Source organism: Mytilus galloprovincialis, chromosome 5 (genome assembly GCF_965363235.1).
Source record: "Mytilus galloprovincialis chromosome 5, xbMytGall1.hap1.1, whole genome shotgun sequence".
Lineage (NCBI taxonomy): Eukaryota > Metazoa > Mollusca > Bivalvia > Mytilida > Mytilidae > Mytilus > Mytilus galloprovincialis.
The window spans coordinates 67261720-67550077 of NC_134842.1; the positions used below are offsets into that span (position 1 = coordinate 67261720).

Sequence of the window (288358 nt, forward strand, 5' to 3'; positions counted from 1 at the left end):
ATTGGATGGATCTTAACAGCAGTAGACCAATAACGAGAAATTCTAAACTCAAGGGTATAAGGAGTAACTTAACATTTCAATACCTAGGCCAGGATTTTATGAACGAGAGGCGTGATTACGGTTGAGTGTCCATGGGGAAGCTCAGAAGCTCCTGAATTTCAACAATTTAGCATCAAATTATGAAGTAATCCCTCTATTTTTGATTAAGTTCGGGTTTCGTTGAACGACACACATGATACAAGACAAATAAACACTGAAGAATAAAGTTCTTTCGTTCTGAGTATTGCTTTAATGTGGAAATATACATATTTCTAGTATACAGTCATGTACCTTGACGCAAAACCTAAAATGAACACAGAAAAATACTGACGAACTCTCATTTTCAATTACTAGAGTGGATTCATAAGAACCATTTTACGTGGATTTCTCATGGCGTAATCGTCAATAATTTTATCAAAATCAAGTTTAATGTCTCTGTGAATATATAAAAGAAGCAGAGCATTTAGGCGATCCTCCTTCATGGTGCTTCTCAAATAAAAAAATAACCCCATTTTAGACAATTTAGCTGAAAATACAACCCCTTTTGTCAGAATATACCCAGTATCGTATATATAGTAATATACCCCCCTCCCCCCCCCCCCGGTATATTTAGAATGGCTATGGGGAATCGAAGTTAGTGTCACACAAAACAACCAAAATTCATGTATTATACTGATTTACTTACCGTTTTGGTTGTTTAAAAAAGGTGTCCAAGACACCTTGATACGATTTTAAGGTCTTTTGACGTTTTGTTTTTGACATCGACATTTTTGCGAATTCTTTATCACATCAACAACAAGGTAAGCGGAAGAAGGGATCCCGTAGACCGCCCTACGTCACGATTCATGAATTATGCATATTCTATTTATAGGCTATTTTTAAACGATTCGGAAAATACTAATGCTAAAAAAAGAATTTTCTTAACATGTAAAACTATCTTTAAAAAAACGATGCAAAATCATTAACTCTCATGGAGAGTGGTAAAGGGTTATTTTCGTGGAACGTGATCGCGTTTTTTTTTATTTCACGTTCAACGTGTTTTTACTTTTTTATTACACGTTCAGTCGTGCAAAACAGCTAGGTGTTCAAAATGTTCTGCTTATGTAATTTTTGTACGAGCTTCGTGATTCAAATGCTTATTTTGCGTGCTCAGTATTTTTCAAAAAAAAAAATCAAAAACCAGACAGGGATCGTCAACATGGTCAAGAACGAAATTGATTTATGTTTAAACATATATTTATTTATAGTGGATTGGGAAACAAGTTTTGCAACTTATATTAATCCCTTTCCACGTTGCGGGTGCGAGTTCTGCCTTGTAGCGGCATAAGCCTACTCTTTTTCGAAATCTACAAGGGTGTCTTTAACTTGCAAGAGATATGGCTCTCTCTTAACACGGGTCAGCCATTTATCGTTCCCTTCCGACGGACTATCATCGTTTCCTCAAGACCATACTCGCAAATGGTGTCGAGGGAGAGCCGAAAATTGCATGAGTTCCTGAAATTTTCATCTCAAACGGGAATCGAACCATGCAGGAACCTTAGTGTTAGTAGTCCGATGCACTAACCAAAACACCACGGCTCTATACAAATTGATTTAATTTTGTTTCCGTGATAAGAAATGATATTAAAGGCGGTAAGGCCAATGATGTTGTTCCTTTATTTGCATTTTAAAAGTTCAGAATATCTTTATATACTTTTTTAAAAGCTGTAAATTATTTATATCATAAATGTGTACACACTAAATAGAGAATATTAAGTAAAACAGAGAGTTCATATATACAAGAGGACAGTGACACAGTCACAAAAAGATTCATCTAAAAGTCTTTATTTTTCGTGCAACGTTCATGACAGAAATTATTTCACGTTCAACGTGAAATGGTGTCTTAAATAGGAAAATGTTCCGCATAACAGTAGCATATATCATTGTGCCCTCATTAAGCAAATACATATTCCTTTTTAAGATATATATGATATTTCACATATATATGACACACAGTAGTGGTGCCTTAATTATGTTGTAAAGACTTGCAAATGTTCCATGCAGGTGATCCCATTGCTTTGAATATATACTATGGAGTTAATATTTTTATTATCTGCTTAATAGAGTACTTTGATGTAGGCAAATTGAATAAAAACATGTAGCTTACACGTTCTTAGACACGAGACATTTCCTTTACAGGGTGTGAGGGGGTAGTGGTAGTGGTGGTGGGGTGGGGTGCTGGTCTTCGTTTCCCCTGTTATTGTTTATAATGAAGCTACATTCTATTAGGGCGTTCTACAGGATCTTCTGGGCGGTCTACATGATCCCCTGTTTTCTGAACCTTATATTTCTACTATAGAACGTTCTTTAGGATCTCCTATATTGTTTGTTTATCATGTATATACTAAAGGACGTTCTACAGGATCACCTGGGCAGTCTATAGGATCCCCTGTTGTCTGAACATTATATATAAACTATAGAACGTTCTTTACGACACCCTATTGTTTGTTTTTGATGTATCTACTAGAGGAATTTCTACGGGATCCCTTGGTCGGTCTGTGTAATCCACTGCTTTCTAAACATTATGTATCTACTGCAAAACTTTCTACAGGATCCCCTGTTGTTTGTTTTTCAAGTATATACGATAGGGCATTCTACAGGATCCCCTGGTCGGTCTACGGTTCCCCTGTTTTCTCAATATAGTATATCTACTATAAGACGTTCTATAGGATCCCCTTTTGTTTGTAAATCAAGTATATACTAAACGGCGTTTTACAGGATCCCCTGGGCGGTCTTCAAGATTCCTTGTTGTCTCAACATTATATATCTACTAAAGGACGTTCTATAAGACCCCCTGTTGATTGTTTTTCATGTTTATACTATAGGCCTTTCTATATGATCCCTTGGGCGGTCTGCAGGAAACTTTGGGCGGTCTGCAGGAATCTTTGTTTTTCAACATAATGATGTACTATAGGACGTTCTGTTGATTGTTTTTCATGTTTATACTAAAGGGCGTTCTACAGGATACCATGGGCGGTCTACAGGATCCCCTGTTGTTTTTAAATTATATATCTACTATAGGACGTTCTATAGGATCCCTATATGGTTTGTTTATTATTTACATACTAAAAGACGTTCTATCGGATCCTCTGGACGGTCTACAGGATGCCCTATTGATTGTTTTTTTTATGTTTATACTATAGGGCGTTCTAAGGATCCACTAGGCGGTCTACAGGATCCCTATTTGTTTAAAAATATATATCTACTATAAGACGTTCTAAAGTATCCCCTGTTGTTTGTTTTTAATTTATGTACTATAGGGCGTTCTACAGGATACCATGGGCGGTCTACAGGATCCCCTGTTGTTTTTAAATTATATATCTACTATAAGACGTTCTATAGGATCCCCTATTGTTTGTTAATCAAGTATATACTAAACGGTGTTTTACAGGATCCCCTGGGCGGTCTTCAGGATCTCTTGTTGTCTGAACATTATATATCTACTAAAGGACGTTCTATAAGACCCCCTGTTGGTTGTTTTTCGTGTTTATACAATAGGGATTTCAATATGATCCCTTGGGCGGTCTGCAGGAAACTTTGGGCGGTCTGCAGGAATCTTTGTTTTTCAACATAATATATGTAATATAGGACGTTCTGTTGATTGCTTTTCATGTTTATACTAAAGGGCGTTCTACAGGATACCATGGGCGGTCTACAGGATCCCCTGTTGTATTTACATTATATATCTACTATAGGACGTTCTATAGGATCCCTATATTGTTTGTTTATTATTTATATACTAAAGGGCGTTCTATCGGATCCCCTGGGCGGTCTACAGGATGCCCTGTTGATTGTTTTTTTATGTTTATACTATAGGGCGTTCTACAGGATCCACTGGGCGGTCTACAGGATCCCCGTTTGTTTGAAAATATATATCTACTTTAAGACGTTCTAAAGTATCCCCTGTTGTTTGTTTTTGATTTATATACTATAGGGCGTTCTACAGGATCCCTTGGTCGGTCTACGGCTCCCCTGTTTTCTCAATATAATATATATACTATAAGACGTTCATTAGGATCCCTTATTGTTTGTAAATCAAGTATATACTAAAGGGCGTTCTACAGGATCCCCTGGGCGGTCTTCAGGATCCCTTGTTGTCTTAACATTATATATCTACTAAAGGACGTTCTATAAGACCCCCTGTTGATTGTTTTTCATGTTTATACTATAGGGCTTTCTATATGATCCCTTGGGCGGTCTGCAGGAAACTTTGGGCGGTTTGCAGGAAAATTTGTTTTTCAACATAATATATGTACTATAGGACGTTCTGTTGATTGTTTGTTATGTTTATACTAAAGGGCGTTCTACAGGATACCATGGGCGGTCTACAGGATCCCCTGTTGTATTTACACTATATATCTACTATAGGACGTTCTATAGGATCCCTATATTGTTTGTTTATTATTTATATACTAAAGGATGTTCTACCGGATCCCCTGGGCGGTCTACAGGATGCCCTATTGATTTGTTTTTTATGTTTAAACTATAGGGCGTTCTAAGGATCCACTAGGTGGTCTACAGGATCCCCATTTGTTTAAAAATATATATCTACTATAAGACGTTCTAAACTATCCCCTGTTGTTTGTTTTTAATTTATGTACTATAAGGCGTTCTACAGGATCCCCTGGGCGGTCTACAGGATCCCCTGTTTTCGCAGCATAACACATCTACTATAAGACGTTCTATAGGATCCCCTCTTGTTTGTTAATCAAGTATATACTAAAGGGCGTTCCACAGGATCCCCTGGGTGGTCTTCAGGATCCCGTGTTATCTTTACATTATATATGTACTAAATGGCGTTGTATATATAAGACCCCCTGTTAGAAAGACAAGGACTTACAAGTGAATCAGATAGAAGTCATGTTGGTAAGACATATGTTACTATCAATTGTTTCTTCAATTTAAATTTGATGTGTGATTTGTAATTCTTTGTTTTGTTTTTATGTTTACCATTACTGTCTGTTGATTGTTTTTCATGTTTATACAAAAGGGATTTCAATATGATCCCTTGGGCGGTCTGCAGGAAACTTTGGGCGGTTTGCAGGAATCTTTGTTTTTCAACATAATATATGTACTATAGGACGTTCTGTTGATTGTTTTTCATGTTTATACTAAAGGGCGTTCTACAGGATACCATGGGCGGTCTACAGGATCCCCTGTTGTATTTACATTATATATCTACTATAGGACGTTCTATAGGATCCCTATATTGTTTGTTTATTATTTATATACTAAAGGGCGTTCTACCGGATCCCCTGGGAGGTCTAGAGGCTGCCCTGTTGATTGTTCGTTTTTATGTTTATACTATCGGGCGGTCTACAGAATTCCCTTTTGTTAAATAAATATGCATCTGAGATAGGAAATTCTATAGGTTCCCCTGTTCTTTGTTTTTCATATTTATACTATAGGGCGTACTACAGGATCCCCTGGGCGGTCTACAGATACCCCTTTTGTTAAAAAAAATTATGCATCTGAGATAGGAAATTCAATAGGTTCCCCTGTTCTTTGTTTATTATGTATATATTATAGGGCGTTTATGATCCCTTGGGTGGTCTGCAGGATCCCCTGTTTTCTCAACATTATATATCTATGATAGGACGTTCTATAGAACGCCCTATTATAGATACATGATGAACAACCAACAGGGGATCCTATAGACCGCCCCGGGGATCCGATAGAACGCCCTATAGCAGATACACGATTATTCAACAATAGGGGATCCTAAATAGAACACCTTCAAGTGGATACATCTAGCAGATACACAAATATTAAACAATAGGGGATCCTATAGACCGCCCAGGGGATCATATAAAACGTCCTGTTATGGATACACGATGCACAACGAACAGGGGAACTTATTAACGGTCAAGAGAATCTTATAGAACTCATTATACTCGAAACATAATGAAAAAAATAACCAGGGGATCCTATAGACCGCCCCGGGATCCTATATAACATCGTATAGCAGCTACACGATTATTAAACAAGAAGTGATCATATAGACCCAACAGGGGATCATATAGAACGTTCTCTAGTAGATACATGATAAAAAAAAAACCAACGGGATTCTATAGACAGTCCCGGGGATCCTATATAATGCCCTCTAATAGATACATGATGAACAAACAACAGGGGTTCCCTTTGATCGACCTTTGGATTATATCGAACACCATCTAGAAAATACATGGTGAACAAACAACAGGGGGTCCTTTAGAACGACCCAAGGATTCTATAGAACGCCCTATAGCAGATTCACGATTATAAAACAATAGGGGATCTTAAAGGCCGACCGGAGATCCTATAGAAAGCCCTATAGCAGATGCACAATTATTAAACAACAAGGGATCCTATAGAACGCCCTGTTATTGATGCATGATGAACAACCAACAGGGGAACATATAGACGGCCCAGAGGATCTTAAAGAACGTCTTATACTAGAAACATAATGAACAAACAGCAGGTGATTCTATAGACCGCCCCGGAGATCTTATAGAACGTCCTACAGCATGCAGATACACGACTATTAAACAACAGAGGATCCTATAAAACGCCCTCTAGTATATACGTAAAGTAGATACATGTTTAAAAAAACAGAGGAACCTATAGAAGGTCCTATCCTAGATGCATACAAATCAAACAGGGGATCCTGAAGAATATATAATGCTCAGACAACAGGAGATCCTGTAGAACGCCCTATAGTATAAACATGAAAAACAATCAACAGGGGATCCTATAGGATTCCCTTGGTGGTCTATATGATCCCTTATTGTTAAATAATCGTGCATCTGCTATAGGGCGTTCTTTAAGATCCCCGGGTCGGTCCATAAAATCTCTAGGTCGGTCTATAGGAGCCCTCTTGTTTGTTCATAATGTATCTATTGGAGGGCATTTTACAGGATCCCCTGTGCGGTATGTAGTATTCCCTGTGGTTTAATAATTGTGTATATGCTATAAGGTGTTCTATAGGATCCCGTTGTTTGGTAATCACGTATCTACTAGGGAGCGTTCTATGGGATCCCCTGTTGGGTCTATAGGATCACCTGTTGTGCAATATTTGTGTATCTGCTATAGGGCGTTCTATAGGATTCCCAGGGAGGTCTATATGATCCCTTGTTCGTTGTTCATGTAGGCTATCTATAACAGGGTGTTCTATACGATACCCTGGGCGGTTTATAGGATCCCCGGGTCGGTCTTAGGATCCCCTCTTGTTTAATAATCGTGCATCTGCTATATCTGCATTTGAATTTCAATTATTATTTTATGTTTCTTTAATCACTCTGTAATGTTTATGTCATGTTGTAATTAATGTTATGCTCTTAATGGGCCCTTTAATTTGGAAAATAAAAATATTGTATTGTATTGTATTGTATTGTATTGTATTGTATTGTATTGTATTGTATTGTATTGTATTGTATTGTATTGTATAGGACGTTCTTTGTTATCCCTTTCAAAGGGGGCATATTGTTATTGTTCGTTTCTTTTTTTTTCCATTTCGTTTATAATATATCTACGGGGCGCCGAATGGGACTCTTGTGGTTTTGTACTCAAAATTCAATTTTGTACGGACAAAAGTGACTTTTGTTCAACAAAAATGAGTTCAGTTTAACAAAATTTGTATCATACTACAAATTTAAAATTTTGTCATACAAAATTATCTATCAGCGGACAAAAGTCACTTTTGTCATGACAAAATTCTTTTTTGTTACACAGACTTGACTTTTGTTACCTAATTTGAAAATTGAGCGACAAAAGTCAATTTTGTATTCAAATTAGTTTAGTTTGGTTTCTGTGAACTAATTTGCATACAAAATCGACTTTTGTTACACAAAATTGACTTTTGTGAGACAAAATTGACAAAATTGACTTTTGTGAGACAAAATTGACCAAATTGACTTTTGTGAGACAAAATTGACTTTCGTCTCAACAAAATTGACAAAATTGAATTTTGTCTTAACAAAATTGACAAAATTGACTTTTGTCTCAACAAAATTGACAAAATTGACTTTTGTCTCAACAAAATTAACAAAATTGAATTTTGTCTCAACAAAATTGACAAAATTGACTTTTGTCTCAACAAAATTGACAAAATTGACTTTTGTCTTAACAAAATTAACAAAATTGAATTTTGTCTCAACAAAATTGACAAAATTGAATTTTGTCTCAACAAAATTGATTTTTGTCTCACGAAAGTCAATTCTGTCTCACGAAAGTCAATTTTGTCGTCACAAAAATGAATTTTGTCGTCACAAAATTGACTTTTGTTTCAACAAAATTGACAAAATTGACTTTTGTCTCAACAAAATTGACAAAATTGACTTTTGTCTCAACAAAATTAACAAAATTGACTTTTGTCTCAACAAAATTGACAAAATTGACTTTTGTCTCAACAAAATTAACAAAATTGAATTTTGTCTCAACAAAAATGACAAAATTGAATTTTGTCTCACAAAAGTCAATTTTGTCTCACAAAAGTCAATTTTGTCTCACAAAAGTCAATTTTGTCTCACAAAAGTTAATTTTGTCTCACAAAAGTTAATTTTGTTTTACAAAAGTCAATTTTGTCTCACAAAAGTTAATTTTGTTTTACAAAAGTTAATTTTGTTTTACAAAAGTCAATTTTGTCTCACAAAATTGAATCTTACCTCACACAATTGACTTTTGTGATTTAATTTCCATATCAGGTAACAAAAGTCAATTTTGTATGCAAATATGTTTATATTTGCATACCTTTTAGACAAAATTGACTTTTGTCATGACAAATATGAATTTTGTCTACAAAAATGAATTTTGTCATGACAAAAATGAATTTTGTCTACACAAATGAATTTTGTTATCACAAAATTGAAATTCTCACAAAACAAGTCTGTAGCACATAGTTTTGTTAGACAAAAATGATTTTGTTATGACAGAATTGAATTTTGTACAAAACCACAAGAGTCCCATTCGGCGCCCCGTAATATCTTCTTAAGTGTATAATATATCTTATTGAATTAATAAGATATCTTATAAAGTATATATATATAAGCTATCTTTTAAAGTTGATAAGATATCTTATAAAGAGTAAATTATATAAAATATCTTATATATTATATATTATATGAGTTACCTTGTATAGTATATTAGATATCTCATATATTATATATGAGAGAGAGATTTTATATATCATTTGAAATATCTGATATATTATATGAGCTATCTTGAAGTTAGAATAAATAGTAAAACGGCTTGCCATATATACTCATTGAATCTATTATCATTTATAGACAGTACATCATCAATATATCGGAAAGGGATATTAAAAGACGGGTCAATTTCTTTTCTCCTGTCTGTACAAATATATAAGAATACAAAAACAAATAGAATTGGCATTGCGAGCAAAGGCGGATGTCATACTGTTGTCAAGTTTCCAGACGACCTTGCCATTGCTAGGTTACCGTCAGCAATTTTGAAATAAATGTATACTAAAAAAACACAACTACCTACTGCTAGGTACATGTAGTTCTGAGGATCATACAAATTGTTGACATTTACTTTGTATATTAAATATCATGACCGCCAAGGTATAAACAATAGGGGATCATATAGACAGACCCGGGGATCCTATAGAACGCACTATAGAATATGCGCGATTATTAAACAAAATGGGCTCCTATATACCGCCCAGGGGATCGTATAGAACAACCTATTATAAATACATGATGAACAACCAACAGGGGATCTTATAGACAGCCCAGGGGATCGTATAGAACAACCTGTTATAGATACATCATGAACAAACAACAGGGGATCCTATAGACCGCCCCGGGGATCCTTTAGAACGCCCTATAGCAGATACACAATTATTAAACCACAAGGGATCATAAAGAACGCATATGGGAGCATAAATATAACGCCCTCTGATAGATACATGATGAAACTACAGTGCTCCTATAGACCGACCCTGGGGTTTTATGGAACACCTCTAGAAGAAACATGTTGAACAAACAACAGGGATCATATTCACCGCCCCGGACAACCTATAGAACGCCCTATAGCAGACACGATTATAACACAACAGGTGATCCTATAGACCCAACAGGGGATCCCATAGAACGTTCTTTAGTAGATAAATCTAGTGAATACATGATAACCAAACAATGAGATCCTATAGAACGCCCCGGGGATCCTATAGAACGCCCTATACAGATAAACAACTATTAAACCACAGGGAATCATATCGACCGCCCATGGGAGCATATATATAACGCCCTCTAATAGATACATGATGAAAAAACTAAAGAGCTCCTATAGACCGACCCTGGGATTTTATGGAACACCCTCTAGAAGAAACATGTTGAACAAACAACATGCAGAGGATCCTATGGACCGACCCGGGGATCCCAAAGAATTCCATTTAACAGATGCGCGATTATGAAACAATACGGGGTCCTATAGACCGCCCATGGGATCCTATAGAACAACATGTTATAGATTCATGATTAACAACAAACAGGGGATCCTATAGACCGCCCCAGGGAACCTATAGAACACCCTATAGCAGATGCACTATTATAACGCAACAGGTGATCCTATAGACCCAACAGGGGATCCCACAGAACGCTCTCTAGTAGATCAATCTAGTGAATACATGATAACCAAACAATGGGATCATATAGACCGCCCTGGTGATCCTATAGAACGCCCTATACAGATACACAACTATTTAACCACAGGGGATCATATCCGCCCATGGGACATTCGAACCTGTACAGCGTCCTTAAGTAGATATATAATGGTCAGACAACAGGGTATCCTGTAGAACGCCCCTTAGTATTTACACGATAAACAAACAATAGGGGATCATAAAGAATTTTCTATAGTAGATATATAAATTCAGACAACAGTGGATCCTGTAGAACGCCCTTTAGTATATACATAATAAACAAACAATATATGGGATCCTATAAAACGTTCTAAAGTAGATATATAATGTTTAGACAAAAGAGGATACTGTAGAACGCCCTTTAAAATAAACAATAACAACACCATCAGGGGACCCTATAGAACGTCCTATATTAGATATATAACGTTGAGAAAACAGGAGATCCTGCAGACCGCCCAAGGGATCATAAAAGCCTTATAGTATATACATGAAAAACAAACTACAGGGGGACCTATAGAATTTCCTTTCTCAGATGCATAATTTTTAACAAAAAAGGATCCTGTAGACCGCCCTGGGGATCCTGTAGAACGACCTATAGTATAAACATAAAAAAACAATCAATTGGGTGTCTTATAGAACGTCCTTATAGTATATATATTATGTTCAGACAACAGGGGATCGTATAGACCGCCCAGTGAATGAACAACAAACAACAGGGGATCCTATAGAACGTCTTATAGTAGATATATAATTTTGAGAAAACAGGGGATCCTGTAGAACGTCCTATAGTATACACTTGAAAAACAATCAACAGTGGGGTCCTATTAACCTCTTATAGTAGATATATGATGTTAAGACAACAGGGGATCCTGTAGAACGCCCTATAGTATATACTTGAAAAATAAACAACAGGGGATCCTATAGAACGTCTTATAGTAGATAAATAATGTTGAGAAAACAGGGGATCCTGCAGACTGCCCAGGGATACTGTAGAACGCCCTATAATATAAACATGAACAACAAACAACTGGGGACCCTACAGAACGTCCTATAGTAGATATATCATGTTGAGAAAACAGGGGGTCCTGTAGAACGTCCTATAGTAGATATATCATGTTGAGAAAACAGGGTATCCTGTAGAACGCCCTATAGTATACACTTGAAAAACAAACAACAGGGGATCCTGTAGAACGTCTTATAGTAAATAAATAATGTTGAGAAAACTGGGGATCCCGCAGACCGCTCAGGGGATACTGTAGAACGCCCTATATTATAAACATGAACGACAAACAACAGGGGGCCCTATAGAACGTCATATAGTAGATATATAATGTTGAGAAAACTGGGGTTTCTGCAGACCGCATAGGGGGATACTGTAGAACGACCTATAGTATAAATATGAACAACAAACTACAGGGTGCCCTATAGAACGTCCTATAGTAGAAAGCCGTATAGTATAGAAAGCCGTATAGTATATACATGATTTATAAACAAAAGGGGAACCTTTCGAAGGTCCTATCTTCAATGCATAATTTTCATAAACAACAGGGGACCCTGTAGACCGTCCAGGGGATCATGCAGAACGCCCTATAGTATAGACTTGAAAAACAATCAACTGGGGGTCTTATGAACGTCCTATAGTAGATACATGATGTTAAGACAACAGGGGATCCTGTAGAACGCCCTATAGTATATACTTGAAAAATAAACAACAGGGGATCCTATAGAACGTCTTATAGTAAATAAATAATGTTGAGAAAACAGGGGATCCTGCAGACCGCCCAGGGATACTGTAGAACGCCCTATAATATAAACATGAACAACAAACAACTGGGGACCCTACAGAACGTCCTATAGTAGATATATCATGTTGAGAAAACAGGGGGTCCTGTAGAACGCCCTATAGTATACACTTGAAAAACAAACAACAGGGGATCCTATAGAACGTCTTATAGTAGATAAATAATGTTGATAAAACAGGGGATCCTGCAGACCGCCCAGGGGATACTGTAGAACGCTCTATAGTATAAACATGAACAACAAACAACAAACAACAGGAAATCATATAGATTGTCTTATAGTAGATATATTATGTTGAGAAATAAGAAAATCCTGCAAACCAACCAAGTGATCCTATAGAAAGCCTTATAGTATATACATGACAAACAACCGGGGAACCTTTAGAAGGTCCATTTCTTAAATGCATAATTTTCATAAACAACAGGGACCATGCAGAACGCCCTATAGTATAGACTTGAAAAACAATCAACTGGGGGTCTTATGAACGTCCTATAGTAGATATATGATGTTAAGACAACAGGGGGTCCTGTAGAACGCCCTATAGTATATACTTGAAAAATAAACAACAGGGGATCCTATAGAACGTCTTATAGTAGATAAATAATGTTGAGAAAACAGGGGATCCTGCAGACCGCCCAGGGGATACTGTAAAACGCCCTATAGTATAAACATGAACAACAAACACCAGGGGCCCTATATAACGTCATATAGTAGATATATAATGTTAAGAAAACCGGAGCTCCTGTAGACCGCCTAGGGGATCCAGTAGAACGCCCTATAGTATACACTTGAAAAACAAACAACAGGGGATCCTATAGAACGTCTTACAGTAGATAAATAAATTTGAGAAAACAGGGGATCCTGCACACCGCCCAGGGGATACGGTAGAACGCCTTATAGTATAAACATGAACAACAAACAACAGGGGATCATATAGAACGTCTTATAGTAGATATATAATGTTGAGAATACAGGGGATCCTGCAGACCGCCCAGGGGATACTGTAGACCGCCCTATAGTATAAACATAAAAAACAAACACCAGGGTCCCTATAGAACGTCATATAGTAGATAAATAATGTTGAGAAAACAGGGGATCCTGCAGATCGCCCAGGGGATACCGTAGAACGCCCTATAGCATAAACATGAAAAACAAACAACAGGGTCCCTATAGAACGTCATATAGTACATATATAATGTTGAGAAAACAGGGGATCCTGCAGACCGCCCAGGGGATACCGTAGAACGCCCTATAGCATAAACATGAAAAACAAACAACAGGGTCCCTATAGAACGTCATATAGTACATATATAATGTTGAGAAAACAGGGGATCCTGTAGACCGCCTGGGGGATCCAGTAGAACGCCCTATAGTATACACTTGAAAAACAAACAACAGGGGATCCTATAGAACGTCTTACAATAGATAAATAATGTTGAGAAAACAGGGGATCCTGCAGACCGCCCAGGGGATACCGTAGAACGCCTTATAGTATAAACATGAACAACAAACAACAGGGGATCATATAGAACGTCTTATAGTAGATATATAATGTTGAGAATACAGGGGATTATACAGACCGCCCAAGGGATACTGTAGACCGCCCTATAGTATAAACATAAAAAACAAACACCAGGGTCCCTATAGAACGTCATATAGTAGATATATAATGTTGAGAAAACAGGAGATCCTGTAGACCGCCTGGGGGATCCAGTAGAACGCCCTATAGTATACACTTGAAAAACAAACAACAGGGGATCCTATAGAACGTCTTACAATAGATAAATAATGTTGAGAAAACAGGGGATCCTGCAGACCGCCCAGGGGATACCGTAGAACGCCCTATAGCATAAACATGAAAAACAAACAACAGGGTCCCTATAGAACGTCATATAGTACATATATAATGTTGAGAAAACAGGGGATCCTGCAGACCGCATAGGGGGATACTGTAGAACGACCTATAGTATAAATATGAACAACAAACTACAGGGGGCCCTATAGAACGTCCTATAGTAGATATATAATGTTGAGAAAACAGGGGATCCTGTAGACCGCCTAGGGGATCCTGTAGAACGCCATATAGTATACATTTGAAAAACAAACAACAGGGGATCCTATAGAACGTCTTATAGTAGATAAATAATTTTAAGAAAACAGGGGATCCTGCAGACCGCCCAGGGGATACTGTAGAACACCCTATAGTATAAACATGAACAACAAACAACAGGGGGCCCTATAGAACGTCCTATAGTAGATATATAATGTTGAGAAAACAGGGGACCCTGTAGACCGTCCAGGGGATCATGCAGAACGCCCTATAGTATAGACTTGAAAAACAATCAACTGGGGGTCTTATGAACGTCCTATAGTAGATATATCATGTTAACACAACAGGGGGTCCTGTAGAACGCCCTATAGTATATACTTGAAAAATAAACAACAGGGGATCCTATAGAACGTCTTATAGTAGATAAATAATGTTGAGAAAACAGGGGATCCTGCAGACCGCCCAGAGGATACTGTAGAAAGCCCTATAGTATAAACATGAACAAAAAATACCAGGGGGCCCTATATAACGTCATATACTAGATATATAATGTTAAGAAAACAGGAGATCCTGTAGACCGCCTAGGGGATCCAGTAGAACGCCCTATAGTATACACTTGAAAAACAAACAACAGGGGATCCTATAGAACGTCTTACAGTAGATAAATAATTTTGAGAAAACAGGGGATCCTGCAGACCGCCCAGGGGATACTGTAGAACGCCCAATAGTATAAACATGAACAACAAACAACAGGGGATCATATAGAACGTCTTATAGTAGATATATAATGTTGAGAAAACAGGGGATCCTGCAGACCGCCCAGGGGATACTGTAGAACGCCCTATAGTATAAACATAAAAAACAAACACCAGGTTCCCTATAGAACGTCATATAGTAGATATATAATGTTGAGAAAACAGGAGATCATGTAGACCGCCTGGGGATTCCTGTAGAACGCCCTATAGTATACACTTGAAAAACAAACAACAGGGGATCCTATAGAACGTCTTACAGTAGATAAATAATGTTGAGAAAACAGGGGATCCTGCAGACCTCCCAGGGGATACTGTAGAACGTCCTATAGTATAAACATGAACAACAAACAACAGGGTATCATATAGAACGTCTTATAGTAGATATATAATGTTGAGAAAACAGGGGATCATGCAGACCGCCCAGGGGGATACTGTAGAACGACCTATAGTATAAACAAGAACAACAAACAACAGGGGGCCCTATAGAACGTCCTTTAGTAGATATATAATGTTGAGAAAACAGGGGATCCTGTAGACCGCCTAGTGGATCCTGTAGAACGCCATATAGTATACACTTAAAAAACAAACAACAGGGGATCCTATAGAACGTCTTATAGTAGATAAATAATGTTGAGAAAACAGGGGATCCTGCAGACCTCCCAGGGGATACTGTAGAACACCCTATAGTATAGAAATGAACAACAAACAACAGGGGGCCCTATAGAACGTCCTATAGTAGATATATAATGTTGAGAAAACAGGGGATCCTGTAGACCGCCTAGGAGATCCTGTAGAACGACCCATAGTATACACTTGAAAAACAAACAACAGGGGATCCTATAGAACGTCCTATAGTAGATATATAATGTTGAGAAAACAGGGGATCCTGCTGACCGCCCATGGGATCCTGTAGAACGACCCATAGTATACACTTGAAAAACAAACAACAGGGGATCCTATAGAACGTCCTATAGTAGATATATAATGTTGAAAAAACAGGGGATCCTGCTGACCGCCAATGGGATACTGTAGAACGCCCTATAGTATAAACATGAACAACAAACAACAGGGGACCCTATAGAACGTCTTATAGTAGATAAATAATGTTGAGAAAAGAGAAGATCCTGTAGACCAACCAAGGGATCCTATAGAAAGTCTTATAGTATATACATGACAAACAAACAACAGGGGAACCTATTGAAAGTATTATCTTAAATGCATAATTTTTATAAACAGGGTATCCTGTAGATCGCTCAGGTATTCTGTAGAACGCCCTATAGTATATACTTGAAAAATCAAACAACATGGGAACCTGTAGAACATCTTATAGTAAACAATAATGTTGAGAAAGCAGGGGATCCCACAGACCGACCAAGGGATCCCGTAGAAAGTCTTATAGTATATACTTGATAAACAAACAACAGGGAACCTATAGAACGTCTTATAGTATATATATAATGTTTAGAAAACAGTGGATCCTGTAGACCGCCCAGTGGATCCTGTAGACCGCCTATGGGGTCATGTAGAACGCCCTATAGTATACATTTGAAAAACAAACAACAGGGGATCCTGTAGAACGTCTTATAGTAGATATATAGTGTTGAGAAAACAGGGGATCCTGTAGACCGCCTATAGGATCCTGTAGAACGCCCTATAGCATACACTTGAAAAACAAACAACAGGGGATCCTGTAGAACGTTCTCTTAGCCTAGTAGATACATCAAAAACAAACAATAGGGTATCCTATAGAAAGTTCTATAGTTTATATATAATTTTGAGAAAACAGGGGATCCCACAAACCAACCAAGGGATCCAGTAGAGAGTCCTCTAGTATAAACATGATAAACAAACAACAGGGGATTCTTTAGAACGTTCTCTTAGTCTAGTAGATACATCAGAAACAAACAATAGAGTATCCTATAGAACGTTCTATAGTTAATATATTATGTTCAGACAACAGGGGATCTGGAGAACACGCCATTTAGTATATTCATGATAAACAAACAATATGGGATCCTATATATATTTTTACCAAAATTTACAGGGCCCATAAAGGGCATAGAATCAGATACAATGGATTTACATAATTGGTAACAACAACAATAATAGAGGCATATACATATATATTTGGAATATAAGCATTGGTCAGAATCAAGCCAAAAACCACATATATATTGTGAATAAAAGAATTATAAAATTACATTATATATGTATTTATACTCAAATTGTTTACTTGACTTAGTGTCAGTGTTCATATCTGATCTCCTTAATTCAAAAAAGTCACCAATATAACAGCCCAGTTTTTCCATAAGAGTAACATTTTCTTGGGTCAGGGGATCCTATAGAACGCTCTATAGTATATACATGAAAAACAAATAACAGGGGATCCTACAGAAGGTCATATCTTAGCTGCATAATTTTCGAACTTCAGGGGATACTTAGAACGCCCTATAGTATATACATGAACAACAAACAACAGGGGATCCTATAGAACGACCTATAGTAGATATATAATGTTGAAAAAACAGGGGATCCTGTAGACCGCCCAGGGATCCTGTAGAACGCTTTATAGTATACACACGAAAAACAAACAACACCGGATCCTTAAGAAGGTCCTATCTTAGCTGCATTATTTTCGATCAACAGGGGATCCTGTAGACCGCCCAGAGGGTCATGTAGAACGCCCTTTATAGTATATACATGAAAAACAAACAACAGGGGATCCTATAGAAGGTCATATCTTAGCTGCATAATTTTCGAACTACAGGAGATCATGTAGACCGCCCAGGGGATCCTGTAGAACGCCCTACAGTATATACATGAACAACAAACACCAGGGTATCCTATAGAACGACCTATAGTAGATATATATTATATGATGTTGAAAAAACAGGGGATCCTGTAGAACGCTCTATAGTATACACACGAAAAACAAACAACACTGGATCCTATAGAAGGTCCTATCTTAGCTGCATTTTTTTTTTCGATCAACAGGGAATCCTGAAGAGCGATCAGGGGATCCTATAGAACGCCCTATAGTATATACGTGAAAAACAAATAACAGGGGATCCTACAGAAGGTCATATCTTAGCTGCATAATTCTCGAACTTCAGGGGATACTTAGAACGCCCTATAGTATATACATGAACAACAAACAACAGGGGATCCTATAGAACGACCTATAGTAGATATATAATGTTGAAAAAACAGGGGATCCTGTAGACCGCCCAGGAATCCTGTAGAACGCTTCATAGTATACACACGAAAAACAAACAACACCGGATCCTTAAGAAGGTCCTATCTTAGCTGCATTATTTTCGATCAACAGGGGATCCTGTAGACCGCCCATGGGATCCTGTAGAACGCCCTATAGTATATACACGAAAAACAAACAATAGGGGATCCTATAGAAGGTCCTATCTTAGCTGTATTATTTCCAAACTACAGGGGATCCTGTAACACCCTATAGTATATACATGAACAACAAACATCAGGGTATCCTATAGAACGACCTATAGTAGATATATATTATATAATGTTGAAAAAACAGGGGATCCTGTAGAACGCTCTATAGTATACACACGAAAAACAAACAACAACGGTACCGGATCCTATAGAAGGTCCTATCTTAGCTGCATTTTTTTCGATCAACAGGGAATCCTGAAGAGCACTCAGGGGATCCTATAGAACGCTCTATAGTTTATACATGAAAAACAAATAACAGGGGATCCTACAGAAGGTCATATCTAAGCTGCATAATTTTCGAACTTCAGGGGATACTTAGAACGCCCTATAGTATATACATGAACAACAAACAACAGGGGATCCTATAGAACGACCTATAGTAGATATATAATGTTGAAAAAACAGGGGATCATGTAGACCGCCCAGGGATCCCGTAGAACGCTTTATAGTATACACACGAAAAACAAACAATAGGGGATCCTATAGAAGGTCCTATCTTTATAGCTGTATTATTTCCAAACTACAGGCGATCCTGAAGACCGCCAAGGGGATCCTGTAGAACGCCCTATAGTAGAATGTTCAGACAACAGGGGGTCCTGTAGACGGCCAAGGGGAGCCTGTAGAACGTCCTATAGTAGATGTTTTATATCGAAACAGATTTTTTTTCATTCAAATGCAAACCTAGCTATTTCTTTTTTCAATCAATCCAAAGGCAGAATTTATTATTCAACATCATACATGCTTATATTATAGGATGAATTCAGACTGGTTTACTTTTTTAAAATTGTTATTTGGATGGAGAGTTGTCTCATTAGCACTCACACCCCATCTTCCTATATCTATTGTCTTTAAATAACTATATATACTAGGTCCGATTTTTCTAATTATCAAAATGAAGACCAGATTAATTCGTTTCTTTAAACGCAGACCAGCCCTACCGCCCCCTCACATTCCCGTAAAGAAATTTCTCGTGCCGTAGTACGTGTAATCTTTTTAGCGGATAATAAAAATATAATTAACTCAATAGTACATGTATGTTAAAAGTTGATGTTGGGACTTTTGTTTTGTGGATTTAATTGAAAGATTGCCGTCCAGAATATGAACCAGCACACAATAAATTGAATTATGTGAAAATGATAAAACTGTTCGGCTAAGACGTCAAAAATTGTCATAAATTACCCGAAAAAATTAACAAAAGATAGGGCATAGAGAAGTTCTCGCCGGACACACACTCCATAACGTATTTTAAAAAGGAATCTGTATTTGCTAAGAGGGCACACTGATATGTGCTACGTACTGTAAAGCGGTAGATTTTCCTATTTTTCATGTGATAAAAAAATAAGTTCACACGTAAATTCACCTGAGTGTTACATGAAAGTTAATGATTTTGCATCGTTTTTTTAGATAGTTTTACATGTTGAGAATATTCTATTTTTAGCATTAGTATTTTCAGAGTCGTTTATAAATAGCCTATAAATAGAATATGCATAATTCATGAATCGTGACGTAGGGCGGTCTACGGGATCCCTTCTTCCGCTTACCCAACAACAATGGATACTAATCGCAGAGTCGAACACGCCGGACTCCGAGAAACGAAATTTTACGGTTGATGGTGACCCATCAAATTGGGGAATCCGTATAAAAAGAAATCAGAGTATGTGTTTAATTAATGAATATGATAAATTGCCATCATTCAATACAATACTAGCAGATTATAACGATAGTTTTTTTTTTTTTTTTTTTTTTTTTTTTTTAAAGGGGGGGCGTACGCCCATTACGCCCTTACCTGGACCCGCCCCTGGTAAACTTTTACGAAAAAGCAAAAAGCACATTTCGGCAATTTATCCATCTTGTTTACATAAACAAAACGATCCTAAAAGAAAAACCACGCTTCTGATAATCATTTCCTTCGTATTCTTTATTTTATTTATTGTGTCAATAAAGGAGCTATTGTTTGATTTTGATGGGGATGGAGGGGGGACTAACCTGGTTGCAAATGTTTGCCCTTTTTCTTTCTATTTGTTATCTCTGTCCTGGCTTTTTATTTTTCCTTCTATTCGGTCCTGCCTTTTGTTATTTAGTTTATCCTGACTTTTTTTTTACATAAATTGTCATCCTTCCTTCTTTTTTTTTTTTTAACTTTAACCCCCCGTCCTGTCTATTTTTTTTTTACAAATTTCATCCTGATGTCCTGTCCCGCTAGAGCTTGTTGGTTTTTGTGGGTGTTTACTCTTGTCTATGTCTACAAGGTAGAGCCCGCACATGCATTTGTCTCAGATTCCACCCCTCCCCTATGTACCTTGATATAACAAAGTGTTATATGAAGGTATATAGGGAAAAGTTTCTGAGACAAGTGCATGTGCTACAAGGTCGTTTGTTATTTTGTAAAACATGATGAGTCTAGCTTCTTTTTTTCTTGTTGACAGACTTTTCCATCCTAATTTCGTAATCATATTGCTGTCACTTGATCTGTTTCTATGTCTGCTGGTTACAAATCGTGTAGCATGTCTTTGTACTTTTTTTCCATTTTATCAATGTGGTAATGCTAGTACGGGTTCCATGTCGTGACGTATTCCATTTGCGGTCTTACGAATATTTTAAAGGCATGCTCTTTACATGCTTTAACTAATGTGGAGGTTTCGATGGAAAGAACCGAGGTATCGGCTGGCTTTTCCTCTGATGTTGTTACATGTAATATGCTCTAGATAATTTGCAGCCTATAGGTATTTTGTAGATGTTTCATGTCCCATAGTATTATCCGTGAGTTTGTAGTACCGCTTGATTGGATTTGTTTTTGTTATTGTGAGGACGCTGCATTTTTCAGGGTGGAACTCCATTTTCCAAACATTTTTCCATTTCGGCAGTTTGTCTAGGACTTCTTGTAGTTCGTGGCAGTCGTTGTCCGAGGTCGTCTGAGGAAGTGGTTAAGTAGACAACAGCATCATCCGCAAATAGTCTCGCTGTTTATTGTGGACCTTCAGCGTAGGTTGTATATGTAAAAACAAAGAAACTGGGGTCCTAGGACTGATCCTTGGATACTCTAGATTCTAGTTTCATTCTGTCTAATGTTTCGCATTCCAATAAAAATGAACACACGGTTGTATCATGTTGTTCAAATAATGAAATATCCATCAGTATCATCTATATTGTTTCAATGCCCATGGAGACAACACCAAAGAAATAAACTTTGGAAATGCGTACAAAATTCCATGAAAGATAAATAATTAATGACGTCATAAAACGCTATTACTGTCAGACGCTTTGAAAAATGATTTTCTAATATTAAAAAATGATTTTCTAATATTAAAAAATGATTTTCTAATATTAAAAAATGATTTTCTAATATTAAATAATGATTTTCTAATATTAAAAAATGATTTTCTAATATTAGGAAATGATTTTCTAATATTAAAAAAACATTTTCTAATATTAAAAAGTATCTTATTTTTTAATATTAGAAAATGATTTTTTAATATTAGAAAATGATTTCTTAATATTAGAAAATGATTTCTTAATATTAGAAAATGATTTCTTAATATTAGAAAATGATTTTTTAATATTAAAAAATAGCTCTTTTTGTCCACTTTGGCTTGCCATACATGTCAGTGTCCACAACAGTTTTGATATTATAATATTTCTTCATAGACAGAAAAAAATATTACAGTCATTCCTTAAATGCATTCGAAACCTATTAATATAAAGCACTCTTATGTAAAAAAAAAAAAAAAAACCCACAAAGACCGATTAAAAACATTGCCCACTTCCTGCCTAATCGTTTGAATATTACGCACGTGCATGTCAATTAAACCACCGACGGGTCGTTTCCTTTCCTCTACATTGAGGTCTCCTACTGATCTAGATATTTTCTGAATGAAGGATTTTTATTAGATTTATAATATTCCTAGTTTATAGGTAATAATTCTACAATGGCTATGTGCATCGGTTACTGTACATCAATGATGTTTAACAAATATCCAATATACGTCAGGGGGGTTTACGTTTGGTTCTTTTCTTGTGAGAAGGAAAGCAATATACCTTATCTTCATATCTATATTTTTAAATGTAATTATATACAATATGTTAGATTCTGTTCCATTTTATTTTCCTTTGAGGACACAATTAAATAACATTCACTACGAAAATTTGTTCTGCAGATGGACAATATTTCAAAACTGTTGCTGTAAAATGCTGTCCACTTAGGAATAGGAGACAATATTTCATGGCAATGGACATTATTTATTTTCTATTGCCTTCTTATCTGACATTACAAATATTATAAAGTTCTTCATATTTGATTTTACACTTCCTTCTTATTGTTATTCTTTCGTTGTCATTACCATTTGCTGGGAATTTCTTAGAACTTAAATTTCTCTATATTCACTACCATCCATTATTTATTTATTTACATTTGAATATTGATCAATTTCTCATCAATCCTTCATATTTTAATGAAAATTCAAGTATAATAAAACTTTGTAATGACCTTTGTATTACTTCCCTTGGAGGACACAATTTAATAGCAACTACTATGAAAATTTGTCCTGTGAGTGGACACTATTTCATATTGTTAACAGTAAAAATCTGTCCTTTTGATGGACACCATTCCATGGCAATGGACACTATTAAATACCAAATTTCAATGAAAATATGTCCATGTGGACACTTTTTCATAGCACACTATTATGTCTTACACTTGCACGGAAAAAATGTGAAAAAAAGACATAATTTAACGTTGAGCGTGAAATAATTTCTGTCATGAAAGTTGCACGAAAAATAAAGACTTTGATGTGACTGAGTCACTGTCTTCTTGTATATATAAACTCTCCGTTTTACTTGAAATTTCCCAGTGGCGGATCCAGAGGGTGCATAGACTTTGCTTGGACTTTTTTTTTTTTTTTTTTTAGTAAAATGATTAATCAGACTTGACCTCATGAACTTTGCCATTTACCGTGTATCATGTGTATTTAATGCAACAATTCTTTACTTTTCGCTGGTATTCACTGATTGTCAAAGTCATGTGATTCGCTATGGTGGAGTTGACCAGTGCGTCGAAACAACGTCACTCAGCCATTCTGAAATTCAAATTACGGTAAACACATATTGCTTAGGCTGAGGATGAAAATCTATGACACCTTCAAAGCGACAAAGGATTGAGCAGGAACGTAAGGACTAATATTTCACTATCTGGCAGTATCTGGATTGAAAACAATAATACTTGTCCACTTTTTTGCTACAATGTTTTAGGAAAGAAATTTTCCAACAAAATTATTTAGCTTCAAATGAACATTATGATTAAAAACAGGTGATTTTCTTTTGTGGCCAGGGTTTGCATGTCTGACCTGAATGTCTGTTTTGCCGAACTGATATATTAATATATATAGAACACTCTTTTCAAGACCAGACTGCAACCTGCCTGCTGGGTTTGGCCTTTATGTCTCCATTTGTCGACCGTCATTCATAAATTCGTTTTCATTTCAGACTCATTCCTAGCCTTTGGTTGATTTGGAACCAGAGGCGGATTTAGAGGGTTTTTAGGGGGCCGCACCCCCCTTTTGTGAGAAAAATTTGATTGCTTATATGGCTAAGTATTCAGTATAGTGTTGTTAGTGTGTGACAACATGTATGATTTTAAAAGTAGCTGTTTCAATCATAATAACATGATTTTCTGAAAGGAGAATGATTCTAGTTTAGGGTTTTACATGTAAAAAGATAGTTATTTAGTCAGAAAACATAAAATTAGACATATATAGCATGTTGGACAGAGGTTATGTTGGACGTAACAGGACATTGAAAATTGAATATTTTCCTTTTATATGAAGGTTTTGTTAATAAATATATGAATTTTTCTCTGACAGTTCATAAGATCTTCAATTAAAGTATATCATTTTGTTAAATTTTTCAAAAACTAACTTATAAGTTTGAAAAATCTTCAAATATGTCGGACAAACGGGGACACTTTTGGATGAGAATTTGTTCCATTAGCATCATTCAAAGTCAAAAACAAAATCAAAACTATGCTGTTTATACTAATATCTACAGCTGATGTTCCTCAACCAGAGGTAAAATGGTTCATTATTAAATAAATGGATAAAACAAAACCATAAAAAACTGTTGGATGAACAGCGTACAGAATTCATTTGTTGTAGCTGGTGGTTGTTCCACAGGGCAGTAGTACGCGTCTAGTGTGGCTGTTTTTTTATAAAAAGCAGCTGCCGCTGGCTAGCCTACATATGTAAGCGAAGAGAGAGCCGAGTGAGTAAGCCTCTCCTGCCAGTACATAGCCTCTACACTGTCAAGACTTCTACAGTGCCTCCCCGCGACAGCACATGGTAACTGGGGTCTAGCATCTCAGGCTTTACTGTAGAGGATCTTGGAGCAGCAAGGGCCCTAAAGATGCAGAGTGTAGGCCCACCGACGTGTGGACACGCCCTTACTCTCATTAACCTTGCCCCAACTATGGGTAAATAGCCGGTTAGATGAAAATCGTTAACCCAGGAAGGTAATTTATCTAGGAGAAAGAAACTCCAAAATAAAAACGGGCAGATAATGGTTCGTCAGCCTTGGTAGGCAATTTATCTAAAGGAAGGAAACCTCGACGAAAAATCCCTGGCCCTCCAAGCAGGGGGTTTGGCATAGGGCCAACAACCCTATCCTATAAAAAGATTAAAGTTACGGAAACAGCAACAAAGGAATCAAACACAACCGCTTTACGAATAGGCCTTCAAGTAAATAGTATGATTGCCAGTGGTGAAAGCCGCAAGGAAGCTACTGGCAGGAATGAAGTGCTGAGCGCTAAAGCAAAAACCAGAATAGGATTCTGGAATGTACGTACTATGTATGAAACTGGAAAACTCGCACAGGTCACATCAGAAATGAGGCGATATAACTTGCACATTTTGGGAGTCAGTGAATGCAGATGGACAGGTTCTGGTAAAATGAAAACTGACACAGGTGAAACAGTTCTTTACTCAGGCAGAGAAGACAACCATCATTTTGAAGGAGTAGCCATCATTCTCAAGAAAGGCACTGAGAAGGTACTTATTGAATGGAAACCTGTTAATAGTAGACTGATAACAGCAAAATTGAAAGGAGTACACACCAACATGACCCTTATACAATGCTATGCACCAACAAATGACAGTGATGAAGCTGCAAAAGACACCTTTTACGAGCAACTTCAAGCAGAAGTGAGATTAGTACCACGTCATGATCTTCTAGTGGTGATGGGTGATTTGAATGCCAAAGTGGGAAACAACAACACTGATATGGACAGAATAATAGGTGAACATGGATGTGGTACTATAAATGATAATGGAGAAAGATTAGTAGAATTGTGTGCAGCATACAACCTGGTTGTAGGAGGAACACTCTTTCCACATCAAGATATTCATAAGTTAACATGGTGTTCTCCAAATGGAAGGGATAAGAACCAGATCGACCACCTTATGATAAATGGTACATGGAGACGTTCATTACTAGATGTCAAAGTTAAGAGGGGAGCAGATGTTGGCAGTGACCATCACCTTGTTACTGCAAATATTAAAATGAAATTGAGAAGTACAGGACGTAAAACACTTGTTCCTACACGTTATGATATTGAAAAACTACAAGATCATAAAGTAAAGAATGCAGTCATCCTTCAATTGAAGAATAAGTTTCAAGCTTTAACAGATAATCCTGACATAGTTCCATCAGAAACAACAGAAGTCAACACAAAATGGGATCAAATTAGAACAATATATGAAACAACTAGCCAGGACTGTCTTGGTTTTAAGCAGGGCAAAAAGATGAAGAAATGGATAACACCAGGTACTTGGAAGGTTATAGAAGAAAGACGCCATATGAATAAGAAAATACTGGACACAAAATCAGAAAGGCTACAAGAGAGACACAAAGCAGCCTATAGAGTTTTAGACAAAAATGTTAAGCGAATGGCTAGAGCAGACAAAAGAGCTTACATGGAAGACCTTGCTAAACAAGCAGAAGAAGCAGCTGAAAAGGGTGAACAGGGAAAAATTTACAAGATAACAAGAGAAATCTGTGGTAAATTTCGAAGCAATAATGATGTCCATATAAAAGACAAAAATGGAAGGCTATTGACAACAGAAAACGAGCAAAAAGCCAGATGGGCAGAACACTTTCAAGAAGTACTCAACAGACCAGCTCCAGATGAAGAAGCAATTATAATTGAGGCACTTGAAGATTTGGAAATAAATACCAACTTACCAGAAAGACAGGAAATAATAACAGCAATAAAAGCATTAAAAAATGGGAAATCACCAGGGCAGGACAATCTAAATGCAGAACTTTTCAAAGTCGACCCAGAACTTGCAGCTGAAATTCTTCAATCTCTATTTACTTCAATATGGAAAGGAAAAATTATACCTGACGATTGGACAAAAGGCATAATAATAAAGTTAGCAAAGAAAGGAGCTCTAAGTGATTGCAACAACTGGCGAGGTATAACTCTATTGTCAATCCCAAGTAAGATCATGGCCAAAATTTTTATCCAAAGAATAATAGATGCAGTTGATAAACAGCTAAGAGAGGAACAAGCAGGATTCCGTAAAGGTAGAGGATGCATAGATCAAATCTTTGCTTTACGCAACATCATTGAACAATGTACAGAATGGCAAAGGCAGCTTTACATCAACTTTGTGGATTTTCAGAAGGCTTTTGACAGTATCAACAGAAAGACCTTGTGGCGAATACTCAGATCATATGGAATTCCAAAAGAAATAATTGAGCTCATTAAAAGTTTCTACAACAATTTCACTTGCAGTGTAGGGCAAAGCAACATCTGGTTTGAGGTAAAAACAGGAGTTAGACAAGGCTGTGTGATGTCTTCCCTTCTTTTCAATGTCGTCATTGACTGGGTAATGAGAAAAACAACGGAAGATTCTCCAAGAGGAATAAGATGGAACCTTTCAGCAACATTAGAAGATCTTGATTTTGCTGATGATCTTGCTCTTCTATCTCATACCCACCACCATTTACAAGAGAAGACAAACCGCCTTAACACTTTTGCTAGTCAAGTTGGACTTAAAATCAGCCAAACCAAAACTGAAGTCATGACGCTTAACATCAATAACCCAACTCCTATCCTAGTAGATGGAAAAGATCTCCCCATCACAGAAACATTTACATACCTAGGAAGTACAATAAGAAACGATGGAGGTGCAGGAAATGACATAATGAACAGATTGAACAAAGCCAGGAATATATTTAGATCACTTAACAATGTATGGAAATCATCCCAGTATAGTAAGAAGACCAAACTAAAACTGTACCAGAGTTGTGTACTATCTACTCTGTTATATGGATCAGAATGCTGGAGGATGACAGAGGTCGATCAAAACAAACTGTCGGTTTTCCATACCAAAAGCTTAAGAAGAATCCTGCGCATTTTCTGGCCAAACAAAATATCTAATGAAGATCTTCTAAACCAGTGTCAGCAAAATAGCATGGGTACAATTTTAGTGAAAAGGCGTTGGAAATGGATTGGACATGTCATCAGAAGAGATAGTAATTCCATCACTAGAACAGCATTACATTGGACTCCAGAAGGAAGGCGTAAGCGAGGAAGACCAAAAAACACATGGAGGCGTACTGTAGAAGGAGAACTGAAAACCATGAACAAAACATGGGGAACAGTAGAAAAGATGGCCAAAGACAGACAGAAATGGAGAACCTTTGTTGCTGCCCTACATGCCGATGGCATACCGGGCAGTAAGTAAGTAAGTAAGGACAAACATAGGACAGATTATATTCCCTGTCGGACAAAGATAGGACAGAATTCATTATTTTACTGATCCTAATGGCAATTTAAAAATGGGCACCTCTTAAGAAGAGACGAGGAAGGGTGTGAGAACTATTTTTAAATTTATGTGGACTAATTAGTTGTTAACAAGTTTCTTTTTACTTTTAAAAAGCTGTTACTTCCGACATTAGAAGATTTTGTCCTAAGGTTCGTCCAACAGAACATTATCGGACTCTTGTTACGTCCTAATTTTCAAAATTATGTCAAATTTAGACTGTCAACAGTTTAAAACCTATTTATTTTTCATATATATGGTAGTATTTAAGGTTAAGTTATTGTCAAAGTGGAAGCAAATTGATTCCGTGACTTGTGGTAGCCATTGTAGAGAATATCTTGGACGTAACATTAATTGGGATGTAACTTCCATCTCTTGGTTGGACAGAAAGAGCGTTCACCCCTTCGATGTCGTTGACCTCGAGTAAAAAGGAACAGTTGACAGCAATACCGTATGCGCATCGCGATTGTCGTAAAATTTGTTGTCATAAACATTAAAAAAAACTTAAACTGAGTTGGCAACTTGCAAATGAAAATTGAAATTTTCGCCCGTTACGGTTGGACAGATTTTTCAAGAGTAAACTTTAATGACAATTCCTGAAAAAAAATAAAACTTTCTGCTGTAACTTCATGATGAATTATCACATTTTAGTTAATAAGCTCAAGCCTCAAGATATTTTGTGCATATAATTGCCCTCTATTGTTACATAACTTTTATTTCATTTTCACTTAGGAAGAAGACAGAAAATGTTAGTCCGACAACGTGACCATTTAAAATTGTTTTTAATCCTTATTTTTCGAAGATTTTTCATATTTTAATGTCCTAAACCTTGCCAAACCTATTGTATTACCTAAAAATCCATTTTACCTAGTTGCCATTCATAAAAAAAGGTTTATGGGCCATTTTAAAAAAAATAAGGCAAAAGTGTGACATGGGGGGTCCAATTTCAAACTCAATATTTTGTATTTCTTTTTGTCTTACCCTATTACCGATACTTTAAATTTTATAATTCCAAAGTTTCAGGCAGAATGAAACAGACACATTGAATAATCTTAAATTTTAATAACATACATCTCAAAAAATTTGAACAGAAACCATCCTACTTATAAACAAGTTTGGTAATAAAACAGTTAAGAAAACATTGCTCAAACCTTTTCCAAATGAAAGTCAATAGAAAAAGAAAAATTTTAAAACCAAAATTTCCATCTTTTCTGCTAAATCATATAATAACAATCAAATTGAATAGCTTAATTTGAAAAAAATAATAATAACTAGTGATTGAAGTTTTTGCCAATAAAAAGAATCTTAATATATTTCAGTTAAAATAGTAAACATTGAAAGCCCTAAGTTTTTGTGATCATTTGCAAAAAAACTCAAATGCTTATGAATGATCTCGTCTAGAAGGCCCTTTCTTCTTGGTGTAGCATTTTTTATGATGTGTTTCAAAGTACTCGTCCAAGCATTTGGGTTTTGTGGCAGTTGTTTTCTTGTGTGTTGTGCAGGTTTTCTCACTGTAGATCTGGAATCTGACACAGTCACAGATCTGTTCTCATTTGAATTTTTGAGCTGTTTTTGTTCGATTCTAAGTCCTTCTTCAGCCCAACTTCTTTTTTATCTTTTTTCCTTTTTTTCTACTGTTTCTCTGCCACTGCCTTTGTTTTTCTTTTTGGAATTTCTTCTTTCTTTAAGCCTTTTTTTGTTAGCTTGGTTTTATAGGTTTTTATTTTGTTAAAGATGGTCCAACTTCCTCTGATCATCTTTTAATTTCAGATTCAGCCAGTATTTGCGAGTTCTAGATCTCTCTTTCGAAGTCTCTTTCTTTGATTGATTTCTTCTAGAGAGTTTTGCCCTGCTTATTTCAGCAAATCTAGTAGATGTTTAAAGGAATGGAAGTTTTACCAAAAGTTTCTTCATTTTACTAGCTGTCTTTCAATTATCTGTCCTAAAAATAAAGCTAATTTTCATATTTTTCTTAAATTGTTAAATTCATGTCAGGAGTGTGACGAATTACATCTGAATGGTTAATCCTTGAAACATCTTTAAATATACCATTTTAAATCAAAATAATTGTTCTATTTTGTACAAAATTCATTTCCTCACTTTCCTATATGATATTATAGTTGTACACACTTATTTTCTTTGATAAATTTGCATTACTGTGCACAAAAAATAGAAAAATTACTAATTAAAACTTATTGTGCCAAAACAATCATGATAAATAACACATTTAAGAGGTAAATGATAGGAATATAACTTGGTTTTTAACATTTCTAACACAAAGAAACTTGTGGAACTTGTCCTTGTGAAATTATGAATTGACAGAAAATGTCTTAAAAAAAAACGTCACACTCCTGACATATATAATGCACTCCCACATCTATGATGTAAACATATCACAGTTGTAATAAAATTTTTTCTTCTCTTTGGAATAGCCACTTCTGAAAAATAAAGAAGAAGAAAATATTTAAGTCCTATGTATTCTTTGGTAGATGTTTAAAGACAGTTGTCACACTCCTGACATTTTTGGGTGCTTCTCTTTGGTGTCCATTAAAACAATAAAATATGTGATTTAGAGCACCAACATACCCTTAATTATAGTGCTAATATACCAATACAAACTTATTTCACATACTGACATTATTGGACTTTAAAACATGGTTACAAGGAAGCTTTAATTTTAAAAGTGTCATTTTTTGAAAGACTTTATTTTTTGTACATACCTTCACAATAAAGGTCAGTGTTTACTCATTTTAAAATTTTATTGGACAAAATTACAAAAATATTTAAGACTAATAATGTAGCAACTACCAGAAATATTTCAGTATAGCATAAAAACGATCCACTTTTTTCAATACTACTTTGAAAATTTCTAATTTTTTAAATGTCACGCTAAAAGCGTCACACTCCTGACAAAAATGGCCTGTTTTTAAAACATTTCTCTGAAGTGGTTTGAGATATCTTCATGAAACTTGGCAGCAAGCTAGTCCTGACTATCCTGCATTTTATAACACCTGTGTTATAATTCTAAACTTAACTAATATAAAAATATACCACAAAAAGTAAAAATCCTCATTGTTTTTGAAATGGCCCTTATAAAACAATTTTGATTTTGGGTCATTCGACCATGTCACAAATTAAGCATGCAAAAAATAGGGAATTCAACACTTCATTTATAAAATACTTTATTCAACAATAAACTTTTCATATGAAACTGTTTATATTATCTCTTCATTATACAGTGGATTGATTAGCTACCTGCATTAAAACTCAAAATAATTTAAAATATGAAAAAAATGCATTTTTCTGGGATACACATTGAGACAGCACTTTACTGAATACTTAGCCATATAGGTAATCACGGAAGCATGACTGGAGTGGGCCCCCTCTAACGCAGTCAGTGTGCCCAATCTTCTGAAAATTTCTGGATCCGCCACTGGGAACCCCTCACTTCCCTTAATTTTGATGAGTGTAATATATATCAACAATACATTTGTATAAACATTGCTTGTTTGTCTTTTTAACATGTTTAACTCGTGTCGGTCGTATTGTAAATTTCATTTAATAGCCCAGCTTATATCTTGTTTACAACAAGAAATCTGTGAGGTTATGATAGACAATTGAAAGGGAGAATACAGCATCAAAAAAGTTCAACCCTTACACTTTACAGCAACTATAAAATATACATTCCCCACGCCAGGAACCGTTTAAAAAGTGCATATATATTACACTTATTTTATGATTTTTAGGCCAAAAAAGGTCCTAAAAAATTTTCGCCTCGTTTCGCTCGGCATTCTTTAAAAACTTCGCCCACCCTTTCCAAAATCCTGCATCCCCCCTGATTCACGATTTAGTATACACATTTATGACATGTATGATATAAATGGTTTACGGCTTTTAAAAAAGTATTTCTTGACAATCTGCCAAGTATTTGAATTTTATTTGAAAAAATACAGAGCACGCAAAATAAGCCTTTGAAAATCACGATGCACGTAAAATTAAATAAGCAGAACAAGTTGAACGACTTACGAGGCACCTGTTTTGCACGACTGAACGTCAAATAAAAAAGTAAAAACACGTTAAACGTGAAATAAAAAACGGCGATCACGTTGCACGAAAATAACCCTTTACCACCCTCATTGACATTCCATTGAAAAAAGAGGTATAAAGAATAAAGAATGATACAAACGGAAAATACTACCGGTATACAAGTCTGTGTCATACACTATAAGGGCTACTTAAAAAGACTGCTTATGATACCATATCTATTCCGGTTATATTATTAAAAATGACCATTTCATGTTTATAATAGTTGCAGTTTTAATTATGGTCTTAATGTAGTAACATATATGCTGGAGATTTGGAATGCTTTTAATTATTTCGGGATCAAACACTATTACAGGAACATACAAAAAGTGATAAGGTATAAAATATTTAATATAAATCTTAGCTTAATCTGTAGACTGGACAGATGTTTATAATCTGCTGTTTCACCATTCTCAAATTCAGCAGTGCAAAAAAAATTTTCAAGCAGGTGACAGCATAATTTTTTTTTCAGCTACAGTGCAAAATATAATTTTTTTTTCGGTCAGCTAGGCCATCAAAATTTTTTTTCTTCAAAAAAATCCCCCCCCCCCCAACAGAAATGGTTGTTGCCTAAAGAGTTCAAATCTAGATCCTGAATCTTTGATTTTTTTTCATATTTGGTTTTGATCAATAAGTTTTCATAGTTATTAGAAAAATTAAAATTTGACAATTAATATCAACAATTCTGTAAAAGATATTAGTATTCAAATGTAAGGTAGCTAGAAACACAGTTGCAATTATTCTATATAATACTACTAAAAACATTTTATTTCCCCCATTTTTTAGCTATAATTATGAAATCTTCAGGCGAAACAACACTATTTTGCTATCTAGTTGGAACCCCCCCCCCCCCTTTTTTTTTTTTTGACAATAAATGCATTTGAATGGGGACATGTAGTTGGAACGTCCTCCCCCTTTTTAAAATGGCTGGATTCGCCCCTGCTGTATTACTTGCAAAGTTAACGTTACGCAGGGGCAGATCCAGCCATTTTAAAAAGGGGGGTTCCTAACCCAGGACAAAAAGGGGGTGGGGGGGGGTGTGTTCCAACTACATGTCCTCATTCAAATGCATTAATTGTCAAAAAAAAAGGGAGGTCCAACCCCCGGAACCTTTCCCCCTGGATCCACCACTGTCACTGCACCCAAATTTCATCCTTCATACAAAAAAAAGCAGTGAAAATCTTCAAAAATTTCTGAGAGACAAAATGTTTTGTATAAATACAATTTTCCATTATGCACATCTTTCAATATTATAGTACTATTAGGGTACCCTCTTGTTATTACTAGTATGTATGTCTGTCTTACATGTATAATCTTAGTGGGCGTGCACTGTTTCTTTACCGACTACAGGGCAAGAAATGATATCTATTCCCATTACATTGTACTACATGCTTTTAATTCTAGAGAGGTATTTTCATCTCTAAAATATATTGTTGCTTTGATTTTCAGAGAGAAAACCTCAAGTTTTGTTCAAAAAGCCCATAAACTGAAAAGTTTGGTAAATAACTAAGCTAGTTAAGAGTAATGTACCAACCATTCATCTTGTGTATGTTGGGAGCATTGTTTGATACTATTCATATGCTCTTCTTTTAATAATACAACAGTACTGCTTGTGTTCACTCACTCATTATCTTTTGGGAATCTACTTGGTTTGTTGTCTCCCTTTTCCCGTATAGGCTAAGTTTTATTGCCATGTATTGTAATTTCAAATAATTTAATTTTGGATATAACATGTCTTCTGATTGGCTGGCGTTGTTTTGTTTATCAGCTCATAGGCATAATTTTTTCATTTGACCGTGACTTGTTTTTCCATGGTTTACTCTGGTTTAAAATGGAATTTAGAATTAAATTATGAGAAATGACAACTTAATATTTTTTTCTGTCTATTCGAAATAACATAAAAAATGTAGTCCACACTTTAACATAACCTGCTACACAGAGGTTATTCAATGTGCACCACATTTTTGAGGTTATTTCTTCATAGACAGAAAAAATACTACAGTCATTCCTTAAATACATGAAATAGTTCAATAAAAAAAATCATTACAATTATTCGTACACTTTAATATAAACTGTAAATGTACTGCTTCTCATCAAATGCGTTATAAAAAAATGTTGTTACATTTGTATGCTGGCCTGTAATTATTTTAAATGAGAAATTGAATACCTGGAGACGATTTTCTTGAACATGCTTGAAATATTTGCCACTGTATTTTAAGCAACAATCAATAAATCATTGTTTAATCATACTGTTACCTTGCACATGTTGCAGTACAATTAATTTGTATAAACAATTTAAGTACTTCAAGTTCAAAGAAAATATATAGTGATAGGGAAAAGCAACTTGTAGACATTTTCTTTAGATATGTCTCAGTCTGTGCAATTTTGTACCTGAAAAATCATATGACATTTAGTAGCCCTTTCTTATTGGTCTTAATGAACATGATGACAGTGAAAAACTCATAAATTATTTGTTTGTCAAAATTTATAGAAATTGACAACCACTGAACAGAACTACCGTAATTGCTTAATAAAAATAAGGAGATGTGGTAAGATTGCCATTTAGACAACTACAAAAAATGTAACCTAAACCACCAAAGTTTAAATGATGTGATTGTAAGCAATTATTTCTAACCTTATGGCCTTTTCAACAATGAGAAAAACCCATTCGTATAGTCTGCTATAAACATGTTAAAAGGCTCCAACATGAAAGATATGAAACGGTTAAATTGAGAAAATTAACGGCATAATTCATTACAAAACAATTTACTATAAACCAATATGACAAACATGAACCCTGACAACCACTGAACTACGGGCACTTAAAGAGTGTGACGCCAACATGGTTAAACATATTTGTGAGCACTCAACCCTCCTCTAACCTGGGACAGTGACTGGTGTAACAGCAAAACATAAAACAAACTGTAAAATCAGTTTGAAAAGGTTTAATTTGATTCAATAGTCCAGTCAATCTAGCATAAATTTTACCCTAACCTGAAAGTAGTTGCAACAGAAGATTTTTAAGTTTTAATCTTTAGCATTATACCCCAAATATACACAGAAAAAAGTCCCATAAAATCTTATTTGAGGAAGACCAAAAAAAATCACAATTTAAAATTCCTATGGAGATTTGCATTGAAAAGGGAGATAACTCTTGCAAAAAAGGCAGAAATATCAATAAAAATTGATACAATATTGTAACTTTTCCACTTCTATTCGTCAGAATGTATTGATTCTTGATTTTTTTAGCAGTCTTTAGGATATAACAAACAACTCTTAAGGTGTTTTCATATCTTTTATCAAGCTATAATCTAGATTTAGTAATTCATTAGTTAACCATTTATTGAATTTTTCAACATGTCAAGGTAAAGAATCTCAAATTTAATTTAATTTAATTAAAAGTAATTGAGCATGTATTATTCTTTTTTAGGTTTAAAGTTTCTTTAGACAAGTTAGATGCTGAAAAAATATAATATATAGCTATAAACAATACCAAATTTTCACAATATTTTTTCAAAATGGTCACAAAGCTTCAAATTTGCAATTTATTTAATGAAAAATGCACAAAAAAAATAAAACTACCCATAGCACTTCGGTTGTGTACATTTCATGAGCAGAAAATTTTATAATTTAGTCAAATATCAACTTATAACCACATCAAAGTATCATTCTTTACATTTAAATTTCAAGAAAATCAACCAAAAACTGACCAAAAAAGACTCATTTTTGCTGAGTTATCTCCCCTTCCAAAAAAATGCTGATATTGAGTTTTCCTCAAGTTAGATTTTATGGGACTTTTTTCTGTGTATATTAAGGGCATAATGCTATAGATTAGAACTCAAACATTTTTTGTTGCAATTCGTTTGAGGTTAAATCTTAGTTTGACCGGACTACAAAGCAATAAAACATTATGAAATAACATCAAACAAAAACACAGACCAGAAGTGGCAGCATGTCAGGTTATGTATCCATCCCTCATTTCTAACAACATGTATGCTTCAGCCTCCCTGCCTTAAATTACAATTCTTACCAAAGGTTGTGGTTCTCTCAGGGCATTCTGTCTGCCTCCACCAATAAAATCTTACTACCACAAATAGCACAATAGTGTTGAAAGTGGTTTTAAACACAAATCAATCAATCAAATCACAAAATTGTGCAAGCTGGGTCCTTTCTAACTGTGTAATTTTTTTAATTTTTTTAAAAGTTCTACATTTATATTTTTCAGATATGGCAACTGGAGGACACTTGCTATGTGATATTTGTAATCAACAAGATATAACCACTGATGCTGTGGAATATTGCCCAGAATGTGAGGAAAATCTTTGCCAGAAATGCACAGGTCATCACAAAGTTGCCAAACTAAGTCGAAAACATGAGACTGTAGCACTTGAAAATTTAGCAAAGTTGCCAAAGTTTGTGAACGCAATCTCAAGCAATTGCAACGACCATTACGAAAAAATTGAATATTTCTGTAATACACATAGCACTAGTTGTTGTGTAGAATGTCTTCAAGATACACATAAAAAGTGTCATAATTTAACACCAATTCAAAAAGTTATCAAAAATGTGAAATCATCTCCAATGTTCTGTGACCAAGAGAGCATATTATCAGACTTGCTACAAAATATAGACGAAATTTTAGAAGATAGGCGTAAAAATATTGGAGCGCTACAAGAACAAGAGGCCCAGTTTAAAATAGCTATACAATGTGTAAGAGAGGCTGCAAATGAATATTTAGATAATCTAGAAACAGCCTTAAGGAACACAATGCAGCAATCCTTCAACCAGAAGAAAACTGAGATTGAAAATTTAGTAAAGGATTTGGAGAAACGAAAAAAGAAAATAACTGAAATGAAAGAAAATGTTGACTTGATTAAAAGTATTGCATCAGATTTCCAATCTTTTATTGCCATTCGTCAAACAGCTGAAGAAGTTCATACGGAAGAAGTGGAGTTAATGCACTTAGTCAAGGATGATAAATTTAAATCAGTAGAAATAAGAATGATTCCAACAGAGTTTGATTTGTTAACAGATCATTTTGATTCAATTGGGAAAGTTCAGATAATATCAAGTCCTTGCAAGATCACAATGAAGAATAGTAAAATTCAAGAAGCACAGCTTAGTCATGTTAGTGGAGCGTCCCTTGTTCCAATAAATGTTGAAAAAATAAAACTTAAAAAGAATACAGAGTTCTCCCTGGATGAAGTCATAAAGGACTTCTGTGCCCTGAATTTGGCTCCACAATCCAGCCATATTCGTGCTCTTATAAAACACAGACGTCGACCATTTTTGGTTAGAGATTGCATTTCTGAAAATGGAAATATGCTTATTTTAGATTGCCATTTTAGCATGGTTTTCTGTCTTACTAGTGATGCCATTCATATAAGACTAGTTAATGTCTGTCCTTTAAGTTTTATCCCTGGAGGAATCATTAGCTTGAGCCCTCCCTTGCAATTATAACAGAACAGAAGAGGAAACGCTTTCATTTCATAACCATAAAAAATGCTGAGATTTGGAAGACAGTGGAATGTGAAACAGTTATGTTGTCAGTATCTTACAAATTTCCTGATTTGCTTGTTCAGAATGGTTCTGGTGGCTTTTCTCAAGTTAACAAGAATGGCAAAGTTTTATCAGAGACTAAAATGTTGTTCATAGATGAAGAGATGCACCAATCAGCATGTTTTCAAGATAGATTTTGTTTTATTTCATATGATGCTGCTATTCAGTGTTGTGATATGGCGGGAAATCCCATGTGGCAATTTAGGCATGGAAAACTGCTACCCAACGCACTTACAACAGATGGTGAAAGCATAATATTTGCTGTGTCATGTAACGGAAGTATATTTGCTATTTCAGCTAATGGCAAATCGTTCAGCATATTGGTTGAGGCTAACAAGAATTTACTTCAAGCCTCTGCAGTTCATTATGACAAAGATGGGAAGAAACTCCTGGTTTCAACTGAGAAGGGGACAGTTTTTCTTTATGATGTTCATTTTAAATAAATTTTGAATTAATAGTAGTTCATCCTTTTAAAACCTTAAGACTTGTATTAGGTGAATTAATTATTCATGCACAGAAGGGAATATGAATTATGTCGAGGAATTTATGATATATCCTTTGTTTTATGTATATATGTATATATATTAGAAATGAATCAAGATGTCTAACAAGCTCAAAATAATTATAAAAAAGGTAAAATCACAAAAATGCTGAACTCTGAGGAAAATTGAAAACGGAATGTCCCTAATCAAATAGCAAAATCAAAAGATAAAACACATCAAATGAATGGTCAACCACTGTCATATTACAGGCTTGGTACAGGCATTTTCTTATTTAAAAAATGTTGGATTGAACCTGGTTTTATAATGCTAAACCTCTCACTTGTATGACAGTTGCATCAAATACCATAAATATTTGTATGAAGCTTTATATTTCAGAAGACATGAAAAATAGAATACCTATATGCTTCATACCTTGTCTGCAAATACCTTATGTTATGAAAATAATGTCTGTCATATGTCCATTGTCCTTGACCTCATTTTCATTGTTCAGCAACAGCTTGAAAAAAATATATAGTATTTTGGTCATGTTTTTTTCTCACCTATCATTAGTAATATAGGCTAACTATATTTGGTGTATGGGTTCCTTGCAAAATCTACATGTCCATCGGACATGGTTTACTTGACATCTTTCTCATTTCATAGATCAGTGATCAAGGTTAAAGTTGCATGATCATGATAGTTAGGTCTGAGTTTCTCAAGATACTATAAGCAATCTAGGTCAACGATAAGTGCTGTATGGAATGTTGTAAGGAGTACATGTCAGTTTGGCAGGTCATATCTGACCTTGACCTCCTTTTCATTGGTTAATGTTTAGTTTTTGTGTTTTGGTGTTAAAAATCTTAAATATAGCAATAGGTCAGGAATATTTTATGTATGGAATGATTGTTAGGTGTACAGGTCTGTTTGACAGGTATTATCTGACCTTGACCTCATTTTCATGGTTTACTGGTTGATGTTCATTTATTTTGTGTTTATTGTCTGTTTTTCAATTAATATAAAGAAGAGGTCATCAAAAGTTGGTGCATGTAATGATTCACCTAACAAGCATCATGTCATTAGGTCTCTGGTAGAAACTTGTTTCAATGACGGTCATACCAAGTCTTTTTGATGCTCTTCAACTTTGTACTTGTTTTGCTTTATAAATATTTTGATATGAGCGTCACTGATGAGACTTATGTAGACAAAACGCACGTGTGGTGGACTAAATTATAATCCTGGTACCTTTGATAACTATTCAAAGAACCTATGTTCACAGCTAGATTCTCCGTCAAACCCTCATACTGATGAACAATGCAACATGAGGGTAGCAGCATCACAGAGACTAAGTTGATCAATATGAAATTAAAGTAAGGAAAACAATAGTCTTTTATACATATTGCATAGTCAATATTTGTTATATTAGTTCAACAAACTCTGGCTTTTCTCATTGTTGAAGGCCATACAGTGACCTGTAATGGTTAATTTCTATGGCATTTGGTTTTTTGTAGAGAGTTGTCTCATTGGCAATCATACCAGAGCTTCTTATTTCTATATCATCACAGCTACCAGGATTTTAATTGTGTACCATAGACACACATTTCATCTAAAAAGAGTCATCAGTGATACTCAAATAAAAATAAGTCACAGCAGCCTAAAAGGAAAGAAAACTGACAGAACTTTCAGCATATCTGAAGTAAATCAGCAAACGAGAAAAGAGACAATTGAAACAGTCCTAATAAGTATTAATAAAGCTGACAATAACAATTTATATCTTTTATTATCACAGATCAGATAATCATTATTTCACAAGCACCAACAATGATATATGATGAAACCTGTCTACAGAAAACACTTGCGATAATTGCATGTCCTCACTACTAGACAAATGCCTTGTTTAAACAGGTAACATTACAAATATTAAAACAGTCTTTGTATGTCAACATACAAGAGTTCAGATATACTGAGGATTCATTATTATTCATTGGATACCAATCTTCATGGGTACAGGTTTAATGATCAACACTAAATATTAAAAATAATGAAAAAAAGATCAGACAGGTTTCACATACAAATGCAAAGTATCAAAAATAAATAAATAACGCATCATAATAAACTAATCATATCAATTTCATATAACTAACTTAAAAAGCATACACACTTACTCATGAATATTCTAATAAAAATTCTACCCTTAATACAAAACTATCACCAATTCTACATTCCACTATATAGTTAACTGTTCCCTCAATTTATTATGACATTGCATATTTAGAAAATTCATACAACCATAAATATTAAATATTGCACCAATCTTTATTTACATTTGATTCAATATTTGTACATATAAAATAACAATTGCAATAAAAATGTAATCCCTCCCCTAAATTCTACTACAGATAAAAATAAATTTTTGAACGTATTGATAACTTCTATTTGAGAATTTTCCAGGTGTATAATATCATCTTTTAAAACACAAAAATCAGACAATACAAAAATGACACCCCAAAAAATCATAAGTTGATTAAAGGAAGAAAATAACATGGTCAAAAAGAAAAATGATGAAATCCAAAATGACAAACAAGTATTCAAAGCACTACACAGAATACTACACTGACTATTTCTTTTAACAATGTTTAATTCCAAGTCGAAATAATGTATCATTTAAAATTGACATATCAATGCCTAATGTAGTGTCTGAATACATGAATAAGAATCTGTTTAATCTTAGGTCTACCCTTATATTAATACATATATAAATAGAAAACTTCAGATTATTACTGTAAAGTTGACTAGAATGAACAAAAAAAAAAGAAATAAATTATCCATGTATGTAAGTGTGTAGTAAATATAGCTGATGTGTTGTTTCAGCTAATTAAATCATTAAGAATAAGTGTTTTTTAAAATATTGAAAAATAAATACTTTAACTGCTCAAAGTCAGATTGAATATAACTTTTAGAAAACATGAAACAGTTTCCATGCCAAATCACCCTCAAGAAAATGCTACGTTGAAAGTTTTTTTTTAAATAGTTAGTACCTCTAAAGACAACATAAATGCTTAGGACAGCATTCATGAGATATGCTTGACACCAGGTCATACATTAATAATATGTCCATAAATTTTGTTTTGATAACAGTCGTGAACTAATTTATTTATTTTCTCTAATTTTCATGCTATTTTCACATTTCCTGACGGGTGTGAAAAAAATATTTCTAATTCTCTAGTGAAAAATTTGTTCTCAGCAAATGATAGTCGAAATTTTATTGTGACGTTAAATTTTCTTTGTTTCTTCTGAATTTTTATATTGTGACGTCATGAAAAAAGGCAACCATGCCTGATGACGTCACATAAAAAGTACACAACTTTCTTCAAAATCTTGGAAAAAGAGGGATAAAAATCAGTAGAGAAACAGATTCCACCACTATAACTCGTGTATTATGATATTTCTCCACTCTCGACAGTTAAATTTTAACTATTTAAAAAGCTCTGCATATCCTCGCGCTCTAAATATTAAAATTTAACTGTCTCGAGTGGAGAAATATTGTTACACACTTGTTGCAGTTGTGGAATCTATATATTTCCCATTAGAGAAAAATATTTTTTGATAACAGTTGTGAAATTTCAAATTCATATATTATTTCCCATTTATACAGTGTGATATCTAACTTTATACATTATCTCCTCTTAGTGATATTTCACTTCATAAATTATCTTCCCTTAGTGAGATTTCACTTCATATATTTTCTACCCCAAGTGATATTTCACTTAATTATCTCCCCTTAATGATATTTCATAATAACAAATGAGTATTATTTTAGCTTGTAAAAGCAAGTTTCATAGAGAATAATGAGTAGCTAATAACCTAGTAAAAAAGTAAACTATCTAACTATATATTTGTCTAAATGTCAATGTAAAGAAGTCTTAATCTCACATAATATGTTTGTTCTATTTGCTAACAGTTGTATATTATTTTTCCTGTGATTTCCCAAATAGGGATTTCTTTCTTGGTTTATCTTGTCCTGCCTGAAAAAGAAAACAAAAAGATGAAATATCTGCATGTTTAAAATTTGTTTGTAACTTCAAACATAGTAGCACATTGTATTGCCTGAATACTTGATTTCTTTGTTTTACTCAAGGGTGTGTTTGGATATACGCCTGAGGTGGCCTATGGTTACCCATAGGCCGCCTCAGGCGTATATCCAAACACACCCAAGACTGGATGCAAGGCTATAGAAAATTAGTAATTCATTGAAAATTTAAATTTACGGTTCCCCTGAACTCACTGAATCCACAAAAAACTGAAGTTCCACAATAATAACGAATCCACGATAATAATGAATCCACAATAATAATGAATCCACAATAATAATGAATCCACGATAATACTGAATCCACAGTAGTGTGTTTGACTCTGTTTAGAAGGTCATGGCTTATATTCAAAGTTAAAAATTAAAATAAAAATCGAAAAAAAGTTCTGTTTATTGATTCTAAATAATGAACAATGTCATAAAACTAGAACCTGTAAATATAAAACACTTTGCCTCAAAATCAAAAGACCACTTTCGAGTTCATCCGTCACCGGAAAAAACTCATCAATTATACGCGCCTTTATGACGTCATTTACCAGATAGAGGGGGTCGCCTGTATCCCTGCACTATTTACGTTCATCAAGCGTCTTAGTGATCATTATTGTGTAGGATAAACTAGAAATAATGGTTGTTCTGTAGGTACTTAATGACAATTCCCTAATGACAGCAATGCTGATTGTCAATTTTGAGAATTCAAGTTGCCGAATAATACGTACAATATAGAATTATAGTTTTCCAACCACTCGCTCAACATTGGAATGGAAGTGACGACGCCCCCAAACGCACAAATGACGTTCACTAAAACCAGAGTTTTTGACGGAAATGCATTGAACTCGAAAGTTGTCTATTGAGCTGTGCTGTAATTTTTTTATATGTCAAATATTCCAAATAAATGGAAAAATATACTGTACTTTATTAAAAATCATCTGTTATATAAACCTAAATATGTCATGAGAAGCAATTTAGTCAGTCCCACGTTTTACAGAATCTCATTTGTCAGGGGATATGCAAATTAAAGATAAAAAAATCCTCCAAATATAAATAATCATGTATCCTACATTTTTACATCTTTATATAATTTAATTTTGGATGCAACACATCTTCTGATTGGCTGACAACATTTTGTTTATCAGCCCATAGACATAATATAGTCATGTGACCGTGACGTCATCAATGTTTTTTCATGGTTTACTCCGGTTTAAAATGGAATTTAGAACTAAACTATAAGAAAAAATAACTGTAATATTTTTTCTGTCTATTCGAAATAATATAAACCAGATGCTCCGCAGGGCGTAGCTTTATACGACCGCAGAGGTTGAACCCTGAACGGTTAGGGCAAGTATGGACACAACATTCAAGCTGGATTCAGCTCTAAATTTGGATTGTGATTAAATAGTTGACACAGCATAGGTTTCTGACACAGAATGAATGTATTCTAATGAACTTAAAATTTTTGTTTCTCTTAGAGCAATTCACTATGCTGTTGAATATTAATCCTCTCAAAAAAATGTTTGAAGAAATTTTCTTTTTTATTTATGAAATTTCAAATGAGAAAAATTGAACCCAATTTTTTTAATCACATCCCCCTTTCCCTTATTCCAAAACTAATCTCAATTAAAATTTCTAATGGAGTTTGCAACAATAACTACTCATTTAAATACATCATAAAATATTAAGATGTAAAAAAACTGCTTGTTATCACTGAATGGTAAAGATTATTTTAATTTATCAGTTGGTAGTAAAAAGTGAATATACATTGTATATTGTATATAACAAAGATTTAAGTTGATTCTGGACAAAGAAAGATAACTCCAATTAAAAAAAAATCTTGCTATTGCACAATATTTTGCAATTAGATATTTCTTGCTTACTATTCTGGACAAAGAAAGATAACTCTAATTAAATTTTTTTTTGATATTTCACAATATTGTGCAATTAGATATTTCTTGCCATTGCGCAATACTGTGCAATTGAAAAGACTTGCTATTGCACAATACTTAATATAATAATTTTAGATCCTGATTTGGACCAACTTGAAAACTGGGCCCATAATAAAAAATCTAAGTACATTTTTGGATTCAGCATATCAAAGAACTTCAAGATTTCAATTTTTGTTAAAAGTTTAATTTTGGACCCTTTGGACTTTAGTGTAGACCAATTTGAAAACAGGACCAAAAATGAAGAATCTACATACACAGTTAGATTTGGTATATCAAAGAACCCCATTTATTCAATTTTTGATGAAATCAAACAAAGTTTAATTTTGGACCCCGATTTGGACCAACTTGAAAACTGGGCCAATAATCAAGAATCTAAGTACATTTTTAGATTCAGCATATCAAAGAACCTAACTCATTCATTTTTTGTCAAAATCAAACTAAGTTTAATTTTGGACCCTTTGGACCTTAATGTAGACCAATTTGAAAACGGGACCAAAAGTTAAGAATCTACATACACAGTCATGACAGTTAGATTCAGCATATCAAAGAACCCCAATTATTCAATTTTGATGAAATCAAACAAAAGTTTAATTTTGGACCCTTTGGGCCCCTTATTATGTTGGGACCAAAACTCCCAAAAACAAACCCAACCTTTCTTTTATGGTCATAAACCTTGTGTTTAAATTTCATAGATTTCTATATACTTATACTAACGTTATGGTGCGAAAACCAAGAAAAATGCTTATTTGGGTCCCTTTTTGGCCCCTAATTCCTAAACTGTTGGGACCTAAACTCCCAAAATCAATACCAACCTTCCTTTTGTAGTCATTAACATTGTGTTTAAATTTCATTGATTTCTATTTACTTAAACTAATGTTATTGTGCGAAAACCAAGAATAATGCTTATTTGGGCCCTTTTTTGGCCCCTAATTCCTAAACTGTTGAGACCAAAACTCCCAAAATCAATCCCAACCGTTCTTTTGTGGTCATAAACCTTGTGTCAAAATTTCATAGATTTCTATTAACTTAAACTAAAGTTATAGTGCGAAAACCAAGAAAATGCTTATTTGGGCCCTTTTTGGCCCCTAATTCCTAAAATGTTGGGACCAAAACTCCCAAAATCAATACCAACCTTCCTTTTGTGGTCATAAACCTTGTGTTAAAATTTCATAGATTTCCATTCACTTTTACTAAAGTTAGAGTGCGAAAACTAAAAGTATTCGGACGACGGACGACGACGATGACGCAGACGCCAACGTGATAGCAATATACGACGAAAATTTTTTCAAAATTTGCGGTCGTATAAAAATGTTGTGCACACTGTTAAATAACCCGCTACACGGGTTATTCAGTGTGCACCATATTTTTTATGTTATTTCTTCATTGACAGAAAAAATATTACAGTTATTCCTTAATTAATTGTGTCTTACCAACAGTTTTGCCCCTAATAACATTTTCATTTTATCTTCTTCCTGTTGTACATCTGTTAGAGGAGTTTCGTCCCCTACTCTGGACCTCATGTGAAGTTTCTGTTTTATTGCCTATGAAAATATAAAATAAATATAAAGCCTGATTTTTCCTTCCAAAAAACAAGATAGCCATATTGATTGTTGGTGCTCATTATCCAGTGCAAATATTTCATGCATATTCATGACAACTTTTCAAAATGCCCATGTCATAGTCATAAAATACCTCCAAGGGGGCCTACAAATACATTTTAATGTTGTTTTTTTAGAACTTCATACTTTTATAAGCTTAAAGTCATTGTAAAACTAATTTACTAATTGTTTTGTTTATAATTGTGGACAAAATTGCTCTTTTAAAATTTCAATTTGGGAGCCTCCATGGGGGAAATCCCCCGCGAATAGTGACAGTTAGCAGGTATGCAGTTGTTAACATTTCTGTAATAATCCATTCTGCACAAAAGAAAAACAATTAAGATGTATTAAAACTCAAATAGTTAATAGAATAAACCAATTGACCTTGGGAACCATGTATTTTGTTAAGTTTATTTCAATCATAAAATCCCTTTGAAGAGGGTTAATGCTATTGAGCATGTTGAGAGAGCATCCCAATAACATAAATAACCAAGACATCTAGTTGTCAACTTGCAATCTTCATCAATAGACAGGTGACGTTCAATACAACAATCACCAAAATGGGCATTATGCTGAAAGTTGGTCTGGTTTTCTTTCCTGTTTAGGTTTTTACAGATAAAGGAACCAGTAATTGACCAGCAAAAAATACTTGACTTAAAAACAAATCATTGGATAAATTACAGATTTTGTTCTTACCTGAGATAATATAAGCCTTTTACTGTCATTCTTCAGTGCCATCAGAATATCAAACCATGTCCATATACGATTGTGATACTCAAATGTTGGCAATATGATACTAAAGTCATGGATGTCTTCTATGTTCTTCTCTTTCTCTCCCTAAAACATTGTAATATAAAAATATAAGGTGCATTCAAGGTAAAATGATGTGTTGAATAATTGTTCTTCTCTTTCTCTCCCTAAAACATTGTAATATTAAAATAAAAGGGGCATTCAATGTTAAATGATGTGTTGAATAAGTGTTCTTCTCTTTCTCTCCCTGCAACCTTAGTTTTAGGTACAATTTCATTTGGTCCAAGGACACAGTTATCATCCTTAAGTTTTCGTTGTCTACGAATATAGTCTCTAGTGTGAACAGTGTATAACTTGCATTTTTTATTTGATACACTTTCCCAATTTATTCCTTGATATTTAATGAATGAAATATTGATATTTAATGAATGAAATATTGATATTTAATGAATGAAATATTGATATTAAATGAATGAAATATTGATATTTAATGAATGAAATATTGATATTTAATGAATGAAATATTGATATTTAATGAATGAAATATATTTAATGAATGAAATATTAAGTAGGGGGATCTTTAAGTTAAGTAGTGATTTGGTCCTGTTAAAAAAGGTCAAATTTTATTGCGACTGGAGCTGTCAAACTGAATTTTAGACCCCCTTAACACAGAATTGTCAATATTTTGAGTAAGAGCTGGTAGAAGTTTCTATAAATTTGATATTATTTGTCCCACTAGTAGTACACTACACTGTAATAATCTGTTTGAGATAAAGCAGGTGCATTTTTTATAATTTGAATTTATTGTCTAAAAGAACTGCACTACGAAAAAACTTTGTTCTCGGGCAAAATCCAAACTAAGTCATTTTTAGGGCCCTTTATAGCTCACTGTTCAATGTGAGGCAAGCTCTGTGTTAAAGACCTTACTTTAACCTATAATAGTTTACTTTTACAAATTGTGACTTGGATGGAGAGTAGTCTCATTGACACTCATACCACATCTTCTGATATCTGTACACAAGCAAAAGTTCCATGTAAGTATTTCATTCCAAATCTAACTTTTTCATTATCATCAAGTTTACTAACCTTGTAACTAACACGCATTGAAACCTCTGGTATTTTGACATACACAAAGGTATTATTGTTGGCAGCCCTCTCCTAAAATACAAAAGACAATATAAAGTTTAATAAATATTCTATTGTGAAACACACATGAAGTGACTGAGTTCATCAATCACATCAAGATGATCTGTTTCAGCTTATATGAGATTGATGGTTTGAAAAAGATTTCATTTACCAGAAAAATAAATAAAAAAAATCACAAAAAAAAGTACAAATAGCAGTCTGACACAGTTAAGAGTTGTTTAAGGAGAGTCTGAAATGTTTATTTTTGTTTCCAAATGCAACTTAAAATATGGGAGAAAAATATCATTCATTCCATTTCAATTAAAAGAAAAAAAAATGTTGTTGTTTAGCTTACTCTCATTTTATCAATATCTTCACTATCAACATCAATATAAAATGAAGATTTGGATTTCTTTGCTTCTTTCTTCTTTTTGTCCTTTTCTTTTTTATCCTTCTTTTTATTTTCAACATCATCATCTGTAAAAAATGACAAGAAATCATATTATAACTAGTTGTTTGGTATAATATTAAAGCTGTTTCTAACATTTTAAATAAATTTCATGGTAGCCAATTTTTTGGATGAGGATCCAAACTTCACAAGTCTCTAAAACTATTGACCATCAACACATGCCAATAGTTCCAGATTAGTCTTTTGTTTAACCGTAAATGAACAATCATATAAGTGAACAAGGTCTTTTTCCCCAAATATGATTTTTGTATGTAGTGTTTTATAGACATTTGTTTGACTGTTCCATTATTTCTTTTGAACAAGGGGTTGCCAGTTTCACTATAAGAGTTCCTGGACTTTTTTTTTTTACCAATCTTAAGAAGCTTGCATTCTGATACATACATCTGTATTAGCAGCTTAGGGCTATTCCAGAAAAAAAATGGATGGGGTTGGAAGGCACATTATATTAATAATACATGGGTGATGGGTATCAGAGCAACTTTTCACACTATAATGCACTATAATTCTCAATTACAATTGTCTGGGTGGCGGGTGCTTACAAAAACAAAAACTGCCTTCCAACAGCCCCCCCCCCAATACATTTTTTTTTGGAATAGCCCTTATCCTTAAATCGTAATAATTAATCTCATATGTTTGTCCATTCTTCAAAATTCATAATAATGGACACTATAATTTCTGAATTTACACTTACAGATTTTCAAATCATTTAGTAATAATCACTGTACTACAAACACAATAAAACAGTGTCTGATAAGGTGAAGATTTTTATTTTCGTGCAGAAACAAAAACCAATGCCCCCCTTTTTGTAAAATTAAAACCATCATCAACTCTTTCACAGTCATCTTTTAATTCAAAAACATTAGCATTAACAATACCAAAATAATTTCAAACAATAAAATACATAAACAAATTGTTTATTACAATTTAATTTCAATTTGTTCGAATTGGATTAAAGAAGTCCAATTTTGTTAAATTCTTGATTAATTATATTATTTTGTTAGAAAGATATTATTGTCAAACATGCACATGTATTTTAAGTCAATTATTTTGTTTAAAACCACTGAGTGCATATTTTTTTAAATGTTAGACTTGCTAGTTGTATAATTTCCCTAAGTTTTTAAACAATATAAAATATTTTTTTTTAATAATTATCTCCCTTTAATAACATATAATGCTTATTTTAAAGGAAACTAAGTTGCCTAAAGTCAATTTTTAACCCGCCAAATTACTAAAAATGGAAGTTTATTTTCTATAGTAAATTTTTCTACTTCTAAATTCAGGAAACAAACTGAACTGTAAATGGATGCAAATTCCATATCAAAATATTTAAATATCTGGAACTCAAGAATCATTACCTAACAGTTTTATCCCATATATATACCTCAAAAACATACATAATACTGGTGTGGTGGTAATGCTTGCTTTAGGGATAACATACAGGGCACATGTTGCCAGTATTATCCTTGGGAAGGTCTGAGACATAGGTAATCAACCCTCTAGAAGGGGGTGCTCCTAATGGAGGAGTGGGTCAACAGAAACCAGGCTAAGTTGGGAGTTACAGCATGTGATGTCTATAGACTGATGCAAAGCTTCCAGTTCTAGTTGAAAGAGACCCATTACCAGCAAAAGTAGTACAATTTGCAAGATGGCCCAAGGGCCATAACTCAATTCAGACTACTCTATCACCATACCCTTCTTTTTTGTTGAAAAATTTCAAAATTGTTTTTTAAAAGACTGTGCATTAACCACCTAGATATCTCTAAGGCATTTTAAAATACAATCTTTTGGTCTACAGGTTTGCAGTAATATCGATCCTATCAACTGTCATTAAATCAATTTTTCTATCATGCCTTACTCTAATAAGTCTAAACTGGGAGGGTCAGTAATCATTAAATAGTTTTAAAATGTTTTTTAAATGTAAAATCATAACTTTTGTTCTTTTCAAAAATCAGAAATCATATCTTTGTAACCAAATACTCAATGATCATTTTGAAGCAACGCTATCACTTGCACATAACTGAAGATTGTCATATAATCATAAACCACCCCACCCCACTGGATTTATTCAAGATATTTGAAAGTGCAATAATGAATGGAATTATTAAGCAACTCTATCTTGCCCAACCTTTCATGCTTGATATTCTTTGGTTAGTTTTGACATGCTAGCTTATATACTCAATATTATTGAATATTTTGTACATAGGAATCTATCAGTCTCTCCCATGGAAAATAAATTCTCCGACATGTGTTTCATTCTTTATAATACCTTCATCTGTTTCTCCAGGGAAGAAGAATGCTAGCAGTATTTTATAGAAATGGTATGTGATCTGTATCTGGAGAGGTATTACAACTACTTCAAAGTGTTCCTTCACTGCTATACCACCAACTGAAATAAAGGACAAATATATAGAAGTGATTATTATGGAACGCCGTAACTGCCTTATGTTAAAAACTTTCATTATATGACGGTACTTTGACATTATACGATGGTACTTTGACATTATATGATGGTACTTTGACATTATATGATGGTACTTTGACATTATACGATGGTACTTTGACATTATATGATGGTACTTTGACATTATACGATGATACTTTGACATTATATGATGGTACTTTGACATTATACGATGGTACTTTGATATTATATGATGGTACTTTGACATTATATGATGGTACTTTGTCATTTTGTAAAGACAAAAGGAATCATTGGAAATTACAAAAAAAAACAAGAATGTGTACCCAGTACACGGATGCCCCATCCGCACTATCATTTTCTATGTTCAGTGAACCGTGAAAATGAGGGAAAATCTCTAATTTGGAATTACAATTAGAAAGATCATAATTATCATAGGGAACATGTATACTAAGTTTCAAGTTGATTGGATTTCCACTTCATCAAAAACTACCTCGGCCAAAAACTTTAACCTGAAGCGGGACGAAGGGACAAACGGACGCACGCACGCACAGACCAGAAAACATATAATGCCCGTAAATGGAGCAGAAAAACAAAATATAAGAACCACTCATGTTCAGTATACTAAAGAGATTTGATTTGAAGCATGCGTTTGAACATTTTGAAAGAGAAAAGATAACACCAAACATTGTGGGTATGCTTTCGAGACATGAATTAGAATCTCTAGCCATTTAAAATGCAGCAGACATGATGTAGCGTCGAATTGATGGTATTAAATATGGGACTAGTAAACCACAGAAAATTCAAGGAAGTTCCGGACCTCCTAAATTTGACATAGACAAATCAACACTTGACAATTTACTTGATAATGGATTTTGATCTCGGATGTTCAAAGCTTTTGCTCGTAACTGAATATATCGAAGAATGGCACAGTTTGATCTGAGTAAACGTACATTTTCAGAACTTTATGATGATGACATCAGTGATGTTGTATTGGGAGAAACTATTCAAGAGTTTCCTCTGTGTGGTGAAAATATGTTGCAAAAGGCATTAAAGTTACCAGATGCTCCGCAGGGCACAGCTTTATACGACCGCAGAGGTTGAACCCTGAACGGTTGGGGCAAGTATGGACACAACATTCAAGCTGGATTCAGCTCTAAATTTGAATTGTGATTAAATAGTTGACACAGCATAGGTTTCTGACACAGAATGAATGTGGTCTAATGAACTTAAAATACTTTTTTTTCCTTTGAGCAATTCACTATGCTGTTGAATATTAATCCTCTCAAAAAAATGTTTAAGAAATTTTCTTTTTATTTACGAAATCTGAAATGAGAAAAATTTAACCCCCCCCCCCCATTTTTTTTCACATCCCCCTTTTCCCTTTTTCCAAAACTGATCTCAATTATTTCTAATGGAATTTGCAACAATAACTACTCATTTAAATACATCATGAAATATTAAAATGTAACAAAAGGTGCTTGTTATCACTGAATGGTAAAGATTGTTTTAATTTATCAGTTGGTAGTAAAAGTGAATATACATTGTATATTGTATTAAACAATGATTTAAGTTGATTCAACTAGGCTTAAATTAAAATATTGTTTGTTTGCCCTTTACCGACCGACCCTATAAATTTGTTCCGCCTGAAAATCTTTTATTTGTATTTACCAGCAAGATTATATTTTATTTTATTTTTTCGTTCCTACTAAAAATCTTATATTTGTATTTCCCACTCAAAACTTTTTTATCGGAATCCTCGGGTTTTATCTTTTTAACGTATAAGGTCCAGTCCATTTGGTATCACGTGAGCATTTGACATGAACACTTGCATTTGAACAGTTGAAGTTTCAAAGCATATGTTTGAAATCGATGCTGAACGCTTTCTGATATCATGAAATGACGTACATTACTCTGTACCTTTATATCTGAAGAGAAGGGTTCATTTAAAAAAAGTTCGTTTGATACAAAATTATCAACGTGTGTACAAACTATTTTGTAAACGGACGTTGTATTCTATGTAGGGATGACCTTTTGTGATCAGCAGATCAGGATGATTATGTTAACGATGCCGCTATATTATTTTTATCCGACATGGACCAAAGGTGACAAAAGCCTGTAAAGTGGAGAATATTTGGCAGTAAACTTGCCAATTTTTCCATACAGATTATTTATAAATGCGATGTAAAATACGTGACAATTGAGTTTTAAGTCTTGTAGCATTTTTATTGGAAACAAAGGCACACACGAAATTTTAAACACTCTAGGGACTTTTTCTACTAGTAATGTATGTCTGCCCGGACATATCTTACCCTTTAGGTAAGCTTACTGTCAACGTATATTCCACCTAACAGAAGTTCCAATGGAAACTTTGTTATAAACAATGCCATATTATCTGTTCCTGTTGGAACAATAGTCTATATCATTTATTCCGTTAGCAGGTTAGGAAAATTTTCTGTAATATTTATTCCAGTGGAAATAATATTCCAGAATATTGTTTCCATTTGGGACTTATATTATGAAGGATCTTCTATTCCGTGACAGTACAATGTACGTAGTACAGAATATAAGTGCAAGTTCAAACTCTTCAAAAGTTCCAGGCATATAAACGTTGAAAATATGCGACACGGCTCTATATTTTGATATTTGTAGTGCATATGAATTAGCTTCACATTCTACGCGATATTTTTTTTTCAAAACTAATAGTCCCAGAAAACTTATTTGCAAAAGCAAAACAGACAAAAATGACATTATGCAGATTTTGTATCTATTAAATAAAATATTATACCTACCTGCCTACCCATGACAAAAAATATACCGAGTCAAGTTATTTTTTTAGGGAAAAAAATAAAATATTTTACCTACCTACCTACCCTGTTTCAAAATATACGGTCGGAAAAGGGCAAACAAACAATATTTTAATTTAGGCCCTACTATTCTGGACAAAGAAAGATACTCCAATCAATTGAAAATTTCTTGCTATTGCACAATATTGTGCAATTAGATATTTCTTGCTATTGCGCAATACTGTGCAATTGAAAATATTTGCTATTGCACAATACTGTGAAATTGAAGATTTCTTGCTATTGCGCAATACTGTGCAATTGAAAATTTCTTGCTATTGCACAATACTGTGCAATTGAAGATTTCTTGCTATTGCTGAATACTGTGCAATTGAAAATTTCTTGCTATTGCACAATACTTAATATAATAATTTTGGATCCTGATTTGAACCAACTTGAAAACTGGGCCCATAATCAAAAATCTAAGTACATGTTTAGATTCAGCATATCAAAAAAGCTCAAGAATTCAATTTTTGTTATAATCAAATTTAGTTTAATTTTGGACCCTTTGGACTTTAATGTAGACCAATTTGAAAACGAGACTAAAAATTAAGAATCTACATACACAGTAAGATTTGGCATATCAAAGAACCCCAATTATTCAATTTTTGATGAAATCAAACAAAGTTTAATTTGGACCCGATTTGGACCAACTTGAAAACTGGGCCAATAATCAAAAATCTAAGTACATTTTTAGATTCAGCATATCAAAGAACCCTAAGGATTCAATTTTTGTTAAAATCAAACTAAGTTTAATTTTGGACCCTTTGGACCTTAATATAGACCAATTTGAAAACGGGACCAAAAATTAAGAATCTACATACACAGTTAGATTCAGCATATCAAAGAACCCCAAGGATTCAATTTTTGTCAAAATCAAACTAAGTTTAATTTTGGACCCTTTGGACCTTAATGTAGACCAATTTGAAAACGGAACCAAAAATTAAGAATCTACATACACAGTTAGATTCGGCATATCAAAGAACCCCAATTATTCAATTTTTGATGAAATCAAACTAAGTTCAATTTTGGGTCCCTTATTCCTAAACTGTTGGGACCAAAACTCCCAAAATCAAACCCAACCTTCCTTCAGTGGTCATAAACCTTGTGTTTAAATTTCATAGATTTCTATTTACTTAAACTAAAGTTATGGTGCGAAAACCAAGAATAATGCTTACTTGGGCCCCTTTTGGCCCCTAATTCCTAAACTGTTCAGACCTCAACTCCCAAAATCAATACCAACCTTCCTTTTGTGGTCATAAACCTTGTGTTTAAATTACATTGATTTCTATTTACTTACACTAAAGTTATTGTGCGAAAACCTAGAATAATGCTTATTTGGGCCCTTTTTTGGCCCCTATAATTTCTAAACTGTTAGAACCAAAACTCCCAAAATCAATCTTAACCTTCCTTTTGTGGTCATAAACCTTGTGTCAAAATTTCATAGATTTCTATTTACTTAAACTAAAGTTATTGTGCGAAAACCAAGAAAATGCTTATTTGGGCCCTTTTTGGCCCCTAATTCCTAAAATGTTGGGATCAAAACTCCCAAAATCATTCCCAACCTTCCTTTTGTGGTCATAAACTAGTGTTAAAATTTCATAGATTTCATTTCACTTTTACTAAAGTTAGAGTGCGAAAACTAAAAGTATTCGGACGACGACGCAGACGACGACGCCAACGTGATAGCAATATACGACGAAAAATTAAAATTTTTGCGGTCGTTTAAAAAGATGGCGTCTAAGAGACTCTATTCAACGTTAAGATTCATCTGGAGCTCAAACAAGGAAATCGGGAAGACTTCACAGACGAGTCAATAACGTAATGGGGCTTGAGATAGGGAGTTGTCTCATTGGCACTCACACCACATCTTCCTATATCTACTTGACCAATTGTAACATATAGACACTAACCATAAGCTTGTACGCTGGCGATTCATAATAATAGGTGGTGTTGATGGTTTAAGCAGAATGACAATGTTTTTTAAATGCTGTGAAAACAAAACGTCTCTAACGTTTAGTTAACGCATCAATGTAAATATAACGAATTTGATGAGACTGTCATCAAAGTGAGAGGGTTAGCGCTATAAAACCATGTTTAATCCACCATTTTCTACATTTGAAAATGCCTGTACCAAGTCAGGTATATGACAGTTCTTGTCCATTCGTTTTTGATGCGTTTTGTTATTTGATTTTGCCATGTGATTATGGACTTTCCGAATTGATTTTCCTCTAAGTTCAGTATTTTTGTGATATTACTTTTTTCTCTAACAGTCTTAAACTGGTTTTTTTTTGTCAGGTGTCGCCAACTTCGGTATGCCTCTGAGGGTTAGATCGGACAGGAAAATGGTGGAAAGCGTGTCAGTTGCATAATTTATACTCAGTGAAAGGGGTGATGGAAGTATGATAACAGGCTGGAGTTCCCACAATCAAGGGTTTAAGAGATTGTGGAGGGACATACTTGAGGGTGTCCTATGTTATTATTCTTTTATATGGAAGATCAAGATATTCTAGATCCATTCAACCTTCAGCATTTAGCAGCACTACATTTCATATATATATAGGGGAGATAAACAGAAGGTGGAAAACAGCATGGGCTGGTCATAGGATGCGTTCAGTTAAATCGTCCCATTAATTTTTGATCTGGCCAATTTCAAAACCAAGTAGGCATACAACTTAGTGAAACCAAATTACTAGAGTATGGACTTGAAGGACATATTAAATCGAATAACGCAGAAGAAGGGGGCCGACCAATATTTGCCGCAATTCTAAAAAGTCTAGACAGGCATTGAGAAAAGTCAACCGTTCTCATGAAAACTTTGAAATAAATGACTTTTGAAATTTTTTGGAAATTATTACAAGAAATCATTTGTTGATAAATTAACACAAGTTGACCTTTAAAATTTCAGCATCGTATAGATTGTAATAGCCTGTGTTGGCCAGGATGCACTTGGTCAGAACCTTGCTATGAACATTTCTATAACATTTGATTTTATTGTTAAAGATATATTCCACAATATCGCTAACATAGATTGTTTTGACCTCAATTTTGACTGACAAAATCAGAGTATGGATTCACTCTATGTACTCACTCGTGCTCATTTATGAGTATAATGCATAGCACATGAAAGCATACAAATACATGTACAATACTGTGTTCACTGAGTCTTCTACGATTACAGCACTCATATTACAAAGTGAACTACACCATTGTACATAAAGTTTCATACATATTTTCTTAGTTTATATCAAGGATTTATATAGTATCTTACTATACAAATCCTTGTTTATATCAATCAACTCAAAAGTTGTTTGTTTGCAGTGCAATTAAACGAAATCATCACCTGCCACTATATATGATGGAAGAAATTTGTCAAAGTGACAACAAATATTTTACACCATATGTGTAAAAGTCAAATATCTGAAGGCTGGGTAAAAAGATAGAAACATGCTTGAGACAAATTAACACTAAAACGGTAATTTGATCTGACGGTCATGACACACATTCTGACAATACACTCATGTGCCATACATCTAAAGTCTAGGTCAAAAGACAAACAATGTGTGGTCTGGACAAGCGTCACTGAAAAGAAAGAGAGAGACTAAAACAACATGTCTCTCTTCATCAAATGAAAGACATAATGGAAGTCAATTGCATTGGGTCAAGTTGTTTGAGGTTAGGATAAGTGGTGATATAAGCTTACCCTACCTTTGCTCGTGATCTAAAAGCATACTCAAACATACAAAGTATCTCTTTATTCAAGTGACTGTTTAACAACTTCAACTAAAGCTAATTAATACAAACAATCAAATATAGTCTATGTACAAATAATGTGCTCCCCAACAAATAAGGGCACTTCCATGAGGGGAACTATGCACAAACCCTCAATTTGTGTCCATAATGATATGAGGTAACAACATCACTGACCTGAAGACATTCAACTGGGTTCAGCAAACCTATTCTAAACAGTGTTAAATTTAAATAGATGCATTTGTTGACCCTATATTGCATGTAGGTTCTTCTTATAAAATTTTAAGTCTATTTACGACCATTGAACTCTGGTCTTGAAATTCAATATTTTTTTTTAGTTCTTCCTCTTTTGTGTTCAAAATGTTGTCGTTCTGCATGTAGATAAGCTTTTTCATATTTTAGAAGTTGCTCTAACACGCTAGTATGCCTTAAATGTTTGCATGTGTGCTATATTTTTTTGTGCTTAATTTCAGTTGTGCTTAGTTTTGGTTTGTTTAGATATGTATTTTAGTAGTGCTTTGCATGATTTTCAATGTGCATATGCTGTTATATATCTTGTCTGCATGTTGTGTGTTTAAATGTTGTGTTTATGTTATTTTATATTCGGTAAAAAGCTCTTAAGTGCTTGTGTTTATATTCTTATATGTAAACCGAATCAAAATAAAACTTTCGTATTCGTATTTTCATGGGAAACATGTTCAAGAACATTGGACATTTCCAAGCGAGATAGCCCAAGTTAATTGTTTAAGAAATTTTTATTAAGACTCTGATAGTTTTAAATTGCTCACCGATATATATTTGTATGATATCTCGTATGTGTATTTAAATAAAGTCTTCATAATTTGGGTAAATTGACATAACATTGGTTTTGAATGTATCTGTATTATTCTATTGTCGATAAAACTTTCAATAAAAATTATCACTTTTCATTTCTAAATAATGACAGTAAAAGTCAACCTTTCTATTATGTCGATCCATTTATATACTGTACATACAACATCTGTGTAACGGAGGTTTGGAGTTTGCATTTCAAAATGCAGTTGACAACAGAAAACTTTGATTTAAAATTTTTAAAAATCTAAATAATTAGATTATTTCATTATTTTTCATCTGCTATGGAAAACATAACTGCGGCGGGAAATGGAATTTTTATGATTTTTTAAAGCATCAACCCATAGTCAAAGGTACAATATCCACAATAGAAACATAGGGGAAAAGAAAGAAAATATGAAAGTTATTTTCAAATGGCAATTGACAACAGTAAGCGCTGACTGAATTTTTTTATTTGAAGAGTGATATTTGGAAATCCTTCTAAAAGTTCACTTGCTATGGATTTTTTTTTATCACATTTAAGGTAAAAAATATTAATTGAAAATTATAACAGGGTATAAGTGTTTCCCGTTTACATCAATGATAACTATTTCTAAGATTTATCAATGATATAGCATTTGTACTGATTAATGTAAAAAAAATTATAAATGTCTTTCATTCTTGTATATGCTTGTATACCAATTTTGATTTTGATCTGGTGATATAAAATGTAAAATCAAAATTGCAGAGGACACCCAAGCTATTACAAATTGACAAAGCAAAGTATAATGTTAAAGTACCATCGTATAATGTCAAAGTACCATCATATAATGTCAAAGTACCATCGTATAATGTCAAAGTACCATCGTATAATGTCAAAGTACCATCGTATAATGTCAAAGTACCATCATATAATGTCAAAGTACCATCGTATAATGTCTAAGTACCATCGTATAATGTCAAAGTACCATCGTATAATGTCAAAGTACCATCGTATAATGTCAAAGTACCATCATATAATGTCAAAGTACCATCGTATAATGTCAAAGTACCATCGTATAATGTCAAAGTACCATCATATAATGAAAGTTTTTAACATAAGGCAGTTCCGGCGTTCCATAGATTATTGATGAGAGAAACAGAAAATCATCAGTACCTATTTTTCAGTTTGATAAGAGGTAAATTGACAGAGTTCAACAAATATCCATCACTAAACTGCCTGGAGAAAATTAACAATTACGTTTAATTGACAAAGGTATCAATTTTTTATATTGCGAATTAAGATAATAAGAGGAAAAGATCAGGAAAGTCATATAAAGGTTCACTTTTTATATTCACGAGTTATATATATTCTATAAGTGTACTGCACCTGGCGACCTTTCACTACATAGAATTCTCAAGGCCATCTGTCTGTCACTCTCCTTTCCTAGTGGATCTCGCGGTACTAATACATCCTACAAGTGAATCACAAAATAATCAAAATGAAGAAAGGTAAGTTCATTTGTAAATGAAAACAAAAAAGTCAGGAGCCTCTGGCCTTTGTTAGTCTTGTATGTTTATTTTTTTTATTCAGTTTATTTATATGTTTTGAAGTTTTAGTGTGAAGTTTTTTTCACTGAACAAGTACACATTTTTGTGAAGGGGCCAGCTGAAGATTGCCTCAGGGTCAGTATTTAATCGCTTTATTGAAGACCCATTGGCTGCCTTGGGCTGTTATGTACTCTTTGGTTGGGATGTTTTCTCTCTGACACATTCCCCATTTCCATTCTCAAATTTAAGTGGTTAACTTCTACAACTTCATACTTTATTTGTCCTTTTTAACTTTTTTGGATTAGAGCGTCACTGATGAGTCTTTTGTAGACAAAACACACGTCTGGCGTATATACAAAATTTAATCCTGGTATCTATGATGAGTTTATTCTACACCGTTTGGTCTCTTCTGGAGGGTTGGCAATCATACCACATCTTGTTATTTTTATATAATTTAATTTTGGATGTAACATGTCTTCTGATTGGCTGACGTTATTTTGTTATGAGCCCATAGACATAATTTAGTCATGTGACCGTGACGTCATCAACGTTTTTTCATGGTTTTCTACGGTTTAAAATGGAATTTAGAATTAAATTATAAGAAATGACTGTAATATTTTTTCTGTCTATTCGAAATAACATAAAAAATGTGGTGCACACTGTTAAATAACCCGCTACGCGCGTTATTCAGTGTGCACCAATTTTTTTTATGTTATTTCTTCATAGACAGAAAAAATATTACAGTCATTCCTTAAATAGTCAATTCAACTGACATTTGTATTTTTTAACTTCAACAGTTTCAGTAATAACATCTAGTGAAATGTGTTGACTGTAGTACATTTTTTTGTATGGGGAGCTTATAATTGAGGTATAATAATTTTTGTTAACTAAACTAAAACAGTACCAGTATATATATTTTGAGATTAGTTTTTTTTATTAATGAGGAGTAGGAGATTTTTCTTATTTTAGCTTACAATAGCTTAACTTAACATACCTTGTACATCGTATTTGGTTGTAGATTGGTAACTTTAACCCAGCCGAGTTCTAACTGATGAGTCCAAGTCTCATTATCTCTGTTTACTTTACTGTACCTGCAAAGGCAATTTATTGGTAAATGAAGGTTCACCACTGGTAGTCAATAGCCTTCTTATCTTAACACTATAAATCAAAGGCCCTTTAATTATCTTTTTTTTTTTTTTACGAATTCCAAGATGTTTTATCATTATTTTGTTACTGTGGATTCATTTATTTTTGTGGGTATCAATTTTCGTCGGTATTTGATTTGTGGTTTGAAAACAAAGCATATTATAAATTTGTAATTCATTGAACATTTAAATTCCTGGGTCACCTGTACCTACAAAACCCCCAAAAATAGGTATCCAACAAATAATGATGATTCACAGTAACTTAGATAGATATACAGAAGCTGTCAACAGCAAAACATCTACTGTCATTCCAATACTACTGAAATGTTCAATTGATTCTATACTTAATTATTGCCCTTATCGATGATTTTCACCAATTTCAGCACCTTAATACTATTAATGATAAAACAGAAAAAACTACAAAAAGGGAAAAATGATCAGCAAAATATAATCTACTATAATACAAATATTACTGAAACTGTTTAAACTTACACAAAGTTCCTCAACACCAGATCTGCTATACCTAACTGTCCATCTTTTTCTGTTAACCTCCAATGGGCAAACTTAAAACACACTTCATTCACCTTCTCAACTTGTGCTTGTTTCTCTGAAACAAAAGACAGAATTCTATTAAGAATATGTGTTTTTAATACTCAGAATGATCACAATTTGTTGAATATATTTCCAGCAGCAAATATTACAAACATCTTATTCATAAGAACAATAAAATGTTATGTGAAATGAATATACAGTATGTTTTACTGACTATATAGCTGTGTCAGATCTATTGGTTCCAAGCTCATGATCACTAGGTTACAGTAAAATTCTGAATAAAGTAATGTAGGTTATATTTCTGGTGTTGATTACTGGAAGTACACCACTAATTCATGGTCCCATCACTTTCTATGTTAAATTCTTCCATTTCAACCAGGCACACCTCTTTCATTTTAAGTTCAAATAAAGTGGCAATCATTGCATGTCAAAGCAACACTTTATGGTGTCTTCTATTGAAAAAATCAACATACCTAATATCAGGGTTGGCAAAAACCCGGGTTTTATGAGTATTGCCCAGCCCAGTGGGAAATACTGGGAAAACCCGGGTTTTACTGGGTTTTAGTGGGAAATACTGGGCAATACTGGGTAATATAAAATATTTGTCTGAATTTTAAAGAGGATTCAGTGATAAACACAAATGCAATACATTTAATAAGATATTTATACCCTATTTTGTTTGTTTAGCATTTATCTAGATTGGCAAACTGTAAATAGAAAGCAAATAAATTATTATTTTTCAAATGAATATAGCTCCTATTAAGAATTAACAATTACATGTATTAAAGAAACATCACATTTAAATAATGTATATGTACTGTCACTAATTAATAAGTAGTTATTCAGATTAGAACACAGATTTGTTTATGTAACAATAATCAGTCTTTTCAATTTTATAAGTGTTAATGGCATGACCCTGTAGGGTGTTTATTTAGCAATATGAATGTATAACAATTAAAATTAACAATTCACTTTAAACACTGCAATAAAATGCATTTTTTAAAGTTTGGATTATTGAAACAATACTTGGTAATTAAGAGGTATCTTTAAATGTGCAAATCTTGTATTCTGCCTACATATAAAATTAATAGAGAAAAGAATGAAATTGAATTTTCTGGAAATGACTGTCAATAGTTCATTAGTTATCTGTATAAAAATTATATATTTAGCTGTTATACTATGAAACTATAACAAGTCTTTACTATTTTGTGTTAAAATAAGCTTAAAAAATCATATTGCCCAGTAATGCCCACTATTACCCATTTCTGGGAGTATTGACCAGCCCGGGAAAACCCGGGTTTTACCGGGTTTTCCGCCCGGGAAAACCCGGGTGGGTAATACTTTGCCAACCCTGCCTAATATGGCATATAAGAAAGAACTGGTTCCCGGAACTTCGGGTGTACCAAAACAGGTACTTCAGATCTGACAAACAGACTAAATGTACCCTCTTTTTAAAATTTAGTGCATTTTTTTTAATATTTAAAATTAAAATCCAAAGGTGTTCTACAATGATCACCAGTCCTTAATAGCTTTCCTTTGATGCCAAAAATACCTAAATATCCTACATATTTTGAAAGTTACACTCATGCGTAGGAACTATTTTGCGTTAAATATGTACTACTTTCTGGTATGTGCTTTCTGGCCGCGCTCGAATTAGTGGTGTTACACCTACTGGAAATTCAAAGTGCATCTACATCAATGAAATCCTTTTAAAAAGTGAGTACCGGTACCTACCTCTTGAATAATGGGGAAAAATATGGTTTTGACTTTTTCAAACTATTTGTTTCATAAAAATATACCTGACAGTTGTTATCCATTCTTTTGATGTGTTTGAGCTTTTGAATTTGCAATTTGATTCAGGGCTTTCCATTTTGAATTCTCTTTGGAATTCCGATTTTTAAAAAATATTTTTTTACTTATTCATGATTCATGTATTTGAACAGTCTATTCTCTTAAGTATTTTACCTTTGGCCGTTTTCATTTGTGCTTTGATTTTTATCAATTGACTTTCTTGGAAACAGCTGTAAATATACAAAGAAATAGGTCAGTTTGTTCATTTTGATAAAAATAAATTACAATGAATGAGTTCTCAACTAAAATTTGTAATTCTCATATGCTAAAAGAGAATTTTTTGACAATTTTTGAACTTTTAAGGTAAAATTATGTTATATTCTACTAAATATTTCAATGTCCAGAGAAAATGTTACGGCCATGTTCCATATTTGGAATATTTCTACTATATTGCATATGTTTTAGTATCAACATATGCTCATTTTACCAAAAATCATACTGATTCATTTATTTCTATGAATAGTAGATGCTGCATTATAGATTTTATTGGTTCTCAAAGATTATGGATGCTCTCTCAATTATATTAATAACTTTTGTAGTTGTGAAATTGTTTTGTATAAAAAGCACTTCTTATTTCTGTATATGGCATATTTAAGAAAAGTGTCTGCGGATAATGAAGAACAAAATTGAAATTGCATCTCCACCTTTGATAGATGCTGATGTAATTCTTTTAATTTCATATTGAAGTCCATTGAATACTTCAACGTTTGGATGCTGGCTTCCAATTATTTATAGATTCTGGCATCCCAACATATACGGAAACTGACATCCCAATATATCTGGATGCTGGCATCCCACAATATCCGGATGCTGGCATCCCAATATATCCGGATGCTGGCATTCCAAAATATCCGGATGCTGGCATCCCAATATATCTGGATGCTGGCATCCCAAAATCTCCGGATGCTGGCATCCCAATTTATCTGGATGCTGGCATCCCAAAATATACGGATGCTGGCATCCCAATATATCCGGATGCTGGCATCCCAATTTATCTGGATGCTGGCATCCCAACATATATCCGGATGCTGGCATCCCAATATATCTGGATGCTGGCATCCCAAAATCTCCGGATGCTGGCATCCCAAAATATACGGATGCTGGCATCTCAACATATCGGGAATCTGGCATCCCAATATATCTGGATGCTGATATCCCAAAATATAGGGATTCTGGCATCACAACCATGCAGACATGTACCATTTTTCATTATGAAATACGAATTTAAATGCTGCTTCCTAATCAATTGATTTTAGTATTAAGCCACCAATATAACACCCAGAAAATTTCCTAAGGTTTTGATGTGTGTTGAATGCATATTAAAACAATCAAGTAAACATAAAAAAAATGCTACTGATGAATGCCGGGAAGATTATATTTTTTGTCTTTGTTCATGTCCAGTGGCCAGTTTAATGCATATTGAGAATGTGACATCATAGGTCAGAGTGTGAAATGTATACTTGACCAACAAACTGAGTCTGAATTGCAAAGTGCTAGTTTACCATGTGAATGCTGATGTTAACAATTTGATATTTATGAGATTATGTCAATGTACTACCGGTTAGTTTCCAATACTAAGCCAATTTTAATGTTATTTTTCTGACTTTGATTACCATTATGATAGACATGATGTATACATTTTATTGACTACATGTATAATGGTCTCGAGACAATACATTTATATATGACATCAGGACTACAATTTTCAAATCTGCTCATGTTTCGAATGTTCATAGAATATTTTTTTTGAAAATAAGCTTAATGCAATTGCCCAATAACCATCAACCTTTGGAATGTCTGATTAACTAAGTCATCCAGGACATACACTCTACAAAACAGATTGGAGACTGTACCTTTATGAAGATGCTAAATATGAGGTGCATTTAATGTATAAAGTAAAGGAGATTTGTTTTCCGCACTATTGTCTGTATACCATAAAACATGTACCACAATGCAATATTTAAAAAAAATCTATTATCGATACTGGTGCAGTGTCTTTGATCTGTACGTACTGGATATTGTCAGTATATCTGGACTTGCTGTATTCATCTTCCAATGTGTCAGTACATTATGTCAGCATCTTTTAGTACTGGAGTCTTTCATTTCATTAACAAAACTTTTTTTTTTATTACAATCATAACAAGTGAAACTGCGAGCTACTGCTCACTGATGATATCCCCGCCGCAAGTGGATAATATAAATAGTGTAAAAATATGCAAGTGTTCGGTAAACAGGAAGTTGTCGAGTGATGAATCTGAAAACGCATCACATGGTATAGCTGACTTAGATAAACCCTGAAACCAAATTTCAGAAATCCTTGTACTGTAGTTCCTGAGAAAAATGCGACGAAAAAATAAATAGTGTAAAAATATGCAAGTGTTCGGTAAACGGGAAGTTGTCGAGTGATGAATCTGAAAACGCATCACACGGTATAGCTGACTTATATAAATCCTAAACCCAAATTTCAGAAATCCTTGTATTGTAGTTCCTGAGAAAAATGTGACGAAAATTTTCAACTGGGCTATCATGTGTAAAATCATACAAGTGTTCGGTAAACAGGAAGATGTCAAGTGATCAATCTGAAAACGCATCACACGGTATAGCTGACTTAGATAAACCCTGAAACCAAATTTCAGAAATCCTTGTATTGTAGTTCCTGAGAAAAATGCGACGAAAAAATAAATAGTGTAAAAATATGCAAGTGTTGGGTAAACAGGAAGTTGTCGAGTGATGAATCTGAAAACGCATCACACGGTATAGATGACTTATATAAATCCTAAAACCAAATTTCAGAAATCCTTGTATTGTAGTTCCTGAGAAAAATGTGACGAAAATTTTCAACTTGGCTATCATGTGTAAAATCATACAAGTGTTCGGTAAACAGGAAGTTGTCAAGTGATCAATCTGAAAACGCATCACACGGTATAGCTGACTTAGATAAACCCTGAAACCAAATTTCAGAAATCCTTGTATTGTAGTTCCTGAGAAAAATGCGACGAAAAAATAAATAGTGTAAAAATATGCAAGTGTTCGGTAAACAGGAAGTTGTCGAGTGATGAATCTGAAAACGCATCACACAATATAGCTGACTTATATAAATCCTAAAACCAAATTTCAGAAATCCTTGTATTGTAGTTCCTGAAAAAAATGTGACGAAAATTTTCAACTTGGCTATCATGTGTAAAATCATACAAGTGTTCGGTAAACAGGAATTTGTCAAGTGATCAATCTGAAAACGCATCACACGGTATAGCTGACTTAGATAAACCCTGAAACCAAATTTCAGATATCCTTGTATTGTAGTTCCTGAGAAAATTGTGACGAAAGATTCAGGGGACGAACTGACTGACGGACGGACGGATGGACTGACGGACGGACAGACAGAGGTAAAACAGTATACCCCCCCTTTTTTAAAGCGGGGGTATAATTAAACTTGTATCTTTTTTTTTGTATTTTGATATTTCAATATTTGGTAATCATTTAATCAACTCAGTTACACGAACTGGAACTTTCAAACTTTCTATTATCATGTATTGCTAGTAATCTGAAATCAGCTGGAATCACAAATGATCTGGTGCTGTTTGTATGATTCGTCGTCTGAGTTTAACCTGTCCAATAACTATAAAGTGTTGCGATACATTAATACACAACACATGAATAGTAACCAGAAAGGTGAAGCCACTTCTTTACTCTTTACAAATGCTAAAAAGAGAAATAATAATTATATGAAAGATTATCAAAAATAATTTTTCGTTGTAATATCACAACACTAGGAAAAAGTAAATATTCATGTATGATGTCATAATGATGTAATTGGTGTGTGTTTTTTTTTAATTTTAGCCTACTCCTGGAACACAAACTCTTGTAGCGATATATGCATTTTGTTCATTGTTGGAGGCCATATGCTGACATTTAATTGTAAACTGCTTAGTCATGTTAGTGCTATATAATTTGGTCTCAGTCCGATGGAGAGTTGTCTCATTAGCAATCATACCATTACTCAGATACTGCTCACACTTCAAACGGCTGTTTTGCAAGACAAGCTAGGCCCATGAGCGTAGGAAGTCAGGACTCAAAGTAATCTCGGACGGGCACAAGTTAACTAGTTTTAAACCCTTGCAAAAAGAGGCAAACAACACATTCAATTTTCTAGACCGAAAATCAATCTTAAATTAAGTTTTTCATACTTTATTTTTCTTGAACTCAGACTCTTACCAGTGATGCATTTTAATGGTTTTCCTATAGGTTGTCTAGGGGTAAACAAATCAATTTTGCAGACCCAATATTTTTACTGGCCATGGTCATAATGATGTCATTGATGGTGGTTAATCGTCTCAGTGGGGTTTATGTCGATCATATTTTTGTCAAAACTATTCATAACTTCATGAAAAAGGACATACTTCAATAAGGCAAAATAAAAAGAATATATGTGTATTCCCTATGTCTGTCTTGGAGGCTCATCGCTACCATAGGCGGATCCAGCCTAGTCCAAATAATTATGACGTCTGGCAAGGCTATTTTAATTTTTTTCTGGGACGCCTTCCTAGGAAGGCGTCCCAGAAAGAAAAAAAAAAAGCCGTCCCAGACGTCATAATTATTTGGACTAGATCCAGCCCTCCTCCTTTTTCGTGTGAAAAAAAAATGGTTTATTATACAGGTAAACATTAAAAGAAGACTTTATCGGGGCTCTCTGTTATGGCAGTCAGTGACCCCCCCAAATCTCATTTATAGAAAGTTGTGGAATCACCATTTGCTACCACAAACGGATCGAAATGCATCCCTCCCCAACGACATGGGAGAATCTGGCGACTGACATTAATCATTGTTGCCTAACCATTTGTGCCTGTAATTTTCTCTCTGGAAGTAATCAGAATTATATTATCCGGCTGGTGTATCAAGATTCAAGCATGTCAAGTCACTGATGCGTCCGAGAATACTCGGACTTCAAACAACTGTTTTGCAAGACAAGCTAGGCCCATGATAGCTGCGGAACCGTAGCTCATAGGTCCTATGAGCTACGGTTCCGCAGCTAGGCCCATGAGCGTAGGACGCCAGAGTAATCTCGGACGGATATAGGTCAAATCGTCTCCTATAGAAAAATTCGACATCTGATAATGTCGATAATATATATATGAAACCATTACAGACATACATGATACAGTTGTCGAGTTGAGTAGAACATTCCTTATGTCATGAATGAGGGGGGGGGGGGGTTCATGAATGGCTAAATATGAGAAATCTCGGACTACGAAGTGCATGTAAAATATAAGCAAATCTACTTACCTGTATGAATAGCGTTCTATTGCGAATATGTTTTTGTTATATCAAAATGATGATAAATTGCGGCATACTGGCAAAAGAAGTGTTTTTCGTCCTTCCCCTTGCTACCATGTCCACTTCGCCGATTTTAAACATTCTTTTTACATGACGTCATGCGGTGGGATTTACCGCAATTAGCGTAAAAAAATAGTGCAAGCGCTTTCAGTATTAAACATAAGAAAAACTAATATATAAGAGAATATTAAAAGGGTTATCTGTTTTAATTACTTTTCAAAAAATATTTATATCGGTATAAGTGATTCTTGAGAATTGATTTCTTTTCATGTTTACTGTGTCTGCACGAATCTCTACGCATGATGGTAAACCACCTCTTACGTCATAATATCCCTGACGTCATTAGATAAAGTGTTGGGAAGAAACAACAAACGGATTTTTGTTGTTGTTTTATTTTTTGCATTACACAAAATTATGCATTTGGAGTACATCTATAGAAATTCGGCCAACGGTATATCAAACAGAACTTGAAGGATTACTGCATTTGGATATTTTGCGATGTCTGTACTCCTACAGTTTTGGATGCCAGCATACAGCTTTTTCGGGATGCCAGCATCCCAATAAAACGGGATGCCAGCATCCCAATATCACGGGATTCCAGCATCCCAATAAAACGGGATGCCAGCATCTCAAAATAACGGGATGCCAGCATCTCAATAAAACGGGATGCCAGCATCCCAAAATAACGGGATGCCAGCATCCCAATATGACTGGATGCCAGCATTTCAATATATAGGAAATCCAGCATCCCCAAAAAATAAAAAAAATAGTTTTACAAAATATAAGCAAAACTAGCATCCCAGTAATAGTAAGATGCGCCAGTACATTATTATCTTAACAACAGCATCTACATCAAATTTTAATGCCAGAAGCATATAAAATAAAACACACAGCATACGTACTATAAAAAGATGCTACCTTATGCAAAATATGAAAGCAATTAAAAAATTGAGAAATACTTTGAAAAATTATTCAAAATTAGCATCTTTTCAATGAAATATGCTATTTCCTAGTTATTTCACGGAATGTATGAAAAAAACTGTACTTGAGAATTTGAAATTTTAGTTGAGAACTCATTAATACTAAAGTATAAATGATACTAAAAATTATGCCAGTTCACATTCTCAATACTCATGTATTCACAATTAAATGAGATAGGAGTTTCCCATATCAAGAATAACTGGTCTTTAAGTTAAAAGCAGACAAAACCTGACTATGCAGTATGGGCTTTGCTCATTGTTGAAGGCAGTACAGTGACCTATAGTCGGTAATTTCTGTGTCATTTGGTCTCTTGTGACGAGTTGTCTCATTGGTCATCATACCACATCTTCTCTTTTAAACAAACATACTATTTTCCTATCAATTAATATTTATCTACCAAGTTGATCTAGATTTGCTTGTTTAATGCATTATCCTATGAATCTAAATTCCCCTTTAATGTTTTATTATATAGGTTCTACCCAACACATCCTTTACCTGATTCTTATAGATAACTCTTCATTAAGTGTATTAATTTGCTCTTTACATTCATACAAAAGCTTCTCCAGATGGTCTGCATTGTTTGTAAGGCTTTCTTCCCTGAAAAACAAAAGAAATATCGATTTGAAATTCATTTATTTTAGTTTCATAATCTAGAAGTCCTTATGTAATGTCATATAAATTTGTGTATGTTATATAAAGCATATAGCCGAGCGGGTGATAGAGCAAATTGACTAAAACTTCTTATTCAATTAAGGTAGATCATAAGTAAATATTTTTTGAGACAGAATTTTCTTATACTTAGCCCAAATGAAGATTTTACTATGCTCTTATCAAATATATAATAAAAAGTATGGGTCGACATGCTATTTTTCAAGCTATCAGTCGTTGAAAATTGCCTAAATTTGGTTGGATTGTTAATAGAAAAACACATTTGTGTGCATAAAAAAAAAATATGAGATAGAATTTTGAAATAAATTGTGAAAAGATAGTTTTTGTCATATATTTTAAGAAAATAAAAAGAAAAAATGGTGTCACCGAACTTGTTTTCTTGCTATGGTGATTGTACAATCTAAGGTAGCAATAAACAGTTAGAAAAAAATACTAAAATTTGCCCTTATGAATTTTACCATCCCCTTTTCATTGCTTTTTTTCAATATCAAGCTTACTGTTTGTGTCATATATGGGCATATGTATGTAATCAGAATCTTCCATAGATTTTATATCCAGTATATAAAATGGTAAAATATAATTCTTTTTGGTGTATCCATGGCAACAATCTGCATTTATTCATTATAAAATATTGCAAAAAGGGGGGAAAGATGTCACATATTTTCCCAAAATTTGGCTAAAAGTAGAATTTCAATTGCTTGAAGTAATACCTTTTCTGAATCTGTGTACATATATCATTCAGCAAATCCAATGAAAATCATGTCTTTCATCTCATTTTTTTGTAAAATTGCGTCAAAAACTTTGTGTAGAAAAAGAATGTTTGTAAACAGTACATTAATTTCTGGACCGATGGCCAGTCTAGCTATGAAAACACGGATTGTCAAACAGAAAACAGCCCATAAAACATGTAAAAAATAATCTTCATGCTCTTATAAACCATCTTTGAAGGCTAAATTAGCACTCATCTGTCTAAAAATGAATTTTATTACACAATAACTTTCCTATTTGAAAAATCCACAGGGGCCAAAATGCGAAACTAAACTCCTAACTGTGTATTGCTACCTAAGATGGCGGTATACCATGTATCTACCTTAATGCCATATAAATGTGTCATATGTCATATAAATAATAAATGAATGAAAGAGAAAATTGTTACCATGAAAAAAAAGGTCAACTGAGGTAAAGCTACTGTTGACAATAAATTTCAAGATGTAACAATCTGCTCTATCATCCTCTCAGATATCTGTTATTAAATTTATTATGCTGAATGTCCTATCATTATTGCTTTTTACTGTTGAATTTTACTTCAAAGTATTTTAATAAGACATCATGTACATTACAACATTACAGATATTAGAAAAATTAACAAAAGTATAGCAAAACCTTTTTTTCTTGTTTTGACTGTCTATGAAAAAGTTCTGAGCCAAAACATAGAACTTGATCACTGTCTTTAACAATTGATGTAAATTCAATTTATAGTCCTTTTTATTGGTCTGCACCAGAGGGTGACATTAAAAAAATTGTCTCCAGCTCAGTCATAGAATAAAGTAAATTGTCTCCCTGCTGTTAGCCAATCAAAATCTTAAGTATAAGTCAATTTATTAACTGTCATATCAATACAATAAGATTTCTGCAACTTTCCAATTTTTCTCAAAAAACATGTTTGATAAATGTCTAAGATATTTAAAACCATAAAGATATTAGTAAGAGCCACCAAATTATTTTTTCCACACATTTGAAATCTTGGTAACAGGTGTCAAGATTCAACATTTAATTTAAAGTCTATACTGAGGAATCATTATTATTCTTGAATATCAGTTTTCGTAGGTACAGGTTAACCATGAATTCAAATGTTCAAGGAATTATAAATTTTCTATCAGGTTGTATACAGAATTTATCAACACAACGAAATCACATATCCATGAAAAAGCCATTTTTTCACATTCCACAAAAATTGGTCCCCAAGAAAATAAATGTATCCACAATATTCTATAAACAACATGAATACAAACTCTAGTGATCATTTCAAATCTACTAAATAATAAATAAATACACAAATACAAAAGTCATAAAAACAACACAATTCTAACAAGAATGTGTCCATAGTACACGGATGCCCCACTCGCATTATCATTTTCTATGTTCAGTAGACCGTGAAATTGTATTTTTGTGGATATTTAATTTCATGGTTTTGCCAGTTCGCATATAGAAAATTTGTAATTTGTTGAACATTTGAATTCATGGTTTATTTCCACTCACGAACCACGAAATCATTGGTATCCCATGATAAATAATGAATCCACAGTATGCAAAATATCATAAAACATAGCATTAGTTAGAACACAGCAAATAATAGCAACTAAAAAAGCTGAACAAATCAAATCGTCACACAAAAATTTCAAAAACAAAAAAGCACAGGAAAATAAACAACATATGCATGCACTTTACTGGCATAAGCTGTTATTGGGATCCAATGTCTGTACAATTTTTTTTTTTAATTAGTCAAAAGATGTTTCAATTCGACAATGGTTAGTTAGGCAGCTCATTCCAGATTTGTGCAGCATTATATAAGGCAAACAATCTTAAACCATACCTGGTAGTTCTGACTCTCAGGAGTACTGTTGGGTCATGTGATCTTAAATTATACTTCTGAATTTTGATATCCATAAAATCATGAAGATAGTTTGGACTTATTTTGTGAATTATTTGAGCCAATTCCTTCTTTTATTTTAGGAAACTTAAAATGCCTTGATAATTTTAGATTTATGTTTTATACAATAATGTTGTTTTATAAAAAAACAAATATTTAATATTTGGAGTAGTAGTACTATTTTAGTGTTAGTCAATACCTTCACAATCCTTTGAAATGTAAATGCAATTCATTTGTAATGATACCGTCTTTTGGTGTGTATAGTGCGCATTTGTGTATAGTGCACACCCCCTTTGTAGTCCAAGAAACAAGAGAAAAAAAGTTTAAAGGGAAACTTTGCAAAAAAATCAAAAATTGATATTATGTCCATTCTGTATAAAAATTCTCAAATTTATAGATATTAAAGTTTTATTCCGCTATGTAAGAGATCACCATCGATTTTAAATTTTGAGTATCAATTCTCTGTGTTCCGCCATTTTGTCATCTTCTACGATCAAAAATCACGATATGTCTATAAACCACAAAGGACCAAAACTACAGTAACCGATGTAGTTGTAATTGCGTGTCGATATCTTGTCAATCGTACGGTTGTTTTATCTGACTAACTAACTTGATACGGAAAATGTTCTTATTTTTTTTTTTAAATAACCATAGTCTGTTATTTTTAAACTGTTAATATTGGAATTAATTAAAAAGTCAAAGTTCAAATCATAAATAAGTGTTCCGTGAAAATTGTTTTCGAAAATGTAATTCGTTCATAATTCTTTAAAGTAATAAACTTTATTCAAATAAATTCGGATCTTCCCTCATCTGATCACCAGCATGGCTTAAGGTATTACTCTCAAAGGTATTGTGAGGGGTGTGAGGTGACACGTCCAGGTATTCAAGCGATTTCCTGTCGGGCTTGCAAGTTCATGCATCGTTTCACTTCTGTAGGTATTGATCGGTGTACACGGCCGATAACTTATAACTTTCCATTTTGAACTATCAGGTTTATAATATACATCTCTGTCTTGCGTGTCCGAAAGTGATATAATATACTAGTCATTACTTAACTCATACGCTTGTTTATAAATAACATTTCTGGTGTAAAGAATATTATTTATAAAAATATAAATAATACATAAAAAAAAGATTTGAAGAAATAAAAATCTATTTACATATTTTATCCAAGGGTTAATTTAGGAAAATGTAATATAAACTCGTTGTCAATAGTAAAGGACAGATTGGAACATACCAGAAATATTGATTTTAAAAGATGTACGCATTTGCCGATGATTCGTTTATACGCCAGAATAGAAAGTTACGGAACTATAGCGCAATTTAAATTATATACATGTATACATTGAACATAAGAAAGAAACATACATTTTGTGTAAATTGGGGTAAAAGTTTTGTAAATAGACTAGTCCACGTATGCCAACAGTATGTAATCAACGAATTCGATAGACTATTGTATACCAAAAGAAGAAGAAGAACGAACTATACAAATCAGTTGAAAAAGGCTTTAGTTAACCCATCAGATGGATAAAAATACAAATACTATAAATACAATTGGAAGTTTTCGTTTTTGCAATTTGAGAGTAAATGATGTATCAAACGTTCAAGAATACGCATGTAATATGTGTCATTGGATAAAAAAAAAATCATCCTCAACACCTACTTCAGTATGGCCCTTTCAGTGACCTGCAAATTTAACAGATGATACACTTTCTAAGATTTATGTGTCCAACAACGACCCACTGCTCTACATGTGTTACTAACAGCCTAAGATAGCAATTCTTTTGTTAGGTAAATTCTCTTTCGTACAATACCAGAAAACATGGAAAATAAGTTCTTTAAATTTTGACTCTGGAATTAATACCATTTTTTCGTGCGACAAACTTTATTTCTGGCGATAAGCAGACATGGGCGGAAAACAATAAAAAGATAGGTTTAATATTTGTTCATTCATTTAACATGTATAATATAAATATCATTTAGTACACGTCGGTCTATACAAATGCAGAATATACCATGATGGTTTGATTTCGTCAAAAGATATAAGAGATCTGACAAATAGATTATCACTTCGATATTGCAAGACACCCATTTATAACTTTGCACTTTTGCATACCAAACTTTCGCAAAAAGATAAGTCATTTGATTAAATAAGAAGTTGTGGTTTGTTTACTTGGGAGACACTTACCCAAATGAAGTGGACTTAAGCAGCTATATAAGTCACGGTATGGCCTTCAACAGTGAACAAAATTAAAAGTATATTGTATAATTCAACTAAATGTGAACATGGCTGTGAGTTAGTACGTCTGGAGCTCTCCCTCTATGGCGCTTGTACCTCGGAAAACTTATACAGCTTGTTTCAAGAACAACCGGGTTCAGACAAACTGTTCTGAAATCGATATTGTCACTAATGCATTCACCCAATTCACTATTACCATCAAAGAGAGTAAATTCGGGGCAACAAAGACATTCCGTCAATAACGGCATAACTATGCATTTAGTACACGAACACCAATCCGGCTGTGTTAAACTGGCGAGGGTTGCTAAGAATATCTTGATTTCGGGAACTTTCTGCAGCTTCCATTTTATGGAGCTCTTCTTCGGTATACTCTGGCTCTAGTGCGTACCCAAATTGACCATACTCGTCAAAATCTGCCTCTCTTGACCGGACTGGAACCACTGTTAGTACTATCAACCTCTTTTTTTTTATACTATCAACCTCCAAACAAGACATTTTTAGTTACGATTTTATGATTAATTTTGGGACAATATATACACTGTCCTATAGAAACAAGCACGCACAAATCATGAGAGAAATATATGTGAGTAAAAGTTAATTGAATTAGCAAAGTTAATATCCTTTGGTCTCGAATGTATGTTAACTAATTAATGTGTTTTTATAGGCTAGCTCAAATCCTCATCCAAATAATATAATCTATATGTAATAATCCCTTCCTACCACACCAAGATTTAATGCCGAGCGGTAGACATATTTAAGGTACTAATTAAGTATAATTAAATGAACAATAGATAACAATAATTATTCATAAATGTGCAAAGATTTAAAAAACATTTTTTTTTCTTTATTCAATTCAATTCAATTCCGCTTCGGTAGAGCTATACATGGGTTTCAAAAGTCTAAATGTAAGTGTTCTCGTACATTTTTTTGCCTAATAAAGACAATCAAAATGATTTGGTAAAGCTATTTCTAATTTCTAAGTTCCCCTTTTATATGAGACTTAAATCAAGGACAAGAGGTGTATATCATTTTATTCTGACACATGAATTAAGTTTCCCGTCTTTAACCGAAAACTGTGTATTTCTTAGTAAATTAATTTATTTGAATTCAAATAAATAATAGCACCAAATATAATTAAATAATTCCATGGTGATATATTTTTATTTGTCACCTGTATTTTTAATGTGTGTATTAAATGCTCCCTTGTTTTATAATCCACTGATCCGAATAGACAGTCACCCCTGGCAAGGTGTGCCCTAGAGGCGTGGTTAAATACCGAAGTGCAAATAACAATTTACCTTTAAACAAGCCATCTACGAGTATTGCCACAGAACCGTGAATACACACATCGTATAAACCTAGTCATAGCAGAGATAGTAAAAGGTCAATAAGAGTACACCAACATATTGTCTTTACAGATTATTGTACTTTAATTTGTTCACCTAATCAGTCCGAAAATGCATTAATTAAAAATAATTTTATAACTTTTTGTGTTGTCTAAAAAAATAATTCGAATATATACGTTTAACATAAAATTTATCTCATGAATGTGTACAATTGCACGTCTGTGCGTTTTATCTTCTTATTATCGGCTGGTTATTAGATAAAGCATAAGTCATCGGCGCACTTACGATTACGTTAAAATATGATTAAAAACCAAGATTTTTAATGATTGTATTTTAAATCCCGGCATGCAAAAACCAGGAGAAAACGTCACGACCTACAGGAAGTAGTTAATATTTTTTCATTAATTATTGAATTTCTCCTTTATTACTGCACATTTAGCGATAAAACTTTGTGAATATATATATTATGTCATTATGAACATATTTAAACCATAAGAAAAAAATCGTGAATTTTCCCTTTAATGGTCATATAATACTAGTTTTCATTGGACGTTGACAAATATTTTGAATGGTTAGACCACATTCTACCAGCCGTTACTAAAAAAGCCCCCAATTTGAATTCCTATTTTTTTGGGTATGTAATTTCTCAAATTTGCTACAGTAAAATCTATGTTTTACGAAGGCCAAGCTTAAAATACAATACAGTTATCTCCAAAATTAAAAAAGCTGTTGCACATAAATTAAATAAAAAATAAACCTACTCATCTGGGTCAGGTTCTATATCTTCATCATTTAATATTTTATGGATCAGATAAATATCTTTCTCTAATCTTCTTTGCTTCTGCACTTCCTCTCTGTAAAATATATGAGTAATTCAAGAGATTTAATTGTTGTAAATGTTTGTCACATATGACACATGAGCGTCGCTGATGCATCTTATGTAGACAAAACGTGTGTTTGGTTTATCAAATCATAAGCCTTATACCTTTGATGACTAATTGTATCTTTCCAAAATCTATCCTAAGCCTCTTCAACCATTATCTATTTATACTGGTGATTTACAGCGATGCTATCATAGTACATTAACTTCATTTTAATATACAAAAGTTACCTAAAAAGTAATTGCATAAATATTTTTGCTTAAAAGACCTGCTCAATATTTTAATTACCTGAAGTAATTATATTGGAGTTTTTCTAATTTCCATCATCATAAAAATGCCTAGAATATTTGCCCCTGGACATATGCAATCATCAGTGAATCAATCTTAGTTTCAAAGGGGTTGACTTTCCTATTCAAGTCATATTCATTATAACAATGATTGATAGTCCTTAGTGATCACTCTCCTGTATGTATTATTGTCTGATCTTTTGGTGATGGTAAATTATTTGATAAACATCTTGCCATAACATTGATCTAACTATTCTGTGCACCAATATTTATGAATTCAATTGCCTTGTACGTCTTTTTTTTTATGGTATTTTTGGCCTACAAAGGATAAATTATATTTATGTTTTCTGGTCTTCCACTTTCCTGACCCTCTTCTGCAGTAACTGTATGGGTGTTTTCTGGTCCTCCACTTTCCTGACCCTCTCCTGCAGTAACTGTATGGGTGTTTTCTGGTCTTCCACTTACCTAACCCTCTCCTGCAGTAACTGTATGGGTGTTTTCTGGTCTTCCACTTACCTGACCCTCTCCTGCAGTAACTGTATGGGTGTTTTCTGGTCTTCCACTTACCTTACCCTCTCCAGCAGTAACTGTATGGGTGTTTTCTGGTCTTCCACTTACCTGACCCTCTCCTGCAGTAACTGTATGGGTGTTTTCTGGTCTTCCACTTACCTAACCCTCTCCTGCAGTAACTGTATGGGTGTTTTCTGGTCTTCCACTTACCTTACCCTCTCCTGCAGTAACTGTATGGGTGTTGTCTGGTCTTCCACTTACCTAACCCTCTCCTGCAGTAACTGTATGGGTGTTTTCTGGTCTTCCACTTACCTAACCCTCTCCTGCAGTAACTGTATGGGTGTTTTCTGGTCTTCCACTTACCTTACCCTCTCCTGCAGTAACTGTATGGGTGTTGTCTGGTCTTCCACTTACCTAACCCTCTCCTGCAGTAACTGTATGGGTGTTGTCTGGTCTTCCACTTACCTAACCCTCTCCTGCAGTAACTGTATGGGTTTTGTCTGGTCTTCCACTTACCTAACCCTCTCCTGCAGTAACTGTATGGGTGTTTTCTGGTCTTCAATTGGAGATAACTGTAGTTGGAATCTCATACTCTGTAATTTCTCTGTTGTCTCCTATTAGTTTAAACAAACTCATATATTTTTATTTATAGCTATACAGGACTTCTGACATGTCACTATAGCTTATATTCTTTCTTATTTTGTGTGAATAACAAATGATTGAAATTGAATATTGACAGAAAACCATTTCATAATTGTTCAAAATTTGCTGCCAATTTTTTCTAAAATCCTCTCTTGTATTCAGACAAAATGTTCCTGCCCCTTAATGTAATTTTTGATCACATCGTTCCCCAAAATTTTTTAAACATTGCATTTATGCACTTTTATTATTTTCATAATTGTTTTATCTTGACATCACAAAATTGTTATATGTAATGAGCAACACAAGCTGTATCTAACTGAAGCAGATACTACATTCCTTCAAAGGAACCTGAACTGTTTTTTATGGATCATATATCTCAATCTTTAGTTTTCTGTTTTGTGCTATTTTTTTTTTTTTTTATTGTTTTTCCTTTCAGCCAAAGTGTCATCTGTTTCATGGCAAATTATGGTTTTCAGGGAGATAAATTTATAAAAATCTTTTTTTTACCGGTTTCAAAATCCCATATTTAACTATTTGTATATTTTTTCTATTTCGTTATCTCTCTTTTAATTAAGGAATGACTGTAATATTTTTTCTGTCTATGAAGAAATAACATAAAAAATGTGGTGCACACTGTTAAATAACCCGCTATGCGCGTTATTCAGTGTGCACCAAATTTTCTTACTTCTTATAATTTAATTCTAAATTCCATTTTAAACCGTAGAAAACCATAAAAAACCTTGATGACGTCACGGTCACATGACTAAATTATGTCTATGGGCTAATAACAAAATAACGTCAGCCAATCAGAAGACATGTTGCATCAAAAATTAAATTATTAATAAATATTGTTAAAACAAACACATGGTTATTGTTGCCTTCATATCTTCTCATACTTCTTTTAAATTTAAGTAATTTGGTGGTTCTATTTTTCTTGTGTTATATTTTATAAAAATAAGGACATGTGGTATGATTGCCAATGAGACAACTCTGCACCAAAGTTCAAATGAAGTGGATATAAGCAATTATAGGCAATAGTACAGCCTTCAATAATGTCTTTATCTTTTCCTCTTTTCAGAGAGAATGGGCGAGATCTTACCTTTTTACTTTGTTCTGTATGTAACAACAAATTATTGACTATATCCAAAATCATTAAATACTGGGACTGCAAATGAAAATAAAACAAAAATTGATGAGACTGTCATACAAGTGAGAGGTTTAGCTAGTTATAAAACCAGGTTCAATCCACCATTTTCTTACATAAGAAATTGCCTGTACCAAGTCAGGAATATGACAGTTGTTATCCACTCCTTTGATGTGTTTGAGCTTTTGTTGATTGTCACAACCTTAATCCAAGTGAGCCATTGGCTAATAAATATTATTTATCTTTTTTAGTCTCAAATTTTAAAAAGCACCTATATAAAAGATTTCAATGTACACCAATACTCTTACATGAAGGGAGACAGATTTATATAAGAGCTCTGCTCTTGTTCCCTAATCCCAGTTATTGAATCTTTTGTATATTTCATATTTATGTCTTTACCCTTGTAGCTATATATATAATGATATCTTTATAAAATATGTTTACAGTAAGGGTGCCACATTAGGAGCATGGTCTGCTTGCTCTTCAGAAGAACTCAAGATCACCCCTAGTTTTTGATGGGGTTTATATTGCCCAGGGTTTGTTTTCTATCTTGTGTCTGGTGTACTATTGTTTGTCTGTTGATCTTTTTCTTTCTTAGTAATGGCATTGTCAGTTTAGTTTTTTATTTATGTGTTAGAATGTCCCTTTTGTATCTCCCGCCTTTCTTTTACATATTTTTAAATATTTCTAAAAAGTTTTATTTACAAGAAACTTTTATTTGTTTTACAATATTTCTAACAATGTTTATGTTTACTTGAAAATCATTCTATGGCCTTAAACATATGGACCAATTCCTAAAAAATGTCTTCTTGAAATATAATCCTTTTTTCCAAAATGACAATATGGTATACAGTTCAACATCAAGAAACTTAAAGTACTATTTTTATTAATACTTACAGAATTTGTACAAATATTGAGATCATGATGTAATAATGTAAAACTATCCGCCCCCTGTTCTCTAGACATCATATCAGAGTCGTCTGAAGGCTGAAAGATAAATTATTATAAAATTTTAATACTATTTTTTCTTTGAAATCTATTTCATGACAAAGCAACACTCTCTCATATTAATTAGAGCTAAAATAATATTCCATGTTGATCAAAAGTTCAAATACCTTGCATTCAAACTTTGTTTGGTTGTTTGCTCAACCATTGTAATAGAGATTTTTTTCAACAATGAACATATGGAATATCATAATATTTGTAATGGTTGCAAATTAAAGTAGGTCTTAATCATGGTAAACTTCAGGGGTCACTAGCTATCAAATTCTGATATTCGACTTATAACATTCATATATCCAAATAAAAAGATCTTAATTAATCAATTTATGATGCGTCAGCATTTAATGAGTATTTTATAGATATATGAAGATTTTAGTTTAGATGCCATCTCATTAACCATAGAGGTGGCCTTCTGAAGACAGCCGAAGGTTACATACCTTGATATAAACAGAAACATAGATATAAATAGAGAGCCAACTCATGCAATTGAATTTTTTCTAGGTCTGTTTGATTTCTTATAATAGGTTAAAACAATGTGTTAATACTTATTTTTACCTGTGTAAGAATGAGTTTGGGTAGATCAAATCAGTCAACCAAATTGTTAACATAAAAGAGAAGATGTGGTATGATTGCCAATGAGACAACTATCCACAAAAGACCAAAATGACACAGACATTAACAACTATAGGTCACTGTACGGCCTTCACCCTTGTTTTACTTTCAATGTTGACATTCATTTCCTTTAACCTGCCAAACACACCTAGGTCATTTGTAACCCATGTCTAGTTAAGAGGTTTCACATGAATACAGATTTAATAAGGTTGAATTATTCACTTGCAAGTGAATAAATCATTAGTGATGTTTCTTTGCTTGTTTTGACAAAACTGAACTAAGCTGCTAAAAGAATTCATATTTCATTTTTTTTATATCTTGTAGCTCCTTATGTTGCATCTGGTTTTTTTTTTATTTAACACTCAGTAAGTCTCCATGATTAAGATTGCTTGATTTCTTGTTATTAGCATAAACTTACAGGCGGTGGCACTTCTGGCAGTAAACAGAGATCACATTCTCCTTAGGAGGCATAAAATATTAACAATAACTTACAGGAGGTGGCACTTCTGGCAGTAAACTGAGATCACATTCTCCATAGGAGGCATAAAATATTAACAATAACTTACAGGAGGTGGCACTTCTGGCAGTAAACTGAGATCACATTCTCCATAGGAGGCATAAAATATTAACAATAACTTACTGGAGGTGGCACTTCTGGTAGTAAACTGAGATCACATTCTCCATAGGAGGCATAAAATATTAACAATAACTTACAGGAGGTGGCACTTCTGGCAGCAAACTGAGATCACATTCTCCATAGGAGGCATAAAATATTAACAATAACTTACAGGAGGTGGCACTTCTGGCAGCAAACTGAGATCACATTCTCCATAGGAGGCATAAAATATTTGACATTTACATCGTGATATAATTCTTTGGAGTTGTATACAATCCTTCATCTTAGATTTCTGAAAAAGGAACCGGTAAAAGTAACTGTACTTACACTTTTGCAAAAGGACATAAATGTTTTAAAAAAAAAAGATTTTTATAAAATCACTTCAAGTTTTGAACATTTTATAAAAAAAGTCACAAAATCCTGCAAGGACTTTTTGATGCTGATAAAATCTGCATTTTGGGTAAATTTTTCTTAGGTAGCTGTATTTCTTGGCATGAGCCGTGCAGAAAATACATTTAGACAGCTGTGATATACCTGACTTAGGTTTGGGGGACTAAAGACGAAGTATATATATTGCAAATAAAAAGAAGAACTTTCATATTATGATCCTTTACTTTGGATTCAAACGCCAAAAGAGGCTGATACATGTAATCATCAAAACAATCATGGTTAAGACAATACAACGTTTCCGGAAAGTACGGATTCAACATACAGATATATAACATCCCCGCCCAAAAATGAAAAATTCCCCTATTTTTCGAAAATGTTGAATTCGTACTCCAAAAAGAAAAAGATTCAAAATTTCCATTTAAATATAACAATACAACATACAAAATAACAGGCACCTTTAAACTTCATCATCTATTAATTTCTCATGTTTCACAGACATGTAAATACAAACACATATGACCAAATGCTAGTTACTCTTTAACTTCAACATAAATATGATGTGGCGAAATCTTATTAAATATAGCATATTTTCATTTACTGAATTTTAGTGTGCTTGCTAAAAAGTGATTGATATACAGTATGAGATTAGATTCAGTGGAGTCCCTACTCCTGCTAATGGTTAGATACACCTTATAATGAATAAAATTTATAGGTTACACTATGTAAAAAAAAATCTACTATTGCGCCAACTTTCATGGTACCATCCCTATCATACACAGATTCTCTCGATAAAATAAAACAATAAAGTGATACAAATAAATTTCAGCAGAACAAGACTATCAACCAGGGTTTATTTCTGAGTCATCTCTAATGCACCACTAACACACAAATCAGATTTCCTTTTCTTACTGTGCACAGACAGATTGAAAATTTAAATGCTAGGATTTCCATCAAATGAGTCATACATAATGTTCGTTTTCGTACCAAAACAAGTCTTCATTAATCTTTACTAACAAGTAAATTTAAGTATCGCAGTACTTCATTTTAAAACATTAACTTCTACCTCTATGACTTTTCAAAATATTTCACATATTGAGGTATACCAAAAAATAACTAACCATTAGCAACTCAACTACTTAAAAAATACAACAATAAATCCAATAAAATAGCTTGACTATCTAATCTAATCAACATATTTACATGTGGACCAACAACGAAAAAAATCATTCAACACAGTGAACTTTGACGGTATTTTCACACTCAGTGTATTTGAAAAAAAAATAATTAACTGATTCATTTAAATCTTTTTAGCAATAAAACAATTTACTGTCTTAAGTGAGCCAAAACATGAAAGTCTTTTCAAAAGGAAACTTTTAAAAAGAAAAATTAATACTTTTCTCAAAACTTTGTATGTCGTTATATTCAAATAGTTGAAATACTTGCAAAAAATAACAGTTCTGTGACAAAAAAAAACAACATCTTCAACATATGTTTGCAATAAATGATATTACTACATGTACTAATCATAAAATGTATCTTCAAAACAGTTCAAGTAAATTGTATCTTGTTCTGTAACTTTCGATATGCATGAGATAAATCTCACAGCAAAATATGTCTTATTCAGCCTTCTGATTGCGTTGTCACGAGACAAATCTCACAGACATGCGTTTACGGAATAATCGGAGGTGGTCTCGACTTCAATAAGGCACGCGCCTTTGGTCCTAACTGATTGTCTTCGATCCAAATTGCATTTTGCGCCGGTTCCCCTATTAAATGTGCAAGGTAGCGAGTATTTCCATCGTGATTTTTCTTTGCTAAAAATCTTTTCACTTTTAATAATGTCCCGTCTGACGCAGAGCTTGTTTCGGTGCCTGATGTAACAAGATAATCGTCTCTGAATCGAATAGGTTTTTGTCTCTGTCTTGTTGATCGCCGGAGATTTGGCACTTCTTGAATTTCGTTATTTGTGCTAGATTGTTCACTAATCAAATTATCATGACTTGCTGACGCAGTATCCACGGTATCTTGTTTGTTTATAACACGATCCATAAAATATTCACATGGATTTGGTACACGAATATATGCTGGTTTTAAACGGTTAATATGCACTTTTGGAATAATTTTGCTTGTATTTGGGTCCATTAACGAATAAAGATGAGGACTGTCTATTTGATGAATTAAATACGGTCCTGCATGTTTTAGCTTAAATTTCTGACCAGCCCCTCTTGGGTCTTTTCCTAAGTACACATAATCCCCTTTTTCTAGAGACAAATTATGAGCTTTCTGATTAGCCCGTTCAATCATTGATATTTTAGATTTTTCTGAATTTTCACGCACTTGTTTTCGAATGAATTCAAGTTTGTCAGCAAACTCTCGAATATAATTGTGATAATCTTTGGGAATTTCTGAAAATGCGGTTTTTGATACACACGATAAGGGAAATGATGGTCTTTGTCCATAGATAATCTCAAATGGTGAATATTTTGTTCCTTCATTCACGGAATTGTTCATAGAAAAGACGATGCTTGGAATAAAATCCTCCCAATTTGTATTGTTCAACAAATACGGTGTAATTCGCTCTGCTAAGGTTCTGTGTGAGCGTTCGCAAGTTCCCAAACAGTGATGTGTAAAACTTGGTGTGAATTGTTGTTTGATATCTAAAAGTCTACATATTTCTTTTGTGCATTTTCCTATCATCTCGGATCCATGATCGCTAATAAGAGTATCAAAAACACCAAACTGAGTGATTATTTTATAAAGTGCATGCGAAACAGTAATTGGATCGGAATTTGGTATAGGCTCTGTAAAAATAAACTTGCTAAACATATCGACTGCAGTACACACGTAACTGTTGCCTGACTTAGACACTGGAACAGGACCAAAAAGGTCAATTTCCCAAACTTGAAAAGGACGAATTGGAGTTTGAAAAGCAACAATGCCGGCTTTAGTCTTTCTAGTAGTCATCTTACGACACTGGCAAGCATGACAAGATTTTATGAAGTCGGACACTTTTCCTGCTAAATTTGAAAAATAATAATGTTCCCTTATCAAATCTACTGTATGCTGAATCCCGCCATGGCCTCCAAGTGGTGAATCGTGGTAAAGCGAAATAATTGTTTTTACGGCTATTTCAGGTAATGCAAGCTGATACTGACAAAATTGTTGTGTTCGCTTAGATCTTGCGACTCTAGTGTGAAAAAGCAAGTCATCGAATAAAGAAAAATCTCCTGATTCAAGTAGAACTTTACGAGCTAGTTTTTGTGATTGTGGTAAATCACCATTTTCTAAATATCGGAAAATATTGCCAAATTGCGGGTCATTAACTTGTAACTGTTTTAAACTTTTCGGACTGAAATCACAATTTCGGAAAATTTTCATCGATTCTATTTTCTGTTGGACAGTTTGCTCATCGGAAATAAAATTAACATCTGACGAATCGTCTACAGTTGCCGATACTATGCTACCAATTTCAGGGATATTTGAGGAGCTTAATGCAGATTGGCTCGTTTCGACGTTATTTGTAATAAATTGACTTGCTTCGCTTGAATTGTTCATCATAAGGTTTTCATCACTTGTTTCACCTTTATCGTAAGATTGGACAGAATGTTCTCTTTCGGAGACTTTTGCAGTTGAGTCGGAAATGTCAGACGCCATCGGTTTTTCGACTATCGATATGGGTTGATTCATGCGAATTCGTTTCTTACTAAATTTGCGTTTAACACAATCATCATTTTCCTCGGTATCGCCATCATATTCAAAGTCTGTTTGTTTGAAAGATTCACTGACTGACCTACTAAACAAATTTTGCAAAATATCAATATTATTAAGCTGTAGCTCGTCGGTGTCACTTGATTTGTCACTACACAATAAGTTTGTAAAAGGCATGCCATTCGGTGTAATAATATTTCCGACATTTTCAGTGTGATAGGGAAAATATGGATCAAGCTGGTCCGGACTTTCAAAACCTGTTGTTGACAATTTGTTAGGCGCACGGGAAAGAGCGTCGGCGACTTGCATGTCTTTACCCGGTTTATATCTCAATTCAAAATTAAACTGCTGTAATATGGCGATCCACCTTTCATAGATTGCTCCTTTTAACTGTTTTTGAAAAAGTGGCTTAAGTGCTTGGTGATCACATTCAACTACGAATTTCTGTCCCCTTAAATACATTGAACAGTCTAATATTGCTGTTACCATACCAAGAAGCTCCAATTTTGTGGGACCATAAGACCTCTGCCATTTACTTAGAGACTTTGAACCAAAACGAATAACACGCAATTCTTCACTAGAATCATCCATTGGGTGTTGTTGATATAACATATATCCTATTCCTTTACACGATGTGTCAACTGCAAGGTAAAACGGCAGGTCGTACTTCGGAAACGCAAGAACTGGTGAGTTTGCTAGTAATGTTTTAACTTTCTTAAAAGCCTGTTCCTGTTCGATTCCCCATTTAAATTTTACAGATTTTTTCAGTAACTTGGTCATTGGGTCAACTTCCACACTAAAGTTTTGTATGTACTTTTGAAACCAGTTAAAAAGTCCAATGGCTCGCTGTAAATCTTTAACCGATGTTGGCGATGGCATATCTAGTACTGCACTAACACGATCGGCGGGAGGTTGAATTCCATCTTTTGATATCAGATGTCCAAGAAAAACGCAAGAACTTTGTGCGAATGAACATTTCTTCGGTCCGAGCTTTAATCCTGCAGTGGCAAGACGATTGAAAACTTCATTTAAATCACCAATATGATCCTCAAATGTTTCAGAAACTATCAGTATATCGTCCAAGTAACATAAACAAGATCGAAATGTCAAGCCTTTCAAAACTTTGTCCATTAATAGCTGCATGGACGCTGGAGCAGAACTTAAACCCATTGGTAAACGGAGAAATTTATATGATCCAAAACAAGTGTTAAACGCAGTATATCGTTGACTTTCCATTGAAATAGGTAATTGGAAAAATCCAGAGCTCAAATCTATTGATGTAAGAAAAACTGGTTTTCGGTCAGAAAAAGATTCGGTTAAGTCTTGTAAATCTGGTATTGAATACCGGAAGTCTTGACATTGACTATTTAAGTACCTAAAGTCACAACAAAATCTGAACTGAGACAAACTTGTAGATTTATTCATTGAAGTGTTTTTGGATTGAGGTCTCGTTCTTTTAGATACAAGAACTATCGGACTAGTAATCGGTATATCTTCCGTTTCTTGAACCGGTGAAATAATGCCCTGTTTTAGTAATTCATCCAAGTGATCACGTAGTACATTTTTCTTGTCCGGTGACAATCTATACGGTTGTTGATGCTTTGGTTTAAAGTCTGGTCTTAAGCAAATGTTATGTTTAACAAGTTCTGTATATCCTAACCTTGGATTTTCATCGGTAACAAACAAATCTTTATATTGAATTAAAAATTGTGATATTTGCCGCTGCTCATCGGTTGATAAATGTTTCGGCAATTCAAAGTTTGACAAAAACTTGGACTCTGTTTCCTCACCTGAATTATGACTACTTTTATCTAATTGTACATTTTGAACAAAGTGTTTGTCTTTGTCATCTGCATTGATCAACATGTAATCTTCCGTGAACGGTTCAAAACTAGCAATAATGTCTCCACGTGAGATAAATATTTGGTCATTAGTAGGATTTAATAACTTGATCGGAACAGTTTTATGACTATTTACAGTTACAACGGCTTTTGAAATTAGAAGTCCGCTTTTCAACAAATGAGAACTATTCTGACACATTCCTGTTTGTCCCTGTAGAATAAAGTTTGCCACTTTACCCCATATCAAAAGTTCAGAATTTGGATCTACATTAACATGCTTTTGTAATTTTATTTTCGCTGTTTTATTTGAGACAGATAAACTACTAAAATCCAATACAATTTTCTTTGAAATTAAGTAACTCGTACCAAGAATCAATGGATGTGAAGATTGAGTTAGAATATATGTATGTATCCAATGCTTGCCCTGTGGCACTTGTATTTTGACGGTACATTTGCCAACAATATTAACGGACTGGTTATTCGCCAAAACTATTTTCTCTGATACCGAACATATCGAAGTTTTACAAGTGTCAGGCAAAGAATCATAAAAACTTTTAGAAATAATGTTTATTGAACTTCCAGAGTCTACAAGTGCAGCGACAGATATGTGATTGACCTTGATGGGCATATGTATAAATTGAGATTTGAAACTAGTTAAATTTTCATCAGTAAATTCGCAGTCTTCAGTATCAGTGGAATAATTAACATAGTTTAGTTCTTCACGTTGACGACTTTGAGGCGGACTCCTTTTTCTGGCACCTATGGATGAACGCCCGGAGGAGCGTGCTCTATGACCCCCGGGTTCGACTGGTTTCCCGGATTACTATGATGGTAACACTGAAAAGCACCATGACCGAATTGCTGACAAAGTTGACACTGCATAGTTGGACTTATTTCACCGTGACCATTCCAGTTGCAATTTGCTCGATAATGACCAGGAGCCTGACAATTAAAGCATGTTTTTTGTCGGTTATTTCCTGCCTGACCTGAAAAGTTATTGTTGTAACGAGGGTTGTTGTAACGAGGTTTTTGATATTTTGGAGGCATTTCTGGTTTGATATCGGTACTTTGTGATTTTAATTCTGATAATGCTTTTGTGAGCTCTTTAACTTGGTTTTGTAAATCTTGAACCGCATTATTATCATTAGCAACCATTGGCTTAGCAGCTGCTACACAAACTTCATCATTCTTCCTATACCCATAGGCTTCGCCCATTTTAGCTGCGGCCAACGCACTAACACTGTCTTTATGTGTACCAGCCCTAACAAAAAACGCAAGCTGTTCCGGTAAACCCTTGATAAACTGAGAGAGAATTTCATGGTCCTTCTTTTTCAAAATCTGAGCTTTCTCAACTATCTGTCCATAAAAATCTTCCAAAATTTGACCCCTACTTAATTTCATATTTTGAAAATTTTCGCTCTCAAGGAACACAGTCGGACTCTGCCAATCTAACTCAATATACTTTTCTTCAAAAATTGTAAGAAAATGTCTCCATGTACGTTTGCTTCCCGAATCTAGTGAATTAAACCATGTTAATGCAGGCCCTGTTAAATTAAGGTGGAAAGCGGCAATCATTCTCTGATCATCGATATGGTCAATTTTGTGCAGAGTTGCAAATGAAGTAAATTCTTTCATAAACACAGACGCATTTTCGTGGGGATACCCCCCAAATTTGCGACAAGCAGCCAATTTTTCCATTATTTCATCTGAATCTCGAATGAAACTAACTGATTGATTTGCCAATGACACAGAAATATTGGGAGTGTTAATTTTAGGAACTAAAGAAAGTAATTCGTTGAATTCGGCATCCTCAGATTCGTAATTTCGTGGCAAATAAGTGTCATGAAAAAGAGCTAGATCGTCTTCACTATCATATCGGTTCATGGGTGACGCTTCTTGTCATAGAAAATTCAAATGTAACGAGATAAATCTCACATACATAAATAAACAGTTTTATTCAAACATACAGCCATTTTCTGCCCTTATGTAATGTTGCGAGTCATACCACGTGTGTTGCACTGTTGACATTATTATCTTCCTTTTAATGTTTCATATGTTCATTTTGTAATATTAGGTACCAATTGTTCGATTTTTTGGTTCCTCCACCATGTGATATACCTGACTTAGGTTTGGGGGACTAAAGACGAAGTATATATATTGCAAATAAAAAGAAGAACTTTCATATTATGATCCTTTACTTTGGATTCAAACGCCAAAAGAGGCTGATACATGTAATCATCAAAACAATCATGGTTAAGACAATACAACGTTTCCGGAAAGTACGGATTCAACATACAGATATATAACACAGCTATGGGAAATCTGAAATGACAAATTCTTCCAGGAACAAGTCTTTTATAATGAAAATTAAATCAAATCAGTTAATAAAAGTATATAACAGTTTTCATATGAGAAAATACTGCGAAATTATACTATTTAATTTTTTTCTAATTCTGCTCAATTATAGATATTTATTATAATCATATGGATGGAGGGAGCGTTGACCTGATTATTTTTTTGTAATACCTTATTGGAATGTGGAAAGTAACTATAGACAACACCACCAACACTGTGACCACTGGAAACCATTTCTGTCAAACCAGATAAATCTGGTTCTGACCGGTCCTCCACATTCTCAGGAGAAAGCCATGCCATTTTATCATCATCAGACTCTGGTTGAGAATCAACTGTGGCATAATACTGAAAATAATTAAAGTGAAATTTAGAGCATTTACACATTTACAGGTTCAGTGACCTGTCAAATGTGGATAAATTTACTTTGAAAGGTTCACATCATAATGAAGATGAAATAACAAGGCCTACACATGCAGGTATGAGTCAAGTCAGGATCAAGCTGTTAGTTTTCTCGTCTGAATTATTTTACATTTGTTATATCATGTCCTTTTATAGCTGGCTTAATGCGGTATGGGTTTTGCTCATTGTTAAAGACCTTTAGTATCAACATCTATGTCAGTTGGTCTCTGATTGAGAGTTGTCTCATTGGCAATCACACCATATCTTCTTATTTTCATATGTACAAAACTGAAAACATAAAATCCCTCTTCTATCATACGTAGAGCTTAAAATAAGAATGAATGCATAAAATTTTGAAAGTTTTAGAGAAACTCTGGTTCACTTTACCTGCATACACTCCACAGAACAAACCCATGTTGTTTTGCTGCGTAGTTGATTGTCTTTCCAGACTGGTACATGATTACACGATAACACCTGAGCATGGGCAGCACTGATAATCACATGACCTGGCGTCTCACAACCTTTCACTATCACCTGACTGTTGTGTAACTCAACTGTAACAGAAAATGAGATCACATGACCTATTACATATAATACAGATCACATGACCTGGCGTCTCACAACCTTTCACCATCACCTGACTGTTGTGTAACTCAACTGTAACAGCAAATGAGATCACATGACCTATAACATATAATACAGATCACATGACCTGGCGTCTCACAACCTTTCACTATCACCTGACTGTTGTGTAACTCAACTGTTACAGAAAATAAGATCACATATGGTAAAGATTGTGGGCTATTCTACTAAAATGTATGTGGGAGGGTAGGAAGGGAATTTCAAAATATCCCTACAACCAAGAACCATTTTTTGGATAATTTTGCATAATGTATTAGACGCATGCAGAAAAAGACCAAGGACCCACATTAAATAGTTAAACTTCCCTTTCTACCCTCCCACATACATTTTAATGAAATAGCCCAGTGTAGAAACTTTTTTTTTGTAGAGCCTGATGTCAGTCACTTATAAATGAACTAATACTATTTTGTAGAGCCTGATGTCAGTCACTTATAAATCAACTAATACTTTTAATTTACAGTTTTCTGAGAAATTAGGTATGTTTTCATAATGACTTAAGTTAAGGTATTGAACTTTTTTCTGTATAAAATTACTTTTATATTAAATAACGTTTGAGTGGGTAAATTTGAGTCACTTTCTCGGGGTAAAATGATACTTACTAAGCCAGTTTTTCTGAGTGACATCATCTGTCTGACATGCTGCCACACCTTGTAACTGGTCCATGTTGACACTTGATGGCTGAAATAAGTGTTAAATTACTTTTAATTTACAACTAAAATTCTATCAATCTTAACCAATTTTCCTGGAAGTGGCAATTCTAAAACAACAGTTGTTGGTCATGTTAGACAGGAGATTGCACTAAGAAAAATGATTGTGAGTTAATCTTACAACTTTCACATCAATAACCTTTTTAATCCTTTAAAATTTTATAGTGGTCATGTGTCTTTTTATTCAAATTACATGTATTGCAAAAAGATACAACACATGTAATCAAAATAGGAACATCTTCTTGTTATAAGCAGCATATTATAATATAATTTTACAGCTTGATAATACAATCTTAAACAAGTGAAACTGCGAGCTACTGCTCACTGATGATACCCCCGCCGCAAGTGGATAATATTAAGAGTGTAAAAATATGCAAGTGTTCGGTAAACAGGAAGTTGTCAAGTGATGAATCTGAAAACGCATCACACGGTATAGCTGACTTATATACATCCTGAAACCAAATTTCAGAAATCCTTGTATTGTAGTTCCTGAGAAAAATGTGACGAAAATTTTCAACTTGGCTATCATGTGTAAAATCATACAAGTGTTCGGTTAACAGGAAGTTGTCGAGTGATGAATCTGAAAACGCATCACACAATATAGCTGACTTATATAAATCCTGAAACCAAATTTCAGAAATCCTTGTATTGTAGTTCCTGAGAAAAATGTGACGAAAATTTTCAACTTGGCTATCATGTGTAAAATCAGACAAGTGTTCGGTAAACAGGAAGTTGTCAAACAGGAAGTTGTCGAGTGATGAATCTGAAAACGCATCACACGGTATAGCTGACTTATATAAATCCTGAAACCAAATTTCAGAAATCCTTGTATTGTAGTTCCTGAGAAAAATGTGACAAAAATTTTCAACTTGGCTATCATGTGTAAAATCAGACAAGTGTTCGGTAAACAGGAAGTTGTCAAGTGATGAATCTGAAAACGCATCACACGGTGTGGCTGACATATATAAATGTTGATACCAAATTACAGAACGGGTGGATGTGTAGTTCCTGAGAAAAATGTGACGAGAGTTTCATGGGACGGACTGACTGACGGACGGACTGATGGACGGACAGACAGAGGTAAAACAGTATACCCCCCCTTTTTTAAAGCGGGGGTATAATAAAATAGTCTGAAGCAGAGAAGTTGGATCAATGAGCACGTCAAAAATCAGAATTATGTAAGCCAATTCAATTACTGTGATTTGACTGTGAGAAAATTATATTACCTCCTCAGTAAAAACAATAGATTTACTATCAGACTCAGCTACAAGTTTCATCAACATGGAGTAAGCTTTCCCCCTCTGAGATTTGGCAAATGGATCAGATTTTTCTGCTGTTGGGGAACTAGCTCTGTCCTGGAATGAGGACGTCCTGTTTTTCTACAAAAAAAATAAATCTTATAAGAAATTGCATAATATTTTGGTTGTAGAATGAAAACCTCATTGCAGCTTATGACATATTGGGGTTATAACATTACTATGTTTAATCATATGCAAATTAAGCCTTATTATATAAAAGGTGCACAATCCAAATTTTATATAGGGCCCATCTAAAAGAAAATTAAAATTAAACTAAATCCATTATTTCTATTACTGATTCAAAGAAAATTTAAAGACCAATACTGATATTTTATTTTTTGTATGGGTATTTGATTTCTTGGTTTTGAAAAAGTCTGCATACAAGCAAATAGAAAATTTGTAGTTCAATTGATGATTTAAATTCATGGTGCATCATTTACCCTTGAAATATTACCCTCACTAAAGTTAAAATGATTTAATTAATTCTTGAACTCCTAACATTTTAAAATTTATCTGTATAGAAGCAGTACAACAACTATACAAATTCATCATTTTGAATGCCTCCACTATTAAATTGACATTAAATTTTCTGACAGCATATTATTTCATGATACTTACATATGCATTGCGTCCTTCATCGACCTTGACAACCTTTAATGCGTCTGATGACAAGTTCCTGCGTAGAGACTGAGCTTTCTGATAGCTGTCATACAGACCAATCAGTACAATATTATTACTCTTGTTCCAGGCTCCTTTCATATCATACACATGAACACAATGGGTAGGTTTGGCCTAAAAAAAAGGATAAATGTTAAGAAATTTGAATCAACAATGCTTAAAAAAGATGTTTAGTGAGAAACTGTACATTTCAACTAAAGATGCTCACATCTTTCTAAATTTATGAGTACAGTTCTGCAAAAACTTGAATTATTGTTTATTGATTTTTTTTTCAATACATAAGGCTATGTATGCATTGCTACTTTGCAATGGTTTGTTCTTTCTACATCTTTCCTTTGCTTCAAGTTCCATAGTAACTTAAAAATTATGTCCTTTAACTACTGTCATGATCTCAAAATATATTTTGATATGTTATAATTGTTATTAACTATGTATTTGCATTCAGGTATCACAGATTAAATTTATTTGTTCATTGTGTGTTAATTTGCGTTTTTTGATTGAGTTAAGCCATTCCAATTGATATTTTATAGTGTGTTTTCTATGTTGTGATGTTATACTATTGTTTCAAAAAAGGGAGAGGGTTTGGTACCATTAAAACGTTTAATCCCGCTGCAAATGTTTGCACCTGTCCTAAGTCAGGAATCTAATGTATAGTAGTTGTCGTCTGTTTATGTAGTTCATATGTGTTTCTTGTTTCTCGTTTTTTATATAGATTAGACCATTAGTTTTTCCCTTTGAATGGTTTTACACTAGTAATTTTTGGGGCCCTTTATTGCTTGCTGTTCGGTGTGAGCCAAGGCCATACCTTGACCTATAATGGTTTACTTTTATAAATTGTGATTTGGATGGAGAGTTGTCTCATTGGCACTCATACTACATCTTCCTATTTCTATCTTATATCTATAAAGATCCTAAATATGATTTAATATGGAATTTTTTTTATAAACTTCTGCTGTTTTCAAACTCAAATACTTTTAATTCAGAATGTTTGTGATGTTTTTATAACTACAAAAAATTGTGACTGATTTTTCAAATATAAATCCTTGCATTTTAAATTTTAAATTTTGAAAGCATCATATGTATGCAGCATTTCCTGAATTCATTACAATGAATATCTCATGTTTGTCCTGTGTTCAACAATACCAATAATATATGCCTGCAAAAAATTACTGAATTTACAGTAATATTTAATTTTGTTTTCCTCAATCCGTTATTGCTTTGCATTGCTATTTTGATGTAATTTGTTTTTTGACATCCATCATTTGGGGAAAGTTTGAAAGCAAAATGTTTTACAAAGTCTGTCCTACAACTTCTTGTATCATTCAATTTATTATTTTAACTTACACCATTTTTAACATCTTCCTCTTCATCAGATGAATCTGATTCTACAACTTCTCCTCTCAGATAAGTTACCCTGAAATACAAGGAAAGTCAAACATCAACTATAAAAGAACAGAGTAGCAATGTCCTCCATGATGCACATTTTTTATCCATCAATTGACAAAAACTAAAAATTTCTTGAATATCTTAAAGAAATGAAGGCTTTAGAGCAAATGCAATGCAATTTTCCATATAATTAATGTTCCCAAGGGCATAACTCTTTTAAAAAAACAAATTATTAATCAGCACTGATTTTAAAACTTGTCAGAGACAATGTTGATATCAACCTACGAATCATTCATATGAGAGCACTAACAAAACAAGACTGAAAGCCCAGTGACAGACAGACTGACAGACATCCAGTATTCCTATGTCTCCCTGAAAGTTGTTGCACGGGAGACATTAAGCAAGGATGACAATTTAGTTGCCATAAATTTGTTTTATTCTCATTTAATACTTGGTGAGATTCACAGAAGAAGTCATAAACTTTTTTTAAGGACATGCAATACAATCACTTAATCAGTAATATGTTACCTGCTGACACTAATGAAGAAACTTTTGTCAACTGGAAATCTTAGGGAATGGTTAAGCTGAAATATAGAAATTTGTTTGAATGAGAGAAAAAGTTTTGTTACCACAGAGGTATAATGTGAAAGTTCAGTTTGATTTAACACATTTCTTCTGAAAATTATTGGAGTTTCTATGTTTGTGCTTAGTTTTTGCATCTTGATATTACCATAAAAAATACATTAAAAAAAATTCTAATCATTTCAAACTTTCACAATCTCTTTCAGACCAACACCCAAAAAAAACATCAATGCAAGAACAATAAAATGTAGTAGTTTTTAACTTGATATGCTCACACTCATCTATTTCATTTAAAGCCCTTAATCAGATGTTGAGTTAATCATAAATCATTCATCAGTAAAATGATTAGGATATGACCATTTTGCATAACATAAACTGATGATATTGAAAAATGTCTTAACTGTACGTAGTACATGATTTGGATAGTAAAAGGCAAATGTTAAAATTAAAATGATGATACATAAACCTGTAAACAATGCAAAATTGTGAGACAAAAAAAATATTGAAGGTAATAATTACTTGTTCATCTTCTGATTCTTTATGAGCACTACACAACCATGTTTTAGCTCCTAATAATTCACAACTTAAATATCTCACACTCCAGTTTGCAGCTGGACGATGGAACAAGCCATCCTCTATCGGAACCAGAGATAAATCATTACACACATTGAGTACGAATGACTCAGCTAAAAGTTCAGAGCCATGTTGTTTTGAGAAAGACATCCAGTAACATATGTTAAATCTGTGAAGGTTTACTGCCATCTTTATACTCCTACAACACAATGTAGATCATGTTAACTTAAGTTTAGAAACAAGGGTAAAGGAAATATTTGCAGGGTCATTTTCTTACAGTTACATTCATAGCACAAGTCAACCATTATCAACAGTTTTCCTTGTCAGTGCATGTTATAAAGTATTCTTAATTATATCAAAGGACATTATGTTTTTGTAAAGAGCTACTTTCTTATTGTAAACTTAGAAATTTTCAAGGTTTTTTATCCATGTGAATGATACGACTGGTTGAGCATTGCAACAATAAGAACTCATATTCTGATATCAGTCACATACATCTGAATGTAGTTTTTCCTGAAATCACACTAAATAATCTAACATTTCCATTCTTCTAAAATTGCAATAATTAATGAACCCAGTAATATCTGAATTGTTCGTAGCTCTTATATGAAGACTTCCCAACCACTATCAAAATGAAAAATATTTAGAAAACACTGTCCCTTTGATAGATTAAATTTTTTTATCAAAAATAATCTATTTAAATATCATTATTAACAAGCATCTATGTGCAACAAACCATGACTTGTTAGTACAAAAAAATGTTCATACTTGTAGTGTCTTGTTAATTGTGGTTTTCTTGATTTAGTGCTGGAAAACAGTGCACCTCTTCTTGTAGGTCTAGTAACACCAGCTAAACATAGCTAAAATAATGAAATTCAAAAATATAATAGACCAATTCTAAAATATTTAGGATTAGAAAAGAATATAAAAAGCATGTAAAGCTGAAGCCAGTAACAGATGTTATTTGAAATAACTTCTATCTTCCTTATTGATATTAAACAGCCTAAAAGCTTTGCTCATTGTTGAAGCCCGTAAGGTGACTTAAAGTTGGTAGTTTCTGTGTCATATGATCTCTTGTGGAGAGTTGTCTCATTGGCAATCATACCACATCTTCTTTTTATAAGTAGGATATTTTGGCTTTGTAACCTTTCCACTTAATTAAGCAACAATTTCAGATAAAAAAAATATCCTCTAAATTGCAAATTCTATTTATCATTCAATACTTCCAATATGTCTCTTACTTTTGGTTGGTGCCTCCAATTATTGAAAGATACAATTGTTTTCCTCTCCTCCCAAGATTAACTTCTGTATTTAATCAAAGCTTAAAATTTCTGATAAAATCTGCCTATGGTAACATATGGTCAACTTTCAATTTCTATTCAATCATATATTATGATCGTAAAGAAAATATTATATGTTTTTTATGCTACAAACCTTGATCTTATCTAGAAATCTCAATGTGCTAGCATAAAATATACATTTAGGTACATTCAGTGTGTTGTCATGTTTAGGTTTGGTATCAAGTGACATAGTAACACTCAAATTCTGTGATCTAAAGGCTCTAAAAGAATCATGGTCCTATAAATAGAAAAATAAATCAGATTACAATTGGTTTTCTATTTATCAAACTTAAAGGGTTTCAGACCATGTACACAATTTATTATTCAATGTAGGAACGTGAATATATTGTAAACCAACTTATATTTGCCAGCATTTTGTTTTCACGACTTTTACTAACAGAAATATAATATAAATATAATTTTTTGCAACATGCACAACTTTAGTTTTTCCTTTTCTAAATACTTTCAAGTAAATTTGAGAACATCAAAATGAAATGGCAGTAAAGTTATTAAAAATACATTATATCAAAATTGCTGCAAAAAAAAAAGGTCATAGTTATTGACAACTTAAAACACTCAAAGAGAATTTCAAATAAATAATTGGTGGGTGGTTCTATTCACACAAATTATTTATAATTTCAAATTTTGCTATTGTTGATGTCTTACAATCATAACATCACTCTTCGCACAGCATGATTTAACAAAACTGCTTCGATGTTTCATATAACAATTGTATAATCCTACGAAATATTCACCTCTAAAGAATATTCTGGTACTTTGTCAGGAGCACATGGCATCACAGCATGATGGTCATTAGGGTCACCACGACTTATCCAGTCTAAATGTATACTGAAATCATACAATGAAATGTATGTTATGCAATCAACAAACAGAGTTAGTTAATAAATGGTTAGTTCTTTTGACACACATTACAGTTTCGTTTATCCAGATATAAAAAAGGCAAAAGAAAAACAGGTGTACAATAATAATTTAATAATTTCAAAAAAATATATGAATAGCTGCAGAAAAAGATGGAAACACACAAATGTTTCTAACATTATGGATGCTGATAGATCAGCAAAAAAGCACATTTTAACATTGCCATGACAGAGAGCAAATCAAGGTACAATATTATTAAGACAGGAAATACATAATGTTACATAAAAGTTCTAAATAAACTTAAATTACATTATACCAATGTTAATACACAAGTATTACATTGCTGTTCTTTAACTTTGTGAAAGAGTTACTATACTGTCAACCCAATTATTTTCTGGTGCGATTAAATTTTGCAATTTCCGCTAGAAGAAATATAATGCGAATATAAATTGTTGATAATATGTCAAACCTGGATCTTTCTTATCTAACTATAAATAAATTCTAAAATTGTGAAATTAAATCACTGTGAAATCAGCTTGAAAGGACTAAACGCGAAATTAAATTGGTTAACAGTATATGTTTCTGGTGTTTACTTACTTTAAACGTAAGTTTGGCAGATGTAGAAGTTTACAATCATCATATTTGGAAGCTGTGTTTACTGATATGTCAAAATCTCCTTTTAGTAGAAAATTAGCTGGAAAAAAAATCATAAAGTTGTAAATCTTATCTAGCTCATAATTATACAGACTGATAAAATGTAATCTACTATTTGATTTGTCAACCAAACAGCATATGAAATTTGCCCACAAAACATGAAATTCTAATTACAAGGATCAATGATGAAATTAAGTCATGTAAAATTACCATTCAATCATATCTATTGAGGATCTTCAACCTACAAATAAATTATTCATAATTCTTGCTTTGATAATTCTTAGACAATAACACCGGATTAATGATCAAATTAAGATAAAAAAAAATATTTGCAAAAATACTTTAAACAACAAAAATCAAGAAACTAGAAAAAAACCCAAAAAAAAACCTTCTTCCACTTGTATTTGTACCCATTAATCCTATTTAAATGATATTATTACCATTTGTCCATTCCATTAATAAATTAGTCCACGTCCAATCCATGAATTCTGTCGTGTTGTAAGGATCAAATGAAGCATGGTACAACCAGGTCATTTCCTGTATGGATATGGTCAATCTACCATGAAGCAGTAGTCTAATTTTATCCCAGACTGGCATAGATACACTTGGGTCTATAGAGGGTTTGTTAACATTGTCAAAGCATACGTTATACTGAGCTACACAAGGTTCCCAATTAGCTCCATAGGCTTGGGTCCAGGATACCACATCTGGAAAAGTTCATAACAATACATTATTTAAGATATATAAAGCAAAACTATATCTGTCTTGGGTTTTTAGACCAACCCGAAGTCAGTGCTTTTACCTTTAATTTTTTTCTCTCAAGATTTCTTCAACATAAACTGTTTTCCAATATAACATTTGTTTTAAACATCTACTAACCCTTCCATAATAAATATGACACAGAATTGCACTACCAATAAACAATATTATTTGTGTTCATTGGCAGATTACAAATAGTGGCGTTTCTGTACAAAATGTATAATACTTGAACTTGACTTCTTAAAGACACAATATGTTCTGTTCTAGCTGGTGACAAAATAATTTAACATATCTAGTATTATTGTCTTACAAACATACCCTTTTTGGCCGTACCTATTTTATGACAAATGCATGTTCAAATTTTAGTTACCTTAACCTTTACATCTCTATTAATTGTTACAATTTTTTAATTCCCACCCCTTTACTTTCTCATGTGTTCAATTTTGCCAAAATTGTTTTTTTTATATTAGCTTACTAAAATTCTATGAAAAAAATTAGGTATAATATAAATGTTTTAAGATACATACCACAGCTAAAATCATGATAAAACTTGAGTGCCGGTAAATTTCTCTCTACTTCCATATTGGTCCATGGAGATGCTACCTCAACTGTACAACTTCTCTTAGCTTCAAATACAACATGTACAATAAAAAAAATACATGAAATACAAGTGAAAATTCTATCTATTTCCAAATTATTTCATTTTTTCTACTTTGGTCTTTCTTGGATTGGTTGGTTTACAATGCTTTCAATTTTGAAAAAATTAAAATCACAAAATTACTGAACTATCAGGAAAATTCAAAAAGGAAATTCCCTAATCAAATTGCAAAATCAAAAGCTCTTACACATCAAAAGAATAGATAATAACTGTCATATTCCTGACTTGGTACAATTGATGTGGTCTTTTTTGTGATAATTTGATCACCTCTGATGAGTCTTATGTAGAAGAAACAAGAATCTGACATATGAAATTAAATTCCTGGTATATTTGATGACTTTTTTTAGAAATAAAAGAAGGGCTGTTTCTGCTCAGCACTGACCTCTTTTAGTTCCATCTTGTTCAGCACCAACCAGTCTTCCCCAAAGATACAGATTTTTAACATCAAACATTGGCTGAGGATAGTCTCGTAACATCACAGTCCAATGATTTATATTAACTGTTACGTAACGACACCATAACGTCAAAAAATCTAGACCTTCTTCTGGATATGGACTGAAAGACAGAAAGTACAGTTAAATATGTTGAGATCAAGTAATACAACTGCATAAATTCTATCTTAATGAATTAGGAATGTGTTTAATCATATGTTCAGTTTTGTTCATTTTGTTAATCTACTGATAAAAATATAATATGAGGAGGGTTGAGATCTAAAAAGATTAGTGTAAAAAAATCTACACTATGATATGTCTGTCCCAAGCCAGGACCCTTGCAAGTAGTAGAAGTATGTCATGTATGCTGAGGAACACCACCCAGTGTGGGATTTTCTTGCTGCGTTGAAGACCCAATGGTGGCCTTCGGCTGTTTTTTGTACTTTAGTTGGGTCGTTGTCTCTTTGACAAATTCCCCATTTCCATTCTCAGTTCTATGTTATTTGTTTTTGCAATAGAAATGTATCATTCAGTTCACGGTGCAAAGAATTAAATAGCCTTATATTCACCAACTGATTCTGGAGAAAACTATAATTTCCTTTGAAAAATAAAAAGTTTTCAAATTAAATTTCCTTCTGTAACCTTACCTATCAGAATCTATTTCCCTCATATGTTTTACAGCATTGTCTTTCCCATGAAATGACAAATCAGCCATGGCTCTGATTTCTAAATCTTTCATTGTCCATGTAAATAGTTTTGTTCTCATTGGAGTATTAGCATAAAGTAGTCTGGAACGTTTCACATATATATCACTACTCTTCTTAGTCAAAGATGCATATAGTTCCTCAATTGTGTCAGCTGAAAATGGCAAATATTGCATTACAATTTCAGTTAAACCTCAAAGTTAATTAATTTCAACAATTCAAGTATGCAAAATGCAAGACAATTAAAATATTCAAAACTGTATCAAAGGAAGAGATAACTCTCTTGATTTCTTTCATTGTGTTGCAGATTATTTCTTTATAAATTTAGCAATAATTTGTGTTTGTTAATATTAATCAGTCGTGATATAACTATGAATAAAAAGGTCTTTATATGTCAAAGCCTTATGTTCAGGAGTTCATTACAAGGTCATGCAAAATCTCACATGAAATGGGTGATAGTTATAACAACTTACAAGGAATATATCCATGTTGTTTTCTGAGAGTGTTAATCTTTTGATCCATTACGTTTTTCCTGATAATATTCTCCTGGCATTCATCTTTCAGTAATTCATAATTATCACCCAACTTGATCTCAAATGGATCGTCACCAAGTTGTACCATAAATACCTGCAAGAAAAAGTTGGCCAATAACATGTATAAAAAAAAGATGTGGTATGATTGCCAATGAGACAACTATCCACAAAAGACCAAAATGACACAGACATTAATGACTATAGGTCACCGTACGGCCTTCAACAATGAGCAAAGCCCATACCGCATAGTCAGCTATAAAAGGCCCCGATAAGACAATGTAAAACACTTCAAACGAGAAAACTAACGGCCTTATTTATGTAAAAAAAGAAAAAAAAAAAAAAAAAACGAAAAACAAATATGTAGCACATAAACAAATGACAACCACTGAATTACAGGCTCCTGACTTGGGACAGGCACAAACATAAACAATGAATGCCTTTGTCCCAGGTTAGAGTTGTCTTTGTGACATTGTTTTTCACTTACATTTTTTTTTTATAAATCTTACATTTATCTTGTGTCATAGATCTTATTTATTCATTCAGTGTACGTTTACTTGTTTTTGTTTATATGGTTTTAAAATCGAGTTAAGCATTTCAATTGATATTTTATAGTGTGTCATTTTATGTTGTAATGTTACACCACTGTTTCAGTTTAAGGTGAAGGTTAAAACGTTTAAACTGACTGCATTTGTATGCACCTGTCCAAAGTGAGGGACCTGATGTTCAGCAGTTGTCTTTTTTGATGTGGTTCATAAGTGTTCTTGATTCCGGTTTTTATATAGATTAGATTCTTGGTTTTCCTGTTTGAATCGTTTTGCACTAGTCATTTTAGGCCCTTTATAGCTTGCTGTTCAGTGTGAGCCAAGGCTTGTGTTTAAGGCCATATTTTGAACTATAATGGTTTCCTTTTCATACATTTAGACTTGGAAGGGGAGTTGTCTCATTGGCACTCATACTACATCTTCTAATTTCAATGTAAAGAGAACTAGAATAAATATAAATTTATTTCAATTTTCCATTTAAATTATAAATGAATGATTTTTAGTATTAGTCCATTTTTTAGTCTAGGAGTAATAAATTTAGAGCCTTACATTTTGTATGAGCATCTGTCTATTGATAAGCATGATAAGAACTATATTTGTTCAATAGATGTAATTTTTCTGTGTTGTTGGTTTTCTGTCTAATTGATGTTTTCTCCACATGTCCTATCCATATTACCGCTTCAACGACTTTTAAAAATTGCTGATCAATTTATTTGGCTACTGATCATTTCAATTTATATTTTATCAAGATCAATTAAAGAATTGTTTGGTATTGAATATTGCTACATTTAAAAGGGTATGATTCTGAGTCTTGGTGATGTAAGATTTCTGTCATAGCATTTTCAGTTTCAAAGATGTTGTTGCACTGTGAGAAAATTTATTAATATAATTGACAAATTGCAAGACATTTGACTACAAATGTTTAAATTACAAGCATTTTTTTTAAACGAAGCCTTTATAAGGTGAAGTCAGTTGCATTCAAGAAGTTTGTTCTGTCATCTTATTCCAATAAAATTTGCCCATTTATGTTTCTTCTGTTGGAATAAAATAGATTTTATTAGTTTTTAACATTTGTGATTTCTGGGCCTTTTATAGCTGACTATGTAGTATGGTTTTGCTCAATTTGAAGGACATACAGTGACCTATAGCTGTTAATTTCTGTGTAATTTGGTCTCTTGAGGAGAGAGTTGTCTCATTTAGAGTCATACCACATCTTCTTTTTTATATTTATGCTACATTGAAGACCTATTGGTGACCTTCTGCTGTTGTCTGTTCTATTATCAGGTTCTTGTCTCTTTGACACATTCCCCATTTCCATTCTCAATTTTATAATCTTACTAAAATACCTATATATTTACAATCACTAACCTTGGCTTTTATTTGTAGATCAGGTGGCAATTTACTCTCCAGTGTGAAAGGTTTGCTCTTGTAATTATGAACTAACTTCCACCATTTAAATAAATTCACAAACTGAAAAAAAAAAAAAAAAACCACAAACTACAGATTAATATGCGATTTAATAAAAAAAAAAATATTTCATTCAAATGTCAAAATTGTTTTATATTTACATCTGAAAATGAAATGAACTAAATATTTCAATTTCAAAAACACAAATAACCAGAAAACTGATGCTGGTTAACATTTTTGATACTCAATTTTATCATAAATATAGAACTTAGGGACGACATCAAAAGATCGATGTAGGATAAAAAACTTAAATCAAATAGTTTGGGAGTGGGGGGTTAAAATTCTGCAAGTTTTGTATATCTAAAATCGATTTTTACATATATCCCTATTGGTAAATCAATTTTTCCCAAATTAAGTTAAGAGGAGGGGGGGGGGGGGTCACTGAAAAAACTATGTGAATTAAGTTTTTTATCCTACATTGAACTTTTGATGTCGTCCCTTATTGTTGCAATATAATTTCCACTTGTAGAAACTTAAAATCAAATATTTTGTTTCAAAGGCCTTATTCTTATTTTAAATTTTAGCTGTACTAAGATAGATAGATAGATAGTTTATTCTCATAAAACCATGCAATTGCCTTCTGAACTAAACTTTTAGTTAGGGTTATAATGTTATTACTGCTACATACCTCTTCAAAACATAAGGCAAAATCATATCCATAGGGGAAGACTATCATAAAACTGTCAAAGGAAAAGTTCCTGAAAAAACAAAAAAACACTCTATGTCAATAGCAGCAAATTTGTAAATATACTCTGCATATAATTGTTGGGGATTAATTCATATTTTTCAGGAAAAATTGCAGTTGAGGATATTTGATTTTGTGATTTTATCAAAACATGCAATGCAACCTGTAGTAAATGTTTACTTCAGTGTATATTTTAATTTAATTTGTAATTTGTTTACAACAAATAAAAGAGCCGTGGTGTAGTGGTTAGTGCATCGGACTACTAACACAAGGGTTCCTGGTTCGATTCCTGTCTGGGATGAAAATTTCAGGGACTGAATTTTCGGCTCTCCCTTGACACCATTTACGAGTATGGTCTTGAAGAAACGATGATAGTCCGTCGGAAGGGGACGATAAATGGCTGACCCGTGTTAAGAGAGAGCCATATCTCTTGCACGTTAAAGACACCCTTGTAGATTTCGAAAAAGAGCAGGCTAATGCCGCTACAAGGCAGCACTCGCACCCACAAAGTGGAAAGGGATTAATATAAGTTGCAAAACTTGTTTCCCAATCCACTATAAATAAATATGTTTAAACCCAAATTAAATTAAACAAATGAATCCACAGTACTTTATAAATGTCAACAGCAGCAAAAAAAGTGATTATACTCTTTTCACAACTACTAGAGATATTCTAGAAATGACTTAAGAATACCACTGACTTAGAAAACATACAATTAAAGGGAATTGAACCCACCCATCCATCAACTATTGTTTTAAATTGAAAATAAATGCAATAAATTTGATTTTTTTCTGTCTTCAGAGCAAAAACAATGTACAAAATTAATTGCAGGATAAAGACAATACCGGGGTAACTCTTTGGTGTCTTTAAATATCAGCTGTATTTGTACTTAGCTAGAAACAGGAGTAATAGGTCATTGAAGCTGGCATTGCACCTGTTTCTTAGTCTTGTACACAATTTTTTACACAGCTGATATCTACAGTTGGGTGCAGACCAAGCATTACATTAAGTAAACGCAAGTTAACGCGGCGTGCACATTTACGTTAACGCGGTCAAAATGGAAATATCTAATGTCTACTCGAGTAAACGCATTTACTCTGTGTCCGTATAGTCAATTGTAAACGGCCGTTTACTTCAGATTTCATAAGTTTAATTTAACGTGCACGTAAAAGTCAACGGGCGTTTACTACAGATTTCTCAATTGTATTTTTACATGCACTTGAAAGGAAACGCGCGTTTACTTTTCGCCTTAACTAATTGTGTATATTATAAAATAATCCTCATGTGCATTTGTACATTTATTTATGTTGTTAAAATGACTTAATATTTTACGTATATGTGTTTTAAACCTTAACATTCAAAAACACTTTTTATTAGAAATATAAACATTTATTAATTGACAAATAAAAAATCAGTTCCAAAAACTTTCAACAGCGGATTTTCTATTTTTTTGTACAAATATCGACTCACAAAAACCGGCATATTTGAAAAAAATATGCCAAAACTGAATATTTCAAAACTATGTGTACATGTAAAACATATAAAATTATGTTGTTAAAGTAATTTGTCAACATTCTTTACGGCAGATTCAACTAGGTTATGCTTCAAGAAATAAAATAAATGACATATCGTACAAAACTTTGGTTCTATGCCGTAGCACATTATCTTTAAATCTAAAATTTAATTATTATATTAATTTATATACAGATACAGTAACACATAGGCCTATGTAGTTCATAATAAGTTTTACAGTTCCAGGCAGATTTCCTTTTTGTTCTTATATGCAATGATTAATTTTCAATAAATTAATTAAAGAGGTGTCATTTCATTAAATGCAATCGTCAATATGTTGATCGAAAATGGACAGATGGATATTTTGATGTACCTTATCATGTGATATATTAGGTCAGTGTATCCAGGATACGAGGACAATCTGCGTTAACGCGCGTTTACTACAAAAAGTAAATGGGCGTTTACTTTTTTTACATAAATAGAAGACACACCTTTTACGCGTTAACGCGAAGTAAATGCGAAAGTAAACGCCCGTTTACTCTTTACAAAATTAGAAGACGCTCGGTTTTTGCGTTAACGCGGAGGTAAACGCGAAAGTAAACGTCCGTTTACTATTTATGTCTACTAAAATTTCGGAGTTAACGCAGAGTTAACGCGGCTTTAACATAAGTGCACGCGAGTAAACGCTGTGTTAACTTTTTAGGCCCGTTTACATGTAATGCTTGGTCTGCACCCAACTGTAAAGACACTTACAGCTGATTGCATTGTACATGTAGGCAAAGGTTATATCTATGGTTAGCTTGCTTGCTAGCTGAACCATGAAGTCATTATTAGGTTAGGAAAACTACCCTCCTTTAAGAGTAGACTAGTCTGACTAATAACAAATCTATCTGTCTGTAGGACTAGACTACTTCAAAAGGAGGGTAGTATACCGTACCTAATCATGAACTTGACGGTTCAGCTAGCAAGCAAGCTAACCAAAGAAATTACCTTTACCTACACACTCAATGAAATCGGCTGTAACAGTTATCAGTATATATTTGTTTAGGGGCCAGCTGAAGGACGCCTCCGGGTGCGAAAATTTCTCGTTGCATTGAAGACCTGTTGGTGACCTTCTGCTTTTGTCTGCTCTATGGTCGGGTTGTTGTCTCTTTGACACATTCCCCATTTCCATTCTCAATTTTATTGTCAATTTACCAACCATAATCTGTTTGTTGGCAGTTCTAGACAACCAGCATCTTCTCTCTCCTGTAGTAAAGTGCATTCTCTTGAGCTTCCATACAGTAATCCCTGCAAGACAAAAAAAAAACCCACATTAATGGTGAGGTAAAGAGTGGTAAAATTTTGCCTCTTAATATCTCCCTTAGCATACAAAGAAATTGTTATGTGCTCTTCCTGAATAAATGCATTGGGGCAAATTTTAAGACCCTGACCACTTTAAATAGATATTTCAATTTACTTGTTATTTTTTATATAAATTGGAAGGGCATGAATATTCAATTAATTTGAACGATTCAGGATGAATTTTGGAACGGAAAAAAATTTTCTGTGGTGTAACTTCTGTAAATCATGGTATTACATCTTGTGTACTTATATTGTGGCATTGTTATACACTACATCTGTATTAGTCTAGGATTTTTTTTCTTTCTTTCTTACAGAGCAACTGTCCATTCATTATTAGCAAATCCAACACAAATATATCACGAAAATTTCCCCATATGAAGTAGCAAAGTCATTCTCCTTCCGATTTAAAAGTTTTGTTACCTCAATGGTGATAATATCATGACCTTCACATCGTATGATAAACTTGTCCATTTGTAGCAGAATTTCTTCAGCAGATATTGTCATAACAACTTTGTTTTCCTTCGTCAAAGATACCCTGCAATAAAACAAAAGTTTTAGTCTTTTGATAATTTAAATTTTTTGTTGCAACAATCCTTATCTTCTTTTCATGTAATTTGGATTCCTAAATGTGTCTTATTACTGCTGCATTTTTGTTTACCATATGTATTTTGATATTTACTTTCTTATCAATACTGTAATTTCAAATATAAATGAGTGCAATTATCATTTGAAATCACTGATCATGAGGTAAAAATGTGTGATCTAATGGATGCAATTGCAAAAACTCTTGTGAGGAGAAATCATTTCTTATTTAAAATACAATGAACAATTCTTTTTTAAATTCAGGAGATTCAATCATCTTTAAATGGAGGGCAATGGAGCAGACACACTTTTTAAGGTTAATTGGGATAAGTGAATAATATGTTTATACCAGCCCCAAAAAATCAATGCTTATATGTTCTAGCTACTGAAAATGTCTTAAAAACATTTTACTGAACCAATTTACTGTCATTGTCCTAAGAGGTCTTCTATCTATGTTGTCTGCTCTATTGTCGGGTTGTTGTCGCTTTGACACATTCCCCATTTCCATTCTCAATTTTATCAAAATGTATGTGAGAGGGTAAGAAGGGAAGTTTAATCATTGAATGTGGGTCGTGGGTCTTTTTCAGTATGCGTCTATTACCATTATGCAAAATTATCTTACCAATGGTTCTTGGTTGTAGGGATATTTTGAAAGTCCCTTTCTACCCTCCCACATAATGGAATAGCCCTAATATAGAATAAATATGACTAATTCATTTTACCATCTTTGTTTTGAGAGCCTGAGTGTAAGCATGACATCAGCAGCTACTATAACGCTGTATGTTACTTCCATTCTTTTTGGTGGTGCATTGCTTCTTTTAGGTTTCACTGAAATAAAACAAAGCATTGAAACTGATATAAACAGCATACGAAAACATGTATGTTTGGGAAACTTTTTTTACTGTTATAATAGCTTCAAATTTTCTGCACATGAACTGTAATCAGATATATACAAAATATACACAAGATTCCACTTTTGATTTATGAATGACACTCCTGTTGCCTTAGGGTCATTTGGGGGAAACAGCTTCATAGGATATTAATTTTATGACACCAAATTTTTACTTGAAAAAGCACCAATTAGAAGAATGTGTTTTGCTATTGACGACAAAAAATAATTATTCACAATGAAATATTGATCTTATATAAATGTCTGACCTCTAACGAAAGAAACATTTTGTTTTATTTATCACATATATACAATAATTACACATTTACTGTTTAGAACCTCATGGGCAGTCAAGGTCATCTTACACCCCTGAAGTAGTAGACTTACATAAATACAAAAAAGTTTCATAACTGGCTATTATCTATTACAAATCCTAAAATAAATTTCCCATAGGTACATTTTGCAGATTTTTATAAAGCTAAGGAAAAGTTGAAATTCAAAGGGTTTCTTATTTTAAAACTATAATTTTTGGCAATAATTAAAATAATCAAACCTGCTCAAGAGACGACATGTATTAAGCATGTATTAAGCAAAAACCTGTGTCATAAGACCATTTATTATAGATCCCTCTGTAGTACATTTCATATAAATTGAATCTGTATTGAAAGACCACCTGTCTTAAGAGACCACTTTTTTGCTCTCCCTTAAGTGATCTCTTAAAACAGGTTTGAATTGTTTTACATTGTCTTATCGGGGCCTTTTATAGCTGACTATGCGGTATGGGCTTTGCTCATTGTTGAAGGCCGTACGGTGACCTATAGTTGTTAATGTCTGTGTCATTTTGGTCTTTTGTGGATAGTTGTCTCATTGGCAATCATAACACATCTTCTTTTTAATATTCACTGTATTTGTTTGATATTATAAGAACTATGCTAGTCAATACATAAGATTGTATCGCAAACCTGCAATTCTGTTTCAATCAATATCAAATTCTAATGATATTCATTTGTAACAACAATTTTCATTGGTTAATTTCATATACATGTATTACTCGATTTATTTCACTTGACTGGGCGGGGTTTAATTGGTTCGCTCATAATAAACCAGTCCATCTATAGAAAGGTGTTTTAGGATAAACTCATTAATGAAGTGTCCATCATTCTTTTGTAAATTACTTTGATGACACTGATACATGTAGGTGATTAGAAATCGTTAATAATTATAACGGCAATCATCCTTATCACACACATCTTCAAATAGACTGTCCTAATGCAAATTAAAATGTAAGCTCCGCCCGATCAGTTGAAATCACATTGGTAATATTTTGAGAGGCTAGATTCTGCAGCAGACTACAACTTACAATTAATTCTGCTGGTCAGTTCAGTAAAATCCTCGATGGCCTGTATGATACACATGTGATGATGCGTACTCCAGTCACATGACACCTCTTTTAATACATGGATCGCCATATTCTGTACAAGATATAATGATGTTCGATAATTTTGTACTTGTATTCAAGTTTTTTTCGCTTTAAAAACAGACCATGTCAACTCTTGTAGGTAATGAATGTGATAAAATTAATGTCAAATAAAGTGTCAAATATAAAGAATGTTAAATTGTTGTAACAATTGATTTGCAAAACCATATTTTTATTCATATATTAACAAATATAGAAATCAATAGGCAATACAAAAATATTAATAGTAAGCAAGGCTTCCAAAACGGTCATATATTCCGGACATTTGTATTATGTCCGGTAAAAGTCCGGCTGGGCAAAGCATGAAACAGTCATCTACTTTTTAGTTTTCAAGGCTTTCTTAAAAGTCGGTCATTTTAACATAATTCACGATCTTTTTGACCCAACCTTTTGCCTTCAAACAGCCATACATCTGGTCAATAAAGTGACATGATGATTAATTACTATCAAAACAACCCCTACTTCAATACTTTCTAATTTTAATCAAGGCTAATTAGTTGTTGGACAGCTAAAATCTACCTGTTCAGGTGACAGGTGAACTATTTTCATTACCGGACATCAAATAAATTGATTGATCTATTCAAACTTATTTTCTTACATTTCAGCAGTTTGTATCTAATTAATTTAGTCCAAAAGATGAAAATTATAAGAAATACGTTAATAAACATGATTTAATGAAAAATCTAAAAAGGTTTTAAATGAAAAATCGTTAGAACTACATTGTACAAACTAGAACACATGTGCGCATGTGCACAGGTGGAAAATTTAATTATGCATCATGCAGTTCTTCAAAAACGCTAAAATTATTATTGATACCTGTATCAAAGGTTTATTTCAAGTATTTTGTTGAAGAAATAACGTGGCAAGAGTTTCTTCACTAAGTCTTGCTTTAAAAACATACACGGATTTTATGTATCCGTTTCTGGTCCACGTTTTACCATTGTCAAGTCAACATCCAGTTTGGAAAATGTGATTTAAAAACGAAAGTAAGAGTCTTTTACAACGTCATTTTGCACAAATAAAGAGTCTTCAGCAGATATGAGCATGCTAATGTGCTGCCAATTTAACAGTTTACATCAGAACATCAAATTAATATCAAAGTAAAGTTTAATATCGGTTTTTTTTAATCTAATGTCCATCATTGGGATGGAAGCCCTGATATTAGTAAGGTGATAAAATATTCATGAAACATTGAAAATGCAGACTAGGTCGTATGGTGAACTATAGTTGTTTATTTCTGTGTCATTTGGTGTCTTGTGGAGAGTTGGATCATTGACAATCATACCACATCTTCTTTTTTATATTTGAAAATATTTTTTTTAGTAGTGATTAAATTTTTTTTTCTTGCCTAAAAGAATTAGGAATAATTCAAACTGCCATGATTACCTACCTTTTCTGTATGTTTGTACACACATTTAACTTCTTGTATATGGATAATTGGATCCTTTAAGTTTACAGATTTCACAAGCTTCATCATCTGAAATCATACATTTTGAGAAATAAATATAGATATCATAGATTAAAACAATGGGAACATTTTTCTTCATATGATCATCTCTGAAACAGTAGGAACGATGACTGTCATGGTCTCTTTGCTTGTTAATGAAAGTGGTGCATTGAATTAAGTTCTATGATATTCAAACCCTAACACAAACAAGAATGTGTCCAAAGTACACGGATGCCCCACTCGCACTATTATTTTACATGTTCAATGGACCGTGAAATTGGGTAAAAAATCTAATTTGGCATTAAATTAGAAAGATCACACCATAGGGAACATGTGTACTAAGTTTCAAGTTGATTGGACTTCAACTTCATCAAAAACTACCTTGACCAAAAACTTTAACCTGAAAATCACACTTTCATTTTCTATGTTCAGTGGACCGTGAAATTGGGGTCAAAAGTTTAATTTGGCTGTAAAATTAGAAAGATCTTATCATAAGGAACATGTATACTAAGTTTGAAGTTGATCGGACTTCAGCTTCATCAAAAACTACCTTGACCAAAAACTTTAACCTGAAGCGGGACAGACGGACAGACGGACAGACGAACGAACGGACGAACGAACGGACGGACGAACGGACGGACGAACGAACAGACGGACAGACAGACGGACGGACGCACAGACCAGAAAACATAATGCCCCTCTACTATCGTAGGTGGGGCATAAAAGTCCTCTGCAGTACTATAAAAACTATTTCTTTCTTACTAACAACAAGTTGAAAATTAATTTAACCAACTACTTATTAATAGCTCCACCTCTGATATTAGAGGAGCATTGTGTTTTTCTGTCTGTGCGTCTGTTCGTCTGTCTGTCTGTCCAGCTTCAGGTTAAGTTTTTGGTCAAGGTAGTTTTTGATAAAAGTCCAATTAACTTGAAACTTAGTACATATGATCCCTATAATATAATCTTTTTAATTTAAAGCCAAATTAAGAGTTTTGACCCAAATTTCACGGTCAACTGAACATAACAAGAATGTGTCCACAGTACACAGATGCCCCACTCGCACTATCATTTTCTATGTTTAAAGGACTGTGAAATTGGAATAAATTCTCTAATTTGGCATTAAAATTAGAATGATCTTATCAAAGGGAACATGTATACTAAGTTTCAAGTTGATTGGACTTCTACTTTATCAAAAACTACCTTGACCAAAAACTTTAACCTGAAATTTGCACCATGATTTTCTATGTTCAGTGAACCGTAAAATTGGGGTCAAAACTCTAATTTGGCATTTAAATTAGAAAGATCATATCATAGGGCACATGTATACTAAGTTTCAAGTTGATTGGACTTCAACTTCATCAAAAACTACCTTGACCAAAAACTTTAACCTGAAGCCAAAAACTTTAACCTGAAATTTGCACTATCATTTTCTATGTTCAGTGAACCGTAAAATTGGGGTCAAAACTCTAATTTGGCATTTAAATTAGAAAGATCATATCATAGGGCACATGTATACTAAGTTTCAAGTTGATTGGACTTCAACTTCATCAAAAACTACCTTGACCAAAAACTTTAACCTGAAGCCAAAAACTTTAACCTGAAATTTGCACTATCATTTTCTATGTTCAGTGAACCGTAAAATTGGGGTCAAAACTCTAATTTGGCATTTAAATTAGAAAGATCATATCATAGGGCACATGTATACTAAGTTTCAAGTTGATTGGACTTCAACTTCATCAAAAACTACCTTGACCAAAAACTTTAACCTGAAGCCAAAAACTTTAACCTGAAATTTGCACTATCATTTTCTATGTTCAGTGAACCGTAAAATTGGGGTCAAAACTCTAATTTGGCATTTAAATTAGAAAGATCATATCATAGGGCACATGTATACTAAGTTTCAAGTTGATTGGACTTCAACTTCATCAAAAACTACCTTGACCAAAAACTTTAACCTGAAGCCAAAAACTTTAACCTGAAATTTGCACTATCATTTTCTATGTTCAGTGAACCGTAAAATTGGGGTCAAAACTCTAATTTGGCATTTAAATTAGAAAGATCATATCATAGGGCACATGTATACTAAGTTTCAAGTTGATTGGACTTCAACTTCATCAAAAACTACCTTGACCAAAAACTTTAACCTGAAGCCAAAAACTTTAACCTGAAATTTGCACTATCATTTTCTATGTTCAGTGAACCGTAAAATTGGGGTCAAAACTCTAATTTGGCATTTAAATTAGAAAGATCATATCATAGGGCACATGTATACTAAGTTTCAAGTTGATTGGACTTCAACTTCATCAAAAACTACCTCGACCAAAAACTTTAACCTGAAGCGGGACAGACGGACGGACGAACGAACAGACGGACGGACGAACAGACAGACGGACGCACAGACCAGAAAACATAATGCCCCTCTACTATCGTAGGTGGGGCATAAAAAATGATGGTGTGAGTGGGGCATCAGTGTACCTTGAACACATTCTTGCTTAAAATATTAAAATATTTGTGGATAACATAGCAAAATCGGGAGAAAGAGCTTCAAAACTACTCACCTTATTTTTCTGTTTTTGCTGTTGTATATAAATAACTTTAGTTCCCTCCACAACAAAATAACTCTTTGGTTTTCTGTGGTCCAACATCACAGAATCCACTCTCAACATTAAGGCAACTACAAAATAAAGTCACAATCTGTATAAAAATTCTTCTTTTTCAATCTTCATTACATAATAGACACAGTCATATCCTAAAATAACTATTTGCATATATTACATTTTAAATTTGTCTTTTTATTTGAAAAGAATAGACCCACAAATTTTATTAAAATAGGAAGGGAACTTTTTGACTGGTCTTTCCTCCTTTCTTAGATAGTTTCACACTTCAGGAAAGTAGGTTGGATAACGTCTCCTTACACATTGTGACATAGTTGATAATTCCTACTCACACCTCAATGCATGCAGAACGACTGAGCAGGATGATATCTATAGGCTAAAGGAAGAACGATTAAAAATAAATTCAAAGCTTTGTTCTGTTTACAGTGGATTCATTTATTTCCGTGGGTATGAATTTTCATGGATTGATGAAAACTTTTTTTGTTGATATTTGATTTCGTGGTTTTACCCATCTCTGCATGCAAAACCTATAGAAAATTTGTAATTTGCTGGACATTGGAATTCCTGGTTCAACTGTACCCACCAAACCCACAAGAATTGGTATTCAACGAACAAAAATGAATCCACAGTATATTACCACCAATATTGGGAGAAATTTCATTGTCATAACAAAAAAAGCAAGAAGATACCAAGAAGTATTATTGCATAGCAATATAATATTTCCCACAGAAAGTAACCAAAAGTTAGCGTGCAATAAATTCCAATATTGCACTAGTGCAATAAATTCATGACGTCATCAACGACAAAATCTTTATTAAACCAATTTTTACTTTCACATATTATATTGCTATACAATAAAAGGGTTATTGCATGAATATTGGGGAGAATTGTCCCTCGTAGAACATATATTGCACTCGCAAGCTCGTGCCATATAAAATTCTACTCGGGACAATATTCCCCAATATTCATATACCCTATAATATAAAATTATAATATCAAAAGAAAAATAATTCAAATATGTCAATAAAACTTACCATTATTATTATTTCCTATGAATGCATTAATATATGACACATCAAGTTTTACATCAATGATAAAATTCTGTAAGATGGAAGGACGAGGGGTTGTCTTTGTGTTAGGTTGCTTTTCAGACATCCTCCTTATTCTTGTTATAGCACCAAAGAAATGTAAAAGTGTATTTATAGTATTTGTGGACCACTCTATATGTATATAAGTTGACATGACATCCAGACTTAAGATTTTATCTTGCTGATTAATCTGGAAAATATAATTAAATATAATCAACATCAATTACATAACTGTTGTAAATATGGTAAACTGACTAATTTTTATGAGCGATTTGATTTCGTGAGTAGAAAAATAATGTGAATATATAAACCATTGCAAAGCTAGGATCTGCAATTTGATGAAATTTCAAATTCATGATTTCATGTACCCAGGAAATTCACAATTAGTATCCCACTCATAATAATGAATCACCTACACACTACTTTTGCATAGGTACTATTTCTGTACTAAAAATATGTAGTACTGGAAATTTACTTTTAATATTTAGTACTATTTCTTTACTTTAAAATTATTGTAATATTTAGGTACTTGTATTTTACAGTACTTGATTTGTACTAAATATTTTGGTACAGATATAATACAATATTCCATGTTTGAAAATCATAATTTTAAGAGATTTGAAATAGAAAAACTTTCAAAATGCTGAAAATGTAACGGTAGTAACCAAAAATCTGTAGTGCCTAAATTTCAAGTACAAATTAAGTACTGTAAAATACAGGTACCTAAATATTACTATAATTTTAAAGTAACAAAATAGTACTGAATATTAAAAGTAAATTTCCAGTACTACAGATTTTTAGTACACAAATAGTACCTATGCAAAAGTAGCTGTGTAAAGGCAATACTATAACTGTAAAAAACACATAACAGCATCCTTATCTTATCTTCCCTTATCATAAAATGAGGTTCATATGGGAATGCAAACAGGTAAACAAGACAATACAATACATCACAATGGTTGGAATGTTGAAGTTAAAATGAAAGGAATAGTAAAAGTTAATATTAACTGTCAAAATGTTCTCCCAAAATGGAGAACACCTCACTGGACATTACGTACCATTTCCACTGGCTTCACTTTTAAATAAGGTACTGCTTCAAATTGCATCAGGAATTATTTTGGAATGTATGGTAGTTGCACATTTAGGACAATATGGAAATTGCGGTAAATCTGTATATTTTCAGTTATGGTACATTTTCAATGTTTCAAGATCAATTTGAAAATAAAACTGTGTGGTTCTGCCATTCAATCCATTTTGCAGAAATTTTCATCGGACCTTGAGTGTGGTAGTTAACTGTTTTCTTTCTAGAATAAATCAGCAATTTTGGAAAGATGGTTCACACGATGTATAAAGTCACAACAGTAATATACCTTTCCCCTGAAGAGCTCCAGATACAGGACATGATTCCAGAAATGTTTACTGCCCTTCAGTTCATCAGGTGATACATGGGAATTATAGTGATGACACCAGACAGTTTGTACTTCAAGGTCACAGGAAATGTTATGTGCAAGATACGGAATGCCAACAACTGCAAAAAAAATATTGTACACTAGTACATAGTAATTCAATTTACATGCTTAACCACTGGCCCAGCAGCACAGGCTTGTAAAATGGCTTTTGGGCTGTAAAAATCATTCCAACAGAATCTAACTAAAATTATCCCAAAATTGTGTTTGGGGCCTGTAGATTTAAAAGTTTATCTTCAAGCATTAATATACCCTAAATTAAAACAAGCCTCTGACATATTCATCATTTCATTTTTCTATACTGGCTAATTGACTACTATAAATGTTTTAACTCCCAATACACAAACACACACTCAAGGTACTCAAAGGGTACTCAAAGTTTGTAGCTTATATTCCAGTGGTTCTTATATTCAACATCTACTATTGAAATAGGCTATTTGCCAATTCCCGTATTTGACCCTGTAATTAGAGATCCCTAAAAAGTTGTCTCCCTTATGAGGGACATTAATCTTTATTTACAATGGAGAGCTAGCAGAAAGAGAAAATCTATCTGTGCGTAATGTGAGTAATTTTTAAGGTTTTTAAATCTTTTATAAACATTAATTTCTTGTTTAACTAAATACTATTGACTTCAGAAATTATTTTTCGTGAAAAATTAGTTAAACCGCCGATACATCACTTTCAATTCATCATGCTTTGCATTGGCTAAAGCTAATTTTGTCCGCTATGGAACCAGTCTACAATTGACAAAGGGAAGTAATTTGCTTAAAAAGTGTGTAATAACAGAATCAAATCGATAATTGGAAAATGGACTATTGCATAGTGAAAATTTGTTTTAGGGAAGGTTTCTTTTTTATGATTTTGAGATTAAGATGAAATCATGAGATACCCTCCCCCTCCCTCTCCCCATTATTTTAATAAATTTAATATGTAAAGCAGATCCTCTGCTTAGTCAAGAAAACTTCAACCACATAATAGGTTGGCACTCAAAATTGAGAAATAAAACTCCACAAATAAACAACTTTGCAGTCTCTCTACCTGTATCAGTTGGTTTTAAACTAGTGAAGAATCTAGCAGTCTGAAGTCCCATCAACAAACCACTATTTGATACTGATGATATGGCAGCTGACACTTCTACAACATCTATCTCAGCAGATATCTCCTTTGTCTTAAGGTACTGCACAACCATAGGACTATAATATATAGAATGTAAATAAAGTATCATGGTGATGGACAAAAAAATATTCATAAGTGTGAATTTTTCAGTGTGACAAAAATAAAGATGTCTAAATATTTACCATTTATTTACATCGAAGTAGGTGCAAACAAATTGTTGTTAAATCTTTGAAAACTATTCAAACACTACACAACTTCCTATTGCATGTGTTTTTACTTTCTAAAAATTGGTATTGACATGAGATTTTCTGCTGACAATTATTCACTTCTTTTCTTTACATGGGTAATTTTGATCAATGCAAATGCTTGTCTTTCACTGAAGACCACATGACTTCTGCTACAAGTCTGATGTTTTTGTTTACTTCTGTTGTCTAATTTATTTCTCTTTTTTTATCATTTTAAAATTTAGAAAAAAAAATTTACAAACTCATTTAGTGCCAAGCAGTACAAAACAGTCTTGAATATTTGCAGCCAATAACATGAAAAATATTATTAATTTACTAAGAATTGTAAGAAATTTTGCTTAAACTGAACAAAGAACTGACACATTAAAACATACCTAGTACCAAGGGAGGGCATTCTAAATGGGGTAACCATTTAAGAATTTTTTACTAACTAATTTTCACGGTACAATCAATATTTGATAACACCCAATAGCTGAGATTTTATTGTGCTTTACCTAAATCCCATGTTTCAATGGAACATCCCTTACCTGATATGTTTGGACTGTTCTATATTTTCAGGTTCTGCTTTACCTAAATCCCATGTATCAATGGAACATCCCTTACCTGATATGTTTGGACTGTTCTATATTTTCAGGTTCTGCTTTACCTAAATCCCATGTATCAATGGAACATCCCTTATCTGATATGTTTGGACTGTTCTATATTTTCAGGTTCTGCTTTACCTAAATCCCATGTATCAATGGAACATCCCTTACCTGATATGTTTGGACTGTTCTACATTTTCAGGTTCTAGTGACGATTTGTTTTCAGGAGCAGACAACTTTGTAATGACTGATGACCAATACTGTACTTCTTCATGGTGGTAGTTAAAGAATCCTCCATGGATGTTAGAATTAGCTTCTAATGAAGTATCACTTATCTGCAATTTAATAATCTTGGAATTAAAAGGCTTTGTTTCCCATTTTCAATTTCAAACCTTAATTGGGATTTCATATGAACTTAACAAAATATATTTAACTATTATAAAGTTCAAGGTCCATGCCATAAAATTGAGATTGGAAATGGGGAATGTGTCAAAGTGACAACAACCTGACCAAAGAACAGACAACAGCCAAAGGCCACCAATGGGTCGTCAATGCATCGAGAAACTCCTGCACCCAGAGGCGTCCTTCAGCTGGCCCCTAAACAAATATGTATTCTAGTTCAGTGATAATGGACGTCATACTAAACTTTGAATTATCAAGCATAGCTAACCATATACAGATTTAGTTGTTTGATTTTAGCCATTTTTTATTTTTTATACCCTTAATTTCTTCATGAGAATTTGACTTTTCTGCTTCGATTAAACCTAAAGAAATTTGTTAGTGGAAAAGGGTGTCAAATACATTGATCTTAATGTCCTATGATTCTCATGAGAGGCCAACATCAGTATTTGTTTTTATCTTAAGTAAATTTAACTCTTTAAGTACCCCTCTAAGGAAATAAATTCATACCAATTATTTTAAAGTCACAATGACCTTATTCTTTATCTTACGTAAAAATTATTTACTATACTTTTAGAGTCACAATGACCTTATTCTTTATCTTACGTAAACATTATTTACCATACTTTTAGAGTCACAATGACCTTTAATAATTCTTTAGCATATACATACAGTGACCCTCAATTAAAAACAAATAATTCTTACCAATACTTTTAAACTTAGTTTCAGTAATTCTGCAAATTTAACTTGTGGTGATTCTGTATGGAAATCTGTAAAATAAAAATAAAAAATTATGCATAACAAAACTGGCAACTTTATGACATTGAATTAATACAGCAGAATCTTAATGGTTCATAAATTTCTTAAAACAATTTCAGGGAAATTTGTACCTTCATAAAAAAAGCAAATTCATCATTTCTTAATCACATGTTCATTTAGCTATACAAACCTTCTAACAGTAACCCACAGAAACTTTTCTCTTCATCCTGGCATGCACTATCCTGGTGATACTCTGTATGGAATGTCTTCAATCCAACTGATAATGTTCTGGAATAAATTGATAAGGGATACTAAGTTAATGTATACAAGATTGATAATCCCACAAAAACTAATAACATTACACTTCACATTATAAAAACAGAACTTTCCTTTCTCTTTTTTTTACCCTGGAAAAGCAACCAGTTTCATATTAAATGATGATCTTAAGGATAAACACCTTACAGAAATGTAAAATTGTGAACCAGTTTGTTTATGTGGCTAAATTTCTAATAACAGAGATATTCGTGTTCACAAGCAAATAACCATTTTTTTTCTCTCAATTCCATGTTTTTAAATATTTTCCTGTCTGAGCGTATGAGTGTGTTATAAAGTGTTATATGAATCATAACCATAATTTCCTTTCCCTACATATAAAATGGTAAAATTATCTAAATGTCTACAAACCTTTGTTTAGTTTCTCTTACAATCTTCACGTCTAATTCTGTCACGTCTATTCCTATTTCCTAAAATAACAAACAAGAATTACAGTTCCAAACATAGATATCTATTGTGTAATCCTATATATATATATTAATGGTTGACCATTTCATGTCTAGATATATTTAAAATATACATACCTGGGGTATCAATTTCCAATTAAATGATTTGGCTACACTTTCTTTTGGCACATCTGCAAAAATACATAAGAATCTTGTGAGTACATGAAGTTCTCACCAAATCTAATATTATGGGTTTTTTTTAATTCCTAAATTATTAAGATTCAAAAAGTTACATAAATATAAACATGCATAAATAAACAAGAATGTGTCCATAGTACACGGATGCCCCACTCGCACTATCATTTTCTATGTTCAGTGGACTGTGAAATTGGAGTCAAAATTATAATTTGGAATTATAATTAGAAAGATCATATCATAGGGAACATGTGTACTAAGTTTCAAGTTGATGTAACTTTAACTTCATCAAAAACTACCTTTACCAAAAACTTTAACCTGAACTTCGCACTATCATTTTCTATGTTCAGTGGACCATGAAATTGGGGTCAAAACTATAATTTGGCATTAAAATTAGAAAGATCATATAATGGGGAACATGTGTACTAAGTTTCAAGTTGATTGGACTTCAACTACAAAACTACCTTGACCAAAAACTTTAACCTGAAGCGAACGGACGCAGAGACGGACGCACAGACGGACGCAGAGACGGATGCACAGACGAACGGAGGCACAGACCAGAAAACATAATGCCCCTCTACTATCGTAGGTGGGGCATAAAAATATTTTATGGAAGGAGATTTACAAAAATCTAAATTCATATTTTAACCATTTAATGAAAATTTCTTATTGGACAAAAGAAAATCAATACTGTAGATTCATTTATTTTTGTCGGTACCAATTTTCTTGGATTGAGGAAAACTTGTATATTCGTGGAAATTTGATTTCATGGTTTTGCTGATGCCTGCATACGAGTCATTTTAAAGTTTGTAATTCGTTGAACATTTAATGTTGTGGTGCATCCATAGCCACGAAATCCACGAATATTGGTATCCAACAAATTATAATGAATCCACAGTATTCATAGTTGTGACTTGCCATAATTAGCTGGCTATACATAATCTAGAAATAAGTAGGGTGGATGGGAGGGTAATTGTTTTAACAACCGTCAATAGAATGAAATTCATGGATCCCACTTTGTACTATAAGAACAAATTTTGATGTGATGTCTTAAAAGGTTACAATTTACAGGAAGATAAGTTCCCAATCAAGGGATATTTTCCAGTTTCAAACTCAACCAGTCTCTGTTCTTGCTTGTACATGCTAAAGTTGGGGTAGAAATAAACACCAATTTTTAGGGAAGATTTTGAAGGGGAAACAAATGAACACATTCTTCACAGATAACAAATATCATTATAATTTATATTCACAATTCATAATTCTGAATTAATAATAACAAAAGTCATCTTGGGATTTTAGTCATTTGTCTGACCCAGTCTGTGATCAAACTTTCAATCTCCTGCACTCAAGGCAAGCAGGCTGCCTGAAGATAACACAGAGGATCAATTCAAGTAGGATTTCAGACAATACGCATTATTGCTATTTGTCTGCCATTACTGGACATCACAAAGGTTCCAGAAAAATTTTGATGTCATTATGGAAAAAGTTATTGTTGTATGATGAAGTCAATAGTTCATGCAAGAGGCTCAAATTTTCATGTCAACCAGTCGAGATTTTCAAATTAAAATGATGTGTATTCAAATCTTGTTTACCTTTATCACTAAGAGACTCAGGTATTTTATTTTTCTTCACTAACTGCAAACTTGATAAAAATCCTGGAAAATCAAACAGTGTAATGATTAAGGTCATGTGTTGTTTAAAAATGCTATATAAAAGACCTTTTGCATATTCATTTAATGAAAAAATCTTGAAAATATTTATCAACAGCAAAAAATGATCTGTGAGGACCATTCTGCCTCAATATAACTAGTCACCAAACAAACAATGAACGAACATCAAATTTAAGTAAAGAATTGTATTGCATGAAACAAAGACTTTTTATGATTCATCTATTTTGTAGATAAAAATGCTTTTCCGAGGAACTATCCATTAGCCAGGGTGTGTTAATTAACATATTATGTGCCGAAGGCTGTACTTTGATCTATAGCTTTAATTGTTTACTTTTTATACATTGTGACTTGGATGGAGAGTTGCCTCATTGGCAGCAGTCCTTTTGTGCCAATTATTGTTTTTTGGGCTTTCTTATTATTAGGAATTATTATGAACTGTTTTATGCATTTCATCCTTCAATGTTTGTGTTTTTGGACAATAAAGTGAAGTTACAAGCTACGTCATACATTAAATTGGGGAGTTACCATGCAGCAGCAGTAAGAAGAAGATATGTTTCAGAAAAGGAAACATTTGCCGTGTAAACTGCCGGTTCCAAGTCTGAAGAAAGGAGTAGGGAAGTCATTTTTCTTCTAATTGGCACAATGGTTTGTTTTATTTTTGGCACAAATAATACCATGTAATTTTAAAACATGTGGCGCAAACGTAGCATTGGAGAAAAAAAGTTGTGGTGCAAAAGGACGTATTTTTGGCGCAAACTGATCTCTCCCGCCTCATTTGTATGTAATTTACAAAACCTACCTTCTGTCATATTGGCATGAGGTTTGTCTATAAGTAATCTCAGAGACTGAAAAAATAAAACTAAGTTCAATCAAACATTGGAATTATTGTCAGTCCAAAGGAAAAACTAGAGGCTCTCAAGAGCCTGTATCGCTCACCTGACTCTACTTGGGTTTTTGAAATCATATAAAAACAGATAAAATTTAGCTAAAAAGTAACAACACTTGGCCAGCACCTCATAAAGAAAGGACTATTCATGCTATGTTTGATTTCATTCAATTCCGTGGTTCTCTAGAAGAAGACTTTTGTTTGCATTTCCCATAGGGTCCTATGTTAAACTAAGCCCCCCGCTGGCAGCCATCTTGGATGATGGATCGGAGACAAAGTAACAACACTTGGTCAGCATCTCATAAGGAACATTCATGCTATCTCATAAGGAACATTCATGCTATATTTGGTTTCATTCCATTCAGTGGTTCTCTAAAAGATGTCATTTGTATGCATTTCCCATAGGGTCCTATGTTAAACTAAGTCCCCCGCTGGCAACCATCTTGGATGATGGATCGGCTACAAAGTAACAACACTTGGTCAGCACCTCATAAGGAACATTTATGCCATGTTTGGTTTCATTCCATTCAGTGGTTCTCTAAAACAAGTCATTTGTATGAATTTCCCATGGGTGCTATGTTAAAATAAGTCCCCCACTGACAGCTATCTTGGATGATGGATCGGCTACAAAGTAACAACACTTGGTCAGTACCTCATAAGGAACATTCATGCCATGTTTGGTTTCATTCCATTCAGTGGTTCTCTAGAAGAAGTTCAAAATGTAAGAAGTTAATGACGACGACGGACGACGGACGACAGACGACGGACGCCAAGTGATGAGAAAAGCTCACTTGGCCCTTCGGGCCAGGTGAGCTAAAAATGATGGTTTGGTAATTTGTTATAAACTAAAACACAGCTACTTTTTTTATAACTGTTTACAGTACACTATTATTGGCTATGTAGTTTCAGTGCAGTCATTTGAAGAAAAACAGGATTTACAATACAGTGAAAAAAAGCAAATAAGTCTGGATGAAATCCATAAATAAGGGTTTGGTGGAAAAAATGACTGCTGACAATATAATCTTATGACCTCCACCATAATTGCAGAAAATACAATTACACTGCTTTGAGATAGCCTCAAACCATTAAATATTTTTTTTAAAGATATTTCGATGGAAAATATTATTGTAAATTCAGAAATTTTTGCAATGTTTCTATCATTGCTGATAATAGTGACAGGATAGGTTATACAACAATAAAATCTTGCATTTGTATTCAGTATATCCTTAATTGTGACTAGTAATATTGCAATTAAAAAATTGTTCCCAATAGCAATAATTTCTGAATTTACAGTATTCAAGACATTGTTCTGCAGATTTAGTGATGTTTTGACAAGGTGAGATATTAAAATAATAAATACCTTTAAATGTTTAATATTATCTTGTCTTGCTTGCAGATGTATGAATGTGCTCCAAGACATTTCAGCTAAACAGGGTTGTGACAACTGGTCCTAAAATAGAATTTCATTGAAAAAAATCATGTCAAATTATGTTCAACAAGCAAGCAGTCTTCAACAAGACACAATTTTCAGAGATCAAATGGCAATCATCAAAACTATTAGGATTAACAAAAATGCAACCATCTTTATAAGCTATTTTCATATTTCTGACTTTTTCAGAGTTTTTATGATTTTTTGGCAGGTTACTTACTGTCTTTGTAGTAGTTAGTTTTAGGATTTTACTTCTTTTAGTTTCTCTTACTTGTCTGGGCACCAAAATGTCCTAAAGAGTTGGTAACCAGTTGAAAAATAATACACTCTGGAGTTAAAAGTCAGTAATTAGAAAATAGTCTATAGGTCTATTATGATAAACAACAAGTAAACCGATGTTGTTCCACACTTGATTTATCAAGCTATTGCAAACAAAATAAAGATTTTCCACAGAGTTATCTCCAATTGTTCAATCTATATAGACTTTTGTGAGTTCTATTATCCCATTGAATAAATACAATCGCTATTGTTCTCAGTGTAGTTTATTCACTGGGACCTTTAAAGGAGTAAGTTCGGTCAGGGCCATATTTGGCCCCGTTTATAAAACTGAATGTGGTACAAGATAAAATAATATGTGAGAAAATAAAATAGAACTACTTGTGTCAAAGTTTTATTCTAAAGCATTGATTTCTACATCCAAAATAGGTCAAAAGAAGAGATTTTGACAAAATTTTGAAAAAATTGGCCGTAATTCGACCAGCAAACATAGAGCACATGTGTCGACAAACTAAATATTCAAGTAAAACATGCAAAATGTCATTACAACAATTGTGTTCAAAGATCTTTTTTGTCGACGTATGCGCTCTATGTTTCCTGTCCAATAATCAATGCAAAATTTACCAATTTTCATTGATTTTTTCGTGCAAAATGAAAATGAGTACTGTTTGTGACGTCATCAGTAGAACGCAGGAACGTAAATTTTCAACAAAAAGGCTCATTTCCTATCCAGTCAATGTATTAGCTATGATTCATTGTGATATTGGTCAATATATCCTAATTTGAAATTTAATGTAAAAAAGAGGGCCCTTTTAGGGACTCATCGAACCTACTCCTTTCTTCAACATGTTCGAAGAGATTAATCTATCACTCATTGATCAATTTATCAAAGTAAATAAAATATCTTCCAAAAAAATGAAAATCTTGACTCACAAAACTGTATGTGGTGTATGGTGTATTTATTCAGTATCAATAATATATTTTTTATCTACTCAATATAACCATGATAAGGGAAGACATCGAAAAATCAATGAAGGATAAAAAACTTAAATCAAATAGTTTCAGAATATTTTTGATTTTACAGTAGAATAATATTTCTCATATCTTACATCATTTACACTTCTTAATGCTTTACAATTCACACCAACAACATCTAATATCACAGAATAGCTGAAATAAGAATAAAAAAATATTTGAGCTGAATTGAAAACAAGAGCTGTCAAAATGACAGTAAACCGGATTCTTTAACATTTATTTGTGTTCTGGCATTTATCAATATTACAAGGACCAAAACTCCTAATAGGCAAAATTTATGATTATCAATATCAAACTTGACTTCATGAGTAAATGCACAGACACAACATTTTTTAAACTTTCAAGAACCGTAACTCCTGAACGGTAAAAGTAAAAATCTTCATTATTGAACTTGACCTCCGTTATGTTGTCAGTAACAACATATTAAAATTTTAAAAGGTTTGGTTGAACGGTTCATGAGTAAATGCACGGACACAACCTTTTTTAAACTTTCAAGAACCGTAACTGCTGAACAGTAAAAGTCAAAATCGTAATTATTGTACTTGACCTCCATTTTGTTGTCAGTAACAACATATTAAAATTTTAAAAGGTTTGGTTGAACGCTTCATGAGTAAATGCACGGACAACATTTGGTTGCCGCCCGCAAGCCCGCCCGTCCGCCCGCCGTAATCCCCAAATCAATAACCGACATTTTTGACACAAAAATCCGGTTAAAAATCGACCTTATGCAAATGAATATCAAAACATCTGTAAAAATTGTTAAGGATGAAAAATTCTTTAAGCAAAGCGTATTATTGTTTGACATAAAAAGCCATACAAAACAGACCAAACTTCATCTTTTATTTCTTATATGAATGTAACAAAATCAATCAAAGACTTTTACATGTACATGTATACAAGCAAATGCATAAGGTTGATGTCAAAGCAATACAGCTCAAATTTTAGTTCATGAATGCAATCAACATTTGTTCCTAAATGTATTTCAAGAATTTTGTATGGTAAATTAAATCACGCATCGGTAACAATATAATAGAATTTGATAAGACTGTCATACAAGTGAGAGGTTTAGCTAGCTATAAAACCTTGTTCAATCCACCATTTTCTACATAAGAAAGTCAGGAATATGACAGTTGTTATCCATTCGTTTGATGTGTTTGAACTTTTGATTTTGCCATTTGATTGGGGACTTTCCTTTTTGAATTTTCCTTGGAGTTCAGTATTTTTGTGATTTACTTTTTATATATTAATACAACAAGACTTAATCTAAGACTCGTTTTGGAATTTACATCAACTTTACTTTTTTCCTTAAATGTTATGTATTACCTCTTGCAATTTTTAAAATAAAAATATGTAAGAAGTAAATGGAGAATGTGTCCATGGGACATAGATGATGCCCCTGCTTACATGTAATGTTAAAAAGAACAGAAGAACTAAAGAACAGTGAAAGTGACAGAACACAAAATTTGAACTTTTGTGTATTGTGGTAATAAGCATTATTTTAAGTTTTATAACATTTGGTTTAGGCAAACTTCTGGGTTGAGTTCAATATCGTAGCAGCTATGTAGTGCTACGTAGATTTTGACTATTGAACGTGTAGCTATAGACTAGTTGTTACATAGATATTGATAGCAGCTACGATATTAAACTCAACCCAGTTAACATACAGTATTATAGCTGACTATGATTTATAAGTTGTTTAATTGGCTATATCTATAATTTCCACATTGAAGATTCATTGGTGGCCTTTGGCTGTTATCTGTTCTTTGGTCAGGTTGTTGTCTCTTTGACATATTGAATCCCCATTTCCATTCTCAATTTTATACAATAAAAGTCAAGTATCTAATATATGAAGCTCAACCCAAAAATCTTTACATTAAAGGGAAACTTCGCAAAAAAATCAAAAATTGATATTATGTTCATTCTGTATAAAAATGCTCAAATTCATAGATATTAAAGTTTTATTCCGCTAGATAAGCAATCACCATCGATTTTAAATTTAGAGTATCAATTCTCTGCGATCCGCCATTTTGTCTTCTTTCCCGATTAATAAAAACGATATGTCTATAAACCACAAAGAAACAAAACTACAGTAACCGATGTAGTCGTAATTGCGTGTCGATATCTTGTCAATCGTACGGTTGTTTTATCCGACTAACTTGATACGAAAAATATTCTTACTTTTTTTAAATTACCATGGTCTGTTGTTTTTAAACTGTTGATATTGGAATTAGGTGAAAAGTCAAAGTTGAAATCATAAATAAGTGTTCCGTGAATATTGTTTTCGAAAATCTAATTTGTTCATAATTCTTTAAAGTAATAAACAAATATATTTTGATCTTCCCTCATCTGATCACCGGCATGGCTAAAGGTATTACTTCCAAAGGTATTGTGAGGGGTGTGAGGTGACACGTCCAGGTATTCAAGCGATTTCCTGTCGGGCTTGCAAGTTCATGCATCGTTTCACTTCTGCAGGTATTGATCAGTGTACACGGCTGATAACTTATAACTTATAACTTTCCATTTTGAACTATCAGATGAATAATATACAACTCTGTCTTACTTGTCATTACTAAACTCATACGCTTGTTTATAAATAACATTTCTGGTGTAAAGAATATAATTCATAAACATATAAATAATACCCAAAAAATAAGATTTGATGAAATTAAAATCTATTTAAATATTTTTTCCAAGGGTGAATTTGGGAAAATGTAATATATAGTCATTGTCAATAGTGAAGGACAGATTGGAACAGACCAGAAATATTGATTTAAAAAAATGTACGCACTTGCCGACGATTCGTGTATATATGTCTCTGGTTTATACGACTGGATAGAAAGTTACGGAACTATAGCGCAATTTAAAATATATACATGTATACATTGAACATAAGAAAAAAACATATATTTTGAATAAATAGGGGTAAAAGTGTTGTAAATAGACTAGTCCAAGTATGCCAACAGTATGTAATCATCGAATGTCGATAGACTATTGTATACCAGAAGAAGAAGAGAACCAATTTGATTTAAATACAGGTCGATGTATAACTTTTGCTTTGGTTCATTGAAGCTGTGGACCTAGTAAAATCACAGATTTATATTTCAATAAGATTGTTCTCGAACAAAGGAAGTAATTCGTCATCACAATTGTTATATATGCCACTGGACGAACACTAATTATCCCCAGGGAATGTGAATATTTTGCTGGGAAACTTTTGAGTATCAAAGTTTCAAATTAATTTCGGGATTTATTTTCTTTCTTGGTATTCAATAACAGAAAAAAGAATAAATTACTTGTTCGCTAAATAGGGATATTCTTGTCAGATAAAAGACTTTTAGTTATATTTAAAAAATAGGGAAATATGACATTAAATTGGTTCTGTCTTTTTTTTAAACATCGTTAAAAAGATGTGTGTCTAAGGTGAACGCCACAAGAACCCTGTAATACTAGTACGAGAGTATAGCATGTAAACATTCCTTCTCAATAATATGGTTGTATTGGAAATCTTTTCATACAGATTGACAACTCATTGTCCGATATGCATGTAATATTTGCCACATGACGCCCATAGTTCTTTCTACCAAGGATTTGTATAGTATATTACTATACAAATCCTTGTTTCTACCATCATCATCTTATTCTGTGATATTGCTGTAAACATCGATGGTTCACACCCAAACAAAATGGGAGTAATGGACCTTCAGAGCTTCTCCGTGTTATACACTTGTGAAATATATAGACGAAATTTCTGTATTGAAATGAATCTACATCTCACAAACAGGATTTTCAAATAACGATTGTGAGTAATCACCTTACAAACCAATATAAACGTATGGCAAGATATAACCATGAAGGAATTTAGTTTTTGTCAGACGCAAGAACTCATCACTATATATATCATAAACGTATACGTATATATATGCATACAGTTTCAAATATTAAGAACAAGCGGTCGATGTCGATAGTCTGTTTTCTAACTGTTCAGAGTTAGACATGTCACTTGTTCATTCTTGGAAGCCTTCATATTCCCCGTCTAACGATGGGAACTCTTTCTGATTGTGTTGACTATAAATGCTTGTATGGTAATTCTGTCGTTTATCTGTACAAGCGGTTGCATTTCCTCTCCTTTCCCAACAAACAAACGAACGAAACGCCACTAGTCTGATTTCTCTGGAGCTCATCCTCAATGGCTCTTATACGTCAGGAAACTTACATGTATACTAATAATGATTGTTTCAAGAACAACGATGTATGGACGAACTATTATAAATTCGTCAATATCAGTTATGCATGACTAAAATATAACTTTTATTACAACTACTGTATTACTTATTTGGATTAATGACGGCTATCATGTTCAACATTGCACAAATATTATCATAGAATTTAAAAAAAAATCCTCAAAAATCCTCAAAAGAAATAATGCCTTAGCTTAGATAATTGATATTCTTTTCACAAAAAGTTCGTGTAAATGATTGTCAAATGAATTTAATTATGTAAGAATAAAATGTTAAAAAGAAACTAAAAAAAAATCATGCATGTTGTATGTTGTATTTTTTTGTCAATTAAAAACTTTAAAATTGCAATAGTTTTATTAGCATTTAAACACACCCAGATTTGAATACAAGTTAAGAAATTCCGGTAAAGTCAATGATATCAAACAGATGTACAATGGTATATCAAATTGGGTAATATTGCATTTAGTTTTTATAAAAGATTAAAACTACTATTTTTTGCTTCATATTTGAATCTTTACGCCAATTGCCGCTAAGAAAGTAATCAAAAGTTGTTTCCTTTTATTTTTATACACTTTCGGAATTACGAATCTGAATTTTATTTTCAATTAATTTACACAATTTAATTATTGTATCTTTATTCTCATCGTGTATTAAATCTTAGTGTATTAACATCGTGACAGCATACTCTTTCTAATCCTTTCTGTTTATCCTTTCCAAATAACAACATTTATACCTGTGTACGCTTGAACTCACACCTGCGGCTAAATAGCTACAAGGTAAACGAATTGACCTCAAGCCGAGAAATATACAGTGACCTTTACAAAATAATATACACACTCTGCTCACACATTAGTTGCATTGAAATGATTATCAAAACAATAACGGTAAATAGAACTGAAATATTTTCAGTTCAATATCAGTAAAAATGTTCAATAAATATTTTATGAAAAAAATCTCAACAATAATTAATTAAATTTATTCAAAAACATTTACTAGAGATAATTTTATAGGAGTTTAATTCAATCAATACAAAACGGTATATGCATATTCATTTTCGTTCATTCTTATATTGTGGTTAATAACTTCGACCATTCGTCAGCTGTGCGCTTTTAATTACGTATATTGTCGATAAGCTATAAGAGTTAAACAGATTTTATTTTTTCCCAGAATTCAATAAATAGGGCTAATACGTCACGACCCACTCGAGAATTCAACCAAAAAAGTTACAAATACTTGATTTTCTCCGTTATTAGAAGGAATATAAATTTAAAACTTTGCAAATGTGTTTTTTATGTTAAGATGAACATAATTAGATGATTAGTAAAAAATCGCGGAATTTCCCTTTAAGAAATTTTTCTACAATGACAATGTCTAAGTGTATACTCTGTCCATCTAAGTGTACCAGACAGTCTAGGATCATTGTTATATTTAGTAACATATTTTTCAGTCTGGTATTCCAAACTTACCATTTTTCTACAATGGCAATATCTAAGTTTATACTCTGTCCATCTAAGTGTACCAGACAGTCAGGGATCATTGTATTTAGTAACATCACAGTCAGGTTGTTTATCTTAAGTCCTATATACTGCAAAATGGAGAAAAAAAATACATTATTATGAATCTACAACTACAACTGTGCAAGATTATTGAATGTGAAGTGGGTTTCATTGGAGTCTAAGCGTGACGCATGATTGCCGATTTTTTGTAAGCGTGACACGTGAAAGTCAAATTATTGTGTCGGGAAAATAGGAAATGAGGTCTAGTGGGACCCGGGAAATGACAAAAAAATGAGAATTACTTACGTACATAGTGTAAGCGGGATACGGGAATCTGACAAAACAGTAAGCGGGATCCGGGATCGGAACCCCCCAATGAGACCCCCTGTGAACCCTGAATAATTTTCAATTACCATCCTTCTATTAATACATCAACATACGACAAACAAAGAATTTGTCTCTTGAATTGGGACCAGCACATACAGAATGTGGAGGGGTTAAACATGTTACTTTGGACAGGGAATGTCTATTTTTGAATTTCCATTGAACGGTTTTTCATTCTTCTACAAATACAGCACTAACAGTCTTATTTATGTAAAAAAATGAATGAAAAACAATAATAAATACAATTATACAGTCCTTCAGTGAAGGGATGGTACTAGAAAAGTTTTGTAAGTTTTCTGTTGTAATGTTTAGTTGCTATTTCATTCATAAATATTTTCCATTCATAACTGCATGTTACGTTAGTTTCTGTCATTTTTTATTTTTTTCAAAAGGTTGGAAATTAATAAAGGTTGATGGCAACATGATGACAGACAGACATACCAATTTGTCCTAGTCTGACACAAAACAATCAATTTCCAGACAACTTGATGACAAATGACAACACTATATAATTTTACAAAAACAATGGCGCCAGTTCAAATGGACAAGAAACTTGTAGTTTTGATATTGGCCTTCTATTTTGATTTTGAACAATTAGATATGCGATAAACATCCTCCCTTCAAAAATTTTTGTTCCACCTTTGTACACAACTCGATAAATTATGTCATTCAACTTTATATTTTTGTATGTTTCGTTATCCCACATATAAAACAATCAATTTCCAGTTTTTTTATGAGTTAATTGGCTAATATAGCTTCATAAAATTTGATTAAGTTTATTTTTTCCATCAAAAAAATTCAAACAAACTCTTAATTAAAGGGGCACTAGCTACGAGATATATAAAAAATCAAAAGTATGATTTTTTTTTTCAATCATTAGTGAAAGTGAAAAAGTGAAATAATAATTTGCTTTTATCAGCTAAAATCATGAAAATGGTTTAATTTTGTCAATTTTATAAGATAATAAACATTGATAATGAATTATTCACTTGCAAGTGAATAATTTGACCTCATTAAATCCATATTCATGTGAACTCCAATTTAACCCAGTAGAAAGTGATAGAATAACGCATGTATTGTCCGTGTACGGGTATTTAAAGGAAAAGAATGTCAACAATGAAAGTGAAACAAAGATAAATAATTTGATTTACTGATTTGATCTACACAAAAACATTCTTATAAAGGTTTAAAAAACGACAATTAACATAAATTTTTAATCTATAATACAAAATTTAACAGACCTATAAAAATCCAATTGCACGAGTTGCTCAATCTATTCATATCTGTGTTTATGTTTACATCGCTTATATGGTTATATAAGGTCAACTCGATAGTTAATTAGATGGCGTCTTGGCTAAATTTCACACGAAACGAAGCAACATCTTATTGTGACCATGTCCTGTAAATTGTTTATTGGATATTTTTGATAGTTTGGATAAATGTTTTACATTGTTATAAATAAAATATGAGAATTTGAGTCAAATCGGTGAACATGAATTTAGCAACTAGTGCCCCTTTAATACTCAGTTTAAGGTTATATAATTTTGAAACAATTACTTTGGCAAGAATAGCAAATTTTGGCAGGGTCACATTTTCTTCTGTTGTTCTTCTTTCTGAAGGCTGATTTGGTCTATTGTTGTCTTGGTGAACATTGGCTTGTATTCTTATATCTGATATGCAAACAACAACTGGTTTCCTGTTAAAGATAAAACATGAAATATTATTCAATGTTTCTTAATCTAATCAAGGCAAGCAAAATATAAAATAAACATGACAGGGGTCGAATTTAAGCTTTTTAGTGTACTGGCCAGCCGGACCATGGCCAGTGACTTTAGATCTACTGGTCTGGCTCAAATTTACTGGTCCTGCAAAAATGACATTCATTTGATAACCATTAAAAGATATGACAGATGTTAAGTTTTATTTTCCTCAGCTGCTTTCCTTTTCTTTATTAAAAAAATAGCACCCCCAATACCCTAAAAATAATTTCTCAGGTTTATTTTTTTGTAAACAAACCAAGATAGAGATGCATTCATTGATTTTAACGAAAAATTTCTACTGGTCCGCCAGACCACCAGCTGACAAAATCTACTTGTCCGACACAAATTCTACTGGTTTCGGACCACCCGACCAGCACCAATTTCGACCCCTGCATGATGAATATGAATATAAGGAGTTGCCTGGTATACAGTAATGAGACAGCAATACTACAACAAAAAACAAACAAAAACACAAAAAAAACACAAAACAGGATAATGATGACAGGAATGATGGATGTTCAATTTCCAGAGGTTCTGATAAGAAATATTAAGATTATCAACAAATACAATAATTTCAGTTACTATAAAACAAGAAGATGTGGTATTATTGCCAATGAGACAACTCGCCACAAGAGACCAAAATGACACAGAAATTAACAGTTATAGGTCACCGTACAGCCTTCAACAATGAGCAAAGCCCGTACCACATAGTCAGCTATAAAAGGCCCTGAAATGTTAAAACTTTTATAACTGCTTTTATATAGAAAGGTTTGTTCATTTTAAATTCATTCTGACTGATCCATTAATAAACATAGAAAGTAAAACAAGAGATGATAATGATCGAATGGCTACCTAACATCCAGCGGCAAAACAGAAGAAAGTCAGCGCATTCTGGGGAAGATTTGGAAAAAATATAAAGGAAATAGATTCCTCTATTTTCAGGGTGCTAATTAATTAAGTACCACGACTCCATTCTGGGGTTCAAGACTCAATTTGAAATCCTGGTTCTTCATCTGATTATGCAAATTACGAATCAGATTCAAAATTCTCTTAATATTTTTTTTATCAGGAAAAGTGCGGACTGATGGCAATAAATCTTTTTAAATCACCAATCTTGTACACAACATTCAAATTAATCTTTAATCTTATATCAATGTATAAAAAATAACCATCTGGAATTCTTTCAACTTTTTGCTGCTTTCTTCCATTAGCAAAAGTTCACAGACATTCATTTTTTTATCTATACATCTTGTGCAACAACAGGTGGCATGACATGCCTCATAAAAAATCTATCTAGCGTTAATTACTATTGATATAATGTTATTCTGTACAGGTGAGGTGAAATTTACACCTGTACGTCACATATCAACATGTGATTCGCCTGTGTATCATATGTACTTATCGCATGAACTTCTGACACAATTCAGTCTAACAGCTGTCATCAATATGACAGTTTACAGTTACAAGTTAAAAAGGCAGAAAATCCAAGAAAAAAAATTCTTCTTCAAATTTCATCATTCTGTTTAAAAAAAATTATCTTACATCTGTAATCTATATGACAGTTTACAGTTACAAGTTAAAATGGGCCAAGTTCTTTTTTTTTTTCTTTTTTTTTAATTTTCATCATTCTGCTTAAAAAAAATATGCAAATTTAAAAAATTACCTTAAATCTTTAATCTATATGACAGCTAGTTAACAGTACAATTTAAAAAGGGTAAAAAAAAATTTTGTTATTAATATTCATCATCCCCTCAAAATTATGAACTCAAAAATCATTTCTGTGAACATTGACCTTTTTAATTACCATTCTGATCGTCAATATTGAACAATTAATCATTTATAATCACTAGCTGATAATAAATATGAAATATGCACCAATATTGATCAAAACTGCAATATCAGTTGATGTCATAATTAATATAATCCCTTGAATAATAAACAACAAGAGCATTCAATATGCATGAGTGATCACAGTGATACAAGGTGATACACGATAGACATGTCCCATACTTGTGCACATGGTTTTATCCACATATTTCATTCAATTTATCACCTTTCTAGCTTTGGCAATTAACATCAGTTCAATATGACCCCAAATAACCCTTCCAAAGTCAAAGAAAAATTTCCATACTGATATTATATCTAATTGCTATTCAAAACAAGGAATTATTTGAATCTGGAATATTTTTCAATTCTGGAATATTGATGAGAAATTTATGATGCAAACTAACCCAACTAAATATGGTTACCCATGCCCGCATGGCTAAGGTTAATTTTACTTTCACTATCATTTCAGTATGAACTTACTAATCATGTGTGCAAGGCTAAAAGGGGTTTAGTTAGGTCATGCTGAAATGATAGTGAAAGTAAAATCAACCTTAGCCTTGTGTGCATGGCTAATTACCCTACTCAATAGACAACTTTTTGAGTTCAATGCATTTCCGTCAAAAACTCTTGTTTCAGTGAACGTCATTTGTGCGTTTAGGGGCGTTGTCACTTCCATTCCAATGTTGAGCAAGTGGTTAGAAAACTATAATTCTATGTTGTACGAATTATCGGCAAATTGAATTCTCAAAATTGACAATCAGCACTGCTGTCATTGGGGAATTGTCGTTAAGTACCTACAGAACAACCACTCTTTCTAGTTTATCCTGCACAATGACGATTACTAAGACGCTTGATGAACGTTAATTATAGTGCAGGGATACTGGCGACCCCCTCTATCTGGTAAATGACGTCATAAAGGCGCGTATAATTGACTAATTTTTCCGGTGACGGATGAATTCAAAAGTGGTGTATTGGGTTAGATCTTGTCATACATTTCTAATCAATTTTCCAGAATTCAAAATTATTCCAGATTCAAAAAATTCCTGGTTTCAAGATCTTCACAGGAAATACAAGTCTTTATCCCATGTGAAGTCCAAATAACCATTATATCATATACTGTAGTGTTCTGATTTCAACATTAACTGCCATCCTTCCATTTAACTAACTGGTGGTGTTCAATGACCTTGACTGGCTGGTAAGCACTAGCAATGTCTGCTTGGTGGCTGAAGGCGTTTGATGAGCATTAAATGATTAAATTGTCAAGTAGGAAAAAATGTGGCCATTTGAGTTTTACTGATCTATTTGTTTTGTTACTAATTTTGGTTGCTTTGCATTCTACTTCCTTCACAATGGCTGCTTTCAGGTACCAGCTAGAATGGTCAGGTGTGCAGCCCGCAAACCACGAGGATGGGGTCTCGAACAGAGTTATAACGACAGGAAGCATTATCAGGACCAAAGTTGTGAGACAGTGAAATGGCATAAATAGGTTCATATACCATTTCAAGGCAACCAATCTAATTGTAGGATTTGCTGGGATAATTCTCTTCAGTATAAAATGATATATATTTTTATCCTGCAATTGGGTCTCAAGTGAAAAGCTTGCATGCACCTTGTTTCCCAGCCTCGTACAAATACAGCTGATATTTAAAGACACTAAACAGTTATTGTCTATATATTTACCAAGGTTTTCAAAAAAAGAAATCAAACATCGATTTATTTTAACAAGAGTGCACACACTGAAATGTCTCGCCTTCTTTTCTAATCATTGATTTTATGTTGATAGTCCTAAATGTAAAGCTTTATTACAACTGTCACATAAACTTAACATTAACCAAGAAAACCAAACATTGATTAATGAAACATAAAAATGATGTCAAGGTCAGATAAACATGATAAACCATGCCAGGCAGACATGTACAGCTAACAATTCTTCCATACAATAAATATAGTTGACCTATAGCTTATAGTTTAAGAAAAACAGACCAAAACACAGAAACTTAACACTGAGCAATGAACTGTGAGAATGAGGTCAAGGTCAAATAAAATCTGCGCGACTGACATGTAGATCATGAAATATGTACATACACCAAATATAGTTGGCCTATTGCTTATTGTATTAGAAAAATAGACCAAACCTCAAAAACTTAACTTTGACCACTGAACCATGAAAATGAGGTCAAGGTCAGATGACACCTACCAGCTAGACATGTACACCTTACAATCATTCCATACACCAAATATAGTAGACCAATTGCATACAGTATAAGCAAAACAGACCAAAACACAAAAACTTAACTATAACCACTGAACCATGAAAATGAGGTCAAGGTCAGATGGCACCTGCCAGTTGGACATGTACACCTTACAGTCCTTCCATACACCGAATATACTAGACCTATTGCTTATAGTATCTGAGATATGGACTTGACCACCAAAACTTAACCTTGTTCACTGATCCATGAAATGAGGTTGAGGTCAAGTGAAAACTGTCTGACGGGCATGAGGACCTTGCAAGGTACGCATATACCAAATATAGTTATCCTACTACTTATAATAAGAGAGAATTTAACATTACAAAAAATTTAAACTTTTTTTTCAAGTAGTCACTGAACCATGAAAATGAGGTCAAGGACATTGGACATGTGACTGACGGAAACTTCGTAACATGAGGCCTCCATATACAAAGTATGGAGCATCCAGGTCTTCTATCTTCTAAAATATAAAGCTTTTAAGAAGTGAGCAAACACCGCCGCTGCCGGATCACTATCCCTATGTCGAGCTTTCTGCAACTAAAGTCGCAGGCTCGACAAAAATGAAGATGAAAATATTTTTAATGCCAGTTATGACTTCGTGACCTCTTTATTTCAATGTTGCTCTATTTACTTATCTGATCTATTCCACTGACATTAAAACTCTAATGGAAAGCCTCCTAGTGATGACATGAAGATGGTGACAAACGACCTAGATTAACTATTAAGGTCGCACATCAGTCTAATTTGGGAATTGCAACTGATTTTGTTTTTAAAATCTGTATATTGGTTTCAATCAAAATTGTTGAGATATATTTAATTCAGATAGGGTATCAGATGAAAAATGAATCAATCAGCTACTGCTTAAACACAGTGTTTCTCATATTACAAATAAGGAAATATAAAACCGGTGTGATCTTGGTATTCTCGCAATTAGCACTTTCAGTTTTGTAGCAACCAAGTAGTTTTATTTTGTTAATATATATGAATAAGCACAGGATTTATAATTAAATGTACTATTATGGAAAAGTTGACTGGATCTTGTTTTGATCTAATGACCTTTAGGATCAATCTCAGATATTCAAAATTGATTTACTTTTTCAGAACTTACTTAAAAGATTTGAGACAACATTTTGTAGAATTTAATAAATCTTAAGGTGATAACACTAATTTTGGAATAAGAATGATGATATAGTTTCAATTTTTCTTCAAAATCGTGATTTAGAAAATGCAACAGATTTTAATATATTGTTCTTATAATAAGCCTCGCAGTTAAACCATATATCTGTTGAAAAGGAAGACACAGGTGAGGGTGAGGGTTGGGCATGTTAAATCCTGCCATATTCTGCATGTGTCTGTCGCAAATCTGAGGGTGACCTTATAATTCAATGGTTTTCATTTGTTGATGTATTTTTTCTTTCTTTGTTTGTTCATAAATCAAGTGGTTGGTTTTCACATTTGAATTGTTTCATATTTTGTCATGTCATTTATATATCTTTTAATAATGTAGCAGAGGTTTTTTATCAGTGTATAGTTGCTAGTATCATTTGGTCTCTGATAGATAGTTGAAATATTGGCAATCATACCACATTTCTTAGTTAATAGTAGTTGTCTTATCAACTCTAATGGAAATGCATCATGGCTATGTTGTTTTTAAAACAGTTCTTTAATTGTTGTGATTTGTTAAAAATGGCAAAGTTTGTTAAAGCTAGCCAAAATCTGTATGAATATATATGAAAACTTAAATGAACTATAGCTAAAGCAAATAAATTGGAGAGTATGTTAAAAATTTATTATTTCTTTATCAAAAGAAAACAATTCTACTTAAATGATATTCCATCTTAGCATAATCAGAATATATATATTTTCTTCAAAGGATAAAAAACTGCATCAACAATTAAAACCAACAGAGATAATTAATTTCCATCAATTTCAAAAGCCATCAAATCAGGCTGGATATCATATTTATCTGTACCCCACGTGATAGTTAAACAATTGGTTACTTTAAACCATTGGAGCTTTCTTAAATTTAGAGACCTCTTTTGTCAGTTTTGCTCTACATTCTCTATATAACTTTAAATCAAGAAATGATATTCTTTCAATTAAAAATACTGTGTTTTTATAATTATATTCCTAATCATATAAATAGGCATGAAATATTTGCCACTGGACTTTATGCAACCAATAATCAATCAATCATTATATAGCATGGCAGAGCTAATTCCAGTCTGTTCCACAAATTAAAGTCATCAACAAAATACAAATTTCATGTAACCAATGAAGATAGAATATATGTTAAAGAGTGCATTTGTTTCTAACCCGAAATTTTGTCATCGATGACTATCGTTTAGTAAACGTTAAGCTGCTAGAAACAAATACATCGTTTAATAAACTTTACAGACCCCGCGTAGTCAGACAGAAATAGATTACACTCACGCACTGTAAACAAACAGGTAAAAGTGCGGGAAATAAATAACCAGGACTTTATGAAAACAACACGTGCTCGTAATTATTTAAACGACAGATGCAGAAACAAATTCATCGTTTACACGTCTCAACGATAAACGATCAACGACTACGCGACTATTTTGCGCGTACATCGTTTATGTGAACAATGTCAACGTTGACCAAAAACTGTAAGAAACAAATGGATTAAACGACTACGCGCGTAATCGTTTACATCGTTTAGGTTAGAAACAAATGCGCTCAAAGTTTTTACTCAATGGCACCCATGAAAACAAATAATTTAGTCCATGCTATTAAAATGACATCAAAATGAATTCAAAATTTTTACTACTGGCCTAATGGCCAAAGAGAACAAGTATTAATAAAGACAAACATAAAACATTATACATATTACATACCAAATACCAATTAACCTTGACCTTATGGTAATATCACTATGACAAATCTCTAATGTAAACAAACGTATAAGATGTAATGTAACTGTCAGTTAGACCTGTCAAAGATCAGGGGTAAATAAATGTGAACAGCTAATAATCACAACAGAAACTTCCAACAAAATTTTGCAAACATGCAATCTTTTGAAGGATGTCTGGTTTAGCTAATACTTAGGTATTTGTTTTCAAACTCAGATTATATTGGTAATATTTTTCACAAAAGTTGAAAGATATTTAAGACCATTCTATTTCGCTGAAATGCAAAAATAAAAACACAACTTTATAAATTTCATGCGTTTTTCGGGAATGCTCAAAGCCAAAATTTGTAAGCCAATCACAGGATGCATAAGAAATGAATCAGTTAAAGAGCTATATGATCAAAACAGTCTTTGAAATAATAGCAAAATCCATCTAGGGTCAACTTTGCCTGAGAAAATTGAAACTTAAGTTTCTTAATAATTCATTAATTTCTAAATGGACAACTTTAAGAATAAGAACATTCACCATGATAATAGAATTACTCTCATATCATGACGATTGTTAAACCCTAATGACACACTGAATCACTATATATATTACAAACAGTTTGCATATGATAAAAAAAACTTTAATCTTTTCTATATTTACTACAGAAATCACACAAGATCTTATTCCCTAGTTATGAAATTAACAGTCACTGATATCAATGTTAGACAGTGACGTCTTTCAAAAGATATTATTGAATTTCATTAAACAAATGGAAATTCTTGAATAAAATTATGGCTTGTGTATAGTATATCATGATACAGTATTGTTTTTTCAGGTCGATGATTATTTATTTTGGTCCCCTGTAAATTAATATTGAAATTAATCAGGTTAATCTTGGCTTTTTTTTTTTACTTAGCTAACCTAAACGACGCCTGACACAGTGCAATAGTTGCATAGAGTGGTAGAATTTTAGAATCAATTAAAAAAAACAACTATGAAAGGACAGAAATCAAGCAATATATATAATATATATACTCACTTGACCTCTTGATTCACAAAACAGCTGGACAACCATGCTTTATCTATTTCCTAAAATATAAATTATAATAATACATAACTTATTCAAACATTATTTATAATTTTGGTATATTTTAGCCATGGCGTTGTCAGTTTATTTTCTATCTGTGAGTTTGACTCTCCCTCTAGTCGGTTAAATATAGATTGTACCACTGCATAAAGTGTAATACGATATTTATCCACTCAAGACAGTTAAATTTTCAAATTTAAAACGGGAGGCTTGACCGAGCGTTTTAAATATTTAAAATTTAACTGTCGAGAGAGGATAAATACCATATTACACGAGATTTGGTCGTGGAATCTGTTTCTCTTATGATTTTCTAAAATTATGTAGGCAAACTTATTCCTTCTTTTCCAATGATCTGCAAAAAGATGTGTTCTTTTTATGTGACGTCATCAGGCATGATCGCCTTTTTTCATGCCGTCAAAATAGGAATTTCAGAGGAAAGCAAGAAAATTTGACGTCATTAATCGGATTTTAACCAATGAAGTACTGAGGTCAAACGAACCACACGTTGATTAAATTTTTTTTATACAATGGGTCCAGAAAGGGATAAATTGACGATGAATTAGAGAAAGTCAGTTTAAGAACTCAACAGAGCTCATGTTTTGTCTGTTATTTTGTATATATATATATACATGATATATCGCTGACTCTAAATACAATTTACTTACTTACTTACTTACTTACTTCTGGTATCTTTCGTCCCTCTTTTATAAATAGTAATATTTCACATGAACATGTAATGGTAACAAAGCAAACAAATATAAGTGTTGTTCAGCACTATTGGCCTCTTCAGGTCATTTTCTATTGATGGTCAAAGAAGCCAGAATTCCCAAAAAGAACCAAGTCCTTTCCTTGTAAAAATGTTTTAAAATAATGATTTATTACATTTCATCAAAGCTAAATCTTCAAATAAATCTTCAAAGATAAGGAACTAGTACCATGTTAATACATGAAGTCTTCAGCTGTAAAATTGGTCTTTTTTCAATTTCATGGTCTTCTATATTTTTTATATTGGATTCCCAAACATTTTGGTCTTCAGTAGTATTGATACCAAAAACACAAAGCCTGCACCAGACTAGGAATCAGGTAGGATATGTCTTAAATCTTTTATTATTTTCTTCAAGATAATGCACTAGCAGACACACTAGCAGACGCACTAGTAGACGTGTACCAAATGCTTTCCTAACCAATGATTTATTCAAATGATGACAATCATGGCAAAATTCACACCTTTAAAGAGGAGAACCTTACAAAATTCACACCTTTAAAGAGGAGAACCTTACAATCTGGAAAGCATTTAATGTAGAATAATACAAATACCAATTCAATCACTTATTCATATTGTAAATGATATATGAAATACAATGATTAATAGGTCTCAATTTTCATCCCAGAAATGCAATCAATGGATTCTATACTGAAATCCCATAGAAGCAATCAACTTCTTTTTATTTTCCATTCAATTAATTTCTAACAAATGGATCTTCCCGATAAGTAACGAAATCAATATGACATTGTGTCCATGATCAACAATTTTTTATTTGTTATTTTGTTATTCTAATTTGCATTTTGACCATTCAATTTCAAATGAAAACTGTAAAATGAAAAGGCAAGTCTAAACTACCTAAATTATTGACCAAAATTCATTCTAATATTCTACTATTTAGCCTTTTTTTTTATGATTTTTATTGATATTAATTTATCATTTATTGTTGAAATTTACATGTTTCTATTGGTTTTTCTTTTTATTATTTAAAACAAATTACAAGGATTTTTTTTCATTAATGTCACTTAATGATTAACATGATTAAACTTTCCTTTAAAAACTTTTATTAATTTTACGAAACAGACAAACAATGGTAACTAAAAGCAAGTTGTGTTTCCTTTTTCCATTGGCTCAGTATAAGTTAGTTGCAAGACATATTTAACATGTTTTATTTTGCAGATTAAATATAACATTAACACTGGTATTATTAACTTGAAAGCTTCTGGCAATCTTGTATTTGATTGATTGTAATGAGCCATATATACATTATTATATAATTAATTTAGGATTATTTCTTTTACGTATGTAAAACATAAAAGATAAATCTGTGCAATATAGGTACATGTACAATTTTTAACATATATTTATGGAAAAATATTTGAACATTTATTAACATTTATGTATAAAAAGAAGATTTGGTATGATTACCAATGAGACAATTTTTTTAAAGAGACCAAATGACATAGAAATAAACAACTAAAATTAGTTACCCATACAGCCTTCAACAATGAGCAAATGTATACTCTTTACTGCTGAAGAAAACACATGTAATGTGGGACACCGACTCACAATACTGAGATCAAGGGTCATAAATTACAAAAAGAAGATGTGGTATGATTGCAAATGAGATCCCTATCTACAAGACACTAACAACTTACAAGTAATCAACTATAGGTCATAATATGACTTCAACAATGAGCATTACCTATACCACAAAGCAAGCTATAAAGAGACCAGAAATGACAAAGGTAAAATAATTTAAACAAGAAAACTAAAGACCTGATTTATGTACGAACAAAAGACAAATATGACATACAGCAACAAAAGACAACCACTGAATTAAAGAGGCTTCTATAAATAGGACTTATAATTAGGACATAAGTACATGCACATACAGAATAAGGAGGTGTTAAATATGTTCATTTTAATTTGGTAAACTTTTTTTATGTTGTGTTTTTCATTGTTTTTTAAGTCTAATGATAAAAACTGTTGTAAGGTGGTTAGCTACTCAAATCAATAAAGCAAATGCACACTTTTTGCAAAAGTCAGTTTTCAATTTCATTGTCCTCTAATTTTTTACTGACATTCTCATATTAGGTGAGTCTCATAAAATCATATCTAATAACAGTTGTCTTAATTATAGAGTAGTGGTTAGTGCATCGGACTACTAACACAAACGTTCCTGGTTCGATTCCCGTCCGGGATGAAAATTTCAGGAACTCAATTTTTGGCTCTCCCTTGACACCATTTGCGAGTATGGTCTTGAGGAAGATGATAGTTAGTCGTAAGGAGACGATTTGGTTGACCCGTGTTAAGAGAGAGCCATATCTCTTGCACATTAAAGACACCCTTGCAGATTTTGAAAAAGAATAGGCTAATGCCGCTACAAGGTAGCACTCGCACCCGCAAAGTGGAAAGGGATTAATATAAGTTGCAATAACTTGTTTCCCAATCCACTATAAAACAAATATGTTTAAACTAATTAATTATAGAGAAAAATCATAGTGCTATACAAATCACCAATGCACACTTTATTAATAAACGAACAGCTATTGATAAACAAATTCAGGATACAACATACAACCAATATCCCTTAATTCATGTTTGTCATTCAAGTTAACCTAATTGCTATCTAGATCAGAATGCTCCAAGAATAGAAATCTATATCTATCATTTATCTAAATTAAAAGGACTACCGGTACTCTGTTAAGGTGGTACCCAACACTTGCACTAAAATTAATTTGGCTCGTTTAATTTTCATAAAATTTTGTCAAAGTACTTACTTTGACCCTCTAACTAAAATATAAAAATTTCAAAAATTTTGAACCAACCGTTTTGTCAGAAAAATTACACTGGTTATTTAGCAGTTTGACAAACACCCATTTTGATCATTGAGAATCTTAATATTCCTTTTACAACACAACATAATTAAAACGTTTAGCTGACTTTACAGAGTTATCTCCCTGTAGTGTTAGGTACCACCTTAAGAAAAACTTGTAATAAAATCCATTGAACAATGTTAAATATTACCTTTGTTAGGGTTACTAGTATGATTAAGTGCATTACCAATTCTGAAACCTAACCATAACCCACAGTACAGCCTTCAACAATGAGCAAAACCCAACCAGATGCTCCGCAGGGCGTAGCTTTATACGACCGCAGAGGTTGAACCCTGAACGGTTGGGGCAAGTATGGACACAACATTCAAGCTGGATTCAGCTCTAAATTTGGATTGTGATTAAATAGTTGACACAGCATAGGTTTCTGACACAGAATGAATGTGTTCTAATGAACTTAAAATTTTTGTTTTCTCTTAGAGCAATTCACTATGCTGTTGAATATTAATCCTCTCAAAACAAGAATGTGTCCTCAGTACACGAATGCCCCACTCGCACTATCATTTTCCATGTTCAGTGGACCGTGAAATTGGGGTAAAAACTCTAATTTGGCATTAAAATTAGAAAGATCATATCATAGGGGACATTTGTACTAAGTTTGAAGTCGATTGGACTTAAACTTCATCAAAAACAACCTTGACCAAAAACTTTAACCTGAAGCGGGACAGACGGATGGACGAACGGACGGACGAACGGACGGACGCACAGACCAGAAAACATAATGCCCCTCTACTATCGTAGGTGGGGCATAAAAATGTTTGAAGAAATTTTCTTTTTTATTTATGAAATTTCAAATGAGAAAAATTGAACCCAATTTTTTTAATCACATCCCCCTTTCCCTTATTCCAAAACTAATCTCAATTAAAATTTCTAATGGAGTTTGCAACAATAACTACTCATTTAAATACATCATAAAATATTAAGATGTAAAAAAAAACTGCTTGTTATCACTGAATGTTATTTATTATAATTTATCAGTTGGTAGTAAAAAGTGAATATACATTGTATATTGTATATAACAAAGATTTAAGTTGATTCTGGACAAAGAAAGATAACTCCAATTAAAAAAAAATCTTGCTATTGCACAATATTTTGCAATTAGATATTTCTTGCTTACTATTCTGGACAAAGAAAGATAACTCTAATTAAAAAAAAATTTGCTATTTCACAATATTGTGCAATTAGATATTTCTTGCCATTGCGCAATACTGTGCAATTGAAAAGACTTGCTATTGCACAATACTTAATATAATAATTTTAGATCCTGATTTGGACCAACTTGAAAACTGGGCCCATAATAAAAAATCTAAGTACATTTTTGGATTCAGCATATCAAAGAACCCCAAGATTTCAATTTTTGTTGAAATCAGACTAAGTTTAATTTTGGACCCTTTGGACTTTAGTGTAGACCAATTTGAAAACAGGACCAAAAATGAAGAATCTACATACACAGTTAGATTTGGTATATCAAAGAACCCCATTTATTCAATTTTTGATGAAATCAAACAAAGTTTAATTTTGGACCCCGATTTGGACCAACTTGAAAACTGGGCCAATAATCAAGAATCTAAGTACATTTTTAGATTCAGCATATCAAAGAACCTAACTGATTCATTTTTTGTCAAAATAAAACTAAGTTTAATTTTGGACCCTTTGGACCTTAATGTAGACCAATTTGAAAACGGGACCAAAAGTTAAGAATCTACATACACAGTCATGACAGTTAGATTCTGCATATCAAAGAACCCCAATTATTCAATTTTGATGAAATCAAACAAAGTTTAATTTTGGACCCTTTGGGCCCCTTATTCTGTTGGGACCAAAACTCCCAAAATCAATACCAACCTTCCTTTTATGGTCATAAACCTTGTGTTTAAATTTCATAGATTTCTATTTACTTATACTAACGTTATGGTGCGAAAACCAAGAAAAATGCTTATTTGGGTCCCTTTTTGGCCCCTAATTCATAAACTGTTGGGACCTAAACTCCCAAAATCAATACCAACCTTCCTTTTGTAGTCATTAACTTTGTGTTTAAATTTCATTGATTTCTATTTACTTAAACTAAAGTTATTGTGCGAAAACCAAGAATAATGCTTATTTGGGCCCTTTTTTGGCCCCTAATTCCTAAACTGTTGAAACCTAAACTCCCAAAATCAATCCCAACCGTTCTTTTGTGGTCATAAACCTTGTGTCAAAATTTCATAGATTTCTATTAACTTAAACTAAAGTTATAGTGCGAAAACCAAGAAAATGCTTATTTGGGCCCTTTTTGGCCCCTAATTCCTAAAATGTTGGGACCAAAACTCCCAAAATCAATACCAACCTTCCTTTTGTGGTCATAAACCTTGTGTTAAAACTTCATAGATTTCCATTCACTTTTACTAAAGTTAGAGTGCGAAAACTAAAAGTATTCGGACGCCGGACGACGACGACGACGACGACAACGACGACGACGACGACGACGACGACGACGACAACGACGACGCCGACGCCAACGTGATAGCAATATACGACGAAAAATTTTTCAAATTTTGCGGGCGGTCGTATAAAAAGTATAGCAACCTATAAAAGGCCTTCAGCATGGCATATTGTGAAATCATTGAAAAGAGATAACCAAAGACCCAATTTCACCTTAAACAATAAACAAATAAATATATATGACAGACAGCAACCTAACAAGATCCACTGAAATTATTTACAGGCTCCTGACTGTAGGAATGAGGGACATGTCATAAAATTGAGAATGGAAATGGGGAATGTGTCAAAGAGACAACAACCCGACCATAGAAAAAACAACAGCAGAAGGTCACTAACAGGTCTTCAATGTAGCGAGACATTCCCGCACCCGGAGGCGTCCTTCAGCTGGCCCCTAAACAAATATATACTAGTTCAGTGATAATGAATGCCATACTAATTATGTATTTTCATAGTTATATAGAGCAAATGATATTTCATTTTATGCCCTGGATACTTCTGAAATAATATTGATACAAAATAATTATAGTTTTTCAGGATAAAACTCATTCAATCATTTGTCAATACCTTAATTATAATTCTAATGAATAAACTCTGATTTAATGGGGAAAAAATGAAAATTAAATGACTTGATGTTGATTAAAAGTTTTTAAATTCAAAAATTCAATTTGATCTTCCATCAAGACAAAGTGAACAGTGAAGAAAGTTAATATTTCATTTTTGTTGTGATGGTATTGATTTTGTTCAGCAGACGGATCATTGTTATAAAATAAAGTAGGATAGACTTTAACTAAATCTCTAAGGGAAATTGGAAGACAGGAATTAATTAACAAGCAGGTTTCTGGGATTCTTTCACAATTTGGAACTATTTTCAGTCAAGAAAAATAAAAGATGGGCTAAATTGGTGCAAACTGGTACCTAGACTAAGGAGTGATGTCTCCTTAAAGAAGTGCCCTTTCCTTGTTCTGCAATAACTAAAATATTGATAAATTAAGCATGTAATCAGTAGAAGAGAAAGTATTCTTTGAGGCTGTTTGATTCTTTCACAATTTGAAATTATTTTCAGTCAAGAAAAAATAAAAGATTGACTAGACTGGTGTAAACTAGTATCAGTACACTTTATAGTACGGTTCTCTTTAAGAAGTGCCCTTTCCTAATTTTTTTCATTACTTAAATGTTGATAAATTTAGCATGTAATCCATAGAAGAAAAGTACCATTTGAGGCCAAATAGTCTATTTGCCAAATCAATAATTGACTCTCTAGTAAGAGATTTATTTATAGGAGTTGTTCCCCTTGGGAGGGACATACCTTTTCATTGCCAATTAATAACTAGTGAAAAGTACTTTAATCATGGTATTTTGTTTATCAAAGCCTATTAATTGCTGGTATATATAATTTTAAATTCAAGACTTTTGGAATAGTTATTTTCATTAAAAGTTGGATGAAAACCCTACTTCATATTTCAATTGATAATGTTTTGCCAGAACACTGTCAGCAGTCTGTTTTGTCCATTTTAGAAACACTTTACAATTTGTAAGGGGAAACACCTTACATTTAAATCAGAAACAAGTCAATTATTGGCAAATAGGTTGTTGGTTCTAAAACATTTGCATTTCAAAATGTCTCTTTATAAACATAATGAAAAGTTGAATCTTTGTACTTCAAGGGTACATTGCTATTTATGTTTTTAAAAAAAAACTTTCTGTATATGATACAGCCATTAATATGCCATTACAGTGTTACTGGCTTATCTGACAGCTGTGTATTCAATTGCACTGACATCTTTTCATGGTCCCAATATATGCCGATCCTTGCAGAAAATACCTGAGTATTCCAACACCCTGCTTAATCTGACTTTTTTTTCAGGTCCCCCAGTGTGTCAGTTTACACAGGTTACACTGTATATACCAAAGAAAATGAAAAAAAAAATATGCCTATCTGCATGTCATTTGTCTGTCTATTTGTTTCAAACTTGACTTGAAATAATATAAAGCAAAATCAAAAAATGTTTTTTTGGGTAATGCTGATACCCTATATCAAAAAAGTCAAAATTTCCCTGAAACTTGCTCAACTTTTACTAAATGTCTATAAAATCTCCCATCTGAAGTCACGTAACATTGTGCAGTCAAATTGTGTTCATAACTGCCTTTTCAGAAAGCATTTGAATCTTATAATAATTATATCATAAAACTTTTCATTTACAATAAGCCCCAAAAAGAACTTCCTTCTTCTTTTGTTTAAACTTTAAAATATTTGAAAGGTTTTATCTTTTTACTTGGACCAGAAACATAATCTCACGCAAGTCTACCAAAGTTTTACAACTTGTTAAAAGTGTTGTATTTTCATGATTTTCATTCATCAAGTTTTCACATATTAATTTGTAATCTGTTAATTACAATTTACAAATTGTACAATAATTCGATAAATATTAATTCATAAATCTTGAGGTTAAGTGTTTTTATACTTAAATATAATTCATAAGACTTTAATACATCCTTTATCATGTTTATATAAGGAAGTATTGAAAGACAAATGTTTTTAATCGATGACAAATTGCTCATTCCATATTAATGATGTCATACCGCTAACCTATGTTCGACATTGTATAAATTTTTACATTTATCAACAAACATAACATCATCAATTTTATATAACATGTTATATGTGTACCTTTAGACAACACTGTTTTAAAACTCGCTACCTTTTAACAAGACAAGTTAATGGTATGGTCCGATATCATTTAAAAGCTACATGTAAATGTCATGCATTCAAAAATAAAGAAAAGAGAAAAGAGAAAAGTGAAGATTTGTATAGCTAATTATCTTGATTTTGCTTGTAGAAATTACTATAAAAATTTAATTTAACAGTAGATTTGCAGCTTATGCACTATATATTCTATGAAGAAAAAAATCGGCAAAAATCCAACAAGCTAAATTGGGACTGTATAAAACTTATTCACTGTCATGACTGTAGCCTTGGTGATGTTCAAATGGGTGTTTTTAATCTTTAATGTGCCTTTTGCAAAATTACCAAAGCAATTACTCCAAGGAGCCTGAACAGCTTAACTGAGAAACAAATGCAATTTTGACCCTCTATGGTCGGGTTGTTGTCTCTTTGGCACATTCCCCATTTCCATTCTCAATTTTATTGAAATATCAAAAACTGCCATTAAGAGACACTAACACTCTGAGGCTATAAGAAGTCAATCCACAAATTCTATTATATTTACCTAATTATTTTTACATAACCAGTGTTAGACTAAATTTCTCAAAATTATTTTTTTTCCCTTGTTCGTCCTTCAAAAAATCTGCTGGTCCTAACTATTATATTTCTAGTCATTTTACCAAAATTATGTGCAAAAATTTGATGGTCAAAACCTTTTCGACCGACACAGTCTCTGTTCAGACAAACAATTAAGCTTGATAGAAGTTAATATTTTAGTGTAGCTTGTATTTTATTTGGGGCTTTACCGTACATTCGCTTGCATTATCATTACATTTGCAGGTAAAAATCAGTACAATTGCACACTTTACACAGGTAAAGACATGTCAATCATATTTATAAGTACAGAGCTTTCATGACTGCACTCAGCCATAAAGATTTGATATACATGGTATATGTGGTTGTTTAAAATTTCAAGATTTCGTCCTGAAACACAATATGACAAAATGTTCAATATTCAAAATTTAAACTTTTGAACATGTACATGTGATATAGATATAGGAAGATGTGGTATGAGTGCCAATGAGACAAATCTCCATCCAAATAAAAATTTATAAAAGTAAACCATTAATTATAGGTCAAGGTACGACCTTCAACATGGAGCCTTGGCTCACACCAACAGCAAGCTATAAAGGGCAGGGGTGTGGAAATGCTATGCCGACTCGCCTGAGTTGTACAGTTGATCGACCGGACAAGCAATATTTAGTGTCTTTGTTGCCTGTCGACAAGTAAAAAAAATATGCTTGACATTATTGATTTATATAATCATATAGAAAAGTCCCCAAAATCCATTCACAAAAGTAGAAAAAAATATCAAATAACAAGAAGAAAACAACATGTTTTAGTAAAACTCAATCAATGATCAAGACAGATCGATTATCAAACAAAAAAAATAAGTAAGCGAATCCAGGTTTCATTCATATTCTATGATTTTTTTCCCATTGATCCGGGATCGTTGAACAGGTTATAGCAACGGGTCACCAGAAATAGTCATTATTAATTTCGAAGACTGATTTCTCAAGAATGAAAACTAAAATACCGGTCGAGATGGATAAGCATCTTAAGATAGGTCATCGCTCGGAATTCAAGAAATGGAAATCAGAGGCGGCAAAGTGCAAATATCATGAGAAGAAAAAAATCGAATAGAGGATTTTAAAGTTCTATAAAATTTTGATTTCGCTTAGGTATCTAAAATAAATCTCAAATTTACAATTGGTCCACCAATAGTTTTTTTGGGGGTAAAAGGAGGGGGGTGCAAACAACAATTCAGTAATTCATCAATTATTTGGTTTTCATCCCTTCATTAACTTTAAAACTTCGCACTGACTCACAGTGAAGAAAATATAAGCCATGAAATAATCTCCAAGGTTCATGTAAGCTAGCATTGAAAAACATTGCAATATTGGCCTCTAGATTTTAATTTAGAGCTGTTTTTTGTTGGTTTTTTTTATAGCTCATAGTGATCTACTTAAACTCCACTTATCTTTTTATCATTCTAATATACAAACAAAGACCAGGAATACCATTTCCATTGTGTTTAAAAACTGTTTAAGAAACATATATGTTTACAGTAAAATACATCTTCCACTTTCCAAATTCATTAAGAAATCAGGGCAAGTAATTTTTCTACCGGACAAGTAAAATTTACAATTTCACTTGCCCGGGGACAAGTGGTCACAACAAATTTTCCACACTCCTGAAGGACCCCAAATATTAGTAATGTAAAACCATTCAAACAGGAAAACCAACGGTCTAACCTATTTATATATAATGTATGTATTTAGTATGAAACAATTTCATATTTACTTGTAAAATAAAAATACAAATTTTACTCCTTTTCAATAATCTAGTTAAAAAGTCTTTTTATTTCATTTTGATACAGAAGATGAGTACCGATAGGTATGTTTAAACTACATGAATCCATCTATTTTAGTGGGTATCAATTTTCATGGATTGGGGATACCATAATTACATATATTTGAGTTTAAACTTAATTTCATGGTTTTGGCAAAATCTGTTTAAAAGCCTACTGGTACAAGACATTTACATTTCGCAGAATTTGTGGTTCACCTTACTTCATGAATCCACAGTATACAATTTAACAGAAGTTTGCTCCTGCAATGCATACTCTATCTAGAGGATTATTTCATTCATCTCAAACTTTTAGTTAGAATGATAGCAAATTGTGGAGTTAGTTCCCCTTAATTGACATAGTCAACCAAATTATATCTTGAATTACAAGAACAAGAAAAGGAAACAATTGATATATGCGTGCACCATTATGATTATGCATATTACTGATGATTCATTTATTTTAGTGGGTATCAATTTTTGTGGATTGATGAGAACTTGCATTTTCGTGCATATTTGATTTCGTGGTTTTGAGAATCTCTGTATACAGTCTATTGAAAAATCTTATTCATTGAACATTTGTATCCTTGGTTCACCTGTACCCATGAAACCCACGAAAATTGGTATCCAACAAATAATAATATATCCACAGTAATCTAAAATGTAAACTTGAGTGGGTTTTTGTTTTCATATCTTGAACACTGTCCGATTCTTAGGCAGATAGGTACTTCCATCTTTCCATTATACAATTTCTCAAAACATGTACTTACAATTTTTAATCCCTTCTTCACATCCAGAATTACTTTACGGCAACTGAAGAGTCCAACACTGCCAATGTGAACCAAAACACCAGCATATCTGTGGAGTAACCATTGTATCGTCCATGCTAATAACCTGAAACCATACAGAATAAATATGTAACACAGAGATAAGATAGTACATTTGTTGTACAGTATTAGGGCCACCCATAACTTGTTGTACAGTGTTGGGGCCATAACATAGTACATATGTTGTACAGTATTAGAGCCACCCACAACAAATTCCTTGGTTGAAGTTGCCTACCCATGATTGTAGGGTTGGGTAGGCAGGTAGGTTTTTACTCTTTTTTGGCCAACAAAATAGTTTAAGAAAAGAAAACAACATTACAACATGATTTTTTTTTTTTTTAAATTTGAAACGATTTATGTCATAAAAATTTATATTTATATATACAAAAATAGGTCATGTAGGTGATGAACATCTTACAATGTTAATTTCATTTTTGGTCTAGTGAATTAAAAAGCAATAACAAACAAAGATTATTTTTTAATTCTTATGTTTTTTTAATCTCTTCAAGTCCAATTACCATGCCCATCCAAGAGTTTTGCAATTTCATATTTCCGATGAGCTTATTCTCACACTACTTCAGAAGCATAGGAAGAGTAACTTCTTCTTTTTGAAACGGTGAGGGAGAAGTGGTGAGATTTTGAAGATAAGTGCTTGTTCGCTTGCAGCGCTACAACGTTCGGTTTTTACTATTTAATACAAAGGGTCATATGTATCTTATTTTTTTTTATATTGTTCAATTTGTACCCGGGTAAATATAATTTCAAATTCAAAGTTGTTTAATTTCATCATATCTAGTTACGCAATCATATTAGTCCTCTTGTCAGAAAAACACAATTAAATATCTGACAAAACAAATTTCATATCAAAAAGAAAAAGAAAGTTGTTGTATCAATTAAAATTCAATAAAAAACTGTTCTCTTATCAACTTATCATGTTTATGAAATTAAGTATTTCTCATTAAAAAGATATATAAACTTAAGATTATTTAAAACAGTTAAGGTGGGACATCATATAATTATATAAGGGTAGGAGCGACTTTAGTCCCGGAGTTGATCAATTTTAATTTATAAATTAAAACCATTGGAATAATACACATTAATCATTGTCTAATCAAAAGTAGAATGAATAATTTTCCTTTCAATTTTCACTGTCAGCAGTGCCATTCATGCGTTCGCACTAAGTCACTATCGTCAGAATTAGAATTTCGGTCATAGCTGGTCCGTTTCCGATAAAATCTCGACTCTGATCTGTAGTTGTTCAATAATTTGCACAATAAATTCAATGGCGGACGTGGAAAATTTACAAAAATAAACAATGTTTGACATGCTATTCGAATATAACATTTTTAATGCAATATTTGGATAACAAATTTGCTTCAAGCAAATTTCATAACGTCCAAATGAAGTAAAATTAAAAACTTATTTGGCCGAATGTTAGAATGATTTGATGTACAATCTTGAGTAACAAGTACCAGAAGTTATAAAAGAAGCGTTTTTATGAAAATTACATGCAACCAACTTTAAAATGAATGCTTCAACCTCTTTTCTTAAGAAATTAAATCAGTTATGTATTTGAATTTCTTTGCTCTTAAATGAAAAATTGGTGTTTCATCAACTTGGTAAATATTGAATATTGCTGATGACTAAAGCAACTTAAAGCAAGTACCGTAAACAACAGGGTGACTGGATTTTGCTTTAGACAGTCGGGAAAAGATAAGTTGTGGTAAGGAAAGCGACTTTTAGCCCAAGTCACATGCTAGCGCGAACCCTGGCTAAAAAGTTCAGTTGATGAGTTTGGTGGAAAAGAATTCAATCTGCACATGCCAAAAATATGACCAATTGGCATCATGAAAAGGGGAAAATGTCTTGGACAAACACAGAAAATTATGTAAATCAATTAGGGAGCTACCATTTGATTTTTATGGGGGGCTAGGATGAAATTTGAAAAAAATAGGCAGGACAGGAGTTTTGAGTAAAAAAAAAAGGCAGGATGAGACACTTGCAAAAAAAAAAGTCAGGATAAACTAAAAAAAAAAGAAGGCAGGAACGAACAGAGTGAAAAATAAAAAGGCAAGACAGAGATAACAGCTAAAAATAAATGCAGGACAAAATTTTTCATCCTAGCCCCCCCATAAAAATCAAATGGTAGCTCCCTTAGGGACATTTTGGGTAACAGAGAGTCAAATGTCTTACAATGTATGACTGGTTCCAAGCTAAATTGATAGGCAATTTTTACAGTATAAAATGCCTTTTGTGTCATATCTGAATATGTTGAAATGAGGTCATTTCACAGCAAAAATTCAACATTAAGTTGTTATTTTAAACATCATTTACAGTATCCAGTACTGTCAATTACAACATGTTCAAATTAAATATCTATCAACAATATCTTAAGAAATACTTGTTGAATTTATGTCCCAGCTCAAGTTATGTGATAAAAATAAACAATGCAGGTTCTAAATTAACATTATTTATTTTGTAATAGCTGTTGTGTATCGAAAAATAAATTGTATGCAGAATTACATTCTATATAATAAATTTGTCATTTGTTTGTTGTGTATTGAGAAATAAAGACTAAAGTATATGCAGAACATTCTATCTATTTGTTGTGTATTGAGAAACAGAATTACATTCTATCTATTGTTGTGTATTGAGAAACAGAATTACATTCTATCTATTTGTTGTGTATCGAGAAATAAATTGTATGTAGAATTACATTCTATCTATTTTTTGTGTATCGAGAAATAAATTGTATGTAGAATTACATTCTATCTATGTGTTGTGTATTGACAAATAAATTGTATGTAGAATTACATTCTATCTATTTGTTGTGTATCGAGAAATAAATTGTATGTAGAATTACATTCTATCTATTTGTTGTGTATTGAGAAATAAATTGTATGTAGAATTACATTCTATCTATTTGTTGTGTATCGAGAAATAAATTGTATGTAGAATTACATTCTATCTATTTGTTGTGTATTGAGAAATAAATTGTATGTAGAATTACATTCTATCTATGTGTTGTGTATTGAGAAATAAATTGTATGTAGAATTACTTGTACTTATTTGTTGTGTATCATTGAAAAATTAATAGTATGGATAAATATATTCTATTTGTTATATCTTTTACCCTTGCATTTACAATAATAACTTCATATAATATATAAGGACATTAGTAAGTTCTTAAACCTAAAAGTATTGTTTATTTGACCTTAAAAGATCAGGTTTTACCATTCTCTTTAAATGATTGAGCTTTAATAATAACTACATTCAAATCTTTCTAAAATCAGTGACAAGAACTAAAAATAGACATCAGTTAATTAATCAGTTAATTATTATTGTAACACCTTGTTAAATATGTTTATACAACAATAATCATGAGCAATCAATAGTAATTATAATCCAATTATTTAAACATATATTCAACTGTGATTTAATTAAGTTTAAATGAATTAACAACATTGCAATGGACAATGATTTTCGTTAATAAATCTGACCCTTTTAGTCCTATTCAAAAGCACACAAGCTGTTAAGTACAATGAGTTCTTGAAAACATTGTGTGGAAAGGTTTGGTTTCACTTTCATTTTCATTTTGCAGACATTTGACATGATGTCTTGGATCTGGTAAAAAAGTGGTTTGACAGCTGTTTCACAAGGACGTGACAGTTGACATTAGTTTGTTTAACATTTTTAAATATTGAACAATAGTTTGAAAACGATGTCTGAAACCAATAAACAAACTGACAGAAAGGATCAGCTGACTTAAAACATATGACATAGGAAGATTTATAAATGTGTACTCTAGAAAAACCTGGTCAAATCATTGATTTGTTTACATTTTGTTTCGGTAAATTTACCTTGTTATAAACCAGATAGCCACAATCAGACTAAGTAGCGTCCAAATATAAGAATACATGTTTACAGTCTTTCCCTTAAATAATTTCAAAACTTCAAATTAACGGTATATTTTGTAAATGAACTCCATGTACCCTGACCTCCCACTCAGACAGTGCCGGTGCTTCTATTTTTCTAAAACTGGGTCAAATATTGCATGTGACCCTTCTTGACCAATCAAATCAAGTGGCCTTGCCGCCTTGTTATTCCCAGCAAGTCGGCCATTATTGTCGCCATATTATGTGAGGAATTTATGAATTACTGAAAATTTTATGGTTTAACAACCATTTGGATGATTTGTCTAACGAATTTATCAGTTTAGTGTCATATAAAATCATGGAGTGACAATGAGTCACCCTAACCCAGCAGGAAACGGCTGCTCACTGGAGGATTGTTACACAAATTTATTTGCATTGGTAAGATAATTGAATCTATTTATTCAAAAACCCATTGTTGTCTTATCGGTTTCCCTGAATTGAAATCATACCAAATATGGCTTCCTATATATTTTATCATCAATTTTATCTGAAATTATAGTATTTCACTGTATGTTTGTAATGAAAACGTATAAAATGTCTGAAGAATGTTGACTTGAACGCGACGTGACATTTGACCTTATTTATGTTTCGCACAGTAATGTCACGCATGTTTCAGGTACATATGATCTTTTAAACATATTAAAAGGAAATAAATCCCTGGTATGCATTTTCTTTCATGAAATTTTGTAGACTGATATTTGTGGCATTAAATGGAGAAGGTTGGCCACAAACCCTGATTCCCACGTCCCTTTGGGGTTGGATCATCTTGAGGACCCAGTTCTGGTCTCCTATTCAAAATGTATCCAGTCCGACATACTGTGTGTCTGGAGACGTATTCAGAACAATGCCGGAGAACAGCGTACAGACCACTTATCATTCAATAAAGAATTGTGGATCTTTTGGTATGGAGATGAACCTTCTGTATTAGAATCACATGTCTCTAAGGATCTGATAGGTATGGAACTAAGTTACATCAACCATTTAATCTAAATGTCTAAATTACAGGAGCGTTAGCAGTTCATAAGAATACATGTACTTAAAATCTGTGTTATTTATCAAAGAAACTATATTGATTTACACCAGTGTATCCTTGTTTATATTGCTAGTTCATTGACATAATTTTAAAGAATTAAACACACTGAATGCATATTGGAAGATAAATTAATTGATTGTTGATGTTAAAAGCCACTTTTACCGCTATCAGAAATGTCATTGCAACCAGTTTGTATTGGTAGAGAACCCAGAGAGAACTGCAAGATCTGCCAGAAAAACTCATGTCCATGTAGAGTAAGAATTTAAAGCACCTGCCATGTGTGAGTTTTCAACTCAAAACCACTATGAATACAGTTTTGATTGAAAAAAAACAGAAACAAAAAATACGATGAAAGAAAAAAATGTACATTTACGCATTTTACAAGATATATCTGTTTTTTAAATTTAACAAAATTGCTTATTTATATATTGCATTCACAAATATTTATTTGCTTAATTTTTCAGTGAAGGAAACAGGTTCTTGGGACAAAGGCAAAGATCATGGACTATCCTATGAATGCAGAACATTACTATTCAAAGCACTACATAATCTCATTGAAAGGTGAGTTAACACAATTAACATGATTAAAATGTAACATGACCTGTGTCCCTTCTATGATTGTAGGGGAACTGGTGGTTTTTCAGGATAATTCCATCAATGGTATTAAAGTTGTAAGGATTGAACTGCTTTTAACAGCAACATTGATAAGTAGTATTCACTAAAGGGAAGATCCAAAAGGGAAATTTAAAATGACATATATAAGAAAACGAAAATCAACTAAAAGGACATCCTTCAAAACACAACATAGAAAAACGAAGACTGCGAACATGGAGAAATACATGCAGTTTTAACATCTCTTCAACTGAACAATTCTATGTAATACATCTCTGAATATATTTAAAATTATAAATGTTGTACCTGGTGATAGTCACATAATCTTAATACTAATAACAGTTGTTGATCAATAATTGTTTTCCAGGTGTTTGCTGACAAAGGGATTTGCCAGACTGGGAAGGTGGTTTGTTCAACCATATGATTCCCAGACACAGAATACTGACAGACAGTAAGCTTTTTATAAATTTTATTGGTCATTCTTAAAGGGTAAACATGTAAAAAAAAGTTCCAGCAATTAAAGCGTTGCAGAAAAATACCATAATCCAAGTTAAAATAAATATATTTCACTGGCTAAGGCCAATTAAAATTAATTGATAGATTTTCATCCCCGCCCGCCCCTCTGAAATCGTCCTGCCCCGATTTTTTTTATTTTGCAAAATTTACGATTTCCAGATTTTGTTCATTTCCGTTACCGGTAACCGTCAATAATTTCGTTTCATTCGAACTTCCTGTTTATAAAATTTCGGTTTTCATATTTCTTGTTTCGAGTACTTTAAAACGATTATGTTGACAAAATCTGCTGCTCAATGATGACAGTATCATCTACGGAGAATATAGAAAGATTACCAGAAGGGCATGAAATATTCAGGTTACGAGTATTAAATACACTGTGTCCAACGCAAATCGCGGTATGTCACAAATTGGAAATTTCTTTCATCAGAAAATTGTGGATTTATTTAATAATACACTGACTTTGTGTAAGCAAATTTGGGCTGTGAATGATTTCCAAAATGCAAGAATCGTGGAACAAATTGGTAGAAAAAAAAGAGTTCAAAAAGTCGGCAAACATACACATTGTGTCCTAGAAAACCCTTAGATTCATGAGATTTACCTATGGCTAAATACCATTTATAATGTAATTATATATGCGTCACTTCTTGCATAACTTGAGAATCTTAAAAGCGCCAACTTTACTATTCCTGGCAACACTTGTTTGAGTGTTCATTTCATTCATAATACTTGTGCTGCATACCATTGCATTTGCATAAGTTTATGGGGACTACAAACTATCGCTTAGAGAGCAAAATAAATTTGGAGTTGGTAGTCAAATGAATAGAGAATTTCTGCATGGTTTCACTGTTTACTGAAAATATGTTTCTAAAGTAGCAATTGCATGTAGAACAGTCCGCGTTGCAAATCAGAGATGTTTATTCAAGAATTATGTACGATTCTTTATACATGTTTAAACATTTACATGGTATAAGCTAAATTTTGTAATTATAACACTTGCATATATATGAAGTTCACGCCACAAGAAGGTTTCAAATTGAATAAAATTTAAAAAATAAAATCCTCCCACCCGCCCCATTTTTTTCAAAACTTTGGATGAAAATCTACTAATTAATTTTAGTTGGCCTAAATTATAACACATGAAAACCCATTTACATGTTTTAAAACTGCCCATCATGGATATCATGCATGTTTTTTTTTTTTTTTTTTTTTTTAAGTTTAATGTAGATGTGCAGATTTTTATGTCTGGCTTCAATGTCCATCTCACACTCAATATTCACCTAACCATAAAGATTCTCCTAACTTTTGTCGACGAAAATGCATTTCTAAATCACATATTTAAATTCTGGTTGCAATGAAAAACTTATTATTTGAAACGTATGTCTTTACAGAATTCATTTTTTACATGCTCTAACTTTCATTTTCCAGGACACATCTTTCCTTCAGCTTTAACTTCTTTCTTCATGGAGAGAGTTCAGTATGTGCCAGTATTGAAGTTAAACAACACCCACCTGTCTGGAGACTTAGTCAGCACCACTTGACTTTAACACAAGAAAATCATACCAACTTCCAAGGTAACATTGATCAGACTTGTCCCACCAGAAGAAGAAAAAAACGATGATTTTGGAATTGTACATAAAAAAAATTAAATCTGATGAACGCAAGATTTAAAGGAAGATGAAGATTAGTTGTTCAAAAAAAATATTCACATTTATCAAACATTTATCAGAAAGGTTAAGTTTGCAATGTTTTCATTAGTAGTACAGTAAAACCTGTTTAAACCGGCCGGCTACGGGACTTTGAAAAAGAGCCGGTTTGGACAGTGAGCCGGTTTATTCAGGTTTCCGTTTTGACCGGAAGTTAATGATTTGTGAAGTTCGATATTTTGCATGTAAACGTTCTCTCTGTCAGATTGTAAATTATATCTGATAAATTAAAATCCTTTCACTTCGTTTTTCATTGTTTGCATTTGCATCATAATACTCGCGTTGTTTGGATTGTGAGACGACAATTTCGATTTTCTTCCATGATCGTTAATTTGAAACGTTTGAATTCCATGGCCGATTAAAAAGCCAGAATATTATCAAACATAATTTCATCCCTATCGAAACGTTGTCGTACAGTGTACAATTTCAATTGATTGTTGCCATCCGGGTGTTTTTCATTATCAAGGTCATGTGTTTAGGGGTTCACAACAGGGAACCCAGGATTTCGAAATCACGATGTAAATTTCTTACTTCGCGATTTTTTAAATTTGTTCATCCAAGTTACAACGTAAGTTCAATCAGAGATATATTCGATGTGTCTTTTCGTTTAATTGACACGTTTATAATGTTTTAATAAATAATACAGCTCACTCCTGTACGATTGTCAGTTCACAGTTTAACACCTGACTAATTGATTATCCTGAAAAGCCATATTGTATAAATAGATATGTTTTGATTGCATATCGATTTTTAAATTAATTGGACAAACCGGTTTTGACAGGTCATAATTAATGTAATTAAGAGTATTGGGACTGCATAATTAGACCGGAATTCGGAATACACAGGGTCCGGTTTACAGAGGGTATTTTAACAAACACTTTGAAGGGGAAAAAATGGGACTTTCATTTTCGGCCGGAATGGACAGGAAACCGGTTTATTCAGGGTCCGGTTTAATCAGGTTTGACTGTATATAACTTAGTAAATACCCAGCCTGCATAATAATTTTGACTATCTTAATCTTCAATGTACTCATTGTGGCCTGACATGTTTGGTTAGTCTCATTTAGTGTCTAAGCAAGTTGGGATAGAGTGAATTTTTTGAGAGCTCAATTCTTGAAAAGTCAAATTTTTGTGAATGAAAATGGAAAGCAAAGTTGGGCGGTACACATGAAGTTGCAAGTATTTTATACATGTTTGATTTAACATTTAAAATTTCATTTCCGTGTTCATATTGTTACATGAATTAACAAACAAATTTTCTATTTACAGTCATACTAGCACCATATGGTTTAAATGGTACATTAACTGGCCAATCTTACAGAGATGCTGACCAACATGCCCACAAAGTACTGGACGAATGGAGTCGATTCTATCCAATTGACAAGTCGGACAAGGAAGGGGATTCGTCTAAAGCACCAGCACTGGTAGAGGTTCTTGTTGGTAAGTTACTTATTTTTAACATAGCATTAGGTTTAAAAGCATTGTATAAGAAATCAGTAGCATATTATATACAATATTCAGCCATTTATGTATAATACACACCTCGTTTTATATTCCTAAAACCATGAACAGTTTTGCATAGTTAAAGGAATGCTTTATTTGTGGTATCAGTAGCTCAATATATTCTGTATTTATCCATGTATAGTACACATTTCTCTTCTAAATGTACAGCAACAAAGAATCTATGAATTGCTGGTTTCATACTCATTATTTTTGCAACAAAGTAAGCGATTTGACATTTGTGTTTAATTTCAGCTGGTGTACGTATGAAGTATCCCTCAAGTTTTGTATTATTAAGTGATGTTGAAGAATATCTACACAAGAACATTACAGCACCTGCCCCAGCAACAAATCTGCCACGCCCACAGCCTGTTGTACCACACAGTCATTTAACTCCACCCTCATCGCCAGCAGATATCAGTATTCTGGCAGATCATGGAGCCAAAGCGGGAGGTGGTGTTATGGCCTCTGGAGGGGTACATCATCTTGATATCAGTTCTGAGTTGATTGCTAAATCTGAACGAGTTTTCTCTGCTAAAATACAAGAGAAGATGTTGCAGGATAACTGTATAAATTCAGTTGTTAGTAAAAGGTAAGTACAAGTTAAACCTTAAAACAATAACTTTTAATACTGAAATTAAGCCTGTAGGTACAAGAGGAAGAAAATTGTAAAAGAACAGTATTTGAACAGAAATTGATAAGAAGAGAAAATATTTTTAAAATATTTTGCTTGGTCATAATCAATTAAGAGACAAAATCTAGATAAGATGCTTAATTATTTGACACACAGACAATGAATGTTTATGTTTAGGCTAATTTATATTTTGGCAGGACATTTGTTTGGTATACAGAACTTCTTATGTTTCAAATTATATGGTTATATCAAAAGTGCAAAATTGAATTGACAATCAACAATGTCATGATGGTCATAAATTTTTGTTTCTTTTAGACCATCTGAAGCAGTAAATGACGAAACAGCAGCTGGTGTGTGGGATTTCAATGATCCTACCACAAAACTCAATTGTAACTGTTCAAGGTAAATACATAACAATATTACTGCAAAACTCAGTTAAAATTGTTAAAGGTAAACATATTCCATGTCTAGATGAAACATCATTGCATCTTTTTGCAAGATGACTTGCTCCAAATATATCTGAGTTTAATTGAAATAAAAGTGTTTTTTTAACTGCTAAATCTATGCTTTATTGTTGTGACTTCCAAGATTTTAATAACAAAAACTGCAGTTAGAAAAAGAGTATTCCTACTGACACGACAGTAACACATTTAAATACATATAATGCATTTATCAATGTTTATCCTCTGCATACATGATAGAGCTTTTCACTAGAAAAGAAAATTAAATGGCGAAAGAAGAATGATGATGCTTGTAAGGATGTGATATAGACGATTGAAATAATATGAATTGTTATTACAGGCATCGGTTATTGAAGAATAAGCCAATCTTGACCGGACAGAACAAAGCACAACAAGGAGCTACAAACAAGCATGGAAAAGGTGATTTTAAAGCAGATAAAAATGACAGACCACCTTCCAGATTAGGTAGAAGTACAGCCTTCCATCGCCAATCTACAACTACAGAGGTAGTAGATGTCGACCTGTTGATGCAGAGGGCAACAGTACAGGCTGTTAACTTTGCTCCTCCCCAAGGACCAGGTGGATCATTACCACAGTTGAATAACACGGGTGAAGGTAGCACAGTTCCTGAAGGCCACTCTCCTGCGGCTGTACCTTCACCGCTAGAAGAGCCAAACAGTCATTCTCACGTCAGTCAAAGTGGTGAACCTACCATGCCCAAATTAAGTCCACACCCACCACCAGAGGTTCCAGAAACTAAGCCAGTGGTCGAAACTAATCCTAGTGCTATGGTCAATGGACATGTAGACTTTGCCAAACCAAATGATATGTCGACGCCAAAAGCAGCAGAAAATGTAATGTCCCCACCTTGGGTTCCGTCTGAAGCAAAAAATGTTAGTATTAACAATTGGATCAAATCTCATCAGCATCATAAGCATGTAGAGGTTCCTGGGATTAAAAGGCCCTTGTTGCCGACTCTTCAGACCGATGGAGAGAGCTTTGTGACTGAGAATCTCTACAATCTGGACCCTCTTAACACATGGTAAGTCTTATTCTGTGTAATTTTCATCTGACTTCAGGAGGGGAGAATAAAGGTATTTCCATCAATGTCCTAATATTTGTACTAATATGAAGTTTTACTCTGAGGATTGAGGATCCACTTTTCGTTTATCTAGAAGCCATTTATCAACTTTTTCCAAATTCACATTTTTTTAGTAATGAGTGAACCGATGCTTGATATTCAAACTAAGGGTTGTTCCATTTAAATGTATGTTGGAGGGTGGCAAAGGAAGTTTAATTATTGAATGTGTATTTTCAGTAAGGGTCTATTACCATTATGCAAAATTATCTAAAAGTTGGTTCGTGGTTGTAGGGATATTTTAAAAGTACCCTCCCACATAAATTTTAATGGAATAGCTTTAAGTTACTATCCTAGAAACTGATGCCTATGGGATGACGGGTTGTTTTTCTCAAGCAGGGTTCATCTGACATTGACCTCATTTATGTAGGCGATTGTAAGTGACAGTCTTGCATGTCATGAAGAGATTCCTTCTCGTACAGTAATTAAGATGACACTTCATAACCTTGTTTGTGCTATATTTAGAGTTAGAGATGACATATCTTGTTACAAGATTACATTTTTAGCACACAACTTTTTTAATCAGCAGCTGTTGTTGGTGTAATTAAGAGAGACCTGTTGATATTGATTCTAGGGGATTATGTATGTAATGAATACTTGTAGTTTTCTGGAATCAGAAGTATTAAGTTTCAATTAATGTCTGAATTGGATGTAGTGTATAACAATATGTTACAGACTAACCTTTTGATTGTATCAGGTCAATGATTTCACACGCGTTAGTGTTTTTTTTAACATTGTATTTTGGTGCTAAGTAAGTAGAAGGTTTAGTCACCTCGTTTCTCACACTTTATATTCTCAAAATCCAAAACCAGAAATACATGCTACTTTTCATTCCTTTTTGTGATTGATTGTTGGTTGCTCAATGTCCAGGGGCGAATATTTCATGCAAGTTCAGGACAATTCTTTTTATGACAATGATATTATATGTGACACAGTGTGTGCAAATTTACTCCAGGTTTCTACAGTAGTTGTATTAACAAGTGGTTTTTATCTATGATGAGTTTATTTATAAGTATTATACATTTGAAAAAAATAATTAGGGCCCCGCCTTTAGGCGGGTCGCCCTATAGTGATCAGTCTGTCTGTCCGTCCGTCCGTCCGTAACACTTTAACTTTGTGTCCGCTCCATATCTAGAGAACCATTATGATTTCATACTTTATACTTTACATGTTTATTAACCACCACCAGAGGGTGTGTCATGATGTATGTACAACTTCCTAGGTCAAAGGTCAAGGTAAAAAAACTTTGGTTTTAGTTGACAACCCTGTGTCCTGTGGTGAAGATCGTGTCCGCTCTATATCTTGAGAACCGTTACAGTACGCCCAAGGAGTTTGTAATCCCAAACTCCATACTCCGATATTTTTCCTGGTGTAACACCAGGAAACTCCGACATCCCTCCCAAAATTCTCGGAGAAATTTGGGAGTATTCCCTCCGACTTCCGCGTAAATCCGCTACCTTTTGTTTATTGTATTAGCGACATCTCTCCCAGTCTGGTGTGACGCGGTGTGACACCAGGTAATTAATTGCCCTAATCCGTCTGATCTATGCCGGCACGCGACAGTCAAGGTATGCGAGATTTCTAATGTAATCAAACAATTGTATTTCCTGTCTATTGATTATCAGGTTATATCTGATTGCTTGAAACAAATGAAAGATTAAAATAAAAAGCAAAACGTTGTTGTTAATTCTTTCAATTACACTACATTTTAATCAAGTTTTTAAACAACTATATTTGATTTTGACTTCCGTTTTTTTATCAGTAAATAAATATTTAATTTACTAAAAGAGATATAATTGTGCAACAATAAACGGAGACTAACGCTGAATTAATGAGGGCAGTTTAAAGAAAATTACACGTCTCAAAGTTTTTTATACTACAAGTAAAAAAGAAAATATTATTCACTATCTGTTATGCTAATAATTCTACGCCATTTCCATTTTACGATTACAAAATAAAAGTTTTAAAATCCAAAACGTTGTTGTTAATGCTTTCAATTGCATTAAAGTTTTATAAAAAAAATCTATACTTGATTATGACCTCGTTTTTTATTTATCGGTAATTGATATAACTTACGAAAAGAGACGTACTTGCGTGAAAATAAACGGAAACTAACGCTGAAGGTATAAAATGTGAGCAGTGAGTTTAAAGAAAATTACGTGTCTTAAAACTTGTATATGCAAGTAAAAAAGAAAATACTATTCACCATTCGTTATGCTTAATAAGTCTACGGCATTTTCTCTTCACGATTAGCATTACTTTAGGATATAATACATTTCGGCTAGAACAGGAATACTTCTATAGCTGCATCAACTCGTCATTGCATAATATTCATTTACGCACAATGAATGTAAACTTTTGTGTTGTATTTAGAACAGTGATCTTTAAATATTTTTAAAACAATTAATTGCCGTGGGAAGACGACACGCATCTCAGTGATCAACAGTGCGTGGTTGAACTTGAACTTGACTTCGCTCACAATATTGAATGCTAAAAATAGTGACATCAATTTTGTCCACGAGATTTTTATTTGGCGGGAAATAGTATCATGTAACAGTAAACTCAGGTGACCTTTCTGGATAACCGTGGGAAAATTCATTGAAGGTTTAAACTTGCTTTGTAATGATTGACATTTGTGTACGTTAAGATTGAGGCTCTAGAAGGTCCTTTTACAATTGATTAACCGGATTCTAAATTTTATTCCTTTTCTGAATAAACGAACATCAGCCTTTTATTTATACGTTTCTCAGTCAACAGAGGACATAAACCTGGACATTATTTATACTTCCATAGTCAACACTATACATTAATGGTAGATGAAAACAGGATGCATGTCGTTCAGTTCCTGATGGGCGTTGGTAGAGATCCTCTGTGAAAATGTGTCGATCGTAAAAATCCGATCCACATTTTTTTTTACATATTTCTTTCTTGTACGATATTATTTCATTTAAATATTCTATAGTATAAATTGTTGAAATACTTCTTTTTATATTTCGCCGAGGACTTTTAACCAGCAGTAAAATACGGATTGCGCCAATCCAATTTTATTTTAAATAATAAAAGATCAATAACAGATCATAACAGATAAAAAAACACATGATTTTATTTCTTCATATAATTAAATAAGGTTGTGATCAGTGTTTTCCATTCGGCATTTAAGCCGGGTGTGCCGACCACCTTCTTTTGAAAGCCGACCACCTTTCGATTTTAGGAGGTGGTCGGCTTTTTTTTGAAAATCCGGATTTCTTTCGGTTCCGTACTGTTAAAATTTGAATACTAATCCCGCCTTGTTTTCATTGACAAAGATGGCGTCCAATCGTCAAATTTCAATGTTTTCATTAATCAATAGGGGGAAAAGAAAGGAAGATGACGATGATGATAAAGAAAATTCTAGACCAAATAAGTTAAATAAAATTGATAGTAATGTTGAAGTTGTGGAAATTGAACAAAAATCAACCAAACAACAGAAAAGACACGCAAGTGAAGACAAATATGAGCAAGACTTCAAATGACTTATAGTCACAGAGGAAGGATACTACTGTTCTGTGTGCCAAAAATACGGCACAAAAGCAAGAAACAGAACAGAAACCTGGATCGAAAGGCCTTAAATCCATGCTGATGCATAAAATTGTAAATGAAAAAAGAGATAAAAGAGATAAATTTTTGAAAAAATAAAATCAAAGAATATTTGACAATTAATATGACTACTTCTATTTATGTTTGTTCAACTCCATAAAATGTGAATATTATACTAATCTTTATTTCTGTGACCCCCACGTGCACCCACAGTAATTAAAAAAGGTTGGACATTTAAAAAAAAAACCACCCGGTTGCAAGTTATTTTTTTAAAACACCCACCTTACCTTAGTGAAAAAAGGAAAACACTGGTGATTATTGTGTTGTGTCTGGGCGGGGAATTATCTCAGTATTTATGAATATAGGGCTGCCACATTGCATACAAAACTATTTGTCACTTTACAGTTTCTTTTTTAAATTCAAATATTTCAAGTCGGTAATCTACCGAGGTAGTGAAACATAATATTTTACATTTCAAAATAAATTGAAAGTAACAGAGTTCACTTGTTGGTCCGATAAATTAACTCTGGGGTTTGATTTAGATTGGACAAATTACCGTAAAAACATCATTTTGTTTTAAGCCAGTTGATATTAATTATATAATATTGAACTATTAATGAACCGGATATTGCTCACTAAGTAGGTCATAAAAGGTTCTAATTGTGGTAAAATCATCTTTGTTGAAACTTTGTTGAAAAAAACAAAAATTATGACCTGATCGGACTATAATGAAAATACTAAATAAGTGTTTTATTCGTATTTTTATACGTTTTTACGTTTTATTTCATATGACAATGACATGGGCATATACATACAAGAATAATTATCTTATTTTAAATAAAAATGTCACACTTTTATCTGACAATGAATGGACATTTAAATAACGTATTTTAAAGCACACAGGTGCAATCAAGATCGATTAAATGTACAAAGGTAATAAATCTGGCTAATCCGATTATGTTGTCACGCGTCATTAATTTTCAGTTCATCCGATGGGCAATAAACCAATTAACAGCCACGCGGTGTTGGGAGAGAATCTTTGGAGGAAATTGGGAGTAGAATCCGTGATTCGCGGTGTCACACCGCTACACTCGGAAATCGGTGATAAAAGTTCGCGATTACAAACTCTCTGGGCGTACTGTATGATTTCAAAGTTTATACTTGACATCCATTTTAACCAACACCAGAGGGTGTGTCATGATGTATGTACAACTTCCTAGGTCAAAGGTCAAGGTCAAAAACTTTGGTTTCAGTTGACAACCCCGTGTCCTGTGGTGAAGATCGTGTCCGCTCCATATCTAGATAACCGTTATGATTTTATACTTAATACTTAACATGTTTATTAACCAACACCAGAGGGTGTGTCATGTTGTATGTACAACTTCCTAGGTCAAAGGTCAAGGTCAAAAACTTTTCAGTTGACAACCCCGTGTCCTGTGATGAAGATCATCTCCGCTCCATATCTAGATAACCGTTATGATTTCAAAGTTTATACTTGACATCCATTTTAACCACCACCAGAGGGCATGTCATGATGTATGTACAACTTCCTAGGTCAAAGGTCAAGGTAAAAAAAACTTTGGTTTCAGTTGACAACCCCGTGTCCTGTGGTGAAGATCGTGTCCGCTCTATATCTTGAGAACCGTTATGATTTCAAATATTATACTTGACATCCATTTTAACCAACACCAGAGGGTGTGTCATGATGTATGTACAACTTCCTAGGTCAAAGGTCTGTCTAGTCTGTTGGTCTGTCCATCGCTAACAAATTTGATCCACACTATATTTTGAGAGGACAGCTGTTATTAAAATCTTAGAATAAAATCACACATGAGACTATGTAATAACTTTAAATAATGCTTCATATCAGATTATCCATACAACTTATTTACCCAACGTTATTGACAGCGGGGCCCATAGAGATGGCTCCCATCTCAATGGTATCTAGTTGATTTAGTGTTGTAATGTCAAATGGCAAATATTGCTTGTATATTCAATACAAGAACAAAGATGAAACCTTGCAACAGTCCACCTGCAAAGAGTTGTTTTAAGGATTCCTGAACATGTACACAAAGCATTCCATTTAGTCTAAAGCTAGTCATGTGACTAATTATAAATATATACGTCCTAACTGACATGTACAAAGGCATGGGTTTTTGAATTGCTGAACATATTTCTATACTTCAGTAAAGTGAGTCAACCTGGGGATAGATGTTTATTGTCAAGGCAAACATTTAAAATTTTCCTGTTGAAAAGTAAATTTAAGTGAGTAACCAATAATTTTAAATTTTAAGACTTTGTAAAACGCTTTTACAGAGCTGATATGTTACTTTTAAATTTAACTTTTAGGTTGAGTATCCCAGTACTGAAGAAGCCCCGATATGAAGAACTGTCTCCTGATGGGGAATCAATGATATCACAGAAGCACATGAATTGTAATTCTCCCCAGTCAATGGAAGATGATCCTTATGAGTTTTCTGACGAAGCATCAATCAATCCTGCTACAATCACAAACAGAAAGATGAGAGATAGCAGAGATGAAGGCTTCCACAATCGCAAGTCTCCTTACGGCAGAGGGGTAAGGTTATAGTTAGAGAGAATATGTCCCTCTCTGATACATTGGATAGATAGCAAAGTGTTCTTTTCACTTGACAGCATTTATAAGCATGTATTGTTAATTCTGAGTGTACCAGTCAACACATTTGGAATGGTATCTAGTACAGTTGAATTCAAAGAGTCCAGCTAAAATTAAATGCCAGGCCACAATTAAAAATATTTTGGTTTGCCCAAACCCTACCCAAAGGTTGAGACAGTGGGTAGGTAGGTAGGCATTTTCTTTTTTTTTTCAAAAAGAGAAATTGAAGTATAGGTGTTTATTAGTCTTCGTGTCTATCTGATTAAAAAAAAACTTCTTCAAATCAGGACAATAAAAGAATTTGAGTAGGCAGCTTTTTTCTGGGTAGGTAGCGTTTGGGCAAACAAACCTATTCTTTTTTATGTCCCCATGTAATCTGTTTAAATACTTTTTGTTGTTACCATCTTTATAGAGAATTGGTTCCCATATAGGCACATGACAAAAGAAAGATGAACTGAGCTTTTGACAATTCTTGTGTGAATGCCAATAATTCAGTGAGTATCGGCATGTTAACACTGACACTTTAAGAATTGTCATGCAAAGACATTTATTGATTAAATAAGAGGCATACTTAAAAGTGAATTTTTATTTGTAGGATGATGAATCTGGTAGATTGGATTCTAACAGAGATGGTACTGGTAAGTAGAGTATTAATCTTTTCTGCAAGCTCAACTTATGAATAAGTCAATGAGACAGCAACCCAACAGCATTAAATGTTAAGTTGTCTAGAGATCTACATACAAGTTGAATAAAAAAACATTTTTTTGTAAACAGAAAGATAACAAATTTTTGCACCATTAGTTCCAAAATTGAAAAGATAATAGAGATTTGATTCAGGTCTGTGAAAAATTTGCAAAAGAACTCTGCTTGTGTAGACTGGGGGATATCGTCTTACTATTTTAGAGGGTACTTAAAGCAAAAAAAAACTGAATTGTTGGCAAAGAAATCAATTTACAAAAATAAAAATAAGTGCAACTGTTCTTTTTTCAAAGATGCTGGCGGCTCCTTGACATCACCACCAGCGACACCTAACCCAGCTTTAAAGCAGGACGGTCTGATGCACTTGAATGATCTTGTTGTCAAACCTTCAGATCTGGACCATATATTTGAGTCAGACTCAGATAATGATGATTCGGTAAGTAAACTATCCATATATTGTTATACAAAAATAAGAAGTTGTGGTATGATTGCCAATGCAATGAGACTATTCACTGTAGTTCAATTAAAGTTGATGTAAATAATTATAGGCAACTTTATGTACAACCTTCAACAATGAGGGAAAAAAATACTGGTACATTGTTTTATCAGTGATGCATTATTGACCATAGAACAGATTTGAATTAGAAATAATATTTTCAGCAGGCCTTACATGTCTTCGTCATTTAGTGTATGGATTTAGTAAAATGTAAATTTATATAATTGAACATGTTGAATACAAGTTTTGAAAATGACTGTACATTTCTTATATTGATTTAGTCTTTTTGTAAAAAAAAAAATGCAATAGATAAGATATTTTATATAGTAGTTAACAATAATCTCTTTATCCTTTATGTTTTTATCAAAATATTGCATTTATACTTATATGGTACATTCATTTTCAGTCATTATTGCCAAAAGATACAAATCTTCCTGATGATCTAAAGCATGCTACAAAACTTATCATTCAACCAACTGAAGGAGTAATAGGTAAGCTAGTAATTGATTATAATAGGGGAAAAGAAATTAACAAGTGTTTAAAAGGAAAGAACAACAAAAAGTACAAGGCACAATTAAAAAAAATAGAAACATGGAGAGGACAAAAGATTGCAAAAACTCAACGAATATAAAGACGGAATAATAATGCTGTCTTTTGAAAAGTTGCAACTAATGTTGGGATTTGGCTTTCACAACTGTTGTGTTCATGGCAACATTGTGTGGAGCCAGTAAATAATAATAACGATAATAATAAATTCTTTATTTAGAGAGACTAAACACAGTTAGTTATTTACTAATCTTCCTTGAGGCCCTCATATACAACACAAGTAAAAAAAATGATAATAAGACAAAAAAAGCAAACATATCAAATTTAAACACAATCACATAGTGCATTTGAGACCATTAAATTTACATTTGGTGGTTTAACCTGACACTATCATTTAAATTATACTCAAGATGACAAGGTTGCAGGGTAAACAGACAGTGTAAAAAACAACTAATTATTGTGCATTATGGAGTCTTGTGATCACAAAAAAAATGGGTTGTGTGGGATTTGGATGTTTCTTTATAAGTGCACTATAAATCATATTTTGTTTTTACCTGAATATATAATTTTTGCATTTACTTCTTTCAGCTGCTTCAGAATTGATTCGAATGTATCCAACACCTCCATCAAATAATTCAGAGATTTCACCTATATCATACCATGAAGCTATTGAAACATATGAAAGACCCATTATCAAGAAAGAAATTAATGTTCCCTCTATTGAAGAGTTCCTCAAGGTAAGTGTTGAGTTTCAAGACTAAACTTTCAATAATAAATCTCATTTCTAATTTTCTATTCCTCTTTACATAGGATAACTTACATTATTTTGTAAAACTAAGTGAATGACTTGACGTATTTTGTATAAAAAACAACAACAGTCCAATTTTATTTTTATATGACGAAAAAATCAGACTTGATTTCACTAAATAATTTACACAGAACTAGATAGTTTTGAACATCTTTTCATTATTTCACAAATTTCATGATTAGTGCAAGGTTGCTATTCAACTTGACCAGATCAAAATGATACTCTTAAAACCTAAACTTCTTGGCACTGATGGTCACAGGCAAGGGTTGATAAAAAAGATGCTGAGTTAATGAGATGCTTTTATCAGTGCCTAACCTACTGAGTGCTGAAACATCATAAAATGTACATGACACGGTCTGAACCAAAAACTTTTCCATCTACTAGTCCAGAAAGTAAATATCTATATTAACGAGATAGGGGCATCAGACTAGTGGCTTACAGTGCAGACTGATGCCACCATGAAATTACATGTTAAATTCAGAAAAAAAATGAAAGACAATTGTTGAAATTACTTCTTGAGATGGGTGCAATTTTCACAATGCCACTCATAGTACCATATCTATGGTTATATGAAACAGGCCCTTCATCATGTACAAAGAGTTGAGTTTTATGTTTGTGTGTGAAATAACCTGCTTTGTTGTGTAATTAACAGGATGTACCTAGTGTGTTCCAGCCACAAGAACAAGAAGAATTTGTCAGTTCAGAAAAATACTCAACAGTGACCCTACCTAGTAACAAACTGTCTCCTATTCACCACCCACCAGATTATAAAGCTTCTTGGCAGTTCCCTATGCCAATCATGGAGAAACCTCCACCTAACAGGTACTGAAACCTATCATATATATTATCTAATTGATTTCCACTTTCATGCAGCTGAATAGGCTAACTTATTTATTACTAAAATATGAAAATTGATTACAATTTCTGTAAGTTGCAGTAAATAAAAAAACAATATTTTCACATAAATGACACAAATTTATTTTCTACCAACTATAAAAAATTACACCAATTTTCAAGGATTGAGGAAAAACATTGCTTTTTGGATACTTGCAATTTTCACAAATTTGTGCATTCAAGCCTAGTTAAAATTGTACTTCATTAAAGACTTAACATTCTTGGTAAGAAATCTACTAAAATATGTATAATTGGAATAATAATTAATCCACTAATCCACTGATGGATTTGTAAAGTCATCATTTGAAAGATAGGTGAATGTCTATCATGTCTATGACACAGGAATATGGAATTGAATGAAGATCACAAACATTTAAAACTATCACACTATTAAATAGTGTTCAGCATAAGAGATACTTTCATACAAGTTGTGGGGTGACAATTGGAAAGCAAAGCTCTAAACCTGGGAAAATGATACATAAAAATATTTAATAAGTTCTCCTCATTCATATATTTCAGTACAAACATCATCATAGTACATGTAATTGAGGATTATAAGAATATTTGTAACTTTTATTTTGACAGCTACATTAACATACCGTCCATAGAGAATATTCCAAGCTTGCCATCACGTATGCCCTCCAGTGCAATAGAATCTTCGCCTGCAATGTTCCAGACCTCAAGTGTGGGACCACAAAGGACTCCAATGAGTTACGAACTGCAGTCCCCAGCATCAAATGCTTCGTCATATCTGAACAAAACCTTGAACTCTGTAGATAACCAGGGCACCAATAATCAAATTGCGGAGGTGCAAAGTTTGATCGTCAATATCTTGTTAATGGATTCTAGACTGAACGTGTTTAAAGATGCTAATTTTGATAGTTGTAATTTTTGTGTGTGTAACGGTAATATAAAAGGTGCTGATAGTGGGATCCTTATTGAGGATCCGTCTGGTGAGGCACAGTACAGTTGTACGTGTGGATTTAGTGCTATTCGCAATAGACGATTTGGAATTCATGCTGGATTATTTTACGAGGATGAGGTAGACATTACAGGTGTGAGAAACGATCGGTTAGACCGACGGAAACCTGGTCTGTTATCGTTAGAATTTAATGGTGAACATAAAGGGGACGATCCTAATAAGTCGGTGCTAGAGTTATTATTAGGACAGTTTACTGTGCCGTATCCTTCCTCATCCTCATCTCAACTCTTAATTAGACTTTCTATGAACACAGATACTTCATATGCAGCTATATCAGTAGATGATTTCCCACTTAGAGGTAAGTCTTCATTCTTATTTGATCTTCTGTACTGTAGATGATTTCCCACTTAAAGGTAAGTCTTCATTCTTATTTGATCTTCTGTACTGTAGATGATTTCCCACTTAGAGGTAAGTCTTCATTCTTATTTGATCTTCTGTACTGTAGATGATTTCCCACTTAGAGGTAAGTCTTCATTCTTATTTGATCTTCTGTACTGTAGATGATTTCCCACTTAAAGGTAAGTCTTCATTCTTATTTGATCTTTTGTACTGTAGATGATTTCCCACTTAAAGGTAAGTCTTCATTCTTATTTGATCTTCTGTACTGTAGATGTTTGAAATCTAAAACTTTTGAAAAAGAAGTAATATAATATTTTAATATACTTGTCCAGTCTTCACGCTTAACCACAAGTCCTACGACATTGGCGTGTTACAAATGTCAATTGCTTTCAGGCTTGTAAAAATCTTCTCTACAAACCAGCAAAATCCAATTCAATTTTTTTTTTTAATTGAGCTTCTGGCTTGTGATGACAAAAGTTCAATATGAAGTCTGCTTGTCTGATGGAACCAAGGTCTGTTTGACGTGTCAGGTGGTGACCCATGTTTTATGAACTCTGTAGTAATACTTGTCTTATTCAATACAGTGTTCCAGCTAGGCCGTTTTCAGAGGGCGCGGCGCCCGCCCTTTTCCGAGTGGCGCCCTGTGCCCTTTTTACAGTTTCCAGGGCGCCCTGCCTTTTTTGAAGATCGATTGCATATTAATTTGCGTATTGATATGATACGCTAATTACTAAATTTTACCTGGGGAAAAGATTATGACTTTGTTTACCACCCCAAGCTAATCAATGGTTACAACTGGTGTCATAATCTGTTGTTATAGGTAATCCGTTTATCAGATGGGTCATTAATGATCATCAACATTAATTCGTTCAAATAGAATCGGTCAGTCGGCAATTATCTTTGAAGAAATGTGCATACCACAACTTGGGCACAATTTGCGATGTTTACCGTAGTTTCATGGAAGAAACATAATGACAGAAAGTTGGAAAACCATTATAAACTCGTTGAAGACATTGTTTTACTTGTTTTCTGTAAAATAAACAGAAAATTCAGACGTATTTGTCATTGACTGCCTTCATTTTTGATACGAAAATAACAAAATCGGCCTCCATATTGTGATCATATTTACATCATATTTACGTACTGTTTATAATCCTCCAAAGAAGGAGCACACCCGAATAAAGAAAGATAACTCAATCTGATTTTTTTCCTAGCATTGAGTAACCCATTTACATATTCTAAAATGTGTCTCCATACTTCTTGCTTAAGAATATATATGTTTAGGTATTTATTTTGAGTTATGGGAAAAGTTAAAGAGGGTCTTAGTAGCAGTGTTGGTAGGGTGCCTTGGTCATCTTTTTCTGTATTCTTTATTTTTGATACTATTTTTCACTGTTGCTTTATATCCTAAAATTGTGAATTTACTGAGCACAGCTGTTTTGTGCTGTATTGCCATCAAGCACAGCAGGGGTAGAAAGGTGAAACTGGTAAAATGTGGTAGACCATAGAAACAGTATGAAACAGATCTTCTTTCAAAACATACTGCATATAAGGTTCAACTGTGCCAAGCAATGATAAAAAAATTTGTGTGACAAGCTGCTTGACAAGTTTTTCAGCCTTAAAAGTAGAAAGATAGAGTTCTATATGGGCTTAAGATGTTGTTCTTGTATAACCTGTGATTCAACGAATAAACACAAATGTTTGATTAACATCTTTTATTAAAATATGCCCTTTTTATATTATCATATCGCGCGTTAAATGCCCTTTTTCAGGATTGGCACCCTGCCCTTTTGAAAACCTAGCTGGAACACTGCAATAGTTAAGTAATCATTATCTTGTGTATTAATGTTGTTAGCAGTTATTGTTATACAATTATAGCACCTTCAAAGTGAGTCAAGTGACTATTAAAAAAATCCCTGCTTAGCTGAATCACCATGATTGTGTACAATATATATATATATATATTGTTATATTAAATCCTGTATCATATCTAATAAAATAATACCAACATCATGCAGGAAAATTCATATATACAGCCGATTTCATTGAGTGTGTAGAAATAGGTAGAATCCTTGGTCAGCTTGCTTGTTAGCTGATCTGTGAACTCATTAGGTTAGGCAAATTACCCTCATTTAAAAGTAGACTAGTCCGACAGATAACCAATCTTATCAGTCTGTAGGAATAGACTACTTCAAAAGGAGGGTAGTTTACCTTTAAAAACCTAATAATGACTTTACGGTTGAGCTAACAGGCAAGCTAACCAAGTATTTTACCTTTCCCTACACACTTAATGAAATCAGCTGTAACTCGTTTGCAGTCACAAATCTACCCTTTTACAGAGTTTATAATAAGTACAAAATTTGCTGGAAAGATTCAACCGTTTCTTGATTCTTATATTAATTTATTTTTTTGGTCAACATTAAGCATCTTAACAAATTTTACCAGAAGAACAGTATAGAATTGCAAAGTTAAAAAATCTATAAGCTTTTTTCTGCAATGTACAAGTGATGGTTCTGGACCACTGTTTCATCAGTTATCCTTATTTAGACATATTTAAAAGCCTTGGTCAGCATAGATCTTGTGTATTATAAGGAACAAAAATTGAAGTGTAGGACATAAAAAAAAGTCGGAACAAAATTATAGGAGTGACTCAGGTCAAACCATCAATATGTCGTAATGATTAACCCATGTTTTAAAAGAAAATACCACAAATATTTCATATGGCTTTGTAGGTATTTCATGAATAAGGTTCATACATGTATATATTAAGAAAACATCAAAATTGTATGCAAATTAGTAAATAATGATAAGAAACCTTAACCAAGATGATAAATATTGTATCTCTTCCTGAAACATGAAAATATGAATAAACAAGAATGTGTCCAAAGTACACGGATGCCCCACTCACACTATCATTTTCCATGTTCAATGGACCATGAAATTGGATAAAAAATATAATTAGGCATTAAAATTAGAAAGATAATATCATAGGGAACATGTGTACTAAGTTTCAAGTTGATTGGACTTCAACTTCATCAAAAACTACCTTGACCAAAAACTTTAACCTGAAAAACTTTAACCTGAAACATGCACTTTCATTTTCTATGTTCAGTGGACCGTGAAATTGGGGTCAAAAGTTTAATTTGGCTTTAAAATTAGAAAGATCATATCATAAGGAACATGTGTACTAAGTTTCAAGTTAATTGGACTTCAACTTCATCAAAAACTACCTTGACCAAAAACTTTAACCTGAAAAACTTTAACCTGAAACATGCACTTTCATTTTCTATGTTCAGTGGACCGTGAAATTGGGGTCAAAAGTTTAATTTGGCTTTAAAATTAGAAAGATCATATCATAAGGAACATGTGTACTAAGTTTCAAGTTGATTGGACTTCAACTTCATCAAAAACTACCTTGACCAAAAACTTTAACCTGAAAAACTTTAACCTGAAACATGCACTTTCATTTTCTATGTTCAGTGGACCGTGAAATTGGGGTCAAAAGTTTAATTTGGCTTTAAAATTAGAAAGATCATATCATAAGGAACATGTGTACTAAGTTTCAAGTTGATTGGACTTCAACTTCATCAAAAACTACCTTGACCAAAAACTTTAACCTGAAAAACTTTAACCTGAAACATGCACTTTCATTTTCTATGTTCAGTGGACCGTGAAATTGGGGTCAAAAGTTTAATTTGGCTTTAAAATTAGAAAGATCATATCATAAGGAACATGTGTACTAAGTTTCAAGTTGATTGGACTTCAACTTCATCATAAACTACCTCGACCAAAAACTTTAACCTGACATGGGACAGACGGACGAACGGACGAACGAACAGACGAACGAACAGACGGACGAACGGACGCACAGACCAGAAAACATAATGCCCCTACTACTATCGTAGACTGGGCATAAAAATATAAACAGCATCATTGCATATATGTTATTTAATTATAGGACCTATAAAACATTTATACAGGATATCAGTACTTGAAAATTTTATTGATTGTTTTTTTTGTTTTTTTTACAGATGGAAACGATGTTTCGTATACAGCTTTAGATCAAGGTCGGCAGGCTATGGAACACTGTTTACCAACTAAACTGAACGACGATGTGATGAAAACTACTTGTCTCCATAAATGGCAATTTTTACAAGGTAAAAAGTTTGTGTCTGAAGGTTGTCTAGAAATAAAATAAGATACATAATTCAAGCTAAGATAATAAAGTAAATGTAAAGTTTTAACATCATGTGTATTTTACTTTGTAACAGTAATGACACTGAAGTATTGTAGAAATGCAACTGCGCAAATAAATTTACAAGAACGTAATTCACTTCTTTTTGTTTGTTGTACAAATAAGATGAGAAGTCAAGTGATTGCATAGCAGAATCCTTATATGTTGTTTTCAAGTCTTAAGGGAAATCCAATTGATTCTCGTGGTACATTTGAGATGTGATTAGTCAATAGGAAATGGCTTATTAAGTAGTACACTGTTGTGGTATAATACTCAAGTGTTATTTCTGTTGAAATACATAAGTGTAAAACAGGATATAGGTTTTTCACAATAGTTTTGAGGGTGCATAGAAATTCAAATTTCTTAATTTGTGTAAGATTTAACATCAAAATTGATTGATGGAGAATAATACACTTCATGCATTTTACATAAGATTTGATTCAGCTTACATTACTGGAGTGGATTTCACAAAACTTATGACTAAGATTGGTTTTAAGTCATGAACAAATCAGTTTACCTATTATGCCTATGATCAATCTTAGGCGTAAGTTTTTTTATGAAATCGACTCCTGGTCTTTATTACAGAGATTAAGTCCATTTGATGCAGAATCATAGAAAGCAAATGTGTCCATAATACATAGATGCCCCACACACAATATCATTTCATATATTCAATGGGCCGTAAAATAGAGTTAAAACTAATTTGGCATTAAAATTAGAAAGATCATATCATAGGGAACATGTGTACTAAGTTTCAAGTTGATTTGACTTCAAGGGAAACACAGATCAAAAAACATATTGGGGCAAAAAATCCTAATTGACATGCACACAGATTACAAGTTAGAAGTCAGATTATGGCTATAAACAATTTGACTTTTGCTGTGCAGAAAAGAGCTCCTGAAATATCTTTGCAATTTAAAGTCTTCATGTTTGAATTTTAAACATGGCTATGTCATTCTTTAAAGATGATATTTCCTTACTAGGTGCTACTAAAATACCTCTCAATTCTCAAGACTCCCAACATCTGTTGAAGTCACTACAACCTATTTTGCAAGATGCAATACAGAACAAACGTGTGACAAGGTTGTGGGAACAGACGTTCAAATTAACAGGTCCTCTTACCTGGAAGGAATTTCACCAGCTGGCTGGTCGAGGTACGTATTTAAGTAATACTGGTTATAAATTGTAGTGAAATGGGTAGAGCATGTGTTTAAGTATGACATTCAAATGTTACTGTAACAAAAGATAAAGTACTAGTAAGGGCTATTCCAGAAAAAAATGTATTGGGGGGTTGGAAGGCACGTTGTATTAATAATACATGGGTGATGGGTATCCGAGCAAATTTTCACACTATAATGCACTATAATTCTCAATTACAATTGTCTGGGTGGTGGGTGCTGACAAAAACTGCCTTCCATACATTTTTTTCTGGAATAGCCCTAATGGAATTTTAAGGTTGAACATTCAAACAAAAGTATCAAAACAAACAGGAAAAAAGTTCTGTCATTTAGAATTATTTTTAGTGTAAATGTTGATACTGGAAGCAGAGTAATTTACTCTTTAGAAAAATCATGTTTAGAATTTAATGCACGATGATTGGGAATCAGCAATAATTCGTTTTCTTTACAAGTTCTAGTATTATATCAACAATAAAGTTTGTTGTAGTTTCTGTAGTGTTTATAAATCCTGTTGTATCTCTCATATTAAGGTGATGAATCAAAATTATGCATAAATTTATGAATTAACTGTATACATGATATTTTGCCAGTTGGATATAAAAAAAAGTGGTTGAAATAATAGCGAGAGTGATATTGTTCATATTCTTTGAAGATGATGTACATGTGTACTTTCAACTTAAAAATTCAAAGATGATTTTTTTTTAAAAACAACTCAAAATGTAAACCAAACTAAATTTAAAAGTTCAGAATATCTTACTTTGACTTATTACAACAATTTTGGATATTAGCATTGGTATATTATCAGAAGACAATACCTGAAAGAATATTTACAAATGGGAATAGCAGTTTTTAAAAAAATAAAATCACAAATGAAAGCATTGCAATATACATGTACATGATATACATGTTATTAGATTGTGTGAACATTGTATTTTATATTTTCAGGTTCCGAAGAGAATTCTTCTCCTCAACCTATACCTGCATTATTAGTGGGTCACGACAAAGACTGGCTGTCAGTGTCGCCATACTCGCTTAGATTCTGGGTAAGTCAACTGTTTAAGTTAATGATGTTGAAGACTAAGCTTAATGGTTATATTATTGAAGATTTTGGAATTCAAATAAAGCCTGCATCTTAAAAGAAAATTCATTTAGCTTCATAATCAATTTATGTATTTATTGAGGATAAAATTCAATATCTGTTGGGGTTTTTTTTTGCAGGAAAAACAGTTCATGGAACCTTATGGCAAACAAAGAGATATTGCCTATGTTGTTTTAGCTCCAGATAATAATTATGTGATAGACTATGTCAAAATATTCTTTCAAGAACTCAGTAATGTGTATGAACTCTGTCGGTTAGGACGTCATGCTCCATTTGCCAAAAAGCTTCGTGATGGAATCATGAGAATTGGTAAAAAGCAGGCAGCTTCTAAATCTGGTGACGAGGTTGAGGAAGAATTCTTCAAACATATAGGTATGTAGAAGAGAAATAGTTGGTAACCAAATTTTATTTTTATTCTGATGACTGTTCCAGAAAACGCTATGTCCTCCCAAGGGGACAGCACTTTTTTAACCCCAATCACCCACAGAAATAAAAAAGAATTAGAATAACATAGGTATAGGAAGATGTGACATGAGTGTCAATGAGACAACTCTCCATCCAAGTAACAATTTATATAAGTAAACCATTATAGGTCAAGGTACGGCCTTCAAAACGGAGCCTTGGCCTTTAGCTATTAAGGGCCCCAAAAATTACAAGTGTAAAACCATTTAAACGGGAAAACAATACTAATTTGCATTTTGATAATTCAAATACAACCACCCATATTAAATTTTAATAAATTGCCTTCCCTGAGGGTGATATAGTATTTTCTGGAATAGCCTTGAGAGCACACGAAATTAAAGTTTTAAATCTGAAAAAAAATATGATTCTAAAAACCTATGGTGATAACTGAATTTTCTTGATGTAGATGAGAGATAATATAGTTATTAAATACTTCCTGTGGAAATGTCAACTAAATCATGATTTTTGTAGGACATACATGTAAATTTTATAACTTGCTTTTCCCATAAATAAACAGGGAAAGAAGGGTTGTACATGTTGTATGGGGAAAAATATGATAGTTTATTCTTGCTTTGTTTAACAGTCTGGTCTGTAGTTAAAACAAATAGATGTTGTACTCAAACCAAATCAATAACTTTATAATTATTATGATTTTTCTATGATAGAAAAAACTCACAAAGCATTTGGTAAAGGAGACAGCTTGTAAAACATTGTACTTTGGTTTACAAGAGTAAATATATATAAATTTATGTGTAAAAAAAATTTGCCTTAATGTTAACCTTGAATTTAATTATAGGTGAATCTCCAATTACAAATAAATTGAGGCTGTATGCTCAAGTGTGTAGTTCCTGGTTAGGTAAGTATCTACACAACATAAGCCAATGTAATATAAATGAAGAATTGTTGATTTTACATGGGATATATCAGTTGTTCTTAAATATAAAAAAGTTCAACATTAATTTAAAATGTATTGAAGCCATACAACTGAATAATTTCAAATAGAGATTAAAAATAACTCAAAACTAACTGTAAGGGGGAGGAGGTCAGAAGGTACTGTTGATTTAACCCTGCCATGAATAAAATTTTAGTTTTCATATCATTATTAAGGCCTTCTGGTGTAAGATAACCTCCACTTATCAAATTTTTATAAAATTGCCTTACAACCGTATTTTTATTGTTCATATATATCAGCTAGTTATATAAAGGTCTTAGTCAATCAGGAAAAATTAAATGTCATAGTCATGAATTGGAACTTGCATACTTGCAATGTACATTGAACACTTTAGTAATAGAAAAACAAAGGATATGGGATATCCATCCATAACACAAACAGCAAAACAAACACACAAAAAACAAACAAACATTGCTTTTATTGCTGTTCTTCGCCATGTTTATTTCATACATACATAATTTTATGTATATACTGAAAATGCCTACTATGCTGTTATTTTATTGAATTTATTTTTGTTTTTCCCAGCTCCACTTCTTGGGCAGCAGACGTTGGACAACTCTGTTTTTGAACCCAACACAAACTACAGGGCAGGGTATAAACCATGTGAGCCTATGCCACCGACCAACACTGAGCATGTGTTCACTGTACCTCCACCTACTACGACTAGTGAAGACAATAAAGGTAGGCTAATATCTTGTCAAATATAGGTTTTACGTAATAGGGACTGGACTCGTAACATTCATTTTGAAGAAAAAATAGTCCCAAGTTCAGTCATTTCTTAAAAGTTTTTTTGGGTTTTGCACACTGTCTATCTGTCAGTCTGGCAAATCAGTTTTCCACTATTTTTCTTATTATTATTCAATACATATTGAATGTAAAGTAAAAGAAAGAATTTATTATTTTGTAGAAAACACTCAAACTTCTGAAAAAGACAACTTGAGAGACCAAAGTCTACATGAAAATGATAGAGAGAAACCTGTGGAGTGTCCAGCATTGGTTGTGTATATAGTAGATCCTTTCAGCTATGGTCAGAACTGTGAAGGGGAATCTGATATGGACAGAATCATCAAGATAGGGCTTCTCAAGTGTTATCTACAACTTGTCAAATCTCTCCCAGAAAATTTACAGCAAAATATTAATTTACAGGTAAGATTAACTCTCAGTTTGGTATGGAATAGTTGTCTTATGTATTTCCATGTCATCTCCTTTTTAAATACATGTGAATTGTATGAAAAAAAATGTTGTAAAAGAAAAAAAGTTCTCTGTGATTTTCAAAAAAAACCATCTGTATATGGACATAGTATGTGATACTATTTTGATCGTATTACCCAACTCAGTGATTTCGATACAAAATTTAATTAAATGTTCATGACTACATGCTGTTTGATAAGTTATATTAGTTGAAACCAATTTTTGATGGATCAAGGAATTATTGTATTTTCTTTGAATATTGTTTTTATCAAATTCTGTTATCAAACCAAGAGGAAATTCGATTTTTTTATGAACACTTCAAAGACTCATTTTAACATTGACATATTTGAACTTGCAATGTAATTGTATATATGCTTTCTATTTTCAGATCATTCCATTACATACTGTGTTAGAGAGTACAGAGGGAGGCAGTAACATGCAACAGTTAAAGGCAATATCGTTTTCTGTGTTCACAGCCTGTCGATGGATTTCCTCACACAATGTATTGGGTCGGTCGTTGACAGGGTTTGGGCCAGCATCAGCTGCTGAGATGTTCCTTAAAAAGAAAGAAGTAAGTGAAGATTTGTGTTGATATGTTTTATGAATTATCTGTAATAGTATGTTTTCTGGCCTCTGCCACCATACATTATCTATCTGTTCTGTATTAGATTCTGATTGATGTAGTTTAATACCATGAACTTGAAAAAATAGTAGGATAGTGCATTATGATGTGAACTTTTATGTTGAGGGATGCCTTTTGTTCTGGTTAGGGCTTTTCCAGAATTAATTGTTAGGGCGGGAGGAAGGCACTGTTTTTAAAAGTTGATGGGTGGTGGTTATTTAAGGAAGATTGCTTGAACATTTAAACATGTTAAATGAATATCAAAATAAAATGTATGCATGGTGGAGTGAAATAAAAGATGACTTCCTTTCCCCCCCTCCCCATACATTTATTTTTGGAACAGCCCTTAGCATATGTAAGTTCTCAGTTGACTGGTGGACTAGTAATATAAATTTTACTATGACTTTTGGAATTGATCAGATAAGATGTTTCAAGTGAGTTCAGAGCCTCTGTAATTAATCTGCATATAAAATATATATGTATAAGTATAAGTAAGTAATAATGTACATTTCTTTTGATTAGGATAAGAAAATGAAACTGTACAGTCCTCCGTTTGTGATAGCTCCCACCAAAGACAAACAAGCTCTGCTGGCAGAGTGTCATGGGGAGAAGTTGGAGAGGAGCAATGTCCTGTACTTTTCTTACTGTCTGTCCGAGGACCAGCGGTGGTTACTAGTTGCCTGTACAGACGAGAATGGGGAACTGATGGAGACAGCCACTATCAACATTGAAATTCCAAACAGGTATTCATATTTTTATGCCCCACCTACAACAGTAGAGGGGCATTATGTTTTCTGGTCTGTGCGACCGCTCGTTTGTCTGTCTGTCCCGCTATAGGTTACAGTTTTTTGGTAACCATCAAAGGTAGTTTTTGATGAAGTTGAATTCCAATCAACTTCAAACTTAGTACACATGTTCCTTATGATATGATCTTTCTTATTTTAATGCCGAATTAGAATTTTTTCCCCTCATGGTCCACTGAACATAGAAAATGGTAGTGCGAGTGGGCCATCAGTGTACTGGGGACACATTCTTGTTTACATTATGTTTTGAATTAGTATTTAGAAAAATTAAGTTAAATATGAAAGCAAATTTACAGGTTACCTAAAATTATAATTTTGATGTATATAGAAAAAGAAAATAAAGTGTAGCCTTCAACAATAATAAGCATGTTTATTTGGTCAAGTGTTATTTTCAGTAATTATTATTATTTTTTAATTGTTATAAATTGTTAATTATTCAGAAATTGTTGTAAACACTCAAAAAAAAATCCACTGAGATAAAATATATGTATGTTCTATCAAATGTCCATGATGTCTTTATTAGTATTTCATGCTGTTCTTGATCAATAAAGAAATATATTTTCTTATTTTTTGATGTAGAAATCGAAGGAAAAAAGCTTCGGCAAGAAAAATTGGTCTGAAAAAATTGTGGGATTTTATATTGGGTGTAGTTACCATGACAACCATTCCTAGCAGGCTAGTGATTGGAAGATTTGGTAGAATGGGCCATGGTGAATTAAAAGGTAAGTTATTGTATTTCTTATGTTTATTTCAAGGGAAAATTTTAAAAGATTATGAGATTCCAGTACAGGTTAAATACCTATATATTTCAGTATGGATGTGTAAAGTTGTCATTATTATATTTTTGTAACACTATATTTTTGAAGCGTCATATATATGTAAATTGAAAGTGCAATAGCTACCAACATAATTTAAGAAATTGACTGAATTGCCCACCACTGGCAAATTTCAAATTGGTAATGCTTTAAAAAAAAACAAAAACTTGCCACAACCTATTTTCAGAAAAAAGAACATTAGAGTTATTTTTATTGTGTGGCATTTTGTATATTGTTATTATACCCTTGTTTCTATTTGATTGTGAGTGCAGCTTTCATAAAATATGATAATTTGTTAAATGTTTGACTGCAGATCAGTGGTTGTGATTTTCATTCAGCGCATATAGCTTACTGTATAATATTAGTAAAAATATTTTCATGTAAGCAAGTTATAATAATGTATTTGAAATGTTTTCCAGGTTGGTCAGGACTGTTGAGTAAGAAGAACATTGTAAAATCTATGAGACGTATCAAAGATCTTTGTCCTAACGTGTGTTCCCATTTATCAAACAGTTCTTCAGAAATTCCAGGCATTCTTAGTGTGTGTCTGATATCTCTGGAATCTCATTCATCATTCCAAGTTTTAGCCGATGCCGTTAAGGCGGAGGAGAAGATGAGTAGTAATTGTCCGTTACAAACTCCACAAGATGCATCCTGTACACATATTCTAGTCTTTCCAATTTCTGCCAATGCACAGGTAAGTCAGTTAAGAGTATAATGGAGAAATTTTCCTAGATGAATCAGATATATTATTTCATTAAATTAGGAAAAAGTAGTTTGTTCCTACGGGCTGACCTTAAAACAGTACAAATGTAAATTAGTCGTCCATTACTTGTGTGTCCTGTTTATATAATTGGGTAGAGAAAGAATGAAGACAGTTTGTTTTTAGTGAAAAAAATGATGTTAAAGATGCCAATTATTTAAGCAAATGCTTGTTATGAAGATTAAAAGTTTGATACTTTGACCCTCTACAAGTCTTGTACACCAACAGGAAAAAAATAGCATTGAAAAAAAAAATAATTTTGTTTATGCACATGTATAATTGTATTGAATATTCTGTTCAATCAAAAAAATATGAAACCTTTCCTATTATTTATTTTGCAGGCTAATTCTCAGAGTGTTATGCCAGATACTGGAGTATCGTTAGGCCTAGGGAATATTGAAGATGTCATGGACGATGATAACATTCTGTCAGGTTTACATGATGATTTCAAAATGGACAATGATATAAATGATGGATTTCTGTTTAATGTTTTTGAAGAAATTACAAACTCCCCCAATACTTTGCTTCCAGGAGGGAACAACTCTAACCCAGGGTCACCAACAGATAATGGCAGACATTCATTGTCCGCCATGAATGGTTCTACCTCAGTAAGTCTATAGTACTTTTTTTGACAAGTGAAATTTATTTCAGATATATTTTCTGCTTCTGCTTAAAATTGCAGTTATTTCAGATACATTTTCTGCTATAAATTGCTTGAAATTGCCAGTTAAATGAATTACCAGGCCATATTAAGTTAATTATTTGCTTTCATTTTTGTTCTCATATATTGTTAAGGTCAATACAAATTGATTGCGGACTAAAACATACTGAAATGTTGATTTTAATTTTTTTTGCCTTTTTGACACTTTTAAGAAGAAAAAAAGTCATTTGTCATCTTTGAATACCACATCTTTTCAAAGTACATTTTTTGAAAATTTAAATATTAATGCCTATGCACACTTATGGCTTGGAAAAATACAAATAAAGAAATGTAAGATTCTGTGCTGCCAGATGGGAATAAAATTTTAGATATTCTTATGATTAATGGTGATGTAATATATATAATATTCCTTGTTCTCGGTAAGATGATGCACAAAAGTTACGAAAACAGTACCTTACATAAATAGCTTTTACTGATTTGATTGTAAATCAAGTAAATGAGACAATAGGCACATTGTAATATGGACATAGTTTTGGCTGTTTTGTTTTGCATAGCATTTCTGTGGGTATTTATCAATGATATATTAAAATTGGTGTTGTATGAGTATTGTTGAGTGAAGGATTTATTGATGTTAAAATGTTTATAGCAGGAAAATTTAAAAATGATTAAATCTTAACTTCTTCTACAGTTGTCATGTTTGTTTTGTTTTAGAATTCCCAGGAATTAGATCCTCAAGATGAACAGCCAAATTTATTACAGCAGCCTCTTGCAATGGGATATATTGTCTCCACAGCAGATTCTGGACCTCTTCCAAAATGGTTCTGGTCAGCATGTCCAGAAAGCGAGTATCACAAACCATATACATTCAAAGTAAGTTGTTTTTCGCTTTAATGTGATTGGAGGTTGTATGTTGTTGATGAGTTGCTGTCCAATTGATTTAAACCCAAATCTCCAGTTACCCGGTATTCATATATTTGTTTGTCTGATTATTTGAGGGAAAAGTATGAAAAAGCCGAACATGCAGATTGTATCTGGAAAAAAATCAATGCTATGATAATATTTTACAATCAACCTTTATATTGAATATTGGACAGATGTGTTGGTGTTAAACATCCTTTAACAAATATTACATACATATCAAGTCAAAAACTTGGTATGATGCATGCTACGAATATGTACCCTGCTTTGTACTAAAACAACTTAATGAGCTAATTTTGAAACATCATAGTTCACAAGGTTATAGTTTGCAGGAAGACATATGACCCTTCTATATCACATTCTTCAGACTCTGAGCTTACTTATCAATGCTTTATCAGTCCATGCTAAGGGAAGAAACATCAGATACCAATTTTCAAGTCTGGTAGCAATGGGGAAAAAAACAAAGACTTCACACACTAGATTGGAGTGGGAGCACCTGATCACAAAGGTGGTATTTGAATATTTGATGTATGAATGTACAATTTCAAACCTTTCTCATATTTTTCTGGTTAAAAATTCATGTTAAATTTTATTTTGCAGGCTGCATTACACATTCAATCAAATCAGGAGGAGTTCATGCCATCATCTCAAAGAAATTCTCATCCCTTAGACTCAAGTATTACTTGTGATGTACTCAGGTTAGTAAGATCTCAAAGAAATTCTCATCCCTTAGACTCAAGTATTACTTGTGATGTACTCAGGTTAGTAAGATCTCAAAGAAATTCTCATCCCTTAGACTCAAGTATTACTTGTGATGTACTCAGGTTAGTAAGATCTCAAAGAAATTCTCATCCCTTAGACTCAAGTATTACTTGTGAAGTACTCAGGTTAGTAAGATCTCAAAGAAATTCTCATCCCTTAGACTCAAGTATTACTTGTGATGTACTCAGGTTAGTAAGATCTCAAAGAAATTCTCATCCCTTAGACTCAAGTATTACTTGTGATGTACTCAGGTTAGTAAGATCTCAAAGAAATTCTCATCCCTTAGACTCAAGTATTACTTGTGATGTACTCAGGTTAGTTAGATATTATAGGTTATGGTTTGTGTGGCTGATTGGTTGTATAATGTATGCAAATAATTTAATTTCTACATGAAAACAAGAAGATTTCAGTGCACAACACATACTGTGTAAATTTTCACTCAATTCAGGGTAGGCACCTGACATGGAAAATAAAAAATGAAGAATTATCTGCCGTTCTAAGGCCAATACCGCAATATTACCTCATGTCACAGGAATGTGGTATATTTCTAGAAGAAAAAAATCCTTATCAGGTATGCATGAGACATAGAGGTTTTGTTTTTTTCATTGGGGATTAAAATTCAGACTTTCAGTCAGCAAATTTATTGACAATACACAACATCTGCCTTTATTTATATTCATTACTCAAATTTTAAGATAGGAATTTTTCTGTAATTTTAAAATTAGAGTCTCATCACTCCTACAACAAAGAACTTTCATAACGGTATCTTTAAATTTTCATTCTCAGTTTTATTATGATGTGGCATAAATCATGATTTGTATTTGGACTTTGTACTTGTAGGTATGTTTTGGAGAACTACAACGCCCTGTCATGGTTGACCTTTGACCCCGTGAAGAATGATCGAGTGTCAAGTTTACCAATACACATCGTAGTTTTGATGCAGATGTACCATGCATTAAATGCATTTCTCTGAATCTGTGATATTTTGACATTTTTTTTCTGTGATGCATTTAATTCATGCTCCATCTGTCATGGTTGATCAAAACGCTGAAAGGATCAGGATCTCAAAAAATCGACATATTTATTGTATTTTTTATACATTTTGTGAATAATTCTGAATCTTTTGTAAATTTTTGTACCTTCCCTTATCGTGAACTAAATTATTTGAAAAAAAAGTCAGTGAAACTTGTGTATTAAATGTATATGTGATTAATTTATTGTGTAGCTTATCATATCTCACACCATACCTCACTACAGTAAAACAAGTCATGTCATTAAGAAATAATGTATATAGTCTTGGAATAAGCTTCCATTAAGCTCCAAGCACCCTAGTTCGTTGTGGTAGCTGAATTCATTAAATTGTACATGAAATAATATTAAAGAACTTTTCCAAATGATGTTTGGAGCTGGCTTTAAAGAATTTAAATGCTAATCTTCCATTGATGTTACGAAGACGATAATAGTGCTAAGAAGGAAGGGTTGATGCAATGAGGAATTTGTTACTATGCCAGTATTTGTTGTTATCTTTTAAGGACTAGATATGTCCTAAAAGAATTGAGGAAAATTATCATTTATCATGCACATTGTTACTTAACACGATTAGTTCTATTCTCGTCATATCAAAACTGAAGATTGGTGAAAAAAATGATGGAATTTATATCTCCAGCTTCTGGGTGTACTTACTTGACTTTAATCTTAATTGACTAGGATTGTCAGTGTTCCCTCTGGAGTTTGTGGTTTTTTCTGAGTACTCGGGCTTGCACCACCAATAAAAACTGACAGACATGAAAGAACAATAGTTTTGAACATGGCTTTAAACACTTACAGTCAATCAATCTTGGTTAATAGTTGTTCTTTTCTGGGTAGAAGACTTTCCTCAACTACCCTTTAGAATTTAATAAAAAAAAACATTAAATATAAATCACTTTCAATGTTTATAGTATTTTTTTATGTGTTGAAAACGATGTTAAGTGCTTATAACAGGAGGCGTGCTAAATTCGATAATAAACCATGACTCAATATAAGAGGAAACATATTTTTTTATGAAATATATATTTTTCTGTCAGATATTTAAAAAAAAGTGCAAGATTGATTCCTTAAAAACTCCTAGTTATTATAGTTGAGAAAAACTGGAGTACCTAAGAAATTAGTATATAAAAAATCCAGCTAAATTGGTATCAAATTATCATATGGTAATGTTAAAAAATATCCTAAATAACTTAATACTGCAAATCTTTTTTTAAAAAAGGGGGGTTTCCTGACGATTGTTTGATTAAATTGATGGCAATATAATTTTTGGGAATAACTAATGATATTTATATCTCCTTGTTTAATAAAGTGGTAACTCAATATCAAAATACCTTGTAAGTAGTATAAGTGAAATGGCATACTAAAAGCAAATGATCAATTTGTTACAGCTAATTTCCTAATGCATGTAGAACAAAACTTTGGTTGGCTTGCTTGCTTTGTTTGTATAACTGTTTATTCAAGCTTTGTAAATAAGATTGACATCTTTAAACAATTTATATAGGCATAGTTTTACCTGTATATATCATAATAACATTTGAATTTAATTAGGTGTTATTCTACTGATTGTACAATATACAAACAAAGCAAGCAAGCTAACCAATGTTTTGTTTTACATGCATCAGGAAACTAGCTGTAAAAATAATCTGATTTCATATTTCTTGCCTTTTTTGTAACTATATATTAATTTCTGTGATAGGTTTCTACATATGATTGTTTGGATATTTGGTACAGGAGACTTTCTGTGTATCTTTATTCATCTGTCTGTCAGTATTAGTTTTATTTTAAAATAGGAGCCTGTTATGGCCTTTTTTCAGTCTGAAATATTTCTAAAGGAAGATATTCAATAGTCAACCTTTTTAATTGCTACTTAATATTGGTTTGTTGTTTATTCTTGTTTGTCTCTTAAAATTATTGTGCCAAATGTTGGACTACATATAAATTTTAACCAGATTATACCATATTTTTTCAAGAGAAATGTTATAATAAATTATTCCTTTTAAATTGATATCAAATTTTTTACCAAGAAAGTAACTATTTTTCAATCAAATAATGAGATTTATATATAATCTATTAGATTTTTCAAAAGAGTATAGTATAAACATGTTCTCCCTAATTTGAAATCTATAAACTAGATCAGTTTTCCCCCCTCCAAGTCCACTGTTTAAACTGCAGATAGTCCTAGGCATTTTATTTATCTTTTTGTATTGCATAGAAGATGAACTTTCACATGTAATTTGGTGAAATGAGAGAGTTCAGATGTTAATTTTATAAGCACCAGAGAAGAAAACGTGATTTATAGTAAATGATTAGAAAAATTGCAATTTGTTTTTAAAGTATCTGTGAAGCTTATTTGTCTCATTGTTGAACACTTTTATTATTTGCATATATCTGAGTCTATATCAATTAGAGGTCAGGGGTCAATTATGTCCAGTACTTTATTGAACTCTACTGAAAACGGAAGAAAACTTTTTGTAAGTTAACATGCATGCAGAAGTCTCATTTTTACAGTCAGGGGTAGACTTAGGGTACAAGTTCAATGGTTGTATCATATTAAAATCATATTTTGTTAGTTTTATCATACTTTCATTTGTCAGTTTTTCTTGTTAATTTTGTACAAATGTATTTATGTAATATAAAAATGTTCTATTTATATATTTTGCAATTTGCAGGGAGATCAATTTCCCTTTACGTTAAACATTTCCAAAATGATATTGTATAAAGACGACACTAATTGTATATTTTGCTATTTTGTAATGAAACCAAAGTTTGTTGTACTTTATTGTTGTAATAATAAGATTGAAGAGTTTGTAAGATTGGTCAATTTTGTAGAAGTTGTGTAGAGAGGACTATCGTAATTATTCAAATAGGGGAGGATTTCAACTTGAATGGCCCCACTGTGTATACTGGTACTAAACCATGGTCCAATGGCATGTACAAGGTTGTTCAGTATTTTGCAATGCAAATTGTGTTTAAAGTTAGAAATATCAGTGCTATTTTCATGGTCAGTGTAAAACTAAAAAAATGAATGTTTAAGAACATCAGTCATTTCAAATATACAAGGGAGCCAAATTATATCTGAATCTTTCTTTGCTAATTGTCGAGTAAATTGGACATTAGAATTGCTCCAAAAAAATGTGAAAATGAAAAAATAACTTGTTCCTGCTTTGAAATTTCTAATCTTACTTCAAAAAAAAAGTTTCATAAGGTTTACTTTTCACTGTCCTTCTTGCACTGAGCACATGGCGGATTTTGCTGATCTTTAAAGAAATGAATGGGCAATTATACGATTATAAGTAAAGATATTTTTGGACCCTAGCGACTTTAATGGATTCATTTCATTGAATTAATTATGAAGATTGAATTGTACAGTTATACACAGTGGCATTCCAATTAAGGTCATTGTAGCGAACTATCTTCGTTGAACTATCTTCGTTGTATGTTGACAGTATTATAAAGGCATAAAAACAAAATTAAGAAATATGTCAAAAATCTTTAGTCACTTATTTTATTAGCACATCAGGCCAATTGTCTTGCACTGGTTTTTGGTGCAACTTAAAAGATCATTAGAATATCAAGGCATTTTTTTCTATGTATATTTGTACTCTTGTGATGAATAGGTTTTAATGTCTTTGAGATATTATCTGTAATGATGATTATATTATACATTTAATAATTTATTTCTGTTGAAACAAAACATGAAATATTGACTCATTTCATCAAAATGAAAATAAATAGAATAAAATTATTGTTTAAACTTGTTGCATTATTTTGAATTTATTACCAGTTCACTGTTGTTTTTTTAAGTAGATTACTAAATGACAAACATTTTGATCTGCAGAATATGTTATAATAAGGCAAAGTATATATTTATTCAAAAAATCATCTGAGGAACAGTTTGTGAAAGTTGTCATAGTTCTGATCTGGTACAGGCTCTGCAGGAATGCTTGAAGTTCCACAATTAAAATTTGTTTCAGTTCCAACTAGATGTGTGCCGTATACGATGCAGGAAATTGTTACCCTTCCGGAGCACCTGACTTCACTCCCGGTATTTAGTGGAGTTCGTGTTGTTTCTTATTGTCTGTTCATCCGTCCGTCTGTCCCGCTTCAGGTTAAAGTTTTTGGTCAAGGTAGTTTTTGATGAAGTTGAAGTCCAATCAACTTGAAACTTAGTATACATGTGCCCTATGATATGATCTTTCTAATTTAAATGCCAAATTAGAGTTTTGACCCCAATTTTACGGTTCACTGAACATAGAAAATGATAGTGCAAATTTCAGGTTAAAGTTTTTGGTCAAGGTAGTTTTTGATGAAGTTGAAGTCCAATCAACTTGAAACTTAGTATACATGTGCCCTATGATATGATCTTTCTAATTTAAATGCCAAATTAGAGTTTTGACCCCAATTTTACGGTTCACTGAACATAGAAAATGATAGTGCAAATTTCAGGTTAAAGTTTTTGGTCAAGGTAGTTTTTGATAAAGTAGAAGTCCAATCAACTTGAAACTTAGTATACATGTTCCCTTTGATAAGATCATTCTAATTTTAATGCCAAATTAGAGAATTTATTCCAATTTCACAGTCCTTTAAACATAGAAAATGATAGTGCGAGTGGGGCATCCGTGTACTGTGGACACATTCTTGTTTGAGTCTTTGTTTACTCCTTGGTTTTGATTGTTATTGTCTTACAATCAAAGCTTATAAAACAATACAAACATTGTGTGAAGTCATTTACATAAGAAAACCCAAAAATAATTTGTGAAACATATTGAGAGGTGCACCATATCATTTTATGGTTTAGTTTCTGAGAGAAAAAAATTCTGCTGAGAGGTTAAGGAGGAGCTACAGATTCAAAATAGATGCCCCCAGATTAAGCAATGGCATAGTTCATGTTATGTCCAAGTAAAATTACAAAAAAACAAGGAAAGTCCCATATCAAATTGCAAAATTTAAAGCTCCGACACATCAAATGAATGGACAACAACTCATATTTCTGACTTGGTACAAGCATTTTCTTGTGTAGAAAATGGCTGATTAAAACTATAGCTAGTTAAACCTCTCACTTGTATGACAGATACATCAAATTCCATTGTATTGGCAATGATGTGTGAACAAAAACATGTAATAGGGGAAAATGTCAAAAATGGGGGTATAGCAGTCAACATATATGTTATAAAAGAAGCACAAAATGGCATGTAGAGCAAGCATATTAGCAAAAATTAAAGACAAGAATACAAAATTTACTATAGCACAATAACACAATCACAGATGTTTAAGTACAGAGTCACGTCATATGTGTATCAAAGAAACATAAAAAGGCAGAGAGACAAAGCACACTTGGAAAAATGAAAGACAAGAATACTTATTCAATAGCACAATAACAGTATGTATAAGTACAGAGCCACGTCATATGTATCCAAGAAACACTATGTCTGTGTCATTTTGGTCTCTTGTGGATAGTTGTCTCATTGGCAATCATACCACATCTCCTTTTTTTTTATATTTAGACAAGAGCACATAAGCAAAAATGAAAGACAAGAATACGAGATTTCAAAGCAGACCTCAAAACTATTTAGATAAAAAAAAAATAGATTTGGAGATTAAGAATTATTCCCAGAAGATGGTATACATTGTTAAAGTGACTAAGGAGAAGTTACAAAAGGGTACATCCAGTTGAAGCAGTGGCAAGGTCAATGTTCTACAAACCAAAAAACTAATTCTGAAGAAGGAAAGAAATGTGTGCTAAATGGTATTATATGGTATAGATTCTTGGACCGTTGCATTATATTCTGAATGGGCTTTATGAGATGCAGTCATTTAATGCTATTAAAGTTAACCATAAAATTCCCATGAAGAAATGAAATATTTATAGGTGCAAAAGTACATCTTTTGAGTAAAACGCCATATCTCAGTTTCACAAAATTCTGTTGAGCAAGTTGCAGATATAAAAGTTAAATTAACTCCAACCTCACTACTGCCTGCTTCATCAAGCAGGGGTATAATTCTAAATATAAAATAATGTATAATACCAAGTTTGATAATGGTATGCATAACTGCCGATCGTTACACAGATTAGCTACCGATGTAACGATTATCTCAGACCTCAACCACCGTACAACCGATAGTTATACAGAGAATCCAGTAATGAAACGATTGTCAGATGATCTCAACCATGTTACAGTCAAAAGATATACAGAGCATCTACCGATGTAACAATTATGTCAGATTATCCAAACCATCGTACATCCTTTTTTTCAAAGTAACTACCGATGTAGCAATTACGTAAGTTGATATCAACCACCGCACAGGCGATCGTTACACATAGTATATTCCGATGTAATGCATATGTCAGATGATCTAAACCATCGTACAGTCAATCATAATACAGAGTATATACCGATGTAGCGATAATGTCAGATGATCTCAACCATCGCACAGCCGATCATAATACAGAGTAACTACCGATGTAGCGATAATGTAGGATGATATCAACCATCGTACAACCGATCATAATACAGCGTATCTACCGATGTAGCGATAATGTAGGATGACCTCAACCATCGTACAGCCGATCATAATACAGAGTATCTACCGATGTAGCGATAATGTAGGATGATCTCAACCATCGTTCAGCCGATCATAATACAGAATATCTAGCGATGTAGCGATAATGTCAGACGATCTCAACCATCGTAAAGCCGATCATGATACAGAGTATCTGCCGATGTAGAGATTATGTCAGATGATCTCAACCATCGTACAGCCGATCATAATACAGAGTATATACAGATGTAGCGATAATGTCAGATGATCTCAACCATCGTACAGCCGATCACAATACAGAGTATCTACCGATGTAGCGATAATGTAGGATGATCTGAACCATAGTACAGCCGACGATAATACAGATTATCTACCAATATAGCGATAATGTCAGATGAACTCAACCATCGTACAGCCGATCATAATACAGAGTATCTTCCGATGTAGAGATTATGTCAGATGATCTCAACCATCGTACAGCCGATCATAATACAGAGTTTATATCGATGTAGCGATAATGTCAGATGATCTCAACCATCGTACAGCCGATCATAATACAGAGTATTTACCGATGTAGCGATAATGTAGGATGATATCAACCATCGTACCGCCAAACATAATACAGAGAATCTACCGATGTAGCGATAATGTATGATGAACTCAACCATCGTTCAGCCGATCATAATACAGAATATCTAGCGATGTAGCGATAATGTCAGACGATCTCAACCATCGTAAAGCCGATCATGATACAGAGTATCTTCCGATGTAGCGATAATGTCAGATGATCTCAACCATCGTACAGCCGATCAAAATACATAGTATCTGCCGATGTAGCTATAATGTCAGTTGATCTCAACCATCGTACAACCGATCACAATACAGAGTATCTGCCGATGTAGCGATAATGTCAGTTGATCTCAACCATCGTACAGCCGATCACAATACAGAGTATCTGCCGATGTAGCGATAATGTCAGATGATCTCAACTATCGTACAACCGACCATAATGCAGAATATCTACCGATGTAGCGATAATGTAGGATGATCTCAACCATAGTACAGCCGACGATAATACAGAGTATCTACCGATGTAGCGATAATGTCAGATGAACTCAACCATCGTTCAGCCGATCATAATACAGAGTATCTTCCGATGTAGAGATAATGTCAGATGATCTCAACCATCGTACAGCCGATCATAATACAGAATATCTACCGATGTTACACTTATGTGAAATGAACTCAACCATTGTACAGCCGATCATAATACAGAGTATCTACCGATGTAGCGATAATGTAGAATGATCTCAACCATCGTACAACCGATCATAATACAGAGTATATACCGATGACGCGATTATGTAGAATGATCTCAACCATTGTACAACCGATCATAATACAGAGTATATACCTATGTAGCGATAATGTCGGATGATCTCAACCTTCGTACAGCCGATCATAATAAAGAGTATATACCAATGTAGTGATAATGTAGGATGGTCTCAACCATAGTACAGTAAATCGATATACAAAGTGTTAAGTGAAGTAACAATTATTTCAGACGAACATTAACCTGTTTTAGAGCTGAAATATCTTATAAACTTAAAAAAAAACAAAAACAAAAACAAAACCTTTGTGTTATGAATGATACATCATGTCTACAGATCATTCTCTTTTATGAGAAATTATAAAGTATAATCTAATACAAGAAGACTATTGCATTTTATAAATCATAATGGACAACCCGTCCTCATTGATGACCATGAGTTCTTTTGTTACATCGTTATAAGAAAGTCCCGTTGGTCCCTTAATACCGTCTTCTTCGTTGAGAACAATGTCATGTTTCTGTCCATCCTGAGATATTTTGTAAATTACATTTAAGTCGACAGACGATACATAAACATCATTTTCGTCACCAACAGCAATACCCATAAGACCCTTAAGTTCCGGGCTATCGTAAAACACTCTTTCTTTACAATTAGATGTTGTTACAAATATTTTGTCATCATTGCTGGCTATATAGTATACTTCGTTAGCTTTGTTTATAGAAAGATGCAACGGGTCAGAGGTTGTTGAGATCTTTCCCAGTTCTACACCATGAATATCTACCATCGATAAGCTACTATTACTATCACGAACACAAATGGTTCCATTTACACTTGTAATAGCTGTACATTCTAGTCCGACACCAATATTACTTCCTGGTTCAAAAGTATCAAGGTCAATGATTTGAACAAATCTTCTGTGAGAGCTAACAAGAGCTTTGTTGTTGTCATACAGAGCAATTGAACACGGATTGTATTGTAACTCTATTGACCTTACATTTGACCCATCAAGGTCGCACACATATAGATTTTCGCAATAGCTATTGGCTAAAAGTAATCTATTACCGGGAATAAAACATCCGCAGTGAATGTTAACACCACCGTCGATTTCTGATGTCTTGAATGAAGTTACAAGACATACACTTTTCTGGTTACTTTGGGGTTTTACAATGGCTTGACCTTGTGTGTCTAATACTGCAGATACTTGTATAGGTTCTTTTTCTATTGTGAGTGTGCCTTGGCAAACGTTCTCCATCCTCTTTTTCAGGTCGAAAACAGCGGCTCAACTTTTACCTTTGGCAGTCTTTTCGATCTAAATTATCATGATTATAGATTTACAGTGTTGATGTGATTCTGACAAAGTCACAAAGAACACCCGATCATGTGGACAGCAGAATAACACAACCTTTTGGTCGATATAACTAAAAAAAAAAAAAGAGAAATCTAGTTATTTGCATAAAGAAGGTTAAATAAGTGATGGCCAATTTCAAATATTTGTCAAATGTAAACCACAAATCAATTAACAACTAGGAAGGAACTATATACCATGTATACGTATATATATCAGATAAAAGCAGCCCTTGAGAGATAAACGTATCATATATATTCGCAATCTCGAGAAGCTTTACTTTTGTTTTTATAACAAAGATTTTTTTGTTTTCTTCCTTGTAGGACAGTGTTTTGATCATACAAACGAACAGTATTGTATAGTTCGATCTATAATTAAAACCCGTTGTAATTTTTTTTTATGAAAATCCAGATATTTACAACAAATATCGTATAAGTTTCATTAGATCTTATGCCGTTTAATCCTAATATTAATGCATTTAATTATCTGCTCTGTCTGAATATATGAACTTTCTTAAACCATGTAAACACTCTCCTATATTACTGAAATCGGTCACTTTAAATTATAAATTATAGTGTAAACAAGGTAAACAATAAGCAATTTACCAGTACACACTTATAATTGTACACCTTTGTACACTAAGTGACAGACGTTTGTAACCTATAATAGAAATGCAAAAACGAGAAGAAAAGAGATTAAAGCTATACTTCAACATGTTCAACACCTACCTGGTCTCACTATTTCAATAAAAACAAGTATCGTTAAAAATAGACTCAATTTCTTTGACTTTGGTATTCTCAATAGAAAAGGGGACGTAAGTCTAATGGTCTTTTAACCGTATTAAATATAATTTCCGCGAAAATTTAAAATTCAGTTTATGTGAATGTAAATATATTTTATTTTAAGGTATGTAATTTCTTTTTAAAGGTGCATTTAAAAACTGTCTCTATTTTGATCTGAGCGTCACTGATGAGTCTTATGTAGACGAAACGCGCGTCTGGCGTATAAAATTCTAATCCTGGTACTTTTGATAACTATCTAACTAAGACAAAGTATCCGAATTATTAGTATATTTATATTTTTAAACAAGTAAATAGAAATGTTATTTCTTAAACCATTAGCGCCAAAAAGTGACGGTTTTATAAAGTTAATTCTAGCCTGTACTTCGTACTGTGAACATCGTATTTTAAAGGTTTTTTCAAAAGGAAATAAGATTTGCATAATTTTGTATTTTGATAAATATATTGATTTTTATGTAGGTGGATTGGCTATAAAAAAGTAAATCATATTTCGACTTTTGTACCAACTATTTTTTAGCCCTGGAGTCCTAATGACTCGTTTCTTTTCTATTTCAATATTTACAAACACAATTATGTTTTTTTTGGCTCATTTGACTAGTGTGGTCCAACACTTAGAGTTTTGTTGGCATTAACAAAAGGACACAGGTTTCCCAAATGGGATTTCCCTGATCGGCCACGAGTTATCTAGTTATTCAAAAGGTTAACATGAGTTTATTTTTGTTAACAATGGTGTTATTGTATTCCATTGTATAGTGTATAATATGTTAATATTGATCATTTGTCTTATTAATCTGGCAGCTCACAATATGCAGTACTCGAGCTAGTCAACACAAACATAAGTTTTCAATCGAATGGCTTACTAATAACATGACTTCAATAATTGTTTCAATTTTTTGCGGGGCATAATCAATTATGACAGTAATCGATAATTTCCGATAAAAAAAAATCCGAAGTTTGCCGAATCTGAACCTACACCATCACATACATCAATGATAATCAGCATCACCATCACTGATCACCACCTTCATGAAAGAAAACCCGCATAATGTTGTGACCACTGCACATAATGTTTTGACCACTGCATATAATGTTGTGACCACTGCATTTATGGTTGTAACCACTGCATATAATTTTGACACGACATCATATAATGTTGTGACCACTGCATATATAATATTCCGACAACTGCGTATAATGCTATCACGACTGCATATAATGTTGTGAACACTGCATATAATGGTCTTACCAATGCAAACAATGTTGTGACCACTTCATATAATGTTGTGACCACTGCATATAATGTTGTGACCACTGCATACAATGATGATTATAAACATAAGGCAGTCATGGCGATCCATGCATCCCTCCCGTTAGGGGTTTAGTATCATACCATCATAAAATATATGAGACGAACATAACCCGTATCATGCCAACAACTGGTTTAAGAATAAATGTGTTTATTTCCGGTGCAAAGACCCTATGAGTGAATCTATATTTATACCAAAATATGCAATCCTTAATGACTTGACATGAGTATGGTAACTATAGGTTTGGTTAGCTTGTTGTGAATGCCGACATGTTTGTGCTTTTTATAGAATATAACCATAACATATTGGATGTGAAATACGTATAAGATGTCTGCATGTTGATTTATTGTTTACGAATACTTTCTTTGTACCGATGATAAAATATGGTCAAGGTGTTGACTCGTTTGTGATATCGAAAACCCTGGTGTTATAATTTTTCAGTAAATACGCAGTTACGTACACGAGCGAATCGAACAAGTTGAGACATATATATATATATATATATACACCATAAGATGGTTACAAGGAACGTAATTGATTAGGGGCCGGTTGAAACCGGACTCTGGATGTGTGCAGGATTTTCTTGCAGAGTTGAAGACCCATTGTTGGCTTTGAACTGTTTTGTTCTCTTTGCCCGGGTTGATGTTTCTTTGACATAATCCACGTTTCCATTTTCTGTTCTATTCATTGTTAGTGTTTATGACAGATGTGTGAGAGACTCTTTTAAAGTTATTCTTCAATTGTTTAAAAGTGGTTAAGAGTGTCAGATATGAAATAGTCAACTGTGTATTGTTGTAGACTGTGTTGACCATGGCTGAACGTTTGGATGGTGTTTATGAATTAGAAAATAATGGGTAAACAAAATGAATAGGGAAATATGAGCAACGCGTACATTTCCAATTAGAACCTTACATCATCCCTGCCAATTTGGATTAAGACTTGCCAATTGCAGGTAGCTTCAGAGAAAAGACGACAATGACATATAATCAAATGTGTCACCATTGCAGTCATGTATTCCATCTTAGTAACAAGAAACGAGGACTTATGGTGACGTATATCATCATTCGATTCTGACACGACAAATTTAAAAGGATTTGGCAAGTTTTCAGTTGAAAAATAAAGCTGATCAGTCATAATTAGAAAAATGAATCTGTCGTCTATCCTTTTGCACCCACTCAAGTCAAATTAAGTAATTTTTATTATAAAGCATTACTGTACACACATAATCTTGTAGTAATGTATACTCCAATTGTACTCTTACTTTTAATTGTTTCTTATTTCGGAACATGACATTTCTCTACGAAATATTCTGATTGTAATTTTTGTCTTCTAGATATAATGTGCTAAGCATGAGCTTCTGTTTTTGTTATTCACAAAAGCACATTTTTCATTTGGTTAGTAATCATCAAGCAATAATATCCCAACCCTCGTACAGTCGATCGTTATACAGAGTATAAGGTGATTATACCAATTATGTAAGATGATCTTAACAATCCGATGATCATACTGTCAATCGTTATGCATGCAGTATTAGGCGATAAAACGATTATATCACTTAATCAATTAGTTGTTTTTGAAAGCTGACCGAGTCTTACAATCAATTATTTCTACATTATAAAATTATATAATAATCGCGACAAAATTTGTCCATGATACAAAGAAATCTTTATCGTTATCACATCCTTATAAGGTCTGTTTTGTGACAAAATCAAGTACTTGGTTATCATATATAAAGACCACCTCATGTTAGTAATTAAAAATTAATATTATGCAACATAAAATACAGGATATCATTGGGTAAAAGTGGGGGAAAATAGACATGCATAGCAACATTCGGAAATTAATAGTCATTCCGCATAAAATCTTGCTGCCCCCAATCATTGAATTTTATAAACCCGAATGGACCACCCTTCTTCATTGACGACCATGAGTTCTTTTGTTAAATCGTTGAACGAAAGTCCCATTGGCCCTTTAATGCCATCCTTTTCATCCAGGACAATGTCCTGTTTCTGTCCATCTTGAGATATTCTGTAAATGACATTTGATTTCCGACCTGCTACGAATATGCCATCACTGTCGTCAACAGCAATACCATAGGGATCCTTAAGACCAGGATCGTTGAAAAACACGCACTCTTTCCCGTCAGACCTGATAGCATATACATTGTCATCAAATGCAGCTGTAAAGTATATCTCGTTCGCTTTGCTCAGAGAAAGACACAACGGATCCGAGGTTGTTGATGTCTTTCTCAGTTCTATACCATCAATATCTACCATGGACACACTACTAAAACTATCACGTACACAAATGCTTCCATTTACACTTGTAAGTCCTTTACATTCGAGTCCAACTTGAATATTCTTTCCTGTTTTTAGATTTTCAAGGTCAACGATTTCAATAAATCCTCTATGATTTGATGTTACCAGGGCTTGAAAAGAGTCATACATAGAAACTGCATGCGGATTATAACGTAACTTTATTGAACTGGAATTTGATCCGTCAAGTTGGCAAACATGAATTTTGTCGTCATTATAGTCTGGTAGAAGCAATCTATTATGGGGAATAAAGCATCCGCTTCGAATGTAAACATCTTTACCAAGTTCCGTTGTCTTGAATGACGTAAAAAGTGATAACTTTCTCTGATTACTTATTGGTCTTACAAGAGCCTGGCCTTGTTGGTCTATATCCAAGATTGCAGATAATTGCATCGGTTCTTCTGTTACCCCGACTTCACCAAATGATGGAAACAATTTCATTAAATTTGTAAAACCTATTTCTGGTTGAAATTCCAATTTTGGTATACTTTTTGCCTGAATTTTTCGGGCCTCTGCTTCTTGCTTGCAGGTCTTTGCATCAAGATATTTAACTGCCGTGAACAAATGGATTTCGGTTGCATGTGGCTTTAGTGACTTGAAATCCATCAGACAAGATGAAACTGATTTCAGCATGGATTGAAGGTTACCTTCCCCTTCAATAAAAGTGTCTTCATGTTCTCTGTAATTATTGTCCAAATCGTTAACAATAGTTACCTCCAACTCGTTTATGTGTTCTATAACCCGTGTTTTCATTTTCGTTATTGTATTTCTGAATTCTTTCTTGTTTTCTTGGAATTTGTCTTTATATCTTATTTGATCGCCTAATGTGTTCTGAACAACTCGACAGAGGTTCTCCATCCTGCTTTCCAAGTCAACAGCAGCCCCATTTTTCACACCTTTCGCAGCCTTTTCGATGGAAATTATAGGTTTACAGCTTTCGTGTGATTCTGACATACAAGAGTCGCAAACTAAGCAATCGTGTTGACTGCAAAAGAACACAATCTTTTGACCTGGATGGTATTCACATTTTCTGGATAGCTCAAGTAGTGGAGAACTAAGGTTTTGTACCCGCTCAATAGGTACAATCGTGTGAGGAGGGGACAGCTTTTTATGGAATTTAGCACAAACATTACAAACTAATTCCACACAATCACTGCACCAAGATCCTGCGCTTGTATTATCCCCATCTCTTTCACATCCAGCGCATACTGCCCTGTCAGTCATTCTGAAAACGAGAGGATAAACAAGATTAATGTTTAATGTATATTAATGCTTGTTTAAACATTCCATTTAAAATAATTGATCAAAATCATCTCTTAAAGACAACAACTCTTCATACAAGTTTAAATTGACACTTGTGGTTATTTGCATTAGTTTGTAGGGTTTTTAATTTGCTGAACATCTTTTTTTTTATATTTTGTTTTTGTAATAAAAACTTTTAAAAAAATGGTATAACTCATGTTTTAAAGGCAATAACTTCTAGAAGGGATCAATAAATGATGTTTGGTCCTGTTAAATTATTTCTAGGTCTTATTTTTGTTTGTTTTGTTCACGCATCATTATCAATATTATTAAATTCGATGCGACTGTCGTACAAGTGAGAGGTTTAGCGCTATTAAACCAGGTTGAATCCACCATTTTCTACATTTGAAAATGCCTGTACCAAGTCAGGAATATGACAGTTCTTGTCCATTCGTTTTTAATGCGTTTTGTTATTTGATTTTGCCATGTGAACTTTCCGAATTGATTTTCCTCTGGGTTCAGTATTTTTGTGATTTTACTTTTTACTTAGCTGAACTTTTTTCCAAAATTATGTTAATCACCATCTTTAACGGTTTCCGCAAAAACAAAATGATATTGTTAAATTATTTGTAGGTTTACTTTACTGAACATTTTTTAAGCACAAGTTTTCTCTCTGTTGGCTGTAGTTTATCGACTATCTCGAAAACAAACCTGGTTAAAAATCATCTTTCAAGGGTAATAATTCCTATAAAGGATGTGGTTTTTGATAATAGGTTTTACTTTTCTGAATGTATTCGCTGTTTGAAATTGACCTCTATATATCATAGTTTCTGCTAAGAAATAAACAAAATGAAGGAACGAAAAAAGGGTTATACGGTCACCTATAGTTGTTAATTTCTGTGTCATTTTGGTCTCTTGTGGAGAGTTGTCTCATTGGCAATCATACAACTTTTTCTTTTTGTGTTTATATAGCTCCTGTAATGGATAAATTGACCATTGCGGTGATGATGACGTGTTAGAATTACTTTGCTCGACATTTTGTTGTAAGGACTAACTCCAATAAAGTATCGTGCTTAGATTTATCGTTAGATCTTACTTTGATGAACATTTATGCTGTTTATAATTTATGTTTATTTACATAACAGTTTTCAAGATAATAACCAATAACTTACATATTAAATAAAATTATATCAAGGGAAATAACTCCAAGTTTGGTCGTCCAATTCGTCTGAAAATTTTCTAGCAAATAGATTTTAATATGCTAATAATTTTTTACTCCTTCAGTTTTGCTTTAGTTACTAAGTATATTAGCCCAAAACGGTATTTTATCCCTATGTTCTTTTTTACCATGGTGGTCATGATTGTTCGCATACTGGAATAAAAACAAAACACAAACTTCATAAATGAAGATGCCATAAAAAAAATCACTTCAAGTTTAATTGGAAATAGTTCAGTAGTTTCAAAGGAAAACATATTCGAAAAAAATAACAAACGACGACGACGAACCCCATGTGATGACAATATCACACATGGCCTGTTGGTGCAGGTGAGCTTAAAACGGTAAAATAAGTCATAAAGACAATTACTCATAATAAAATTCATCCAACAGTTTGAATGTACATGGACAATAGGTAGAAATAAACATTCTGAAAATTGTTGCTTCATCAGATTTATAGATAATAGTCTATGTTTTTTCTTTTATCCATGTCGACCATTTTGGATTGGAACCTCCAGGTCATCGGAAATATTACAAAAAAAAATTCGCTACTGATGACTTCGGTAAGTTATGTTAAACATGGTTTGTTAAACTTGGAACAGTAGATTTCAGAGGATCCTTTTTTTTTTAAAGTTAACGGACGACGGACGACGACGAGGAGGACCTTATGGAGGACAATATATTACCCAAACATGAAATCAATCACATTACACTTATGCTTTCCTCGGAGATATATCCAATAGTGAATATATTGTACACTAATATATGCACACTAAATGGCCGACGATTGTTACGTAGTATAGGAATGCCTAATACATCTACATGATTTATGCATCACCACAGACATCTAACCGGTTCGGTATAAGAAGTTACATCTACCTGATTTATGCACCTACACCTAAAACCTACCTGGTTCCGTAAAACAACTGTCGCGCGTATACTTCCTTGAAAATAGATATAAATTATCTCTACTTTCTATTCTCAATTGGAAAGGGGACATAAGTGCAGCCTCTTAAAAGATTATTTCCGCGAAAATTTAAAATACAGTTCAAGAAATCGTAAAACTGTTTCATTTCAAAGTATATTTTTAAGCCAAAACAATAAATAAATCTGCTTTTAAAAGAAATTTATCGTTTCAAAATATTCCAAAGTTCTTTATTACTGGTAAGACTATTGATTAATTGATCAATTGATCGCTTAATGCCAAGTGGCAAATATTTTGTTCACATGCAGGATATGTTATGATATTTAAGAAATAATTGATGCAATCTATACTTTATTGTAATTTTAACATGGGTAGGCATTATATTCGTGAATATATTTGCCCGATCGATAGTGAGATTCGGACAATTAAGGTAATTTCTATGTCCGAAGTGTATAAGGGTAAAACGACTGTGTAGGCTCTTCCATGAACCTTCCTTTTTGTTTGTAAAGAAGCAAACGGCTGGCACTGTGATTTTTCAGAGGGAGGAGTTTTTGAACAGTCAGCATGCACGGTTGTCGTATCTAGGTCAAATATGTCAATTTCGGAATGCAACACATTACAGTCACAATGAATGAATTAGTAACAACATGTGCATCATTTAAAAGTTGGGAAGTGTTTTAAGTTAATGAAATATATTAAATGCATGCCTATTTGATAAAATTCATTATTCTGCAGTAGTCAATATACGCATGTGCCAAAAAAATTTATTGGATTTAGAGCATGGGTTTATTCATAAAGCGAAAGAAGCACGTCATATTAGAATAAAAAATAAACCATAAGCTTAGTGCATATATGGGTTATCATTGATGTTGGCATTTTTCGTAAAGGATGTAACAAAATATATTTTTGTGTAGGCTATTTGCTCATATCTAAATCTTGAAAAAAATATTTTTTGGCAGATTGTGCAGTTTTGTAATAAATGCAAAAAGATTGAAGCCCTAATAAGGTTAGAATATAGATATAACTACAAAAAGTTATACATATATATAGTCAAATTTTGCCGATATAGTTAGTAGACTGTCACTTTTTATAGGAGTGATTGCCTTTAAATGAGGATATTTTCACGTTATCCTCTTTTGCGGTTTGAGTAAAAACTAAATAAAATATATAGAAACTCAAACAGAATCATTGATAAGCAATACAAGATAAATAAAAAAAATTAATTCTATTTTCTTCAAAATGTTGGAGTCCTTTTTTAGAATATGCACAAAAACCAAGGTGAGCTACACAGGCTCTTTAGAGCCTTTTGTGTGTAATTTTTCCTGCTAGCCGGTACAAATTTCAATAACTAGACTGGTTTTAGTTTTCTGTCTTAACTAGGTCTTCTATAGTGCTATGAATATGTGAAGCCTAACCGTAAATTTATTAAAATGTGCATATGTCAATAAAAAATGTACCTTCAATGTTGTAATGTCAAGATAATAACCAATAACTGACATATTTAATAAAATTATATCAAAGGGGAATAACTCAAAATTTTGCGCGGTATATTTCGCCTCCCTTATTGTGAAGCAGCAATATTGTGGTCGAAAATGTGAACATTGAATGTATATCGTCACTCGGAGAATCTATTTTAATGACAGATCTTTTATTGTTGCTGTTAATTATGTTTATAAACATATGAATATTTTTTTTGAAGATGTCCTTTAACATTGTGTTTTATCATTCCAGAAATAATTATAACTACATATGATCTCGTATAATCACTTAAAAAAACAATAATATGTAATCAAATCTTTTTCAGACAGAATAATATGCTCTATAGCGCATTTGTATAATCAAACAAGTTATAATGAGGGAGACGTTGTCTTTATAATTCTGCTGATATAGCCTTGACGTTGCGTAATCCTTTCGGCGACGTCATGATGTTTTTTCTTCTTTTTCCGTCAGCAGCACCCTTTCAACGGCTGATATATAAAAAGGGAGTTCGGTAACCCCATGAAAATTATATATCAAAAGAAAGGAAAATAATACCTTAAAATCATTTGGTTTTTATAGAAAAATCTTAGGATTGGTTTAAACTGCAGAAGAACTAAAGCTAGAAATTTCTTATTTTTGGTTTAAATTTGACGTAATGTCTATGTACTTTATGTTGTTTCCTTACCATTTTCAAATGTCTTCAACTCGGAAATTAGATTGGTGACCAACTTAAATTTTTCGAGTTTTCATTATCTTTTCATAAGTTCTACGTGTATACAATTTCTTTTAAAAATCGCCGGACAAGCCATTTACGTACCTGTTACCTTAACAAGTTAGCTGATGTGTTCAAAGTAGTTTACGGAACGACACACATTCTAATTTTCAGAATATATTAAAATAAGGCAAAGTATATATTTATTCATAAAGTTATCTCGGGAACAGTTTGTGAAAGTTGTCACCCCTAGTTTTTGGTGGGGTTCTTGTTGTTTATTCTTTAGTTTTCTATGTTGTGTCATGTGTAATATTGTTTGTCTGTTTGTTCTATTCATTTTTAGCCATGGCGTTGTCAGTATTTTTTTTAAAGATTTATGAGTTTGACTGTCCCTTTGGTATCTTTTGTCCCTCTTTGTCATAGTTCTGATCTGGTACATGCACTTGCGATGAAAGTCCTCATTCAAAATGCGTTGCAGAAATGCTTGAAATTCCACAATTATAATTCGTTTCAGTTCCAACTAGATGTGTTATGATCTAAGCTTATAAAGTAATACGAACATTGTGTTAAGTCCATGATTTGCATAAGAAAATCCCAAAAATAATTTGTGAAAAAACTGTGAGGTGCACCATATCATTTTATGGTTTAGTATCTCAGAAAATGGATTCTAATGAGAGGTTAAGGAGGAGCTGTAGATTCCAAATAGATACCCCCAGATTAAGTAATGGCAAAGTTCATGATATGTCCAAGTGAAATCACAAAAATGCCGAGGAAAATTCAACAAGGAAAGTCACTAATCAAATGGCATAATTAAAAGCTCTAATACATCAAACGAATGGATAACAACTGTTATATTCCTGACTTGTTACAGGCATTTTCTTATGTAGAAAATGGTTGATTCAAACTGGTTTTATAACTAGCTAAACCTTTAACTTGTATGACAGTCGCATCAAATTCCATTATATTGGCAATGATGTGTGAACAAAAAAACCCAGACACAATAGGTAACAATGTCAAAATTAGGGGTATAGCAGTCAACATATATGTTATATATTAATCACTATAAAACAAACAAATATGTAAAAAAGAACCACAAAATGGCATGTAGAGCAAGCATGTTAGCAAAAATTTCAAGATTTACTATAGTACAATAACACAATCACAGATGTTTTAAGTACAGAGTCATGTCGTATATGTATCAAAGAAACATAAAAATGTATCTTGTTTTCAACGTCTCTAATGGGATTTGACTATCGCCGACAGACCTTTTTGGAAACTGAAAGGCTTGTGACCTCTTGTTTGCTACACTCCCGTACTCTATCTTGTTTAAGTTTAAAGCCTCGAGGCTGATATGGAAGTCTCAGGATGATACCAGGGCCAATATGGAAAAGGGCATGTTATAATCTATACTTATTTTGTACAATACATAACCTTTTAGCATCTAGAGCATGCTTTGTTTCAAAGATTTCACTATTACAAAATCTTTCCACATTATGTTTAGATACATCTTGATTTTTTTTTCTATTTTATTTCCAAAATGAAATTGAGAATTGACACACGGAATTTGTCGAAGACAAACACAGAGCAGAAAATAGCACAAGGCCACCAATGGGTCGTCAACACAAATAGAAAATCCCGCACATGGAGGAGGGGTTCGGCTGGCCCCTAAACAAAACTGTGTACTAGTGCTGCGAAATTGCATGTCACACTTATAGGCTTCAACTTAAAGTAGGCGCAATATGCGGCGTGGTTAAACATATTTTGTGAGATCTCAACCCTTCCCCTATAACCAGGGTTTCCCCTGGGTCAATTATTTTTTTGCCACCTCTTTCGCCAAAACAATATATTTTTCGCCACTTTATTATTTTTTTTCGCCAAGTAGCATAAATATATTTTTCGTTTAAAATTTACCTTTTTTCTACCCCTCCCTACCTTAGATAAGATGATTTTGTCCCATTGTGATTATTCTCTCAAACTTATTTTAAAGTCTACATTTTAATGAATATACTTTAAAACAACAAAATTTTGTTTTCACTGAAAAGGGAAAAATATCCATTGTATTTTAAACAACTTTTCTAAATGAGGGGGCCACTATACTTTTAATAATAAAGAAGATATAAGTCCTGGAATATAACAAAATTAATTGACATGTTTTGATCATATAATACCAGTATAGTTCGTAGGGAAAGTTTCTTTAAAAGAAAAATGCTGATGTACCCTTTTGTACTAAGAAGCGGTTTTGACAATAAAACAAAAGCTTTTATCACATGAAATTGATCCCTCATTTCATGTGTAGTCATTACATTGAAGGCTTACTCTCATTCGAGGTGTTGTTCCCAACCTTTTGGATAGATTTTTTCATAACGACATTTTTCTTTTCTTGACCATCGTAAATGAAAAAGTTGAGACGTAAAACTATGATTGAAACACTTGTGTCACTCAAACGAGTTTAAAGTAGTCTCCCTAATCAATTACCAATATTAAAGTCAAAGGAGAATTAAAGTTTTTAATTGGAGATTTTTCTTGCTTTTGAACATTTTTCGTCACAACAACAGCTTTCTTTTCCAAACGATCTTTAAAAGGATAGCAGACGTCAAAAGTTTGCTTCAATCACGTGCGTCGCAAAGTGGTAAACATTTTCTGTATGTGACATTTAGAGGAAGCCATTTAACCATATCATTTTGTCAGACAATTCAATCAACACCTTTATTAATAAGTCCTTTGTTGTCGATAGCTATAAAATGCAATCAGCTGATTATTGATTTTCTGTCCAAAGGTCAAGATGAATTCCGAGTATTGTCTGATCGGGTTAAGTCCAAGAAACTCGAAAAAAGTAAATAAACAAGATGGAGGAAACTAAATCGTTAAATATATTACTTTCGTCAAATTCTTTCTCAAATGACGAATTTTTATCGCCACATTTATTATTTTTCGCAAATTGCGAAAATGGCGACAGCCAGCGGAAACCCGGCCTATAACGATAGCCAAATAAGTCCGAGTTCGTTATCTACGGAGCCCTGTTGGTCTCACACAGATTATAAAGTGTCTTTTAAAGTCCTGCGCTGAAGATGTGTAAAGTCTAGCGCTGGAGATGTAAAGTCTAGCGCTAGAGATGTAAAGTCTAGCGCTGGAGATGTAAAGTCCAGCGCTGAAGATATAAAGTCTAGCGCTGTAGATGTAAAGTCCAGCGCTGAAGATTTAAAGTCTAGCGCTGGAGATGTAAAGTCAAGCGCTGAAGATGTAAAGTCTAGCGCTGGGGATGTAAAGTCTAGCGCTGGAGATGTGTAAAATCTAGCGCTGGAGATATGCAAAGTGTAGCGCTGGAGATGTAAAGTCAAGCGCTGAAGATGTAAAATTATATCCGATGTTCCGGCCGGTCATCCAACATGGCCGCCATGGCTATAAATAAAACATAGGGGTAAAATCATTTAATAGACCAATTGCTACCAGAATTGGGGTAAATGAAACCCTTATGATTCTCTTTAAGAATTATGGTTGATGACCCCAACCGTTTTTAAACATGGCCGCCTTTGTTACTAAAAATAGAAAATTTGCATTTTTTTTTAAATTCAAAAATCGTCTCCTCTAAAACCACTGGGTCAATTGGAACCAAACTTTGCCATAATCATTCTAAGGGTGTCTACTTTCAATATTATATCCGGTGTTCTGGTCGGTCATCCAACATGGCCGCCGTGGCTATAAATAGAACATAGTGGTAAAATCATTAAAAATTCCATAGACCAATTGCTACCAAAATTGGGGTAAATGATACACTTACCGGTATGATTCCCTTTAAGAATTTTGGTTGATGACCCCAACAACAAACGGCCGCCGCCGTTACTAAAAATAGAAAATTTGACATTTTTTTTTTGAATTCCAAACTCTTCTCCTCTGAAACCACTGGGTCAATTGGAACCAAACTTGTGTTCGTTGACCTCGACCAATTTCTAAAATGGCCGCCACCACGAAACATAACTTAACATAGAATCCTATGGGAAATACATATAATAAACAAGTTATTTTCCGAAGCCTTTTTTAGCAATGAATTGATATTATGCATGAATGATCAGATATTGGTTCTACATGAAAAATATGTTTTTGGCATCTATCCAACATCCAGAATGACTGCTATGGCGGAACATAATTAAACATTGGACCCTCACGGGAAATATGTAAACAGCTTCTTCTCAGATACCAATTACCATTACAGATATTGAACTGGTATTATGTATGAATGATCCTATGAGGGTCCTTCACAAATTTTAAGATTTTTGTGTCAATCCGAAAATACCAAGACGGTCGCGGTAGCGGAATACATTTTAACATTGGACACTATTCCAAAAACATATTAACAGTTTTTTTCTAAGAAACGGCTACACAGATTGAATCAACATTATACATGAATGAACCTATGATGGTCCTCCACAATGTTTTGACGGCCACCTTGGCGGAACATAATTTAACATTGTGCTTTTGCCATCACTTGGCATCCGTCATCTGTTGTCAGTCTATCCTCCGTCTGTAAAAATTTCACATTTTTAATCTTCTACTTCAAAATTGCTTAGTCAATTGGAACCAAATTTTGCAGGAATGTGTATGGAGGGTCCTCTAAACAGATTCCTCATTTTGTGCCGATTGATTTTCAAACATGGCCACAACGGGCAATACTTGTTTCTGATTTGTCGAAATAAATAAAAAAAATTCCTCTGAAACTACAAGGCCTATTGAACTTTTACTTGGTAGGAATGATCTATGGGAGGTTCTCTACAAAGATTTCACATTTTGTGCAATCAAACATACCAGCCAATAATGCCATGGGCAATTCTTTTTTCGAAATTTAAAACCATCTCCTGTCAAAGTATATTCAGTAACTGTAACTAAAATGGTAGGAATGATGTATGGAAGTCCTGTACAAAGATTTCGTGTTGATTCAACCTCAAACATAGCCACCATTACCGTGACCATGGGCAGTACCTGTCTCTGATTGGTCGAAATAAAAAATGTTTTCCTTTGAAACTACAATTCCCACTTAACTGTAACTTGGTGGGAATGGTGTATAGGAGGTCCTATACAAAGAGTCCTCATTTGATTTGATTTAAAAAATGGTCGCCATGGGAAATTCTTGCTTCTGATTGGTAGAAATGAAACTAAAGTATTGTCCTCCGAAACTAGAAGGCCTAGTGTTTAAACCTTGACAGTCGACTCTCGTTATCTCGAACACATGTACCGTATTCCTCGTATTAAGCACCCCTGCCACTATAAGCAGACCCTACCTAGTTTTCCAACAAAAAAATAATAAGAGCCCTCTAAAATAACCAAAAAGTATCGTTTTTTTTGCGTAGAAAAGTCAGTATGTTTCTGTTTGTGGCATGAGTTTCAAACTGGAAACACAATTTAAATGCTACTTTTACTTCAGAAACAGTTTCGAAGCGGTAAAAATTCCGGGTTTCAATAAGCGCTACCTCTTTGGAATTTTGTAAGCGCCCTGTGCGCTTAATACGAGGAATAAGGTAAGTCGAATTTTCGGATAACTCGAACAGAATGTTTGGACCATTTGTAGAAATATTTAAAATAAATTTACTCCTGACTACTCGAATTTTTGGTTAAGTAGAAATAAATTCATCGGTCCCTTCGAGTTCCACATAACGAGAGTCAACTGTATGAATGATGAATAAAGAGCCATCTACAATATCTCCTCGTATCCAATATGGCTTTCATGTGCTATGACTTGGGACCAGGATCGGGTTACAGGATTAGCGACACAGGCTATGGTGCACCCCTGAGATTCAAGTTAGACCAAACCGTCAAACAAATTTGCCAAAACACACAATTTATTTTGCTCAAACTTTTGCAATCTGTACTGACTCAATAAAAAGAAAATTTTATGATTGTGGTGCCAATTTTTAGAAATCAAAGATAGCTTCCGCAGCCAAACATAGTTTTGCGTAGAAAATACCAATAAGTTCATTTAAACCAGGTGAACGATTACAGACTCTAGAGCTTCTGGTTTATCAGACTTGGATAAATTTATATATAGGTCACATTATAATAATAGCTGAAGTGAATTCAAAGATGAACTTTGTAAATAATTTTTTGTAGGAATTATGCATCTTGATAACTTTGAAAGCACTGGGTACTGTTTCACTAAAGGTCGTAAGAGTTACGACTAGCTGTAACTCTTACGACCTTTAGTGAAACGGTACCCTGGAGTCCTGGTTTTTAAATCTTCAACACTTGACTTTACATCTCCAGCGCAGGACTTTACATCTCCAGCGCAGGACTTTGAATCTCCATCGCAGGACTTTGAATCTCCAGCGCTGGACTTTACATCTCCAGCGCTGGACTTTGTATCTCCAGCGCTAGACTTTACATCTTCAGCGCTTGACTTTACATCTCGAGCGCTAGACTTTACATCTCTAGCGCTGGACTTTACATCTCAAGCGCTAGACTTTACACATCTTCAGCGCAGGACTTTAAAAGACACTTTATAATCTGTGTGAGACCAACAGGGCTCCGAAGTTATCAGATAGGTAGCAGAAAAAATAAGAAAAATGACAATGATACATACATAAACAAACTAAATTGTTAGTCTTGTATGATTTTTAACTTTATGATACATAACTAAACTACACTTAAAAACCAAATCTTTATATCTATGGAAGAATTTAGTAAATGTTTTAAGTAATTTGTGGTAACGAAATCCCTTGCTTAATGATTTACCAGTAATACATAGATGACATTTGTTAAAATCAAATACGTCACATTAGACACGGGCATCGCAAATGAGTTGTGAAATATAAACACCGTAGGACGATGCCAAAGAAACATCACCATTCAAAAAGGGAAAATTAACAATAGGGAACGGATTATCGTCCCTTTTGTCCTAAATTTTAGTGTTGAGTTTCCTTTGTAAAACCGAAACATCTAACTCTAGGAAAGGACTGTTATTACCGTTTATATTTCCTTTATTTGAGGTGAGTTACTTTTGCAAATTTAGGCAGTATATTTAAAAAAAATCTTGATTATTTATCGCAAAAAATATCATCAGTCTAACTGTAAGTGTTGTTGAATTAATCTATTAAATGCAATTTAGACGGGTCTTTATTGAGTTTTGTCATAAATTGAGATTCATAACAGTACAAAACCAACTCTGCTATTTAAGGGGCACAATTAGTGCCCATTGTAAAACATACCACCTGCCGATAAACTATGTTGCCGAAACGTACACAAATACGTGTATAATTATCAAGGAGAAAATTAACAACTTCAACCCATGTTTGAATTGAAAAATAAAAAAATATGATACATGTGCATATGGGCCTTTTTATTATAGTAAACACCAAACATTGTAGGACCTCGAACATACGAGCAGTTCTCTCTCAAATCGAAACACCTCTCCCTATCAGTTTCAAAAATAGAAGTCACTTCTCCCTATGATTCTGAACTAGCTTTAGTGTGATCCCTGAATTCGTGTAAATTACTATTTTATGTATGTGCTCTATCTGGTATAGTCGACGCGCAATGTGCGTTTTATGTAAAAATAAAAGACTATGCCCTTATTCAGTTTTAGATAAAACACTATGCATGCTTGATATATGATAGAGGATGTTAAAGAGTAACGATAAAACTGCCTTGTCATAAAAAAAGAGGGACGAAAGATACCAAAGGGACAGTCAAACTCATAAATCGAAAATAAACTGACAACGCCATTGCTAAAAATGAAAAAGACAAACAGACAAACAATAGTACACATGACAAAACATAGAAAACTAAAGAATAAACAACACGAACCCCACCAAAAACTAGGGGTGATCTCAGGTGCTCCGGAAGGGTAAGCAGATCCTGCTCCACATTTGGCACCCGTCGTGTTGCTTATGTGATAACAAATCCAGTAAATAGTCCAATTCGGTAGGTCACATTCATGAAAGGGAATAGAATTGTAGTTACGACGTAAGGAAGATATCCGATATCATTTGTGAAACGGTTATTCCATAACGGTCAACCAACTCGTGATGCGGTCCGTAAAATTTACGAAGGGATGATTTCAACTTCACAATTTGGAACTCTTGGTTTAATAGCTTCCTTGTGAGCAGCAACCCTCTATCAAGAAAATCATGATAGGAAATGCAAGAACGGGTGTATCGTATCAATTGGTTGATATATACTCCGTGTGCAGGTGCTGCTGGAATGTTTCTACTTAGAAATGGAAAGTTAACAAATGAAAAGCTGAAATCACCTCTCTTGTCGTAAAGTTTTGTTTTCAACCGACCCTCATTGTCAATTTCTAGATGTAAGTCAAGATATGAGGTCGACTTAATTATATATGTAGTACCCTTTATCTCTAGTTCGATGGGAAAGATGCGTTCCACATAGTCACCGAATTTTGAATTATTTAGTGAAAGAACATCATCTATGTATAATGGAAAGTAGAGTTGTAGGATATTGCTAACTTCTTTCTAAGAAGTTCCTGCATGAAGTCAGCCTCATAATAACATGAATAATAAAGAAACAAGTCGGCAAGTAGAGAGGCACAATTTGTTCCCATTGGAATGCCGACAAACTGTTGAAAAACACGTCCTCCGAACGTAACAAATATGTTGTCAATCAAGAAATCAAGCATCTTGATAATAACAGTTTCAGAGAACTTTTTGTTTGAATCAGAGTGATCATTTACAAAGTAGGATTTATCCCTCCCTAAGACAAGATACTTGTACCTACGTTGGCCATTTTTTTAGGAAGCAAATCAATACCTACTCTTTCAATTTGTCTTTTAGTTTGGAATGTGGAATACTTGTTTAAAGTGTAGAAAAGTCAAATGTTTTAATACTATTACAGATGGAAGAGAGTTAGATTGTATGTACTCTAAAAGATCTTTGGAATTTTTAAGTATCCACATCTGATTCACGCCACCTCTAGAATAGGCAGTTTTACAATAACTTTGAAGCCTGTCTTTGATTGCTGATAAAATAGATGTTAATAATTTAGAAAGAGGTTTCATGGAGGACTTGGAAAACCCAGCAATATACCGTTGTTTGTAAGGACACTTATGTAGTTTAGGTATCCAATACAGTGATGGAAGATCCAGTTCTTCATCTTTGGTTGAAATTCCAAAGGAACATAGAACAGACCTATGATTATCCAGGATATCCTCTTTGGTAAGTGTCGTGAGGGTATATGTTGAGTTTCCAAGTGAATTGTCAATACCTAATTCGTTTATCAAGCAGTTAATGTAATGAGTTTTACACACAAAAACAATGTTGTTTGGGGCTTTATCTGCTGGGACAACAACATATTTGTCAAGGAGGTGGGCTAAGTGATTTGCAACATTTGGGTTTTTAAAGATTGACTTAGCATGGGCATTGATAGACCCATTCAGTTTCTTAATTCTGATTTGTATCAACGACCTCAGTGTCAGTGAAAAAACTGTACGAATTTTTTTTTTTTATCCACATTGAACTTTTGATGTCGTCCCTAAGCAACTAATGTAAACCGAATAAAGAGTCGGAGAAAGAAAACAAAAGTGATCACAATAACATCGATCGGTTTTCATCATAAATACAGAAATGTAGAAAAACTAAAGAAATAATCAGAACACAATCAAAAGGTCGTTTGACGCAAAATTGGAAAGACATAACACAATTGTGATTCTAAATCATAGTTTTTGATTTTGGAATTTGCTATTTCATACGCGGACTAACAAAATTGTGCAACTAAATATGATAAAGATAAACAACTTTGAATTCGAACTGTTACTTTTATTATATACCAATGTATGAATTGAACAACGAGTACTTATTTGGCACCTAACCTACTGATGTGACTCAGAATTCATTCAGAACCTTCTTACATTTTTGCAGGTGTGTTTTGTATATGCGACTTTTTGTGTTTCGTTGGATCTTATAACGTGACTCCGTACTTCATGTCAGTATGTAATTGTTCTACTATAGGTCATTATGTTATATTTCTATTATAAATTACAAAATACGTTGAACCACAAACGTCAAAATTATTGAACGACAAAAATATGTGACGTATAAATTTTCTCGCGTAGTAGAATAAACAATTTGTGGATTTTTATCAATTCTATAGAACTTTTGGACTAGTTTAAAACTCGGTCAGACTATTTCTGGAATTATTTCTTTCATACTTTTGATTTGTTATCCCTGTATGCTAATAGAGGGACAAAGGATACCAAAGGGACAGTCAAACTCATAAATCGAAAATAAACTGACAACGCCATGGCTAAAAATGAAAAAGACAAACAGACAAACAATAGTACACATGACACAACATAGAAAAACTTAAGAATAAACAACACGAACTCCACCAAAAACTAGGGGTAATCTTAGGTGCTCCGGAAGGGTAAGCAGATCCTGCTCCACATGTGGCACCCGTCGTGTTGCTTATGTGATAAAATTGGCCATGTGAAATTTACAATTTGTTTGTATTAACATTGAACGACAAAAATATGTGACGTATTAATGTTCTGACGTCAGAAACGCGAAGCAATGTATTTCCTTTTAAAATTGTCATACGATGATGACTGCTGTACCCATATTTTGACTATTTTATTTGTTATATCTGTTTAGTTCACTCATCATTGTTAATATAACGAAATTTGATGAGACTGTCGTACAAAGTGAGAGGTTTAGCGCTATAAAACCTTGTTTAATCCACAATTTTCTACATTTGAAAATGTCTGTACCAAGTCAGGAATATGACAGTTCTTGTCCATTCGTTTTTGATGTTTTCTGCATTGGCTAGAGGTATAGGGGTAGGGTTGAGATCTCACAAACATGTTTAACCCCGCCGCATGTTTGCGCCTGTCCCAAGTCAGGAGCCTCTGGCGTTTGTTAGTCTTGTATTATTTTAACTTTTAGTTTCTTGTGGACAATTTAGAGTTTAGTATGGTGTTCATTATCACTGAACTAGTATATATTTGTTTATGCGTTTACTTTTCTGCATTGGGTAGAGGTATAGGGTGGAGGGTTGAGATCTCACAATCATGTTTAACGCAGCCGCATTTTTGCGCCTGTCCCAAGTTAGGAGCCTCTGGCCTTTGCTATTCTTGTATTATTTTAACTTTTAGTTATTTGTGTACAATTTGGAGTTTAGTATGGCGTTCATTATCACTGAACTAGTATATATTTGTTTAGGGGCCAGCTGAAGGACGCCTCCGGGTGCGGGAATTTCTCGTTACATTGAAGACCTGTTGGTGACCTTCTGCTGTTGTCTGCTATATGGTCGGGCTTTCCGATTTGATTTTTTTCTGAGTTCAGTATATTTGTGATTTTACTTTTTTCTTAAAGACAAAGATCAAAAGTATGTTGGCAGTTCTTGAATTTCACTTTCATATAAAATGGTGATGCTCGGTCACTCAATAACCAGCTTTTAAATGAGGTCTTACATTTGTATATATATGTGTTATAGGCATTTTCTAAATTTTGGCATTTTGTAAAATGACTGAATTTTCAGGCAATTAATAAAATGCCTAACCTTGAGAGGCATTATACAAAATGACTTAAAATACCGAGTCATTTTGTAAAATTACTGCAATTTTTAAACAAAATTCGACAAATTACCTGTTCAGTTTCAGGCAATTTGTAGAAAAAGATTATGATTGAGATGCAAATGACAAAGTGGACAAAAACACAATGGAACGAAACTTTAACTTGATCTGTAACTCAGCATGGTTAACTCACATAACAAAAATCAGCTCAATATCTGAAGGCGTCTAGAAAAAAGTCCGTATAACTGTGATTTTTAACAATTAATAAAAGTCTAACGCCGATCTGTAACTCATCATGGTTAACTCACATACCAAAAATCAGCCAAATATCTGAAGGCGTTTAGAAAAAAAGTCTGTATAATGGTTTGTTGCGGAATGACGGAATGACGGACAAGAGTAAAAATATATGGCCCCGACAATTTTGTTGCTGTGCCATATAAATAACTAATGGGTCGGTAGAATAAATTGATCCTCCAAAAACTAGCTGAGAAGGTATGTTTATCATATGATATGTTCTTTTTAGTGAAACTACGTAAGGTACTTACTCACTCCAATACTCTACACTCTGCATTTCAGATACGAGTAATGAACTTATGGTAATTTTGTCAAAATGGCTTTGTCATAAGATCAAAATTTACAATCAGATTTCTAGAAAATCTAGATTCAAAACAGTGAAATGAAACATATGAAGTAGAGAAAAAAGAAGGTTTTTTTTTTATAATTGACTGATTAGAAAGATAGATCTAACCTATGAACATTTTATTTTCATGTCATATTTGCTACAAATGCATTAGATTTATATTTATAAGCAAAAAAATGCATTTAACCCTCTACTCTATTTATAGCTATGGCGGTCATGTTGTTCGGCAGGCGGGGTCATCGGATATTTGTTTTAATTGCTACTTCTTTAATGATTGTGGCCAAGATTGGTTAAATAAGGCCTAGTAGATTCAGAGGAGATTTGTTTTTATAAAAGGTAACGGACGACAGCCAACAAGTGATGAGAAAAGCTCGATTGGCCCTTTCGGACCAAATGAGCTTAAAATCGACCATAAAGGTAGACGAAGTTTTGTTTTATGGTTGCGGTGACTTTATCGCGTTTATATAAAATGCTGCATCCTGGTTATAATTTTTGTAAACAAATTATTGAGGAGAAAATTAAAAGTGTTATTTAACGTCAAATACAAAGAAGTAAATAAAATAGGGTATTTTATTTTTAGAAATTAAAAATAATACATTATATTGTCTGATTGAAGAATATTTATATCCGTTTGTGTTTTTTTTTTGTCATCAGTAACTTCAAATCGATTATATTGTCGTGGATTGGACTGCTCCTTCATATGTGTGACAGTAGGATTTCTGTGAAGATAAAGTGTTATACGGGTGAAGATAGCTTGTTCTGTCGACTGTACTATCAGAACTCGAGGAGCTATCTTCTGCTGCTGGACCAAAGCTGCAGAAACTTTGGTCAACTACATTTTTAGTAGATATTTTTACAAATGAATCTGCTTTTTTTGCTACTGTCGTTATCACGATTGGACGATTTGTTTTTAGTGTTCAAGTTACTTCGAGAATTTGACACGGTTTCGTCTTTTGCCAATTTAGGACTGATTATGCGTGGATGTAGTACGTTTTCCATCAAACTTTCATCTATCTCTTCGTAAAACCTTTCGTGGAGCTCAAATGTTTCTTGCTTCACATGTCCAGCTGGTCTTTGTACCTCTTCTACAGTAGTGTCGACAGGTTTGGATTTAGACCTGCCCATACGTCTCTTAATAAAATTAACGGTACTAATTTTCTTGCACCAGATGCGCATTTCGACAATACATGTCTCTTCAGTGATGCTCGTGGCCAAAATATTTGAAATCCAAAGCTTATATAAAAGATGAAGACCTATAATCCAAAAGGTCCAAAAAGTATAGCCAAATCCGTGAAAGGAATCAGAGCTTTGCATGAGGGAGATACATTCCTTAATTTATAATAATTTCTATCATTTTGTAACAGTAAATTTTAATAACACAAAAAAATCCGTATTTTCATGCCAGTACCGAAGTACTGGCTACTGGGGTGGTGATACCCTCGGGGACTAATAGTCCACCAGCAGAGGCATCGACCCAGTGGTAGTAATAAAATTAGCGGTACTAATTTTCTTGCACCAGATGAGCATATCGACAATACATGTCTCTTCAGTGATGCTCGTGGCCAAAATATTTGAAATCCAAAGCTTATATAAAGGATGAAGAGCTATAATCCAAAAGGTCCAAAAAGTATAGCCAAATCCGTGAAAGGAATCAGAGCTTTGCATGAGGGAGATACATTCCTTAATTTATAATAATTTCTATCATTTTGTAACAGTAAATTTTAATAACACAAAAAATCCGTTTTTTCATGCCAGTACCGAAGTACTGGCTACTGGGGTGGTGATACCCTCGGGGACTAATAGTCCACCAGCAGAGGCATCGACCCAGTGGTAGTAATAAAATTAACGGTACTAATTTTCTTGCACCAGATGCGCATTTCGACAATACATGTCTCTTCAGTGATGCTCGTGGCCAAAATATTTGAAATCCAAAGCTTATATAAAGTAGTAAAATATTCCAAATATTCCAAGCAATACAAAAATCCCACAAGAGGCTCCAGAGTACAACATAAGAAGTTCTGTCTTTGATATACCAGTGCCTTGTAAATTTAAAGAAATGTTATCTATTCACTCGTTACCATATTCCAATACATATTTTGATGATTTGAACGATAAAAGAAGTAAGAATTATTTTAATTTACTTGGAAAACAAAGACATAATTTTTTTCTCTCAACAATATGAGAAATTGATGTCTTAATATGAGTAACGAACTTTATTGGTTAGTTAAAATTATACTTTGAACTACATGTTAGTAACTCTAAGTACTCTTAGATCGGAACTTGATATTTGTTTCGTGAAAAATAGGCATATATCATGTATATCTTATATTTGCCATAGAGAAAACTTTCAAAGCGCAAAATAATGCATTCACGCAACAAAGTGTAATCCTACGTGCTGCAATAACGACGAAATGCCATAGTATATGTTCACCTATAAAAGGCCCAACATAGCAAAAAGTGAAACAATTCATTAGAAAACCTATTTTATGACAATAAATTCAAAAAATCGAAAAAGGTTTTAACAGGCTATAGAACAAGTGCATAAATAATACGGTGGAATTAAACATGTTTGTTAGGGGCCAAACCTTCCTTCACCTTACACTACAAACTGCTCAGAGTCTGAATTGACCAGTTTTTGTACTCGACTTGTCTCGACATTGTTTCGACTGAACTTAACTGTACTCGACTAGTTCTCGACTTTACTTAATTAGTCTGATTCAGTACTTAATGATCTTTGTGTAGTCTGAAATGGTCTTGACCAAGGCTTGACCTGTCCTGACCAGTCTTGACTAGTCTCGACCTGTCTCGACTAGTCTCGACTCAATCTTAACCAGTCTCGACCTGTCTCGACTAGTCTTGACCTTCAAATTTAGTTTTGACTGGTGTAAATCAGCCCATCTAACTAAATTAAATATTGATCTTACAAAATTCAAGCTTATAAGGTAGTCTGATTTATTGCTGTGAAATGAAAGAATTATTTTACAATAGGTAAAGATAAGAATTATTGTATAAATTCAGATAGGCATCTTTAATTTTTTTTATAACTTTTTCAAATCAACTTGGATTTTCATCAAACTATGCAGCTATTTTAGATATATATTAAGCTTACTAAATCCCATGTCATTCAGTTTTTTGTTGTATTGCTGTAAAATTTAAGAATTAAAGTAATCTTGGTAAAAAAAAGCTAGGATTTGCAATTTGGACAAAATACAGATAGTACACTTTAATTTTTTAATAACTTTTTCAAATCAACTTGGATTTTCTTCAAACTATGCAGCTATCTTAGATATATATTAAGCTTACTGAATTCCAGGTCATTTTGTTGTTTGTTGTATTGCTGTCAAATTCAAGAATTAAATTAATGTAGGTAAAAAAATCTAGAATTTGCAGTCCGAACAAAATGGAGATAGTACACTTCAAATTTTTTAATAACTTTTTCAAATCAACTTGGATTTTCATAAAACTACGCAGCTTTCTTAGATATATATTAAGCTTACTTGATCTCATGTCAATTAGTTATTTGGTGTTATGCTTTCTATTGTTATTGTGTATTGGTCTTTGCTTTATTCAAAAATTAAACTGTTTGTTTTCTGTTTTGATTCCTCACACAGTTTATCATCCCGGAACCTGCTAAAGCTTGCAAAACAGTTTATATTATGCTAAACCTTTCATTTCCAAATATCACCAGCCTATGGGTAAGTTTTTTTGTCATCAATCTCTTTACGTTTTTAGGCATGCTTCGGACACACGAAATTATTATAGAGTTACTTGATTTTTTTAAATGACTGTTTAGAAAATGAGGAATTGTTTACAATTCAAGGTGAGTGGATATCAAAATTATTATTTTTCTTTAAATGTATTTGTGCAGTATCTTATCTATTGTTTGGAATTGTCTTTTCTTTTACTTTCAAAAATGTCTCCTCAAACCTTATTGGGAGTCGTAGCGTAGACTATTACAAGACTATTATATTTATTCTTATATCCTTGCAGTCAATCTAGTACTTTTTCGAGGCTTTTTATACATACAGTTTGTTGTTATTAAGTTCTGGCGCATACTAACTATAGAACTGTATGAATAAAGACTAAACCTATCCTAATTGACTACACGCGAATAGAAAAATTTCAAGTTATGTCCTTCATCGAAAAAGTTCGTCAAATGTGAGCACCTTTATGACGTCATTTACCAGATATAGGGGACCACCTATACTCCTGCATTATTAAGGAGGCTCGCCGGTACAAAGATTTCAATAAAAAGTTAAACATTTATTTTTCATTACACATTTTATTTATTACATTATTAGTTATACCTTTATGATATGGTACAAAAATCAACCAAAAAAATCGATTCGGTTTGGCCCCAGACGACTTTTAGAATGTATCATTGAAAAAAGCTCCAAATTATCTCCCTTTGGTCCAAAATTGACATTTTTTGACATTAGAATTGAAATATCTGTTTTAACACATCGGTAACCTATATTTTTTATTATGGTTTTCAAATAAGCTGTACATAAACTAAATAATTGTAAAATTTAAGCGATTTCTGTAATTAGGTTAATTTTTTATTTCGATTTTACCTCTATTTCTCCTATAAGTTCAACAGAAAAAAGGACATTAGAAAAAATGTATGATTCCTTCGGAGGTAGATGTTGAGCTTATTTATTTCATTTTTCTATCAAATATATGATAAAGTTCATTTATAAAAAAAATTAAATATAGCGAAATCCTATATTAAAAACAAAATTTGATTTATACCTGCGAGCCCCCTTAAAGTTCATCTTCGTAATTGTCATTATGCAAGATAAACTAGAAATTATATTTGTTCCGTGAAAACTTTTAATTAAAATTCCCTGATGGCAGCAATGCTGATTATCAATCATTATAATTCAATTTGCCGTAAAATACATAAACATAGCATCATATTTTCAGTCCCACGTTCAATATTGAAACGTAGTGACCATGCCCCAGATCGAACGAACGATGTTTAATAAAATCAAAAGTTATTTTACGGAAATGCAACGAAAGCGAATGGTTCCTTATTTTCCGTTGTTAATAAGTCTGGAAATTTACTGAAACACTGAATGATTTATTGTACAGTTCTTTGATAGCTGTTCAGATCAACACGACCGTTTCAATTCAAAATCGGTTTGATATAAATAGTATCGAAGAAGGATATGTGCAAATTTCTTTTGATAAAACTTATTAAGGATTACCATTGATTAAAAAAAAAGATCTTTAAAGAAGAAACATCATAAACATATACAAGATTGCCACCTATGAATTAATAATAACATCACCCAACTATATCCTGAATTATATTTTATTTTATATTTGAAATAGTAATGGGTACGTTATATATATGTGTTTAAACTGTAAAATCCATATATTTAGTTTACCTTTGTAAATTGTTGCAACTGCATTCTTTTGAACAGCCTACACCAAAAAAGTTCAATGAACATAGTTCACAAGACTCCCCATTTCTCGACTTGAGTCCTATTTTGCATTCTGGAAATGTTTCAAACTGTCAATTACTAGGTTATACAAATTTATTAAACAGAAGCATACATTTGTGTTAAAGTTAACTTTTATATTACTTCAATTGTTATTCATCAAATTAAAACAAATAAAACGACATTTCCGGTAGCGCTAGGGTGAATATTTTGTTAGCGACTGATTAATTGCAACTGTAAACTGAAATGTATGTCTTTATGTTGCGCTGTGTTAACACAGCTGTTGAACACATCACGCGTCTTTTGGGGTGTATATTTTGTTTTGTTTGCGTACTTGTTTCTGGATAAGAAATTTATGTTGCATCTCGTAGGCGTATAACTGGGGAATGTTACTAGTATAGTTTCCTATGTATCAGGGTCAAATTGACAGCCGTGGATTAAGCCAAATGAAGGAAGCGGTAGTACACAATGTTTGTATATGTTTTAACTTTTTGAAGTTCGGGGTAATTTGATGTTGAAAATATGACGCATATTCCTCTATTTTTAACTTTGAAAAGAACAGTAGTGTATATCCACTTTTCATCCAACGATGTATTTTTTTTACGAAACTTCGTAATAATGTTTTACAGTTGTTAGCTGTAAAAGGTGTTCCTTTCCATTGTCTATGTCTATATAATTGCAACCTCTAATATTGAGTTATGTATCCGGAGTGTATGACTCCATACATGCTTACCAATGCATTTATCCTTGATTTCTTCAAAGTTTGAGCAGCAATTATATTTTCTGAAAAAAAGTGTCAACTTAAAGAATTGAAACCGCTTAGAGTGCAGACAAGTTTCAATAACTTTAAAGAGACCCACATACATATGGCGTTACTTTCAAATATCCATTAAGACAAACACACCAAGATAAACTTTACAAGCAATATTCCAGCGCTTTTATGTACCATCATCCCCCCTCGTAAGATGGTTGATGCCAAAGGGGAAACTTTACCAAGTTACTAAGTAATTAAGCTGAATTCAAACATTTTTGAGTCATAGTTAAAACAACATTCCAGTACGGAAATAATTCAATAATAATTCAACATGGCAAAATTATGTGTATTTTTCAGTTAATTATTTGTTCCGGAAACATTTACTTTATAAGTATTATTTGTAACATTTCTAATAATTAAGCAAACACTTCCAAAATATTTGATCAGAAAACACCAATAATAAGAGAAATTATGACACTATTTTTTTTTAAAGTTTAAATTTACGATTCAGATAATGAACAATGAACAATGTACAGTGTTAATAGTAAATCACACACTGATCAGTGTAAATTTTTTTTACCATTATAATAACATCAAACATTTATACAAATGTCATACATACATAACTATTCTAATAACTTCATTGCAGTTTTATATCCTTGTATATTATCACTAAGGCCGTTAATCTGATAAGATTTTGAAATAACAGGTATCATTAATGTATTATTGAAACAAAAACACGGTCGGTAAGATAAGATAAGACAGTACGTTAATGTCATTAATTATTTTCAATAGATATATTGTTAACCATTTACATCTAATAAATTCGGAAGAGGTTTTAAATGATTTAATAGTAATCAATTTGAAACATTTTAATTAATCCTTAAAAACTTTGTAGGGTATGCGCTTTTTTTACAGTACGTGCCGTTCGTTTATGTCATAACATGTGTCTGGGTCATATCGTGTTAATCCTATGATCACATTACTTGTTATAGTTAATAGCAATATAATCAAGCAAATCAACATTTTGCTTTCATTAATCAAACAAAAAGTCTGATAAGGAAATTATTTTTAGACAATTTAGAATAGTGTGTAATCAAACCGTTCAAGTGCATCAGGATACGATTGCGCACTATTTTATGACAAATCAAACATTATTGAAAAATTCTTGGTAAATACAAAATTATATCATTCTTGATTATATCTAGTAAACCATATGAAATTGGTGTTTTGAAATAATGTTTTGATTATATCTATAGGTGTGAATAATAAAAATCATCAAAGATACCAGTATTGAAATTCTATATTTACGCCAGACGCTCGTTTCGTCTACAGAAGACTTATCAGTGACGCTCGGATAATTTTTTTTTTAAAAAGGCCAAATAAAGTACCAAGTTTAAGAGCATTGAGAACCAAATATTCCCAAAAGTTTTGCCAAATACAGCTAAAGTAATACATTTCTGAGGTAGAAAAGCCTTAGTATTTCAAAAATTCAAAGTTTAGTTAAGGAAGTTCGCTGCTCAGTTTCAGAATAAGTAGCTTTTCATAACACTAGTATATATTGATAGGGGATTTATTTAGGAATTACTGAAACAAAATAAATATAAGGGTTAATGAGCTTGTTTTCGATATATTATCCATTGGAATTTGGGGGGGGGGGAAATTATCTCTCTTGATTTTTCATAGCTTTATCATTAACCAGTTAAAGTTCTCAAAAACTATTAAAAAAATATTTTATAAGATTTTACAAATGTCTTATAATTATACATGTAAAAGATTTATAAAACGAAAAATGGGGGTCCAAAGGCAAAATTTTGTAAGGCATTCAAATTGATAAAACCAGAAGATTTCGAAAATCTGACAAAGATTCATACACATGACAAGCAAACATCCTTACCAGTTAGTTTATAATCATGAACATATCAATGATAACTCAAGTGAACACAGAAGTGCTGACTATTGGGCTGGTGATAACCTCGGGGGATTAAAACTCCACAAGAAGTGGAATCGACCCAGTTGTTGCAAATAAAATAATCATAGATACCAGCTGCCTTCACTTTATGACATTTTCTATTTTAACTGTAACCGCAGGACGTTGATTTAGAATCAAGTTACAGGCCAAAAACCTTTAGCGAGATATATGGTTAATCAGTCGACGCGACTGGCTTTACTCAGAATGAAAATCATTCAATGACAAGCAAGTCAAATGATTGTAAACATAAAGATAATCAAATGTTTATGTTATTTTGATAATATTTTTTTCATTAAATTATCAACAATTTCTCTAAATATACTGCCGACATTTATCCAAATGACTTACTTTAAATAAATCAAATTTAACCGGTAATAACTGGCCTTTCCTAGACATTTCGGTTTTACACGGGAAACTCTACACTTATATTATTGTTATATACATATACACATTCATGGACCTACAATATGTCGATACCTGTATCTTGGTATTACTACGAGGTCATGTTTTCTTTGGTTGTATTTGACGTCTTTACACTTTATCCATTGGATACTGGATGTGTTCTGATTGATAATTTAGTCTCAGATGCATGATTTGCTAATTAGTTGTTAGTAGCTTTGAACATATTTTGTTATATGTATTTCAATTTGTATCCATCTGAAGTTTAGCCTTTTTCAACTGATTTTGATAGTTCGTTCTTATGTTGTAATGAATTACCACTGTCTTGATTAGGGGAGAGTTGGGATCCAACGAACCCCGCCACATATAATGTATGTTTGTGCCAGTTCCCAAGTCAGGACCATGTAATTCAGTGTTGTCGTTTGTTGGTGTGTTACATATTTGTTTTTCGTTCATTGTTTGAACATTAATAAGGCCGTTATTTTTCTCGTACCAAATCAATCCCAATTTACTGCAAACAGTAATATTCTTCCTTCGATTATACGAATGTTGTAGACAGTGATTGAGGCTTTGCTATTACCAAACAGAATAAAATGTGCTACAATTGCATTGAAATTACAAAGTTTCGGGAAGCCGCTCATGATTTAGATGTAGGAAATTGGATAGCCAGCATCATGTTTGAATGATCAGCAGCTTTATTTACATTAAAAGCAAAGTATTAGCCAGAAGATTTAGATAGATGAAACACGTATACAGTCCGGCAACTGCATAGTGTTTTTCCCTTATTATTCGAATAAGTTGTAAAAAAACTAAGCAAAGACTGCGAACAAATATCTAAGAATTGAATCCCTAAATATGAGATACAATAACCAAAATCTCATACCTAACACTAAATATGAGACATAATTAATGATATAGTACCCTTCAATCTGTGACGCAATCCTAAATACAGGGAGCCGATACCAATAGTTCGAAACGAAATGTTTTTCGCAGGAAATTTCAACGGTTCCTATGGCACCGTTCACACTAAAGTTTTATAGAGATATCTAAATTTTAATCGATTTTAATAAAGCCAAGTAGCGTTCACATTATCTTTAATCCTTACGATCGCTAAAGGTCTAATCTGAACCACTTCGTCAACACTACATGAAAAAATGCCTTTATTATCTGTGAAATTTTAAACAATGTGTAAATAAGAAATTTCTAGTCAAAAATAGTTACGATACTGTTGTAAGGTCATTAAAGATTGCATATTTTGGCTTTAATAATGATTCACTTATAGGGCTTTGCACCGGAACGAAACACATTTATTTAAAAATCATTCCAACATAAGAACGAACTATCAAAATCAGATGGATACATATTACAAAAATGTCAGTATTCACCTCAAAAGCTTACAAAACCTTTAAACAGACTAAATTATAAGGGATACAGTTACGATACTGTTGTCAGGTCATTAAAGATTGCATATTTTGGCTTTAATATTAAGTCACATATATAGTCTTTGCACTGGATCTGAACACATTTATTTAAAAAATAGTTGTTGGCAGGACATAGGTTATGTTCTTCTCATATATTTTATGATAGTATGATACTAAACCCCTAACGGGAGGGATTGTGCCTGATATTCATATGTTGAAGACATAATCTTACAATCAGTTTAATTGAGGTTTGGAGCTGGCATGTCAGTTAACTGCTAGTAGTCTGTTGTTATTTACGTATTATTGTCATTTTGTTTATTTTCTTTTGTTAAATCTTCTGACATCGGACTCGGACTTCTCTTGAACTGAATTTTAATGTGCGTTTTGTTATGCGTTTACTTTCCTACATTGGCTAGAGGTATAGGGGAGCTCTCACAAATATGTTTAACCCCACTGCAATTTTGCGCCTGTCCCAAGTCAGGAGCCTCTGGCCTTTGTATGATTTTTAATTTTAGTTTCTTGTGTATAATTCAGAGTTTAGTATGACGTCCATTATCACTGAACTAGTATACAATTTTTTAAGGGGCCAGCTGAAATACGCCTCCGGGTGCGGGAGTTTCTCGCTACATTGAGGACCCATTGGTGGCCTTCGGCTGTTGACTGCTCTATGGTCGGGTTGTTGTCGCTTTGACACATTCCCCTTTTCTTTTCTCAATTTTATAAGATACACAAACATGTACAAAGATTATGGATGAAGTTATTGAACTACAAGTTCTAATGTTGATACTGCTGTTCGTACATTTTGTGTTAAATTTACGCACTTTTATATGTTGGTCATACATTTTATAATAAATCTCAAATGTTTTTTTGTCGCAGTACATGTGTACAAATTATCAAATTATTTTCGATTCAATCGTACCAGTTAATATCGATCCAGCGTTCATCTTTAACGATATATCGAATCTTTTTAGATCGATCTTCACTAAACTACTTCCTAAGCCGTTTTAGTTTAGACCGATTCAAGATCGATTCATAGAGTTCTCATTTTGCATTACTCGATCTAAAGTAAACCGATCATATTTAAATCGATCTAAACGTCCAAGTGTTAACGGAGTCTATTTCCCGTTCTTACACATGTTTCCTACCAAGAACCAATACCGGCTAAACAAATGTCGTCGAACTCGGAACGTGACCCGCTATTTCTCTGAAGAATGTCTTTCCTGTACCAAATACGTGTAGTAATTGTTTAATTCATTAATGTGCAAACAACACGTATTAAATAGATAAACAATATCTATATTATTTTTGATGTTCACTTAATCGATAAAATAAATGTAAAAAAATGTTAAATGTTAAACATGTCAAATAGTACACGAATAAGCTTCAGGCCAATACGGCTTAGATTGAAGAATAATGTACCGTTTATATATGTGTAAGATAAGATTTAACACTTGCTTATATGTCATAAAATATGTTCAACGGAGCAAAAACTGTTGAATACAGATGTTATAGCATAAAACGTCTAAAAAAATACCATTTTTTTTTATATAATAGTATGTCATCTTATGATCACATTTTGAAAATCAAAAATTAATTGATATTTGTGTATTGTTCTGTTGATTCGGTTATTCTTCATGTCAATAGGAACAAAAAGGATAACTTATATTATTAATTTGGATATTATGTATCTATTCACATTGTGAATATTTCTATCCTACCTATTACACCTGATCATCGATATAACACAGTGGTTTATTCGATTGACTTGGTATTCCGAAAATATCAAAACAATAAAAAAAAAAGAAAATAAGCATATTAAAGTCAAATTGAAAAATGCTAAAGGTCAGCAATTTTATAATTTGCTTTTAAGAATCAGATTGAAATATGTTTTTTCTTATAAAACAAGCAAATGAAAATGTTTTAATTTATTCAAACTGTTGATCAATTAAATCATTTTTAACACAAACTTATCATTATTTTTTTTAACATCTTCGTGAAATGTAAAAATGCAATCTCATGAAAATTACAAATTTCAAATCTCATTAAGAAACCGATTTTTCAAAAGTGACTACAAACGATTAATATTACATTTTTTAAACAAATTACTTTTAAGATGTATTGAGCATTTTCTAAAATTGATTTTTCAGTTTAGAATGACAAATGTTTGGCGTAAATATACACGGTCTTCGTTCACCTAAGAAAATTCATAGTTTACGAGGACTTTGCGCGTGGGAAATAATATTTTTCGAAGGTGAGCAAATCTTCATGTTGTCCGAAGTCAAGGGAAAGGAATGTTTCATTCCACTGCCTATGGTTTGTGTACTACCTGCACAAAAAACTAGTGTGCATACATTTTCATTCAATGTCTGCTTTTTTTAATAACTAAACACGACATACACATTGATAAACAGTAGCCTACGGATCAAAAGTCAATAACTAGATTTTTTGTTTTAATGTCTGAGATAAATCTGAACACCATCATGGTTTTTGATATTGCTATTTAATGAAAAATGCAGTTTTTAAAATGGAATTTACATTATCTGCGAGTAACGCGTGATGTAGTCCCGACAGTTCAGAGGGAAATATGATGCTCAGAGGGGAATATGAAGATGTGTTCAATGACAGGTGGGATAGTATGCAACCAATATAGACTAAGCTATCAATATGTATAAGCAGTGGAATAATATGATTAATCATTGTCATGAATGCACCTGACACGTTCATGACCTGAACAGTGATTTTTTTTTACAATGCAAGTGATTGCAAACCTATCATTTGTTTTGGTGTGTGCTGTCTCATTTCAGAAAAGAAGGATTATAAAAATATTGATCAAATGTAGTTGTTTCTGATTTTTATCATTCAGAAGATGCTAGGATTAACGAAATGTAGAGTTTGACATATGACATGGATACCTAGCAACATTTTCAGTCTCTATGAGTTGTTTTAACCAAATGTATTAAAGTTTTCTTTTTTTCAACAGAAACATAAAAACTTTAACTCTTATAATTTAATGAAACCACTATTCCCAGAACGCCCTATACGATGATAAAATCAGGCTCTAACAGAAATGTCAAATTACAATATAGAAAAGGTTAATATATGCCAAAAGTATCGTGATGTAGTCTGACAGCTTCTAAGTATAAAGTAAAATAACAAAATACCAAAATACCGATGAAAATTCTAAATGGAAAGTCCCAAAGCAAATGATAGAATTAAAAGCTCAAACATATCAAACGAATGGGGAACAAGAGTGATACTCCTGACTTGATACAGGCTCTTTCTTATGTAGCAAAATGTTTATTAAACCTGGTTTATAGCTAGCTTTAACTCTCACTTGTGTGACAGTCGCATAAAATTCCATTATATTGATAGCAATGTGTGAAAAAACAAAAAAACAATCATGATAAATAAAAATGTCGAAAACGTTTATTAGCTCAAAACTGGTTACTTAATGAGGTGGTTAAACTCTTGCAGACTTGTCTAGAATTTTGGAGATTAATCCCCGAACATATAACATAGACTTTCGTCAAATGATGTGAAGACAGCTTTCTTAACCAACAGATGTTTTTGTATTCACTGAATAAATTTCAAGCGTCTGAACGCTTTATAAGGAACGCTCAAAGCCATACATTTGCAAAGTCATGAATGCATAATGAAATTAACAGTTATGTTTTGTTAGTTAACTTATTGTTCAGTGATCTTAGATCAACATAAATTTATAGTATATATCTTAGAATTCAGAACTTGTATTAAAAATATCACACAGTGAAGTCTTGAACAGTGTCTTTAAACACTATTTATCCTTTAAAGCATCAAAACGTCACACTTGCCAATTCATTGTTATGTTTAACAGTGGCGTGATTTTGCTCCACTTTCCTTCTACAAATAATGTATTCATTCTTATACTTTTCAAAAATTGTTTGTAATGCTTTGTCCTCTTCACTTTGTGCAGTCTGTGAAAAAATGCAATAACATTTTAGAAAAGGAAAACTGTCTAATGATGAATAGAGATGTAGCCATAAATTTTCCGACGGCATATGTTTTTTTCTGAAGTTACCTGTTTCTTCAATCGACGATTATTAAAAAGTAAAGTATATCATGTTAATTATATTTTCTAAAAATCAAAAGGCCAAATAAAGTTTACAGTTGAAGAGCATTGAGGACCAAACGTTCCTAAAAGTTTTGCCGAATACAGCTAAGGTAATCTATTTCTGTAGTAGATAAGTCGTAGTATTTCAAAGATTCAAAGTTTTGTAGACAATTAATGTATACTTATGACTAATCAATGATAATTCAAGCCAAAACAAAAGTGCTGACTACTGGGCTGGTGATACCTAAATATGCAAATGCATAATCGTGCAATTAACGACTTTATATCGTATCTTATCTCATTCAGCAGACACAGATGAAACATAACTATCGATCTAATGATCAATAATGATGTTAAAATAAATTAATTACTGATAGATAGTTATATTTCAGTCTTGGGTTTTCTATGTTGTTTCTTTTCCATTTTTAGCCATGGCGTTGTCTGTTTATTTTCGATTTATCAGTTTGACTGTTCCTCTTGTATCTTTCGCCCCTCTCTTTTTTAGCACTACATTTGTATTCAATTAGCCGACCATATGATATGTTCACTCTAGTCCCTGGATTTTCAGCAATTCATTTTACATTTACATTTTTTTAAAGAAAAATTCAAGCAGTTTCAGAAAAAACACGACATTTATATATTTCTAATAACTTACATCTAACTTTGTCTTATTTTCAGGAAAATCATAAGTCTCTATCGTTCCATCTGAAAATACAATTAGATACTATTCAAAAATCAAAACAAAACTCTATCCAATGGTTTTGCACAATAACTTTTATTACCAAAATGTTATCCATTGCCACTATCTGTACATTCGAAAATAATATTGCAGTATGGGCTTGTTCATTATTGAAGGCCGTTTGGTGACCTATAGCTGTTAACTTATGTGTTATTTTGGTCTCTTGTGGAGGGTTGTCTCATTGGCCATTATACAACCTCTTCTTTTTCTTTGATATAAATGTGTATGTAAATGCAGTTTTGTTTTTGTTTTCTCGAGAAAAAACCGTCACTTTGCGTATTTTTTTAAATGAGCGGAACTACTTTTATGTTGTCCAAACACGGATTATAAATAACAAAGATCATTAAAAATCGGGTAAATACATGTTAAAAAGAGGAGATTGAAGGTGACATCTAACACAGTCGGTTACATATGACTCATCCAAAATGAGCGTGATAGAGCAATTTCAATAGTACAAGTAGGTATGCGTAATATTTAAGTCGCATTCAACTTTGATGTTTCTAAATAGATAAAAACACGGCGACCAATGAGTTCTCTAATGATAGACGATGTAGTTGCCGTCCAAGAGAAACGAAGTTACGTTGCGTCAAGACAATCGAATAAGATTTACTCATCTCAGAGATTGGCTTTTGCCAGCTACAATAACTGCAAGACAAAAACCTTGGTCGCATAGTCCAAGAACATCCACACAACCTGTTTTTTTGAAAAAGGCCACGAGAGGCTGGTTTAAGTTCACGAAGTCCGCAATTAAGAGCCATTCTAACGCAACGCCATTGTTTGGTAACGCACGTTCGTATTGGAACTTTGTCAGGTTGCAAAAACGTTATCTTCAATGATGAGTCTTTTGTTAAAGTAATGGTAAAATGAGAGTTTACAGATGCCAAAATGAACGTCAGAACTGGTCATTATTTTCAACTTTCGGATTAGACAACGACATCTTCAAACAGTTCGTGCAACATGTGCAATAAGGACAATTAATTGTGATCAGTTTAATTTGTTAATTTTTTATGCTTTAATGTTATTTTTCTATAAAATAGAAAACTTCAATACAATTGTTGATAAAAGTAAAAATATTTGTGCTAAAATCTGGATATCGTTTCCTGTTTGTGCTAGTATATTTGAAGAATATTTTCTACCGTCACAAAAACATACTAGTATTATCAAAGTTTTTGTCAATAAGTTATTACACACACTTTTGATTCAAAATCTTCTGTTGTTAAACAGACATTTTGAAAAGTAACCGAATATTCTGGGCACTCCATTGGTTTTTGTTTTTTTTTTTATTATTTCTTTAGACTTTGAGTATTTATTCATGTAGTTAGAGGCATTTTTCTCTTCCCATCACTTTTTGATTCTTTGTTTTGTTATTTGTTTTCTGGAAAGTCTGCTTCATCATATCAACGATCTCAACCGCAAAACGATTAGAAACTGGGACACTTATTGTAAGTTCTAGGAGTTTGCAAGTCCCCTATATGCATTTATCTAATGTATAATATTGATTTTGGCGTCCATGAAATGCTTATCAAGTTCTGTCGGGACAAAAGATCGATTACGTTTTGAACTTCTTGTATAATATGACGTCAATAGGCAATAAAAAAGACTCTATTCTATAACATGACTGCAACAATACTTTATTTTCGGCTGTGGTTTTTGTGAGTTTATGTATGAAACTATTTCATACGTAAGTGAATTGTGCAGCTATGCTCAAAAGTGGAGGTTTATTTTTTCATAAATCGAAAATATATTTTAAGCCTAAGGTGGCTCGGGACTATTCAACTGCGCATAATTTCACGCATGAATTACAAAAGTATTTGTCGTAAATTCGATACAATTTTTTCAAATATTTTGATTGATTAGAAATGTTAAATCATTGTAGTTAAGTGATTAATAGAATATTTTCGTTTTTATCCGTATTTGTTAAAGGGTCAAAATGACATTTCACTCATTTTCACAATATTCCCGCCAAAATTTGGGTTTTAAGGCAAAATATTTTTTTTTCCTTATCGGTGACCTATGTTTTTATTGGCTCATTCTTTGAAGCTATATTCCAGCTTTTCATATTACAGTTTTGGACCAATTGTCATAGAACGTTTTTTTGATATTTCGATAAAAATATGTCAACACCTCTATTTTCCCTATCATTTAATTGAAAAATGGTCCCCTTTTACATACTTGTTTAAAAGTAAAATATTGAACTTAAATGGTCCGTGACCCCCATTTTTTTTTCTCGACCAATTTGATTCATTTTCTTTAAAGAATAAAATAACAAAAAATATGACACTTCTGATAGAAACTTCGAAAAGGGCCCGAGCCACCTTAAAGAGATAATGAAATATCATAATTACAATAGGTAGAATATAAAGCATTTTGAGTGTGATAATTAATTTTCACATTCGTTTTAAATATTATTCACAGATTGATCTTGGATGAAAGTGATTGTCGCTCTAATACCTTCACCATATGAGGACAGTGTGCTTAGTCTTATCACACGAAATGATTTATCATTCAAGTGCAAATTATGTCAATACATGGACAATTGTAAAGGGTAAAAATAATAAATAATAGTTAACTAATAACAACATAGAATAATAGTTTACTAATGCCAACAATACTACTTAAACGATGTAGAAATAAGATTCGATACATATTAGTCAGAGGAGATGTTAATTTTCCGAATCCGCAACTTTCAGACTCAGCGGCTGTTACATTTACGCATTAGCACCCTTTGCTAATATTATAGCATGTTGTTATTAGGCCAACTAAAATTAATTAGTAGATTTTCATCCAAATTTTTGAAAAAAATGGGGCGGGTGGGAGGATTTTATTTTTTAAATTTTATTTCATATGAAACCCTTTTGCATGTTTTGTGACGAGTTCTTCATATATGCAAGTGAAATAATAAGCTTATATCATGTATTGTTAAGGCCGTACAGTGACTTATAGTTGTTAATGTCTGTGTCATTTTGGTCTTTTGTGGATACATGTAGTTGTCTCATTGGCAATCATACCACATCTTCTTTTTTATATACACAAGTATGAGGAATCTTACATAATTTTTCCAATCCTTAAATGAATATATCTAATTGCGGCTTTAAAAACTTAAGAACAAAAACGTGTGAGAAATACTCTCTTCAGTTAGACTACCTACACCAAATGTATTTGGGTTTCTAAACAATGGTTTGTATTCCCATAAAATGAAGCATATGCATTGGTATGCAACACCATTATTATGAGTACAGAATAAAATGAAAACTCAGAGAGTGTTGAAAATAATAGGGTTGGTACTTTATATGCAAGATGAAAATATAATTATCATGTAAAACATGAACTTTATAATAAAAAAAAAGTTGTTGTTTAATGACTCTTTTTGGGTGTATTGGGATATTTGCTGTTTGTCAACATAAAAAGACAGCCATGGGTGAAATCAAAGGGCTTGCATAAATAAAATGCATATGTTAGTCGACTTTTTAAATTCAATAAACGGTCATAAATCTGACAAGTTTGTGCTTGTGTTTCAATATCTTTAATCCAGTCATGTTTTCTGTATCAATGGTTTCCACGAATCTTGCGCTTTTGGTATCATTTACAGTTTAAATTTCCTGAGACAAAGTCATTGCATAAATAAAAAAGTCCGCAGTTTTCCGTAATCGCAGAAATTTGTGACATACCGCGATTTGCAGTCTTGGAAACAGCGTGTTTCTCGTAACACCAATATTTCACGTCATTCTCGTTATCAATCTTTACTCTCGGAAGATGATGTTGTCATCATAGAGCAGCGGAAAGGTCGACTTAATCATTTTTGTTCGATTTACTTGAGGTACAAAACCGAAATTTGAAACAGGAAGCTTTGAGGATGAAACGAAATTTTAACGGTTACCGGTAACGGGAATGAACGAAATCCGGAAATCGTAAATTTTATAAAATAAAAAAATTTGGGGCGGGACGATTTCAGAGGGGCGGGCGGGGATGAAAATCTATCAATTAATTTTAATTGGCCTTAAGGGGACGGGCATATGAAAGGTTAGTTAAAATATATAAATGTGGCGTGTCTAATGAAATGAATGGTTAATATTTGAAATTTTAATAGTTTAAATACAATAAAATTATGCATAACAAAAAGTGCTACGCTGGGTATATGAAGAAAAAAATACAGAACATACTTATGCAATAATTGATAGCTCACTTACCTTTAATCAAATCTTTTAATATTTTATATTCAAATGGCTGATTCTTGTAAGACTCTAATTTCGCTTCATGTATTCTATATCTACTATTATTTTCTTCTGTTTTCGTGTTTTGATCTTTGTCAAAGACAATAGATTCAAAATTATTTTTTACATTATGTTTTACTGCAGTCTCTAAAATGAATAGAATGCATTCATAAAATTGTAATATACATGTAAAGGGCTTGTAGAAAAAAAAGATAAAATGTTTAATGGGACATTACCTGCCAAAATCAAAGTTGAATAAACATTTACAAGAAATACAAGAGTCGCATTTGTAATAGAAAACATTGCGAAAACCTGTTATTAATTGTATCAGCATTTCTATTCGTATTCGTTCGTAGTTGAGCTCTATTAACCATCTTATTGAACACAGATCAATTTGATCCTTTATTAGCATCTATACAATTAAGGGACGACATCAAAAGATCGATGTAGGATAAAAAACTTAAATCAAATAGTTTGGGGGTTGGGGGTTAAAATTCTACAAGTTTTGTTTATCTAAAATCGATTTTTACATATAAACCTATTGGTAAATCAATTTTCCCAAATTAAGTTAAGAGGGGGGGTGGTTAGTGAAAAAACTATGTGAATTAAGTTTTTTATCCTACATTGAACTTTTGATGTCGTCCCTAAGTATAAACAAATAAATTCGTGAAATGGTAAAAAGACTTCATTGGCCTATTTTATTCTTTTTCAAGATGAAAAAGATTCAAGATTCAAAATAAAGCTAGTCAAGAGAGAAGTTATCAAGCTGTCTTAAGTGGAGAATTTTGTTTTTTTTTAATGTAAAAAAAATAACAGAATCTTTTTTATGCTAAATAAAGATTGTTAAAAAGATCTTAGAGATTATTTAGTTAACAGAAAATGTGTATTTGCAGTACTCATATTTGCAATATTTCTTACCAAATTAACTTTTATAAAGAAACAAGATGTATACAGATATATGTTTTTATTGTCAATGTGTTGACCGATTTGAACGTCCATCTCTTCTAAATCAGAAGCACAAGTAATGTAAAAGATTTGATGGTCAATTTTCTGCAGTGAGAACGTGTCACAAAAAAACTTGTCGGCTACAATTTTTTTTTTATTATATTGATCAGAAGTTTCAGATCGCTCTTTGCACGAATCATCGACAAGATAACTGCTTTCCCAATTACGTAACAAATTTAATTAGGTGAACCTAAAGTAATCCCTCCTAAATGTAGATATAAATTTGGAGATTAGATCAGTACAGCTAATTGCTCGTAATACTGACTACAGTTTGCGATGACTCAGGTAGTTCGGTATTCAAAAGAAAGAGGATATAATGTTATATCTGCGTTGCATTCTTGAGTAACTCGATTTCCTAAACATGCCTATTGAATTGTCGCAAATATATTTCCAAGTCTTCTTAAGATATGTTAAGTTTCCTTACCTTTAATGTATATAACTATTCGAACTAACGGTCAATCAAATAAACTCATCATAGAAACCAGGATTAAAATTGCATATTTTCGCCAGACGCGTGTTTCGTCTACAAAAGACTCATCAGTGACGCTCGAATCAAAAAATGTTTTAAGGCCAAATAAATACGAAGGTGAAGAGCATTGAGGACCAACAATTCCTGACCTGAAAGTTTTTCCAAATACAGCTAAGGTTTTCTATTCCTGAGGTAGAAAAGCCTATCTTTTTTCCAAAATTCAAAGTTTTGTAAGCATTTAATTTATAATTATGAACATATCAATGATAACTCAAGTCAACACAGAAGTGAAAACTACTGGGCTGGTGATTCCCCTGGATGAAATAAATCTCCACCAACAATGTCATCGCCCCACATAAACTCATCATAGATACCTAGATTAAAATTTGATTTTTACGCCCAGGCGCAATCCCGGTTGAGATAGAACAAGAGAATCGACGCTCTTTGTTAGAGAAGGCGATAAATGTGTACTGTAATGTTTACTATATTGACAAAATTTTTAAAAGTTAATAGAAACCAATAAAATGACAATTTTCTTCTCAATTCCGAAGTGTTCTATTTTAAGAACACCATTTGCATAACTTTTCAATTTATCTTAGTACATAGATAAGCAGAACAATTAGATATCAAGTTGACGACATGGGTATCTTTCAAGTTGGATGTAGAAAATGCATACCCTCCAATTTTATTTTTTGTCCACGGAGGGAAAATAAATCAATCTATTAGTTCAATAATTTTCGTGTCTTCCCTTCCATTTTGTGACTCAAGAAAAAAATCCAAAAAATAGGTAACAATTGTATCGAAAAGAGAAAATCAAGTGCACCTTTTTATGTCAGGACGTGTTTGAGTTAATTATTTTGTCTTGATATCGTACAAAGCAAGAATATTTCATACATCGTCTTGCTTCAGATTCTATCGTTTTGATATATCAAAGCTACAGGCTGACTTTAAAACATAACAAAATCACAGTACTAAAAGATGAAATATATGGGTCAAGTGAAATACATTGTACCTATCTAATAAATTACAAAATCAGAGTAGGTGTGTTCGAATAGCTAAAAGTTATTGGCGACAGTCTTTGAAGTTGGATGATGAAAATTCATATCTTCGAAAATTATATTTTTTGTGTGTGATAACTATGGTTTATAGTTTTCAACCACTAAAACATCTAGTCTGCCGTTCCACGAAATATCTAATTAGATTTTTTTTTACTGTTTATGAATTTTCGAAAATTCCACCTAACAACCGACCAGACAATAGTTTCAAGCTGAATCAATGCTGACACGATCATTAGCTAGTTGATACATTGTCTTTAAAAACAATTGACATATGAGGATCGTAATGGTGCAATGTGGATAAACTTATCGGTTTCCAAGAGGAAAATTGGCATTGCGTCATCCCTACAATGGCTTCCATTTGTACAATTGTAAAAATGAACTGGCATTATAGGGAGATATTTTTGACAAAGAAAATCCTGACTGCGCCAGACGCGCGTTTCGTCTACAATAGACTTATCAGTGACATTCGAATCAATAATGTTTTAAAGGTCAAATAATTATAAACATTTCAACGATAAATCAGGTCAACACAGAAGTGCTGACAACTGGGCTGGTGATACCCGTTGGGACAAAATCTCCACCAGCAGTGGCATCAAAAGGAACTTGCAGTCGAACTCAAGTGATGTATAATAGGGTCTTGAAAGACAGTGATATATCAGTGAATTTGTTTAGCATTGTTTTACCAAGTTACACCAAATTGTTTCCTTATTGGAAAGAATCATTTTAATGTAGCAAAAATTGTTAATGTAAGATTTTTTTTAATCTAAAATTGTGGCGGAAACTATCGATTCAATGGAACACACAATGAGACATTTCAAATAGAATTTGAAAACAACGAAAGGTATGTATACATAATATTATATCTCCCATAAGGATAAGTACAATTGATTTTCAAATTTTAAGTAGACCAATACAAGCTAAAAAGCAAATAGCTTAATAATCTTTTAAATAAATACACTATATATATCTTTTTTTATTTCATCTTCAGTGATTAACATCAATATTTTGTTTAAGAAAGCCATTTATTTATAAAAAAAAAAAAAAAATGCAAACTTTGTCAAAGGAAATACATATTGCTCGACACTATTATGAAATGAAGATCCTATGAAGAAAATAGATAAGAAGAAAATAACATTTAATATAGTTATATAATACACATGAAAAAGGTTTATGATTTCATCATGTTCATACCTGTGCCAAATATATCCACTGTTTCATGTGTTGGTGAGATCAGGACCACATACAGGAAACCTAGAAATATAACGTGATATGTATTTAAAAAAAAAAGGAACGAAAGATACCAAAGGGACAGTCAAACTCATAAATCAATGAACGCCATGGCTAAAAATGAAAAAGACAAACAGACAAACAATAGTATACATGACACAACATAGAAAACAAAAGAATAAACCCCACCAAAAAACTAGGGGTGATCTCAGGTGCTCCAGAAGGGTAAAGATTTGTTTTCTATTTAAACACGTTTAAGTGGTCTCCGTTATCGAGCTATTATCTGAAAAATTATAACAATTCAAAATTATTAATTTAAACATTAATCATTTATCTGATTCAAATTTGTCTCTTTAATTCTGTCCCTTTGGTATCTTTCGTCCCTTTTTTCTGTTATAATGATCTAATTTTGTATTGACAATGTATATGTTAAAAGGTTTTGCGTTCATATAAGAGAAATTAAACTTTGTCACATTCATTGAAATTGGAGAGAAACAAATTTCTTAATACTAAACATATTAGATGTAAATAAATGCCTGTACCAAGTCAGGAATATGACAGTTCTTGTCCATTCGTTTTTGATGCGTTTTGTTATTTGATTTTGCCATGTATTATGGACTTTCCAAATTGATTTTCCTACGAGTTCAGTATTTTTGTGATTTTACTTTTTTCATACAGAACGTTTTGATATAAGTGTGAATTTTCAAAAAGTAACCAATCAGGTTTTTAATGCCATCATGGTTAATTTACAATCTATTGAAATAAAATAGGGTAATTTTGCAAAAGCATGCATTATTCAAAATACCTACGATTAGATTGTTTTTATCCCAGGACTAAATTACCTTAGCTGTTTTTAGCACAATTTTTGGGGAATATTTGGTTCTCAATGATCTCCTACTTTGTACTTGATTTGGATTTCTGACCATCTTGATCTGAGCGTCACTGATGACACTTAAGTAGACGAAACGCTCGTTTGGCGTATCAAATTATAAGCCTGGTACCTTTGATAACTATTCAGTCTTAATTATGTGTTAAAAAATGTATGTAAAGTTAAATAATATTAACTGTTTATTATGAATAGGAAAAGAATTTAGGTACAACTACATTTAATCAAAATTTTCTTCAAGGAGTAACTACTTCTTTGTCTACAAATCGAAACCTGACTATTTAAAACCTACTTACATGTACCAGCAACGATAATTCCTGCTGAGCAAACAATCAATGCTGCTAAAAAATAAAATAATATTTTAGAAAGAATAGTTTAATGATAAATTCAAAATAGAAACATAGTTTTGCAAAGTATCAAAAACATAAATTATGAATTGTTTTAGTATGCTTTATCATGTTTTTGTATCTCCAATTATATTTAAAACCTGATATTAAAGTTGAAATGTCGCGAAAGTTTAGTTTTTATTTCAAAATATAAAATAGCAGTTTAGAATGAATACATCTTAAACCAATTGACAACAACCATTTAGTAGTTCTAAGTACCTGATTGCATAATTGCTGTCTAAATAAATAGAAATGTAAAGTTAACAAAGTTTTAAATTTTAATTAAAAAAAAAACCAGGCAAGAGCATGCGATATGGACAATGTGACATTGGGTTTAAGGCAGCTCTAAGACATTGCATGATTCAATATTTAACTCGGTAAAATGTGATGAAGTAAATGCAAAATGTAATATTTGTCCGATCTTGTTCTGTGTATAACGCAAAATGCCTCGATGAAGCAAGACATGGTACGGTAAACAATCTTTATTTGAACTTAGTTTTATATTTTAATGTACTAAACGCAATTTACCTGAAATTTCTCTCAGGTATTCTCCTATTGTGGGAGCTTGTTACAAAGTGTACTCCTGACGATATACTTCCTAACAGAAAGGAAGTTGGTTGTACAATGCATAACATGTTTGAACTGAACTGGAACTTACAACTTGATATTAATAAATTAAACATAAAATGCAAATTGCAAGAAAATGCATCTACCAGTAATGAAGCAGGAACTGGTTACAGTTCTAAACCAATTGAGTTTATCCATTGCTTCGGGAACTATTTTGTCTTTTATTGCTAGCCTTTTTGAGTTATTCTTTATTCGAACGTCACTGTGAAGTCATCTGTAGACGAAACGTGCTTCTGTCTTAAATAAGAAATATCCTGGTATTTATGATGATAAACTATATGTTGATAGACTTTTTGTTTGTTTGTTATTTTGTTTTACTAATTTTTAACGTCCCATGTTTAATTAACGCAGCATGCAGTATACTTGTAAGCATGTAAGTGTCTATACACTTAAAGCAGATGTTAAACATGCTAAAAATTAAATACTGATGTTAAAAGAACTAAAGTCATGGAAATATAAATTCTATGTTATGTGGTCATAAGATGTAATTAAGCATTTGAATAAAAAAAGTTTCTTAATTGAATATATTCTCCGTTCATGAGAACTTGTCATGAGCACTGAAGTGACTCCTGTGAGTACTTTAGACTTCCGTCACAAGTAAACAAAAGAAAACACTAATATATATATATATATATATTTTAACTGTAAGATTGGAAAGGTTCAGGTGAATAATCGAAGGAAGCCAGCTAATTTTTTTGAAGAAAGTTTAGTTGTATATAATGTGCGTCTTTATTCATGAAAGCTTCCATGTAAGCATTATATGCAGCCCTTATTTTGAATTATACAGACAAGACAAAAAACTTAGCGATAAGTAATATGCAAATGGTATTAAAATATAAATCCTTTTTTGTTTTGATAGTTTCAGTTAATATCAACTTATTTTCCAAATGAGAAGTGACTTTTCCTTTCAAAGCGTCATACTAAATGCAAGAACTGTTTCCGCAGAAATACAGAAACAGAGATAACCCCAATGGGGAAGAACTTATGGTTGAAATGATATTATAGTAATGGATGCTTTCACAAATGACTCAGATAATTAAGTGTAAATCTTCTAAAGAAATAGGAATGAAGCATTACAGATGGAGAGGATAAAGAATAAAAATTCCTTTCAATGTACCAATGTTCTTTCGATTTTGTTTGTCCGATTGATTTGAATGCGTTCTCTTAGTTTCATTATGTTTCTCACCATTTGATTGACTTCTGCAAGAAAATGATCAATAGCGTTGCTTTATTTATATATTCAAGAGACTATTGTTTTAACAAATTGCTATAACTTTGGCTTATACCACTGTTGTAATAAAGTGTATATATAACACTACCTTTATAATCACAATAATAATTCATAGATAATATCGAATTGATATTAACACAAAGTAAGGTTGAACTTAAATAGTGACAGAAAAAACAAAAATAGTTTTAAGTTATTAATCAGTTGATGTTTTTTTTATTATATATGTCTTGTACATTTTATTTTTTTTGTATAGGTTATTACTTGTACATTATTTTCATACAAGTAATTACTTGTATGATATAATTATTACTTGTATAAATATAATTGTACAAATAACACCCTGTACAAATTTTTTGGAGAAAAAGATAATAACTTGTACAACTCACCATCTTTCGTATTTTTTTGAAATTTATATTGTGTTTGTTTCTCTGGTACAAAGTGAAATAGTCGTTAAAAGCAAAAATTAATTGGTACACTCCATTCGTTAATTTTCAACCATACATCATGACAAAAAAATGCATAGTACATAATATCATACATTGGAAATATAAGTCAAGCCTAATGGATTAAAAACCTATTTGTTTGCACAAGACAAGGAAGCAGAGCATCTTGATCTACACAATAAGTTCATTTTTTTGCATTTACATTTGCCTGTTTTACAGCCACACCGACAGCTGTAGTGAACATGACCTTGGCCACCACTTAAAGAAAGCAATTATACTGCTTTTATGACGTTAACCTCTGTGTCTCTGGTATGTCCAATATTGTCAATTCCTTTCTCTGAATCTTTTCAATTTGATTTCGACCCATGAAACCGATCATGAATCCAACTTTTGTACCTATTTATATCCATTTTCTGCAATATCAAACACAACACCTTTGATGTTTTTACAGTCCATCGACCCACGGTCTACCCTTTGTACTGGTATTATGACATTGTTCTAAATTATAAATCTTTTAATCTATTTTTGGAAGAAGACAACATCTCATCGGTATTTGTTGGCCTGACAGGGCTCGTTTTCTCGCACGTATTATTTTGAAATTTGTGTCAGTGTCAACATCAGTTTCAGTGCTCGTACTAGTTAAAACAATAATTTCAGCGTTTGTGTGCAGATTAAATTCAGTTCCAGTGTTTGTGTCCATATCGGTTCCCATTTCAGTGTTTGTGTCAAGATCTGTTTCCTTTTCAGTGTTTGTGTCAAGATCGGTTTCCGTTTCAGTGTTTATGTCAAGATCGGTTTACGTTTCAGTGTTTGTGTCAAGATCGGTTTCCGTTTCAGTGTTTATCTCCAGATCAGTTTCCGTTTTAGTGTTTGTATCAAGATCGGTTTCCTTTTCAGTGTTTGTGTCAAGATAGGTTTCCGTTTCAGTGTTTGTATCAAGATCAGTTTCTGTCTCAATGTTTGTTCTGACATTGTCGTCACTTGTAGCTGTTGTCAATGCAATTAAATATTCTTTCTTCAGTTTCTAGAGTGTCAAGTAATTATATTGGAAGGGCTGCTGATGGCAAGCCAACTTTAGGGTCACTTCCGAATGAAGCTTTATACGGCGACTGATCAGTTGTTCTATGGTGTGACCGTGGAAAAAAAAATTAAAAACATGGAATTATTTAAAAAAATAATCAGGGTATGCCAATAGTTCAGTATCAAACATAAACAACAACAACTTTAACAACAACTTGAATTATTAATGTTAGTTTTCTGCTTAAGTCAGTTTGATATGAACTACTTGTGACTGGTCAATGATATTTTGTATGAAGTTGCCTTAACATATTAATGATATCTATTTGACGACTATTTTGAGACCCTGTTTGAGCCAGGGACTTTGATTTTATTAGTAAATTTCAATGTTGACTTTACTGCTTAAGTTACTTTGATATGAACTACTTGTAATTACCGAGTGGTCCTGGTAGTGCATGATTCACTTGTATTCTCCATCTGGACATGACTGATAGTCAACAAGGTCTACTTGATAACGAAAATTAAAGTCTGTAGAAGTGACTGGACGAACAACTAATTTTGCGGTGTCGATACCACTTTTCTTCAAAATACACTGTTCACACATCTGAATGCAAATTCTGATAATTTCTCTGCTGATATTAGTTCATGAATCTACTGTACAATAGTAAAAAATACGTCACCTTTGCGAATGAGTTTTTCAATGTCTGTTACAATGAATTATATGTTAAAAGGGAAACAATTTGTTGTGAACTTCAAATAGGCAAAGGTAAAATAATGATTTGTACAAGTTATTATCTATTTCTCCACAAAATTTGTACAGGTAATTACTTGTACAATTATATTTATACAAGTAATAACCTGTACGATGGCATCACTTGTATGAAAATTTTATACAAGTAATAACCTGTACAAAATAATAACATGTACACGATATATATAAGGGGTTTGTGCATGCTGAAATGTCTCGCCTGTTTAACTTATCATAATTGAAAGTCTGTATTTGTAGATTTTACTACAAGTATCATCTACGCTGAACATTTAAAATCATTTATTTCAAGGTCAGACGAACCATACTAGATAAGTACAACTTCAAAATCATTCCATACACCAACTATAATAGAACAATTGCTTATTGTATCTGATAAACAAACACAATCTCATAACATTTGCATTGCCCTATTAATCGTGAAAAAGTCTTACGAAGCCTGGTAGGCGATAATCTTTGTTTCATAACATCACTGGTAGATGGTTTTCGCATTGGTTATTATACCACTTCAAATACTTATATTACTTTCATTTTCTTGAAAAACAAATTTATACATTTTTAGTTCTGTCGTTCATATTAGTTTTATGGCTCACATCAACATGATCAGATTGACAATTCAAAACGACTTACACCAAAAAGGATTGAAAACACATATATATATATATATCAAATTCAACGTAAATTCAAACAGTTTGAAGCCTATAAAATCTTAAAAAAATAATTAAAAAGACATGTTACGATTTGTAATTGGACACTATCGGAGTGCTACAGATGATTGATATTCCTCTATTTGCCCATGAAACAAAAATCTAAATTATTAGAGATAACCTTATAAAGCAAAAATTAGGACAATTATGTCAAACAGTTATCCATGTGGTGTCCTGGTTTGCAAAATCCTAACTTTAGAGATTCACATACAGAATGTTGCAGGGTTAGGTATATTTGTCGATACACAATTTTTCTCTAAAGAAACTGATATTACATGAAAAATAAGAAGAGATCTGTTGGAAAGGACGTGACTTATTTGATCAATAGATACCACAAATACGCAAACTAAAAATATTTGGGGTACTGAGTTCAAAGCCTAATAGATAAACCTTATTTTTCCAGAAAAGTATATGAGACGTTACATTTTCAACGAATTGATAAGGAGAGAAAAACCTGGACTTTGTGTGCAATTACAAATTTAGTAGTTTCCTGGCATATCTGACATAACGTGGTTAATATTAGACAGCAATACATATCTTCTCACGATTTATTCGTTCGATATATGGGTTGGATTAAACAAGTAGTGTGCTTTTTATGGGATAAACTGAAAGGATTTCGGAAGAATGAACTGATACATATGTCGTATCTTATGTACTATATCAATTAACATTCGAACGAAAATCAGTGGTTTTATCCGGGCACTCCGTCACCCTCCGCCAAATTACCTTACTGCCTTAAAATATTTCGAAAGTGTTCGAAAATGGCGTTAAAAATAAATAAATAAACCAAACAATGTACATTCTTAGAGGTTCTCGAAATAATTTCATTAAGTTAAAGTATTCAATGAACTAGTTAAACATAACAGTAATTGAACATTTGTTTGTTGAAAGATGTTGGGGTCGTACTACCTAGTTTTATTTTTCTATTTTGTATGTTATGTTTTTTTTTGACCTTTTCATTTTAGTTTTACACGTTTTATAAGTTTGCATACCCCCTGTTAATCTTTCACCTTCGAAACAAAACACACACAATAGTTAGAAAGCGAAGCACTTACAATAGTAAAACGGACACGTCTACTCGTATTTGTATTTTTATCCATCTGTTAAGTTAATTTTTTCAACTGATTTTCATAGTTCGTTCTTGTGTTGTACTGTTTCACCATGGTGCAAGGTTATAGGTTTGTTGAAGGCCGTACAGTGACCTTAAATTTATAATCTCTGTGTCATATTAATCTCTTGTGGAGAGTTGTGTCATTGGCAATCATACCACATTTTGTTTTTTTTATATTATCCGTCTACGGTAAACTTTAACTACGAAGATGCAACCTTAGCTTGAACATGTTTTCATGATGCAATGGCCTGTACAAAATGTATGAATATAAAATGATCATGCCATTTATATAATTAGCCTCCAAAACAGATATAGTTTACTTACGATTGAATTTCAATATCTTTACAAACAAACTTTCCATAGGAATCCTCAATTTTGACGCATTGGTAGTCTGTAAAGTATTCCAAGTATCAAAGTACATGGGGAATAATGAATCTCATGATTAAGAAAAAGGGTGGAATTGGGTATGCAAGATCAATAATTGTCATCAAAAGATAAATATTGCGATCTGAATTATATGTTTAGTATTTAAATATTTGTTAGATATCAACTTAATCTAACGATCTGAATGTTTACGATGATAAGAAAATGTAATGTCCTGTTTTTCGTCAATCAATAAGAAAGAACCCAACAACAGTTGATCTATATAAGACCCCATGAGCAGTACAATTTTTAAAATGTTATAATTATTGTTTTTAAGATATTATGTAATTTAAAGTTTACGAAATATAATTTATATATGTGCGATATGAGGACGCCTTATATAGAAGAGACAAACATTTAAAAACAGGATATATGAACTTCAGTGCAATATCGATGAGTGACCAAGCAAGAGCCATTGACAACTGGCATACGGGATCATCAAATTATCACAGAAATTAATTCATCGTGCTTTATCATCCTCAGAAGAGGAATACAATTTTTCTAATATCCCAAATTTTAAAACCATATTTGGGATTAAACGTCATACATTACCTTTTTATTTATTTTGCTTCGTGAAAGTGATTGAAAGCCAAAGAGAATGTTTGTCATAAAGTTGTCAAATATACTGAGGTTCAAATAACAGTACAGAAATTATGAGCGCATATGTAGAATTGTCATCTCTAAGAACTGACCAATCACAAGTGATATGTACGGGCTTCGAAACATGAAACTACAATACATATACTGCACATGCATTCTTACCAGGTGTCAGAATCTGTCCTTCACTGCACAACTTGATGCTACACGAACAGTCTTCGTTTGAAGGATCACATGAACACATGTCAACTCTTTTTGTCGACACAAAACTAAAATTCTTTGTATAATCGCATCTGCATTTTCTGTCGTTTACATTGGTTCCATTGTTAAAAATAAGTTGTCCTTCTTCATTACACATTGTTTTCTTGTAAATACAATTATTACCTTGAGTTGTAACAAAAGAAAACGGTTGAAATCCTTTCATTTGACACGATTCGGTGTCAAAATTTCCGCTGTTTACTACTGTTTTATCTCCTGAATAAAAAACAGTGTTTTTTCACAATGTTAAAATAAAATATAAAATTATTTCTAAAAACGTTTCAAATTGATCAAAAATTATATTATATATTATAATAGGTGAATTATTACTCACCAGGTGGTTCAATTTTTGGTCCATTGCAGCTTTCTTTATAAACGTTGTTAACATAATCCAACAAGCAGGTATATTGCTCTACAGATAAACAAAATGACCTTGCCCGCAAGTTCCAATGTTTCCCTGAAGGACATGTTAATTTGATCTCTGACCTGACTAAATACTGTAATGAAATAATAATCATAAACAAAAATAACGAAATCCAACGCAAATTACAAATACAGTCAGACCCTAAGACATACAATTTCAACGTTCGACTTATCTATATTATCAATCTCAGTGACTATAACAACTGTTATATTCCTTATTTGTTACAAGCATATTTCGAAAATAGGACGGGTTAAACCTGGTTTATAGTTTTTTTTTACATCCTACTTATACGACAGTTGTATATTGTACCATATCAATTTGCAACCTTTCTGCATGACTGTTTATATAAAACCGAAAACATATATGTTATCAAACTTTCATATATCTCGATATATATTTCATCGGAGTCAGTAAAATGAAAAAGTAATATATAAAAAATGCCAGAAAATTCAAATGAACTCAATATTCTGTAAAGCTTACTCTTCGTCATGTTATATCTAATTGTATGCATTTTCCTGCAAAAATTATATTCATTATTAAGGAACTTTTGTTATTGTTCCTGGAGTAACTTTATATTATGTATATAATTTCAAAGTTATTGCCCATATTATTTTTTGTTGTATAAATCATTCAAATATATGTTACGTTTTCATACAAGTGAGAGGTTTAGGTAGGTACATGTAAAAACAGATTCAAACCACCATTTTCCTATATAAGAAAATGACTGAACCAAGTCTGTAATGTCATAGTTGTTATTTTTTTTTATGTGTTTGTTTTTTTTAGTTTCCATTTGACAACGCACTTTATGTTTTGAAATTTCTTCTGAGTTCGGTATTTTTGTTATTTTACTATTAATATAATGAAACACCAAATTATTTATGCTCGATTAACGTCATTTTGGACCTTTTCTCACAATGTATCGATGAATGTAATCTGTAAAAAAATACGATTTTTCTTATTTCTAACGTTTTGGTTCTGTCTAGCAGCATTTTAGTTGCACCTACATATTGTATATAACCCTTCAATATGATACACTTTTCCAGAGCTCGTGATATGTATTATGATTTCCTGAATAAGTAGTTCGTAAATATTATACCGAGAGACTCCAATGGTAAAATTAAAGTAAACCCTGATATCATGGTCAAATATGAAAGCGCGAATATATCTGTCATTTTTATATACCTCGCCCTGATTTCATCAAACTAATGACTACGGCCATGGGTAATAGACTGGGATATATCGCCAGACAATCACTAAATGTGCCAGGCTACTGACGTTGGACACGAATAAATTAGTGTTTATCAATATCCATGATTATAATGATTAAATAATAAAAACAAAAACTATGATACATGCGAAACTAGGGTTTGTCCCTATATGCCTATCAGATAAATGAAAATTAAAAATTACTCACAAGGAACAATATTGATGCCAGCATTATAGGGTGTTTAAACATCTTCAGCTGTATACAACGAATTTTTTTCTCTGAAAAAGGATAAAATTTCAAAGTTATTGCCCATATAATTAGCATTTTTCTTTAAGAAAATAATGATTTTGTTTGATATTATTTAACTAATGCAAGAGGGACGAAAGATACCAAAGGAACAGCCAAATACTATATATTCACCTTGAATTTACGATTGATACACATTCCGTGTATGACTTGTATTCCATCTTTTGTTTCGTCCAACCTTTTGAAGTTTTTCTTAATTTTTTAGAACCGTGATTATATTAGTTAAGGGAACAAGAGAACATAAATGAAATTAAAGGAATTCGCAGAGGTTTATTATCACGGCGTTGTTTTTGTCATATATGTTAAAATCGATGGAATACGAAGCCTCATTTTCATTTATCTAAACAATACTAAACCCTGTCACAAGAAATGACAGATATGGATGAAATGTAAAGAAACTGATGGGTGTTTATTCGCTAAATATTCTCGTTAAGGTTAATTAAAAAATGATTTTAAGATGATTCTATTTACTGTTAAAAAATTGATACAAATGAATATGTTTAAAATCTAAAGAATATTTTTGTTATCAACATCAATGCCTTGAAGATAGATATAAGAAGATGTGGTACGGGTGCCAAAGAGACAACTCTCCATCCAAGTCTCAATTACTAAAGGTAAACCATTAAAAATTCCTGACTTAGGCAAGGTGCAAACAAATGTAGCAGGTTTAAACGTTTTAATAGGTACCAACCTCCACCCTAATCTAAAACAATAGTATAACACCACAACATAGAAAGACACACTATAAAATAGCAATTGAAATGGTTTAACTCAATTAAAAGATATAAACACTAGTGAACATGCATTGAACGAATACATTTGATCGATGATATAATGTAACTACAAAATAAACAAAAGAAGGTGTGAATAAATGAAGGCAACAGTAGTATATCGCTGTGAGATAGTCTGCAAATAATTATGTTGATTCTGCTCGATTAATTTAAAGAATACGTGACGCGTATACTTATTTATTGTTACTGCAATGGATATTTCTTAATGGAATAGTAAGCATATATTGTAATATCAAAGAATGTCACACTGGTCTTCAAAAAAATCATGCAAATAGAAGGCTTCGGTGCTCAGTTACTTTTGTATATCACCTGTAATGATCACTAATCTGTGAACACTTACATTGTGTGTTTACTCCCAGTTTGGAAGAAGGTGTATTTGAATGCAATCGTAGTTGACTAGGATTACAAGTTTTGTCATCTGCGAGTAGATTGTCCGCTGTGAGTATTCCGATTTCCTACCCAAAATAAACTCCATAAATCTCCATAAAATATCTTTAGTGTCTTTAGAGTGACTTACAGAGCAAGAACCAACCAATTCGTTTATACAAATATTTCAATGGTCTGAGTTCTCTATACAATTGTATCCTTTTGAGAGCTCTTTTACATGTACATTGTCCTGATCTCTACTTTTTGATTTAACCTGTTTAATTTTTCCTCATTGTAATCGCAGGTCGACTTCTATTCTTTGGTGCGTTATCGAAAGGTATCATAAAATCAATCAGGATTCTTCTTCATCAAAATAAGCTCTGCATCTCACCGTTCTATTTTTCAAACAGGAAAATGGACTTCATTATACGTGTTATACGATTACACAGTTGTGTTAATTAAAGTCTAGGAAACCGATTTTAATCATTCAAATAACATCAATATGAGGTCTACATGACGATGTATTTTTAAATTCAAATTCAATTTATAGCACAATCTGCTTCATCTTAGATAACTCCCAATTTTTGTTGGGGTTCAGGATGCGAAGTCTTTAGTTTTCTTTGTTGTGTTTTGTGTACTGTTGTTTTTCTGTTTGTCTGTTCCTTTTTTATCTCTTTTTGTTGCCATGAATAGGTCAGTTGATTTATATACATGATGAGTTTGAATGTTACTTTTTTGTATCTTCCCCTTTTCTTTTATAGCTATTCAGCATAATTTAATCGCTTTTAGACATTTTATAAACTTTTAAAAGCTATTGTTTGATCGAATGGCAAATGCAATTAAAAAACAATATGAGAAAATATAATAAAATAAGGACAGACTAAACCGTTTCATTGTTTTAACACTAAATACTTTATATAACAGAAATATGAAATGATCAGGATACTTCTTCGTTTTGATTGAAAATAAGTGAACGAAAATAAAATAGAATGCAAGTAAGAAATACACATCTTATTTTAACATTTGTGATATTGAAGACTAAAATTACCAAATCCAAGAGAGATAAATATTTACAAAATTGTGAAATAGAAGGAGATCAAAGCCAATTTTGTTAAATTGGGTTTGGACATTATCAATAGTGATAACACTGGGAACACAATTGTACCAACCTATAAAAATTTGTAGGCACAATACTCGAAATTAATATACCAAAGAATAAACAAATACGAGATAAAGTTTAGTTATTAAAGAATTAGAAAAGAAAATGGAGAAACACAAACAGTTTAAGAAAAAAAATAAAAGAAATTCTAAAAATTATGTAAATTTCACAAAATAAAGGCGAGCCATTCAAAACGTTGTTCGACAACCTTATTAACATGTCAACATGGTGCACGCTGTTCTGATAAAATAAAACGGAATACTGTTCCAAGAAAAAATATGTGAGGCAAAGCTATTAAGCAAACAACTTTGTGAGTTAGTCGCAACAAAGGAAAGCGCAAAATAAGAAGTCGAAATATCCCGGTCTAAAAACATAAACAACGATTTTCAAAGAGTTCAAAATTTCTGAGAATCTTACATTTTAATTAAACGAGAATCCCAAAAGGCATTTTTAAAAAGTACTACATCTATGTTCAATATCCACAATAGTAAGTAAATCAATTGTCATATTCCAAGATTCAGGCAACGTTCCATCTCACTAATTCGAAATTCGAAATTCGAACATAAGGCCAATACAAAAAAAAAATGATACTCATACAACTCCATATTATCGACCTGTTTGGCTTCAATGTGATTGCTGTAAAATCTCTGAACACATATTCAGCAAAATAAAAACAACAGTAGTATACCGCTGTTCAAAACTAGTAAATCTATGGACAAAAAACAAATTTGGGGTAACAAACTAAAACTAAAGGGAAACGCATTAAATATAAGAGGAGAACAACCCTATCCTTAATCACATAAAGAGAAATAATTAATCTATTTCACTTTAACCGAGTTCCTTAACAGCCATTCCTGTAAAAGTCAGCTCCTTCTTAAATATGATCGACTTCATGAATATTTTGGACACCAAGCAGCAAATTGATCTTATAAACTTGACTCTAGCAAGACATTTGACACTGCCTCAGCGAAAACTACGACGTTAACCTAAAACATGGAATAGATGGTAATACAATTACATGGATTATATTATCATTCCTTAAGAAAGATATAAAACGTATAAAGAGTGTACAACGAGGAGCGACTAGATTCCTAAGAAAGAATTTTGATATACAAGTCAGATCCGTGATAAAGGATCGTGGACGGAAACATTTTTATCTTATAACAGAGTATTAAGAACTTCAAACTAAAACAACTGAAATTTAAAAAATACCAGCTTGTCCTTTTAACCTTCTCCAATGAAGGTTCCCTTTCATTTGTTCAATTTCGACTGCTTATCAGCAATAATATTGTTGAGTGCAAATTGAAATACAAATTATATTGTGTGTAGGAAATTCTATATCAATCCATAAACGCTCTTGTTGACAAATCACTACTTTATCAAAATAAGGTCAGAACAAGAACGCTAATTATGTTTCTGTTTACTCCATCTTAATTGACCCCTAATTAAAACAACATCACACAAAATTTTATCACATACTTTAATGAAGCATTGAAGTGGGATAAAAACTACTCCACAAATTTACTTTTGTAAGTCAATAAACTCGTTATTTGTGTCTTTGGTTTTATTTTGATGTTTTATTCCATATAACAAGCCCGGATTCTGACGTCACTACTTTTGCAGATTCCGAGCTTGTTATATGGAATATACCTTTGATATTTATGTATTTATTTGTGGATAATTCATGCATTGTTCCGTATATAAAATTTAAAAACAAAAATAGTTTACATTAAACAAGATATGTGTAATGAAACAAATTTAAATCGAAAGTTGAATTATGTAGCTATTTGTATGTACTGGAAATTATTTGACACACTAAAATGTGAATTTAGGAAACAACAGAACATAGCTATATAAAACGTACCTGATTTCGAGTTGAAGACTTGCATATCCACGGACAATTGATACAAGGTTTAATGTTTGTTTATACGTGTACTGCCATGACAACCACGGATAGGCAAACACCGATTTTTTCTACTATTTAACTCGTTATTTCATGAATATATTATTCTTCCTATTGCAGATTTAAAGGGTTTCAAACGTGTTGACCATGTCCACATGTTTAGTGTGGAGCGGATTAATGTTGTTATCTGAGCATTTAAAAATAGTTTTCGATCACCTGGATTACACATTCTTGAGTAATGTTTTGTACTGTGTCAATGTGTGAAGTTTTGATGTTTTTAGTACAGGAGCATGTGTACATGTGTTTGGTTTTATTTAGCTAAGGTTAAATATAGCTATATTTATATATGGGTCTTTGTGTGATGGCTGAAATATTTAAGTTAAACTTGTATAACTTTTAAAACTTCCTTCTAGATGCTCACATAAGATCAGTGTTAAAATACAAATGCAAAATTAAAATAAACAACTAAATACAGTTTAATTTCAGGAATTGTTAAATACAAGAATGAAAGAATGAACACAGTTTTAGTTACGAACCATTAATCGCAAGTGATTACGCCATATTTTTACTAAAAGTGCATCCAAATAACAAAAATAATTTAGTTATTGAAATTAAAAAGTTTAAGATTGACACAAACAACATATGTATATTTGATAATTCTTTTAATCTTTCAGATGTTTACAGCTTGCTATCAAATCAAGGGAACCATTTGAAAAAAAACACGAAGAAGCTTAATAATAGAGATATATGTGATACTTGCTGGTTAAAATCTACAATTTATATTAAAACATGAATAAGTTTGAACAAGAATTTGTTATTTAAATTTTCATTTGTTATGACTATAAACATGATACGAATTTAACGTACAGTTACTTAACCCTTGATCATAGTATACAGTTTAAATTGACGTACAGACACAATATTATATACAAAGTATTTAAACATATTATTGATGATAATTAAGAATTAAATCAAATCTAAATACATGAACACACATTCTATATACAAAATATTTTTCAATCTATTTTAGCTTTTTATTACCTAACTTAACATTGTGTAACTTCATGACACGAACATATTTATTTATAAAACATCTTTTTCTGTTTACTAGTAAAATAACTCTAGTCATAATTGCACACGTAACGAATAAGATATAAATGGCTCAATTGACTTTAAAGGGTACGTTTGCATTGTCTGCTGTGAGATTTATGATATCACATAAATTAGTTATATATAAATACTGTTGATCATTATACAAATACAAATAAGCTTTATCTAGAGCCGTTCATAAACTCGGGTTAAACTACTTTATGAAAATACATAGACATTTTTAAACAAAAGGTGGCTGATAACATAGTGGATTAAAATGTATTACAAAATTGATTTTGTCTTTTTTTATGGACTTTCTCTTTATAATTTGCCATGGGCTATGGTAGTCAATGAGTATTAAAATGATCTTGGTACGAAATTGCGGAAATTAATATTATTATACGGCTAGTTACTTAGCAAGTGACCTGGTTAACAAATTTCTAATGGAATTATTTTGAACAAAAGGTGTTGTGGTAGAATTACTAGTGAGAAAATTTATTTGTGATTTGCACACACAGAATGTGGCATGCCAAAACATGTTTGAAGAGAGAGCCGTGGTGTAGTGGTAAGGGCATCGGACTACTAACACAAAGGTTTCTGGTTCGAATCCCGTTCGGGATGAACATTTCAGGAACTCAATTTTCGGCTCTCCCTTGACACCATTCGCGAGTATAGTCTTGAGGAAACGATGATAGTCCGTCGGAAGGGGACGATAAATGGCTGACCCGTGTTAAGAGAGAGTCATATCTTTTGCACGTTAAAGACACCGTTGTAGATTTCGAAAAAGAGTAGGCTACTGCCGCTACAAGGCAGCTCTCGCACATAACAATCATCAGTGACGCTAACATCAAAAAAGTTATAAAGCCAAACACAGTTGAAGAGCATTTAAAACCCAAAAATCTAACATTTGGGCCAAATACGGCTAAGGTAATCTATTCCTGGGATAGGAAAATCCTTAGTTTTTCGAAAAACTCAAAGTTCTGTAACATTTTTTTTTCAAGAAACGAGTGTTAGGTGAAAAATACTGTTATATACTTATGCATGTATATGCCTTAGTCTTCTGTGCACGATTTTATCATTTCTTATACAAAAACATCGTATAATCGACATTTTTGGTCTCAGTCTATTATGATTAAAAAAAATATGGCAGCTAATTAATTGTAATCCAGGTGTTAAAAGCACAAAACATTAAATGCCAATTATATAAGTAAAGGTCAATTATTGTGTAGATTGTAGTGTGTTTTGGGTGACTTTTAATGTATTTTATTTACTGTAGAATATTGTGAACATTTTATACGCAAACTCAATCTGTGTAACTAATATGAAGGTATAACTTATGTATGGAAAATAATATAAAATAGATTTTTTTTATGATAGAGTCCACCGTTTATTCCTGGACGTTGGATCATTGTAAACACAGGGCCCCTTCCCTGAGTTATACAAGGAAAATGTTATCAGGTGATTTTCAATAAATGTATTTCAAGTCTTAAAAAAAAAAATTGCCGTGTTTTAAAGCCGTAGTTTACCGATTGTTACCTTAAAGTAAACAATCAACGAATAGGCATGGATATTGAGCACGTGTATAACATATTCAATCCGATGATAGTTTATTTCAATTACAGATCCATGCGTATTGCGATCACCAGCTTTTTACAAGAGGGGTCACGCTAAGGTCACTTGCATATGGAAAATATTTCGACGAACTGCTTCCTAGAAGCAAGCAATTAAAAAAAAGTAAACTTCTTCTAAATGTGAGCAAATTAAAGAATTTTCTTCCAAAAAAATACATGTACATAATTTTAAAACGAATACTATCCATTTAGTTATAAAAAAAACCCTATGCATCATTTTTATTTAATTTCCGGTTTCATATGACTTTAAATAAAAATAACAATTCAAAAATCTGTGTGTCTAAAGATTCATTCTGGATTTAACTTCACCAGAAACGATCAAGCCTGGACAAAATATTTCCCAAGATATATGCATAAAAATGCAAATAGCGATATTACCAAAGTAACATACATAAGTAGTAAAATTCATCTGCGACCAAATTAACATATTGCATATCATTTGACTGTCTATCGATGTAATCTGTATGTTGCCCTTTACATCTTTTATAATTATTATGACTTTGTATCACTCAATCATTAAGAAATTGCATACATATGTTTTTATGCCTCATGTATGGGCATTTTAATTTTTGGTCAATGCGTCCGTTCGTTCGTTAGTTCGTCCGTCCCGCTTCAGCTTAAAGTTTTTGGTTAAGGTAGTTTTTGATGAAGTTGAAGTCCAATCAACTTGCAAATTAGATCACTTGTTCATATGATATGATCTTTTTATTTCTCATGCCACATTAGACATGTTAGAGATTTTATCCCATTTGTCTGGTCCACTGAACATAGAAAATGATAGTGCAGATTGGGCATCCGTTTACTGAGGACACATTTTTGTTATTTTTATGTTAATATATGACAAAATATATATCATAGTGTTAGAAAAATCCATTTGCAGAAGTGAAATCGTTATTCTGTTATCAATTCACTGATAAATGATCGTTTAATCAGATATAGACTCACGAACCTAAATTATATTTCTTCTTATATATTAGTATTAAAAAATGTAATACATTTGATTATAACGATACACCCAACAACTTAATGTTTTTAAAGTATTCTTGTTCACGTCAATTGATTTCTTTTGTTTTTATTAAGAATGTTCGATCGATAACTTTGACTTTCGCCTATTCTAAAAGAGGTTCACTTTTGTCTATTTCAGAGATGTGGCAGTAGGTATTGTCGACTAAAGCATTATTCCGGTGAAGGTAGCTTGCTCGGTCATACGTGCAGTCTACTGAAATTGCATACCCTGAAGCGTCCGCTTCTATTGACGAATAGGGACTGCTTAAACCTTGACCTTCTATACAATCAGTTTTTGTCGTAGAAGGCATTGCTTTTTGGTTTTGTTCGTCTTTCTGAGCACTTGACTCATTTGTACCAAGAATGGTTAATGGGTGTAGGTAACTTGCCCGATCTTCGTTACATTGTGTTATACTCTCAGAACTAGATGAGTCATAGTCTTTATCCAGATTAGAACTGAGTGTAATGGGAAGTAATATGCTGTCCAAATGACTATCGTCTATGCTTTCGTAAAAAGTTTCGTGGAGTTCCAAAGTTTCTTGTGTTGCATGTTCTTCTTCTTTATTTACTACTTCTTCAACACTGTTTTTGCTGTTTGATTTCGAAACACATTTACGTTTCTTAACACAGTTTGAAATTCCTAAAATTCCCAGTAAAACGATAATCCCAGATAAAGCTCCACATAATAAGACTAGCAGTTCAGTCTTTGATAAACCTACGAAATTAAACCACATGTAAAATTATATACTGATTTTAACAGTTCAAATTACAAAATGTATTAAGTGGCATTATATGACTTTCTCATTTGACAACCTGAAGGTCCGTGGTTGTCGTTTATTTATGTTGCTTATAAGTGTTTTCGTTTTTCTATAGATGATTCCGTTGGATTTGCTGTTTGGATGGTTTTACACAAGTCATTTTTGGAATCTTTGTATCTTGCTGTTTGGTGTGTGCTAAGTTTCTGGGTTGAAGACTGTACTTTGAACTATAATGGTTAATTTTTACAAATAGTAATTTAGATGGAGAGTTGTTATCTTATTGGTACTCATACCGTATCTTATCATATGCATGATACTGGTTAACCTCAATGTCAAGGGTCTTACTGCGACATTTACCTCTATTCACGTTATTTGAACTCAGTTGGATATTTATCATTGTAAATCATATATATTTTTTTTTGAAAGATTTTTATTTATATATTTTTTTCTGTTCAAACTGAATAGAAGATAATAGAATTTTTAGTTTGGGTTGTCACTCTTTTCTTAGACGAGATGTTTTTTCTGGTATAATGTTAACGGCTTACAACATTTGGACAGACAAAACAGAAAAGAGTCAATACCATAGCAAAAAGAAACAAAAAGATGACATGACTTACAACAGTCCACACACCAGTTCACAGAAAAGTCTGCATCAAAATAAAATAATTAAAATTGGGTGATCTCACATTCTCTGGAAGAGTGTCGATTTATAAAAAAAAATTAAAGATGTTATGAAATATATCAATATCATATGAGCATTTTAACAATTGCAGATATCTCCTGTATTACTGACTGAGCGTATTGCAACCAAACACATTAAATAATAATGATGCAAGTGCATATTCAATTTATTGAATATATTTTTTAATCAATATACTTAAGGTGCAGACATGTTATTGTCTATTGTCATTAAAAAAATATATTGAAACGTTTCGTAGTTTTTTGTTAACCTCGTCTGATTTAAGCCTCAATACTGTTAAATATAAAGACATTTATGTCGTATTTTGTTAGTATAAACTCATAAGATATTTACAGCCTCAGATTTATTAACAATATATATTATATACATTACCTTCAATTCTACCTTCGGTTTCTTTCTCACCATGCACTTTTGTCACACTTTCTTTTGAAGACATAGCGTTAGCTATATTTGATTGTGTAGTCACTTAAAACATAAAAAACAAAACAAATTGAGATTGATTTTGATATAAATGATGTAAATATATATATATATATATATATATAAAACGTCTGTATAGTAGTCAACGATTTTCCCCACGAGGGCGCTGGATCGTTACGAGTAACGATACATGTACACAATAAATAAATTATATAAACGCCTAAAAAAGTGTACACAACAACTCCAAATACAAAAAAAAATGGTGCAAGCGTCTTTACTGATGTTCGGTTTGACTTTTTTTATTGTATAAAATTCAAGATTTAGTAAAAGTTTAATCTAACAAGACTCAAAGATGATTCATTTCACATCAGAATCTGACTGACGAAGGATATCTGTTATCCGAAATATTTATAAATAATTACATTTATAGTTACCTTTTTTTTGTATTTGGAGTTGTTGTGTACACTTTTTTATGCGTTTATATAATAACATCTTCATGCCTTATATATCATGTACTGTAGTACGCCGCTAGATTAAAACTGACGTGGAAAGGTAACATATGGCCACCGAAAGCTCTTTTTTAGTGAGAGCCCAGGTGGTCGTGTGGTCTAGCGGGACGGCTGCAGTGCAGGCGATTTGGTGTCACGATATCACAGTAGCATGGGTTCGAATCCCGGCGAGGGAAGAACCAAAAATTTGCGAAAGCAAATTTACAGATCTAACATTGTTGGGTTGATGTTTAGACGAGTTGTATATATATATTATATATATATATATAAAAAAGAAACATGAAAGGATTTTTCTTATAAAACATTATAAAGTGATATGAATAAAGAAATCTAAACATTTATATTTGAGAATGATAAATTCATTTTAATTTTCTATCTTTGCTTTCAAATATATTTATTCTTTCTTCTAACTAGACGTCTCAAAGAGGGACGAAAGATATTAGAGGAACAGTCAAACTAATAAATCGAAAATAAACTTAGAACGCCATGGCTTGAAATGAAACAGACAAACAGACAAATAATAGTACACAAGAAAAAACATAGACAAGTAAAGACTGTGCAACACGAACCCCACCAAAAACTGGGGTTATCACAGGTGCTTCAAGAGGGTAAGCAGATCCTGCCCGACATGTGGCACTGTCGTGTTGCTGCAACAAAATATTAAGTTGCACATTGAAGGTAGCTTTCTGGTTTTTATCTACCATTATACCTATCTACAGGTATAAATAAGTATAGTCGCAAGGACTTTTTTTGCAAAACGACGATACTTTTATAGTATAATTAATTGAATTTCAAGGATCATACATGTAGAACGCAAAGAATGAAGATAAGGGTCTATGAAGGTACAATTCCTGTTTTTCTCGATTAATTTCAAAATAGTTTTCGGATAAACGTCTTTTCTCAGTACCAGGATTAACCACACAGACTTTTATTACATAAATTAATTGTGAACATAGCATTGTCTTGCTTAAAATTATGTAGAAAATTAGAGTCATCCTATTTAAACATCCCCATTATGCTGCATGTCATATTTTCCATACAGATTTTCAAAAACATGAATCATCAAATTTAAATGATTTTCAAAAATCAATGGCAGTTGTGTCTCGGAACAAATAGTAAAAGAAACAGTGTTCCTTTGCGTTTTTTTTCCTTCAAAACCAAAATAGTTTACTTTATTAACTGAGAATGGAAATAACTCGTTACAATCTATAGATTTGAGTCATATCTTTAATTTTTAAATGTATTTGACACTTCAATTACATATTTTTAAAAAATGTATGAATTTATCAAATTTTCGAAAACCTTGAAGTTATATTTTAATTAGGTAGCTATATTCCTCGTCAGAACCAGTATAATTTCATCCTTGAATACAGGTTTCATCATACTTATAACATATAGAAAGCAAGCATTCAAATTGCAGAATTTTTTTTGATAATAAAATATCATTACTGTTATAAATAACTGTAAAATCTTATAGCATGGAAGTTTACTGTTATGAATGTCTATAAAGTTTTGATGACAAAATAAAGGTTACAAACAATCGCCACATATTAGAGTTTTTGGAATAAAATGATTAAATTTAGTTGTAAAGTACTTAAGAATAAATTGGCATACGTGTACTTGTAGTCTCTACATATTTCTCTACACACCCTTTGACATTGTCACATCTGTAATCAATATTGAAGCTAGTATAATAACAGTTTAAAACATTTTTTTCTTTTCTGTAATTTTAAGGTTAGCATTTTATGAGGGTTTGAACAGAGGTTATAGAGCATTATCACGTAATAAAAGGTAACAAGGAATGGTTTTGCTTCGTACACTAAAACATAATATAAATGCAAAAGGAGACATACGTATATTTTCTAAGTCACAGTTACAAAAAGCGCTCTACTTTAATTTTATTGTCTCAGTTCCGAATGCTATCTGGTTCATCCGCCATTTAAGGTGCAACCGAAATTAAAAGCATTGTAAGTTAAGCTCTGCCTGTGTGCTTGTAGACAATTAAGTTGTATATTCTTTCAAATTTTATTTCCCTGCATATTTGGCTAAGTACGGCAATTGCAGATTAGTAAGAAGGTCCTGTTTCACTAAATTTTTATTCTATAAAATTTGAATGTTCAAACCATGTAATATCTTATTAATTGTCATAATCATCGATAAAGCTATAGCAGAAACAATGGCTGAGATAATACTAGTAAAAACCCGATACAAAGTTGAATGTGCCAATATTCATATATATTTTAATTTAAAGTTTCGGTGTAAGTTTATTTCTGTATTTAAGGTAAAAAAATATCTGTTCAATCTTTTTTTCCAAATAGGTTCTTGCAGGACGACGTGTGAGGTTGCATGCCTGGCAGCATATCCTGTTTATACAGATAAGTCCCGATTTGCTATCAGTTTATAGTGAAGGATGCATGAGAGTATACCATATACAAGTTGAACGTTTTTCGGAGCCTTGTGTCATGGAAACGGATTGTTGTATTCTATAACGCGGTTTCAACCACTTCTCAACATGATAACGATAGACTTTACATGGCAAGGATTTAAATGGACTATCTTGAACAAAACCATATTCGATTTCTGCCAGCATTACCACCGGATCTCTCTCCTATAGAACATTTTTGGGACCAACTTGTCAGACGTGTTCAAGAAATTCAAATTCCACCGGAAACGCTACAAGATTTGCTTGGTACTCTCATACTCGAATGTAACAGTATCCAGCCAGCCAACATTATGATTTTGTGTCGCAGGTGTGAAGCTGGGCGTCTTTTTACTACTTTGTCACCACGTAGAACATCAAAATACTATGTAATCTATTAGTTACTGTTTTCTGTTGTATCGTTTCTTTTGTTGACTAGTATCTATATTGGTCACCTCCTAGAGAAAGATATTGTTTTCTCATATTCTCCCCAATGATAAACAAAGTTAGTCTTGCAAATTTTGTCCCTGATGAAAGGAATATAAAGGTTATGTTGCCAGTTTTCGTTGAAATCCATAAATAAAAAAAATTAAAAACTCAAAAGGCATTAGGATAAAACTTCAGCTTACCATGCATCAACTAAATCATAACCTGGTGGTTAAGATATAAAATTAATTTAATCATTCTCACCCTTGTGTAACGTTGCACATACACACATGTACACAGCCGTCACCGAAAAAGGGATATACGCAGGGTTCACAAGACTGACCTTTTCTCGGTCGAGACTTAAATCCTGATTCGCATTCTGGAAAAGTAATACACCGTCAATTAATGAATCATTCTATAAGTAGTAATTTTAGAGAATTTTATTGTTCGTACATGACTTAAAAATAGATAATCATGATATCAGAAGCAAACAGAAATGTAATTTTTATGATACTGTCATAAACGTCTTTGACATAATCTTTTGAATGTTCCAATTTCTTTTACAAAGGAGTATGTTCGGTAAGGTCCTAAAATGGCCCCTTGTTTTTGCGTAAATTTCAAATTCGGATTTATTGACCAATATCACAATAAATTATAGCTAATACAGTGACTAGATAGGAAATAAGCCATTTTGTTGAAAATTTTACGATTCTGCGTTTCATTATGACGTCACAAGTTGTACTCATATTGATTTTTCACCAAAAAGTCAATAAAAATGGGTAAATTTCCATAGATTATTGGACAGGAAACATAGAGCGCATACATCGACAACAAGATCTTTTGAAATAATGTTTGTGAAGACAATTCACATATCTTATTTGAATATTTAAAAGTTTGTCGATGTCTGCGCTCTATGTTTCCTGGTCCTTAATTTGGTTAAAATGCAGCTGATTTTGTCAAATTTCACCAAAATCCCTTATCTTGACCTGTTTGAGATGTAAAAATCAACGTGTTAGAATTAAACTTTGACAAAAACAGTTCTGTTTAACTTTCTCACATGTCTTTAAGGTAACTTAAAACATCTATTGTCTTGTAACAATGAACTTTATAATTGGGGCCAAATATGGCCCTCACCGAACTTTGGTCTGTGTGTGTTGTGTTTCGGTGTTGTGTCGTTGTTGTCCTCTTATATTTAATGCGTTTCCTTCGGTTTTAGTTTGTTACCCCGATTTTGTTTTTTGCCCATTGATTTATGTGTTTTGAACAGCGGTATACTACTGTTGCCTTTATTTACTCCTTTACTACCCAGTATATATACAGTAAACTTGCTATGTGAATAAATATAAGAAGATGTGGTATGAGTGCCAATGAGACAACTTTCCGCCCAGGTCACAATTTAAAAAAGTACACCAGTATAGTACGATGTACAACTTGGAGCTTTAGCTAACACCAGCAAGCTATACAGCCATAATACAGGGCCTCCAAAATTTTATAACCATTCAAACGGGGAAACCAACGGTATAATCTCTATGAAAAACGTAAAACGAGAATTCCTTATAAACAAAAAGATGATCCCATTAGTTAAAACTAATCTTCCTGAGAGTCCTCAAAATAATAATAACATAGTTATAAGTAAACAGAGTATTACAAAGTTATATTCTACACAATATACAATTGTATTGAAATAATAATGAAAAGGCATTTTGATTTGCACAATTGATAAAAAAATTTGTAACATTTTGTTTTAAAAGATACAAGTGTATTACTCATTTTGATTTCATTTGGTAAACTGTTCCATATTTGAGAACCTGAATATGTAAATGTTTTCTTTAAAAAAAATTGTTTTTGGTTTTGGAAGATTTAATAGTTTTTCATCAGCTGAACGTAAGTTATAGTTTTGATTATCAGTAAAATGAAAATTTTCTGGTAAATAGTTAGGAACCATACCATTAATTGATTTAAATACAAGTATTGCCTTTTGGTATTGAATTTGTTTTTCCACATTTAACCAGTGTAAACTATCAAACAATAAACTGGATGATGTCATTATGTCAGCTTCTACTATAACCCTAGCAGATTGCTTTATAACTTATTAAGTTTATTTATTCCACTTTCACAACAACTTCCCCATATATTGCAACAATAATCAAATAATGGCAGAATATAAGCATTAAAATAGAATATGCATAGGTAACTATTTTCTTATCTTTTGTAATAAATTGATTCTATTTGATATAGTAATTGACATTTTATCTATTTGCTGATTCCATTTTAAGTTTTTGTCAATATACAAACCAAATAGTTTTTCACAATCTACATTTCCTATTTGTTCATTTGAAATATTGATATCTAAACTATTTCCAGTTGCACAAAGCCTTTGTTATGAACTAATAATCATTGATTTACACTTTTTGGCATTTAACTTTCATACAATTTTGCGAACACCAGTTTTCAATTACATGAATATCATTTTGAAGGTTAAAAGCTAACTGAATTACATCATAACCTTTACAATGTAATGTAGAGTCATCTGCATATAAATCTATTAATGAATGTTCTATATTAAGTGGTAAATCATTAATATATAGAATAAATAACAGAGGGCCCAGAATAGAACCTTGTGGTACACCAGTTTTTATGCATTTAGTATTAAACATGACGTTATTGACCTTAACTTGTTGGCTTCGTTCAAACGAGTATGACTTAAACCAGTCTAGTGTACAATTTGAAACATTATAATATTTCAGTTTTTTCAATAAAATTATATGATTAACCAGATCAAAAGCTTTCTTTAAATCTAAAAATATAACTCCGTTTATCCCTCCATTATCTATTGTTGCTAACCATTCATCTACTAATTTAGTAGGGGCAGTAGTACACGAATGTTTAGGTCTGAAACCTGACTGTGTAGTATTAGGAAGGTCATTACTATTTAAAAATATATACAAACTATTAGCTATATGTCGTTCTATGATTTTTGAGAGACAAGGCAAAACTGCTATTGGTCTATAATTATCAGGATTACAGGAATCGCCACTTTTAAAAATTGGGCATACTCTTGCAGTTTTAAAAATACTTGGAAATGTACCACATTTGATGCTTAGATTAAATATATATGTCAAAGCTGGTGCAATGACATTACTGCACATACTTAAAATATTTGGTCCGACATCATCTAAACCAGTTGCTTTAGACTTGTCAAGTTTTTTAGATACATATTTACATCTAAAATACTCATTTCTGGTATAATGAATTTTTCACTACCCCTTTGTAACTTTGATTTTACAAATTTATTGAGTGCATCAAAATTGGCAACATCATCACTATTACATAATTTGTTATCAACTATACCTTCAGCAATATTTGTGAAATGCAAATTAAATGTATTTGCTATATCAACATCGTTTTGAATTACGCTATTTTTATAACGTCATATATTCTAAATGCGTGATATTATTATGTATTGTTTTAGGATTAAGACATTTGACATACTTCCAAATAGTTTTACTATTTTTACAATTTGAAATAGCATTTTGGAAATATTTTTTCTTTGCCTGTTCTACTAAAAATGTCACCTTAGTACGCCAAATTTTATAATTATATATATCATTAATTCTGTGAAAATAATCTCTTTGGTGTCTAGCGCTATTTATATCAGAAGTCCACCACTCTGGTTGTTGGGTATTTTTCACCCTTTTAATTTTCTTAGGAGCATGTTTCTCTAGGGTGCTCAGAAATAGATTATACCAATAATTAGCTGCTTCATCAACATCTCCAATCCATATAATGAGATGAAAAGGAGTATTTGTTAAATTTTCAATCAATTTATTTTTATCAAATTGTTTGAATGATCTATATTCTATGGACAAGTGCTCCATTTTTGATATTTTTGGGTTAAGTTTTCTTGTTACGCAAACAGGATAATGATCACTGACAGCATAACTAGGCACATTTACTTCTATAATATGGTCTACATCGGTCGTATATATATGGTCTATGGTAGTTGCACAATTATCTGTTACTCTTGTCGGTTTATGTACAATTTGTTGTAAACCATACAAATTAATACAGTCCTTCCATTTTTGATTTCCAACAACTGTATGATTTATATGTGAATAGTTTATATTAAAATCTCCTAAGAGTATAATTTCTTTTTTTTCTGTAGACGCTTTATCTATTTCCTTTTCAGCTGAATCAAACCAAGATTGAAATGAGCTCGGTGGACAATAAAAAATGCCTATTAAAATAGAGTTTGTGTTTGGAAATTTAATTTCAATCCATAAAGATTCATACACTATTTCGTATGTACGCAATCACACCTCCGCCATAATTAATAGCGTTTCAATCTTTTCTTTCTATTTGTAACCTTCAATTTGTAATGTTTCGGTACCCATTTCATCATTTAAAAATGTTTCTACCATACCAAATATATCAAATGATTGTTCATATTTTAATAGAAATTTTATTTTTTCAATTTTTGGTTATTAATATTGAATGTTTAAACAACCTTGTTTAAACCCTTTTTTAAATAACCAATTTGCCTCATTATTTCTACTTTTATTTACAGAACTAAGTGTTTTGTTTTGACTCTTTCTATGTCTCTTTTGAGATTTTCTCCAATTATTATTATTACTGTTGTTTATATTATCAATGTCTTTTATATAACATGAACATAGTATACTACTACATTTATCACATAACAGATTTTAAAATATTATATCTGTTTGAAAAACTAGAACAATCTAAATGCTACCTATGAACATAAACTGACTTACATGTTCGTACAGAGTTTGGTGAACGATAGTTAAAAAAAAATGATGCTCTGTCTACATTTTGTCTATTTAGCTCAATATTGTTTCCCCAAGAGTCACGAGCGTTTATATTGAGGTCATTCCTGACCTTTACGTTTTTGGGGTTGATTCCTGGATGGTTGACATTTCTTCTGTCTGTTGTATTCATGTTGCTTCGAGATTGATATCTTGGTTTTGTAATGATTATGAACCACATCAACAAACGACAACTACTGAACATCAGATACCTGACTTAGGACAAGTGAAAACAATTTCTGCGGGTTTTATCGTGCTAATGATATCAAACTTTTACCCTTATCAGTAACAATAGCGTAACACCACAACATAGAAAGACACAATATAACATGTCAATTGAAATTGTCTAACTCAATCCAAAGACATATTAACATGAGTGAAGTACAATGAAAGAATACATTTGATCTATGATACAATGTAAATACCAAATAAATTAAATAAGGGAAGGGTAAGTAAAGTAACCGTATTATTCAGCTGTGAAATGTTAAACACCATTTGTTTGACTTAACATATAGATTACACCACTGCATCTACAGTGAAACTATGAAACTATATTCATCCACTCTAGACAGCTAACTATTCAATTTCAAAATGCGAGGCTCAACGAGCGTTTCAAATGTTTAAAATTTAACTGTCAATGAACAAAAATCGTACTGTTCAAGTTTTGGTGATTTTCTCTAATAATTTAAGACGATATGAAGCACAATCATAATCCTTCTTTCCGAACAACTTGCAAAAAGATGTGTTCTTTCTACGTTACGTCATCGGTCATGGTCGCATTTTGTCGTGACGTCTCAATAAGAATTTCAGATGAAAGCAAGGAGATGTGACGTCATAAATGAACTTTGACCAATGAATAACTGAGATCGAACATTAAATGAAAATAATCAACAGGTCGGGAAAGAGATAAATTTAGTAAAAATTATAGAAAAAACATTTATATATATATTAAAAGAAAAACACATAATCTATTGAAATGTTCCAACATTTATACATTTCAAAAATAAAGTAATTTGATCTGAAACTGTCATTTTGATCTGATAGCTCTTATAAGGTTCATCAATTATTCATGAGTTAAATTTCACATGTTCAAGTCTTTCAGTCAATATTCAGACTTGACCACTGCAGTAAACTTAGAACTATTCAGACAATTTGCTAGCATTCAGTTAAGATTTTACATTTTATGTCCCGACCGTTTAAAAGATGTCATTGACCTGTAAAACTGAAAATTATACTGAATTGTGTGTAAAGCTTCTGCATAGTACTGAAGTTACCGCTGTGGATAAATCTGAAAATTGCACCTGAGATCACCCCTAGTTTTTGGTGGGGTTCGTGTTGTTTATTCTTTAGTTTTCTATGTTGTGTCATGTGTACTATTGTTTTTCTGTTTGTCTTTTTCATTTTTAGCCATGGCGTTGTCAGTTTGTTTTAGATTTACGAGTTTGACTGTCCCTTTGGTATCTTTCGTCCCTCTTTTACTGATGTATTTATTGTTCATACTGTTCGGATGTTGTTAAGATCCAGAAGACAGTTAAATACAACTAGACTTAATTTGAATTAGAAACTAAATTTGAGAGTGGATCCGATATGTAAAAAGAATGCAACTGATTTCCTTGCTCAAGACATTTGAACTAAAAAAGACTTAAATATGATGCACTCCATATCAAAAGTATTGCAAGCCAAAAATGAAAAACACAACAATCTAGAGGGTGAACACAAACAGAGCCAAAATCATTTAACCTTTGTTGAAGTAAAACCAACATTTGTTGTATTACAATATCATGAACTCTAATTGAAATGTTTAAATGTCTCGTGAACACTATATATTGACATAAGCATTTATTACTAGGCAAATGATATCCGTTGGAAATGAGTAAAAATTAATCGCGTACTAGAAGTAGAACAACCAATAACATGCAAATAAAGAAGCACCATCAGTGTTTGACCTATTATTATCACGCAATAATTAATTTTGATAACCCTTAATCAGAACACATTAAGTAGATTTACTAATACTAAGTAATTCTCTTATGTATGTGCTATTTTCACATTTCCTGAGCGGTTTGAGAAAAATATTTCTCCTCACTTGTGAAAATTCTGTTCCCTGTAAATGATTGGTCGAAATTTATTTGTGACGTTTATTTTTTCTTGTTTTTCTTTCTCTCTGAATTTTGCCATTGTGACGTCATGAAAAAGGCGACCATGTCTCATGATGTCACTTTAAAAGTACACAACTTTTTCCAAATCTTTAAAAGGGAAGGACAAAATCATAAGAGAGACAGATTCTACCGCTATAACTCGTGTATTAAAATATTTTTCCACTCTCAACAGTTAAATTCTAATTATTTAAAAAGCTCGACAAGCTTCGCGCTTTAAAAATTAAAAAAATATTTATTATATCCATAAGTTTGAATAAAATTTACAATCATATATCTTGGGTATGAATAAAAAAATCCCATTTGTATAATACGGCTCCCTTACATACTCACTGATACACTTATCGTTGATTTCTTCATAGTTTGAACAACAAACATATTCGCTGTAAAATGAAAAAGAAACACTGTTAAAAAGGATGAATGGTTTGTTCTGACGTATTGACTACTAATTTATTGATTAATATCATTGAATGAAACAAAAATGTACTAAGATAAATTGACCTTTTTCTTGTTCTGTTTCTTTTGGTCATTCAGCCCTCATTTGTTCAGGTTGTTTTACAACATTGCCTTTTAAAGTTTATGGTTTGAGCTATCTTTAATATATTTTTGTCATCAATGAAAAATGAAGGAATACGAAATTTCTTTTTTTCCAAATAAATATTTCTAGGACATGTTCTTAAGCAACTTATCTGCTTAGAAATGTCTACTGATTTGTGTTCCTCTTAGGAGAAGTTCACCAGGAAAGTTTTATGATCTGTTCGTTTTGAAATAATAGTCTATACCTTTTTTCCCCGTTATGAACCAATACTGTTATTTGTTTGCCACTGGAAACAATATTCCAGTTTATAATATACATTTAGAACTTATATTTTTAAGACACTTCTATTGCTTACAAGTTGTGCCTGTACCAAGTCAGGATCCTGTATTTCAGTGGTTTTCAGTTGTGTATGTGTTACATAAAAAAAAATTTCATGAGTTTTATTTTAAATCAATAAGGCCGTTAGTTTTCTCGTTTGAATTGATTTACATTGTCATTTCGGGGCCTTTTATAGCTGACTATGCGGTATGCTCATTGCTCATTGTTAAAGGACGTATGGTGACCTTTAGTTGTTGTTTTCTGTGTCATTTTTAGTCTCTTGTAAAGAGATGTCTCATTGACAATCATAAACTATCTTCTTTTTTATATTTGGAGAAATGTACAATTCTTTTATGGCCTTTTTTTTTATCTATATATAAAAATATATGTTGTTAATCATTGGGTTGCCTTTTATTGTTCCGAATGACGATAAATCCAGAGCAATGCTTCATAGTCATTTTAATAAATTAACTGTTTGCAAAAGAAGGAATTTTTAGAAATATTAATGATGTTTTTATCCCCGGCATAGATCACCTTAGCCGTTTTTGACAACACTTTTTGGAATTTCGGGTCCTCATTGCTCTTCAACTTTACATTGTTTGGCTTTCTTATTTCTAGCTGTTGTGATCTGAGCATTGCTGATCAGTCTTATGTAGACACATCGGGCGACTGGTGTATCAAACGCGTGATACCTTTGATAACGCATGCAATTAAAAAAATTACAATATCTTTATGTACGCCCACTTAAAAGTCAAGGTAAAATATTCAAGTGAACAGTTAAAATTGATAAGTCATTCACACCGGAGGCAAACAATTAAAACAACCAAAAGATAAACAACCTCCAAGACACATCACAAAAAAATGAATAGCAGCAGAAACCACACAAAAAACCGGTATATATTCTGAGGGGTAAACAAATCATTCTCCGCTTATGTTGCTAATTTTAAGTTAGACATAATTGGATCATTCTCATTAAGTATGATTTTATTCCCTTTATCTTATGTTAATTATTCACTCAATCCATATATACGGTGTACTGTCCATGAACTTTGAAAGCCAATTTTAAACCACTGATGATAAGCGAATAATGAAAATTATCAATCTTCTGACATTTCTTTTCACGACAAACATGAATTCCAATACAGACATTATTCATTGAAAATATTGTAAATTTTGATTCTCTTAAGTATATCCGGATATGTTAACCTATATTTCATTTAAAATCAAACAAAATTTTAAATCATTATCCCGGAAAACATTAAATTATCGTTTATAGAATAATTATGACGTATTTCGATATTTTTTGTTATATTGAAAAAGTTTCATCGACCAATTGTGATAATGATTAGTATTATCCACTGGTAATCCCACGTGTAGAGTTAAAGACTAAAGTACCATTTGGATTAACACGAATCATAATATGAAAATTTTCAATAAACAGATGTATACATATCACTCTTTCAACATGTTCAAACTCATTTCAAACTATGACCTTGCCTTTTGTCACAATACTCAAATTAAGCAATAGCGAATAACAACTTTGATCATGTTATTCAGTTTTAATATCTATTTTGGTTAATATCACACGTAGGAAGGAGATAACTCATACACAATTAAATGAGTCAGGCTTCTGATTCTATGCAGTCAACTTTATCATGATAATCAATTGTAATTTATGTTGTTTTATTATTGCATATACTGCAACGACATGTAAATGAATTAAATAAAGTGGTTAATAAGTGTTTCTCGTTTCTTGTTTTAATATAGATTGAATGGTTTTACACTAGTAATTTTTTTAGGTCCTTTAAAGCTTGCTGTTCTGTGTAAGACTAGGCTCCGTGTTGAAGACCATATCTTCACCTATAATGGTTTACTTTTATAATATGTGACTTGGATGGAGAGTTGTCTCATTGGTACTCAAACCACATCTTCCTATATCTATTGAAATCTCTAAGTATATATGTGTGCGGCATTTTAAGTAGCATCACACTTCCCTTTGCTTGCAATCAATCTCATTAATAGATACCAGCATTAATTGATGAATAAAATGGACGAATGGAAGAAATCCCTACCAAATAGACAATCAAAATACATAAGTCAAAATAACAGAAATACATATGACAAAAACATATAGATTGCTATCCTTAGAATTACAACATTTGTTGGTAATCTGAAAGTAAGATACTAACCTCGTTGTCGTGACAAAACATGTGTTGTTGTCATATCTTGTTAAACCTCCAACCAAGCTACTGATTAAAGTGAAGAGCAAAATGGTCAAGCCTCTCAACATTTTTATTTCATGATCCAAATACAAGTCAGATAAGGAATTATTTCAATAATAATGTGGAATATAATGTACTTTAATGCTTTTGAGTGTTCCAGGATGCTATTAAGTACTAATCATGTAAAACCAAATCAACATTAACACTTAATGTTTACCGGTTTTTCGAATTGAAATCTGTAATGCTTCCTTGTACATTGTATGATAGTATTACTTTATGTCTGCCAGTCTGTTTTATTTCAAATTATGTGACAGAACTTTACTAGTATTTCATAATAGTCTTTTGGGCTTTAATGTCACTTATCGGTCCTCTTTTTGGTGCTTACATCACCATACCTTAAACGATATCTCCAAAATACGGTTATATTTTATGTTGAATAGACAATTTCAAAGATTAATTTGTTTAGATTGACAGCACTTTTACAAATGTATACACACACCCAAATATTTATTTATTGCAGAAATGTGATGTGTTAACCATGATGTCTTTTTCTTTATTTGTTGATTGGCGTATATAATTCATTGTCTGTACACATCTTTACAAATGCATATTAACGTTTGAAACGGACGAATATTTTTAAGGAAAATTTCGTTCATATTACCAGACAAGAGTCAAAGAGAATGCTGATATTATCGGTAAATCAATAGCTGACTAGATAGGTGTATGTCTCAGGTACATTGTGGTTAAGATAATTATATTTCTTGATATTTTGACAGATTGTGCATTCAACAATTACTTGAAGCGAAGTGTACATAATAAACTACTTCAGATTTCAGATATGGATTCTGCTTGTTAAATTACCTCAGAAAATTTTCGTTTTTGAAATACCAGCCGTTCAAATTAATAGCATGATACGTCAAAATTACAAAGGATACAAATCATAAAAATGGTTTAGTTCAGCATTTTGAGGATTTTATTTTTGATTTATAACGGAATAAATTGAAAATGTTTTGTGACATAGTCATTGTTGATGTGTACAGTAACGTCGCCTGAAAGTCTACGCTTTAATGTTATTTTAATGTGACGTGTAGTAACAAAATCGTAATATGTATCCGTCATTTCCTTATTATTGCAAATGCTCTAGCTTGATAAACATGACTAAACTTTATCAGGAAATAAACTGCTTATATATAGTATAAATATGTGGGTTGAAAAAAAAATATGAATGAAAGAAAGAAAGTAAGTGTTGGCTCCAACTTTTCTACATTAGACCGGGATCAGCACTTTTTCTGTAATATTTGTATTGTTCTACAAAAATGTTAACAAAAAATAACCAGATAGGAGATTTTGGTATAACTTTCAATACTCCAAATTTTATTCGTATTCAATATGAATACATATCCCTAATATGATCGAAAACTAGATACAGTGACAAACACCAAATCACGGGTTCCTGAATACTTGTAAAGATTTTAACTAGGTGATAGAACAGAGCTGATCGTTTAGGATCTAAAGGTTAATCATGACCGTTCGAGATCCTCATGGATAATCAAGATCGTTAAACATTGATTATAGTCGAATTTGGTAGGGTTCCTGAAGAGTTCATTAAATAGGAAAACAAATATTTTTAAATTGAAATAAAAAAAAAACCAACAGTCTTTTAAATGCTATAAAAATATAAGAGACTTAACGGTGAGTTAACCAAGTATGAAATTGCACGTAGAAGTACCACATCATTACCTTAACATTGAGGTTTACATGATGAAGTGTTCCAACTTAAAAACGGATTTTAGACATCTTTTTTTTTGCACCTGTGTTGATTACCAAAGTGTTTTCGTATTCCTAGATAAATGTTATAGTGCTCAATTGTAAGAATTAATCAAAGAACTGAATCTGTTGTTTTGTTTTGTTTTTTGTTTTTTCTATGTTGTATTTGTTCTGCCACTTGAAAATATTGCACTAGTTGTCGAATTACCCAAACTCTGATATAAATATACACCATGGACTAAAATTTTCAGTAACAATAAAAAAGGACATTCCAAAGTCTTTCTAATTCAACAACCAAATTCACATGTCATAGAATTATTCGTAGCCTAAAATGTTACGTTACCATGTGTATTTTATGTAAAACTACGGAATCTTCAAAAAATACTGTAAGCTCAATTCTGGTTTGTTTTAAATTAATTTGAAATGAAAAGAAACAGAATTGTCACGTGTTTATTTGTTTGTATTTTTGTTGTAAGGTGTTTTTACATTCTGATGATATAAACACACGTACGAGTCGCATTATGTACAATCTCCTGCATTTTAAAAACAATAACAGCGGTAATAGATTCAGACTAACAATAACAATGGGATACTCTGATTTCTGATTGGTGTCATTAAGATTATTTCTTTCTGGGTTTCAGACAGCACATTTTTTTGTATACCAAAGTCTGTTAAAGGCGTGTAAATTATATACACTTGGCCTTGAATAAAGTATTTATTTTAAAATACTATTAATAAATAATGTGCTAGTGACCTAATACGGTATAGATGGGGTCAGTAAATTCCATATGGGGGGAGAGCGAAGCGTGTGAAATTTAGACTAGTAACCTATTAAAAAGGAACAAGTCTTTAATACTGTTAGCATTAAGAAACTAGCTACTTCAATTGATCCTACAAAAACAGAGGCCAACAATAACAACTTGTTAGGATTAAAATAGGGACGAAAGATACCAAAGGGACAGTAAAATGGGTTTTATGAATTTATTTCTATCTTAATCATCAATAACTCCGTCTGTTGAAACCTTTAAGATTTTTCTCAGTACCGATTTGTTTTTTTTGGAAGTAACCCCACTACTAACCGTGTAAGAAATAAGCCCCGCCTCCCTTTTTACCTAATAATGGAATATAAAAAGACGTAACTCAACTACTAACCGTGCATGAAATAAGCCCCGTCTCCCTACCAACTTATATGAAATATACACGGTCTCCACGAGTACGCGTTTAATCAATCATATTCCTAGAAGTGTATAGGAGGTAAGATAAAATATATTAACACCAACATGTATTCGAATGGCTGAACATAAATCTATAGCTGTATATATGTTGAGAGAGTTAGCCTCATGACATCATTGAAAATACAGATGTAAAAATCTAAAGATAAATTAAAATGTAATCATTTAATCTATATAGGCATGTCTAATTTGGTGTTTATAAGCTTAAAATGATTATTGCCGTCGATCGATATAAAATTGTAAATGGTCTAAGAGTGCTTATGTTACTCGAGTTTCTACCAACCATTTGAACATACTCAATGCCTAAACAATACCCAAACCTTGTGACATCATGACATCTTGTTTGTAGATCTTTCCGATACTAGTATATATGACATCGATGGTTGAATTGATTCGAAATGCTTCTTTTCTTATATGTTGATGCGATGGACTAGCACTAGCTATTTCATTAGAAGCGATCATTAGTATGCTTGGAGGACATCTGCGAATATAGTATACATCATAGGCCACCATGTCCAGTGCCGACCGCTTGATATAACTACAAACTAACATTCGATATCTTCCGTCCCCTTTCCCCATTTATAATAATTATGTTATTATATGTAATTTATGAAACGAAAATTTAATAGAGGTACATGGTTTGATAATGATTTTTATATTTCTATTTCTGCAAAATTTATCTCATTATGTCACAATGATTCCAATTGGCTTTGTTTTAATTCAGATATACTATCAGTGAGGTATACATGAACATGCATATTCCATTTTAATGCAAGTATACATAAAAATGTTACTAAAATTAAAATTAAAATTCAATCTTATCATTGTATTTGATAATATTACAAATTAACTTTTCACGGCTCGTTAAAGTTAATCGTGTGGTTAGTTCAACGATTGATCCTGGGTAGTCTGACATTTTTCACAGAATCAGGTAAGACAAAGATGGGTGATTTTATCTTTCAGGCAGCTAATTTAATTAAATGAATTTACAAACTTATACAGAACCAATTAAAATAGTTTTACACCAATCTATATAGTACACATGATGTCATTAACTAAATGTTACTATTGAATGAAACTATAGTTTGGGGAAAATTCACAATTTTTGTGAGAATTTGAGACCGCCTGAAAGCAGCAAAATATGACGAATATAAATTATTTTGCATATTGTGAAATATGTGATTTAGGTATAAAACAAACAACATTTTATCGTAAAAATAAGTGATTTTTGTTCTATCGTGATGACAATATGATTGTAATGAAGCGACTGACTTTTATTCTGTTGCAATATCAATTGCTTCCAATTTTATGTTAGATTCTAATTTTAGTGTACATCCTGTGAAAATTTAAAAGTCAAACTATCGTTATTGTCATACATATATTACCGTACGTCGGGGTTTTAAGTGAGCTTCAGATAAGATATAAGTACGCATCTTAAAGTAGGGTGTATGCATGGTTCATTTCTATTGACAGCAAAATAGAATGTGAAAAATTATTTGTGGAAATTAATTTTGTCAATAAGCAGTCCTAATTTTAGCATGCGAGGATCTACTGTATGCTAATGATTCTGATAGTACGTTTCTGTATAAAAAAATATTTAGACCAGTTTGGTCAATCCATTTTTTTTTTATAAAAGTCAGAATATTAGGGAAACTATATCCTTCAAAAAAATGTCTCAAACTTTTAGTACACAAAAATCAATTACAAAGATAAGAATCTGGATTTAAGAACGAGGGTGATTAATTGCTAATGAATGTTATAGCTTAAGGCATTTTGTCTAGTCCAGGGTGTACTGATATCAAATATTCAGGATTCACGGTCATCACAAATACACGCCATCTGAAGTTAATACCACCTCTTCGGTTGGTGTGTGATATTCAGTTCAAACGTCTGCGTGAATGCACCCTATTACTGAATTGTATCCATATAAAAAACAAAGCTTAATTATTCATTTCAATAAAAATTACTAAGAACTTGACCTATTTAATCATATTTTGTAAAGTACAGTTTTGTTGTAATGACTAGGGGTATTGCTCTAAATTTTTTTTCACAAACCTTGACAAAAATATCGAAAACGTATATTTTTACTGTAGAAACCTCTAATAACGCGAAAAAGGTTGAGATGCTATCAATGTTACCAATATTTACATTTAAAAAGAATGTTCGCCAAAAAGCACCTAACAAATAAGGTAAAACTACATCTGTCATTTAATTTTCTATTGTTACACCAATATTAAAATAAGTGGGTGTAGCATGATTACCAATGAGACAACTATCAACTAAAGTGGATGTTATCAGTTATTGGCAACAGTAATACCACAAAACCTAATATACATCATTGGCTTAAGAAGATTAAGCTTTGGGAGTTCCTCATGAAGGTAAATTCTACTCGGAAAACGATTTATTTTGGCATGTTTCATATATGTGACACGATGAAATTTTGTTGAACAAAGTGTTGTACGGGTGAAGGTAGCTTGATCGGTCATGCGTGGCGTCTTCTGAAAACTCAGAACTTGAATCATCTGAATCGTCTTCCTCTATATCCACATGAGGATCGCAGGAAGTGTTATCTGCTTGGCAAGATGAATTATTCGCAGAGCGAAATACCCTATTAATACGGCTTTGTTCCTTTGTTATAAGACTGTCAAAAGGCTGTATGTAGATTGATTTATCATTGTTACAATTTGTTGAACTTCCAGAACTTGACGATTTATCGTCTATTTCAAAATTAGGACTGCATGACGTTTGATTTTCTATGGAAGTAGATTTGTGTGCTGAAGGGTATATATTAAGGCTGTTTTCCTCCTCTTGACAACTTGAATCCGGTTTTATAAGACTTCTCACAGGATGCAGGTAGTTCGATCGATCATCTTTACAATTTGTTGAACAACCAAATATCGTCGATTCATCGTCGCTTTCCAGATTAGGACTGAATTCAATTTGATTTTCTAAGCAAGTAGATTTCCTCGCTGGTGGAACTGTCTTCTTGCTTTGTTTTTCTTTTCGAAAACTTAATTTCTTTGTATGAGGACTGCTTACTGGATCTAAGTAGCTTGATCGACTATCGTTATAAGTTATTGAACTTCTTGAACTTTGAGATGCATTGTCGTTTCCCGGATTAGGATTGAATGTTTGTGGAACTGATATACTGTCCAAATGAATATCGTCGATAGTTTCATAAAAGCTTTCGTTGAATGCAAAAGCTTGTTGCATGTCCGGTTCCTCTGTTATATGCACGTCCTCTTCAGTGGGTTTGACACGTTTTGATTTTAATATACACGATCGTTTCTTAACAAAGTTTAAAATTCCTAAACACCCAAGTGTAACGAAAATCCCCAAAAAAGCTCCACAGAATAAGGTTAGTAGTTCTGTCTTTGATAAACCTACAAAATTAATTTGTATATAACATTTTGTTATCAAATACATGCAAACATATTCCAACTGATTATACAGTTCAATGTATGTTGCGGTGTCACACCCTTGTTCCATTTGAACACTCAAACTATGATGTAATCCCGATACATTTTAAATTCAGTAATGCATATATTGTCGTTAGTTGGTGTCTACCATAGTTTTGTATAAATATGCCTTTGTTTTCTTGTTTAAATTGTATATCATTTTTTCTCTTTTCCCCTTGTAGCCAACGATACATTGTGGGTTTTGCTCAAACAAAGTAAAGTTACGGTTACCTTTATTTACTTGTAATACATAAATCAAATAATATATGATGTTAAGAACTACTTTCAGATATGATTAAAGTGTCTGTATATTAACCATTAATTCAAATTCAACAGAGGTACTTGCACTGCTGTCAACGTAAGCAAATGGACTGGATAGTGTTTGATTTGCTGCATGGATTTTTTGTTTGCTTTCATATCATTTTTTTTTTGGTAAAAAAAGAAGTTAAAGCTATAATTTACATTTTGCCACTTAAAATAGAAAAATGATATAGATTATCGCAATTTAATTCTCCTCTTCGGTCAACCGATGTTGACCAAATACCTCATAATAGGTCCAAGCTCGTGCTTGTTTTGTTACTATATACACACAAATTAACGTTGTAGCAACAGTTTATCTTTTGAAAGAAAGGAAAAATATACCAAAGGGACATTCAAACACATAAATAAAAAAAAAAATACAACGCCATTGCCCCCCCCCCCCCCAATAAAAAATAACAACATAAA

At 32.6% G+C, this 288358-nt stretch overlaps 5 protein-coding genes and 1 long non-coding RNA gene across 7 annotated transcripts; 3 read left to right on the plus strand and 3 right to left on the minus strand.

Annotated features, from left to right (window-relative positions):
• The first annotated feature begins 22616 nt into the window (after positions 1-22616).
• Positions 22617-38298, plus strand: LOC143076281 (uncharacterized). Its single transcript, XM_076252013.1, has 2 exons — positions 22617-22702; positions 36914-38298. Exon 2 carries the CDS (start codon positions 36916-36918, stop codon positions 38146-38148), a length of 1233 nt encoding a protein of 410 aa, XP_076108128.1. The 5' UTR covers positions 22617-22702; positions 36914-36915; the 3' UTR covers positions 38149-38298.
• Positions 25663-30401, plus strand: LOC143074119 (uncharacterized). Its single transcript, XM_076249665.1, has 2 exons — positions 25663-27250; positions 30376-30401. The coding sequence occupies exons 1-2, from the start codon at positions 25663-25665 to the stop codon at positions 30399-30401; spliced, it is 1614 nt and encodes a 537-aa protein (XP_076105780.1).
• A 2243-nt stretch (positions 38299-40541) lies between the features above and the next one.
• Positions 40542-159430, minus strand: LOC143074120 (protein hobbit-like). Its single transcript, XM_076249666.1, has 60 exons — positions 159263-159430; positions 155346-155469; positions 143316-143365; positions 135131-135269; positions 133160-133278; positions 127530-127590; positions 126076-126165; positions 124629-124674; positions 123752-123814; positions 122103-122155; positions 121930-121988; positions 121436-121533; positions 121192-121256; positions 120259-120422; positions 120031-120120; positions 119181-119335; positions 118047-118204; positions 116623-116866; positions 115532-115647; positions 112917-113003; positions 111410-111521; positions 109883-109988; positions 108999-109113; positions 108436-108524; positions 105666-105735; positions 104939-105040; positions 102969-103122; positions 102439-102649; positions 101743-101915; positions 101230-101328; positions 100384-100650; positions 99887-99983; positions 99166-99259; positions 98505-98648; positions 97839-97930; positions 97017-97269; positions 96444-96499; positions 95874-95943; positions 94470-94643; positions 93780-93932; positions 92446-92524; positions 91592-91758; positions 90977-91150; positions 82684-82803; positions 81179-81268; positions 80237-80302; positions 79012-79109; positions 77579-77671; positions 73176-73217; positions 70409-70510; positions 63713-63768; positions 61688-61802; positions 61045-61141; positions 59890-59974; positions 50965-51084; positions 48585-48706; positions 48191-48262; positions 47051-47191; positions 46187-46297; positions 40542-42751 (listed from the first exon to the last, which is right to left on the minus strand). Exons 1-60 carry the CDS (start codon positions 159319-159321, stop codon positions 42695-42697), a joined length of 6678 nt encoding a protein of 2225 aa, XP_076105781.1. The 5' UTR covers positions 159322-159430; the 3' UTR covers positions 40542-42694.
• Positions 159431-159497: 67 nt separating this feature from the next.
• On the plus strand, positions 159498-197151 carry LOC143076282 (mediator of RNA polymerase II transcription subunit 13-like). Its single transcript, XM_076252014.1, has 31 exons — positions 159498-159715; positions 160028-160292; positions 160835-160931; positions 161350-161433; positions 162924-163069; positions 164470-164640; positions 164956-165292; positions 165650-165736; positions 166136-166837; positions 172859-173087; positions 173740-173782; positions 174137-174279; positions 174746-174830; positions 175474-175622; positions 176346-176515; positions 177173-177867; positions 181940-182065; positions 183126-183296; positions 184266-184363; positions 184539-184791; positions 185678-185737; positions 186359-186514; positions 186741-186979; positions 187413-187595; positions 188169-188389; positions 189029-189171; positions 189684-189961; positions 190369-190635; positions 191400-191558; positions 192207-192304; positions 193209-197151. The coding sequence occupies exons 1-31, from the start codon at positions 159647-159649 to the stop codon at positions 193339-193341; spliced, it is 6057 nt and encodes a 2018-aa protein (XP_076108129.1). The 5' UTR covers positions 159498-159646; the 3' UTR covers positions 193342-197151.
• Positions 197152-205900: 8749 nt separating this feature from the next.
• LOC143076283 (uncharacterized) lies at positions 205901-210491 on the minus strand. Its single transcript, XR_012978597.1, has 2 exons — positions 210403-210491; positions 205901-208260 (listed from the first exon to the last, which is right to left on the minus strand). It is a non-coding gene; the product is annotated as an uncharacterized LOC143076283 (long non-coding RNA).
• A 27671-nt stretch (positions 210492-238162) lies between these two features.
• Positions 238163-262299, minus strand: LOC143074669 (uncharacterized). Of its 2 annotated transcripts, none has more exons than XM_076250016.1 (11): positions 262120-262299; positions 257841-257911; positions 256337-256499; positions 255910-256218; positions 255049-255115; positions 250567-250649; positions 248733-248774; positions 247515-247574; positions 243768-243938; positions 239497-239546; positions 238163-238704 (listed from the first exon to the last, which is right to left on the minus strand). In XM_076250016.1, exons 1-11 carry the CDS (start codon positions 262142-262144, stop codon positions 238564-238566), a joined length of 1182 nt encoding a protein of 393 aa, XP_076106131.1. In that variant the 5' UTR covers positions 262145-262299; the 3' UTR covers positions 238163-238563. The 2 variants fall into 2 exon arrangements, with proteins under 2 accessions (XP_076106131.1, XP_076106130.1); XM_076250015.1 differs by having other exon boundaries at positions 248733-248777.
• Between the last annotated feature and the right edge of the window lie 26059 nt (positions 262300-288358).

Bases quoted from the DNA above. Each gene is read 5' to 3' on its own strand.
- LOC143074119 (XM_076249665.1), top strand. From the start codon at position 25,663: ATGAGGCGATATAACTTGCACATTTTGGGAGTCAGTGAATGCAGATGG. The intron at 27,251-30,375 runs GTATAACTCTAT...TTTTAATTTCAG, and splicing joins TGATTGCAACAACTGGCGAG to ATTCAGCCAGTATTTGCGAG.
- LOC143076281 (XM_076252013.1), top strand. From the start codon at position 36,916: ATGGCAACTGGAGGACACTTGCTATGTGATATTTGTAATCAACAAGAT.
- LOC143074120 (XM_076249666.1), bottom strand. From the start codon at position 159,321: ATGTATTCTTATATTTGGACGCTACTTAGTCTGATTGTGGCTATCTGG. The intron at 121,534-121,929 runs GTTTGTAGACAT...AATTTATTCCAG, and splicing joins GTAAGAGAAACTAAACAAAG to AACATTATCAGTTGGATTGA. The intron at 108,525-108,998 runs GTAACAAAACTT...TTTGTCTTGCAG, and splicing joins ATGATATTATCACCATTGAG to GGATTACTGTATGGAAGCTC.
- LOC143076282 (XM_076252014.1), top strand. From the start codon at position 159,647: ATGAGTCACCCTAACCCAGCAGGAAACGGCTGCTCACTGGAGGATTGT. The intron at 174,831-175,473 runs GTAAGCTAGTAA...TACTTCTTTCAG, and splicing joins ACCAACTGAAGGAGTAATAG to CTGCTTCAGAATTGATTCGA. The intron at 189,172-189,683 runs GTAAGTTATTGT...AATGTTTTCCAG, and splicing joins GGGCCATGGTGAATTAAAAG to GTTGGTCAGGACTGTTGAGT.
- LOC143074669 (XM_076250015.1), bottom strand. From the start codon at position 262,144: ATGCAAGTCTTCAACTCGAAATCAG. The intron at 250,650-255,048 runs GTAAGTAAACTA...ATTTTCTTGCAG, and splicing joins AAAGATATTGAAATTCAATC to AAGTCAATCAAATGGTGAGA. The intron at 243,939-247,514 runs GTATGAACATGA...TATTCATTTTAG, and splicing joins AGTGGATATATTTGGCACAG to AGACTGCAGTAAAACATAAT.